The sequence below is a fragment of the Ranitomeya imitator genome, chromosome 3, assembly GCF_032444005.1.
Source record: "Ranitomeya imitator isolate aRanImi1 chromosome 3, aRanImi1.pri, whole genome shotgun sequence".
NCBI classification, from domain to species: Eukaryota; Metazoa; Chordata; class Amphibia; order Anura; family Dendrobatidae; genus Ranitomeya; species Ranitomeya imitator.
The window spans coordinates 328,792,695-329,081,052 of NC_091284.1; the positions used below are offsets into that span (position 1 = coordinate 328,792,695).

The following is a 288,358-nucleotide window of genomic DNA, read 5'->3' on the forward strand; positions in this document are numbered from 1 at the left end:
TATTTCTGTGTATGTAGCTCAGAGTATAAGTTAACTCCATATACAGGGAACACGTGATCTGTAGAAACCATATAAATAACGTCTCTAAGGAGGGTGGGGGGCTTTTGTCACGTGGGACGGTCACCTCCTGCCTGCAAATTCATTCTCCATGGACAACAGATGAAGAAGCAACAGCTGATAACGGAAGCCATGATGACCTTCGAACTTCACACAGACAGATGACTTTTACCATTCAGGACCTTGGGAAAGATGAGTAACAAGACAAGCGCTGATATTTACACATGGACACTCTGTTCGTAACTGTTTTCCTGCAATGGTGGATAATTCAATAAACCACTATACTTCAGAATATCATGACATTTTTTCTTTAAGAATAACGCACCTGGTTAAGTCTTGATTAGATATTTTTGCGCAATAACGATTTTTAACAGACCGATCATAAGAATTTGATTTACCTCGAGTCTGCTAAATGGCTGAATCCTAGACATGGTCCTTGTTTTTTTCCCGTTTTGATTTCGTGGTCTCGTACCTTCCGGGTTCTAAGAATATTAAGGCTGATGCCCTCTCTAGGAGTTTTTTGCCTGACTCTCCTGAGGTCTTAGAGCCGGTCGGTATTCTGAAAGAGGGTGTGGTCCTTTCTGCCATTTCCCCTGATTTACGACGAGTTCTTCAGGAATTTCAGGTTGACAAACCTGACCGCTGTCCTGTGGGGAAATTGTTTGTTCCTGACAGATGGACTAGTAGAGTGATTTCTGAGGTTCACTGTTCCTTGTTGGCCGGTCATCCTGGCATTTTTGGTACCAGAGATTTGGTTGGTAGGTCCTTTTGGTGGCCTTCATTGTCATGTGATGTGCGTTCTTTTGTGCAGTCCTGTGGGGCTTGTGCGCGGGCCAAGCCTTGTTGCTCCCGTGCTAGTGGGTTGCTTTTGCCATTGCCAGTCCCTGAGAGGCCCTGGACGCATATTTCGATGGATTTTATTTCTGATCTTCCGGTCTCCCAGAAGATGTCTGTTATCTGGGTTATTTGTGACCGGTTCTCTAAGATGGTTCATTTGGTGTCCTTACCTAAATTGCCTTCCTCTTCTGATTTGGTTCCATTGTTCTTTCAGCATGTGGTTCGTTTGCATGGTATTCCGGAGAATATTGTTTCCGACAGAGGTTCCCAGTTTGTTTCTAGGTTTTGGCGGGCCTTTTGTGCTAGGCTGGGCATTGATTTGTCTTTTTCTTCTGCATTTCATCCTCAGACAAATGGCCAGACTGAGCGTACTAATCAGACCTTGGAATATTATTTGAGATGCTTTGTGTCTGCTGATCAGGGTGATTGGGTGGCCTTCTTGCCATTGGCCGAGTTTGCCCTTAATAATAGGGCTAGTTCTGCTACCTTGGCTTCGCCTTTCTTTTGTAATTTTGGTTTTCATCCTCGTTTTTCTTCTGGTCAGGTTGAGCCTTCTGACTGTCCTGGTGTTGATTCTGTGGTGGACAGGTTGCAGCAGATTTGGGCTCATGTGGTGGACAAGTTGGTGTTGTCTCAAGAGGAGGCTCAACGTTTTGCTAATCGTCGTCGGTGTGTTGGTTCCCAGCTTCGGGTTGGGGATCTGGTCTGGTTGCCTTCCCGTCATGTTCCTATGAAGGTTTCTTCTCCTAAGTTTAAACCTCGGTTTATTGGTCTTTATAGGATTTCTGAGATTATTAATCCGGTGTCTTTTCGACTGGCGCTTCCGGCCTCTTTTGCTATCCATAATGTCTTCCATAGATCTTTGTTGCGGAAATATGTGGAGCCCGTTGTTCCCTCTGCTGATCCTCCGGCCCCTGTGTTGGTTGATGGGGAGTTGGAATATGTTGTTGAGAAGATTTTGGATTCCCGTTTTTCGAGGCGGAAGCTTCAGTACCTGGTCAAATGGAAGGGTTATGGCCAGGAGGATAATTCTTGGGTTTTTGCCTCTGATGTCCATGCTGCTGATTTGGTCCGTGCCTTTCATCTGGCTCGTCCTGGGGGCCCTGGTGAGGGTTCGGTGACCCCTCCTCAAGGGGGGGGGGTACTGTTGTGAATTCTGCTCTTGGGTTCCCTCCAGTGGTTATTGGTGGGAATGCAGTTGTCTCTGACTCGCAGTCCTGGCCAGGTGTATCGGATAATTACAATTCTGACTGGGATATTTAGGTGTGCAGAATCCTTTAGCCCTTGCCAGTCGTCAATGTTTCTCTGGAAGTGTGGGATCTCTGCCTGGCCTCTCCTGCTTATCTGCCAGTTCAGCAAAGATAAGTGTCTGTTTCTTTTCCTGTGGCACACATGCAGTGTGCTTATTTTCAGTACTGTTTGTTTGTTTTTCTTTTGTCCAGATTAGACTGTGTCTGTGTTTTCTCAGTCTGGTTGGTTTCGCTGGAGTTGCAGATATACGCTCCTACATCTTTAGTTAGATGTAGGAAGTTTTTTGTATATTCTGCTGTGGATTTTTTGAAGGGTTTTAATACTGACCGCACAGAACTCTGTCCTATCCTGTCCTATCTAGCTAGAGTGGCCTCCTATGCTAAATCCTGATTTTTCTGCCTGTGTATGTTTTTTCCTCTCCGACTCACCGCCAATATTTGTGGGGAGCTGTCTATCCTTTGGAGATTTTCTCTGAGGCAAGACAGTATTCTGATTTCCATCTTTAGGGGTATTTAGTCCTCCGGCTGTGATGAGGTGTCTAGGTGTGTTAGGTACACTCCACGGCTACTTCTAGTTGCGGTGTTAAGTTCAGGTTTGCGGTGGGTATAGTGGCCACTTTCTCCAGTGAAAGTTCTCATGTAGCTCCAAGGTCACCGGATCATAACAGGGAAGGTTCCGAATTTAGGATTCATGAGAAAACGTCTTGGTCTCTGGTGTGAGGGGTCTATGTCCGCATTAACTAACTTGTCACGTATGTTGTGTTGTCTTCTGAAGCAAGGAAGAAAAGGTTCATTGAATTCTTTGATGTTGGGATGGGCTGTCCCTAGGATGTGCCAGTGTCGTCGTATAGATTTGGGTATAATGTACGCCAGAGGGTGATAGCTATGGACGAAAGTTCATCTCAATATTTTGCTATATATCCTTTGTTGGCAATGACAGAGGTCAAACGTTTTCTTTATGTCTTTACAAGGTTGACACACACTGTTGGTAGTGTGTTGGCGCTTTCCTCCATGCAGATCTCCTCTAGAGCAGTGATGTTTTGGACCTGTCGCTGGGCAACATGGACTTTCAACTGTCTCGCTAGGCCACTCCAGGACCTTCATATGCTTCTTACGAAGCCACTCCTTTGCTGCCTCGGCGGTGTGCTTGAGATCATTATCATGCTGAAAGACCCATCCATGTTTCATCTTCAATGCCCTTGCTTATGGAAGGAGGTTTGCACTCAAAATCTCACGATACATGACCCCATTCATTCTTCCTTGTACACACGTCCTTGTCCCTTTGCAGAGAAAAAGCCCCAAAGCATGATGTTGCCACCCTCATGCTTCACAGTAAGCATAGTGTTTTGAGGATGCAACTCAGCATTCTGTCTCCTCCAAACATGATGAGTTTTGTTTCTACCTAACAGTTCTACTTTGGTTTCATCAGACCAAATGACATTCTCCCAATACTCTTCTGAATAATCCAAATGCTCCCTAGCAAACTTCAGACGGGCCCAAACAAGTACTGGCTTAAGGAAACCCAAGAGAGAAAACACATGGAGTACACGGCCCGTTTTTAGAAATATAAAAATATACGTTTTTATTTCACAATGTTTTAAAATACACAAAGTCATGATACGTACAGAGCATACAATACAAGAGACTTGGGATAGCACTGAAAAAGGTCACAGCAACGGTAAACCCCAGAGAACCGCTAATACCATTTTATAATAAGAGTGCCATTAAGTGCACATTATCAAGGTAAAAATGCCACCGCATACGGAAATCTACAGGTAGATACCTCCACCTCCCCAAGTGGGGTGCCGCTAATCAAAAAACGGCCTATATCATGCTTAAACCGGTTTAGTGGCTCTTACCCATATAGTTAGTCTGCGATCTCCAGGGGTCACCGCCGCAGATCATTTGGAAAATTTCACATCACACAAAATAGTTAATAAATAACATTTCCCACATGACTACTTTACATCAGCACAATTTTGGAACCAAATTTTTTTTTGTTAGGAAGTAATAAGGGTTAAAAGTTAACAGTAAGGTCTCATTTGTACAACACCATTTTTTTTAGGGACCACCTCACATTTTCAAGTCAGTTTGAGGGGTCTATGTGATAGAAAATGCCCAACCGTGACACCATTCTAAAAACTGCACCCCTCAACGTCCTCAAAACCACATTCAGGATGTTTATTAAACCTTTAGGTGCTTCACAGGAATTTTTGGAATGTTTAAAAAAAAATGAACATTTAACTTTTTTCCACAAAAAATTTTGAACCAAAATTTTGTTATTTTATATAACAGGAGAAATTAGACCACAAAAGTTGTTGTGCAATTTGTCCTAGTACGCTGATACCCAATATGTGCAGGTTAACCACTGTTTAGGCACATGGCAGCGCTCGAAAGGGAAGGAATGCCATTTGACTTTTCAATGCAAAATTGGCTGGAATTGAGATCGGACGCCATGTCACATTTGGAGAGCCCCTGATGTGCCTAAACAGTGGAAACCTGTGACAAGTGACACCATTTTGGAAACTAGACCTAGTAAGAAACTTATCTAGTTTTGAGGTGAGCACTTTGAACCCCAAAGTGCTTCACAGAAGTTTATAACGTAGAGCCATAAAAATAAGAAATCATACTTTTTTCATAAAAATTATTTTTTTTCTACCCAATTTTTTATTTTACCAAGGGTAACTGGAGAAGTTAGACAACAAAAGTTATTGTGCAATTTGTCTTGAGTATGCTGATACCTGATATGTGGGGGTAAACCACTGTTTAGGCGCATGGCAGAGCTCGGAAGGGAAGGAACGTTGTTTTACTTTTTCAACACAAAATTGGCTGTAATTAAGATTGGACACCATGTCGTGTTTGGAGAGCCCGTGATGTGCCTACCAGTGGAAATCCCCCACAAGTGACACCATTTTGGAAACTAGACCCCCTAAGGAACTTATCTAGATGTGTGGTGAGCACTTTGAACCCCCAAGTGCTTCACAGACGTTTACAACGTAGAGTCGTAAAAATAAAAATGTAATTTTTTTTCACAAAAATGATCATTTCGCCCCCAAATTTTTATTTTCCCCAAAAATTGGACCCCAATAGTTATTGTGCAATTTGTCCCGAGTACACTAATACCCCATATGTGGGGATAAACCACTGTTTGAGCGCATGGCAGAGCTCAGAAAGGAAGGAGCGCCTGATTTTACTGTTATGGTTTGCACGTGCCAAGACCCACTGGGAGAGCCCATGAAGTGTCAAAACAGGAGAACCCCCCCATAAGTGACCCCATTTTATGAACTACACCTCTCAATGAATTTATCTATGGGTGCAGTGATCATATTGACGCCATGGGTGTGTCACAGAATTTTATACCATTGGGCAGTGAGGACAAAATAACTACATTTTTACCACCAAAATTTTGTGTTAGCCGAAGATTTTATATGTTCATACAAGAAGTGGGTAAAAACAAAATTTGTTCCCCAATTTCTACTGAACATGGCAATACTCCACTGTACAGTGCTACTCCATGCGGAGAGACTCGGGAGGAACGGAGCTCTATTTGCCTATTCAAGTGAATGGGTCTGTGCACATGTCAGTGTGTTTCCACAGACCGTGTGTCCATAGGCAAAACACGATGACATGTCTATTTTTTAATGTCAGCTTGGGCTTTAAAACATCACGCACACATGCATACACATAACACACATGGATGTCATCCATGTGACACGCATTGGCACCAGAGAAGAAGCGTTACAGTAAGCGCTGTTCCACGGCGCCGGATGCTGAACACGGCTCTCCTCATTCTTCCCTGCTCTGCCAGCAATCGGCGCAAGCAGGGGAGAATGATTACATTTAAGTAATAAAAGAGACAACAGGCTGCGGCTGATGGGAGTATTCATCTGCCTCTCCTGCGTTGTAAATAAATACGGTAATTTAAAGAAAAAGGTGGTGGTTCCCCTCTATTTTTGATAACCAGGCAGAGAAAACTCACAGGGGGGCGTGGCCTGAGTGTCCATGTGAGCGGACGTGCGGCAGAGAGCTCCCGCTGCTGTACATACTAAAATCCTGTATAGCCGCCGCTGATCGGCTCCAAGTGGGGCTTACCGGCTGTGGAGAGACCCAGAGAGTTCGGCGGTGCTGAGCGGCAGCTCCGTGGTCGGAGAACATGACCAGGAGAAGACAGAAGGACGCGGGAGCCGGGGATGCAGGCGCAAGCCAAGATGGCGCCGATGCAAGGGAGAAGGCGGATAAAGAGAACGCCGCATGTAAGAAGCGCATGGAGGTGGCGGCAAAGCTCCAGCAGTTTGCAAGAGTGGAGGCCGCAGAGGAGAAAACTGGAGCTGATACAGAGGAGGAGGAGGAGGAGGAGAGCCCAGCAGGAGAGCATGAGGTACAACAGGGGAGAAAGGAGAGCAATATGGCAGTGGCAGGAGGGGGACCTGAGGATATGGCGCCAGAAGCTGAGCCTACCCTAAGAGACGTTTTTGCGCTGGTTTCTTCATGTAAACAGTCTCTGACCCTACAGATACAGGAGATTAAGGGTGACGCAGCCCAGATAAACGCAGCCGTGCAGAAGATTGACAAACGTGTGGGGGAGGTAGAGGAGAGAGTGAGCACTGCAGAAGATCATATAGTTCAGCTGCAAAAAGCTGAGAAGTTCACTCAAGCAATAGCTGAATTGGCGGCAAAAAATGAGGACCTAGAGAATAGGTCCAGAAGAAATAATATACGCATAGTGGGCATCCCTGAAAAAGCTGAAGGGAGGAATCCAACTGAGTATATTGAAAAATGGCTGTTAGAGACTTTTGGAGATATGGCGCTGACAAAAGTGTTCACGGTGGAGAGAGCACATAGGGTCCCGCCGAAACCACCAATTCCTGGAGCGAACCCCCGTACCATGCTCGCCAAAATTCTAAATTACAGAGACAGAGACATTATCCTGAGGAAGGCTAGAGATATGACGGATCTGACAGTTGAAGGCCAAAGAATTGCTATTTACCCAGACTATTCTGCTCTGGTTCAGAAACAGCGGATGATGTTCACGGGTATCAAGAGACGGCTGAGGGAGCTGGGAGTGCAGTACTCCATGATGTTTCCAGCAAGACTGAGGGTGGTTGCGTTTGACAAAATTCACTTTTTTCAGAAGCCGGAGGAAGCTACTCAGTGGATTGACATTAATGCTAAAAGGCTTAAAGGAAAGGGAGACTGAAACTGTGGGGTGATTCTGAATGTGATTATTTCTTTGTCAGTTGGAAAAGAGACTTGTGATTAACAATCCAGGGGTTATGGGATGTGAAAGTTGGAGGGTGGAGCTGGGTTGTAATCAGTAAAAGTTAAGGGAATGCTGTAATGGCTGCTGGGAAAGGGGGAGGAAGGGCAAGCGGCGTATTATAAGTTTGTTTAGGTTTCTTGCATTTGCAGGTTACTCTATGTTGAAATCTTGCGATATGTTAAAGAATGTATGGAATTCTGCTATGTACAGTGGCGGGAGGAGGGTTGGGAAGGTAACGCCAACCGGAGTGTTCGCTATGGGCGATGATGCCCCACTCTTGAAAAGAGGCGGAATGTTGTGAGGGGGGAAGGGTGGGAGGGAGAGTTGGGATAGGGGGGGTTAGGGAAGTTAGACAGCTCATGGTCAAGAATAATGATATATTTAGAGAAGATGAGCCAATTGATGGGGGGCCGTTTTAAGATTTTGAGCTGGAATGTGAGAGGCCTGGCGGAGAAATCCAGACGAGCCGCGAGTTTGCAGTATGCAAGAGACCAACGGGCCTCAATGACATGTTTGTTGGAGACGCACTTGGTAAGGGAGAAAGTGGACGTATTAAATAGACGTTGGATTCAGAAGGGATATCACTCTACCTTCTCTACGTATTCAAGAGGAGTGTCAATTTTGGTTCCAGCGGGAGTACAGTATGAGGAGGTGAAGGTTTGTGTGGATGCGGATGGTCAGTATGTAGTAATACAGTGTATATTGTATGGAGTGAGAGTATGTATTGCAGCAATGTATATTCCACCTCCCTACTCAAGCAGGAAGATTAGAGAAGTATTGGAGCGAGTGGAACGATGGGGGCCGACACCACTGATGATTATTGGGGACCTAAATAACATCTGTGATGACTTTTGGGATAAAAATAAAAACACCCAGAATAGGTCGGGGGGACATACTACAACATTTGGCACCTATATACACGAGATAGGTATGATTGACCTTTGGAGGGTCAGACATGTTAGGGAGAGAGGGTATTCATGTTACTCGCCGGCGCATGCCACGCTTTCTAGAATTGACATGGCTCTGGGTAATAGGCTCTTAGACACATTGGTTGGGGAGGTGAGATATCTGCCAAGGGCCTTATTGGACCACAGTCCAATTGAGGTGGAGTTTAAGTTGGCGGGGACACAGTCTGTAAATGGGAGAGAATGGAAGATTCATCCTAGTTGGTTACATAGTATTGAGTTGGAAAGTATAGGACGGGAGGTGGCAGAGTTCTTTGTTTTAAATGATGGGAGTACAGACGCTCTTACGATTTGGGATGCAATGAAGGCGTACCTGAGAGGGCTACTGTTTACAGATATTAGTAGGTGTAAGCGGAGGACGAGAGAGGCAGAAAGGGCGGCAGTTGATGAGTTGAAGGATGCAGAGGACGGGATGGCTACACTGGGAACTCCTGAGGCTGGGAAAAGGCTGAAAAATGCACAAAATCAATTGGAAAAAGTACTGTTGGAAAAAGCTGAGAGGAAGCGGGAATTTCAAAGGGTGATGTATTATCAGGAGGGAGAAACAGTGGGTCACATGTTGTCGCTGGTGGCAGCTGCTCAGAGAAGTACTTCATATGTGCACTCGTTGGAGCCTGTAAGTGGAAGCAGAGTATCTGAAACATCTGAGATTTTGGGGATTTTTGCGGACTTTTATGCAGACTTATATTCCTCCCGGTTTGATGAGTCGGTCGGAGATACATTGACTTTCTTGGAGGGTCTGGATCTGCCGAGACTGAACGAGGTAGATAGGGAGAGCTTGGAAGCTCCTATCACGGAGGAGGAACTGAGTCGGGCATTGATGTCCATGGCCAATGGGAAGGCGCCGGGTGTCGATGGATTACCTGCCGAGATCTATAAAAGTTTGGGAGAAGTGTTGATTCCTAGATTAAAGACTAGCTTGGGGAAGCTAGGTCTCGGGGGTGTTTGCCAGCTTCTATGCGAGAGGCCATAATAGTGGTTATTCCAAAGGAGGATAAGGATTTGGGGAAACCTGAGTCATATCGCCCAATCTCTTTGCTAACTATTGATGTCAAGCTTCTGGCCAAGGTGTTGGCTTCCCGTCTGTCTAGTGTCATTACGGGCCTGGTGCATCCAGATCAGTCTGGCTTTATGCCTGATAGGTCAACGGCAATTAATCTGCGGACGTTATATGTGAATCTGCAGATGAAGTCTGACCACTGTGGCCGGAGGGTGATTGCGTCATTGGATGCCCATAAGGCGTTCGACAGTGTAGAGTGGGGATATCTCTGGCAGGTGTTGAAGTGTATGGGTATTGGTCCGCAGTTTGTGGCTTGGATTCAGCTGCTGTATTCATTACCGACGGCCAGAATCAGAGTGAACAGGGAACTGTCTCAGCCTATAAAGTTGGCCAGAGGCACTAGGCAGGGATGTCCGCTTTCGCCTCTCTTGTTTGCTTTAGCTGTGGAACCCCTTGCCGCCAAGATTCGACAATCTGATGGGGTCCCTGGGTTTAGGTATGGGGAAGTTGAGGAAAAGATAGCGTTATATGCAGATGACGTTTTGCTGTTTCTGGCTGATCCGGATGATTCACTGAGAGGGGCCATTGAAATTGTTGAAAGATTTGGTTTCGTATCGGGGCTAACAATTAACTGGGGCAAATCGGTTCTGTTTAGGGTGGACGGCATAGGAGAAAATGTGAGTGAGACTGTGGGTGATGAGCGGCTTAAGGTGGTATCTCATTTTAAATACCTTGGGATATGGATTTCGGTTCCAATCGCGGAGTTCTTACATAGGAATCTGACTCCTGTTATGGGGGTGCTCAAGGCAAAAGTAGATGCTTGGAATAAGTTACATTTGTCAGTGGTTGGTAGGGTTAAACTTATTAAAATGGTTCTGATGCCTAAAATTCTATACGTTTTACATAATGCGCCAATTTGGATCCCGCGGGGGAAATTTCGACAGATTAATGCCCTCTTTAGAAGCTTGATATGGGGGAGACAATACCCACGTATTAGCCTGGAGACGCTTCAGCGACCCAAGAAAGAGGGTGGTTTGGCTTTGCCCAACCCTGAAATATATTTTCTTGCAGTCCAGAGTCAGCATTTGAAGGGCTGGGCGCGGGAGGCGTCATCCAGTGCAGTACAACACCTGATGGAAGGGGTGACAGGCCGACGCCCGGTGGTACAATGTTTGGAGGACGGCTCCTTGGGAGCATTGGGGAAACTATATCCAACCCTGTTTTTGATACGTAAATTGTGGGACAGACTGAGACAGATTCGGGGGATTACAGGGTTAACCAAATTTACACCGATATGGTCTAATAATAACTTAAAGGAATTTGCGGCTCTGGGAGGTCTGATAGAGTGGCAGACTAAAGGAATTTGCTTTGTATACCAGATAGTCCAACAAGGAGTGTTAAAATCCTTTTCCCAATTACAGGCAGAGTTTGGTCTGAGGCCCACAGGGGAATATCAGTATGCACAGATGAGACATGCTTTTGGAGCTCAAAATAAGAGTGCTGACATCAGGATTCAGGAGGACATAGTACTGGAGTATGTGTGTGGTGACGGGACTACAAGGGGAGTTATTTCCACCCTATATAAGGACCTTATGCACACGTATCTGTTAGATTTCCCCATAAAAGCCAGAGCTAAGTGGGAGAGGGATTTGGGTCCGGTGGAGAATGAAACCTGGGAATCGGTGCTGGAGTGGGTTCCGCGATTATCATTGAGTGAGCCGTATAGGCTATCGCAGCTCTATATTTTGCACAGAGTATATAAATCTCCGGAAGTGTTACACAGAGCGGGGTTGTGTGCCGACTCTGAGTGCCCGAGGTGTGGGAGTGAGAATGCAGGAATATATCACATGATGTGGACGTGTCCTAGACTGGCCGCTTTTTGGGTGGTGGTTTTGAGTCGGGTGGAAGGAGCGTATAAATGTAGAGTCCCGAGAGATCCGATAATATGTTTGTTGGGATATGTGGATGAAATAGGAGTGGACAACACCTGGAAGATTGCAATTGCTAGGTTACTATATATGGCTCGGAAAGTGATAGCGCGGAACTGGATAAAGGTAGAACCACCTGCGAGGAGGGAATTTCTTCAATATGTACAACACGGTCTAAAGCTGGAAAAAGGGGTTTACAAGAGACGGGGGAAAATAGAAATGTTTAATAAAATGTGGTCTCCATGGCTTGAGTTGGGATGAGGGGTAATAGAAGTGAGGAACTATAGACTTCTGATAGGCGAGAACTATTGGAGGCATTGGCGGCCTCAGGGGAGTTTAGATTGGGGATGAGCTGTCCGGTGGGGGGGGGGGGGGGGGGAGGGTTGTTGTGGGTATGTTGGGGTTTCTTAAAATTAAGAAAAGGTGTATGTAACATATTGAAATGTGGATGAGAATGTGATGTTTTTCGTTTATTGTTAATACAAATCTATTTAAATTAAAAAAAAGAGAAAACTCACAGCTGGGGGCTGCAACCCTCAGCTGTCAGCTTCAGCAAGGTTTGATATAAAGAATAGAGGGGTCCCCACACCATATTTTTTAATTATTTAAATAAATAATTTAAAAAAAATGGCATGGGGTCCCCACCATTTTTTACAACCAGCCTTGCTAAAGCTCACAGCTGGGCAATGGTATTCTCAGGCTGGTAAACGGCCATGGATATTGACCCTCCCAGCCTGCAGCTGCCCAGAAAAGGCACATCTATTAGATGCGCCAATTCTAACGCTTTGCCCGGCTCTTTTCACTTAGCCTGTGTGGCTTCCATAAGATGCTCCATTATCAGGATATATAACATTTGGGAGAGGGGGTAGCCCTGTCGAGTACCATTCTATATAGTAAAGGGGGCCGAAAGAGAGCCATTAATTTTTAACTGGGCTGAGGGGGAGTGATAGAGGGTTAAGATTTTTTAAGTAAATACAGGACCCAAACTGATGTGGCTTAGAGTTTGAAAGAGAGAAAGACCATGAGATCCTATCAAAAGCCTTTTTGGCATCAAGCGATAGGATCATTAAAGGGTTTTTTTTAGTGTGTGCATGATTAATAATATTGTTTTCAAAGTGTTATCCCATTCCTCTCTTCTTGGAACAAAACCCACCTGGGCTGGGTGTATTAAGTGAGGTAGGTGGGATTTGTCTATTGCCCAAAAGGTTGGCATATAATTTTAAATCTACATTTAATAAAGATATAGGCCTATAGCTACTACATGAGTTGGGGGTCTTTCCCTGGTGTGGGAATGACTGCAACATGTGCCATTGTGGAACGGGGAGGAAAGAAAGTAGACTCTGATTTTGTTAGGGGTCAAGTTCCCACCTCTGCACAGGGGGAGTCTCGAACCATCTCCGCTGCTGTCTCCCATTCTTCTCCAGCCACAGTGGAGCCTGCTCAGCAGAGATGTTGGTCTCGGCGTCTGGCTCAGTCTGATACTGTGCGAATGGTTACTGCTGCCTTTCCAGGCTCAGCCATTGTAGCCAGTACTGGTCAGCGGCGAGCGGACGTCTCTGGGCCTAAGTCCTGCTTTTCCCCTTCTGAGCATGCCCAAGGTAAGACCTCTCTTTAGAGGTCAGGGGTCACAAGCTCAGATACTGCACCACCTCCCATTGGTCCTCTAGGAAGGTCCTGAAGTTGCTCAGGTCCTGTGGCAGCTCCCATTGGTCCTCTAGGAAGGTCCTGAAGTCGCTGCAGCTATAAAAGGTTTGCATGGCTGCACGGCTATGCGCTAGGATCAGCTTATGTCATGAGCTTTTGCTATTCAGTGGTCTTGTCTGCTTGTGGTCAGGGTCCGGCTGAAATAAGCCACTAGAATACCGGCACCTCCGGTGAGGAGTTTTGTATGGTGAATTCAGGGCTGGCGTAAAGCCATTAGAATTCCAGCTCCACCGGAGAGGAGATGTTTGTGTGCTTGCCCTGTGACGCTTTCCTTTTTGTGCGACTCTGTGCTATCAGCAGGTTCGTCTCTTGCACGGTGGACCCCGGTCTGCGAACGCACCAATAATTATATCTAAATATACTTGGTGCGTCCTGCCAGCCCTAACATAATCCTAGCACCAGGGTCTGGCTAGCAATGGCGGACAAACAGCAATCTTTGCGGTACATCCAGCAGCTGGAGGGCAGATTGGCGGCTCTCAAGCGCACAACCTCAGCTGTGGATGTTACCGCAGTAGCTGTTCAGGCTGCTAGCGTGGCTGCAGCAACTACGTCCACTGCCACCCCTGCTCTGACTCTATCTCGCCTCCCGCTGCCAGAAAAATTTTCTGGTTATGACAAATCTTGTAGGGGTTTCGTGAGCCAGTGCTCTATACACCTCAAGCTCCTGGCTGCACGTTTCCCTACAGAGCGGGCAAAGGTGGGATTCATTATGTCTCTCCTGTCGGACAGGGCGTTGTAGTGGGCTACGCCGCTGTGGGTGCATGGCGATCATGTGTTGCAGAGTGTTCCGCTGTTCCTGAGCACTCTGAAACATGTCTTCTTAGGACCTCGAGTCACCCATGATACGGCGCTGCAACTGTTGGCATTGACTCAGGGCTCGTCCTTGGTCAGCCATTTTGCCGTCCACTTCCGCACCTTAGCATCTGAGCTGGAGGGGGCTGGCTGACCATGTTAAGGATGCTCTGGCCACTAGGGAGATTCCCGCCACACCGGAGGAGCTAATAGCTGTGTCTACTCGTATTGACCTCCGTTTTAACGAGCGTAGGTTAGAGCGAGCCCAGTGTAGGCAGAGGTTTCAGCTGGCTACCACCTTTGCCAAACCTCTGGAATCTGTGGTCCAGGCGCCCGAGTCACATGAGGCCTTGGAGGTGTCACGAGCGGGATCTAAGTCCCAGACGGCTCGTGCACTTAGGGTCTGTCATGTTTGCCGGCAGTCAGGACATCTTGCCACCAGATGTCCCCAGCGGTTGGGGAAACGTCAGCGTCTAGTGGTAGTAGGTGGAGGTACACTAGACACGGCGACGTTTGCCTCCAAATTGTCCTTTAAGGGGACAATTACCATTGGCTCATCCACTCAGTTGGTAGAGCTTTGCATGGATTCCGGGGCAGAGGGCAATTTTATTTCTTCTGCCTTCGCCCAATGACACGCAATACCTCTGGTGATGCATGCTCAACCAGTGACCGTACGAGTGGTGAATGGGTCGACACTGCCCTCACAGATTACACACCAGACTATCCCATTTACTCTATCCATGTCGCCATCTCATCAGGAGATAATATATCTGCTTGTCATTCCTGAGGGAATTGATGAGGTCCTGTTAGGGATACCTTGGCTACAGTACCACTCTCCTCATATTGAGAGGTCCACAGGCAGGATTTTGGGATGGAGTGAATCTTGTGGGGGTAGAAGTCAGAGGGAATGCGTTCAGGTTGCTACTACTGAGGTACCCGCAGATCTCTCCTCTCTCCCCAAGCAGAATTGGCTTTATGCGGATGTGTTCTCCAAAAGGGCTGCGGAGACCATTCCACCTCATCGCCCCTATGACTGTCCTATTGACCTCTTGCCTGGTGCTGAGCCTCCCCAGGGTCGAGTCTACCCATTTTCTCTCCGAGAGACGGAGGCGATGTCTCAGTACATCAGGAGAATCTGGCAAGGGGATTCATTAGGTAGTCATTGTCACATGCAGGGGCTAGGTTCTTCTTCATGCAGAAGAAGAACGGAGAATTACGTCCATGCATAGATTACAGGGGTCTTAACGCCATCAATGTTAAGAACAAGTATCCATTGCCCCTGATATCTGAGCTTTTTGATAAGCTTCGGGGAGCAAGGGTGTTTACTAAACTCGATCTGCGGGGTGCTTTCAACCTGATTCACATCCGTGAGGGGGACGAATGGAAGACGGCTTTTAACACCAGGGATGGGCACTATGAATATCTGGTGATGCCCTTCGGCTCTGTAATGCCCCAGCTGTTTTCCAAAACTTTGTGAATGATATCTTCCAGGATATGCTCTCCACCTCGGTTGTAGTCTACTTGGATGATATTCTCATCTACTCTCCAGATATAGACTCCCACCAGAGAGATGTTTGCAAAGTCATCAACCTCCTACGGGCGAATTCCCTCTATGCCAAGTTGGAGAAGTGTGTGTTTGAGCGAGAGTCTTTGCTTTTCCTGAGCTATATCATCTCGGCCAAGGATTGGCTATGGATCCCGCCAAGCTACAGGCTGTGATGGACTGTCAGGAACCCCATTCTCTCAAAGCTGTGCAGCGCTTTATGGGGTTCATTAATTACTACCAGTTCATTCCCCACTTCTCAACTTTGGTAGCTCCTTTGGTTTCCCTCACCAAAAAGGGAGCAAATCCCAAATTGTGGTCGGAGGAGGTCTCCAAGGCCTTCCTCTCCATTAAGTCCCATTTTGCTAGTGCTCCCATTCTACATCGCCCTGATGTAGATAAACCTTTCATATTGGAGGTGGATGCCTCATCTGTCGGTGCTGGAGCTGTCCTATTCCAAAAGGATGCTCAAGGTCGGAAGCATCCTTGCTTCTTTTTCTCTAAGATCTTCACACCGGCGGAGAGGAATTATTCCATCGGGGACAGGGAGTTGCTAGCTATGAAGTTGGCCTTCTCAGAGTGGAGACACATCCTGGAGGGGGCTCGCTTTCCCTTCCAAGTTTACACCGACCACAAGAACTTGGTCTATATTCAGACTGCCCAGTGGCTAAATTCTCGCCAGGCCAGATGGTCCCTGTTTTTCTCCCGGTTCCATTTCACCCTCCATTTTCTCTCCGGGGAGAAGAACATTCGTACCGATGCTCTCTCCCGCTCCGTAGTGTCATCAGCGGAGGAGGAGGAACCTCGGCTTATTGTCCCTTCTGAGACCCTTCTGGCTCCAGTTTCGCTAGAGTCTGTGCCCCCGGGCAAGACCTTCGTGCCATCAAATTTGCAACCGGAGGTTCTCTCTTGGGCTCACTCATCCAGGGTGGGTGGACACTTTGGGACCAAAAGATCATCTGAGCTTCTGGCGAGGGCGTACTGGTGGCCGCATACGGCCCGTGACGTCGGAGACTATATTTGGGCGTGTGTCTCCTTCGTCAAAAATAAGTCTCCTCAACAATGGCCAGCTGGGTTACTTTATCCCCTGCCTCTGACAGACAGGCCCTGGGAGATGGTCGGGATGGACTTTGTGGTGGGCTTACCCAAGTCCCGTGGCTGCACCATCATTTGGATAATCACCGACCATTTTTTCTAAAATGGTGCACTTGGTGCCGCTTCCACGGCTACCTTCTGCAGCGTTGTATATAAAACACAATTTCCGCCTACTCGGCATGCCGGACAAAATTGTCAGTGACCGGGGTCCCCAGTTTGCGTCTCGGTTCTGGAGAGAGCTTTGTCGTCTACTCAGCATCGAGTTGAATCTCTCTTCAGCATACCATCCCGAGACGAATGGGTTGGTAGAGAGGGCTAATCAGACCTTGGTCACATATCTGCAACATTTTGTTTCAGCCAGGCAGGATGACTGGGCATCCTTGCTACCATGGGCGGAGTTTGCGCTGAACAACGCCGTAGCCGACTCCACTGGGCAGACCCCATTCCTTCTTAACTACGGTCAGCATCCGCGGGTTCCTGTGCCTATGCCCGTGTCTTCCTGCGACTCCAGGGTGGCAGACTGGGCTGTGGAGGCACCTTTTCTCCTGGTGGCTTAGTGTGGCTCTCCGCCCGTAACATCAGGCTGCGAGTTGAGTCCACTAAGTGTTAGGGTTGGCTGAACGCACCGAGTATATATATGTATTAATAGGTGCGTTCGCAACTCAGAGTCCACCGTGCAAATGGCAGCGCTATATGGCGGTATAAGCGAACTCTGTTAACTCCACAGATTCGCTAGAAACAAGATGCTGTGCCCTGTTAACCTCACAGACGTACACAGCTACCAAAGAGAGCAAAACTGTGGTCATGCAGTCAGAGAAACAGGCAAACAACTCCTCACCGGAGGTCCCGGTATTCTAGCGGCTTATTTCAGCCAAGGCCCTGAATACACACACAAACTCCTCACCGGAGGTGCCGGTATTCTAGGGGCTTATTTCAGCCAAACCCTAACTACATCCAGACAAGACCACTCTGGCGCTGAGCTCATAGACTTTGGTTTGATACTAGTGCATGGCCGTGCGGCCATGCAAACCTTTTATAGCTGCAGCAACTTCAGGACCTTCCTAGAGGACCAATGGTAGCTACTGCAGTACCTGAGCATGTGACCCCTGACTTCCAATGAGAGATCTTACCTTGGGCATGCTCAGAAGGGGAAAAGCAGGACTTAGTCCCAGAGACGTCTGCTCGCCGCTGACCAGTACTGGCTACAATGGCTGAGCCTGGAAAGGAAGCAGTAACCATTCACACAGTATCAGGCTGAGCAAGACGCTGGGACCAACGTCTCCGCTGAGCAGGTTCCACTGTGGCTGAAGCAGAATGGGAGACCGCAGCAGACATGGCTCGAGATTCCCCCTGTGCAGTGGCGGGAACTCGACTCCGAACATTACTCCTCTCCTAGGGCCCCTCCTCCTCGTGCCTCGCTACGCTCCCCATTAGTAATATAGGAGTCAGGATCATATGATGACTGGAGCCCATTAGTAATATAGGAGCCAGGATCTGATGAAGACTGGAGCCCATTAGTAATATAGGAGCCAGGATCTGATGATGACAGGAGCCCCATTAGTAATATAGGAGCCAGGATCTGATGTTGACAGGAGCTCCATTAGTAATATAGGTGTCAGGATCTGATGATGACAGGAGCTCCATTAGTAATATAGGTGTCAGGATCTGATGATGACAGGAGCCCCATTAGTAATATAGGAGCCAGGATCTGATGATGACAGGAGCTCCATTAGTAATATAGGAGCCAGGATCTGATGATGACAGGAGACCCATTAGTAATATATGTGTCAGGATCTGATGATGACAGGAGCTCCATTAGTAATATAGGAGTCAGGATCTGATGACAGGAGACCCATTAGTAAGGCTGGAGTCACAATCGGCGTAAGACAATACGGTCTGTATATTTTTCCACAAAAAAGATTTTGTAGCCCCCAAGTTTTTATTTTCACAAGGATAACAGGAGAAATTGGACCCCAAAAGTTGTTGTCCAATTTATCCCGAGTACGCTGATGCCCCAATATGTGGGGGTAACCCACTGTTTGGGCACGCAGCAGAGCTCAGAAGGGAGGGAGCACCATTTGACTTTTTGAGCGCAAAATTGGCTGTCGTGTTTGGAGACCCCCTGATGTACCAAAACCGTGGAAACCCCCCAATTCTAGCTCCAACCCTAAACCCAACACACCCCTAATCCCAACCCGATCCATAATCCTAATCTCAACCCTAACCTCAAACCTAACCCTAATCCCAATACACCCCTAATCCCAACCCTAACCTTAACCCTAATCCCAAACCTATCCCTAATCTCAAGCGTAACCCTAATGCCAACCCTAACCCTAATACCTGTTGTGAATTCTGTTGTCGAACTCCCTCCTGTGGTCGTGAATGGTACTTCGGCGAGTTCTGTCTATGGGCTCCCTCTGGTGGCTGTGAGTGAAGCTGCTGCTTCTGAGGTTCCTTACACAGGTGACGTGGTTTATCCTTTGGTTGACTGCGCTATTTAACTCCTCTCAGATCGTTACTCCATGCCAGCTGTCAATGTTTTTGCATTGGTTCAGTTCGCTCCTGGATCTCTCTGGTGACCTGCCTTCTCCTGCAGAAGCTAAGTTCCTGATAGTCATTATTTGTTCATTGTTTTCTTGTCCAGCTGGTTTTCATGATATTGTCTTGCTAGCTGGAAGCTCTGGGATGCAGACTGGCCCCTCCGCACCGTGAGTCGGTGCGGAGGTCTTTTTTGCACACTCTGCGTGGTCTTTTGTAGGTTTTTGTGCTGATCGCAAAGTTACCTTTCCTATCCTCTGTCTATTTAGTAAGTCTGGCCTCCCTTTGCTGAAACCTGTTTAATTTCTGCGTTTGTGACATTCATCTTTACTCACAGTCAATATATGTGGGGGGCTTCCTTTACCTTTGGGGAATTTCTCTGAGGCAAGGTAGGCTTTATTTTCCATCTCTAGGGCTAGATAGTTCTTAGTGCTGTGAAGAGGCGTCTAGGGAGAGTCAGGAACGCTCCACGGCTATTTCTAGTGTGTGTGATAGGATTAGGGCTTACGGTCAGCAGAGCTCCCACATCCCTGAGCTCGTCCTGTATGAGGTTTAACTATCAGGTCATTCCGGGTGCTCCTAACCACCAGGTCATAACAAATACCAACCCTAATCCAAACCCTAACCCCAAACCTACCCCTAATCCCAAGCGTAACCCTAATGCCAACCCTAATACCAACCCTAATCCAAACCCTAACCCTAATCCCAACTCTAATCCTAATGTTAGCCGCAACCCTAGCCCTAACTTTAGCCCCAACCCTAGCCCTAACCCTAACCCTAGCTCCAACCCTAACCCTAGCCCTAACTTTAGCCCCAACCCTAACTCTAGCCCTTTCACACTTGCGTCGTTTGGCATCCGTCGCAATCCGTCGTTTTGGACAAAAAACGGATCCTGCAAATGTGCCCATAGACTTGTATTGGCAACGGATTGCGCTGGATGGCCACATGTCGCGTCCGTCGTGCACTGGATCAGTTGTGTTTTGGCGGACCGTCGGCACAAAAAAACGTTCAATGTAACGTTTTTTTGTACGTCGCGTCCGCCATTTCCGACCGCGCATGCGTGGCCGTAACTCCGTCCCAGGACATATATTGGCCAGCGGATGCATTGAAAAACTTCATCCGCTGCCCATGTTGTGCACAATTTTCACAACGTGCGTCGGTATGTCGGGCCGACACATTGCGACGGCCCCGTACCGACGTAAGTGTGAAAGAAGCCTAACCCTAAATTTAGCCCCAACCCTAACCCTATATTTAGCCCCAACCCTAACCCTAAATTTAGCCCTAACCCTAAATTTAGCCCCAACCCTAAATTTAGCCCCAACCCTAACCCTAAATTTAGCCCCAACCCTAACCCTATATTTAGCCCCAACCCTAACCCTAAATTTAGCCCCAATCCTAACCCTAAATTTAGCCCCAATCCTAACCCTAAATTTAGCCCCAACCATAACCCTAAATTTAGCCCCAACTCTAACCCTAAATTTAGCCCCAACCCTAACCCTAATTTTAGCCCTAAGTGCTCTTCTCCTGCCGACCGGCAGATGGCGGGCGCACTGCACATGCGCCCGCCATTTTATTTCTCAAAAAAGACGCCGGCGGCCAAGAGAAACAGGAGGACCCAGGGACTCTGGTGAGTATAAAAGGGTCCCCGAAGCCCCCTATTTCTCTGTCCTCTGATGTGCGATCACATCAGAGGACAGAGAATTACACATCGCTTTTTTTTTTTTTGCGGTCGCCGGTAAACAGTTAATTACCGGCGATCACAAAACAGGGGTCGGTAAAACCGACCCCGATCATGTGCTTTGGGGTCTCGGCTACCCCAGGCAGCTGAGACCCCAAAGATCCTCCCGGTGCCGGCCGGCGGGCGCAGTGCATTTTTTTGCCGGAAAAAGATGGCGGCGCCCATCGGGAGCTACGAGGAACACCGGGGGAGACAGGTGAGTATCGGGGGGCTATCTGGGACCCCTTTTCTCTGTCCTCTGATGTGCGATCACATCGGAGGACAGAGAAATTAAAAGGGAAATCACGTTTTTTTTTTCTGCGATCGCCGGTAAACGGTTAATTACCGGCGATCGCAAAAGCGGGGTCGGTAAAAACCGACCCGAAAAATGTTCTCTGGGGTCTCGGCTACCCCCGGCAACCGAGACCCCAGAGAAAGTTCAACTCTGGGGGGGCGCTATTTTCTTTTCTTTTTGTGGTTTAACCCCTTAGCGACCGCCGATACGCCTTTTAACGGCGGCCGCTAAGGGTACTTAAACCACAGCGCCGTTAATTAACGGCGCTGTGGAAAAAGTCCATAGCGCCCCCCAGAGGCCGATTTTCTCCGGGGTCCGAGGGTAGCCGAGACCCCAGAGAACATGATTCGGGGGGTTTTTAACCCACCCCGCATTTGCGATCGCCGGTAATTAACCGTTTACCGGCGATCGCAAAAAAAAAAAAAAAAAAGCGATCTCTTTTTAATTTCTCTGTCCTCCGATGTGATCGCACATCGGAGGACAGAGAAAAGGGGTCCCAGGTGGCCCCCCAATACTCACCTAGCTCCCCCGATGCTCCTCGTGTCTCCCGGTGGGCGCCGCCATCTTCAAAATGGCGGGCGCATGCGCAGTGCGCCCGCCGGTCGGCACCGGGAGAATCTTTGGGGTCTCGGCTGCCGGTGGTAGCCGAGACCCCAAAGAGCATGATCGGGGTCGGTATTACCGACCCCTGTTTTGCGATCGCCGGTAATTAACTGTTTACCGGCGACCGCAAAAAAAAAAGTAAAGTGTAATTCTCTGTCCTCTGATGTGATCGCACATCAGAGGACAGAAAAATAGGGGGATTCGGGGACCCTAGCATACTCACCTAGGTCCCTGGATCCTCTTGCTGCTCCTCCTGGCCGCCGGCAGCAGAACATGGCGGACGCATGCCCAGTGCGCCCGCCATCTGTCTCCATCTGCCGGCCGGCAGGAGAACAGCAGTTGGGGCTAAAATTAGGGTTAGGGGTAGGGTTAGGGTTAGGGGTAGGGGTAGGGTTAGGGGTAGGGTTAGGTTAGGGGTAGGGGTAGGGTTAGGTTAGGGTTAGGGGTAGGGTTAGGGGTAGGGTTAGAGGTAGGGTTAGGGGTAGGGTTAGGGTTAGGGGTAGGGTTAGGGGTAGGGTTAGGTTAGGGTTAGGGTTAGGTTAGGGGTAGGGTTAGGGGTAGGGTTAGGGTTAGGGGTAGGGTTAGGTTAGGGGTAGGTTAGGGTTAGGTTAGGGGTAGGGGTAGGGTTAGGTTAGGGTTAGGGGTAGGGTTAGGTTAGGGGTAGGGCTAGGGTTAGGGCTAGGGTTGGGGCTAAATTTAGGGTTAGGGTTGGGGCTAAATTTAGGGTTAGGGTTGGGGCTAAATTTAGGGTTAGGGTTGGGGCTAAACTTAGGGTTAGGCTTCTTTCACACTTACGTCGGTACGGGGCCGTCGCAATGCGTCGGCCCGACATACCGACGCACGTTGTGAAAATTGTGCAGAACGTGGGCAGCAGCTGTAGTTTTTCAACACATCCGCTGCCCAATCTATGTCCTGGGGAGGAGGGGGCGGAGTTACGGCCACGCATGCGCGGTCAGAAATGGCGGATGCGACGTACAAAAAAACGTTTCATTGAACTTTTTTTGTGCCGACGCTCCGCCAAAACACAACTGATCCAGTGCACGACGGACGCGACGTGTGGCCATCCGTCACGATCCGTCGGCAATACAAGTCTATGGGCAAAAAACGCATCCTGCGGGCACATTTGCAGGATCCGTTTCTTGTCCAAAACGACGGATTGTGACGGAATGCCAAACGACGCAAGTGTGAAAGTAGCCCTAGGGCTAGGGTTAGGGTTGGGGCTAAAGTTAGGGCTAGGGTTGGGGCTAAAGTTAGGGTTAGAGCTGGGATTAGGGTTAGGGTTTGGATTAGGGTTAGGGTTTGGATTAGGGTTGGTATTAGAGTTAGGGTTGGCATTAGGGTTACGCTTGGGATTAGGGTTAGGTTTGGGATTAGGGTTAAGGTTAGGGTTGTGATTAGGGGTGTATTGGGATTAGGGTTAGGTTTGAGGTTAGGATTAGGGGTGTGTTGGATTTAGGGTTTTGATTAGGGTTATGGTTAGGGTTGACATTAGGGTTGTTTTGGGGTAAGGGTTGTGATTATGGTTAGGGTTAGTGATTAGGATTATGGATGAGGTTGGGATTAGGGTTAGGGGTGTGTTGGGGTTAGGGTTGGAGCTAGAATTGGGGGGTTTCCACTGTTTAGGTACATCAGGGGGTCTCCAAATACGACAGCCAATTTTGCGCTCAAAAAGTCAAATGGTGCTCCCTCCCTTCTGAGCTCTGCCGTGCGCCCAAACAGTGGGTTACCCCCACATATGGGGCATCAGCGTACTCGGGATAAATTGGACAACAACTTCTGGGGTCCAATTTCTCTTGTTACCCTTGTGAAAATAAAAACTTGGGGGCTACAAAATCTTTTTTGTGAAAAAAATAATATTTTTTATTTTCACGACTCTGCATTCTAAACTTCTGTGAAGCACTTGGGCATTCAAAGTTCTCACCACACATCTAGATAAGTTCCTTGGGGGGTCTAGTTTCCAAAATGGGGTCACTTGTGGGGGGTTACTACAGTTTAGGTACATCAGGGGCTCTGCAATCGCAACATAATGCCCACAGACCATTCTATCAAAGTCTGCATTCCAAAAAGGTGCTCCTTCCCTTCCGAGCTCTGCCGTGCGCCCAAACAGTGGTTTACCCCCACATATGGTGCATCAGCGTACTCAGGACAAATTGCACAACAACTTTTGGGGTCCAATTTCTCTTGTTACCCTTGTGAAAATAAAAATTTGGTGGCTAAAAAATCTTTTTTGTGGAAAAAAAAAATATTTTTTATTTTCACGGCTCTGCATTATAAACTTCTGTGAAGCACTTGGGCATTCAAGGTTCTCACCACACATCTAGATAAGTTCCATGGGGGGTCTAGTTTCCAAAATGGGGTCACTTGTGGGGGATTTCTACTGTTTAGGCACATCAGGGGCTCTCCAAACGCGACATGGCGTCCGATCTCAATTCCAGCCAATTCTACATTGAAAAAGTAAAACGGCACTCTTTCTCTTCCAAGCTCTGCGGTGCGCCCAAACAGTGGTTTACCCCCACATATTGGGTATCGACGTACTCAGGAGAAATTGCACAACAACTTTAGTGGTCTAATTTCTCCTGTTACCCTTGTGAAAATAAAAATTTGTGGGCAAAAAGATCATTTTTGTAGGAAAAATGCAATTTTTTTTTTCACGGCTCTACGTTATAAACTTCTGTGAAGCACATGGGGGTTCAAAGTGCTCGCCACACATCTAGATAAGTTCCTTAAGGGGTCTAGTTTCCAAAATGGTGTCACTTGTGGGGGGTTTCCACTGTTTAGGCACATCAGGGGCTCTCCAAACGCGACATGGCGTCCAATCTCAATTCCAGCCAATTCTACATTGAAAAAGTAAAACGGCACTCCTTCTCTTCCAAGCTCTGCGGTGCGCCCTAACAGTTGTTTACCCCCACATATTGGGTATCAGCGTACTCAGGAGAAATTGCTCAACAACTTTTGTGGTCTAATTTCTCCTGTTACCCTTGTGAAAATAAGAATTTGTGGGCGAAAAGATCATTTTTGTGTAAACAAAAGCGATTTTTTATTTTCACGGCTCTACGTTATAAACTTCTGTGAAGCACTTGGGGGTTCAAAGTACTCACCACACATCTAGATAAGTTCCTTAAGGGGTCTAGTTTCCAAAATGGTGTCACTTGTGGGGAGTTTCCACTGTTTAGGCACATCATGGGCTCTCTAAATGTGACATGGTGTCCGATCTCAATTCCAGCCAATTCTGCATTGAAAAAGTCAAACGGCGCTCCTTCACTTCTAAGTTCTGCGGTGCGCCCTAACAGTGGTTTACCCCCACATATGGGGTATTGGCGTATTCAGGAGAAATTGCATAACAAAATTTATGGTTACATTTCTGTTTTTACACTTGTGAAAATAAAAAAAATGGTTCTGAATTAAGATGTTTGCAAAAAAAAGTTAAATGTTCATTTTTTCCTTCCACATTGTTTCAGTTCCTGTGAAGCACGTAAAGGGTTAATAAACTTCTTGAATGTGGTTTTGAGAACCTTGAGGGGTGTAGTTTTTAGAATGGTGTCACACTTCATTATTTTCTATCATATAGATCCCTCAAAATGACTTCAAATGTGATGTGGTCCCTAAAAAAAAATGGTGTTGTAAAAATGAGAAATTGCTGGTCAACTTTTAACCCTTATAACTCCCTAACAAAAAAAAATTTTGTTTCCAAAATTGTGCTGATGTAAAGTAGACATGTGGGAAATGTTATTTATTAACTATATTTCATGACATATCTCTCTGATTTAAGGGCATAAAAATACAAAGTTTGAAAATTGCAAAATTTTAAAAATTTTCGCCATATTTCTGTTTTTTTCATAAATAATCGCAAGTAATATCGAAGAAATGTTACCACTAGCATGAAGTACAATATGTCACGAAAAAACATTCTCAGAATCAGCGGGATCCGTTGAAGCGTTCCAGAGTTATAACCTCATAAAGTGACAGTGGTCAGAATTGCAAAAATTGGCTCGGTCATTAAGTACCAAATTGGCTCTGTCACTAAGGGGTTAAGTACCCTTAACTGCCGCCGTTAAAAGGCGTATCGGCGGTCGTTAAGGCTACGTTCACATTAGCGTTGCGCGCCGGTGCGTCGGGGACGCAACGGCGACGCAACGCACGACGCACAAAAAAACACGCGCAAACGCACGCAAAAACGCTGCATTTTGCGACGAAAATCAGACGCACGAAAAATGCAACTTGTTGCATTTTCTTGCGTCCGACGCACGTGTCGGAAAACGCGACAAAAAAAACACACGCGTCCCCCATGTTAAACATAGGGGCGCGTCGCCGCTGCGTCGCCGACGCAACAGCGACGCACATTAGCGGAACGCTAATGTGAACGTAGCCTAAGGGGTTAAACAGCACGCGTCTAAAAAACGCTGCGATTTTACGCATTTCTATGCGTTTCTTCCAGCACTTGCAGATGCGGATTAAGCGCTGCATATTCTGATGCAAACGTGAAACTAGCCTTAGTTCAGTACCATTATACAGTACATAAACTCTTAGCTCCTCATAGTTTTCTTCTGTTTTTGTTACCAAATAGTCAGGACGCCCGGAGTCGCGATCGCAGGCAGTCCAAGTTATAAAAATTGTGCTTTCGAAATCTCTTGATTGTGATTCCGCACCACTATCCCTCTGGACAGTGATGTGCCATGCACGGCACAAGCCCTTTTACCTGCTGTCCCCGCCGCCTACATACCAGCATCCATGCCCTCACCGTGTAGCTTGTGGCGACCGCACTTTGTTTGCTATGTTGTATGCTGTGTGGTGTAGCAGCCATATGCTGTGCAGTGATGTGGAAATATACAGGCGATTGTAATAACTTCTTCTGCTATAACTAATGTGCTACTGTGCCTTATGATTGCTATTCAAATATATGCAAATTCTTAAGCATCATGGGAACCTGGTTACGTCACTCAGATTATTACGTCTTGGCTATCGTTTCTGATTGGATTGTGGTAATAAGATGTAAATTATATGCTTACGTGGATGTGGGAAGCGTGTACGCCCTCAGAAACAGCAAAGTCTAAATAAAGTTATTTAAAGAACAACAACAAAAAAGTGCCTCGCTAAATTTTCTTCACGCATGCGTAAATAGGCGAGCTCGTGACGTAAGTTCCGGTCGGTTAAAAAAGCGGAGTTGTGGTGAGTACTCGGAGGTCCATGTTTATGTCTGGCACGGATGTGGCGGTGGTCGTTCTGCCGTAACGGCTTTTTCTCGCGACCCTGTAGTGTGTGATGGGTGGGGGTGGTGCTGCTGGGTACAGTAGTTCTCCTGTCGCGGTCCTCTGTCAGGGAAGAAAGTTACGTGTATGGAGGAGAATGGCGGGTGTTGCTGCAGCGGAGTGGCCCGAGCAGATTTGTGGGCAAGCTATTGTTTACGGCTGTCAGCCGAGGCATAACTTCCGTGTGTGAGCAGTGACGGAGCGGTCACACGTCCGTATTGTGTGTCCGAGTGCTGTCCGTGCAGGGAGCCGACCTTTGTCACCGGCCCGACTCTGCCCGGTCCAGACCTGCTACAGTGTAGGTCTCTGTGTGTCCGGACTCGCCTCGTCACGTGTATGGGTGGGCCGCCGTGTCCCATACGGGTCCTCCAGTGTGCCACCATGGGAGCTGCTATGTGCAGTAATGGATGAGACCTCTGCCTGTGGCAATGGTGGCCGCTCCAGCTCTGCCACAGACTCCTCATGGTCCGGTGTGCGACAGTGTAGGTCTCTGTGTGTCCGGGACTCGCCTCGTCACGTGTATGGGTGGGCCGCCGTATCCCATACGGGTCCTCCAGTGTGCCACCATGGGAGCTGCTATGTGCAGTAATGGATGAGACCTCTGCCTGTGGCATGGTGGCCGCTCCAGCTCTGCCACAGACTCCTCATGGTCCGGTGTGCGACAGTGTAGGTCTCTGTGTGTCCGGACTCGCCTCGTCACGTGTATGGGTGGGCCGCCGTGTCCCATACGGGTCCTCCAGTGTGCCACCATGGGAGCTGCTATGTGCAGTAATGGATGAGACCTCTGCCTGTGGCAATGGTGGCCGCTCCAGCTCTGCCACAGACTCCTCATGGTCCGGTGTGCGACAGTGTAGGTCTCTGTGTGTCCGGGACTCGCCTCTTCACGTGTATGGGTGGGCCGCCGTGTCCCATACGGGTCCTCCAGTGTGCCACCATGGGAGCTGCTATGTGCAGTAATGGATGAGACCTCTGCCTGTGGCATGGTGGCCGCTCCAGCTCTGCCACAGACTCCTCATGGTCCGGTGTGCGACAGTGTAGGTCTCTGTGTGTCCGGGACTCGCCTCGTCACGTGTATGGGTGGGCCGCCGTGTCCCATACGGGTCCTCCAGTGTGCCACCATGGGAGCTGCTATGTGCAGTAACTGATGAGACCTCTGCCTGTGGCATGGTGGCCGCTCCAGCTCTGCCACAGACTCCTCATGGTCCGGTGTGCGACAGTGTAGGTCTCTGTGTGTCCGGGACTCGCCTCTTAACGTGTATGGGTGGGCCGCCGTGTCGTGTCCCATACGGGTCCTCCAGTGTGCCACCATGGGAGCTGCTATGTGCAGTAATGGATGAGACCTCTGCCTGTGGCATGGTGGCCGCTCCAGCTCTGCCACAGACTCCTCATGGTCCGGTGTGCGACAGTGTAGGTCTCTGTGTGTCCGGGACTCGCCTCTTAACGTGTATGGGTGGGCCGCCGTGTCGTGTCCCATACGGGTCCTCCAGTGTGCCACCATGGGAGCTGCTATGTGCAGTAACTGATGAGACCTCTGCCTGTGGCATGGTGGCCGCTCCAGCTCTGCCACAGACTCCTCATGGTCCGGTGTGCTGCAGTGTAGCCGCGCTTTTCCCGCTGCCCCTGTGTCTCTCTTGCTCACACGTCGCTCTGTACACCACTCATGATGTTATTGTCCACAGAAGGCTGGCGGCCATGACGTGTGTGCTCAGCGGTCCCACCGCCGTGTGCGATGTCATTACAGAGCTAGATGCTCAGCTGGCTGTAAGTAAGAAGCGTGTGAGCATGAGCCCACTGGCTAGTGATACCTGGTATCTCTACGCTGTACAGCCTTATTAACCACCATAGTGCTGTCATGTGTGCTTACTAAAAACATACGGGCTTTACAATGGTGTATCCCATCACGGCAGCAATGTCAGCCGAGTCCCAGGCCAAGGGTGTGAAGTTGCAGCTATCAGCAGTGCTGCTCTATGTAGTTCAGCTCCACTGTCATCTTCAGCCTGAGTTGATGATTGCCATTTTCAGGAGTTATTCTATTGACTTTTCAAGCTATAATTTGGAGAGCTCCCTGCATTAAAGATCTGTCCTGTCAGAATAGCATCATTTACATAGTTTCTTTACCTCCCCCTGAGAAAAAAAGTGGCCTGATGGACCCCAGTAGAAGTTAGTGGGGATCAGATCCATAAAAATGCCAGTGTAATTAGAGGGTGAGGAGATCTGTGGAGGAAATGCCCCTGTCTTAAGGTACCGTCACACTAAGCGACGCTGCAGCGATACCGACAACGATGTAGATCGCTGCAGCGTCGCTGGAGAGCTGTCACACAGACAGCTCTCCAGCGACCAACGATGCCGAAGTCCCCGGTAACAAGGGTAAACATCGGGTTACTAAGTGCAGGGCCGCGCTTAGTAACCCGATGTTTACCCTGGTTACCAGCGTAAACGTAAAAAAACCCAAACACTACATACTTACCTTCCGTGTCTGTCCCTGGCGCTCTGCTTCCCTGCGCTGGCTGTGAGCGCCGGCCAGCCGGAAAGTAGAGCGGTGACGTCACCGCTGTGCTTTCCGGCTGGCTGGCGCTGACAGTGCAGGGAAGCAGAGCGCTGGGGACAGACACGGAAGGTAAGTATGTAGTGTTTGGTTTTTTTTACGTTTACGCTGGTAACCAGGGTAAACATCGGGTTACTAAGCGCGGCCCTGCGCTTAGTAACCCGATGTTTACCCTGGTTACAAGTGAAGACATCGCTGGATCGGCGTCACACACGCCGATTCAGCGATGTCAGCAGGAGTCCAGCGACAAAATAAAGTTCTGGACTTTCCCCAGCGATCAACGATCTCCCAGCAGGGGCCTGATCGTTGGTCGCTGTCACACATAACGATTTAGTTAACGATATCGTTGCTACGTCACAAAAAGCAACGATATAGTTAACGATATCGTTGTGTGACGGTACCTTTAGTAGTGGACACTGCAGACTCCCACACAGATCTCCTCTATCTCCAGATGACTGTCTGAAAGTCAGGTATTGACCGAAACGTCTAATTTATTTCTGGAATTTCTACATTCAATAAATAAGTTCTTGATCACACCTATACGAGTGCCAAGTATTTCTACATCACAGATACTGTTGTGTGAAAAAGTGTTTGCCCCCTTCCTGATTTCCTATTCTTTTGCATGTTTGTCATACTTACGTTTTTCTGATCATGCAAATACCAGGATTTCATCAGCTCACCCAACCAGACGTGTTAGAGTCCAAATCTCAATAGACATGTGCAGAGCACGGATCACCACCAAGTTCCTGCCGGCCGACTCCCAGGTGAAAATGCAAATCACTCACTTGTCCACTTGTCACTTAGTTTTATTAAGTGATGTTTTCATGTATAAATATAATAAATATATGTGCTTTATGTATATATGTGGGGGCATTTTATATATTTACATATTTATATATGTATATATTGGCGAAGGGTATTTTTGTATTCTTTCAATTTGTGTTTGCAATATTGTATATAGAATTAGTGGCTATAACATTTGTATAACACTCAGGTTGGACGGGGTGTGCGTCTTTGTCCAATGGGTACTCAGGTGTTTTTGATATATGGTTAATTGACATGTATTGTGACTGGCTGTAGCCTTTTGTTATGTGCCTTTATATATATATATATATATATATATATATATATATATATATATATATATATATATATATATATATATATATATATATATATATATATATATATATATATATATATATATATATATATATATATATTAGTGTTGTAATTTGTTTTTCATCATGCTCTGAGTAAAGGCAGAACTGCCTGAAACGCGTCAGCTTGTTTTTATGGTGCACTAATAAAGGACAAGATTTTATTCTATTTTCATCTCTTCCATTCAATATTTGCTTGAGCTGGACAAGTGAGTGATTTGCATTTTTTTGATCACCAACTTTAAATATTAGGCAAAGATAACACAAGTAATGTAGTTTTTAAATGACATTCTTTTATAGGAAAAAAAAAAAATCCAAACCTACAGAACCCTGTGTGAAGTGACTGCCCCCTAAACCTAATAACTGGTTGGGCCACACTTAGTAGCAACAACTGCAGTTGAGCGTTTGCAATAACTAGCAATGAGGCTTTTACAACACTCTGAAGGCATTTTGGCCCACTCATCCTTGCAGAATTGTAATTCAGGCACATTGGAGGGTTTCTCAGCATGAACAGCCTTTTTAAGGTCCCGTCCCAGCATTTCAATTGGATTAAAGTCAAGACTTTGACTAGACCACTCCAAAGTCTTAATTTTGTTTTTCATAAGCCATTCAGGGGTGGGCCTGCTGGTGTGTTTTGGATCATTGTCCGGCTGCATAACCCAGGGGCGCTTCAGCTTGAGGTCACAAATAGATGGCCAGACATTCTTCTTCCCAATTTTTTTGGTAGACAGCAGAATTCATGGTTCCAATTACCACAGCAAGTCTTTCAGGTCCTGAAGCAGGAAATCTGCCCCAGACCATCACACTACCACCACATTTTACTGTTTGTATGATGTTCTTTCTCTCAACCTCTGTGTTAGTTCTGCTCAAGATGTACAGTGCTGGTCACCATTATTTGCACCCCTTTCACTAATTTCATAGACTGTACAATGGTAATGTAGCAACGTTATATCCTCAAGATTTTTTAATTAGTGGTCCAAAGTAATACAAAAATAAAACCTTGTTTTTCAGCTTACATGTTGCAGTTTCAAAGAATAAACAGCATGTGCAGCTGGTATTTTCTCCCACTCTTCCTCTGCAGTTTGTTCAAGCTCTTGAATGCTTGCAGGATTCTTTTTCCCAATGGCAGATTTCAGTTCACCCCAAACATTTTCAATGGGATTGAGGTCAGGGCTCATTGCTGGCCATTTTAAGTCAGTTTTTTTTCTTTTTCAACTATTCCTATGTACGTTTTGATGTGTGCTTTGGGTCATTGTCTTGCTGTTGGACCTGTGATTAGAGTTAAGCGAATTTTTCAAATTTCGGTTCCGATTGACTGGCGGCAAATATCTTTCGCAATATTCGCCAAACGCAGCCGAACGTCATTGGAGTCAATGGGAGTAGAAATGAGCAAATATGTTGTGGAAACTATCGTCAAACACAAACTCAGCACAGATAGGGTACCAATATGGAACGAATATGGCAAATTCAGATTCGAAGATCGATTCTAAACATTCGCTTAAAGGGAAGGTGCCATAAAAAAAAAAAAAACATTTTTCAGAAATTGTAAAAATGTAAAGAATTAATGATTACATTTCTTAAAAAATTATCATTTGTTTATAATTTAGTAAAATATGAAAAATAATTTGAAAAGTTTTAGAATTTCCACTTTTAAACACTAGGGGGAGCAGCTGCTGAAATTTCAGAAAAACCTAGTGTAGAAATAGCTCACATTACAGCACTGCAGTAATTATGGGCGGAGTCTGCTGATGTGTGATGCCTCCTATCCTCCCCTTCTGGGTGTTTGCTAAGGGATTAGAGAGGATGATATTCAGGAACCCAATGAGCAGCCATTTTGTTGGTGACTGCAGAGTATGGCTGCCGTCACACTATCAGTATTTGGTCAGTATTTTACCTCAGTATTTGTAAGCCAAAACCAGGAGTGGAACAAATAGAGGAAAAGTATAATAGAAACATATGCACCACTTCTGTATTTATCACCCACTCCTGGTTTTGGCTTACAAATACTGAGGTAAAATACTGACCAAATACTGATAGTGGACCGCAGCCTTAGGCTACTTTCACACTAGCGTTGTTGGCTGTACATTGCAATGCGTCGTTCAGGAGAAAAAACACATCCTGCAAAGTTGTCTGCAGGATACATTTTTTTTCCCCATAGACTAACATTACCGACGCATTGCGACACGTCGCAACTGTCGTGCGACGGTTGCGTCATGTTTTGGTGGACCGCCGCCACAAAAAAAGTTACATGTAACGTTTGTTTGTGTGTCGAGTCCGCCATTTTCGACCGCCCATGCACGGCTGAAACTCCGCCCCATCTTCCCCAGACCTAACAATGGGGCAGCGGAAGCGTCGTAAGACTGCTTCCGCTGCCCACGTCGGACATTTCTTTCACAGCATGCGTCAGTACGTCGGCCCGACGCACTGCGACGGGCCCGTACCGACGCTAGTGTGAAAGCAGCCTTATACTGACAAGTAGACAGTCACCAAGGATGGCAGGCAGCAAGGATTCTGGGAGATATGTGGTGGAGGGAGCAGGGTGACAGCAGCACAGAGTATTTCAGGAGAGCAGTGTGCTAGTCTATGGGGGGCCCCCTGTTTGGTGCGCGGAGCAGCCAGGGATTGTACATAGAGCGCTGTCTTTTATACACATGGATGGACCGTCTGCTCCACAGAAATCCAGGAAAAATTTCTGCGGATTGATGGCCTGGTCTGATCCAGACTTTGCATGCAGACCCCATTCCCCTCCTCAGATCTTGTCTTCCCCATCCTGTCCTGGCAATGTGTGAAAGCGAGGCGACAGGCGCAGTCCGGGGTGACGCTGGGAAGGAAATGTAGCCATATAGTAACGATAAAAATGAGACCCCTCTCTTCAGCTACCTCACCAGCCTTCCCCTGACTACACCTAACTGGAGGTCATGCTGCCCCCTCTATTAGGCTACTTTCACACTAGCGTCGGATTCAGCCCGGCGCAGTGCGTTGGCAGCAAAAAACGTTACATTTAACGTTTTTTGCTCCCGGCGGTCAGCCACAACACGGCGCAACCGTCGCACGACGGTTGCGACGTGTGTCAATACGTTGCAATGCGTCGGTAATGTTACTCTATGGGGGCAAAAACGCATCCTGCAAACAACTTTGCAGGATGCGTTTTTTCCCCTAAACGACGCATTGCGACGTATTAAAAAAACACCAGTGTGAAAGTAGCCTTACCCCAGACCCGTGTGCAGGTGCTCAGCCAGAACCACCATAGAATGAGTCCACTTTCTGAAGATAATACTGCCATAGAGTTCTCACATAATACTGCCATATAGATCACATAATACTGCCATAGTTTTCTCACATAATACCGCCATATAGATCACACATAATACTGCCAGTATTCTCACATACCGCCATATAGATCACACAATACTGCCAGTGTTCTCATATACCGCCATATAGATCACACATAATACTGCCATAGTGTTCTCACATAATACCGCCATATAGATCACACATAATGCTGCCAGTATTCTCACATACCGCCATATAGATCACACATAATGCTGCCAGTGTTCTCACATAATACCGCCATATAGATCACACACAATACCACCATATAATTCTCACAATACTGATCAAGCATAATACCACCATACAGATCACATAATACCGTCATATAGATCTCACATAATGCCATAATACAGCATGACGCCCGCAGCTCCTGTTATCGCACGCATTGAGTTGTGTGTGCAATGGGGACAGATATGCAGGGGGGAGAGGAGTGCATAGGAGTGGATTAGATACACGGTTCACCAGACAGTATCACACAAGAGAGGATTAGATACACGGCTCAGCAGACAGTATCACACAGGAGAGGATTAGATACACGGCTCAGCATAATATCACACAGTATAGGATTAGATGCATGGCTCAGCATAGTATCACACATGAGAGGATTAGATACACAGGCCAGCAGACAGTATTACACAGGAGAGGATTAGATACATGGCTCAGCATAGTATCACACAGACAAGGATTAGATACACGGGCCAGCAGACAGTATTACACAGGAGAGGATTAGATACATGGCTCATCATAGTATCACACAGTATAAGATTAGATGCATGGCTCAGCATATCACACAGTATAGGATTAGATGCATGGCTCAGCATAGTATCACACAGGAGAGGATTAGATGCATGGCTCAGCATAGTATCACACAGGAGAGGATTAGATACACGGGCCAGCAGACAGTATTACACAGGAGAGGATTAGATACACGGCTCAGCACAGTATCACACAGGAGAGGATTAGATGCATGGCTCAGCATAGTATCACACAGGAGAGGATTAGATACACGGGCCAGCAGACAGTATTACACAGGAGAGGATTAGATACACGGCTCAGCATAATATCACACAGTATAGGATTAGATACAAGGCTCAGCAGACAGTATCACACAGGAGAGGATTAGATGCATGGCTCAGCATAGTATCACACAGGAGAGGATTAGATACACGGGCCAGCAGACAGTATTACACAGGAGAGGATTCGATACATGGCTCAGCACAATATAGTGATAGATGCACGGTCTGATGTCCTGTGAGGAGCTACAGTGCGAGGCCGGAGCAGCACAGAGCCTCCCCCATCCCCCTCTGTTACCTCTCTGCAGCTCCTGATAAGAGAACATCAGACCACAGCACTTCACCCTCTCTAGCGATTCTAGAGATCATAGCCACACACCAGGCAGCAGAGGACAGGGAACGGCCGCTGACAGTGTGAGGGGAGACAGATGGAGCTACCCCTCCAACAGCGCAGCTCTCAGTCACAGTGGAGCTCACAGTCAGGTACACTCCACTGTAGGCTGAAGCAAGATGGCGCCGATCTCCTGCCTCTGCTGTGATGTGGAGACAGCCCAGGGAGCGTGGCCACATCAGAGCAGAGAGCAGCTTATAATGGTAGGTATGGGGTCGGCTCCTGACCGCAGATGTCTATGTCCAGGGCTGCCGTATTTGCAGACTGTAAGTGTCGTGCTGGGACTCTTACACCGCTGCAAAGCAAAATGGCGGCGCCCAGTGGCTGCAAAAATTATTAATAATAAAAAAGATATTAAAGTTAAAAAAAAATAATTTTGTATTAAAAATAATTGTTTATATAAACAATCATTTTTAATACAAAAACAAAATTGCGGCACCTTCCCTTAAACTCTACCTATGATCTTTGACTCAAACCAAGTTTTTTTACACTATTTAGGATATTTTGCTGTAAACACACGAGAGGGGAGCAGAGCTTACCGGATCAGGGCTTAGGGGCATCGTACGGCTCAGCTTCTCCTCCCCCTGTCAAAAAACCTGTGGCTGACACTCCCCGAATGGGGGTTCCTCTGCCACAGAGACCAGCCGAGCGGATGAGCTCCTGGGTAGAGCCGCTGCCCTCCAGAGGGGGGCTCTCGGTTGGCGATGTGCGGCATCTTCAGGGTACGTGCGCAGAATGAGGGACATGCACACATCCGCGATGCACCGACATCTGACTTCTGGATTCGGCATGCATTCAACGGTGGAACGTGGAATTTTGAAGACAAGGTAATATAAGGATTACATATGTCTCTGGCGCTCACACTGCATGCGGCTAGATAGCGATGGAGGAAGCTGACAGAGAGCAGGACTGTATAGTGAGTGTTAAAAAAAGTAAAACGCCTATATAGAAATGACATGTGTTCATAAAAAGCAAAATACTAAAATATATCACCCATCAAAAGTATTCAAAGACAGACCAAATAAAATATGTAAAAAACTTTATTAAAATGTAATAATACATGATTATACAGAAAAAGAATTCCGAAAAGCAGAATGATTAGCTACAAAAAAAAGTTGACATCAAAGAATCTTTATTAAAAACATAAAAATAACAAAATCAATGTGTGACCGCGGACAAAAAAAATGCCAGACAAACCATGAAGGCCTGCAAAAATGTCTTGTTGGTAAAATTCATATACATAAATGATATGGTAAAAAAAAAAAATCTACTTCATAAGCAAAAAAATGTGAGAAGATATAATGATACTGGTGCAAACAAAAATATTGGTGCAAAAAAATACATACCTGGTGGTAATTAATATAATATGATCAAAAAATGTGCGCCCACTACCTATTGACAATCCATATCTAATTAATATATATTTAATTTGAATGTGAACAATAATATCATTCAAAAGTAAAACCGTGCAAAATAAGAGGTAGCTAAGGTAAACAACCAAGTGGCCAGCCAAGAAGACCTATTTGCAGTTAAAAAATATTAATACATGGAGGTCACGTACCAGGCAGTCTGACACTCATCTGTCCCCTGCACACAACTCGAAGCGGCAGCGAAACGTGCGTTGTAGTGGTGTGCAGGGGACAGATGAGTGTCAGACTGCCTGGTACGTGACCTCCATGTATTAATATTTTTTAACTGCAAATAGGTCTTCTTGGCTGGCCACTTGGTTGTTTACCTTAGCTACCTCTTATTTTGCACGGTTTTTACTTGAGTGATAATTATTGTTCACATTCAAATTAATATATTATTACATATGGATTGTCAATATCTAGTTTTTGACATTTTTTGATCATATTATATTAATTTATCACTGGGTATTTATATTTTTGCACCAATATTTTTGTTTGCACCAGTATCATATTTTCTCACATTGTTTTGCTTATGGAGTAGCTTTTTTTTGCCATATCATTTATGTATATGAATTTTACCAACAAGACTTTTTTGCATGCCTTCATGGTTTGTCATTTTTTTTTGTCCCCGTCACACATTGATTTTGCTATTATTTGTATGTTTTTAATAAAGATTCTTTGTCAACTTTTTTGTAGCTGCTTTTCAGAATTCTTTTTGTGTATAATCATGTATTATTAAATTTTAATAAAGTTTTTTTTTTTACATTTTTTTTATTTGGTCTGTCTTTGAATACTTTTGTTGGGTGATGTATGGTGAGTGTTGTCTGCACAGGTCTCACTGTTTATGCAGGATCCTGAATATGCTTCCCCTTTCTTCTAAGGGATCCCTGAGAATGGCACTCCCTACCCCTAAAGGGCCTTGCCCTAAAAAGTCGGGCAAGGCATTATGAAATCCAAAAGGTGCGCTGTTTGTAATATGAAATTGCCAGTGCCTTATGGGGAACTGCTTTGTGAAGACTGCACCACTAAGATTAATTAGGGTATGTGCACACGATGCAGATTTAGTGCAGAAATGGTGCAGAACTGCAGCAGATTTTTCTGCTGCAGAACTGCACTGTGATTTACAGTACATTGTAAATCAATGTGAAAAGAAAAAAGCTGTGTACATGGTGCAGAAAAATCTGCGCAGAAACGCTGCAGATTTCAAAGAAGTGCACGTCGCTTCTTTTGTGCAGTTCTGCAGCGTTTCTGCGCAGATTTTTCTGCACCATGTGCACAGATTTTTTTTTCATATTGATTTACATTGTACTGCACAGAAACTGCACCAAATCTGCAGATGCAGATTTAGTGCAGAAAATTCTGCACCACATTTCCTACGTGTGCACATTATAGAGACGAGCAGCTTGCCTTTATTTTAAAGATATGTGGTCCATGATAAGAGAAGAGGTCTATTCCACTGTGGATTTTTCTGCAGCGGAATTCCAAAATCCGCAGTGAAAACCCGTCGCGGTTTTTACTGCGGATTTATCTCGTTTTTTACTGCGGTTTCTTATCCTGATTTTCATCTGCAGTTTCCTATTGGAGCAGGTGAAAATCCGCAGAAAAGAAGTGACATGCTGCGGAATGTAATCCGCAGCGTTTCTGCGCATTTTTTTCCGCAGCATGTGCACAGCGTTTTTTGTTTCCCATAGGTTTACATTGTACTGTAAACTCATGGGAAACTGCTGCGGATACGCAGTGGTCAAATCCGCTGCGGATCCGCAGCAAAATCCGCAAAGTGTGAACATAGCCTCAGCCTCCATCTCTAACCTCTCCCCAGTCCAGACTACCAACCCAGGCCCTAAAGCTAAGGCTACTTTCACACTAGCGTTTTTTGACGTACGTCGCAATGCGTCATTTTGGAGTAAAAACGCATCCTGCAAAGTTGCCCGCAGGATGCGTTTTTTCTCCATAGACTTTCATTATTGACGCATTGCGACGTGTCGCATCCGTCATGCGACAGATGCGTCGTGTTTTGGCGGATCGTCGGTACAAAAAAAGTTCCATGTAACGTTTTTTTGGGTGCGTTGAGTCCGCCATTTCCGACCGCGCATGTGCGACCGGAACTCCGCCCCCTCCTCCCCGGACCTTACAATGGGGCAGCGGATGCGTTGTAAAACTGCATGCGCTGCCCACATTGTTCTTTTTTTCGCAGTTTGCGTGGGTACGTCGGGCCGACGCATGGCGATGGCCCCCTACCGACGCTTGTGTGAAAGTAGCCTTAGAGACCATGTTGGGAAATGGAGCTAAGATCAGAGGAAGAACTCCAGTTCTTAGGTTGAGATCAGGATGAGGAAGGAGAAGTTGTGAGTCTGGGACGGAGGTGAGAGATATCTTTTACCTCGGAGGACACTGCACTGACGAGCGTATTCAAGCAGTCAGAAGCACAATGCAGGTGGAAGAAGCTCCAAGAACACGGTCTATCGAGGTCGAGATATTTAGGGGTCTCAGATCCCAAAAAACAATGTGTGTTTCCAGTGAACTGTCATATCCGGGCTATGATCCTAGAGTAATGGGAAAACGTGGAGAAACGTCTGGTAATACCCCAGGATTTCAGGATACGGTTACCCTTTGAACCTGAAGATATTAAGCTGTGGGAAGAAGTCCCCAAGATTCATGTTTTTGTGGCCAAAAAGACTTCGATACCCTTTGAGGACTCCTCAGACTTGACACAGCCAATGGATAGGAAGGCGGATAACCTTCTTAAGAGGGCTTGGGAAGCATCAGCGGCAATAATGAAGGCCAATATAGCTGCCACCTCAATTGCTAGATCCATGTTTTTTTGTGGATTGGACAACTAGAGGGACATTAAATAGCACAACGCTTAGGGAAGACATCTCAGCGTCCCTTCCCTTTATTGAAGTTGGCCATGGGGTTTATGGTTGATGCTTCCACCGAGTCGGTCAGGTTCGCAACCAGAAACGGCTCTGCATCTAATGTGTTCCGTAGGTCCATTCAGATGAAGAATTGGTCAGGGGATAACTCCTCTCTAAAATAAGTTATGCTCTATTCCCTTCTCCGAGCTGAGAGCATTCAGGCTGGCCCTAGATGAAATTCTGGTGAAAGCGTCGGATAAAAAGATGGGGTTCCCTGAGGATAGAACTGAGGTTTAAATCATTTCAGAGACCCAGGCCATCCCAGAGGCAGGACTAAAGAACCAAAGGGAAATAAGTGGAGCTAACCCAAAGGGGGGGAGAGGTAGAGGCTTCCTTTTTGGATCAGTCTCAGAACCAAGGCGGCAAAGACGCCAGTCACATAGGGGGGATGCTCAAATAGTTCTCGGAGAATTGGCAACACATCACCCAGGACCAACGGATGCAGAACCATTGCGGAAAGGTACGTTATAGAGATTTTAGGGGCCACATCCGAAAGACTCATAGCTCCTCATTCCCTGGCCGCCAGTTCCCTTGTGTGCACAGACATAGCAGAACTGGTGGACACAGCTGTAATAATACCAGTTCCTTGGTCAGAGGAAGGCTAAGGCCACTGCTCAAGCCGATTCACTATCAGGAAACCCTCAGATGGCGCTCGCACTATAGTAAACCTAAAACCGTTGAATTTCTGGGTAAAATACAAGAGGTTCAGGATGGAATCTATAAGGTCAACAATTCCCCTGATAAAGGTGCAGTTATGTGCGCATTAGATCTGAAAAGGGCCTATTATCAGGTGCCAGTACAGCCCTCCTCTCAGAATTGCGGTAGGAATTCAAGATCGGAACTGCCAATTCCAGTGCCTTCCCTTTTGTCTGGCCCCAGCTCCCAGGGTCTTCACATAACTGATTGCAGAAATCGTAGCCTTTCTAAGACAGAGGGGTATCTACTATATAATTGTCTAAGGGTCACTTCCGTCTTTCTGTCTGTCCTTCTGTCTTTCTGTCATGGATATTCATTGGTCGCGGCCTCTGTCTGTCATGGAAATCCAAGTCGCTGATTGGCCACGGCAAAACAGCCACGACCAATCAGCGACGGGCACAGTCCGGAAGAAAATGGTCGCTCCTTCCTCCCCGCAGTCAGTGCCCAGCGCCCGCATACTCCCCTCCAGTCAGTGCTCACACAGGGTTAATGGCAGTGTTGACCGCAGTGTAACGCACTCGGTTAACGCTGCTATAAACCCTGTGTGACCATGCCTATGCAGCATGAATAGTAAAAAGATCTAATAATTTAAAAAAATAGTTATATACTCACCCTCCGTTGGCCCCCAGATCGAAGCGGTTACTGATGCTCCTCGTGACGCCCCGGTGACCGCTCCATGCATTGCGGTTTCGCGAGATGATGACGTGCGGTCTCGTGAGACCGCTACGTCATCTCGCGAGACCGCTACATCCTCATCTCGCGAGACCGCTACGTCGTCATCTCGCGAGACCGCAATGCCCCAACCCTAACCTTAACTTTAGCCCTAACCCCAACCCTAGCCCCAACCCTAACCCTAATGGGAAAATGGAAATAAATACCTTTTTGTTTTATTATTTTTCCCTAACTAAGGGGGTCATGAAGGGGGGTTTGATTTACTTTTATAGCAGGTTTTTTAACGGATTTTTGTGATTGGCAGCCGTCACAGACTAAAAGACGCTTTTTATTGCAAAAAATAGTTTTTGCGTCTCCACATTTTGAGAGCTATAATTTTTCAATATTTTGGTCCACAGAGTTATGTGAGGTTGTTTTTTGCGGGACGAGTTGACGTTTTTATTGGTAACACTTTCGGGCACGTGTCATTTTTTGATCGCTTTTTATTCCGATTTTTGTGAGGCAGAATAACCAAAAACCAGCTATTCATGAATTTCTTTTTGGGGGGGTGCGTTTATACCGTTCCACATTTGGTAAAATTGATAAAGCAGTTTTATTCTTCAGGTCAGTACGATTACAGCGATACCTCATATCCTTTTTTTATGTTTTGGTGCTTTTATACGATAAACTTTTTATAGGAAAAATAATTATTTTTGCATCGCTTTATTCTGAGGACTATAACGTTTTAAACATTAGAACAACCTTTACAGAATGCAGCCTTAGTGCTGCTGAAGGTGGCTCTTTTACTTAAAAATGCCCTGGAGGTGACATGTTCCCTTTAACTGAGACATGTAGTTCTTTGGATATTCTTGTGGGGTCTTTTGTGACCTCTTGGATGAGTCGTCGCTGCCCTCTTGGGGTAATTTTGGTTGGCCGGACACTCCTGGGAAGGTTCACCAATGTTCCATGTTTTCTCTATTTTTGGATAATGGCTCTCACTGTGATTTTCTGGAGCACCAAAGCTTGAAAAATGGCTTTATAACATTTCAGATCTAAATTACTTTTTCTCATGTGTTCCAGAATTTCTTTGGATCTCAGCATGATGTCTAGCCTTTGATGATCTTTTGGTCCACTTCTTTGTCAAGCGGGTCCTATTTAAGTGATTTCTTAATTTTGAACAGGTAGGGCAGTAATCAGGTTTGGGTGTTGCTTGGGAATTTGAACGCAGCTTCCCAAAGATGTGATAAACCACAGTTTATTTGTTTTACTCTTCTCCAAGACTGCACCCACTGGAGAGAGGGATCCGCCCCATAGGAACAGGAAACCTACAGAAAATAAAAGGGGGCGGTCCGCCTCTCCTCCTCAGTTGTTTTCCTGTTCCTAAGGGAACCGCAGGACTATCCTACAAGAAGACATACCTGGGCCAATGCATGCCACTAGGGTTGAGCGACTTTTACTTTTATAGGATCGGATCGGGTTTCACGAAACCCAACTTTTTCAAAAGTCGGGTCGAGTGAAATCGGCCGATCCTATAAAAAAGTCTGGGTCGGCCGAAACACGAAACCCAATGCAGTGCATTGGGTTTCCAATGGTTCCCAGGGTCTGAAGGAGAGGAAACTCTCCTTCAGGCCCTGGGATCCATGTTTAAGTATAAAATAAAGAATTAAAATAAAAAATATTGCTATACTCACCCTCTGACGCGCCCTGGTACTAACCGGCAGCCTTCCTTCCTTAGAATCAGCGCGTGAAGGGCCTTAGATGACGTCGCGGCTTGTGATTGGTCGTGCGACCGCCCATGTGACCGCTCGCGCGACCAATCACAAGCCACGACGTCACCGAAGGTCCTTCAAGCGCTGATTCTTAGGAAGGAAGGCTGCCGGAAAGAAGCAGGGCGCGTCAGAGGGTGAGTATATCGGAACTCGGTATCGGAATTCCGATACCAGATTCAGAAGATCGCCGACCTCATGGCCAACCCCACACAGGGGTCGGGTCGGGTTTCATGAAACCCGACTTTGCCAAAAGTCGGCGACTTCTGAAAATGGCCGACCCGTTTCGCTCAAGCCTACATGATACCTGTGCGGTGTCTGCGGGAATGGCAGAGGCTGCGGTCCAGAGGCAGTGTCCTCCTCATCTGGTGGATACAGTGGGGTCCGGGGAGGGCCACCCGGTCTCTCTCAGGAGGCGCGCAGTCGGTGTGTGGAATGAGTGCTCGTTACTCCAGCGGCATCCTGAGGTATGGAGCAGATCACAGGGCACAGCAGTCGCTGAAGGGGTGAGAGCGGCGTTCCGAGACGCAGCCCGGTGCGAGAAGCTGGGTCTCCGTGTGCGCCGACCAGTGCAGAGGCTCCTGCCCCAGAAGTGAGGATAGGACGTCCGGGGGAAAAACAGGCCAAGGTACCAGCGGTGGGGGAAGCGCTAACAGGCGCATGCGCAGTTCACCGCAGAGTCATCTTTAAAAGGTCACGGGAAGCATCTACGGGCATATTTAAACCAGCAGTAGCTAGTACATGCACCGCCAGATCAATGCTCATATGGATTGATCAACTAGACCAGTAGACTGAACAGAGGGTCTCGACAAACTGCGGGATGCTATTCCTTTAATTAGAGGGGCAGCAGCCTTTATGGCAGATGCGTCAGCTGACTCACTACGCCTAGCAGCAAGATCCACGGGTTTAGTAAGTAATGCCAGGCGGGCTTTGTGGATGTAGAGTTGCAAAGGGGACACGCAGTCGACATCAAAGATCTGCGCTATCCCATGTGAGGGTGAGTTTCTCTTTGGGAAAGTCCTAGATGACATACTCGTCAATGCAAAAGAAAGAAAAAAGGCTTTTCCTGACCCCTCAATTCCTTTCTATAGGAGAACATTTAAAAGGAGGCCATTTGGTAAAAGAAGACAAGCGGAAAGAACAACGAGATGTGCCACAAAGGAAGAAAAACAGATGGGTACTATGTTTAGAGGACCTGCCTTCCGCAAAGAAAATAAGTACTAAAGAACTGGCCCCCCCGGCAGGAGGTAGACTAAAATTATTCTTCCCACAGTGGGAAAAAATAACAGCTAGCTCGTGGATCTTGAATATTATCAGAGAAGGAATTAAAATAGAATTCCTTCAGATTCCCCACGACTCATTTTTCGTAACATCCCTCAATTTGTCAATACAACAAAAAGCCCTTGAAATAAAAAATCAAAGTCTATTAACCAAAAGAGTCTTAGTTAAAGTTCCAGAGGGGCAAGAAGGTAGAGGTTTTTACTCTCCTTTATTCCTAATTCCCAAGCCCGATGGTTCATTCAGAACAATCATAAATTTGAAAAGCTTAATACATTTATTCAGAATCATAAATTTAAAATGGAATCAGTCAGCTCCATCATTAAGCTCCTTTTCCCAAATTGCATGATGGGGGTATTGATCTAAAAGATGCATATTACCATCTCCCTATCCATGACAGATACCAAAGATACTTCAGGCTCGCAGTGACATTCGAAGGCCAGATCCGTCACTTCCAGTACATGGCCATGCCCTTTGGAATCTCCACAGCACCAAGAATCTTCACCAAAATCATGTTAAAGGTGATGGCTTATCTCCGTCAAAAAGACACCTTGATTGTCCCTTACCTTGATGACTTTTTAGTCGTTGGGAATTCAGCCGTCCAGTGTGCTAAACGTTTAACTTACACTGTCTCATCTTTACAGGATCTAGGCTGGATCATCAACTTCAAGAAGTCCAGACTGATCCCACTTTCCCTCCAGGCGTTTTTAGGATTCCATCTAGACTCCACAAGCCAAAAGTGTCTACTGTTGATATTGCTCATTAAAAACAAGGTTAGAGCCGCAATAGACAAACCACAAATGTCTGAGGGAAGCAATGTCCTTGCTAGGATCCCTTCCTGTACCCCGGCTGTCCAGTGGGCACCATACCATACCTGGATGCTGCAACATCAGAGTCTCCGAGAGGAAAGACGGCTTCTTGGTCACCTTGAGAAGAATATAACCTTATCCCAGGAAGTCCTAGCTTCTCTGGTATGGTGGCTAGATAGTAACCATTTGGCAGGTGATGCCCCATAGGTAATAACCCCATCCCATACTTTAACCACTGATGCTAGTCCCTGCGGATGGGGCGCATATATGGGAATTGGCTTCTGCCAAGGGATGTGGAGTAAAGAGGAATTCCAACATTCATCTAACTTAAGAGCTAAATGCAGTAAATCATGCATTACATCATTTTCTTCCACAGTTTTGAGGAAAGCATATCAGAATTTTGTCAGACAACGCTACATCAGTGGCATATCTAAACAAACAAGGGTGTACTATCAGATGCTCTGATATCTTCCGCAGGAAAAATCTTGAACCTGGCCGAGAAACATCTGTTCCAGCAAGCGGACTTCCTAAGTCGATATACATTATGACAAGGGGAATGGTGCCTAAATCATCGCATCTTCAAAGAAATAGCATCTCTATGGGGTCATCCTCAGATAGACCTTTTTGCCACGAGAAAAAACAAACAAGTACGAAAATTTCCCTCCCTATCCTTGGCAGACCATCTGGACATTCTAGACGCTCTTCAAGTTCCTTGGCGATTCAATCTAACATACTCCTTCCCTCCAATAATACTACTGCCACAAGTCATTCGGAAGATCAGAGAGGAGAAGGCAAGGATAATATTAATAGCACAATTCTGGCCTAAGAGACCATGGTTCTTGTGGCTACAAACCATGTCGATATCAGACCCCTGAGTCCTTCCCTCTATCCCCAACCTACTCTCTCAGGGTCCTTTCTTCCACATTCAAGTGGACAGCCTCCACTTGACGGCCTGGAATTTGAAAGGCAGATACTAAAATCTAGAGGGTTCTCATAAGGGTTATTTGATACACTCCTGCACAGCAGGAAACAGTCTACCACAAAGATTTACACTAAAATATGGAGGATATTCCTTCAATTCCATACAACTTCTGATTCTACAGAAGCCCCGATAGGACCCATCTTAGAATTTCTACAAAAGGGAAAAGAATTAGGCCTTTCTGTAAATACATTAAAAGTCCACGTCTCTGCGCTAGGAGCGCTCTATGGCCATAATGTTGCAAGCAATAAATGGGTGTCCCGATTCATCACAGCTTGTGAATGGATTATTCCCTTTCACATACCCAGGATTCCTCCCTGGGATTTAAACCTCATCCTAGATGCCCTAACAGAACCTCCTTTTGAGCCTATAGATACAGCATCTCCAAAACACCTATCTCTTAAACGGCCCTCTTATTAGCACTAACTTCTGCTAGGAGAGTCAGTGACATTCAAGCCTTGTCTATAGATCCACCCTTCCTTCTGACGTTTCGGGATAGGTTGATTTTAAAACCAGACACCTCATACCTCCCTAAGGTAGCGGGAAAATTTCATAGATCACAAGAAATACTTCTCCCCACCTTCTTTAGGGACCCCTCCACTCCTGAGGAACAGAAGTTTCACACCCTGGATGTCAGGAGAATAGTATTAAAATACATTGAAAGGACTAGGAGTTGGAGGACGTGTAGGGCTCTGTTCATATCCTTCCAGGGCCGAAAAAAGGGGTATGGAATCGCGAAGGGCACCTTATCCCGGTGGATGAGAGACGCTATCCGACTGGCTTACTCCGTGAAAAATAAAGATCCTCCGGAGGGCATTAAAGCACATTCCACCAGAGCTATGGGCCGAAAGGGGAGACGTTCCAATTGAGGACATATGTAAGGCGACAATGTGGTCGGCTCCTTCTACCTTCTATCATTTCTATAGGCTTGACCTCTCGTCGACTTCTGACCTAGACTTTGGCAGGACTGTCCTCAGCACGGTGGTCCCTCCCTAGGTGATGGTCTCTGGAAATCTCTCCAGTGGGTGCTGTTGTGGCGAAGAGTAAAAAGCCGGATTACTTACCGGTAATGCTCTTTTAACCCCTTTCTGCCAGCTGATGGGATAGTATGTCAGCTGGCAGACTCCCCCGCTTTGAGGTGGGCTCTGGCGGTGAGCCAACCTCAAAGCCGCGACGTGTCAGCTGTTTTCAACAGCTGACATGTGAGCGCAATGGGTGCGAGCGGAATAGCTATCTGCCCGCACCCATTAACTAGTTAAATGCCGCTGTGAAAGTCTGACAGCGGCATTTAACAAGCACCGCCGGCCGTCACATGATCGGGGGTCAGTGGTGCATTGCCATAACAACCTGAGGTCTCCTTGAGACTTCTATGGTTGTTGATGGCCGATTGCTTTGAGTGCCACCCTGTGGTCGGCGCTCAAATCAATGCTGCATTTCTGCTACATAGAGGTGATCTGTGCTTCACTTCTATGTAGCAGAGGCGATTGCATTGTGCATGCTTCTAGCCTCCTATGGAGGCTATTGAAGCATGCCAAAAAAAAGAAAAAATTGTTTAAAAAAAAAAAAAAAAAATTTGTTAAAAAATATAAAAGTTAAAATCACCCCCCCCTTTCGCTCCAATCAAAATAAAACAATAAAAAATAAATCAAACCTACACATTTGGTATCGCCACGTTCAGAATCGCCCGATCTATCAATAAAATAAATTAACCTGCTAAACAGCGCAGTGAGAAAAAAATCAAAACGCCAAAATTGTTTTTTTTGGTTGCCACAACATTGCATTAAAATGCAATAACGGGCGATCAAAAAAAGTATCTGCACAAAAGTGGTATCTTAAGTAGTCAGTGGTATCTTAAATGTTAAAAGTGTCAGCTCGGCACGCAAAAGATAAGCCCTCACCCAACCCCAGATCAAAAATGGAAACGCTATGGGTATCGAAAAAATTGCGCTTTTTTTTTTTCACCACTTAGATAACAAAATAACCTAGACATGTTTGGTGTCTATGAACTCGTATTGACCTTGGAGAATCATAATGGCAGGTCAGTTAGTAAACCTAGCAAAAAAGCAAAACAAAAAACTAGTGTGGGATTGCACTTTTTTTGCAATTTCATCGTACTTGGAATTTTTTTCTCATTTTCTTTTACACGACATGGTAAAACAAATGGTATTGTTCAAAAGAACAACTCGTCCTGCAAAAAAAAAAGCCCTCACATGGCCATATTGACAGAAAAATAAAAAAAGTTATGGCTCTGAGAAGGGGAGCGAAAAACGAAAATGAAAAAACAAAAAAAGCTCCAGTGGTTAAGGGGTTAATGAGTCCACAACAGCACCCAGTCACTTCCCTCCCTAAAGATTAATATAGCACGTACTAATTAGTTTACTTTTTTAATATAGAGTAAATAAGTTCAAATACAAAATAAGTATTTTGCTTAATACTGGCATTCCTCCTAGTACTCTGAAACCCAACTTAGGAGAGGCAGACCACCCCCTTTTATTTTCTGTAGGTTTCCTGTTCCTATGGGGCGGATCCCTCTATCCAGTGGGTGCTGTCGTGGACTCATTAAAAGAGTATTACCGGTAAGTAATCCGGCTTTTTAAAGAGGAGGGCAATCCCTTTTTAACACAGGGTCCTGTAGGCTTGGATTTCCCCTTCCCTTAATAATTAAGACCTTTTATTTAAAAAAAAAAAAACTGTATTTTGTGTTTACTTGTGCTATCTTTGTCTAATATTTAAATTTATTTGGTGATCTAAGACATTTAAGTGCGACAAACATGCAAAATAATAGGAAATCAAGAAGGGGGCAAACAATTTTTCACACAACTATATGTGTAGTCTGTCTTATTTATCTGGATGAGGCTTGTAGAAATCCATGCTGCTTACAGTGCTCTATTAACATGTATAGAACTCATTTTCTATCACAAAAAAATTCTGCAACTAATCTGCCGGAAAAACAATATGGAGGAACTGACGGCTTGTAGTCTTAGTAAATATGATAGCCATCCTTATTACAGATGCCTATTTCTGACATTAAGGCTACTTTCACACTAGCGTCGGAATCTCCCCGTCGCAATGCGTCGGGCAGAGATTCTGACGCTAGCGTTTAACTGACTGCACAACGGAGGCAGCGGATGCATTTCTCCGGCGCATCCGCTGCCCTATTGTGAGGTGCGGGGAGGTGGGGCCGGAGTTCCGGCCGCGCATGCGCGGTCGGAAAAAGCGGTCCGTCAGGAGCAAAAAACGTTAGATGTAGCGTTTTTTGCTCCCGCCGGTCCGCCAAAGCACGACGCATCCATCGCACGACGGATGCGACGTGTGGCAATCCGTCGCAATGCGTCGTCAATACAAGTTTATGGGGAAAAAACGCATCCTGCAAGCACTTTTGCAGGATGCGTTTTTTCTGCAAAACGACGCATTGTGACGGATTGCAGAAAACGCTAGTGTGAAAGTAGCCTAAGGCTGTGTGGACACGTTGCGTTTTTTTCGCGGTTTTTCCCGATAAAAACGCTATAAAACCGCAAAAAAACGCATTCAATAAGCATCCCATCATTTAGAATGAATTCTGCATGTTTTGTGCACATGATGCGTTTTTTTCCGCGAAAAAAACGCATCGCGGTAAAAACCGCAGCATGTTCATTAATTTTCCGTTTTTGTTTTTTTTTTCGGATTTCCCACTCCAAAATGCATTGGGAAGTGTCCGGAAAAAACATCGGCAAAAACGTGTCAAAACCGCTGCAAAAACGCATGCGGTTTTCTTGCGGATTTCTTGCAGAAAATGTCCGGAATTCTCAGGAATTTTCTGCAAGAAATCCACATGCATTTTTCTTGCGTCTTTACCGCGTTTTTGGTGCTTTTTTTTTGCGGATTTTTCCGGAGGTTCCCAGTGCAATAATATAGTGGGAAATCCGCAAAATTAATGAACATGCTGTGTTTTTTACCGCGATGCGTTTTTTTTCACGGTAAAAAATGCATCATGTGCACAAAAATTGCGGAATGCATTCTAAACGATGGTATGCATAATATATGCGTTTTTTTCGCGTTTTTATAGCGAAAAAACACGAAAAATCTGCAACGAGTGCGCACAGCCTTAAACCCCTTAGCATAAAAAAAAGTTCATTCTTCCAGCCAGACATGCTCATCTCTGAATTGCTGCCCAAGGTCAGTCCTAAGCTAAATACAATTTAACGTCGGTAGTGCTCACATTTAGTAGTAGAATATTCTCTCTACTGACATCTTGGGGTAGCAACCTGTGGGAGCTTGACGGTCCATTTCACAAGATACTGAGATGACAAATGTTCCTGTTCCAAGATTGAAGCTGTTTTGCAGAAAGTCCATATAACTGCTTCTACGTTAATTACATTCATAGTTCCTTGGGCCTGGGCCCCACACCTCGAAGCAACGTGCAGACCTATCCCGGCTGGGTGAGCTAAGAGGGAAGGCACTCCAGATTATGAACCAATTCGGAGCATCCACGCTCATCAACCTGTCAAGCTTTTCCTCTCCCACCACCATGTCTGCATCCACCACTGTGAAGCAGGAGCCAACCATGGCCAACAGTACTCCAGGTAACAAAGTATCTGGAACAGCGGCAGGAGGAGGACGTACAAGTCCAGATTCTAACCTGGTAAGTCTGAAATCCTCACATTCCAAAACTTTTGTTTTCCATTATATATTATCTATGATGCCAAATAATGTCATGATTTACTGAGAATCAGAACATGAAAGGCATAGTTCCTGAAACCTGTTGAAATCCTGAATTCTTTAATTTAGCGGCCGGAGGCAACTGCATTTCCCTAATGGGCTTATTTTATAATATTTTTATTTTATAAGTTTTGATTGGACAAAATTCCAAAATGTTCCTTTTTTGTTAAAGTACTTACTACCTCCGAAAGGGAAAGGGGGGGAAAGATGCTGCAACATTTCAAAGAAATAGTTTAATTCCTGCATGATTGATGACGTATAGCTATATCATCGGTTTTGTCCCTGCCTTTGATGCAGGCTTCGGCACTGAGCCTGCATTTTTCCCTGCAGATGACAGCTGATCTGATCAGGAGAACTCCTAGGAGATCATCATATATGCTATGTGTAGCACAGGTGATTGGATGATTGCAGCTTCAAGTCTGCAAAGGGGACTATTGAAACCAGTAAAAAAAACAAAAACACAAGTTGAAATAACCCCCCTTTTTCCCCATTCACAGTATAATTAAAAATACAAATATTTAATATCGCCGCATTCAGAAATGTCAGATCTATCAAAATATAAAGTAAACTAATCCGATCTGTAAATGGCATAGCAAGAAAAAAAAATTGAAACTCCAGAATTTCCTTTTTTTTCCTATTGCTTCCGCAACATTACCATAAAATGCAATAATAGGTGATCAAAACATCGTATCTACCCCAAAATATCAATGAAAACGTAACCTCCGCACCCAAAAAATAAGCCCACGTGCAGCACCAGATCCCGAAAAATGGAGACGCTACGGGTCTCGGAATATAGCAAAAATTTTTTGTTCTTACAAACTTTGGATTATTTTTTTTCGCCACTTAAATAAGAAAAAGAACCTGTAGGATTGGGGTCTGCATACTCATAATGGCAGGTCAGTTTTAGCATTTAGTAAGAAAGAAAAAATTGTGGAATTGCACATTTTGTCCCGTTTTCCAGTACACTCTATGGTAAAATCAATGGTGTCATTCAGAAGTGTAACTCTTCCTCTCAAAAAAACAAACCCTCATATGGCTTTGTTGACTGAAAAACAAAAAAGTTATGTCTCTGGAAAGAAAGGGAGCAAAAAGTGGAAAATCGCCAGGGGTGAAGGGGGATAATGGTGGATTCAAAGCTAACTGCCTCATGTATACTTTTGAGGCAAGGTAGCTCAGGTCAGGGGACCTGGTGGTCTTGTTGGGTATTCTGGTCCGAGCATGGTCTGTGTCTCACATACGTGTGAAACCGGACTGACTGCGGCTCTGCCGACTTGCACTGGAACTTGCAGCCTCATAGACACACATGACCGTTGGTTTTGGGCTAGAGACTTGCAGTCTTGGTATTGTTGTCCATTTTTGGACAATGAAACATGTCGTCTGATTGTGGCCGAAGTAAAAGGAAGAAGTGCTCACAGGACCCCTCCTTTTTTTCACTACCCTGCTGGACTTTAACAGGCCTTACCCTATACACAGAGAGAAACTGCAATGCGTACACCCCTCCCTTTACTTTGCTCTGAAATACTGTGATGCTTTGGAGGCTTCTCTGTATTTAAAGGAAATATATTACCAGGTTTTTGCTACCTCCTCTATGAGCGCATAATGTATGGAAAGGAACTTGATTCCAGCAATGCATCACTTACTACATGCAACAGTTATGATAAAATCAGACCTCACCCACACCACTATTTAGTGACTTTATATTTACATTGTACTGTATATTGACAGTAAGGTGATCAATGCTGGGAGTGATTTGTTGGACCAGGAGGCACATGAACTGTAGTCCTGTAGTGCTAATATCCTGCTGGCTAAGCACTGGTTGTATTGAAACAACACACAGCCTAGTAATTGACACTTTGCTTAAATCAAGGGAACCGGTCACCCTCAGGGGCTTATCTACAGCATTACAGAATGCTGTAGATAAGCTGCCGATGTTACCTGAAAGAGGAGAAAAAGAGGTTAGATTATACTTACCCGGGCGGGCGGTCCGATCCGGTGGGCGTCTCGTCTCCGGTCCGGAACAGCGCCTCCCATCTTCATTCCACGACGTCCTCTTCTGGTCTTCATGCTGCGGCTCCGGCGCAGACGTACTTTGTCTGCCCTGTTGAGGGCAGACAAAGTACTGCAGTGCGCAGGCACCAGAAAGGTCAGAGAGGCCCGGCGCCTGCGCACTGCAGTACTTTTGTTCTTCCCTCAACAGGGCAGACAAAGTACGCCTGCGCCGCGCCGTGAAGACCAGAAGAGGACGTCATGGAATGAAGATAGGAGGCGCCGGAGCGGATCTGAGACACCCATTTGACCGGACCGCAGCGGGACCGCCCCTGGGTGAGTATAATCAAACCTCTTTGTCTCCTCTTTCAGGTTACATCAGGGGCTTATCTACAGGCTCAGCATTACATAATGCTGTAGATAAGCCCCTGATGACGGTGAGCTTACCTCACCATCGATTTTGGGGGTGACAGGTTCCCTTTAAATCAGTGTCTCTGACCCCGTGTCATGCCGTACTCCGATAACTCATCAAAACCTTGTTGACAGATGCACCTAAATGCTGCCTGCGTGAGGAGTGTGAAACTGCTAACCGATTCTTTTTACCTGTTCCGGAGTAAAAAGTGAAATTTATAACATATTTGATGCATGTTTATAACGGACTGGCCAAACTTTGCAACTATGATGTATGTCCCAAAGTTGATTTGTAGCATACACTAGCTAGAACCTTTCATCTGCTTTATCTTGATATCATTGTAACATTTCTATGGGAGATGTCACAAGCCAACCAATCATTGTAGAATAGCAAATATCTGTTTGTTTTTTTCCTGTTAGGTTCTAACCAAAAAGAAGCTTCATGATTTGGTGAGAGAAGTGGATCCAAATGAACAGTTAGATGAGGATGTAGAAGAGGTGAGTCAATGAATTCATGCTGGGAAAAAAATCTCTTATAAGGCTATGTGCCCATGTTCTGGATTTTTAGCATTTTTGCGACAGTTTTCCGTTGCAAAAACGCTTACATTAAGTATCCCGTTATTTTAATGCATTCCACAATTTTTGTGCCCATTCTGCGCTTTTTTCTGCAAAAAAAACGCATCGCGGAAAAAAAACCAGCATGTTCATTAATTTTGAAGAAAATCTGCAGATTTGCCGCTATTTTATTGTATTGGGACGCTCCGGAAAAAACACAAGAAAAGTGTGCAAGAAAAAAAAAAAACGCTAAAAACGCAAGCGGATTTCCTGCGAAGGCAGTCAGGATTGCTTCAGGAAAATTCTGCATACTTTCAGCTACGTGAGCACATAGCCTTACACTTTGTGTTTTATGTAACAATTTCTTTTCCTACAGATGCTTCTTCAAATTGCAGATGACTTCATTGAGAGTGTGGTTTCTGCAGCCTGCCAGTTAGCCCGACACCGCAAATCCAACACACTAGAAGTCAAAGACGTACAGCTGCATTTAGGTACTGCTCCCTTAGTCTGACTCTCCTGCTTCATAGGAACTCGTAATGTAACAATGGGAAAAGCTGGAGAAGAATTCTGCTCTATGTGCATTTTTTTGTATTGGATGGAAGATGACATTAAGGCTAGGTTCACATTGTGTTAGTGCAATCCGTTTAGCGCATACGCTAACGGAATGCGCTAACGCAATGTACAAAAAGGGATTGCGTTGCCCGATCTGCGCTAGCGAGAACGGACCCAAAAACGCTACAAGCAGCGTTCGAGGTCCGTCAGAAAATAACGGGACATCGCTAACGAATGCCAAAAATGGCATACGTTAGCGATGCGTTAGATACATTGCGGTCAATGGGGTGCGCTAACGGATCCGTTACATTGCATTAGTGGCGCTATGTAACGGATTCCGTTAGCGGACTGCCACTAACGCAATGTGAACCCAGCCTAACCCCTTTACCCCCAAGGGTGGTTTGCACGTTAATGACCCGGCCAATTTTTACAATTCTGACCACTGTCCCTTTATGAGGTTATAACTCTGGAACGCTTCAACGGATCCCGGTGATTCTGACCCCGTTTTCTCGTGATATATTGTACTTTATAATAGTGGTAAAATTTCTTTGATATTACCTGCGTTTCTTTGTGAAAAAAACTGAAATTTGGTGAAAATTTCGCAATTTTCCAATTAAATCACAGAGATATGTCACACAAAATACTTAATAAGTAACATTTCCCACATGTCTACTTTACATCAGCACAATTTTGGAACCAAACTTTTTTTTTTTGTTAGGCAGTTCTAAGGGTTAAAAGTTGACCAGCAATTTCTCATTTTTACAACACCATTTTTTTTTTTAGGGACCACATCTCATTTGAAGTCATTTTAAGGGGTCTATATGATAGAAAATACCCAAGTGTGACACCATTTTAAAAACTGCACCCCTCATGGTGCTCAAAACCACATTCAAGAAGTTTATTAACCCTTCAGGTGTTTCACAGGAATTTTTGGAATGTTTAAATAAAAATGAACATTTAACTTTTTTTCACAAAAAATTAGCTCTAATTTTGTTTTATTTTACCAAGGGTAACAGGAGAAAATGGACCCCAAAAGTTATTGTACAATTTGTCCTGAGTACGCTGATATCCCATATGTTGGGGTAAACCACTGTTTGGGCACATGGCGCTTCTTCCCTTCTGAGCTCTGCCGTTTGACTTTTCAATGCAAAATTGACCGGAATTGAGATGGGACGCCATGTTGCGTTTAGAGAGCCACTGATGTGCCTAAACATTGAAACCCCCCACAAGTGACCCCATTTTGGAAAGTAGAACCCTAAGGAACTCATCTAGAGGTGTGGAGAGCTTTGAACCCCCAAGTGTTTCACTACAGTTTATAACGCAGAGCCGTGAAAATAATTTTTTTTTCCCTCAAAGATAATTTTTTAGCCCCCAGTTTTGTATTTTCCCAAGGGTAAAAGGGGGAAATTGGACCCCAAAAGTTGTTGTCCAATGTGTCCTGAGTATGCTGATACCCCATATGTTGGGGTGTTTGGAGAGCCCCTGATGTGCCTAAACAGTGGAAACCCCCCAATTATAACTGAAACCCTAATCCAAACACACCCCTAACCCTAATCCCAACAGTAACCCTAACCACACCTCTAACCCTGACACACCCCTAACCCTAATCCCAACCCTATTCCCAACCGTAAATGTAACCCTAGCCCTAACCCTAATGGGAAAATGGAAATAAATAATTTTTTTTTAATTTTTCCCTAACTAAGGGGGTGATGAAGGGGGGTTTGATTTACTTTTATAGCGGGTTTTTTTAGCAGATTTTTATGATTGGCAGCCGTCACACACTAAAAGACGCTTTTTATTGCAAAAAATATTTTTTGCATTACCGTATTTTGAGAGCTATACATTTTTCCATATTTTGGTCCACAGAGTCATGTGAGGTCTTGTTTTTTGCGAAACGAGTTGACGTTTTTATTGGTAACATTTTCGGGCACGTGACCTTTTTTGATCGCTTTTTATTCAGATTTTTGTGAGGCAGAATGACCAAAAAACAGCTATTCATTAATTTCTTTTTTTTTTTGGGGGGGGGGGGGGGGGGGGGTCTTATACCGTTCTGCATTTGGTAAAATGGATAAAGCAGTTTTATTCTTCGGGTCAGTACGATTACAGCGATACCTCATTTATATCATTTTTTTATGTTTGGCGCTTTTATACGATAAAAGCTATTTTATAGAAAAAATAATTATTTTTGCATCGCTTTATTCTAAGGACTATAACTTTTTTTTATTTTTTCGCTGATAATGCTGTATGGCGGCTCGTTTTTTGCGGAACAAGATGACGTTTTCTGCGGTACCATGGTTATTTATATCCGTCTTTTTTATTGCGTGTCATTCCACTTTTTGTTTGGCGGTAAGATAATAAAGCATTGTTTTTTGCCTCGTTTTTTTTTTTTTTTTTTTTTTACGGTGTTCACTGAAGGGGTTAACTAGTGGGACAGTTTTATAGGTCGGGTCGTTACAGACGCGGCGATACTAAATATGTGTACTTTTATTTTTTTATTATTATTATTTAGATAAAGAAATGTATTTATGGGAAATATATATACACACATATATATATATATACTCGAGTATAAGCCGACCCCCCTAATTTTGCCACAAAAAAACTGGGAAAGCCTATTGACTCGAGTATAAGCCTAGGGTAGGAAATGCAGCAGCTACCGGTGAATTTCAAAAATAAAAATAGATGCTCCATACCGTTCATTATTGCCCCATAGATGCTCCACATAAAGCTGTGCCATATATAATGCTCTGCACCATTCATTATTGCCCCATAGATGCTCCACATAAAGCTGTGCCATATATAATGCTCTGCACTGTACATTATTACCCCATAGATGCTCCATAGAAAGCTGTGCCATATATAATGCTCTGCACCGTTGATTATTACCCCATAGATGTTCCATATAAAGCTGTCCAATACATAATGCTGCTGCTGCAATAAAAAAAAAATCACATGCTCGCCTTTCTTGCTCAGGACGCCGGCGCTTTCAATATTTACCTGCTCCTCGTGCGGCTCTGTCTCCAGCACTGACGCTCAGCAGAGGGCGCGCACTGACTACGTCACCGCGCCCTCTGACCTAAGCGTCACTGCCAGAGGACGTTGGAGACGGAGCCGCACCGGAGCGAGGAGCAGGTAAATATTGTGCAGCGCTCCCCTCCCCGTAGACTTACCTGCTCCGGCGCGGTCCCTGCTTCTCCCGGTGCTGCATCTTCTTCCTGTATTGAGCTGTCACAGTTACCGCTCATTTTCAGTCCTGAATATGCGGCTCCACCTCGATGGGAGGTGGAGCCGCATAGTCATGACTGTAATGAGCGGTACCATGTGACCGCTCAATACAGGAAGAAGATGCAGCGCTGGAAGAAGCAGGGACCGCGCCATAGCAGGTAAGTATAACTAGACAGCCCCCGCCCCCCTCCCCTGCCGACCCCCGGGTATGACTCTAGTATAAGCCGAGAGGGGGACTTTCAGCCCAAAAAAATGGGCTGAAAATCTCGGCTTATACTCGAGTATATGCGGTATATATACAGTGCCTACAAGTAGTATTCAACCCCCTGCAGATTTAGCAGGTTTAATAAGATGCAAATAAGTTAGAGCCTTCAAACTTCAAACAAGAGCAGGATTTATTAACAGATGCATAAATCTTACAAACCAAAAAGTTTTGTTGCTCAGTTAAATTTTTATAAATTTTAAACATAAAAGTGTGGGTCAATTATTATTCAACCCCTAGGTTTAATATTTTGTAGAATAACCTTTGTTTGCAATTACAGCTAATAATCGTCTTTTATAAGACCTGATCAGGCCGGCACAGGTCTCTGGAGTTATCTTGGCCCACTCCTCCATGCAGATCTTCTCCAAGTTATCTAGGTTCTTTGGGTGTCTCATGTGGACTTTAATCTTGAGCTCCTTCCACAAGTTTTCAATTGGGTTAAGGTCAGGAGACTGACTAGGCCACTGCAACACCTTGATTTTTTGCCTGTTGAAACAGGCCTTGGTTTACTTGGCTGTGTGCTTTGGGTCGTTGTCTTGTTGGAAGATGAAATGACGACCCATCTTAAGATCCTTGATGGAGGAGTGGAGGTTCTTGGCCAAAATCTCCAGGTAGGCCGTGCTATCCATCTTCCCATGGATGCGGACCAGATGGCCAGGCCCCTTGGCTGAGAAACAGCCCCACAGCATGATGCTGCCACCACCATGCTTGACTGTAGGGATGGTATTCTTGGGGTCATATGCAGTGCCATCCAGTCTCCAAACGTTACGTGTGGTGTTGGCACCAAAGATCTCGATCTTGGTCTCATCAGACCAGAGAACCTTGAACCAGTCAGTCTCAGAGTCCTCCAAGTGATCATGAGCAAACTGTAGACAAGCCTTGACATGACGCTTTGAAAGTAAAGGTACCTTACGGGCTCGTCTGGAACGGAGACCATTGCGGTGGAGTACGTTACTTATGGTATTGACTGAAACCAATGTCCCCACTGCTATGAGATCTTCCCGGAGCTCCTTCCTTGTTGTCCTTGGGTTAGCCTTGACTCTTCGGACAAGCCTGGCCTCGGCACGGGAGGAAACTTTCAAAGGCTGTCCAGGCCGTGGAAGGCTAACAGTAGTTCCATAAGTCTTCCACTTCCGGATGATGCTCCCAACAGTGGAGACAGGTAGGCCCAACTCCTTGGAAAGGGTTTTGTACCCCTTGCCAGCCTTGTGACCCTCCACGATCTTGTCTCTGATGGCCTTGGAATGCTCCTTTTGTCTTTCCCATGTTGACCATGTATGAGTGCTGTTCACAAGTTTGGGGAGGGTCTTAAATAGTCAGAAAAGGCTGGAAAAAGAGATAATTAATCCAAACATGTGAAGCTCATTGTTCTTTGTGCCTGCACTACTTCTTAATACTTTAGGGGAACCAAACAGAATTCTGGTGGGTTGAGGGGTTGAATAATAAATGACCGTCTGAAAAGACTTTTCACAATTTAAAAAAAAATAAACAAAGAAATAACATTCTTTTTTGCTGCAGTGCATTTCACACTTCCAGTCCAAATGTCACAATGCCACGTTAATTCCAAATGTGTAAACCTGCTAAATCTGCAGGGGGTTGAATACTACTTGTTGGCACTGTATATGTATGTGTATCTCATTTTCCCAATCACATCTCTCATTTTCTCCCTCACTCCTCTCATTCCCCCCTAACACTTGTCATTTCAACCTCACATCTGTCATTTTCTGATCACTCCACTATTTTTCCTCACTCCTCTCATTTTGCACTCACACCTTTTCATTTTCACCTCACACCTCTCATTTTCACCTTATCACCTCAGTATATACATGTTTGTCATCTCCCTTATATATTGTATACATCTGTATGTCATCTCCTGTATATAGTATATACCTGTGTCATCTCCCCTGTATATAGTATATACCTGCTGTGTCATCTCCCCTATATATAGTATATACCTGAATGTCATCTCCTTCTATATATAGTATATACCTGTATGTCATCTCCTGTATATAGTATATACCTGTGTCATCTCCCCTGTATATAGTATATACCTGCTGTGTCATCTCCCCTATATATAGTATATACCTGAATGTCATCTCCTTCTATATATAGTATATACCTGTATGTCATCTCCTCCTGTATATAGTATATACATGTGTCATCTCCCCTGTATATAGTATATATCTGTGTGTCATCTCCTCCTCTATATAGTATATACCTGTGTCATCTCTCCTGTATATAGTATATATCTGTGTGTCATCTCCCCTGTATATAGTATATACCTGTGTGTCATCTCCTCCTGTATTAGACCTCGTTCACACGTTATTTGGTCAGTATTTTTACCTCAGTATTTGTAAGCTAAATTGGCAGCCTGATAAATCCCCAGCCAACAGGAAGCCCTCCCCCCAGGCAGTATATATTAGCTCACACATACACATAATAGACAGGTCATGTGACTGACAGCTGCCGTATTTCCTATATGGTACATTTGTTGTAGTTTGTCTGCTTATTAATCAGATTTTTATTTTTGAAGGATAATACCAGACTTGTGTGTGTTTTAGGGCGAGTTTCGTTTGTCAAGTTGTGTGTGTTGAGTTGCGTGTGGCAACATGCGTGTAGCAACTTTTTGTGTGTCGAGTTGCATGTGACAGGTTAGTGTAGCAAGTTGTGTGCAGCAAGTTTTGCGCTCGGTGAGTTTTGCGCGTGACGAGTTTTATGTGGTGCCTTTTGAGTATGTGCAAGTTTTGTGTGAGGCAACTTTTGCATGTGTTGCAACTTTTGTGCATGTGGCAATTTTTCCGCGTGTGCAAGTTTTGCGTGTGGCGAGTTTTCCATGAGGTGAGTTTTGCACTTGTGGCGAGTTTTGCAAGAGCCTAGTTTTTGCATGTGGCGAGTTCTGCGCGTGGTGAGTTTTGAGCGGCAACTTTTGTGTTTCGACTTTTATGTGGCGAGGTTGGTGCATTTGTGGTGAAATGTGTGCTGAGGGTGGTATATGTGTTCAAGCACGTGGTAGTGTGTGGCGCATTTTGTGTGTGTGTTCATATCCCCGTGTGTGGTGAGTATCCCATGTCGGGGGCCCACCTTAGCAACTGTATGGTATATACTCTTTGGCGCCATCGCTCTCATTCGTTATGTCCCCCTTGTTCACATCTGGCAGCTGTCAATTTGCCTCCAACACTTTTCCTTTCACTTTTCCCCATTATGTAGATAGGGGCAAAATTGTTTGGTGAATTGGAAAGCGCGGGGTTAAAATTTTACCTCACAACATAGTCTATGACGCTCTCGGGGTCCAGACGTGTGGCTGTAGCTGCGACGGTGCAGATGCCAATCCCGGACATACACACACATACACATTCAGATAATAATTTTTATTTATATAGCGCCAACATATTCCGCAGCGCTTTACAAATTATAGAGGGGACTTGTACAGACAATAGACATTACAGCATAACAGAAATACAGTTCAAAACAGATACCAGGAGGAGTGAGGGCCCTGCTGCTCGCAAGCTTACAAACTATGGGGAAAAGGGGAGACACGAGAGGTGGATGGTAACAATTGCTTTAGTTATTCGGACCAGCTATAGTGTAAGGCTCAGGTGTTCATGTAAAGCTGCATGAACCAGTATGTAGCAGTACAGACATAGAGGGCTAATACTGCATAAAGTGTATGAGACCATGATGCGAGGAACTTTTTTTTTTTTTTTTTTATTATAAATAGGCCACACAGGGATCGTTAGGTTAATGCATTGAGGCGGTAGGCCAGTCTGAACAAATGAGTTTTTAGGGCACGCTTAAAACTGTGGGGATTGGGGATTAATCGTATTAACCTAGGTAGTGCATTCCAAAGAATCGGCGCAGCACGTGTAAAGTCTTGGAGACGGGAGTGGGAGGTTCTGATTATTGAGGATGCTAACCTGAGGTCATTAGCGGAGCGGAGGGCACGGGTAGGGTGGTAGACTGATACCAGGGAGGAGATGTAGGGTGGTGCTGAGCCATGGAGTGCTTTGTGGATGAGGGTAGTAGTGCCAGGGTAGAGGCATCGGTGTAACGGTTGGTGAGGAATATGATCCTGGCTGCAGCATTCAGGACAGATTGGAGCGGGGAGAGTTTTGCAAGAGGGAGGCCGATACATACATATATATATATATATATATATATATATATATATATATATATATATATATATATATTTAGGATTTGTGTAGAGTATATACTGTATAGATTATAGATGGATAGGTAATTTATATATAGTACGCTATAAGGGATAGATCTTTACTTATAGTACCTACTGTATAGGTGGATAGAGAATTTGTATATTCTGTATAGATGGATAGGTAATTTATGTATTCTGTATAGATAACTTGTATATATACTGTATGGATGGGTAGGTTATATGTAGTACATGCTTTATAGATGGATAGGTAATTTATATGTAGTATATGTCTTCAAATCGAGGAACATTGCACTGGCAAGGAAGATACAGCTCGTACATGGTCTGGTCTTTTCTGTAGTAACAAAAACCGGACGATAAAGAAACAAGTCAGAAGAATAATCAATTCCTTTGAAATGTGATGCTGGAGAAGGATGTTACCAATACCATGGGTTGCAACAAGAACAAACGCATCAGTTTTGGAACAAATCAAGCCAAACATGTCACTTGAAGCAAGGATCACCAAGCTACAACTTAACTTCTTTGGACACATCATACAAAGAGACCAATCGTTGGAGAAGGACATTATGGTCAGAAGAATAGAAGGACAAGGCGAAGAAAAATACCAGCAACCCGACGGCTTGATACTATCAAGATAATGGTGGAAGGTCCACCAGGGACTTCATCTGGGATGCACAAGATCGATCTTCTTAAAGAGCGTTCAATCAACAAGTCGTCATGGCTTGAGATAAAGCTTAAGGACGATGATAAGGCTGGGTTCACATTGTGTTAGTGTGAGTCCGCTGACGGCATCCGTTACATAGCAGCACTAACGCTATGTAACGGATCTGTTAGCGCACCCATTCACCGCCATTATGTAGCGCATCGCTAACGCATGTCATAATCGGCATGCGTTAGTGATGTGCCGTCATTCTGTGACGGACCCTCGAACGCTGTCTGCAGCGTTTTCGGGTCCATCACCGCTAGCGCAGATAGAGCATCTGCGCTAGCGCGATTGCATAAACGCAATCCTTTTTCGGCAATTGCGTTAGCGCAGTCCGTTCAGCGCATACGCTATGTGAACCTAGCCTAATGGTAATAATACTAGTTGGCCTGTGCAAAATTGTCGCACATTGGTTGTCGGGGGCGCAGGCAATTATATATATATATATTCTGTTTTCACGAATATTTGAGCCCATGTATCCATTATATGTCCATTTTGCAAGCCGGCGAGAAAATCTCACCATATGGATGTCACATGGATGCTTACATTGAGAGAAAATCGCATCCTCGCATTGCAAACAGATGACATACGGATCACTGTTCAAGGAACATTTCTTCGATTCTCGTCCGTGTATAACGGACCGTTTTTTTTTGTTTTTTTTTTTACAAGTTGTGTGTGACTCCAGCCTAAAGGAGATCCCCCAACATTAATCAATGGTATTTTACTTACTGATCAGAAGGGGTCTAATTGTCAGGACCTTGCAAAAGAACAGGGGCAGCAGCATTGTTTTTCCCCTTGACAGCAGCACTGCCATCTATCTGCAGTGTAGGGAAGTGCAAAACAGTCCTGCGTATGTGAACAGAGCAGCCCCCTGTACAGCAGTGCCACTTTGACAGTAAAAATGATGGATAATTTACCCCATAACTGAGCATATTTACACCATTGTATAATAATTGGAAATATCCCTTTTAAAAAAAAAAAAAAGAAGGAAAATCTGCTGATTATTTTACCTTTTCCCATACCCTTCCCCCTTCCCACCCCCCACTGTTAGATTTTTTTTTTTTCAATTTTTGCAAGGTTGATTCCACCAGTCTCTCCCATTGGGAAACAATGTACAGTCTGAGTTATGTCAACGCTGCAGTTTTTTACTTGGAACCAGAGATGACTCCAGGTCACCAATAAGCTGCAACCTTAGAAGGAAGATAGACTTTTCAGTGACTGTCCAATAATACGGAAAATCTGATGGTTCAGAACCTGTTCGGTCTCTTTTAGGCTGCATTCATTTATATCATCAGTTTTAACCCCTTAGCGACCGCCGATACGCCTTTTAACGGCGGCCGCTAAGGGTACTTAAACCACAGCGCCATTAATTAACGGCGCTGTGGAAAAAGTAAATAGCGCCCCCCAGAGTTGGATTTTCTCCGGGGTCTCGGCTGCCGGGGTAGCCGAGACCTCAGAGAACATGATTCGGGGAGGGATTTTACCGACCCCGCTTTTGCGATCGCCGGTAATTAACCGTTTACCGGCGATCGCAAAAAAAACAAAAAAAAAACGCGATTTCTTTTTAATTTCTCTGTCCTCCGATGTGATCGCACATCAGAGGACAGAGAAAAGGGGTCCCCGATCGCCCCCCGATACTCACCTATCTCCCCCGGTGCTCCTCGTGGCTCCCGGTGGGCGCCGCCATCTCCAAAATGGCGGGCGCACTGCGCCCGCCGGCCGGCCCTTGGAGAATCTTTGGGGTCTCGGCTACCGGGGGTAGCCGAGACCCCAAAGAGCATGATCGGGGTCGGTTTTACCGACCCCTGTTTTGCGATCGCCGGTAATTAACTGTTTACCGGTGACCGCAAAAAAAAAGCAAAGTGTAATTCTCTGTCCTCTGATGTGATCGCACATCAGAGGACAGAGAAATAGGGGGATTCGGGGACCCTATTATACTTACCGGTGTCCCTGGGTCCTCCTGCTGCTCCTCCTGGCCGCCGGCGTCTTCTGGGGAAAAGAAAATGGCGGGCGCATGCGCAGAGCGCCCGCCATCTGTCTCCATCTGCTGGCCGGCAGGAGAAGAGCAGTTGGGGCTAAAGTTAGGGCTAGGATTAGGGTTAGGGTTAGGGCTAGGGCTAAATTTAGGGTTAGGGTTGGCGCTAAATTTAGGGTTAGGCTTCTTTCACACTTACGTCGGTACGGGGCCGTCGCAATGCATCGGCCCGACATACCGACGCACGTTGTGAAAATTGTGCACAACGTGGGCAGGGGATGTAGTTTTTCAACGCATCCGCTGCCCAATCTATGTCCTGGGGAGGAGGGGGCGGAGTTACGGCCACGCATATGCGGTCAGAAATGGCGGATGCGACGTACAAAAAAACGTTACATTGAACGTTTTTTTTTTGTGCTGACGGTCCGCCAAAACACTGATCCAGTGCACGACGGACGCGACGTGTGGCCATCCGTCACGATCCGTCGGCAATACAAGTCTATGGGCAAAAAACGCATCCTGCGGGCACATTTGCAGGATCCGTTTCTTGTCCAAAACGACGGATTGCGACGGATGCCAAACGACGCAAGTGTGAAAGTAGCCTTAGGGTTGGGGCTAAAGTTAGGGTTAGAGTTGGGATTAGGGTTAGGGTTTGGATTAGGGTTGGTATTAGGGTTAGGGTTGGGATTAGGGTTAGGTTTGGGATTAGGGTTAAGGTTAGGGTTGTGATTAGGGGTGTATTGGGATTAGGGTTAGGTTTGAGGTTAGGGTTGAGATTGGGATTAGGGGTTTGTTGGATTTAGGGTTTTGGTTAGGGTTGACATTAGGGTTGTTTTGGCGTAAGGGTTGTGATTATCGTTAGGGTTAGGGTTAGTGATTAGGATTATGGATCAGGTTGGGATTAGGGTTAGGGGTGTGTTGGGGTTAGGGTTGGAGCTAGAATTGGGGGGTTTCCACTGTTTAGGTACATCAGGGGGTCTCCAAACACGACAGCCAATTTTGCGCTCAAAAAGTCAAATGGTGCTCCCTCCCTTCTGAGCTCTACCGTACGCCCAAACAGTGGTTTACCCCCACATATGGGGCATCAGCGTACTCGGGATAAATTGGACAACAACTTTAGTGGTCCAATTTCTCCTGTTACCCTTGTGAAAATAAAAACTTGGGGGCTACAAAATCTTTTTTGTGGAAAAAAAAAATATTTTTTATTTTCACGACTCTGCATTCTAAACTTCTGTGAAGCACTTGGGCATTCAAAGTTCTCACCACACATCTAGATAATAATAATAATAATAATAATTTTTATATAGCGCCAACATATTCCGCAGCGCTTTACAAATTATAGAGGGGACTTGTACAGACAATAGACATTACAGCATAACAGAAATCACAGTTCAAAATAGATACCAGGAGGAATGAGGGCCCTGCTCGCAAGCTTACAAACTATGAGGAAAAGGGGAGACACGAGAGGTGGAAGTTCCTTGGGGGGGTCTAGTTTCCAAAATGGGGTCACTTGTGGAGGGTTTCTACTGGTTAGGTACATCAGGGGCTCTGCAAACGCAACATAACACCCGCAGACCATTCTATCAAAGTCTGCATTCCAAAACGGCGCTCCTTCCTTCCGAGCTCTGTCGTGCGCCCAAACAGTGGTTTACCCCCACATATGGGGTACCAGCATACTCAGGACAAATTGGACAACAACTTTTGGGGTCCAATTTCTCTTGTTACCCTTGTGAAAATAAAAACTTGGGGGCTAAAAAATCTTTTTTGTGGAAAAAAAAAAAATATTTTTTATTTTCACGACTCTGTATTCTAAACTTCTGTGAAGCACTTGGGCATTCAAAGTTCTCACCACACATCTAGATAAGTTCCATGGGGGGGTCTAGTTTCCAAAATAGGGTCACTTGTGGGGGATTTCTACTGTTTAGGCACATCAGGGGCTCTCCAAATGCGACATGGCGTCCGATCTCAATTCCCGACAATTCTACATTGAAAAAGTAAAACGGCACTCCTTCTCTTCCAAGCTCTGCGGTGTGCCCAAACAGTGGTTTACCCCCACATATTGGGTATCGACGTACTCAGGAGAAATTGCACTACAACTTTTGTGGTCTAATTTCTCCTGTTATCCTTGTGAAAATAAGAATTTGTGGGCGAAAAGATCATTTTTGTGTAAACAAAAGCGATTTTATTTTTTTTTATTATTTTCACGGCTCTACGTTATAAACTTCCGTGAAGCACTTGGGGGTTCAAAGTGCTCACCACACATCTAGATAAGTTCCTTAAGGGGTCTAGTTTCCAAAATGGTGTCACTTGTGGGGAGTTTCCCCTGTTTAGGTACCTCAGGGGCTCTCTAAACGTGACATGGCGTCCGATCTCAATTCCAGCCAATTCTGCATTGAAAAAGTCAAACGGCGCTCCTTCACTTCCAAGTTCTGCTGTGCGCCCAAAAAGTGGTTTACCCCCACATATGGGGTATTCGCGTATTCAGGAGAAATTGCCCAACAAAATTTATGGTTACATTTCTGTTTTTACACATGTGAAAATAAAAAAAATGGTTCTGAATTAAGATGTTTGCAAAAAAAAGTTAAATGTTCATTTTTTCCTTCCACATTGTTTCAGTTCCTGTGAAGCACGTAAAGGGTTAATAAACTTCTTGAATGTGGTTTTGAGAACCTTGAGGGGTGTAGTTTTTAGAATGGTGTCACACTTCCTTATTTTCTATCATATAGACCCCTCAAAATGACTTCAAATGTGATGTGGTCCCTAAAAAAAAATGGTGTTGTAAAAATGAGAAATTGCTGGTCAACTTTTAACCCTTATAACTCCCTAACAAAAAAAAATTTTGTTTCCAAAATTGTGCTGATGTAAAGTAGACATGTGGGAAATGTTATTTATTAACTATTTTTCGTGACATATCTCTCTGATTTAAGGGCATAAAAATACAAAGTTTGAAAATTGCGAAATTTTAAAAATTTTCGCCATATTTCCGTTTTTTTCATAAATAATCGCAAGTAATATCGAAGAAATGTTACCACTAACATGAAGTACAATATGTCACGAGAAAACAATCTCAGAATCAGCGGGATCCGTTGAAGCGTTCCAGAGTTATAACCTCATAAAGTGACAGTGGTCAGAATTGTAAAAATTGGCTCGGTCATTAAGTACCAAATTGGCTCTGTCATTAAGGGGTTAAAGCTGAAGTCTTAAATAGGTTAAGTTTTACTGTTATTCTACTTACACATATATAGCAAATATTTTATATGTACAGTACCTGCCTGAAATCGGCTTGGCAATGAGTTCGACAAGCTGGAAAGCCCCCAAGGCAAATGTTAGGATTTGTTTCAGCTTTGTGGTAGTATGCTTTGGGGTAGTGTGGTGCCACCTGCAGGTCATTTTTCCTTACTGCAGGTTTATGAAAATTAATATTTAAACTGTATTTTGTGATCACATCGTGGATGTGTGGTTTGTTTGGCTATATTCTTGCTGAAGGGGGAAAGTTTACCTTTCAAATGGTGTATCATTTGTGTGTGTGGAAGCAGTATGAATGGAGATGCAAAGTAATCACCGAAAAGGAGTGTATTGAAATAATATAGGATACTGTAATATACAGTCATGGCCAAAAGTATTGACACCCCTGCAATTCTGTCAGATAATACTGTTTCTTCCTGAAAATGATTGCAAACACAAATTCTTTGGTATTATTATCTTCATTTAATTTGTCTTAAATGAAAAAACACAAAAGAGAATGAAGCAAAAAGCAAAACATTGATCATTTCACACAAAACTCCAAAAATGGGCCAGGCAAAAGTATTGGCACCCTCAGCCTAATACTTGGTTGCACAACCTTTAGCCAAAATAACTGCGACCAACCGCTTCCGGTAACCATCAATGAGTTTCTTACAATGCTCTGCTGGAATTTTAGACCATTCTTCTTTGGCAAACTGCTCCAGGTCCCTGATATTTGAAGGGTGCCTTCTCCAAACTGCCATTTTTAGATCTCTCCACAGGTGTTCTATGGGATTCAGGTCTGGACTCATTACTGGCCACCTTAGAAGTCTCCAGTGCTTTCTCTCAAACCATTTTCTAGCGCTTTTTGAAGTGTGTTTTGGGTCATTGTCCTGCTGGAAGACCATGACCTCTGAGGGAGACCCAGCTTTCTCACACTGGGCCCTACATTATGCTGCAAAATTTGTTGGTAGTCTTCAGACTTCATAATGCCATGCACACGGTCAAGCAGTCCAGTGCCAGAGGCAGCAAAGCAACCCCAAAACATCAGAGAACCTCCGCCATGTTTGACTGTAGGGACCATGTTCTTTTCTTTGAATGCCTCTTTTTTTTCTCCTGTAAACTATGTTGATGCCTTTGCCCAAAAAGCTCTACTTTTGTCTCATCTGACCAGAGAACATTCTTCCAAAACGTTTTAGGCTTTTTCAGGTAAGTTTTGGCAAACTCCAGCCTGGCTTTTTTATGTCTCGGGGTAAGAAGTGGGGTCTTCCTGGGTCTCCTACCATACAGTCCCTTTTCGTTCAGATGCCGACGGATAGTATGGGTTGACACTGTTGTACCCTCGGACTGCAGGGCAGCTTGAACTTGTTTGAATGTTAGGCGAGGTTCTTTATCCAACATCCGCACAATCTTGCGTTGAAATCTCTTGTCAATTTTTCTTTTCCGTCCACATCTAGGGAGGTTAGCCACAGTGCCATGGGCTTTCAACTTCTTGATGACACTGCGCACGGTAGACACAGGAACATTCAGGTCTTTGGAGATGGACTTGTAGCCTTGAGATTGCTCATGTTTCCTCACAATTTGGTTTCTCACGTCCTCAGACAGTTCTTTGGTCTTCTTTCTTTTCTCCATGCTCAATGTGGTGCACACAAGGACATAGGACAGAGGTTGAGTCAACTTTAATCCATGTCAACTGGCTGCAAGTGTGATTTGGCTATTGCCAACACCTGTTAGGTGCCACAGGTAAGTTACAGGTGCTGTTAATTGGAATTATATCCAATTTGGCTTTAGGACAATTCTTTTTGTGTTTTTTTCATTTAAGACAAATTAAATGAAGATAATACCAAATAATTTGTGTTTGCAATAATTTTCAGGAAGAAAATGAGTATTATCTGACAGAATTGCAGGGGTGTCAATACTTTTGGCCATGACTGTATAGTATACGTGGTATAGATGGATAGATAATGTACATGTAGTACAAGCTGTACACATATAGGTAATTTATATGTACCGTATTTCCCGGCGTATAAGACGACTTTTTGACCCCTAAAAATTGTCCCAAAAGTCGGGGGTCGTCTTATACCCCGGGTACGGCGTGTGCAGGGAGCGATCCTGCATTTCGGCGTGTGGTTCCCAGGGTCTGGAGGAGAGGAGACTCTTCTTCAGGCCCTGGGATCCATATTCATGTTAAAAATAAAGAATAAAAATAAAAAACATGGATATACCCACCCTCGGACGGGCCCTGGATCACAGCGCTGCTAGCGTCTCCCTCTGTTCCTTAGAATGCGGTGAGTGAAGGACCTTCAGTGACGTCGCGGTCACATGAGTGGTCATAGATGGATAGATAATTTAGTCATGGCCGAAAGTGTTGGCACCCTTGAAATTGTTCCAGAAAAGGAAGTATTTCTCCCTGAAAGTTATTGCAATTGCACATGTTTTGTTATACACGTTTTTTCCTTTTGTGTGTATTGGAACAACAGAAAAAAGGCAAATTGGACAGAATTTCACATACAATGCCAAAAAAGTGCACCTTTCCAAAATTGTAGGTGAAGCACTTTATTTCAAGCATGTGATGCTTGTTCAAACTTACAGTTAGGGCCAGAAATATTTGGACAGTGACACAAGTTTTGTTATTTTAGCTGTTTACAAAAACATGTTCAGAAATACAATTATATATATAATATGGGCTGAAAGTGCACACTCCCAGCTGCAATATGATAGTTTCCACATCCAAATCGGAGAAAGGGTTTAGGAATCATAGCTCTGTAATGCATAGCGTCCTCTTTTTCAAGGGACCAAAAGTAATTGGACAATGGACTCTAAGGGCTGCAATTAACTCTGAAGGCGTCTCCCTCGTTAACCTGTAATCAATGAAGTAGTTAAAAGGTCAGGGGTGGATTCCAGGTGTGTGGTTTTGCATTTGGAAGCTGTTGCTGTGAGCAGACAACATGCGGTCAAAGGAACTCTCAATTGAGGTGAAGCAGAACATCCTGAGGCTGAAAAAAAAGAAAAAATCCATCAGAGAGATAGCAGACATGCTTGGAGTAGCAAAATCAACAGTTGGGTACATTCTGAGAAAAAAGGAATTGACTGGTGAGCTTGGAAACTCAAAAAGGCCTGGGCGTCCACGGATGACAACAGTGGTGGATGATCGCCGCATACTTAATTTGGTGAAGAAGAACCCGTTCACAACATCAACTGAAGTCCAGAACACTCTCAGTGAAGTAGGTGTATCTGTCTCTAAGTCAACAGTAAAGAGAAGACTCCATGACAGTAAATACAAAGGGTTCACATCTAGATGCAAACCATTCATCAATACCAAAAATAGACAGGCCAGAGTTAAATTTGCAGAAAAACACCTCAAGAAGCCAGCTCCGTTCTGGAAAAGTATTCTATGGACAGATGAGACAAAGATCAACCTGTACCAGAATGATGGGAAGAAAAAAGTTTGGAGAAGAAAGGGAACGGCACATGATCCAAGGCACACCACATCCTCTGTAAAACATGGTGGAGGCAACGTGATGGCATGGGCATGCATGGCTTTCAATGGCACTGGGTCACTTGTGTTTATTGATGACATAAGAGCAGACAAGAGTAGCCGGATGAATTCTGAAGTGTACCGGGATATACTTTCAGCCCAGATTCAGCCAAATGCTGCAAAGTTGATTGGACGGCGCTTCATAGTACAGATAGACAATGACCCCAAGCATACATCCAAAGCTACCCAGGAGTTCATGAGTGCCAAAAAGTGGAGCATTCTGCAATGGCCAAGTCAATCTCCAGATCTAAACCCAATTGAGCATGCATTTCACTTGCTCAAATCCAGACTTAAGACAGAAAGACCCACAAACAAGCAAGACCTGAAGGCTGCGACTGTAAAGGCCTGGCAAAGCATTAAGAAGGAGGAAACCCAGCGTTTGGTGATGTCCATGGGTTCCAGACTTAAGGCAGTGATTGCCTCCAAAGGATTTGCAACAAAATATTGAAAATAAAAATATTTTGTTTGGGTTATGTTTATTTGTCCAATTACTTTTGACCTCCTAAAATGTGGAGTGTTTGTAAAGAAATGTGTACAATTCCTACATTTTCTATCAGATATTTTTGTTCAACCCTTCAAATTAAACGTTACAATCTGCACTTGAATTCTGTTGTAGAGGTTTCATTTCAAATCCAATGTGGTGGCATGCAGAGCCCAACTCGCCAAAATTGTGTCACTGTCCAAATATTTCTGGCCCTAACTGTACCTGTGGCAAGTAAGGCTGTGTGGACACGTTACGTTTTTGCTGTGTTTTTGCATCAGTTTTTCCACCTGGAATTGGGCCAAAAACACTACGGAATCCTTATGCCAGCTAACTCCATTAAGTACTTTGCACATGACCAATAATTTTTGAGTATTTGCAATGCATTTTATTCTACAGCATGTCAATTCTTTGTGAGGATTTTTAGCGTTTTTTTCACCCATTGCCTTCAATTGAGTCAGTCAAACCTGCAACAAAAACGCTTATATAAAAATGTTTGCATTTTTACGGACTTCCTATGGTGTTTCCCACACTTTCATCTGTGTGACACCGAGAGAACCACCGTCGGTTGTGATTGGCTGTAAAGTTACCGCTGGTAAAACAGTTACCGCCGTCAGAGCGCTGAAGTGTCACACTGTCAGATATCAGCGTGACCCCCGCAGCTGTGATTGTGACCTGCGGTAAAAAGATTACTGTAGGTCAGCTAGGTCAGTAGGCTGATGAGAGACTACTACTGCCATCAGCAGGCGCCTGCTGTCACTGGTAACAGTGATAGCAGGCACCGCTGATGAAAGTCTCTTGTCTGCTGACACCTGTGCTCAAACTTTAAAAGAAAAAAAAACGTGTTAAATAATTAAACCTATTCAAATAAAGAGCACATTATACTCGCCTAATACCAAATCGCCAATGCCCTTGTCTCCTATAAAAAATAACAAAACATATACACCCTAATGCCTGTGTCCCCTGTAAACAATCAAAAATAATAAACAACCATATACTCTCCTGTCAGCCGTAGTCCACGTAATCCGAGTGTCCCACGGTGATCACACCTGTAGAACGGTCACATCGGGACTCGGTGAGAAAAGGTTTTGCGCAGCGATGGTGCCGTAAGTGAGATCACCGGAGCTCATCAGCTAATTAACTTGTGTGACCTCTCTCACTGCATCTCAACGCTATACACTGCGGAAGCGATGACGCTCCTATCAGTATTTAGCCAGTGGCTAGTTAGAGCAGTCAGAACTTCGATGTGAGTTTTACAAGTGAGATCACCGTGGGACATTCTGGATTGTGTGGACTATGGCGGACAGCAGAGTATATGGCTGTTTATTATTTTTGAATACATGATAATTTTTTTACAAGGGTCATGGGCATAGGGAATTGGTCGTTATATATATATTTTCCCATTTTTTTTTTATAGCACAAAAGGGCATTGGGGATTTGGTGTTAGGTGAGGGTCAAATTTAGATATAATGAAGGAGTCTGTCATATTTTTTTTTTTATATAAAGGACTTTATTCTGGGTGTATTTTAACCCCTTCATGACCGGGGGATTTTTCGTTTTTCCGTGTTCGGTTTTCGCTCCCCTCCTTCCCAGAGCCATAACTTTTTTATTTTTCCGTCAATTTGGCCATGTGAGGGCTTATTTTTTGCGGGACGAGTTGTACTTTTGAACGACATCATTGGTTTTAGCATGTCGTGTACTAGAAAACGGGAAAAAAATTCCAAGTGCGGTGAAATTGCAAAAAAAGTGCAATCCCACATTGGTTTTTTGTTTGGCTTTTTTGCTAGGTTCACTAAATGCTAAAAATGACCTGCCATTATGATTCTCCAGGTCAGTACGAGTTCATAGACACCTAACATGACTAGGTTATTTTTTATCTAAGTGGTGAAAAAAAAATTCCAAACTTCCAAAATTCATTTTTCATGATCTGGGGTCGGTTGAGGGCTTATTTTTTGCGTGCCGAGATGACGTTTTTAATGATAGCATTTTGGTGCAGATATGTTCTTTTGATCGCCCGTTATTGCATTTTAATGCAATGTCGCGACGACCAAAAAAACGTTAATCTGGCGTTTCTAATTTTTTTGCCGCTACGCTGTTTAGCGATCAGGTTAATACTTTTTTTTAATTGATAGATCGGGCGATTCTGAGCGCGGCGATACCAAATATGCGTAGATTTGATATTTTTTTATTGATTTGTTTTGATTGGGGCGAAAGGGGGGTGATTTAAACTTTTATGTTTTTTTTTATTATTTTCACATTTTTTTTAAACTTTTTTTCTTAACTTTTGCCATGCTTCAATAGCCTCCATGAGAGGCTAGAAGCAGGCACAACGCGATCGGCTCTGCTACATAGCAGCGATCTGCTGATCGCTGCTATGTAGCAGAAATGGAGGTGTGCTGTGAGCGCCGACCACAGGGTGGCGCTCACAGCCACCGCTCATCAGTAACCATAGAGGTCTCTGGGACCTCTATGGCTACAATATACAAGCATCGCCGACCCCCGATCATGTGACGGGGGTCGGCGATGACGTCATTTCCGGCCGCCCGGCCGGAAGCGGTAGTTAAATGCCGCTGTCTGCGTTTGACAGCGGCATTTAACTAGTTAATAGGTGCGGGCAGATCTCGATTCTGCCCGCACCTATTGCGGGCACATGTCAGCTGTTCAAAACAGCTGACATGTCCCGGCTTTGATGCGGGCTCACCGCGGAGCCCTGCATCAAAGCAGGGGAGTCGGCATCGGACGGTATAGTACGTCCGATGCCGGTAAGGGGTTAATTACAAACATTTACTATGGGGTTAGTAATGGGGTCTTTTTATAATTTTCTCGCCATTACTAACCTGGGCTTCATGTCAGCTGCTTCATGTCAGGCCGACATGAAACCCAATACTATCACCCCACTTGCCAACACACCAAGGCAAGTGGGAACAGCGAAGCTAAGTGCCAGATTTGACGCATCTTATTGATGAACCATTTCTGGGGCGGCTGAGAGCTAATGTTTTTGTCTGGGAGGGGGCCAAGATCAATTGCCCCTTCCTACGCTATTAATATCAGTCCGCAACTGTCTGCCTAGCCTGTGCTGTTTAGGTTTTATAGGGGACCCTTTGTCAATTTTTTTTTCCTGGGGTCCCCCTGTAAGTTGGCCTGTAATGGCTAAGCAAACCGCTATAAGCTGATATTAATAGCCTGGGAACCTTTATGGCTATTGGCTCCTTCCCAGAATATTAACATCTGCCCTCAGCCGTCTGCTTTCTTACTGCTGGTTATGAAAATTAAGCAAGAGCACACACATTATTTTCTTTTGTTGTAAAAAGCAAGTATTGCTGTGTATGCTGAATTCTCCCAGTTGCTGTTTGGTTATAGCCTACGTTATTCAACTCTTTACTTACAGGTTTAGTAATGAGGGTGTCTGGCTGGTACCTCTTCATTACTAAACCTAGTGCTTGGTGTCAGGGACAGCTGATGACACCAAGCCCTAATCCCATTATCCTGATGCTACACTGCATCAGAAGGAAAAAGAAGGTGGTGAACCAGGAAATTACATTACAAAACATTTTTTTTAATATCTTTATTTAGCTAAAAAAAAAAAAGCATTAATTGCTGTTCAGAAACGCGGTGAAAAAAGCGTGTTTTTGCTGCCAAGAGATGCAGAAACCTTGCAGAAATTTCTGCAAGCAAATACTCAATGTGAGTACATACCTCAACAGGTGTGGGTAATATAAAAATCACACCTGAAACTAGATGAAAAGGTGAGAAGTAGACTCAATTTTTGCATTGTGTGTCTGTGTGCCACACTAGGCATGTAGAACAGAAAGCGAAGAGAACTGTCTGAGAACTTGAAAAATAACAATCTCAAGGTTACAAGTCCATCTGCAGAGATCTTGATGTTCCTTTGTCCACGGTGTGCAAAATAATAAGAATTTTACAACTCATGGCACTGTAGCTAATCTTCCCGGATGTGGACTGCAGAGAAAAATTGATGAAAGGTTGCAATGCAGGATGGTGGATAAGCAGCCCCAAGCGCGTTCCTAAGAAATTTAAGCTGTCCTGCTGGCTCAGGGTGCATTATTGTCAGCGTAAACTGTCGACATTTGAATGAATATAAAACGAGGGGATTATAGGGAGAGAAATAGAAAGCGCAGACTTCTGAGTGTAGCAGTTAGTTTCCAAAGGTGTATACTCAGTGTGAATCCACTCTCCTTTTTGGTGTCTTGAGATACTGCGTATAGATCCAATCCACAGATCACTCCATTCCTCTTTCCATTCAGTTTGCTGCATAGTTTTGGGAACTTATGAGCGCACTGAACAGTGCTTTCATAGGCGATAACACTTTGTAAATATTTTTCCCAGCAATATGCGCTCCTGAAGGATGATAATGGTACTCAATATTCTGATTCGAGGATGATTTTTTATTTCAAACTAAAATACAACCGGTTTCGACTTCTTGGAGTCTTCCTCAGGTGTAATGTCATGCATATAAACAGATCTATCTGAACACATTTTATAGCAGATATCCCTGCATGTCAATTTGGTCAATTTGGGTGGGGGCTGAAAGATCTGTTTATGGCTACGTTCACATTTGCGTTGTGCGCCGGCGACACAACGCATATAAAAACGCACGCAAAAACGCTGCGTTTTGCGACGCATGCGTCGTTTTTTGCCGAAATTTGGACGCAAGAAAAATGCAACTTGTTGCGTTTTCTGCGCCCGACGCTTGCGGCAAAAAAACCGCATGCGTCACACAACGCAGCACAACGCATGTCCATGCGTCCCCCATGTTAAATATAGGGACGCATGCGTCGCCGCTGCGTCGCCCGACGCAAACACGCAAAACGCTAATGTGAACGTAGCCTTTCAGACACACTCAGATATGCAGGATTTTGCACTCTGAGGAATCTAACAAAATTCATATACCAAATAAATTTTATACACAAGTTTTTTCACACAAGGAAAATAAAAATATGCTAAATTTTTTTTTTTTACACAAAACATTTTTGACACAAATTTTTCACAAATTTTTTTTTCTAAAAACACTATAAATATAATTATACTATACTAGATGGTGGCCCGATGCTAACGCATCGGGTATTCTAGAATACGTATGTATGTATGTATATAGCAGCCACATAGTATGTAGCACAGGCCACGTAGTATATAGGAGCCATGTAGTATATAGCGTGGCCTGTGCTATATACTATGTGGCTGCTATATACAAACATACATGCATATTGTAGAATACCCGATGCGGTAATAAAGGCCACGCAATATAGAACAGTGGCCACGCAGTATATAACACAGCCCACATACTATATAACACAGCCCACATACTATATAACACAGCCCACGCAGTATATAGCGCCCACGCAGTATATAACACAGGCGATGCAGTATATAACACTGGCCACGCAGTATATAACACTGGCCACGCAGTATATAACACTGGCCACGCAGTATATAACACTGGCCACGTAATATATAACACTGACCACGTAATATATAGCACAGCACACGCAGTATATAACACTGGCCATGTAGTATATAGCAGCCACGTGGTATATAACACTGGCCACGTAATATATAGCACAGCCCACTCAGTATATAACACTGGCCACGTAGTATATAGCAGCCATGCGGTGTATTACACAGCCCACGCAGTGTATAACACTGGCTACGTAATATATAGCACAGCCCACGCAGTACATAACACAGCCCACATAGCATCTAACACTGGCCAGGTAGTATATAGCAGCCACGCGGTATATTACACAGCCCACGTACTATATAGCATTGTGGGCACCATATCACTGTTAAAAAAAAAAAAAAATAATAATTAAAATAAAAAATAGTTATATACTCACCCCCTGGGATCCAGCGAAGCTCCGGCGATACGCGCGGCTGCCGCCATCTTCCGTTTCCAGCGATGCATTGCAAAATTACCCAGATGACTTAGCGGTCTCGCGAGACCGCTAAGTCTTCTGGGTAATTTCGCAATTCATCGCTGGGAACGGCGCTGGGAACAGAAGATGGCGGCAGGTGCGTGCAGCTCGGCGGACTACGGAGGGTGAGAATAGCAGGTTTTTTGTTTTGTTTTTTTTTAATTATTTTTAACATAACATTTTTTTACTATTGATGCCGCATAGGCAGTTTCACTAGTAAAAAGTTGGCGACACACAGGGGAAAATAGCGGTAACAGCTTGCGTTACCCGCAGCATAACGCTGTCCGTTACCGCTGGTATTAACCCTGTGTGAGCGGTGACTTGAGGGGAGTATGTGGGCGCCGGGCACTGACTGCGGGGAGTAAGGAGTGCCCGTCGCTGATTGGTCGTGGCTGTTTTGCCGCGACCAATCAGCGACTTGGATTCCATGACAGTCAGGGGCCGCGACCAATGAATATCTGTGACAGAAGGACAGACAGAAAGACGGAAGTGACCCTTAGACAATTATATAGTAGATATAAAATGTCTTTGTTATTAAACATACTAATGTGATATCATAATAAAATACAAAATCCTGCAAACCTATACATTATAGCAAAAAAAAAAACACTTCCTTTTTTCATATTGTGACTATTTCCAAATGCCAAATAGAATTTTTTGATATTTCATTCATATCAAAGCTAAAATAAAAGAAAAAAAGAAAAAAAAATCTAATATGCAATTTTGTACCTGTCAATTTATTTGTTTTGTACATCATATACCCTCTATAACATCATTTAATCCATCTGGGTATAATATACCCAGATAGAAGATCCAATATGATTCTTTCCGGTTTAACTTTGAGGCCGGGGTCACACTCAGCGTAGGGAAATACGGTTAGTATTTTACATGCGTAATACGCAGAAATATTCCCAAAATAGTGATCCGTATGTCATCCATAGGCAGGGTGTGTCAGCATATTTGGCGCATGTCATCCTCCGTATGTAATCCTTATGGCATCCATACAGCGAGATTTTCTCGCCGGCTTGCAAAACGAACATACAATGGATCCATGGGCTAAAATATTCATGAAAAAAAAAAAAAATTTGTAAATATATATATATATATATATATATATATATATATATATATATATATATATATATATATATATATATATATATATATATATATATATAAATATAATCTGGACCCCGAGAGCATCATAGGCTATGTTGTGAGGCGAAATTTTAACCCCGCGCGTTCCAATTTACCAAACAATTTTGCCCCTATCTACATAATGGGGAAAAAGTGAAAGGAAAAGTGTTGGAGGCAAATTGACAGCTGCCAGATGTGAACAAGGGGGACTTAAAGGGACTCTGTCACCTGAATTTGGCGGGACTGGTTTTGGGTCATATGGGCGGAGTTTTCTGGTGTTTGATTCACCCTTTCCTTACCCGCTGGCTGCATGCTGGGTGCAGTATTGGATTGAAGTTCATTCTCTGTCCTCCATAGTACACGCCTGCGCAAAACAATCTTGCCTTGTGCAGGCGTGTACTACGGAGGACAGAGAATGAACTTCAATCCAATATTGCAGCCAGCATGCAGCCAGTGGGTAAGGAAAGGGTGAATCAAACACCAGAAAACTCCGCCCATATGACCCAAAACCAGTCCCGCCAAATTCAGGTGACAGGTTCCCTTTAAAGAGTGAGAGCGATGGAGCCAAAGAGTATATACCGTACAGTTGCTAAGGTGGGGCCCCAACATGGGATACTCACCACACACGGGGATATGAACACACACACAAAATGCGCCACGTGCTTGAACACATATACCACCCTCAGCACACATTTCACCACACATACACCAACCTCGCCACATAAAATTCGCCGCTCAAAACTCGCCACGTGCAAGACTCGCCACTTGCAAAACTAGGCTCACGCAAAACTCGCCACACGTGAAAAACTCACCTCATGGAAAACTCGCCACACGCAAAACTTGCATACGTGGAAAAATTGCCACATGCACAAAAGTTGCAACACATGCAAAACCGTTTTTTACGTACCGGTAATAGGATTTTACAGAGTCCACGACAGCACCCACAACGAGAGAGGGGATCCGCCCACCTTCCGGACAGAAACCTACAGGTTAAAAAGGGGCGGTCCCCCTCGCCCTCCAGTTTGTGTTCCAGAGTACAAGGGATACCGCCAATGAATCAGTACATGACAATATTATCTTAAACAATACTAAATACCACCACCTCTAAAGAGTGATCTTTAAGGCACACCTTCCAACAGAGTGCAAGAATAAGTAACTAAATACAGGGGGGGGGGAATGTATGGGTGCTGTCGTGGACTCTGTAAAATCCTATTACCGGTACGTAAAAAACGGTTTTCCTATCGCCACGACAGCACCCACAACGAGAGACTTTCAAAGACTATTTAACTGGGAGGGACCACAGCACTAAGTACTGAACGGCCAAACTGTAAGCTGGAATTAGCAGATAGATCAAGGCGATAGTGCTTATAAAAGGTGGAAGGTGATGACCAAGTTGCTGCCTTACATATCATTTCAATGGGGACATCTGCCTTCTCCGCCCAGGATGATGCCATGGCCCGAGTGGAGTGCGCCCTGATGCCTTCTGGTGGTGTTACTCCCCTGGCAGAATAGGCAAAACATATCGCTTCTCTAAACCATCTAGCGATAGAGTTCTTCGTGACACCAGAACCTTTTTTCTGATTCTGGAAAGAAACAAACAGAGCCCTACTCTGTCTCCAGCTTTGTGTTATATCCAGGTATTCTAATATCGCCCTCTTTACATCTAGGGTATGATATTTTTTCTCCTCTTCTGAACCTGGATTTTCATAGAAAGATGGTAAATAAATCTCCTGACTTCTATGAAATTTAGTTGCTACTTTTGGTAAATATGCAGGATCAGGTTTTAGGACCATCTTATCCTGGAGAATTATTAGATAGGGAGGATCTACTGATAACGCATGTATATCACTGACCCTCCTGGCAGACGTTAATGCTAAAAGTAGAGCTGTCTTTAAAGTTAAATTTTTTATCGAAATAGAGTCTAATGGCTCAAAAGGAGGTTCGGTCAACGCCTCAAGCACCAAATTTAGATCCCAAGGGGGTATTCTTACAATATGGATTGGGTTAGAACGCTGACATGCCTTAATAAACCTAGCAACCCATCTATTACCAGCTACATCACTGTTATATAGAGCTCCCAAGGCTGAAACATGAACTCTCAGAGTGTTGACTGCTAAACCCAATTCCCAGCCTTTCTGAAGGAATTCTAAAATAGCTGAAATCGGAGCCTTATCTCCTAATGGTTGCTGATGAAACATAAGGAATTTTTTCCAAATTTTTGTATAGATCTTTGTAGTAACCTCCTTCCTGCTTTTCAATAAGGTAGTAATTAAAGCATTGGAGAACCCTCTCTCCTTCAGAAGCTCCCTCTCAAGTTCCAAGCCGTTAAGTGAAGAGTCTCCAAATTTGGATGACGAAATGGACCTTGAGAAAGGAGTTCCGGAACCACTGGCAACACCCAGGGATCGGTCACTGACATTGTCCTGAGGAGAGAGAACCAAGGCCTCCTGGGCCAGAAGGGGGCAATTAGGATCACTCTGGCTCCTTCCTCCCGGATCTTCCTGAGAACTATCGGAATCAGACACATAGGAGGAAAGGCATATGCCAGCTGGAAGTCCCAACGGACACGAAGGGAATCCACTATGGATGGTTGGTCTGCCATGTGTAAGGATGCGAACCTCCTGACCTTCCTGTTCTTCCTCGTAGCAAATAGATCTATTATCGGCAAACCCCACAGATTGACTATTCGATCGAATATCTGTTGGTCTAGGGACCACTCTCCCTGACGAAGGGAATGGCGACTGAGATAGTCCGCCTCTATATTGAGTTCCCCTTTTATATGAACTGCCGACAGGGATTGTAAGTGATTCTCGGCCAGAGACAATATCTGTGCTGTAGTGGTCATTAGGGATCGTGATCTTGTCCCCCCCCTGATGATTGATGTAGGCTACCACAGTCATATTGTCTGTTTGTATCTGTACATGTGCGTTCCTCAGGGATGGTAGTAAGCAAAGAAGAGCCTGTTTGACTGCCACAAGCTCTCTTAGATTTGAGGAATTCTGGGATTCTTGAATCGACCATCGCCCTTGGGTTAGAATGTCTCCCATATGGGCTCCCCAACCGAACGGACTGGCATCTGTTGTAATTACGTTGTTCGGAGTGATGGTCCAGAGAACCCCTTTTGACAAATGTGCCAGATTGAGCCACCATCTCAGATCGTGAAGAGTGGCGGGTGATAGACCGAATTTTCTGCTCAGAGCACCGTGAAGATCTTTCTCCGCTTGAAGAACCTCGTATTGAAGCATTCGAGTATGAGCCTGAGCCCATCTCACTGCCGATATACACGGTCAAAGATCCTAGTAGAGACATTGCGTCTCTTAAACTTAAGTTTGGAGTTTTCCTTACAGCCGTGATTCTTTGAATAATCTTCTGCTTCTTCTCTTCTGGTAGGAAGGATGACTGATCTTCTGAGTCTAGAAGAACTCCTAGAAAGATTTGACGTCTTGTGGGTTCCAGTTTTGACTTTTCCCAGTTGACTATCCACCCGAGTTCCTGTAGGGATGATATTATGGCATTTACCCTAAACGTACACTGAGCAATTGAATTTCCAATTATCAAAAAATCGTCTAGATAGGGCACTACAAGGGTTTCCTTTTCCCTAATATGGGCCATTACTTCTGAGATAACTTTAGTAAAAATTCTAGGTGCCATGGATAGGCCAAAGGGCATTGCCAAATATTGGAAATGTTTAATCTGATGGTTTACCCATACTGCCATTCTGAGGAATTGCTGGTGATTTCTGTGTACTGGAAGATGGTAGTACACATCTTTTAGATCCAAGACCGACATGTAGCACCTAGGAAACAAAAGCTTAGTTGTTGATTTAATGGATTCCATCTTAAAAGCGTGGTACTGAAGATATTTATTCAATTGACGTAAATTTATGATTGTCCTAAAGGACCCATCAGGTTTAGAGATTAAGAATAGCGGAGAATAAAAGCCTGTCTTCTCCTGATGTTTTGGTACTTCTTCAATAACTCGCTTTGTAAGCAATTGTTGAATCTCTAATTCTAATGCCTGTTGTTGGGCCGGAGTGTCCAGTGATGTTACTACAAAATGATTTGGTGGAGTTCTCAAAAATTCTAATTTTAATCCTGACTCAACCACCCCCATTATCCAGGCACTAGAAGTAATCTTTTTCCATTTATCTGAGAAGAACTTTAGTCTTCCCCCTTACTGGTAGATCAGTTTTATCTGTAATTACGTCTATGTCTTGAGAAAGATGAAGGGTTCTTATAGTATCCACCTTTCTTCTTTTGATCCGATGTTTCCCAGTCGCGATTATATCCCTGCTGGTCTGACTGGAATCTTCTGAAGGGCATGCGTCTCCGGAAGGCATTCCTAAAAGTGGGATTAAACGTTTTAGGAAATCCCTTCTTTCTGTCTTCTGCCTTTGCAAGGATGTCATCCAGCACCGGGCCGAATAGGTACTCACCCCTACATGGAATGGAGCACAATTTGGCTTTTGCCTGAGCATCTCCCTTCCAGGTCTTTAGCCAAAGTGCCCGTCGGGCTGCATTTGAGAGACCCGCCGATCTTGCAGCCAACTTCAGGGAATCAATCGAGGCATCCGCTAGATAAGCCGCTCCTTCTCTGACCTGGGACAGGGAATTCAATAATTTATCCCTGGGTACTTTAGCTTTAAGCTGTTCTTCCAGCTGAGTTACCCAGACCATAACTGATCTTGCCGTACAGGTGCCTGCGATTGCGGGCTTAAAGGCTCCAGATGATGCTTCCCACACCTTCTTAAGGAGCATGTCAGCCTTCCTGTCTGAAGGATCTTTAAGGAGTCCTACATCCTCTAATGGTAGCGAGCCTGTTTTCGAGGTAGAGGCTACTGCTGCATCTATTTTTGGGATCTTCATCCACTGGGATAAGGTGTCATCCTCAAAGGGGTACCTTCTTTTTGCGGCCGAAGGTAAGAACCCTTTGTCCAGCTTGACCCACTCCCGTTTGACCAGATCTTTAATGGTATCTACCACCGGGAAAGCTTTGCGACTTCTCTGGCTCAGCCCTGCGAACATGATCTCCTGGGTTGTTTTCGGCTCTTTACTCTCAGCCACACCCATAGTCGCACGGACTGCCTTAATTAAAGTCTCCATATTATCTGTGGCAAAGCAAGGCCTTCCTTCCTCATCTGAGGAGGATGGTGATGAACTCTCCGAGCACTCGCCCTCTTGCAACGAAGGGCTGGAATCAGATACCATCTCCATACTACTCTTCTCATGCCGCTTAGATCTAAGAGAAGATTTTATTTCTTCCCTAATTACTTCCCTCAAATCCGATACACGAAGGGGGGCCTCTTCCGCTAACGTACGGCATATACACGTCTGACATAATCTCTTTACATAGGTGTCAGGTAGTGGCTCCGTGCATAACGCACACTGCTTATGTTTGGACTTTGAGACCTTCTTCCCCTATAACAAAACATAGTATAGAAGACAGTTGTATCAGCCAGTGGCTCAGATATAACACTCACCACTGCTGATGAAATTAGAGTACCGGTTTCTGAGGGGGTGAGGTGCGATGTGACGTGCCAGGATCCTGCTGCCCGCGTGCCACATCTCCACTCTGAGATCTGCTGCTGCTCCTTTGCTGCTCTCCTTTTCGGTGTTCGGCGTCTCCTGTGGAAGACATGTTGCCGCACACCACTCACCAAGCGCTGCCTTCTTTTCAAAGGTCCCGCGCTCCTCCTCCCGGCCTCCTCCGGAAGTCGTTAGATCACTTCCGGGTCATAAGCGCCGACCTGCTCCCGCAGCGTCGCGGGCGTGTGGACGACCCAGGGCGGCGTGCCTTCCCCTGGGAACGCCACTTCGACGTTCAGCCGCTCCTTGCCAGACGAGGGGGGAAGCTGGACACAGGACTTCCCCCGACGCTGCTTCCGGGCCCCCGACTCTGCCCTTCTCACCTGGACACCGCACAGAGGCTTGGCGGACCCGGGTAGGTGAACGAGACCTGTAGGCTCCCGCCGTCCGGACAGGAACCCAAACTGGAGGGCGAGGGGGACCGCCCCTTTTTAACCTGTAGGTTCCTGTCCGGAAGGTGGGCGGATCCCCTCTCTCGTTGTGGGTGCTGTCGTGGCGATAGGAAAAGTTGCCTCACACAAAACTTGCACATACTCAAAACGCACCACACATAAAACTCGCCATGCGCAAAACTTGCTGCACACAACTTGCTACACTAACCTGTCACATGCAACTCGACACACAAAATGTTGCTACATGCATGTCACCACACAAAACTCATCTCACAAAAGTCACTACATGCATGTCGCCACATGCAACTCAACACACACAACTTGACACATGAAACTCGCCCTAAAACACACAAGTCTGGTATTATCCTTCAAAAGTAAAAATCTGATTAATAAGCAGACAAACTACAGGAGCAACAAATGTACCATATAGGAAATACGGCAGCTGTCAGTCACATGACCTGTCTATTATGTGTATGTGCGAGCTAATATATACTGCCTGGGGGGAGGGCTTCCTGTTGGCTGGGAATTTATCAGGCTGCCAATTTAGCTTACAAATACTGAGGTAAAAATACTGACCAAATAACGTGTGAACGAGGTCTAATACAGGAGGAGATGACACATAGGTATATACTATATATAGGAGGAGATGACACACAGGTATATACTATTTACAGGGGAGATGACACACAGGTATATACTATATACAGGAGGGGATGGCACAAACATATATACTATATACAGGGGAGATGACACAGGTATATATATATATATATATATATATATATATATATATATATATATATATATATATATATATATATATATATATATATATATATATACAGTGGGGCAAAAAAGTATTTAGTCAGTCAGCAATAGTGCAAGTTCCACCACTTAAAAAGATGAGAGGCGTCTGTAATTTACATCATAGGTAGACCTCAACTATGGGAGACAAACTGAGAAAAAAAAATCCAAAAATCACATTGTCTGTTTTTTTAACATTTTATTTGCATATTATGGTGGAAAATAAGTATTTGGTCAGAAACAAAACTTCATCTCAATACTTTGTAATATATCCTTTGTTGGCAATGACAGAGGTCAAACGTTTTCTGTAAGTCTTCACAAGGTTGCCACACACTGTTGTTGGTATGTTGGCCCATTCCTCCATGCAGATATCCTCTAGAGCAGTGATGTTTTTGGCTTTTCGCTTGTCAACACGGACTTTCAACTCCCTCCAAAGGTTTTCTATAGGGTTGAGATCTGGAGACTGGCTAGGCCACTCCAGGACCTTGAAATGCTTCTTACGAAGCCACTCCTTCATTGCCCTGGCGGTGTGCTTTGGATCATTGTCATGTTGAAAGACCCAGCCACGTTTCATCTTCAATGCCCTTGCTGATGGAAGGAGGTTTGCACTCAAAATCTCACGATACATGGCCCCATTCATTCTTTCATGTACCCGGATCAGTCGTCCTGGCCCCTTTGCAGAGAAACAGCCCCAAAGCATGATGTTTCCACCACCATGCTTTAGAGTAGGTATGGTGTTTGATGGATGCAACTCAGTATTCTTTTTCCTCCAAACACGACAAGTTGTGTTTCTACCAAACAGTTCCAGTTTGGCTTCATCAGACCATAGGACATTCTCCCAAAACTCCTCTGGATCATCCAAATGCTCTCTAGCAAACTTCAGACGGGCCCGGACATGTACTGGCTTAAGCAGTGGGACACGTCTGGCACTGCAGGATCTGAGTCCATGGTGGCGTAGTGTGTTACTTATGGTAGGCCTTGTTACATTGGTCCCAGCTCTCTGCAGTTCATTCACTAGGTCTCCCCGCGTGGTTCTGGGATTTTTGCTCACCGTTCTTGTGATCATTCTGACCCCACGGGGTGGGATTTTGCGTGGAGCCCCAGATCGAGGGAGATTATCAGTGGTCTTGTATGTCTTCCATTTTCTAATTATTGCTCCCACTGTTGATTTCTTCACTCCAAGCTGCTTGGCTATTGCAGATTCAGTCTTCCCAGCCTGGTGCAGGGCTACAATTTTGTTTCTGGTGTCCTTTGACAGCTCTTTGGTCTTCACCATAGTGGAGTTTGGAGTCAGACTGTTTGAGGGTGTGCACAGGTGTCTTTTTATACTGATAACAAGTTTAAACAGGTGCCATTACTACAGGTAATGAGTGGAGGAAAGAGGAGACTCTTAAAGAAGAAGTTACAGGTCTGTGAGAGCCAGAAATCTTGATTGTTTGTTTCTGACCAAATACTTATTTTCCACCATAATATGCAAATAAATTGTTAAAAAAACAGACAATGTGATTTTCTGGATTTTTTTTTCTCAGTTTGTCTCCCATAGTTGAGGTCTACCTATGATGTAAATTACAGACGCCTCTCATCTTTTTAAGTGGTGGAACTTGCACTATTGCTGACTGACTAAATACTTTTTTGCCCCACTGTGTATATATATATATATATATATATATATATATATATATATATATATATATACAGGAGGAGATGACATACAGGTATATACTATATACAGGAGGAGATGACACACAGATATATACTATATACAGGAGGATATGGCATGCAGGTATATACTATATACAGGAGAGATGACACATAGGTGTATATACTATATACAGGAGAGATGACACACAGGTATATACTATATACAGGAGGGGATGGCACAAACATATATACTATATACAGGGGAGATGACACGTGTATATATATATATATATATATATATATATATATATATATATATATATATATATATATATACAGGAGGAGATGACATACAGGTATATACTATATACAGGAGGAGATGACACACAGATATATACTATATACAGGAGGATATGGCATGCAGGTATATACTATATACAGGAGAGATGACACATAGGTGTATATACTATATACAGGAGAGATGACACACAGGTATATACTATATACAGGAGGAGATGACATACAGGTACATACTATATACAGGGGAGATGACATAGAGGTGTATACTATATACAGGAGATGACATTCAGGTATATACTATATATAGGAATGTCCACATGGATATTCCTTCTCTGAACCCTGCTTATACAGGTACTATACAGATGATCAGGTTTTAAATGCATCAGATAGGGATTATATACATTAGATAGGACTGCTATATAAGGGTATACCTTGACGATTCGTGGAGCAGCTTAGTATAATTTTTTGCTGGCAGACACATGCCCCCCCGTACTTCTGGCAGACACATGATAAAATAACCAACACTTAACTCCCCTTCAGATGATGGCTCCGTGCTCACAGCTCCTCGGTTGTGCTTCCTGTTTCCCAGGCATCGGATCATGTGACCTGGGCACACAGTGATGTCATCACTGTGCTGTGCCGATCACCTGATCGGATGTCAGCACAGACACAGGAAGCGACCAGGAGCTGTGAGCATGGAGCTATCATCAGAAGGTGAGTTAAGTGTTTGTTATTTTATCATGTGCCTGCCAGCAGCAGGGGGGGCATGTGTCTGCCAGCAGCACGGGGGGGGGGGGGGCATATAAGAGTGACAGGGGGGGCCATATCCATGATGGGAAGAGGGGGGAGATGCAGGCACAGGTAATATTCGCTGCTCCCCCTGTGAATCAACTTGTGCAGCTTCAGCACCGAGATGATGGACAGCAGGTGCAGTGAATATTACATGAGGCTAATGAGCAGGAGCATGGACCTCCTGCTGTCTCTGCAGCCAGCCCACTCCAGCGCCCTGACACCTCTCCAGAGCTTCTCCTATAAGACACACCCCCACGTTCCCCCAAAATTTGGGGGAACAAAAGCGCGTCTTATAATCCGAAAAATACAGTGTGTGTGTGTATATGGTTTACATACATTAAACCATTTCATATCCCTGATTTTTTTTAACATATTCCTCACTAATAATGTCCCAAGTGCCTGTGTGCAAAATTTGCGGGCTCTAGTTATTAAAATAAAGGGTTAAATCTTGGAAAAAATTGGCGTGGGCTCCCGCGCAATTTTCTCCGCCAGAGTGGGAAAGCCAGTGACTGAGGGCAGATATTAATAGCCTAGAGAGGGACCATGGTTATATATAAAAACATCTGCCCCAGCCACCCCAGAAAAGGCACATCTGTAAGATGCGCATATTCTGGCACTTAGCCTCTCTCTTCCCACTCCTGTGTAGCGGGGGGGGGGGGGGGGGGATATGGGGTATGAGCTAATTACAGTGATGAATATGCGGCTCCACCTCCCATAGGGGTGGAGCCACATATTCATCACTGTAATGTGCGGCACCACGTGACCGCTCATACAGGACAAGCAGCGACGCTGAGAGGAAGCATCGAGGGAGCTGGGTAAGTATTTTAATGCCAGCGGGCGGGCGCACAGGGGGAGGGAGGCGACAGCTGACCGGAAACTTTATTTTAAACACACAAAAAAATCAAACAGATTTTTCATTCCTTCTCTCCAGCGAACGCTGCTGGGAAGAAGGAATGAATTCTGGATTCAGCACCCAAAGCAGGGGACAGCGCTTAACTCTAGCGCTGTCTCCTACACGGTGCGTGTGGTACCCAGTCGGCACACGGCTGCCGCACGTGTGCCACACTGATGTGCCACGTGAGCACACGGACACGGATAACTCCGGTACCGATTTTTCCGGTACCGGAATTATCTGGACGTGTGGGACAGTCCTAAGACAACACCCGGCGTATAAGATGCCCGTCTTATACAGCGAGTATATCCCAAACTCCATATTTTATATGGAAAAGTTGGGGGTCGTCTTATACGCCCAGTCGTCTTACACCCGAAAATACGGTAAATGCCGGGATAAGCTCTGTTTTTAAAAAACCTTTTTTAGTATTGTGTCTGTGGCCATTAATATGGGATCGTAAGGACTGAATAGTCCGACCCACGTATTACAGGCCACAGGCACAGGTAATAACATATATCACAAAATCACCATCACACGTTAGTTTCTGTGTGATCGCTATGGTTTCACCCGTACTATACAACGTGATGTAATGAGTCATATGGGTGATAATTTTGCAGGTACAACATTTTCGGGAACCACATCGTCAAATACCCGGCTTGGAAGCATCCATTTTGTTTATCCTAATTTTCTTCTCTCTTTATACCTTCCCGTCCCCAATCTTTGGTCATTCTGAGATTACTAGGGGCAATTATACCCTTCATTGTTTGGCCCCTAAAAAAGTAAATATTGGGTTTATCTGGTAAAAGTTTTTTCAAAAATGTATCTTTTTTCAGTGAGTACCAATATTTATTTAAAATGTTTCTTATCTCTGTATTACTACGATTAAAAGCTGTGGTAAAATTACACTGCCACCCACCTTTTTTTTCTATTCTTATTTTTGTTTTTATTAGTTATGTGCCCAGGTTTTCCTCCTCCTTCCTTAGTTATCCCCTCTTCCACTTTCTTATTTTTATTGTTCTCTTTGGATAAGCACTCGTGCTGAGTTCTTTCTAGATTGGTTCTGTATGCTGCCATAATTAATCGCTTAGGTTTATGGATAAGAAATATCCAAAGCGATCAAAATTTTCGATTTTTTTCCACATAATCTTTATTTGTATTGTTTCTCCTGATTCGACGGAACTGTCTATAGGGAATGTTTTGTTGAACTTTTCTTGAAGTACGTTTTGGTACAAATTTTTTTTATTTTTGAGATATTTCTAGATCAAGATCTTTATCTAGAAATATCTCATAAAAATTAAAAAATTAGCACTTAAATGTACTTCAAGAAAACTGACACCAATGGTTTCCTCGACTATCGGAGCGCACACCATCAAAAATGGAAGCAAAACATTCCCTATAGCCAGTTCCGTCAAATCAGGAGAAACAATACAAATAAGAAAGATTATGTGGAACAATCGAAAATTTTAATCGATCGGTTTATGGATAAGAAATAACCAAAGTGATTAATTATGCAGCATACAGAACCAATCTAGAAAGAACTCAGCAGGAGTGCTTATCCAGAGAGAATAATAAAAATAAGGAAGTGGAAGAGGGGATAACTAAGGAAGGAGGAGGAAAACCTGAGCACATAACTAATAAAAACAAAAATAAGGATAGAAAAAAAGATGGGTGGCAGTGTAATTTTATCACCGCTTTTAATCATAGTAATACAGAGATAAGAAACATTTTAAATAAATATTGGTACTTATTGAAAAAAGAAATTTTTGAAAAAACTTTTACCAGATAAACCCAATATTACTTTTGTAGGGGCCAAACAGTGAAGGGTATAATTGCCCCTAGTAATCTCAGAATGACCAAAGATGGGGAACGGGAACATGTAAAGAGAAAAGAAAAAATTAGGATAAACAAAACGGATGCTTCCAAACCGGGTATTTATCGATGTGGTTCCAGAAAATGTTGTACCTGCAAAATTATCATCCATATGACTCATTACATCACGTCGTATAGTACGGGTGAAACCAATAGCGATCACACAGAAACTAACGTGTGATGGTGATTTTGTGATATGTTATTGCCTGTGGCCTGCAATACGTGGGTCGGACTATTCAGTCCTTACGATCCCGTATGAATGGTCACAGACACAATACTAAAAATATATTTTTTTAAACGGCTTATCCCGGCATTTATTTTTGAAGCATAATAAAACATTCAATATTTCCGTAACCCCGCTGGAGCAAATACCTGTGAATTGTACTGATAGGGTACAAAAGTTAAACCGGAAAGAATCATATTGTATCTTCCGTTTGGGTACATTATACCCAGATGGATTAAATGATGTTATAGAGGGTATATGATGTAGAAAACAAATAAATTGACAGGTACAAAATTACATATTAGTTTTTTTTTCTTTCAATTTAGTTTTGACATGAATGAAATATCAAAAAATTCTATTTGGAAATAGTCACAATATGAAAAAAGGAAGTTTTTTTTTGTTATAATGTATATGTTTGTAGGATTTTACATTTTAGTATGAAATCACACTTTTAAAATGTTGTTATTAAAACATACTAAAGAAATTGGATATATAGTATAATTATATTTATAGTGTTTTTAGAAAAGAAAATTATTTTAGTGAGAAATTTGTGGAAAATTTTTTTGTGAAATTTTTTAGCATTTTTTTTTATTTTCCTTGTGTGAAAAAACTTGTGTATAAAATTTATTTGGTATATGAATTTTGTTAGATATGCAGGATTTTGCACTCTGAGGAATCTGTGTATCTGAGTGTGTCTGAGACAGATCTTTCAGTCCCCACCCAAATCGACATGCAGATATATCTGCTTTAAAATGTGTTCAGATAGATCTGTTTATATGCATGACATTACACCTGAGGAAGACTCCAAGAAGTCGAAACCGGTTGTATTTTAGTTTGAAATAAAAATCATCCTTGAATCAGAATATTTCAGTTCCATCATCATCCTTCAGGAGCGCATATTGCTGGGAAAAATATTTACAAAGACATTTGAATGAAATTAAACACTATGCAGGAGACCTAGGAGGACCTCACTGCTGACACTGCTAAAAAAGCTAGACTGCAGTTTGCCAAAATGGACGTAAGTAAGCCAAAATTCCTCTGAGAAAGAGTCTTGCGGACAGATGAGACCAGGAGAGAGCTTTTTGGTAAAACACAGTTCTACTGTTTACCAAAAACTGAATGAGGCCTGCAAAAAAAAAAAAGAACATGGTGCCTACAGTCAAATATCGTGGAGGCTCGGAGATGTTTTCGGGTTGTTTTGCTGCCTCTCGCACTGGGTGCCTTGACTTTGTGCAAGGTATCATGAAATCTGAAGATTACCGTAGAATTTTAGGTCACAATGTAGTGCCCAGTGTCAGAAAACTGGAATGCGTCCTAGTCATGGGTCTTTCAGCAGTTCAATGACCCCAAAAATACTTTAAGAAGCACCCAGAGATGGATGGAAACAAAGCACCGGAGAGTTCTGAAGTGGCCAAAAATGAGTCCAGTTCTAAATCCGCACACCTGGGGAGAGAGATTGGGAGAAGGCACGCAGTCGTAAAATATAAGAGAACTGGAGCAGTTTGTAAAAGTGGTCCAAAATTCCAGTTGAGAGGTGTGTAAGAAGGTTGTTGAGGGTCATAGGAAGCTATTGATTAGTTATTTATTCCAAAGAGTGGAATCAAATATTAAGTTAAGTGAGACAACAACTGTATCCGTCCCATTTTTGGGGCTTTATGTGAAATGATGTCCAATTTGCCTTTTTTTTCTGTGTATATAGATTACATGTACCTTATGTGGGGGGGTAAGATATATATATATTTTTATTTTTCTTTTGTAATAGCTTCTAAGTTTCGGCAAAACAGGCAAGGTGAAAGATAAGCCGGTGGGGCACGGAGATATGGAGGAGCTGGGGGAGGAGGAGGAAGAAGACAATGATGGCGGGAGCCGAACTGGTGTGCAGGAGGAGGAGAGTGGGGGAACCATGAAGGGCACTGCACTCTGCATCAGTGGACTTCAGATCCCTGAGGAGCCCACTCTGAAAGATGTGTTTAAGGTTGTTCTTCACAGTCACACCACTATCGCCAATGTGGCTGCGCAGTTGGGGGTCCTGCAGGCAGACATGTCAAAACTGCATAATTCCATGCACGTGACTAAGGAAAGGATGGGAGAGGCGGAAAAACGTATTAGCAGTGCTGAGGACTATATTGCCAAGGCTGATGAGGCTACAAAACGCATGAGTGCTGCGATTTCTGCCATACAAGCGAAAACGGGTGACCTTTAAAATAGGTCCAGGTGCAACAATGTGCGGCTGATTGGGGTGCCTGAAAAGACGGAAGGCACGGCGCCAACAGAGTTCTTTGAGAAATGGCTACTGAACAATATTGGAGCCGGCAAGCTGTCCTGGATGTACGCAATTGAAAGAGCACACCGTGTTCCTATGTATCCCCTCCCCCCTGGGCGGCCTTACTAGAGAAGTGCTAGTCAAGGTCTTGCACTATCGTGATAGAGAAGCCATTCTTAGACATGCTAGAGAGAACGCACTCGGATGGCTGGACAGCAACAAGCAACATCTGCGTAAAGCGAAACTGAAGGACTCAGCGGGATGATAGAATGGTTCTCCTTTATCCTTGTTTCTCTTATTACGTCTTTTTTGGAGGGGTCCATCGGCTCTTTTTTCCCCTCTGGTTTTTAGGTTTTTATGGGTAGGGGACGGGCCCTTGTTGGATATAGTTTTTTCTATTTTTTGGGAAAATTTGAATTTTTGAAATTTAAATAGGCTGCAATCCACAAGTCCATGTGAGAGTCCCAATAGTTTGGGACAAGCTGCGGGACTGTTGGATGGGGTTAACAGACTGTTCCGGATAAATTGTGCTCTCCCCTCGATGTTAGGAGGGGATGGAAGGATGGAATGGGGATTCGTTGGGGGTGTTTTGCTGTTTGGGGGGAGGGGTGCAAATATTTGCATAAGGTATATCACCATGGTTACTGTGGTTGTGACGGCTGTGACTGGATGAAAGAATGTGGGATAAAATGTTTTGTGTAAGGAAAATGTCTGGAAGAATGAGAATTGTGAGTTGGAATGTCAGGGGTTTGGCGTCTGGTGTGAAACGGCAAGCTGTGTTTACATTTTTGAATGATGCCAAGCCGTCGGTGATTTGTCTGCAGGAGACTCATGGTGAAGGAGAGAACGTATTTTCTGGCTAAAAGATGGGTACAGGTGGGGTACCATGCCACATATTCAGCATACTCTAGGGGGGTCAGCATCCTCATTTGTGCTGGGGTACCTTTTGAGTATCACAAAGTGACTATAGACCAGTCGGGTAGATTCATATGTTTACATTGTAAATTGTACGGATGTCTGATGTGGCTGGTTTCAATTTTATATTCCACCACCATATTGTGGAATGGTGATCCACAGAGTTCTGGGAACAGTGGAGGAGACACCGGGGATACCTTTTTTGATAATAGGGGACTTTAACAACATTTTGGACACACACTGGGATAGGGGGAGATGAGAGCCGTTGAAACCGAGTGGTAATTGTACACCATTTGGTGCAGTCCTGAATGTTTTATGGAGGATTTCTCATCCTGGAGTGTACAAGTATTCCTGTTTTTCATCCTCTTTCACTTCTTTGTCAAGAATAGATCTGGCCTTGGGCAATACACAGATGTTGAAACTTTTGGGGGAGGTAAGGTATATGGCTGGCACAATATCGGATCATTCCCCCATGAGTGTGGTACTTGAGGGTGTGGGATCCTTACTTGCTAGGGGGTGTATGTGGAGGTTGATCCCATTTTGGATACACCTTATTGACTTGCATGGACATATAGGGGGAGATATTAAGAAATATTTTAAAATTAATGCTGGTTTGGCTTCGGTATTGACAGTACGGGAGGCTATGAAGGCTTTTTTCAGAGGACTCTGCATTAAAGCGATATCCCGAGTCAAGGTAGAAACAGGAAAGAAGGATCAGATGTTGATAAGAGTTGGTGGAGGCATTAATCAGTGATCACTACCTTCCCTGTGCTTTTGGGAAATGCAGAATAGTCTGTCGGATGGCAATGAAAAAGGCAGAACGTAAGAGAATGTTTCAAACTGCTAAATATTTTGAGGAGGGGGACAAGGCGAGTCATCTCCTTTCTAGAATAGTGGCGGCGCAGAGAGACTCCATGCATATAGTTGCTTTGAAGGGAAAGGATGGGACGGAGCATACTGGTTGCGGGGCAGTTTTGGAGCTGATGACGGAGTATTATTCAGGTCTTTATAAATCACCGGTAGAACCAACGATGGAGGAGGTGGATGGGTTCTCGACAGAGGTTCAGCTTCCCAGACTCTCAGTGGCCGATCAAGGACTTCTTGAGGAGCCATTTAATTTGGAGGAGCTTGATGCCGCACTGGTCTCTATGCCTATTGATAAAGCCCCAGGGGTGGATGGGATCCCGGGGGAGGTGTATAAAAAATATAAAGAGGTATTGCTTCTCGCACTTTTGGAGTTGTATGCTGGTGGAGGGGGAGTTGCCACGGTCCATGCATGAGGCAATAATTGTAGTGTTGCCAAAACAGGGTAAGGATCCGACAGATCCAGCTTCTGATCGCCCAATCTCGTTATTAACGACAGATATCAAAATCCTGGCCAAAATGTTGGCTAATCGTCTTAACAAGGTTATATCGACACTAATACATCGGGACCAATCCGGATTTATGCCCAATAGTTATACATCGTGTATTCTTAGACGATTGTTTCTCAATGCAGGTAAAGGCGGATAATATGGGTCGGAGGGTTTTGGTGTCTTTAGACGCCGCTAAGGCGTTCGATAGTGTGGAGTGGCGGTTTTTGTAAGCGGGCATGAAGGCTATGGGTTTTGGCGAGAGATTTATAAGATGGGTGTAATTATTGTATGCGTCTCCGAGAGCTAAGATACGGGTAAATGGCTCTTGTCGGGGGATTTCCCTTTTACAGGGGAATGCGGCAGGGGTGCGCCTTGTCTCCTCTCTTGTTTGCAATTGCTGTTGAGCCCTTGGCGACGGCGATACGGAGGGATCGGGACATAAAGGGATTTAGATGTGGAAACTATGAAGAATAGATAGCTCTGTACGCGGACAACGTGTTATTGTTCTTGGAAGATGTGCAGGCGTCTTTAGGGGCCGTTATGAACAGCATTACTAAATTTGGAGCTTTTTCCGGATTATCTATTAACTGGGATAAGTCTGTGTTGTTGCCCATGGACGTGGATCCTCTAACACTAGACCCTGGGGTTCCCTTAAGGGTAGTACATGAGTTTAAATATCTGGGCATCGTGGTTTCGGACAAAATAGAGGAATATGTACGGCTCAACCTGACTCCTTTGCTTGGGAAGTTCCAGCAGAAGATTGGGGCCTGGAAGAAGCTATTTGTCTGTTGCAGGTAGAGTAAATTTGATCATAATGATACTTATGCCTCAGCTCCTCTACATATTGCATAATGCTCCAGTGTGGCTGCCTCAGAGTAAATTTTATAGGATCAATACTCTATTTAGGGACTTAATTTGGAAGGGTGGACGGGCACGCATCAAATTGGAACATCTGCAAAGGGCAAAAGATGAGGGTGGTTTGGCGGTCCCCAATCCATGGACTTACTATATAGCATCTCAATGCCAACATATGGTAGGTTGGGGAGAACCGGAAGAGAGTTCTTCAGCGGGGATAATCATTGTGCCATTCTATGGGATAATCATAGAGCCCATTGTTAGCCACTCTGGAAGCAGGCAGATTCAGAATTAACCCCAAAAAACTCCCAACAATAGCTATGATGGAGAAAGTCTGGCAGAAAATTAACCCCTTTCTGCCATCTGACGTACCATCCCGTCGAGGTGACCGGGGACTTAATTCCCAGGGACGGGATAGTATGTCATGTGCGATCAGCCGCTCTCACGGGGGTCCGCGGCCGGGTGTCAGCTGATTATTACAGCTGACATCCGGCACTATGTGCCAGGAGCGGTCACGGACCGCTCCCAATGCATTAACCCCCGGAACACTGCGATCAAACATGATCGCACTGCTAAAGCAGCATAGGGAAGCATCGCGCAGGGAGGGGGCTCCCTGCTTGCTTCCCTGACACTCTCGGAAAAACACGATGTGATTGCGTTGTTCCGAGCGTGTCCTCCTCCCTGCAGGCCCCAATAGGTTTTATTGCATAAAAGCGCCAAAACATAAAAAAAATATAAATGAGGTATCGCTGTAATTGCACTGACCAGAAGAATAAAACTGCTTTATCAATTTTACCAAACGCGGAACGGTATAAATGCCCCCCCCCCCTCCACCCCCCAAAGGAAATTCAATTGCTGGTTTTTGTTCATTCTGCTTAACAAAAATCGGAATAAAAAGCGATCAAAAAATGTCATGTGCCCAAAAATGGTACCAATAAAAACGTCAACTCGTCCCACAAAAAACAAGATCTCACATGACTCTGTGTACCAAAATATGGAAAAATTATAGCTCTCAAAATTTGGTAATGCAAAAACTCTTTTATGCAATAAAAAGCGTATTTTGTGTGACACCTGCCAAACATAAAAACCCGCTATAAAAGTAAGTCAAACCTCCCTTTATCACCGCCTTCGTTAGGATAAAATAAAAAATATGTATTTATTTCTATTTTCCCATTAGGGCTAGAGCGAAAGTGAGGGTTGGGGTCAAAGTTGGGGTCTGGATTACATTTACGGTTGGGATTAGGGTTAGGGGTGTGTCAGGGTTAGGGGTGTGGTTAGGGTTATGGTTGGGATTAGGGTTAGGGGGGTGTTGGGGTTAGGGTTGGAGTTAGAATTGGGTGTTTCCCCTGTTTAGGCACATCAGGGGCTCTCCAAATGCGACATGGCGTCCGATCTCAATTCCAGCCAATTCTGCGTTGAAAAAGTAAAACAGTCCTCCTTCCCTTTCAAGCTCTTCTGTGCGCCCAAGCAGAGGTGTACCCCAACATATGGGGTATCAGTGTACTCAGGACAAATTGGACAACAAAGTTTGGGGTCTAATTTCTCTTGTTACCCTTGCAAAAATAAAAATGTTGATGCTAAAAAATCATTTTTGGGGGGAAAAAAGATTTGTTATTTTCACGGCTCTGCGTTATAAACTGTAGTGAAACACTTGGGGGTTCAAAGTTCTCACAACACATCTAGATAAGTTCCTTGGGGGGTCTAGTTTCCAATATGGGGTCACTTGTGGGGGTTTCTACTGTTTAGGTACATCAGGGGTTTTGCAAACACAACGTGACGCCCGCAGACCATTCCATCCAAGTCTGCATTCCAAACGAAGCTCCTTCCCTTCCGAGCTCTGCCATGCGCCCAAACGGTGGTTTCCCCCCACATATGGGGTATCGGCGTACTCAGGACAAATTGGACAACAACTTTTGGTTCCAATTTCTCCTGTTACCCTTGGGAAAATCAAAAATTTAGGGGCTAAAAAATCATTTTTGTGGAAAAATATGATTTTTTTTATTTTAACGGCTCAACATTATAGGAAATTTTACCACTATCATGAAGTACAATATGTCACGAGAAAACAGTCTCAGAATCACAGGGATCCATGCAAGTGTTCCAGAGTTATAACCTCATAAAAGGACAGTGGTCAGAATTGTAAAAGTTGGCCCGGTCATTAACATGCAAACCACCCTTGGTTAAGGGGTTAAGCAATGGAGGGGAGTAACAGAATTTACGAGATATACACCGATTTGGTTTGATCCTAGGTTGGCAGAGCTTATGAGATTGCGGGGTTTGGTCATTTGAGACACTTAGGACTGAGTTTCCTTTGCCCAGAAGATGTTCTTTCAATATTTGCAGTCGAGACACGCCCTAAATTTCCAAAGGAGGAGTCGCGCGTGATTCTGCAGTCTGATAGCTTGTTGAATCTTATCGGGCCTCGGAGGAGTACGAGGGGGTTCATTACCTTGATGTATAGGGGTCTGATGGATACCTTTTTATTGAAACATCCATTAAGGATGAAAGAAAAATGGGTGGCGGACGTGGGTCCTTTGTCGGAGTCCCAGTGGGTGTCTATACTTCAATACATCCCTAGGGCGTCATTGAGTGAGGCTAAGAGAGTGTCGCAGCTATACCTGGTCTATAGGGTGTACCGGACCCTGGTATGGATGAGGAAGGCAGGACTGAGAGGTGACTCAAAATGCAGAAGGTGCGGTGAGGAAGGTGCAGATTTGCTGCATATGATGTGGTCATGTGCTTGCCTCCAACCCTTTTGGGTGAAGGTGCTTAGTTTGATTCAAGAGGTGACAGGGGTAAATGTGGTGCGTAACCCGCTGTCTTGCCTTTTGGGTTGTATGGATGATATTGCTACAGATGAATGTTAAAGGTTGACTATTGCATTGCAAGATTGTTGTATGCTGCGAGGAAGCTTATTGCGATGCATTGGTTGGATAAAAGACCACCAGGTAAAAAGCAATTTGTTAGCAAAATTATTTTTTTTGTCCTCATGGAAAGGAATATCTACATCAAGAGTGGTCAGAATACAAAATTTGAAAATGTTTCGGTCGGATAGATTGATCACCCAGGCGTGGTGTTTGCTGAGTTATTGCAGAGTAGAATGGGGGTCGTTTAGTTGCTTCTGGAGGGACTCCTACATGTACAGGTGTGCTTTTGTAAAAGCTTGGTATCAATTTTCAAGAGGTGATGTTTTCAGTTGGTTTTATTGGATAATGGGTAGGGGATTGGGGGGAGGGGGTGTTGGTTATGGGGTAAGGGTCCTGGTTTCGTAAAATGAAAATGTATTAATAGGTTTTGTATTCATTGTACCCATCTGGAAACTGTGTCAGACTGCATTACATCATGTCATATGCTTTAATAAAAATTATTTGGTTTAAAAAAAAAAAACAAAAAAAACTGCTGTACAATTTGATAATTTATGCTTCGAAGTTGAAAAAGATTTCCACATAATACATTTTTCAATAGTTGCCTAAAATTTTACATTCACTGATTCCAGTAAGTGACAGGTTGTAATGTCAATTCTGTTTTCTTTGTTGCAGACACAATTCAGCCTTTTCTTTTGCCTGTAAGCATGTACTCTCAGCCTATCCATGGATGCATGTTTATTGGGGAAAAGAGGACATAGTTGTTGGGCAAACAAACTTTTAGCCAAGAGATGTCTAAGGCTATGAGCACACGATGCGGATTTAGTGCGGATCTGCAGCGGATTTTTCCGCCCAGAAATGCTGCAGATCTGCACTGTGATTTACAGTGCAATGTAAATCAATGTGAAAAAAAAGCTGTGTAGATGGTGCAGAAAAATCCACGCAGAAACGCTGCGGATTTAAAAGAAGTGCATGTCACTTCTTTTGTGCGGATCTGCAGCGTTTCTGCACCCTTCCATTATAGAAATCCGCAGTGGTAAAAACCGCAGAAAATCTGCATCTATTCCGCATAAAAACCGCACAAAATCCGCGGCAAATCTGCACCTGCAGATTCTGCCAGGATGTGGATTTTGTGCAGAAAATTCTGCACCCCATTCCGCAACATGTGCACATAGCCTTATGGAGGCAGCAGGCTTCATAAGCCCATATTCTCCTCTGGTTAAGGTTTCATGGTTAACGTGTCAAGCTTAAAAAGTACTTAAATTTTTTGCTTGCAATTTGGTGGAATACAAAGTATTTTGCAATTTGTTAATATCAGAAAAATGTGCTCCCTATGACACTAACAATGTCCCTTCCACCTCAGAGAGACAATGGAATATGTGGATTCCAGGTTTTGGATCAGAGGAGATTAGGCCCTATAAAAAGGCTTGTACAACTGAGGCTCACAAACAGGTAAGTAACCAATGGCGCACTATCAGCATTGCTAAGATTCTGAACTTTCTTTTTTACAGCAATAAATATTTCAGTTTTTTTATTTTAAAGTTCATATAGGAAGATTTACCTCTATACATTTTCATATACACACGTGGTTAAAAGTGTTGGTACCCCTTGTTTAATGACAGAAAAACCCACAATGGTCACAGAAATAATGTGAATCTCACAAAAGTAATAATAAAAAAAACCTATAAAAATGAACAAATGAAAGTCAGACATTGCTTTTCAATTATGCTTTTACATAATTAAAAAAATAATAATAATTCATGAAATAGGCCTGGACAGAAATGATGGTACCCTTAGCTTAATATTTGGTTGCACAACCTTTTGAGGCAATCGCTGTAATCAAATGATTCCTGTAACTGTGAATGAGACTTCTGCACCTCTTGACAGGTATTTTTGCCCAGTCCTCAAGAGCAAACTGCTTCAGTTGTCTCATGTTTGAAGGTTGCCTTTTCCAGATGGCATGTTTCAGCTCTTTCCAAAGATGCTCAAAAGGATTTTTAAGTCAGTGCTCATAGAAGGCCACTTCAGAATAGTCCAATGTTTTCCTCTTAGCCATTCTTGTGTGTTTTGGGTCATTATCCTGTTGAAAGATCCATGACCTGAGACCAAGCTTTCTGACACTGGGCAGCACATGTCTCTCTAGAATCCCTTTATAGTCTTGAGATTTCATTGTACCCTGCACAGATTCTAGACAACCTGTGCCAGAGCCTCCTCCATGTTTCACAGTAGGAACAGTGTTCTTTTCTTTTGATATGCTTCATTTTACCATCTGTGAATATAGAGCTGATGTGCCTTGCCAAAAAGTTCCATTTTTGTCTCATCTGTCCATAGGACATTCTCCCAGAAACTTTGTGGCTTGTCAACATGTAGTTTGGCAAATTCCAGTCTGGCTTTTTTATGATTTTTTTACAACAATGGTGTCCTCCTTGGTAGTCTCCCATGAAGTCCACTTTGGCTCATACAACGATGGATGGTGTGATCTGACAGTGATGTTCCTTGAGCTTGAAGTTCACCTTTAATTTGTTTAGAAGTTTTTTCTGGGCTCTTTTGTTACCATTCGTATTATCCATCTCTTTGATTTGTCATCAATTTTCCTCCTGCGGCCACGTCCAGGTGGGTTGGCTACAGTCCCATGGATCATAAATTTCTGTATAAGCGCAACTGTAGTCAAAGGAACATCAAGCTGCTTGGAGATCGTCTTATAACTTTTACCTTTTAATATGTCTGTCTATAATTTTTTTTTCTAATCTCCTGAGACAATTTTTTCCATCGCTTCCTCTAGTCCATGTTGAGTGTGATCCACACCATGTCACCAAACAGCACAGTGAGTTTCTGTAGCCCTATATACAGGCCCACTCACTGATTCCAAGATTGTAGACACCTGTGATGCTAGTTAGTGGACACACCTTGATTTAACATGTCCCTTTTGTCATTTATTCTGTGGAAGCATGGTTGAAAAGCAATAATAATAATAATAATAATAATAATTTTTATTTATATAGCGCCAACATATTCCGCAGCGCTTTACAAATTATAGAGGGGACTTGTACATACAATAGACATTACAGCATAACAGAAATACAGTTCAAAACAGATACCAAGAGGAGTGAGGGCCCTGCTCGTAAGCTTACAAACTATGAGGAAAAGGGGAGACACGAGAGGTGGATGGTAACAATTGCTATAGTTATTCGGACCAGCCATAGTGTAAGGCTTGGGTGTTCATGTAAAGCTGCATGAACCAGTTAATTAATTTTTTTTTTTTTTTAATATAGGCCACACAGGGATCGTTAGGTTAATGCATTGAGGCGGTAGGCCAGTCTGAACAAATGAGTTTTTAGGGCACGCTTAAAACTGTGGGGATTGGGGATTAATCGTATTATCCTAGGTAGTGCATTCCAAAGAATCGGCGCAGCACGTGTAAAGTCTTGGAGACGGGAGTGGGAGGTTCTGATTATTGAGGATGCTAACCTGAGGTCATCAGCGGAGCGGAGGGCACGGGTAGGGTGGTAGACTGAGACCAGAGAGGAGATGTAGGGTGGTGCTGAGCCATGGAGTGCTTTGTGGATGAGGGTAGTAGTTTTGTACTGGATTCTTGAGTGGATGGGTAACCAGTGTAATGACTGGCACAAGGTAGAGGCATCGGTGTAACGGTTGGTGAGGAATATGATCCTGGCAGCAGCATTCAGGACAGATTGGAGCGGGGAGAGTTTGGTAAGAGGGAGGCCGATTAGTAGAGAGTTACAATAGTCCAGACGAGAATGAATAAGTGAAACAGTAAGAGTTTTTGCAGAGTCGAAAGTAAGAAAAGGGCGAATTCTAGAAATGTCTGACTTTCATTTTGTTCATTTCCATAGATGTTTTATTTATTACTTTTGTCAGATTCAAGTTATTTCTGTGACCATTGTGGGTTTTTCTGTCATTAAATGAGGGTCACCAACAACTTTGACCACGTGCGTAAGATGTTCTCACTGGGCTGCTGTGCCATGTGACAGCAAATCGCTTTAAAGAAGATGCACCACTCTACCTCAGGCAAAGAGAAAACCTAAAGAGGGTACCAACTATGAATTGGGATCAATCAAGGTGTACCGAAATTTGACTGAAACCACAAAAGGATCACCTAAAAATAAATATTTATTGAAATATAAGCCAAAAAAAGAATAAAAACATTTAAAAGGCCAAAATGGCTATAAAGAATACCTATGGACATGCCTAAAATAAGGCTAAAGTCGTCCGCCCTGTTTAATCCCAAAAAATGAATGGGTCATCAATAATGTTAGTGAGAACAATAACACAACTGCCTATAAAAAGATCTGGAAATATAGTGGCTTGTTGTATGGGTAAAAAACGCAATATCATGGAAAAACAGTTGGTTCACAGCAAAGTAATGCCCCACAAGCAAATCCCATAGACCTGTAGGCATATAATAAATGCATACAAGCTATATGATATGAAGAGAAAAAGGATAGACAGAAGATGGTGTAACTGACATCTAATAATGCTAAATAAAACTATGGTTAGGGTTATCAAAATAAGTCTAGAAGCCTAGATTACAAATGTTAACATACCCTGTGTGAATCCAAGTGAAAGCATATGAGAGAAAGGCATGATTATTTTGTGTTCCAGACTCAACAGACAGGTATTGTAATTTGCCTATTATTAATCATCTTGCAGCTTTTAATAAACCGCTTAACGACTGCAGTTATTCATTAAAACGGTGGCCATTAATGGTCCTTATTCCTTACCGCCATTTTGAAACTGTAGTGAGAAATAAATTAATAGCACCACATCAGGCAAAAATGTAGTGGATGATAGTTGACACTATGCGGCATGGAACCGACCAGTTTTGGAACCAGTTGTGACTGATTAACCCCTTAGATGCTGCTGTAAGTTACGACAGCGTTGTCTAAGTGGTTAAAAAGGGTTAAACACCCCCTTTAACACTCTCTACCCCTGTGATCGTAATCATTTTTGCCGATAGTTGTCCTGGCACCCCAAAGTCATCTGATGACCTCAGGTTATGGTGATCTGCTACACTCTGCTATTAGCAGGGTCTAACAGCCATGTAGAACTGACAGGTTTCTGGCAGTACATGAGTTTTGCAATGCATGAGGCCAGTGATCAAAGTTAAAAATACTTGTTTCACAGTGGGACTAAGTGAAAAATTTTAAATAAAATATGTAAAAAAAAAAAAAAAAAAGGGTAAGAAACACAAACAAGTGCACAAAAAAAGCGGTTCATTATGCAAAAAATAAAGTTATAGCTCTCAGAATATGATGCAAATAAATTTTTGGAAAAATCATAAAAAAGCAATATAAATCTGGTATCGCTATAATCGTACGGACCCGAAAAATAAAATGGTTTTCTCACTTTTACCACAAGTTGTACCACACAAAAAAAACTAGAATAAAAACAATAACTGAATTGTTGGCTTTTGTTTCATTTTGCATCTGAAAAATCATCATAAAAAGCGATCAAAAAAAGTTATATACCCCAAAATGGTATGAAAAGAATCTTCAACTCCTCACGCAAAGAAACAAGCTTTCATATAGCTCTGTTCTACAAAGAATAGAAAACTTACAACTCTCTGAATGTTGCGTCAAAAAAAATTTTTTATGTGATAAAATATATAACTTTGGTATCACGGTCATCGCCGTGACCCAAAGAATAAAGTAATCTTATAACTTGTACCGCACGATGAAACTCGTAAAGATAACTATTCTTGTACTGCTGTCTATTTGTGCATTCTGCCTTCCAAAAATCATAAGGTTCTGCTCACATTTATCTTGCGCTCTCTCCTGAGCGCTTGTGTCATGGCTTCCGTATAAATCCCAAAACACGCAATTCAGACAAAACCCCCTAAGGATCCACTCACTATAATGAGGCAGATGGACTCCGTTTGATCTCTGTTCCGGCAATGTCCCTTCATTTTAAGCATCTTTTTAGTGCACAAGTGTGGACAACCACAGTTCTGTGCACACCTAAAAAAGATGGATAGCCCCGGAACAGACACTGAATGGAGTCTAATATGTCTCCATCTGCCTCGTTATAGTGAATGGTTCCGATCAGGTTTCATCCGAATCGCATTTTTGTGGGATTTATATGGAAACCCCGACATAAGTTCTCAGTGTATAACACAATCGTTATACTGAAAGCAAGTTTTAAAAAAAAATATTACGTACCGCAAAATGTTACCAATAAAAACCCTAACTTATTTTTGCACAAATCCAATAGAAGAATTTTTTATGAGGTTTACTTTGTTTTCGCAAGTGACCCATTAGACAAAGTAACTCCCATACCTAAATGTTATAACGTTTCATGAATCATCGGTAGGTTTGAAATTTTTAGTATGCCACGAGATTCCTTGAGAGGTCTACTTACCAAAATAGGGTCACTTTTGGGAAGTTTCTGCTGTTTTTGCATATGCGGGGCTCTATAAATGCAACATGGAGTTCACAATCTAATCCTGACAAATGTATGCTCCAAAAATCAAATGGGGTAATTTTCTTACTGGGCCCTGCCATGTCCCCAAACAGCAGTTTTTAACCACATATGGGGTATTGTCCCATCCGAGAGAAATTACGTACCAAATTATGGGGTCCCTTTTCTCCTATTATTCATTGTGAATATTAAAAATTTGGCGCTAAAACAACATTTTTAGCCCCCTGGATAAAATCCTTGAGGGGTGTAGTTTCCAAAATGGGGTCCACTCAAAGTTCATTTAAATCTAAATAGGTCCCTAAAGAAACACATTTTGTAAATTTTTTTGGGAAAAAAGAAAATTGCTGCTAAACTTTTAATCCGACATCCTAACAAAAGAAAATGTTTCAGAAATGATGCAGATGTAGACATATGGGAAATGTGATGTATTAATTATTTTGTACAACATGATTAACTGGTTTAACCCCTTCACCCCAAAGCCTGTTTTCACATTCATCACCAGGACAATTTTTACAATTCTGACCACTGTCACTTTGAGGTAAAAACTCTGGAGCGCTTCAACGGATCCCGCAGATTGAGACTGTTTTCTCGTGACATATTGTACTTCATGATAGCGGTAAAATTTGTACTATACAACTTACGTTGATTTGTGAAAATATTGGAAATTTGGAAAATATTTTTCAATTTTCAAACTTTTTATTTCTATGCCGTTTATAATTATGTCACACAAAATAGATAATAAATAACATTTCCCACTTGTCTAACTTTACATCAGCTCAAGTTTTGAAAGGGATAAAAGTTGACCATCCATTTCTCATTTTTCCAACAAAATTTACAAAATCATTTCTTTAGGGACCATATCACATTTCTAGTGACTTTGAGGGGTCAATATAACAGAAAATATCCAAAAGTGACACCTTTCTAAAAACTACTCTCCTCAAGGTGCTCAAAACCATATTCAAGAAATTTATTAACCCTTCAGGTGCTTCACAGGAACTGAAGCATATGTGGAAGGAAAAAATGAACGTTTAATTTTTTTTCACAAAAATTTAACTTTAGACCCAATTTTTTTCACAAAGGTAACGGGAAAATGGACCTCAAAATTTGTTGTACAATTTCTCCAGAGCATGTCGATACCCCATATGTGGGTAGCCCGTATGTGGGGGAAAAACGTTGTTTGGGCACATGACAGGGCTCGGAAGGGAATGTGCACTGTGTGACTTTTTGAAAGCAAAATGGTCTGTAATCGAGAGCGAGCGCAATGTTGTGTTTGGAGAGCCTCTGATGTACCTAAACATTGGAAACCCCTTCAAGTGACCCCATTTTGGAAACTAGACCCTCTAAGGAATTTATCTAGCTGTGTGGTGAGAACCTTGAATCCCCAGGTGCTTAACAGAAATTTATAATGTTGAGCCGTGAAAATAAAAAAATCACATATTTTCCACAAAAATGTGTTTAGCCCCATCTTTTTATATACACCCTGTCAACATGGTAAAAAGAAATTGTATTAATTTGTGGATGTGTGGTAGTACACTTTGAAGCAATCTTTAACCCCTTTCTGACCTCGGACGGGATAGTGCATCCGAGGTCAGATACCCCGCCTTGATGCAGAGCTCTGACGGTGAGCCCACATCAAAGCTGACATGTGCCCGCAATAGCGGCGGGTGAAATCGCGATTCACCCGCCGCTATTAACTAGTTAAATGCTGCTGTAAAAAAAAATTATGGCTCTGGGAAGGCGGGGAGCGAAAAACGAAGACGGAAAAATGGAAAATTCCAAGGTCATGAAGGGGTTAATGCAAAGGGCAGGTTTCACAATGGTAAATTGTGTCTTTTCAGATTCCCCTCTTGGAGCATACTCTGCACCCTTTTTGTGATCTTCCCTTCTTAGCTGTTTGGGGAACCTCTCCGGGAAAATGTTGACCTGGGACAATAAGTATAGGGACCCTCACCTTCTTAAGTGCCAAACATTAGGGCCTTGATGACTACCTCCTGTATTACTTATCAACATATCAACCAACATAAACGGTTATTAAACCGTGCGCTGGAAAAAAGTGTTAATGCTCTTTTTTGTAAAAAGTTATAACTTTATTGAAAACACATAAATACACATATATTTAAAATCCAACAATACCTCTGAACCGAATAACTGACAGGTAAGCGTTATAAACAACAATTGTTCAAGCGGGATCACCAATACAAAAATTTAGATATGTTGTAATAGTTCTGGAGAAACGTGTTCTCTCAGACAAGGCACTATATCATAAACAAATACAGTTCCTATATGGCAAAAAGTAAGCAGAATACAAACAGATGTGAATTAAACTAGACCAAAGATTGGTCCAGATCAATATCAAACCCGCTTATATACCCTCCTACAATGAATCAGTGTTGCTGTTACCGAGAATACCATTTGTAAGGCAATGCAAAGACCAAATGTAACTATGAATGGTGAGCCGGACACTGAGCCGTACGAATCAATTAAACAAATAATCCAATGTGTACGTACTCACCAACAAATGCATGCCGTATCCTCTAACACCTAATCCTCACTAAAGGCACATATTGCTAACCATAATAGAGAGTGCACATAGAGTCAAAAACTATCTCAGTCAAATGCATATTACCCTAAAGATTGGTGATCCTTGCTAGCAGCCGCGTGGCACGCTATTCCTTGTCAGAACCCCGACGCGCGTTTCGCGACAGCTTCCTCCTGGGGGCGTGTCTATACAGAGGCATCACAGAGCCTTTAACCAACCCTTGGCCAATCACATTCATGAAGAGGCGGTCCCGACTTCTCACTACCTCCCCACATATCTCTATAGTAACACTAGGACGCGAGGTTACGTGGTAAGTATGAGCGCCGCCAAGTTGTCACGGCAACCCGAACCACAGCGCTAACAGCTGATCATGCTAACAGCTCCCCGCAAACCGCCTGTATATCCACACGAAGATGGTAACAACAGGCGAGCTGCACCGAGTATAATTAAAAGTAACAACATCAGACGGGCTATATATCCATACGGAGTAACACCAGCAGGTCTACTCTGTCTGTTCATATCTCCATGGTAACCACAATAGCCGAATTACGTGGGTAAGTACAAACCTTGCTGGATTCTCTCCGTAATTCAAAACACTGACGCTCCCTCATAGTAGTGATATTCACTCACCGCAACCTACTCATTAGTGTGTCCAAAATGACAATATCAGGCTGGCTGCAACTTTATTTACATCCACACCTGTAGATAGATAGCACTTGTTATCGGCAGTGAATACCGCATTAATCATGGTAATACTAGAATTGGCAGACCCATAGCGGTGCGGAACGTACAGAGTGGGTACATTAATTATACGTTACTTAACCCCAACGGCAAACAAGAATAAGCCCGTTTCAGCCATATTTAGATAAAATTGGTAACCTCATACATACAGGTCAGACCTATATAAGAGTCAGCAGACAACTTGAACAACAAGGGCTGACAAAGCCTTATTCCTACTGTAAAGAAAGGAACCAAAATCAGAATATTGTATCCCATATGTATAGTACTCACAAAACTATTAGACCCATTACCGTGCGCAAATAAATGGACCGCTAAAAAATGATTCAACCACACTAGAAGACCTAAATAATCCACAGGGACTAGAGGCATGTGGACCTACTACATTCATAAATTTATTTACTAACCTTATACAAATATGGTCAAAAATTATGAAAAAAAAAAAAAAAAAAAAAAAAATTGCCAGTGAAAAAACAACCACCACGGATGGCAAGAGACGGCTGGGAGCTCCCCTGCAGGTAGAGATACCCAGCTATACACTTAGCCTCCGATCAGGTGAGTATACTCAAAGTAGAATACCAAGTGCAAAACTGCCAATTATAAACAACATATTCTAGTGAAATAACAAACTCATACAAATAGAAATGTAACTAATCAATTAAATCACAGTCGCCACCGTAATGGCCACAGGAGCCTCAAAAAATAAAATATCAAACCACCAATATCCAAGTGTGAAAAATATATGTGTTATTTTAAAAAATGATAACTGATGAAATTACAAATGCTAAGTATGAACAATGCATGTATGAGGGATAGAGGAAGTATTAACAACAGCCAAAACCAGTCTCTCTCAAATAAAGCCTGACAAACTCATTACTGTGAATACACTAGATACACAAAATCTGTTATTAATCGATTGTAGAACAAAATTTGAGAAGAGACTATAGCTATATATAACACTGCATGGTCAAACAAATATATTCATCCCTTAGCGCTTAATTTAAATATATTGAAGAGGCCCCTCAAGTCCATATTTTTGTAGTAGGAGCATCCAGAGCATATGAACCATGCAGGTATTTCATTCAGAATAATAATGCACAAAGTCTTAATCATGCTTGGTGACTGAAGAATCCCGATGTCAACATATCCATCTCTGGCAGAAGAGGTCGAGCCAGGGCTGAAAAACCATGGCTCAGCGCTATTTGACCACTGATGGGAATTGATGCAGGCAATTATAAGTATTCCATGTCGTCAGTATCCACAGCTTGGTTACATAACACTCCACAATGGTCCATATGAGATGAGATGAGGCGAAGATTGGCTGTCCTCAATCACAGGACAAAAAAATCAGATGATAAATCCCTGGACACACACCACATGATAGGATGGAAAGACTCTATGAAAAAGAAAATAGAATTAAAAACCAATAAAAACACTAAAAACAACCTCAAAAGACACACAAACTAAATATTAAAAATGACCGAAGTGAAACCATGAATAATAACGACACTGAAAAAATGCAAGTCACAAAAAGGCCCCAAAGCCCAAATTCTCGTTGAGGCCCTGAGGTGCCAGAGGTATTGTTGGATTTTAAATATATGTGTATTTATGTGTTTTCAATAAAGTTATAACTTTTTACAAAAAAGAGCATTAACACTTTTTTCCAGCGCACGGTTTAATAACCGTTTATGTTGGTTGATATGTTGATATGTTTAGAAGAGTGTTGCCCCCCCCGAGTTTGAGGGTATGGGTTTGGGTAATATGTTTACACTCCTGTATTACTTGCCTATCAAAAAAACACAAAATTATTGCACAATGCCATCTGTACAATGTGCACGGCCAAGTTTTTGTACCATACTTTAGCTTTTCACATGGCACTGTATGGTTTGAGGACCTGATCTGAGAGATCACCACTCCACATGTGCTTATTGTAATCGAAGATACATTCTGGCTTTGGGACTTGTATTGTGGTACCTCTTACAGTGACAAGGGAGCTATTGCCCCGGTGTATGGTGGGGTGGTCAGGATAAGGACATCCCTAGTGTCCTGATAATTGACCACCAGCATGTTGTCACTGCATTGGGCTCTGCATTTGTCCTTTCTCAGCATTTGTCCAATTAGCAGCTTAGGGAGGCCTCTGATATTTTTTCGCACGTTGCTGCATGCAACTGTACCTCTAAGGCTAAGATCACACTTGCGCATTGCATGTCTGAGGATGGCTGGTTACGTCCTCCCTTAAAGGGAAGGTGCCATCAAAAAAATTTTTTTTTCAGAAATTGTAAAAATGTAAAGAATTAATGATTACATTTTCTTAAAAAAATATTATCATTTGTTTATAATTTAGTAAAATATGAAAAATAATTTGAAAAGTGGAATTTCTACTTTTAAACACTAGGGGGAGCAGCTGCTGAAATTTCAGAAAAACCTAGTGTACAGATAGCTCACATTACAGCACTGCAGTCATTATGGGCGGAGTCTGCTGACGTGTGTGATGTCTCCTCTCCTCTCCTTCTGGGTGTTTGCTAAGGGATGAGAGGATTCAGGAACCCAGTGAGCAGCCATTTTGTTGGTGACTGCAGAGTATGGTCAGTATTTTACATCAGTATCTGTAAGCCAAAACCAGGAGAGGAACAATTAGAGGAAAAGTATAATAGAAACATATGCACCACTTCTGCATTTATCATTCACTCCTGGTTTTGGCTTACAAATACTGATGTAAAATACTGACCAAATACTGATAGTGTGAAGGCAGCCTTATACTGACAAGTAGACAGTCACCGAGGATGGCAGGCAGCAAGGATTCTGGGAGATATGTGGTGGAGGGAGCAGGGTGACAGCAGCACAGAGTATTTCAGGAGAGCAGTGTGCTAGTCTATGGGGGCCCCCTGTTTGGTGCGCAGAGCAGCCAGGGATTGTACATAGAGCGCTGTCTTTTATAAACATGGATGGACCGTCTGCTTGTCTGCTCCACAGAAATCCAGGAAACATTTCTGCGGATTGATGGCCTGGTCTGATCCAGACTTTGCATGCAGACCCCATTCCCCTCCTCAGATCCTGTCTTCCCTATCCTGTCCTGGCAATGTGTGAAAGCGAGGCGACAGGCGCAGTCTGGGGTGACGCTGGGAAGGAAATGTAGCCATATAGTAACGATAAAAATGAGACTCCTCTCTTCAGCTACCTCACCAGCCTTCCCCTGACTACACCTAACTGGAGGTCATGCTGCCCCCTCTATTACCCCAGACCCGCGTGCAGGTGCTCAGCCAGAACCACCATAGAATGGGTCTGCTTTCTGAAGATAATACTGCCATAGTGTTCTCACATAATACCACCATATAGATCACACACAATACCACCATATAGATCACACATAATACCGCCAGTGTTCTCACATAATACCGCCATATAGATCACACATAATACCGCCAGTGTTCTCACATAATACCGCCATATAGATCACACATAATACCGCCAGTGTTCTCACATAATACCGCCATATAGATCACACATAATACCGCCAGTGTTCTCACATAATATCGCCATATAGATCACACATAATACCGCCAGTGTTCTCACATAATACCGCCATATAGATCACACATAATACCGCCAGTGTTCTCACATAATACCGCCATGTAGATCACACATAATACCGCCAGTGTTCTCACATACCGCCATATGCTTCTCACATAATACCGCCATATAGATCACCCATAATGCCGCCACATAGATCTCACATGTATTGTAAATACTCGGCCAGAATAAAGTCCTTTATTAATCTTTTTTAAACCATACCGAACGCATAATCCTCGACTCCCTCATCTCCCACAACAAAAATAATAAACCACAATGGGGAAAGACACGCAAGGGGGAGAGGAGTGCATAGGAGAGGATTAGATACTGACTGCTGAGCCGTGTATCTAATCCTGTCCTGTGTGATACTGTGCTGCGCCGTGTATCTAATCATATCTTGTGTGATACTGTACACAGGACAGGATTAGCTACACAGGACTAGATTAGCTACACAGGACAGAGGTAGCAGTGGTAGATGGTATATAGAGGCAGGCAGCAGTGGTAGATGGTATATAGAGGCAGGCAGCAGTGGTAGATGGTATATAGAGGCAGGCAGCAGTGGTAGATGGTATATAGAGGCAGGCAGCAGTGGTAGATGGTATATAGAGGCAGGCAGCAGTGGTAGATGGTATATAGGAGCAGGTAGCAGTGGTATATAGGGGCAAGTAGCAGTGGTATATAGGGGCAGGTAGCAGTGGTATATAGGGGCAGGTAGCAGTGGTATATAGGGGCAGGTAGCAGTGGTATATAGGGGCAGGTAGCAGTGGTAGATGGTATATAGGGGCAGGTAGCAGTGGTATATAGGGGCAGGTAGCAGTGGTAGATGGTATATAGAGGCAGGCAGCAGTGGTAGATGGTATATAGAGGCAGGCAGCAGTGGTAGATGGTATATAGAGGCAGGCAGCAGTGGTAGATGGTATATAGAGGCAGGCAGCAGTGGTAGATGGTATATAGGAGCAGGTAGCAGTGGTATATAGGGGCAGGTAGCAGTGGTATATAGGGGCAGGTAGCAGTGGTATATAGGAGCAGGTAGCAGTGGTATATAGGGGCTGGTAGCAGTGGTATATAGGGGCAGGTAGCAGTGGTATATAGGGGCAGGTAGCAGTGGTATATAGGGGCAGGTAGCAGTGGTATATAGGGGCAGGTAGCAGTGGTATATAGGGGCAGGTAAAAGTGGTATAATGGGGCAGGTAGCAGTGGTATATAGGGGCAGGTAGCAGTGGTATATAGGGGCTAGTAGCAGTGGTATATAGGGGCTGGTAGCAGTGGTAGATGCATAAGAAAGTAAAAACTCTGTACTTACCTTCTGTCCTCTCCCAGGAAGTGTTGAATCATGTTCAGGGCAGAGCAGTGTGACGATCTCCCTGCTCTGAACAGGTCGGCAGTGAGCAGTGATTGCAGCCTGTGCTGTAATACTAAGTACAGGCTGCAATCACAGCTCCTGGCTGCAGATACTCACCCCGAATCTCTCTTCCCAGCAGCAGATTCTATCCTGGCAGCTCCTGCTATGATCGCACACACTGAACTGTGTGTGCGATGACAGAGGAAAATAAACAACAAAATGGCCGCGATCTCCTCTCACAGCTGTGACGTTGCAGCTCAGTGTGCGTGCCCAAGTCACAGCTGAGAGGCAGGAGAAGCAGCCTCAATGAAAGAGATGTGGTCGGGTCCGACCGTTGGCTCCTATGCCCATGGCTGCCGTAAGTGAGGAGTGCAAGTGTCGTTCCCAGACACACACACCCCCACTAATGAAAATGGCGGCCTCCAGTGGTAAAAGTAAAAATGAATAAATAAAAAAGTATGAAAGTAGTACATTTACTTTTGTATTAAAAATAATTGATTTATATAATCAATAATTATTAATACAAAAACTAAAATTGCGGCACCCTCCCTTTAAGCTCCGCCTACTTCTGCATGCGCCTGCGTACCTATCTTTCACATTGAGTAAGCAGGGACATGCGTTGTGTGCGGATCTGGCGTTTTGCCGTGCCCGCCGACTGCACGGGAACTCCACCTTTTTGCGTTCCCGTGCGGTTGGGGGTACATCAAAACGCCACATACAACGCATGTCCCTGCATACCCAATGTTAAAGATAGGTATGCAGGATGCATGCGGAAGTAGACTGAGCTTAAGGGAGGACGTAGACAGCCATCCGCAGACATGCAATGCGCAAGTGTGAACTTAGCCTTACAGAGAGGGTCTTGTGGTGTAAAAGTTATCAATGTAGAGGTGATAACCTTAATCCAGCAGTGGGTGCAGCAATTCTCACACAATTTTTCACTCGCCCCCAGGATAGGGGTCATTCAGGGGGGTCAATCTGGGTGTCCTTTCCCTCGTAGACCCAAAATCTGTGGGTGTACCCTGAGGTACTATTGCACAGCTTGTACAGTTTAATTTTGTACCTGGCTCTCTTACTGGGCAGGTACTGTATTGTCAGAATTTTAGCCTCCCTTTGAAATGAACCAAAGATTCATCTATTGCAATGTCCCTTTGGGGGTTGTTCGCCTCAGCGAATTTTCTTGTGAAGTATTCAACCACTGGCCGAATTTTGTATAGACCATCAAAGTTAGGATCGTCTTGGGGAGGTCACTGCATTATCACTCTAATGCAAATATTTTTAGTTCTCTCCGTGTTTGCGTGGGTTTCCTCCGGGCACTCCGGTTTCCTCCCACATTCCAAAGACATACTGATAGGGAATTTAGATTGAGCCCCATCGGGGACAGTGATGATGATAATGTACTGTAAAAAACTGTAAAGCGCTGCGGAATATGTTAGCGCTATATAAAAATAAAGATTAATATTTATTATTATTAGTTCTCTTCAAGTAGTGTCCTTGTCATGGCCATACAGAATAACGGTGTGCTGTAGAGTATATCAGTACTCCAGCTGCTGAATCTCTGGTTTTCTGACTATGCCCATATGCAGCACAATGCCCCCAAAATTTCTGCTGCATTTACAAGGGTCCATCTCGTGTATGATGACATGGGATTTTGGGTGAAAAATATATGGGCATACAAATTAGTCTGGGCTGCCAAAAAACGTATTTTTCGGATTATAAGACGCACTTTTGTTCCCCAAAATTTTGGGGGAAAATGGGGGGTGCGTCTTATAATCCGAATCTGTGTGATCACCTCGGTGCTGAAGCTGCGCTAGTTGATTCACAGGGGAGCAGCAAATATTACATGTGCCTGACAGCAGCACAAGGCGGCATTTCCCTGCCAGCAGCACAAGGGGACATATTGTGACCATGGGGGCATGTGCCTGCCAGCAGCACGGGGGGCATGTGCCAGCACAAGGATGGGGGTTATATAGATACCAGGATGAGGGACATATGATTTGTAAGACGGACACTGGCATTGTAAGACAGACCCCCATTTAACATTAAAAAAAATGTTTTCTCTTTTTCTTCACCAAATTTGGGGATGCGTCTTATAAAGCGAAAAATACGGTATTTCCTTACTGAAAAAGAATTTGAAAAAGTCAATTTCAGTGAGGCAGGTAACATCAGATTGGATTCCTGAGCTGCCCGTGAAATCCAGAATAACATTATAATTTTTGGGGGCTTGAGTCCATATGGGATAGATTGCTGCTGGGTTGCCTGGGTCCTAGGGCGCCTCTTGGGGTTCCTTCCTCACTAGATGACGAGGATTAATAGAGGAATTTAGGATCTTGCTCACTGGATGAATCCATTTCGGAGGCAAGGAAAGCATATGCCTCCTCTGGTGAATAGTGTCTTCTTGACGAATGGGCCATTTTTATTTTATTTTTATACTACTTACTATAAAAAGTCAAGGGAAAAGTAAGAAAGAAAAATGTAGCAGAAACACCAAGTTAAAAATGAAGAGATAAATCAGTGGATGTATAAAAAAAAAAATAGTGACTTTCACTACACTAATATCCTACGAACTGGATGCTGTTATACAGATCGTTTACAGAGCAGGCCACCAATAATAATGTCACGTAATACAGGGGCTATACAACCCTGTATACAACAACTCTGCAGTAAAGATGGCGTGCAGAGTGGTGATCGCTATTTTAGATTAACTTCTTTGGTGCTGATTGGTCAGCAACTATTGCTCAGTCAATCAGCCCCAAAGGGGTTAACCCCTTTCTGACATCGGACGTACTATCCCGTCCATGTGGGGTGGGCCCCTATGACCATGGACGGGATAGTACGTCCAGCGCGATCGGCGGCGCTCACGGGGGGAGCGCCGCCGATCGCGGCCGGGTGTCAGCTGCCTATCGCAGCTGACATCCGACACTATGTGCCAGGAGCGGTCACGGACCGCCCCCGGCACATTAACCCCTGGCACACCGCGATCAAAGATGATCGCGATGTGCCGGCGGTGCAGGGAAGCACCGCGCAGGGAGGGGGCTCCCTGCGGGCTTCCCTGAGCCCCCCGCAGCAACGCAATGTGATCGCGTTGCTGCGAGGGTCTTACCTCCCTCCCTCCCTGCTCGAGCCCCGGATCCAAGATGGCCGCGGATCCGGGTCCTGCAGGGAGGGAGGTGGCTTCACAGAGCCTGCTCAGAGCAGGCACTGTGAAGCAGCCTGCACTGCTCTCAGATCGGTGATCTGACAGAGTGCTGTGCACACTGTCAGATCACCGATCTGTATTGTCCCCCCCTGGGACAAAGTAAAAAGGTAAAAAAAAAATTTTTCAAATGTGTAAAGAAAAATAAAAAAAAATATTCCAAAATAATGAAAAAAAAAAATATATATTATTCCCATAAATACATTTCTTTATCTAAATAAAAAAAAAAAACAATAAAAGTACACATATTTAGTATCGCCGCGTCCGTAACGACCCGACCTATAAAACTGGCCCACTAGTTAACCCCTTCAGTAAACACCGTAAGAAAAAAAAAAAGAGGCAAAAAACAACGCTTTATTATCATACCGCCGAACAAAAAGTGGAATAACACGCGATCAAAAAGACAGATATAAATAACCATGGTACCGCTGAAAACGTCATCTTATCCCGCAAAAAACGAGCCGCCATACAGCATCATCAGCAAAAAAATAAAAAAAGTTATAGTCCTGAGAATAAAGCGATGCCAAAATAATTATTTTTTCTATAAAATAGTTTTTATCGTATAAAAGCGCCAAAACATAAAAAAGTGATATAAATGAGGTGTCGCTGTAATCGTACTGACCCGAAGAATAAAACTGCTTTATCAATTTTACCAAACGCGGAACGGTATAAACGCCTCCCCCAAAAGAAATTCATGAATAGCTGGTTTTTGGTCATTCTGCCTCACAAAAATCGGAATAAAAAGCGATCAAAAAATGTCACGTGCCCGAAAATGTTACCAATAAAAACGTCAACTCGTCCCGCAAAAAACAAGACCTCACATGACTCTGTGGACCAAAATATAGAAAAATTATAGCTCTCAAAATGTGGTAACGCAAAAAATGTTTTTTGCAATAAAAAGCGTCTTTCGGTGTGTGACGGCTGCCAATCATAAAAATCCGCTAAAAAACCCGCTATAAAAGTAAATCAAACCCCCCTTCATCACCCCCTTAGTTAGGGAAAAATTAAAAAAAATGTATTTATTTCCATTTTCCCATTAGGGCTAGGGTTAGGGTTAGGGCTAGGGTTAGGGTTAGGATTAGGGTTAGGGCTAGGGCTACAGTTTGGGTTGGGGCTAAAGTTACAGTTAGGGTTTAGATTACATTTACAGTTGGGAATGGGGTTGGGATTAGGGTTAGGGGTGTGTCTGGGTTAGAGGTGTGGTTAGGGTTACTGTTGGGATTAGGGTTAGGGGTGTGTTTGGATTAGGGTTTCAGTTATAATTGTGGGGTTTCCACTGTTTAGGCACATCAGGGGCTCTCCAAACGCGACATGGCGTCCGATCTCAATTCCAGCCAATTCTGCGTTGAAAAAGTAAAACAGTGCTTCTTCCCTTCCGAGCTCTCCCGTGTGCCCAAACAGGGGTTTACCCCAACATATGGGGTATCAGCGTACTCAGGACAAATAGGACAACAACTTTTGTGGTCCAATTTCTCCTGTTACCCTTGGGAAAATACAAAACTCGGGGCTAAAACATATTTTTTGTGGGAAAAAAAAAGATTTTTTATTTTCACGGCTCTGCGTTATAAACTGTAGTGAAACACTTGGGGGTTCAAAGTTCTCACAACACATCTAGATGAGTTCCTTAGGGGGTCTAGTTTCCAAAATGATGTCACTTGTGGGAGGTTTCTACTGTTTAGGTACATTAGGGGCTCTGCAAATGCAATATGACACCTGCAGACCATTCCATCTAAGTCCTCATTCCAAATGGAGCTCCTTCCCTTCCGAGCCCTCCCATGCGCCCAAGCAGTGGTTCCCCCCCACATATGGGGTATCAGCGCACTCAGGACAAATTGGACAACAAATTGTGGGGTCGAATTTCTCCTGTTATCCTCGGGAAAATACAAAACTGGGGGCTAAAAAATAATTTTTGTGGGAAAAAATTTTTGTTTTATTTTTACGGCTCTCCATTATAAACTTCTGTGAAGCCCTTGGTGGGTCAAAGTGCTCAGCACACATCTAGATAAGTTCCTAAGGGGGTCTACTTTCCAAAATGGTGTCACTTGTGGGGGGTTTCTACTGTTTAGGTACATTAGGGGCTCTGCAAACGCAATGTGACACCTGCAGACCATTCCATCTAAGTGTGCATTCAAATGGCACTCCTTCCCTTCTGAGCCCTCCCATGTGCCCAAACAGTGGTTCCCCCCACATATGGTGTATCATCGCACTCAGGACTAATTGGGCAACAAATTTTGGGGTCCAATTTCTCCTGTTACCCTCAGGAAAATACAAAACTGGGGGCTAAAAAAATAATTTTTGTGGGAAAAAAAATGTTGTTTTATTTTTACGGCTCTGCATTATAAACTTCTGTGAAGCACTTGGTGGGTCAAAGTGCTCACCACACCTCTAGATAAGTTCCTTAGGGGGTCTACTTTCCAAAATGGTGTCATTTGTGGGGGGTTTCAATGTTTAGGCATATCAGGGGCTCTCCAAACGCAACATGGCGTTCTATCTCACAGTGGTCTGACAGTGGTCAGAATTGTAAAAATTGGCCCGGTCATTAACGTGCAAACCACCCTTGGGGGTAAAGGGGTTAATCAACCAAAGTTCACCCCATATCGGGACTGCTGTGATTGGTGATGTCACAGACATTCTTCACTATTGTCAAAGTGGACGTCCAGTCTGTAGGAATGCTTAGACGGCTGGCAATCGGCATATGCTGATTGGCTGCTGAGATCACATGACATAACTATAACATTGAGGAAGTGACACTAGTTCAGTCTCAGATCAGTTAGTGCAGGTTTTTTATTTAATTACCTCCACTTTAGCTGTTTATAGGGGTTGTCCAGTGGTGGATTCACAAATTTTAGTTTTTTGCTTAAGTGTTTTAGTTTCTGCTTTTGGTCCAAGAGCCATAATATATTTATTTTTTATTTTTTCATGCACATAGCAGTATTAGGGCTTGTTTATTGTGTTTTACTACAAATAATTTTACTGAAGGGAAAAAAAAAGGAATTTCAAGTGCAGTGAAATTGTGAAGAAAAAATGCAATTCTATCACTGTTTTTTATTTTTTTTATTTTAGTTTATTTTTATACTATTTATTCTGCAAAAAAATACTTGTTAGTATAATTTAGTGATACCAAAGTTGTTGTTTTTTCCCTTTTCAGAGGTGAAAATAATTCTGAAACTTGTAGAAAAATATTATGGGCTGCATTTTATGGGGCCTATAACTTTCATTTTTCCTTCTATTGCCTTGTTGGAGGGCATGTTTTTTGCTCTTATTTATTGTTTTGACCTTCATGTCTTTGATCATATCAATTTTTGGTGTACACTCAACGTATTGCTTTTTATTGTATCTTTGGGGGGGGGGTGAAGTATGGTGATTGAAAGAAACACAATTCTGCATTACGATTTAATTTCTACCATATGGTTACTATTTTATGATAGACCGGCCTTTTGGTACACGATGATACCAGATTTTGTTTTTCATTTTTAGTGATGGGGAGGAGTGAGTGATTCAGATTTTCATATTGTGTGCCTTGTGGCTGTCTGCCAGCTCAGAGCAATAGCACCAGGTGAAGCAAGTAGCTAATAAGAGTGAATCTCTAGATGGTGACTTGTGTGTAGCCCTGCACAGAAAGAAGAGCAAATCTGAATGGGGTAAGATGGGAAACCCTGGAGCTTTGCATACTACCTTTGTGTGATTTCAGTGGAAAAGCTTTGGCTGTCATTATACCGCTAATGAGTGTCACTACTGTGAGTGGGTCAGGAGCTGGATGTGGCTGGCAACCCTCTCTGAGCTTAATGTGGCTGTCAAGGTCAGAAAGGTTGGGGACCACTGGTTTATACTATATGCCCTAACACCCCAGTATTTTAATATACAATCATGGGCAAAAGTTTTGAGACTGACACAAATTTTGGTTTTCACAAAAGCATTTCACAAGTTTTTACACTTTTATTGACAAATGCGTCAAGTTTATACAAAGACTCAATATTTATAGTGTTGACCATTACTTTTAAAGATTTCTGTAATTTGCCTTGGAATATATCAGTTTCTGGGCCAAATCCGGCTGGTGGTAGCCCATTCTTGTCTAACCAGTCTTCGGCGTTTCACAATTTCTTTGTTTTTGTTTGTCTTTGAGGACTGACCACAGATTCTTAATGGGTTTGAAATTTGGATCTATGGCCAAGAATTTCCCCAGATCTCAATGTTTTCTTCTCCAAGCCACTTGGTTATCACTTATGCTTTGTGATATGGTCTCCATCATGCTGAAAAAAGCATTGTTCATCACCAAATTACACCTGGGATAAGTTGCCCCTAGAGAATGTTTAGATACCATTCTTTTTTTCATGGTGGTAGTATTAGGCAAAATTGTGAGTGAGCACTCTCCCCTGGATGAAAAGCAACCCCATATGTGAATGGTTTCTGAATGCTTTACCATGTGCATGACACAGGACTTCTGGTAGTGCTCACCTTTTCTTCTCCAGGCAATCATTCTTCGAGATGTCTCTCAAACAGTATGAATTGTTTTAATCAGAGAAAATAACTTTACTCCAGTCCTCTGCAGTCCAAACAGTTTACTTCCTGCAAAGTTATTTTCTCTATTTGCTCTGTTGTTCTACATACAATAGTAAAAATCAGTCTCCTATGTCACCCAGCTTATGGCACAGGACACACAAGAATTAACAGCAGGCACCCAGTTGTCACATCCCCTTGATTGTGCCCCAATAGGGTCCATGGGCCCCCAAAGAAATGCCCAGACTGGATTGAGATGCTTATATTATTATTATTATTTATTGTTATAGCGCCATTTGTTCCATGGCGCTTTACATGTGAGGAGGGGTATACATAATGAAAACAAGTACAATAATCTTAAACAATACAAGTCATAACTGGTACAGGAGGAATGAGGACCCTGCCCGCGAAGGCTCACAATCTACAATGCCTCACATCAGATGCCTAGCTGTTGATAGATTATCTGTTATCACTTTATATAAATGACCTCTTCTAGGCTATTGGGAGGACGCTGCCTGGAAGATACCGTATGTTTTGGACAATAAGACTCACTTTTTTCCTCCAAAAGAGCAATGCCCCGGCGTGGAGAGTAGTGAGTATTCTGACTGCTGTTCTCGACTTGTAAGCTGCCATGTGCTGCTTACAAAGATAAAGCAGCTGCTGACATCATAACAAGGTGCTGAGAGGGAGCGCAGGGAAAGTATAATGGTTTGGGGTTTTTTGTTTTTCTGATGGGTGCCATACATACCAGGATGGGGGTGGAGGTCATTCATACCAGAATAAGGAATGGGGCCTTGCATACCAGGATGGAGATGGGGGCTCTGCATACCAAGATAGGGATGAAGGGGACCATGCCTACCAGGATAGGGATGAAGGGGACCATTCTTATCAGGCTAGGGACAGAGATGCGGGGGCCATGCCATGCATACAAGGGTGGGGATGCGGGGGCCATGCCATGCATACCAGGATGGGGATGCGGGGGCCATGCATACCAGGATGGGGATGAGGGGGCCCTGTGTACCACAATGGGGAAGCGGGGACCATATACACCAGGATGGGGGATATCCGTACAGAATTGACCAAATTTTAGCTTTTTTTTTTTTTTTTTTTTTCTTTCACAATTTCCTCCTTTAAAACCTAGGCACGTCTTGCTGTCCGGTACGTCTTATAGTCTAAAAAATACAGTAACTCTGCCTCCAGAATTTATTATACATGAAGGGGAAGTTATCGTGTGATATGTAGTGGCCGCTCTCTGCTTCCCTGATCTCAATGCAGAGCTGTATGTGACTATACAGTGCCTTGCAAAAGTATTCGGCTCCCTGGAGCTTTTCAACCTTTTCCCACATATCATGCCTCAAACATAAAGATACCAAATGTATATTTTTGGTGGAGAATCAACATCAAGTGGAACACAATTTTGAAGTTGAATGAAATTTATTGGTTATTTTAAATTTTATGTTGAAATTCAAAAACTGAAATGTTGGGGGTGCAATATTATTCGGCCCCTTTCAGTGCAGCAAACTTACTCCAGAAGTTCATTGTGGATCTCTGAATGATCCAATGTTGTCCTAAATGCCTAATGATGATAAATATAATCCACCTGTGTGTAATCAAGTCTCTGTATAAATGCACCTGCTCTGTGATAGTCTCAGGGTTCTGTTTGAAGCACAGAGAGCATCATGAAGACCAAGGAACACAACAGGCAGGTCCGTGATACTGTTGTGGAGAAGTTTAAAGCCGGATTTGGATACAAAATGATTTCCAAAACTTTAAACATCCCAAGGAGCACTGTGCAAGCGATCATATTGAAATGGAAGGAGTATCATACCACTGCAAATCTACCAAGACCCGGCCGTTCCTCTAAACTTTCATCTCAAACAAGGAAAAGACTTATCAGAGATTCAGCCAAGAGGCCTATGATCACTCTGGATGAACTGCAGAGATCTACAGCTGAGGTGGGACGGTCTGTCCATAGGACAACAATCAGTCGTACACTGCACAAATCTGGCCTTTATGGAAGAGTGGCAAGAAGAAAGCCATTTCTCAAATATATCCATAAAAAGTGTTGTTTAAAGTTTGCAATAAGCCACCCGGGAGACACACCAAACATGTGGAAGAGGGTGCCCTGGTCAGATGAAACCAAAATCAAACTTTTTGGAAACAATGCCAAACGATATGTTTTGGGTAAAGGCAACACCTCTCATCACCCTGAACACACCATACCCACTGTCAAACGTGGTGGCAGCATCATGGCTTTGGGCCTACTTTTCAGCAGGGACAGGGAAGATGGTTAAAATTTATGGGAAGATGGATGGAGCCAAATACAGGACCATTCTTGAAGAAAACCTGTTAGTCTGCAAAAGACCTGAGACTGGGACAGAGACTTGTCTTCCAACAAGACAATGATCCCAAACATAAAGCAAAATCTACAATGCAATGGTTCACAAATAAACGTATCCTAGTGTTAGAATGGCCAAGTCAAAGTCCAGACCTCAATCCAATCGATAATCTGTGGACAGAGCTGAAAACTGCTGTTCACAAACGATCTCCATCAAACCTCACAGAGCTCGATCTGTTTGCCAAGGAAGAATGGGCAAGAATTTCAGTCTCTCGATGTACAAAACTGATAGGCATACCCCAAGCGACGTGCAGCTGTAATCGCAGCAAAAGGTGGCGCAACACCAGTTAAAGGGGCCAAATAATATTGCATGCCCCACTTTTCAGTTTTTGAATTTCCACAAAAATTTAAAATAACCAATAATTTTCGTTCAATTTACATTTGGTATCTTTGTTTGAAGCATGATATGTGGGAAAAGGTTGAAAAGTTCCAGGGAGCCGAATACTTTCGCAAGGCACTGTAACTGACACATCTGCAGGTTCCTCTCTACTTCCAGCTCACAGGGAGACATGGTTGGAATACAACAGAGCTCAAGAGCTGTGCAAAATGTGTTTGTGAGAACACAAATTTAATTTCTCCTGTTCTGTCTTCGTTACAGTTGTGCTCAAAAGTTTACATACCTCGACAGATTTTTTGCTTTCTTGGCCTTCTTTCAGAGAATATGAATAACTAGATGGAGGCCCGATGCTATCGCATTGGGGGGGGCGGAAATGTCACGATCGGAGCGGGCTTTGCAGCTTTGAGAATCTCTCTTCCCCCCCCCCCCCCCCCCCATGTGCTCACCCACCTATCCACTCTCTCTGCCCGTGTGCTGACTTCTCCCCTCATGTGCTGTCCCGTTTCAGCTGTCTTTTCCCCTGTGCTTTCTCTCTCCCCCATCTGGTGTATTCTCCTCTCATGTCATCTCTTCTTTGACCTGTGTACCCCATGTGATCTCGTACACAGTCAGACACAGACTTTTTTTAAAATGAACTTTCATTCGTAGGAAAACTTTAATATGACCGCCTTCCTCTTCCTGTAGATACGTCGTGCATCTGCCGCCGGGATCAGCTGAATGATTCACTGCACCTGCACGGAATTCGCGCATGCGCAGTAAATCAGACCACCGCCATCTTTGTGCAGACAGATAGCAGCGGTCACATTAAAACTGCACATGCACTCCTGTACACTGATGGCGGCGGTCAGTGTATCATTCGGCTGATCCTGGTGGCGGCGTGTTCGACGGTTTTCCGCTGGTGGTACCGCGCAAGAGGCTGTGTATGGCGTATACAGTGTGTGTATGGTACGACGTTGTTCCACTGGTGGTACTGTGCAAGAGGCTGGTACCACCAGCAGTTCCATATTGAGACACCCATCACTTGGGTGTCCCAATAGGGCAGAGTCGGTGATCCTCCGCTACTTAGAATTCTGGGATCCGGACATATCTGGACGGAACAGGATGTGAAGACATTACAAGGTAAGTATATACAGGTCCTTCTAAAAAAATTAGCATATAGTGTTAAATTTCATTATTTACCATAATGTAATGATTACAATTAAACTTTCATATATTATAGATTCATTATCCACCAACTGAAATTTGTCAGGTCTTTTATTGTTTTAATACTGATGATTTAGGCATACAACTCCTGATAACCCAAAAAACCTGTCTCAATAAATTAGCATATTTCACCCATCCAATCAAATAAAAGTGTTTTTTAATAACAAACAAAAAAACCAACGAATAATAATGTTCAGTTATGCACCCAATACTTGGTCGGGAATCCTTTGGCAGAAATGACTGCTTCAATGCGGCGTGGCATGGAGGCAATCAGCCTGTGACACTGCTGAGATGTTATGGAGGCCCAGGATGCTTCAATAACGGCCTTAAGCTCATCCAGAGTGTTGGGTCTTGCGTCTCTCAACTTTCTCTTCACAATATCCCACAGATTCTCTATGGGGTTCAGGTCAGGAGAGTTGGCAGGCCAATTGAGCACAGTAATACCATTGTCAGTAAACCATTTACCAATGGTTTTGGCACTGTGAGCAGGTGCCAGGTCGTGCTGAAAAATGAAATCTTCATCTCCATAAAGCATTTCAGCCGATGGAAGCATGAAGTGCTCCAAAATCTCCTGATAGCTAGCTGCATTGACCCTGCCCTTGATGAAACACAGTGGACCAACACCAGCAGCTGACATGGCACCCCACACCATCACTGACTGTGGGTACTTGACACTGGACTTCAGGCATTTTGGCATTTCCTTCTCCCCAGTCTTCCTCCAGACTCTGGCACCTTGATTTCCGAATGACATGCAAAATTTGCTTTCATCAGAAAAAAGTACTTGGGACCACTTAGCAACAGTCCAGTGCTGCTTCTCTGTAGCTCAAAAGTGGCTTTACCTGGGGAATGCGGCACCTGTAGCCCATTTCCTGCACACGCCTGTGCACGGTGGCTCTGGATGTTTCCACACCAGACTCAGTCCACTGCTTCCTCAGGTTCCCCAATGTCTGGAATCGGTCCTTCTCCACAATCTTCCTCAGGGTCCGGTCTCCTCTTCTTGTTGTACAGCGTTTTCTGCCACATTGTTTCCTTCCAACAGACTTACCATTGAGGTGCCTTGATACAGCACTCTGGGAACAGCCTATTTGTTGAGAAATTTCTTTCTGGGTCTTACCCTCTTGCTTGAGGGTGTCAATGATGGCCTTCTTGACATCTGTCAGGTCGCTAGTCTTACCCATGATGGGGGTTTTGAGTAATGAACCAGGCAGGGAGTTTATAAAAGCCTCAGGTATCTTTTGCATGTGTTTAGAGTTAATTAGTTGATTCAGAAGATTAGGGTAATAGGTCGTTTAGAGAACCTTTTCTTGATATGCTAATTTATTGAGACAGGTTTTTTGGGTTATCAGGAGTTGTATGCCAAAATCATCAGTATTAAAACAATAAAAGACCTGACAAATTTCAGTTGGTGGATAATGAATCTATAATATATGAAAGTTTAATTGTAATCATTACATTATGGTAAATAATGAAATTTAACACTATATGCTAATTTTTTGAGAAGGACCTGTATTAAGATAACACCAAAACTTTTTCTCCATTTATGGTTAGTGGTTGGGTGAAGCCATGTATTGTCAAACTGCTGTGTTTTCTCTTTTTAAATTATGACAACCCAAAACATCCAAATGACCCTGATCGAAATTTCACATACCCCATTTCTTAATACCGTGTATTGCCCCCTCTAACATCAATAACAGCTTGAAGTCTTTTGTGGTAGTTGTGGATGAGGTTCTTTATTTTCTCAGATGGTAAAACTGCTCACTCTTCTGGCAAAAAGCCTCCAGTTCCTGTAAATTCCTGGGCTATCTAGCATGAAGTTCACGCTTGAGCTCTCCCCAGAGAGGCTCAATGATATTGAGGTCAGGAAACCGAGATGGCCACTCCAGAACCTTCACTTTGTTCTGCTGTAGCCAATGACAAGTCGAATTGGCCTCGAGTTTTGGATCATTGTCATGTTGGAACGTCCAAGTACATCCCATGAGCAGCTTCCAAGCTGATGATTGCAAACTTGACTCCAATATTTGCTGATAACGTGCTGCATTCATCTTTCCTTCAACTTTGACCAAGTTTCCTGTGCCTTTGTAGCTCACACATCCCCAAAACATCAACGATCCACCTCCGTGTTTTACAGTTTGAATGTGTTCCTTTTATCATAGGCCTTGTTGACCTCTCTCCAAATGTAACGTTTATGGTTGTGGCCAAAAAGTTCAATTTTGGTCTAATCACTCCAAATTACCTTGTTCCAGAAGTTTTGAGTTTTGTTCCAGAAGTCTTTGTGCTGTTTTGCGTATTGTAGGCAAGGTACTTTGTGGCATTTGCGCAGTAATGGCTTTCTTCTGGCAACTTGACCATGCAGCCCATTTTTGTTCAAATGCCTCCATATTGTGCATCTTGAAACAGCCACACCGCTAGTTTTCAAAGAGTCCTGTATTTCAGCTGATGTTGTTTGTGAGTTTTTCTTTGCATCCTGAACAGTTTTCCTGTCAGTTGTGGATGACATTTTTGTTGGTCTACCTGACTGTGGTTTTTGTTTTTGCAGAGCCCCTGATTTTCCATTTGTTAATCACAGTTTGAACGCTGCTGGCTGGCATTATCAATTCCTTGGATATATTTTTGTATCCCTTTCCTGTTTTATACAGTTCAACTACCTTTTCTTGTAGATCCGTTGACAATTCTTTTGCTTTCCCCATGACTCACAATCCAGAAACGTCAGTGGCTGGATGAAAGATGCAAGAGTCTGTCTGGATCCCAGAAACTCGATATGCATAAAAGCGGACACTGATTACATGCAAACAGGTCACAAGTGAGGATGTTACGTTTAGTAGCCATTCAAACCCATTTGTGTCAACTTATCGGGCCAAAATCACCAGGGTATGTGAACTTTTGATCAGGGCAATTTGGATGTTTTGGGGTTGTCATTATGATTTAAAAAGAGAAAACACAGTAGTTTGACAATAAATGGCTTCACCCAACCACTAACCATGTGCGGACAAAAAGTTATGGTGTTATTCATAGTTTCTGAAAAAAAGCCAAGAAAGCAAAAAATTCTGCTGGGGTATGTACACGTTTGAGCACAACTGTACATATCTCACACTGGTAACGTCGTTTTCATGTAAAATAAGCTCTGGAGGCAGAGTTATCTTCCATGCAACGTCCTCCCCAGAGCCTGGAAGAGGTAATTTATATAAAATGATAAAAGATGATTTCTCCGCAACACAGCTGATCTGAGGCATACATGATCACTATCCTCTGCAATCTATAACAAATACTTTAGATAGGTCAAATGTAGTGACAGACGCCCTTTAAACTAATGAAGTGTTGTTTTTCTTGGCTATTGTTTGCTTTATCAGTACACTAATCCATGTTTTCCTCTCCCACAGAGAATGGCTTTAATAAAGAAAACACAGAAGAAGTAGACTACCCGGCTGTATTACCCACACTCCTAGTCTGACTCCTTCGTCCTGCAGGAACTAGTGCAGACACCATCTCTTCAGAGAAGAGCCTACTTTATATTAGTCCTGCATTACAAAACCCTCTGGCAGGGAATGTTAAGCTGTCATTATCTTTTGTGTGTGTGTGTGTATATATATTATATATATATATATATATATATATATATATATATATATATATATATATATATATATATATATATATATATGCATATATATACATATATATATATCTGGCTTGTGTGATTAAAGATTATTAATGTTATTCTGACTGGTTGTTGTCTTGTTTTATTATTCGAGAAGATCTTGAGGTTTATTAGTTTGTTTTGTTTCCAAGCAGCTACAGATGTCGCTTATGTTTTCAACATGTACATAAAATTTTCTTCTGTGGTGTCTCCTTCCCTACTGAGCATCCCACACAGCTATGCTCCAGCGGTGCAGGTTTCTCCTGTCTTGTAGCTTTCAGCAATTCTCTGCACAGAAGGGACAGTGCAGCAGAAACATTACTGCCAGTCCGTGCAGACGTCTCCAGGTATGGTGCACTTATAGAGTCTGCCAAATCCTGCGCATCTTCTCGAGGTACACTTCTCTGCTCACGAATATCACTTTTAGTTCCAAGTAGTAGGAAAAGAAGAGGATGAGGCTGAGCTCGCTGTGTTACCTCCTCATGCCAGTTCTGGATGCTTTCAAACGTTTTATGAGAAGTGAGGTCAAACAGAAGAATAACACAAGCAGCATTTCTGTAGTAGGAGCGAGTCACTGCCCTAGGATTTAAAAAGAAAAAAATAGTAAACACAGTGTGAGTCTATACATCTGCTCTTAGTATCTCTGTCAACTAGTCCTGGCTGTGCTGGTGCTATTCAATAAATGCAAATACTTTGTGGTTTCTCTCTAGCTTTATTCTTTATCTCTAAAGCAATGTTTTAATTATAGCTATACACAAACAGCGGAGGACACCATTGCCAGGATCAGAAAATATGAAGGGGATCAATCCTTTAGCATGTGAAGACTAGTAGTTAAAGAAAAAAAAGGGCAAAGAACATGCTACCATGGAGATCACCAATTAGTGTAAAACAATTGCAACTTTATTCAACTGTGCTTCAAGACCAAAAAACATTAAAAACAATTAAAAGCCAAAAAACATCCCCAATAGTTGGAAATAGCCCCATGAGACCACAACATTGTTTAAATGTCACAACACCATAATAACAAAAAAATATAACAGCAAATGGTCTGATGATAAAATTATATGATTTGGCACCTGGTAAGGAGATTTATTCACCACTCAAAATAATGGTCGATTTTCAAGATAGACCTGTTCTTATCAAATTTTTAGTAATCAAATAACATCCGATATATAGTTTCAATTATAACTAGTGATGATTCGAATATACTCGTTACTCGAGATTTCCCCAGAATGCTTGGGGGTCCTCCAAGTATTTTTTAGTGCTCGTAGATTTAGTTTTTCTTGCTGCAGCTGATTTACATCTGTTAGCCTTCAGCTGCGGCAAGAAAAACTAAATCTCCGAGCACTAAAAAATACTCGGAGGACCCCCGAGCGTGCTTGAGAAATCTCGAGTAACGAGTATATTCGCTCATCACTAATTATAACAAGTTCCACAGTATAGTTGGCTGCTAGATCGCTGAGGTCTGACCACTGAAACGACCACAGATCAGCAGAACTTGGGACTTGTACTCAGTGCTTGAATGGAACACCATTCACCCTCTTAGCAGTACTTGGCTAGCTCAGGCAATCTCCTATCTGTGGCACTGCCATAGATATTGAATGGAGGAGCAAAGCACATGCACAGCTATTGCTTCACTCCAACAAGGGACACAAATCTCATGTCCCGTGGATATTTTTTGTTTGCATTATGCCACACGGTACAATTTTTTGTGCAGTATCCCACTCAATGGGCCACCACTTAGTGACAGGAGAGCCATCAAAAAGGCTTGTTAAAGGAGCTAAAAGTAGCGAGTTTTGAATGATGTCTTGTCAGGTGGCCCATCCTATCTGAGGTTTGAAGGTTAGAACTTGGGCTACAGCCTGACTTTGGTCACATAACAGACCGATCACAATGACGCACTGCAAAATTGCAGTTGTTAATTTAATTTACTAATTATATTTGAGGTACAAGAAACCTACATATATCATTAAGCAAATACAAAAAAGAAATGAAAGAAGCTGAATGGCACTCCCTGGAAAAACTGAGGTGGTCTCTCTGATACTGACCCGTAGAAGTGCAAGCACAGCGCGAAACGGCCGTCGTTTGTTCCTGCTCACAGCAATTTCTTTTCCTCACTCTCCCGGCCATGGAATTTTAATGAAGATTGAATAAAATTGGGATTTTAAGATCGGTTAGTGCCTTCTCTGCCTTTTTTCATATGCCACATATATCATTCCCCATACACTTTGCATATGGATTGGAGAGGAGAACTGGAGTTGACTGCATATACAGGAGCAGCTCACAAAATTAGAATATCATCTGTAAGGAGGCTAATGGCCGCGGTCTTGCTACCCACATGCCTCACCTCTGGGTGAGGGTGCTTACTGTACCCCTTTTCCCTGCAGCATCTGCAAGAGTTTGAGGACGTTCAGTGATGTCATTTTCACGTGACCACTCCATGTGATGTTACCTCCCCTGTGGGTGAAACCTCCAGAGAGGACGGCCTGACAACCGTTAGAGGTACTAACTAGGGTCAGTGAGAAGTGGGTGCCTTTGAGGATAAGAGGTGTCCGGGATCCTGTGTGGCTGACGCCAACAGTTAACGGACAGTAATCCATGTTATGCTGACCAGGGTCAGCGAGGGGCTGTGATTCTACTATAGAGCCGAATGTGTAACGAACAGTGGACTGGCTGCTACATGCTACCAAGTTCCTGAGGAGCAGTTTATGCTGACCTCTAATAAACCAAATGGACTTTTTAACCCTCAGTGTCCTGGTATCTACCTCAACGACCAGCCAAGTGAGTACTCCCCGTCCACTCATAGTGTGGAACCACTACACATCAACAAGTTAATTTCAATTCTTCAATACAAAACGTGAAACTCGTATATTATATAGTCATTACAGAGTGATCTATTTCAAGTGGGCAGATACTGAACAGACTTTGGACACCATAAATCCTGTTCATTACCTATAAGGCTTAGTGCCATCTCCGTAACAGGTGATATCTTATAAGTATTGTTGAGCATTCCGATATTTGCGGTATCGGAATTCCGATACCGATTTCCGATACTCACCGCGTATCGGATACCGGAATCGGAAGTTCCCAGAATTCAAACTGCACGCAGCAGCCAATGAGGAATGAATGGAAGTGTGGGCACATCCTGTTTAGCATGGTGGGCATGTAACTACTGGCAAGGCTGTGATTGGCTGCTGAAATGATGTCACCATGCACTATAAAAAACGCTGCCGCCATTTTGCGCTCACTCTGCTGTGATTTCAGTTAGGGACAGGACGCTGTGTTCTAACTGAGGGCCAGTTGAGATAGCGAATTGCTTTATTTTGCTTTTCCAAGGCTAATTTAGCAAACGCTGTGTGTTCACCTTGCTCTTGCCTTGCAGCGCTGTTTTAACAGCGTTCTGCAAGGTCTCTGTGTGTGTGTGTGCAGCTCACTCTGTAGTCTGTGTGCAGCCACATACCCGGTTGTATTCAGCTCAGGGGGGGTTCACACTGCCTCATACAGTTCTATCCATTGTCCTTTTTTGCTCATAGTGCAGCCTGCTGCACATTTTTTCTAAAATTTCCTATTAGTGTCTTTCCACCCGTCTCCAGCTAAATTGTGGAAAAACACTACATAGGATAACCTAGAGGGGTTTTTTTGGGCCTTGCAGCGCCGTTTACGGCTGTCTGCACGGTCTCCGTGTGAGCGCAGCTCGCCCTGTAGTCTGTGTGCAGCCACAGCCGGTTGTATTCAGCTCAGGGTGCGTTACTGCCTCATACCGTTAAATAACTTGTCCTTTTTTTTCAAATAGTGCAGCCTACTGAAAATTTTTCCAAAAATTTCCTATTAGTGTCTTTCCACCCGTCTACAGCTAGATGTGGGAAAAACACTACATAGGATAACCTAGAGTAGGGTCTTTGGGCCTTGCTGTCTGCACGGTCTCCGTGTGAGCGCAGCTCGCCCTGTAGTCTGTGTCCAGCCACAGCCGGTTGTACAGGTCCTTCTCAAAAAATTAGCATATAGTGTTAAATTTCATTATTTACCATAATGTAATGATTACAATTAAACTTTCATATATTATAGATTCATTATCCACCAACTGAAATTTGTCAGGTCTTGTATTGTTTTAATACTGATGATTTAGGCATACAACTCCTGATAACCCAAAAAACCTGTCTCAATAAATTAGCATATTTCACCCATCCAATCAAATAAAAGTGTTTTTTAATAACAAACAAAAAAACCAACAAATAATAATGTTCAGTTATGCACTCAATACTTGGTCGGGAATCCTTTGGCAGAAATGACTGCTTCAATGCGGCGTGGCATGGAGGCAATCAGCCTGTGACACTGCTGAGATGTTATGGAGGCCCAGGATGCTTCAATAACGGCCTTAAGCTCATCCAGAGTGTTGGGTCTTGCGTCTCTCAACTTTCTCTTCACAATATCCCACAGATTCTCTATGGGGTTCAGGTCAGGAGAGTTGGCAGGCCAATTGAGCACAGTAATACCATGGTCAGTAAACCATTTACCAGTGGTTTTGGCACTGTGAGCAGGTGCCAGGTCGTGCTGAAAAATGAAATCTTCATCTCCATAAAGCATTTCAGCCGATGGAAGCATGAAGTGCTCCAAAATCTCCTGATAGCTAGCTGCATTGACCCTGCCCTTGATGAAACACAGTGGACCAACACCAGCAGCTGACATGGCACCCCACACCATCACTGACTTTGGGTACTTGACACTGGACTTCAGGCATTTTGGCATTTCCTTCTCCCCAGTCTTCCTCCAGACTCTGGCACCTTGATTTCCGAATGACATGCAAAATTTGCTTTCATCAGAAAAAAGTACTTGGGACCACTTAGCAACAGTCCAGTGCTGCTTCTCTGTAGCCCAGGTCAGGCGCCTCTGCCGCTGTTTATGGTTCAAAAGTGGCTTTACCTGGGGAATGCGGCACCTGTAGCCCATTTCCTGCACACGCCTGTGCACGGTGGCTCTGGATGTTTCCACACCAGACTCCGTCCACTGCTTCCTCAGGTTCCCCAAGGTCTGGAATCGGTCCTTCTCCACAATCTTCCTCAGGGTCCGGTCTCCTCTTCTCGTTGTACAGCGTTTTCTGCCACATTGTTTCCTTCCAACAGACTTACCATTGAGGTGCCTTGATACAGCACTCTGGGAACAGCCTATTTGTTGAGAAATTTCTTTCTGGGTCTTACCCTCTTGCTTGAGGGTGTCAATGATGGCCTTCTTGACATCTGTCAGGTCGCTAGTCTTACCCATGATGGGGGTTTTGAGTAATGAACCAGGCAGGGAGTTTATAAAAGCCTCAGGTATCTTTTGCATGTGTTTAGAGTTAATTAGTTGATTCAGAAGATTAGGGTAATAGGTCGTTTAGAGAACCTTTTCTTGATATGCTAATTTATTGAGACAGGTTTTTTGGGTTATCAGGAGTTGTATGCCAAAATCATCAGTATTAAAACAATAAAAGACCTGACAAATTTCAGTTGGTGGATAATGAATCTATAATATATGAAAGTTTAATTGTAATCATTACATTATGGTAAATAATGAAATTTAACACTATATGCTAATTTTTTGAGAAGGACCTGTATTAAGATAACACCAAAACTTTTTCTCCATTTATGGTTAGTGGTTGGGTGAAGCCATGTATTGTCAAACTGCTGTGTTTTCTCTTTTTAAATTATGACAACCCAAAACATCCAAATGACCCTGATCGAAATTTCACATACCCCATTTCTTAATACCGTGTATTGCCCCCTCTAACATCAATAACAGCTTGAAGTCTTTTGTGGTAGTTGTGGATGAGGTTCTTTATTTTCTCAGATGGTAAAACTGCTCACTCTTCTGGCAAAAAGCCTCCAGTTCCTGTAAATTCCTGGGCTATCTAGCATGAAGTTCACGCTTGAGCTCTCCCCAGAGAGGCTCAATGATATTGAGGTCAGGAAACCGAGATGGCCACTCCAGAACCTTCACTTTGTTCTGCTGTAGCCAATGACAAGTCGAACTGGCCTCGAGTTTTGGATCATTGTCATGTTGGAACGTCCAAGTACATCCCATGAGCAGCTTCCGAGCTGATGATTGCAAACTTGACTCCAATATTTGCTGATAACGTGCTGCATTCATCTTTCCTTCAACTTTGACCAAGTTTCCTGTGCCTTTGTAGCTCACACATCCCCAAAACATCAACGATCCACCTCCGTGTTTTACAGTTTGAATGTGTTCCTTTTATCATAGGCCTTGTTGACCTCTCTCCAAATGTAACGTTTATGGTTGTGGCCAAAAAGTTCAATTTTGGTCTAATCACTCCAAATTACCTTGTTCCAGAAGTTTTGAGTTTTGTTCCAGAAGTCTTTGTGCTGTTTTGCGTATTGTAGGCAAGGTACTTTGTGGCATTTGCACAGTAATGGCTTTCTTCTGGCAACTTGACCATGCAGCCCATTTTTGTTCAAATGCCTCCATATTGTGCATCTTGAAACAGCCACACCGCTAGTTTTCAAAGAGTCCTGTATTTCAGCTGATGTTGTTTGTGAGTTTTTCTTTGCATCCTGAACAGTTTTCCTGTCAGTTGTGGATGACATTTTTGTTGGTCTACCTGACTGTGGTTTTTGTTTTTGCAGAGCCCCTGATTTTCCATTTGTTAATCACAGTTTGAACGCTGCTGGCTGGCATTATCAATTCCTTGGATATATTTTTGTATCCCTTTCCTGTTTTATACAGTTCAACTACCTTTTCTTGTAGATCCGTTGACAATTCTTTTGCTTTCCCCATGACTCACAATCCAGAAACGTCAGTGGCTGGATGAAAGATGCAAGAGTCTGTCTGGATCCCAGAAACTCGATATGCATAAAAGCGGACACTGATTACATGCAAACAGGTCACAAGTGAGGATGTTACGTTTAGTAGCCATTCAAACCCATTTGTGTCAACTTATCGGGCCAAAATCACCAGGGTATGTGAACTTTTGATCAGGGCAATTTGGATGTTTTGGGGTTGTCATTATGATTTAAAAAGAGAAAACACAGTAGTTTGACAATAAATGGCTTCACCCAACCACTAACCATGTGCGGACAAAAAGTTATGGTGTTATTCATAGTTTCTGAAAAAAAGCCAAGAAAGCAAAAAATTCTGCTGGGGTATGTAAACGTTTGAGCACAACTGTACATATCTCACACTGGTAACGTCGTTTTCATGTAAAATAAGCTCTGGAGGCAGAGTTATCTTCCATGCAACGTCCTCCCCAGAGCCTGGAAGAGGTAATTTATATAAAATGATAAAAGATGATTTCTCCGCAACACAGCTGATCTGAGGCATACATGATCACTATCCTCTGCAATCTATAACAAATACTTTAGATAGGTCAAATGTAGTGACAGACGCCCTTTAAACTAATGAAGTGTTGTTTTTCTTGGCTATTGTTTGCTTTATCAGTACACTAATCCATGTTTTCCTCTCCCACAGAGAATGGCTTTAATAAAGAAAACACAGAAGAAGTAGACTACCCGGCTGTATTACCCACACTCCTAGTCTGACTCCTTCGTCCTGCAGGAACTAGTGCAGACACCATCTCTTCAGAGAAGAGCCTACTTTATATTAGTCCTGCATTACAAAACCCTCTGGCAGGGAATGTTAAGCTGTCATTATCTTTTGTGTGTGTGTGTGTATATATATTATATATATATATATATATATATATATATATATATATATATATATATATATATATATGCATATATATACATATATATATATCTGGCTTGTGTGATTAAAGATTATTAATGTTATTCTGACTGGTTGTTGTCTTGTTTTATTATTCGAGAAGATCTTGAGGTTTATTAGTTTGTTTTGTTTCCAAGCAGCTACAGATGTCGCTTATGTTTTCAACATGTACATAAAATTTTCTTCTGTGGTGTCTCCTTCCCTACTGAGCATCCCACACAGCTATGCTCCAGCGGTGCAGGTTTCTCCTGTCTTGTAGCTTTCAGCAATTCTCTGCACAGAAGGGACAGTGCAGCAGAAACATTACTGCCAGTCCGTGCAGACGTCTCCAGGTATGGTGCACTTATAGAGTCTGCCAAATCCTGCGCATCTTCTCGAGGTACACTTCTCTGCTCACGAATATCACTTTTAGTTCCAAGTAGTAGGAAAAGAAGAGGATGAGGCTGAGCTCGCTGTGTTACCTCCTCATGCCAGTTCTGGATGCTTTCAAACGTTTTATGAGAAGTGAGGTCAAACAGAAGAATAACACAAGCAGCATTTCTGTAGTAGGAGCGAGTCACTGCCCTAGGATTTAAAAAGAAAAAAATAGTAAACACAGTGTGAGTCTATACATCTGCTCTTAGTATCTCTGTCAACTAGTCCTGGCTGTGCTGGTGCTATTCAATAAATGCAAATACTTTGTGGTTTCTCTCTAGCTTTATTCTTTATCTCTAAAGCAATGTTTTAATTATAGCTATACACAAACAGCGGAGGACACCATTGCCAGGATCAGAAAATATGAAGGGGATCAATCCTTTAGCATGTGAAGACTAGTAGTTAAAGAAAAAAAAGGGCAAAGAACATGCTACCATGGAGATCACCAATTAGTGTAAAACAATTGCAACTTTATTCAACTGTGCTTCAAGACCAAAAAACATTAAAAACAATTAAAAGCCAAAAAACATCCCCAATAGTTGGAAATAGCCCCATGAGACCACAACATTGTTTAAATGTCACAACACCATAATAACAAAAAAATATAACAGCAAATGGTCTGATGATAAAATTATATGATTTGGCACCTGGTAAGGAGATTTATTCACCACTCAAAATAATGGTCGATTTTCAAGATAGACCTGTTCTTATCAAATTTTTAGTAATCAAATAACATCCGATATATAGTTTCAATTATAACTAGTGATGATTCGAATATACTCGTTACTCGAGATTTCCCCAGAATGCTTGGGGGTCCTCCAAGTATTTTTTAGTGCTCGTAGATTTAGTTTTTCTTGCTGCAGCTGATTTACATCTGTTAGCCTTCAGCTGCGGCAAGAAAAACTAAATCTCCGAGCACTAAAAAATACTCGGAGGACCCCCGAGCGTGCTTGAGAAATCTCGAGTAACGAGTATATTCGCTCATCACTAATTATAACAAGTTCCACAGTATAGTTGGCTGCTAGATCGCTGAGGTCTGACCACTGAAACGACCACAGATCAGCAGAACTTGGGACTTGTACTCAGTGCTTGAATGGAACACCATTCACCCTCTTAGCAGTACTTGGCTAGCTCAGGCAATCTCCTATCTGTGGCACTGCCATAGATATTGAATGGAGGAGCAAAGCACATGCACAGCTATTGCTTCACTCCAACAAGGGACACAAATCTCATGTCCCGTGGATATTTTTTGTTTGCATTATGCCACACGGTACAATTTTTTGTGCAGTATCCCACTCAATGGGCCACCACTTAGTGACAGGAGAGCCATCAAAAAGGCTTGTTAAAGGAGCTAAAAGTAGCGAGTTTTGAATGATGTCTTGTCAGGTGGCCCATCCTATCTGAGGTTTGAAGGTTAGAACTTGGGCTACAGCCTGACTTTGGTCACATAACAGACCGATCACAATGACGCACTGCAAAATTGCAGTTGTTAATTTAATTTACTAATTATATTTGAGGTACAAGAAACCTACATATATCATTAAGCAAATACAAAAAAGAAATGAAAGAAGCTGAATGGCACTCCCTGGAAAAACTGAGGTGGTCTCTCTGATACTGACCCGTAGAAGTGCAAGCACAGCGCGAAACGGCCGTCGTTTGTTCCTGCTCACAGCAATTTCTTTTCCTCACTCTCCCGGCCATGGAATTTTAATGAAGATTGAATAAAATTGGGATTTTAAGATCGGTTAGTGCCTTCTCTGCCTTTTTTCATATGCCACATATATCATTCCCCATACACTTTGCATATGGATTGGAGAGGAGAACTGGAGTTGACTGCATATACAGGAGCAGCTCACAAAATTAGAATATCATCTGTAAGGAGGCTAATGGCCGCGGTCTTGCTACCCACATGCCTCACCTCTGGGTGAGGGTGCTTACTGTACCCCTTTTCCCTGCAGCATCTGCAAGAGTTTGAGGACGTTCAGTGATGTCATTTTCACGTGACCACTCCATGTGATGTTACCTCCCCTGTGGGTGAAACCTCCAGAGAGGACGGCCTGACAACCGTTAGAGGTACTAACTAGGGTCAGTGAGAAGTGGGTGCCTTTGAGGATAAGAGGTGTCCGGGATCCTGTGTGGCTGACGCCAACAGTTAACGGACAGTAATCCATGTTATGCTGACCAGGGTCAGCGAGGGGCTGTGATTCTACTATAGAGCCGAATGTGTAACGAACAGTGGACTGGCTGCTACATGCTACCAAGTTCCTGAGGAGCAGTTTATGCTGACCTCTAATAAACCAAATGGACTTTTTAACCCTCAGTGTCCTGGTATCTACCTCAACGACCAGCCAAGTGAGTACTCCCCGTCCACTCATAGTGTGGAACCACTACACATCAACAAGTTAATTTCAATTCTTCAATACAAAACGTGAAACTCGTATATTATATAGTCATTACAGAGTGATCTATTTCAAGTGGGCAGATACTGAACAGACTTTGGACACCATAAATCCTGTTCATTACCTATAAGGCTTAGTGCCATCTCCGTAACAGGTGATATCTTATAAGTATTGTTGAGCATTCCGATATTTGCGGTATCGGAATTCCGATACCGATTTCCGATACTCACCGCGTATCGGATACCGGAATCGGAAGTTCCCAGAATTCAAACTGCACGCAGCAGCCAATGAGGAATGAATGGAAGTGTGGGCACATCCTGTTTAGCATGGTGGGCATGTAACTACTGGCAAGGCTGTGATTGGCTGCTGAAATGATGTCACCATGCACTATAAAAAACGCTGCCGCCATTTTGCGCTCACTCTGCTGTGATTTCAGTTAGGGACAGGACGCTGTGTTCTAACTGAGGGCCAGTTGAGATAGCGAATTGCTTTATTTTGCTTTTCCAAGGCTAATTTAGCAAACGCTGTGTGTTCACCTTGCTCTTGCCTTGCAGCGCTGTTTTAACAGCGTTCTGCAAGGTCTCTGTGTGTGTGTGTGCAGCTCACTCTGTAGTCTGTGTGCAGCCACATACCCGGTTGTATTCAGCTCAGGGGGGGTTCACACTGCCTCATACAGTTCTATCCATTGTCCTTTTTTGCTCATAGTGCAGCCTGCTGCACATTTTTTCTAAAATTTCCTATTAGTGTCTTTCCACCCGTCTCCAGCTAAATTGTGGAAAAACACTACATAGGATAACCTAGAGGGGTTTTTTTGGGCCTTGCAGCGCCGTTTACGGCTGTCTGCACGGTCTCCGTGTGAGCGCAGCTCGCCCTGTAGTCTGTGTGCAGCCACAGCCGGTTGTATTCAGCTCAGGGTGCGTTACTGCCTCATACCGTTAAATAACTTGTCCTTTTTTTTCAAATAGTGCAGCCTACTGAAAATTTTTCCAAAAATTTCCTATTAGTGTCTTTCCACCCGTCTACAGCTAGATGTGGGAAAAACACTACATAGGATAACCTAGAGTAGGGTCTTTGGGCCTTGCTGTCTGCACGGTCTCCGTGTGAGCGCAGCTCGCCCTGTAGTCTGTGTCCAGCCACAGCCGGTTGTACAGGTCCTTCTCAAAAAATTAGCATATAGTGTTAAATTTCATTATTTACCATAATGTAATGATTACAATTAAACTTTCATATATTATAGATTCATTATCCACCAACTGAAATTTGTCAGGTCTTGTATTGTTTTAATACTGATGATTTAGGCATACAACTCCTGATAACCCAAAAAACCTGTCTCAATAAATTAGCATATTTCACCCATCCAATCAAATAAAAGTGTTTTTTAATAACAAACAAAAAAACCAACAAATAATAATGTTCAGTTATGCACTCAATACTTGGTCGGGAATCCTTTGGCAGAAATGACTGCTTCAATGCGGCGTGGCATGGAGGCAATCAGCCTGTGACACTGCTGAGATGTTATGGAGGCCCAGGATGCTTCAATAACGGCCTTAAGCTCATCCAGAGTGTTGGGTCTTGCGTCTCTCAACTTTCTCTTCACAATATCCCACAGATTCTCTATGGGGTTCAGGTCAGGAGAGTTGGCAGGCCAATTGAGCACAGTAATACCATGGTCAGTAAACCATTTACCAGTGGTTTTGGCACTGTGAGCAGGTGCCAGGTCGTGCTGAAAAATGAAATCTTCATCTCCATAAAGCATTTCAGCCGATGGAAGCATGAAGTGCTCCAAAATCTCCTGATAGCTAGCTGCATTGACCCTGCCCTTGATGAAACACAGTGGACCAACACCAGCAGCTGACATGGCACCCCACACCATCACTGACTTTGGGTACTTGACACTGGACTTCAGGCATTTTGGCATTTCCTTCTCCCCAGTCTTCCTCCAGACTCTGGCACCTTGATTTCCGAATGACATGCAAAATTTGCTTTCATCAGAAAAAAGTACTTGGGACCACTTAGCAACAGTCCAGTGCTGCTTCTCTGTAGCCCAGGTCAGGCGCCTCTGCCGCTGTTTATGGTTCAAAAGTGGCTTTACCTGGGGAATGCGGCACCTGTAGCCCATTTCCTGCACACGCCTGTGCACGGTGGCTCTGGATGTTTCCACACCAGACTCCGTCCACTGCTTCCTCAGGTTCCCCAAGGTCTGGAATCGGTCCTTCTCCACAATCTTCCTCAGGGTCCGGTCTCCTCTTCTCGTTGTACAGCGTTTTCTGCCACATTGTTTCCTTCCAACAGACTTACCATTGAGGTGCCTTGATACAGCACTCTGGGAACAGCCTATTTGTTGAGAAATTTCTTTCTGGGTCTTACCCTCTTGCTTGAGGGTGTCAATGATGGCCTTCTTGACATCTGTCAGGTCGCTAGTCTTACCCATGATGGGGGTTTTGAGTAATGAACCAGGCAGGGAGTTTATAAAAGCCTCAGGTATCTTTTGCATGTGTTTAGAGTTAATTAGTTGATTCAGAAGATTAGGGTAATAGGTCGTTTAGAGAACCTTTTCTTGATATGCTAATTTATTGAGACAGGTTTTTTGGGTTATCAGGAGTTGTATGCCAAAATCATCAGTATTAAAACAATAAAAGACCTGACAAATTTCAGTTGGTGGATAATGAATCTATAATATATGAAAGTTTAATTGTAATCATTACATTATGGTAAATAATGAAATTTAACACTATATGCTAATTTTTTGAGAAGGACCTGTATTAAGATAACACCAAAACTTTTTCTCCATTTATGGTTAGTGGTTGGGTGAAGCCATGTATTGTCAAACTGCTGTGTTTTCTCTTTTTAAATTATGACAACCCAAAACATCCAAATGACCCTGATCGAAATTTCACATACCCCATTTCTTAATACCGTGTATTGCCCCCTCTAACATCAATAACAGCTTGAAGTCTTTTGTGGTAGTTGTGGATGAGGTTCTTTATTTTCTCAGATGGTAAAACTGCTCACTCTTCTGGCAAAAAGCCTCCAGTTCCTGTAAATTCCTGGGCTATCTAGCATGAAGTTCACGCTTGAGCTCTCCCCAGAGAGGCTCAATGATATTGAGGTCAGGAAACCGAGATGGCCACTCCAGAACCTTCACTTTGTTCTGCTGTAGCCAATGACAAGTCGAACTGGCCTCGAGTTTTGGATCATTGTCATGTTGGAACGTCCAAGTACATCCCATGAGCAGCTTCCAAGCTGATGATTGCAAACTTGACTCCAATATTTGCTGATAACGTGCTGCATTCATCTTTCCTTCAACTTTGACCAAGTTTCCTGTGCCTTTGTAGCTCACACATCCCCAAAACATCAACGATCCACCTCCGTGTTTTACAGTTTGAATGTGTTCCTTTTATCATAGGCCTTGTTGACCTCTCTCCAAATGTAACGTTTATGGTTGTGGCCAAAAAGTTCAATTTTGGTCTAATCACTCCAAATTACCTTGTTCCAGAAGTTTTGAGTTTTGTTCCAGAAGTCTTTGTGCTGTTTTGCGTATTGTAGGCAAGGTACTTTGTGGCATTTGCACAGTAATGGCTTTCTTCTGGCAACTTGACCATGCAGCCCATTTTTGTTCAAATGCCTCCATATTGTGCATCTTGAAACAGCCACACCGCTAGTTTTCAAAGAGTCCTGTATTTCAGCTGATGTTGTTTGTGAGTTTTTCTTTGCATCCTGAACAGTTTTCCTGTCAGTTGTGGATGACATTTTTGTTGGTCTACCTGACTGTGGTTTTTGTTTTTGCAGAGCCCCTGATTTTCCATTTGTTAATCACAGTTTGAACGCTGCTGGCTGGCATTATCAATTCCTTGGATATATTTTTGTATCCCTTTCCTGTTTTATACAGTTCAACTACCTTTTCTTGTAGATCCGTTGACAATTCTTTTGCTTTCCCCATGACTCACAATCCAGAAACGTCAGTGGCTGGATGAAAGATGCAAGAGTCTGTCTGGATCCCAGAAACTCGATATGCATAAAAGCGGACACTGATTACATGCAAACAGGTCACAAGTGAGGATGTTACGTTTAGTAGCCATTCAAACCCATTTGTGTCAACTTATCGGGCCAAAATCACCAGGGTATGTGAACTTTTGATCAGGGCAATTTGGATGTTTTGGGGTTGTCATTATGATTTAAAAAGAGAAAACACAGTAGTTTGACAATAAATGGCTTCACCCAACCACTAACCATGTGCGGACAAAAAGTTATGGTGTTATTCATAGTTTCTGAAAAAAAGCCAAGAAAGCAAAAAATTCTGCTGGGGTATGTAAACGTTTGAGCACAACTGTACATATCTCACACTGGTAACGTCGTTTTCATGTAAAATAAGCTCTGGAGGCAGAGTTATCTTCCATGCAACGTCCTCCCCAGAGCCTGGAAGAGGTAATTTATATAAAATGATAAAAGATGATTTCTCCGCAACACAGCTGATCTGAGGCATACATGATCACTATCCTCTGCAATCTATAACAAATACTTTAGATAGGTCAAATGTAGTGACAGACGCCCTTTAAACTAATGAAGTGTTGTTTTTCTTGGCTATTGTTTGCTTTATCAGTACACTAATCCATGTTTTCCTCTCCCACAGAGAATGGCTTTAATAAAGAAAACACAGAAGAAGTAGACTACCCGGCTGTATTACCCACACTCCTAGTCTGACTCCTTCGTCCTGCAGGAACTAGTGCAGACACCATCTCTTCAGAGAAGAGCCTACTTTATATTAGTCCTGCATTACAAAACCCTCTGGCAGGGAATGTTAAGCTGTCATTATCTTTTGTGTGTGTGTGTGTATATATATTATATATATATATATATATATATATATATATATATATATATATATATATATATATATATATGCATATATATACATATATATATATCTGGCTTGTGTGATTAAAGATTATTAATGTTATTCTGACTGGTTGTTGTCTTGTTTTATTATTCGAGAAGATCTTGAGGTTTATTAGTTTGTTTTGTTTCCAAGCAGCTACAGATGTCGCTTATGTTTTCAACATGTACATAAAATTTTCTTCTGTGGTGTCTCCTTCCCTACTGAGCATCCCACACAGCTATGCTCCAGCGGTGCAGGTTTCTCCTGTCTTGTAGCTTTCAGCAATTCTCTGCACAGAAGGGACAGTGCAGCAGAAACATTACTGCCAGTCCGTGCAGACGTCTCCAGGTATGGTGCACTTATAGAGTCTGCCAAATCCTGCGCATCTTCTCGAGGTACACTTCTCTGCTCACGAATATCACTTTTAGTTCCAAGTAGTAGGAAAAGAAGAGGATGAGGCTGAGCTCGCTGTGTTACCTCCTCATGCCAGTTCTGGATGCTTTCAAACGTTTTATGAGAAGTGAGGTCAAACAGAAGAATAACACAAGCAGCATTTCTGTAGTAGGAGCGAGTCACTGCCCTAGGATTTAAAAAGAAAAAAATAGTAAACACAGTGTGAGTCTATACATCTGCTCTTAGTATCTCTGTCAACTAGTCCTGGCTGTGCTGGTGCTATTCAATAAATGCAAATACTTTGTGGTTTCTCTCTAGCTTTATTCTTTATCTCTAAAGCAATGTTTTAATTATAGCTATACACAAACAGCGGAGGACACCATTGCCAGGATCAGAAAATATGAAGGGGATCAATCCTTTAGCATGTGAAGACTAGTAGTTAAAGAAAAAAAAGGGCAAAGAACATGCTACCATGGAGATCACCAATTAGTGTAAAACAATTGCAACTTTATTCAACTGTGCTTCAAGACCAAAAAACATTAAAAACAATTAAAAGCCAAAAAACATCCCCAATAGTTGGAAATAGCCCCATGAGACCACAACATTGTTTAAATGTCACAACACCATAATAACAAAAAAATATAACAGCAAATGGTCTGATGATAAAATTATATGATTTGGCACCTGGTAAGGAGATTTATTCACCACTCAAAATAATGGTCGATTTTCAAGATAGACCTGTTCTTATCAAATTTTTAGTAATCAAATAACATCCGATATATAGTTTCAATTATAACTAGTGATGATTCGAATATACTCGTTACTCGAGATTTCCCCAGAATGCTTGGGGGTCCTCCAAGTATTTTTTAGTGCTCGTAGATTTAGTTTTTCTTGCTGCAGCTGATTTACATCTGTTAGCCTTCAGCTGCGGCAAGAAAAACTAAATCTCCGAGCACTAAAAAATACTCGGAGGACCCCCGAGCGTGCTTGAGAAATCTCGAGTAACGAGTATATTCGCTCATCACTAATTATAACAAGTTCCACAGTATAGTTGGCTGCTAGATCGCTGAGGTCTGACCACTGAAACGACCACAGATCAGCAGAACTTGGGACTTGTACTCAGTGCTTGAATGGAACACCATTCACCCTCTTAGCAGTACTTGGCTAGCTCAGGCAATCTCCTATCTGTGGCACTGCCATAGATATTGAATGGAGGAGCAAAGCACATGCACAGCTATTGCTTCACTCCAACAAGGGACACAAATCTCATGTCCCGTGGATATTTTTTGTTTGCATTATGCCACACGGTACAATTTTTTGTGCAGTATCCCACTCAATGGGCCACCACTTAGTGACAGGAGAGCCATCAAAAAGGCTTGTTAAAGGAGCTAAAAGTAGCGAGTTTTGAATGATGTCTTGTCAGGTGGCCCATCCTATCTGAGGTTTGAAGGTTAGAACTTGGGCTACAGCCTGACTTTGGTCACATAACAGACCGATCACAATGACGCACTGCAAAATTGCAGTTGTTAATTTAATTTACTAATTATATTTGAGGTACAAGAAACCTACATATATCATTAAGCAAATACAAAAAAGAAATGAAAGAAGCTGAATGGCACTCCCTGGAAAAACTGAGGTGGTCTCTCTGATACTGACCCGTAGAAGTGCAAGCACAGCGCGAAACGGCCGTCGTTTGTTCCTGCTCACAGCAATTTCTTTTCCTCACTCTCCCGGCCATGGAATTTTAATGAAGATTGAATAAAATTGGGATTTTAAGATCGGTTAGTGCCTTCTCTGCCTTTTTTCATATGCCACATATATCATTCCCCATACACTTTGCATATGGATTGGAGAGGAGAACTGGAGTTGACTGCATATACAGGAGCAGCTCACAAAATTAGAATATCATCTGTAAGGAGGCTAATGGCCGCGGTCTTGCTACCCACATGCCTCACCTCTGGGTGAGGGTGCTTACTGTACCCCTTTTCCCTGCAGCATCTGCAAGAGTTTGAGGACGTTCAGTGATGTCATTTTCACGTGACCACTCCATGTGATGTTACCTCCCCTGTGGGTGAAACCTCCAGAGAGGACGGCCTGACAACCGTTAGAGGTACTAACTAGGGTCAGTGAGAAGTGGGTGCCTTTGAGGATAAGAGGTGTCCGGGATCCTGTGTGGCTGACGCCAACAGTTAACGGACAGTAATCCATGTTATGCTGACCAGGGTCAGCGAGGGGCTGTGATTCTACTATAGAGCCGAATGTGTAACGAACAGTGGACTGGCTGCTACATGCTACCAAGTTCCTGAGGAGCAGTTTATGCTGACCTCTAATAAACCAAATGGACTTTTTAACCCTCAGTGTCCTGGTATCTACCTCAACGACCAGCCAAGTGAGTACTCCCCGTCCACTCATAGTGTGGAACCACTACACATCAACAAGTTAATTTCAATTCTTCAATACAAAACGTGAAACTCGTATATTATATAGTCATTACAGAGTGATCTATTTCAAGTGGGCAGATACTGAACAGACTTTGGACACCATAAATCCTGTTCATTACCTATAAGGCTTAGTGCCATCTCCGTAACAGGTGATATCTTATAAGTATTGTTGAGCATTCCGATATTTGCGGTATCGGAATTCCGATACCGATTTCCGATACTCACCGCGTATCGGATACCGGAATCGGAAGTTCCCAGAATTCAAACTGCACGCAGCAGCCAATGAGGAATGAATGGAAGTGTGGGCACATCCTGTTTAGCATGGTGGGCATGTAACTACTGGCAAGGCTGTGATTGGCTGCTGAAATGATGTCACCATGCACTATAAAAAACGCTGCCGCCATTTTGCGCTCACTCTGCTGTGATTTCAGTTAGGGACAGGACGCTGTGTTCTAACTGAGGGCCAGTTGAGATAGCGAATTGCTTTATTTTGCTTTTCCAAGGCTAATTTAGCAAACGCTGTGTGTTCACCTTGCTCTTGCCTTGCAGCGCTGTTTTAACAGCGTTCTGCAAGGTCTCTGTGTGTGTGTGTGCAGCTCACTCTGTAGTCTGTGTGCAGCCACATACCCGGTTGTATTCAGCTCAGGGGGGGTTCACACTGCCTCATACAGTTCTATCCATTGTCCTTTTTTGCTCATAGTGCAGCCTGCTGCACATTTTTTCTAAAATTTCCTATTAGTGTCTTTCCACCCGTCTCCAGCTAAATTGTGGAAAAACACTACATAGGATAACCTAGAGGGGTTTTTTTGGGCCTTGCAGCGCCGTTTACGGCTGTCTGCACGGTCTCCGTGTGAGCGCAGCTCGCCCTGTAGTCTGTGTGCAGCCACAGCCGGTTGTATTCAGCTCAGGGTGCGTTACTGCCTCATACCGTTAAATAACTTGTCCTTTTTTTTCAAATAGTGCAGCCTACTGAAAATTTTTCCAAAAATTTCCTATTAGTGTCTTTCCACCCGTCTACAGCTAGATGTGGGAAAAACACTACATAGGATAACCTAGAGTAGGGTCTTTGGGCCTTGCTGTCTGCACGGTCTCCGTGTGAGCGCAGCTCGCCCTGTAGTCTGTGTCCAGCCACAGCCGGTTGTACAGGTCCTTCTCAAAAAATTAGCATATAGTGTTAAATTTCATTATTTACCATAATGTAATGATTACAATTAAACTTTCATATATTATAGATTCATTATCCACCAACTGAAATTTGTCAGGTCTTGTATTGTTTTAATACTGATGATTTAGGCATACAACTCCTGATAACCCAAAAAACCTGTCTCAATAAATTAGCATATTTCACCCATCCAATCAAATAAAAGTGTTTTTTAATAACAAACAAAAAAACCAACAAATAATAATGTTCAGTTATGCACTCAATACTTGGTCGGGAATCCTTTGGCAGAAATGACTGCTTCAATGCGGCGTGGCATGGAGGCAATCAGCCTGTGACACTGCTGAGATGTTATGGAGGCCCAGGATGCTTCAATAACGGCCTTAAGCTCATCCAGAGTGTTGGGTCTTGCGTCTCTCAACTTTCTCTTCACAATATCCCACAGATTCTCTATGGGGTTCAGGTCAGGAGAGTTGGCAGGCCAATTGAGCACAGTAATACCATGGTCAGTAAACCATTTACCAGTGGTTTTGGCACTGTGAGCAGGTGCCAGGTCGTGCTGAAAAATGAAATCTTCATCTCCATAAAGCATTTCAGCCGATGGAAGCATGAAGTGCTCCAAAATCTCCTGATAGCTAGCTGCATTGACCCTGCCCTTGATGAAACACAGTGGACCAACACCAGCAGCTGACATGGCACCCCACACCATCACTGACTTTGGGTACTTGACACTGGACTTCAGGCATTTTGGCATTTCCTTCTCCCCAGTCTTCCTCCAGACTCTGGCACCTTGATTTCCGAATGACATGCAAAATTTGCTTTCATCAGAAAAAAGTACTTGGGACCACTTAGCAACAGTCCAGTGCTGCTTCTCTGTAGCCCAGGTCAGGCGCCTCTGCCGCTGTTTATGGTTCAAAAGTGGCTTTACCTGGGGAATGCGGCACCTGTAGCCCATTTCCTGCACACGCCTGTGCACGGTGGCTCTGGATGTTTCCACACCAGACTCCGTCCACTGCTTCCTCAGGTTCCCCAAGGTCTGGAATCGGTCCTTCTCCACAATCTTCCTCAGGGTCCGGTCTCCTCTTCTCGTTGTACAGCGTTTTCTGCCACATTGTTTCCTTCCAACAGACTTACCATTGAGGTGCCTTGATACAGCACTCTGGGAACAGCCTATTTGTTGAGAAATTTCTTTCTGGGTCTTACCCTCTTGCTTGAGGGTGTCAATGATGGCCTTCTTGACATCTGTCAGGTCGCTAGTCTTACCCATGATGGGGGTTTTGAGTAATGAACCAGGCAGGGAGTTTATAAAAGCCTCAGGTATCTTTTGCATGTGTTTAGAGTTAATTAGTTGATTCAGAAGATTAGGGTAATAGGTCGTTTAGAGAACCTTTTCTTGATATGCTAATTTATTGAGACAGGTTTTTTGGGTTATCAGGAGTTGTATGCCAAAATCATCAGTATTAAAACAATAAAAGACCTGACAAATTTCAGTTGGTGGATAATGAATCTATAATATATGAAAGTTTAATTGTAATCATTACATTATGGTAAATAATGAAATTTAACACTATATGCTAATTTTTTGAGAAGGACCTGTATTAAGATAACACCAAAACTTTTTCTCCATTTATGGTTAGTGGTTGGGTGAAGCCATGTATTGTCAAACTGCTGTGTTTTCTCTTTTTAAATTATGACAACCCAAAACATCCAAATGACCCTGATCGAAATTTCACATACCCCATTTCTTAATACCGTGTATTGCCCCCTCTAACATCAATAACAGCTTGAAGTCTTTTGTGGTAGTTGTGGATGAGGTTCTTTATTTTCTCAGATGGTAAAACTGCTCACTCTTCTGGCAAAAAGCCTCCAGTTCCTGTAAATTCCTGGGCTATCTAGCATGAAGTTCACGCTTGAGCTCTCCCCAGAGAGGCTCAATGATATTGAGGTCAGGAAACCGAGATGGCCACTCCAGAACCTTCACTTTGTTCTGCTGTAGCCAATGACAAGTCGAACTGGCCTCGAGTTTTGGATCATTGTCATGTTGGAACGTCCAAGTACATCCCATGAGCAGCTTCCGAGCTGATGATTGCAAACTTGACTCCAATATTTGCTGATAACGTGCTGCATTCATCTTTCCTTCAACTTTGACCAAGTTTCCTGTGCCTTTGTAGCTCACACATCCCCAAAACATCAACGATCCACCTCCGTGTTTTACAGTTTGAATGTGTTCCTTTTATCATAGGCCTTGTTGACCTCTCTCCAAATGTAACGTTTATGGTTGTGGCCAAAAAGTTCAATTTTGGTCTAATCACTCCAAATTACCTTGTTCCAGAAGTTTTGAGTTTTGTTCCAGAAGTCTTTGTGCTGTTTTGCGTATTGTAGGCAAGGTACTTTGTGGCATTTGCACAGTAATGGCTTTCTTCTGGCAACTTGACCATGCAGCCCATTTTTGTTCAAATGCCTCCATATTGTGCATCTTGAAACAGCCACACCGCTAGTTTTCAAAGAGTCCTGTATTTCAGCTGATGTTGTTTGTGAGTTTTTCTTTGCATCCTGAACAGTTTTCCTGTCAGTTGTGGATGACATTTTTGTTGGTCTACCTGACTGTGGTTTTTGTTTTTGCAGAGCCCCTGATTTTCCATTTGTTAATCACAGTTTGAACGCTGCTGGCTGGCATTATCAATTCCTTGGATATATTTTTGTATCCCTTTCCTGTTTTATACAGTTCAACTACCTTTTCTTGTAGATCCGTTGACAATTCTTTTGCTTTCCCCATGACTCACAATCCAGAAACGTCAGTGGCTGGATGAAAGATGCAAGAGTCTGTCTGGATCCCAGAAACTCGATATGCATAAAAGCGGACACTGATTACATGCAAACAGGTCACAAGTGAGGATGTTACGTTTAGTAGCCATTCAAACCCATTTGTGTCAACTTATCGGGCCAAAATCACCAGGGTATGTGAACTTTTGATCAGGGCAATTTGGATGTTTTGGGGTTGTCATTATGATTTAAAAAGAGAAAACACAGTAGTTTGACAATAAATGGCTTCACCCAACCACTAACCATGTGCGGACAAAAAGTTATGGTGTTATTCATAGTTTCTGAAAAAAAGCCAAGAAAGCAAAAAATTCTGCTGGGGTATGTAAACGTTTGAGCACAACTGTACATATCTCACACTGGTAACGTCGTTTTCATGTAAAATAAGCTCTGGAGGCAGAGTTATCTTCCATGCAACGTCCTCCCCAGAGCCTGGAAGAGGTAATTTATATAAAATGATAAAAGATGATTTCTCCGCAACACAGCTGATCTGAGGCATACATGATCACTATCCTCTGCAATCTATAACAAATACTTTAGATAGGTCAAATGTAGTGACAGACGCCCTTTAAACTAATGAAGTGTTGTTTTTCTTGGCTATTGTTTGCTTTATCAGTACACTAATCCATGTTTTCCTCTCCCACAGAGAATGGCTTTAATAAAGAAAACACAGAAGAAGTAGACTACCCGGCTGTATTACCCACACTCCTAGTCTGACTCCTTCGTCCTGCAGGAACTAGTGCAGACACCATCTCTTCAGAGAAGAGCCTACTTTATATTAGTCCTGCATTACAAAACCCTCTGGCAGGGAATGTTAAGCTGTCATTATCTTTTGTGTGTGTGTGTGTATATATATTATATATATATATATATATATATATATATATATATATGCATATATATACATATATATATATCTGGCTTGTGTGATTAAAGATTATTAATGTTATTCTGACTGGTTGTTGTCTTGTTTTATTATTCGAGAAGATCTTGAGGTTTATTAGTTTGTTTTGTTTCCAAGCAGCTACAGATGTCGCTTATGTTTTCAACATGTACATAAAATTTTCTTCTGTGGTGTCTCCTTCCCTACTGAGCATCCCACACAGCTATGCTCCAGCGGTGCAGGTTTCTCCTGTCTTGTAGCTTTCAGCAATTCTCTGCACAGAAGGGACAGTGCAGCAGAAACATTACTGCCAGTCCGTGCAGACGTCTCCAGGTATGGTGCACTTATAGAGTCTGCCAAATCCTGCGCATCTTCTCGAGGTACACTTCTCTGCTCACGAATATCACTTTTAGTTCCAAGTAGTAGGAAAAGAAGAGGATGAGGCTGAGCTCGCTGTGTTACCTCCTCATGCCAGTTCTGGATGCTTTCAAACGTTTTATGAGAAGTGAGGTCAAACAGAAGAATAACACAAGCAGCATTTCTGTAGTAGGAGCGAGTCACTGCCCTAGGATTTAAAAAGAAAAAAATAGTAAACACAGTGTGAGTCTATACATCTGCTCTTAGTATCTCTGTCAACTAGTCCTGGCTGTGCTGGTGCTATTCAATAAATGCAAATACTTTGTGGTTTCTCTCTAGCTTTATTCTTTATCTCTAAAGCAATGTTTTAATTATAGCTATACACAAACAGCGGAGGACACCATTGCCAGGATCAGAAAATATGAAGGGGATCAATCCTTTAGCATGTGAAGACTAGTAGTTAAAGAAAAAAAAGGGCAAAGAACATGCTACCATGGAGATCACCAATTAGTGTAAAACAATTGCAACTTTATTCAACTGTGCTTCAAGACCAAAAAACATTAAAAACAATTAAAAGCCAAAAAACATCCCCAATAGTTGGAAATAGCCCCATGAGACCACAACATTGTTTAAATGTCACAACACCATAATAACAAAAAAATATAACAGCAAATGGTCTGATGATAAAATTATATGATTTGGCACCTGGTAAGGAGATTTATTCACCACTCAAAATAATGGTCGATTTTCAAGATAGACCTGTTCTTATCAAATTTTTAGTAATCAAATAACATCCGATATATAGTTTCAATTATAACTAGTGATGATTCGAATATACTCGTTACTCGAGATTTCCCCAGAATGCTTGGGGGTCCTCCAAGTATTTTTTAGTGCTCGTAGATTTAGTTTTTCTTGCTGCAGCTGATTTACATCTGTTAGCCTTCAGCTGCGGCAAGAAAAACTAAATCTCCGAGCACTAAAAAATACTCGGAGGACCCCCGAGCGTGCTTGAGAAATCTCGAGTAACGAGTATATTCGCTCATCACTAATTATAACAAGTTCCACAGTATAGTTGGCTGCTAGATCGCTGAGGTCTGACCACTGAAACGACCACAGATCAGCAGAACTTGGGACTTGTACTCAGTGCTTGAATGGAACACCATTCACCCTCTTAGCAGTACTTGGCTAGCTCAGGCAATCTCCTATCTGTGGCACTGCCATAGATATTGAATGGAGGAGCAAAGCACATGCACAGCTATTGCTTCACTCCAACAAGGGACACAAATCTCATGTCCCGTGGATATTTTTTGTTTGCATTATGCCACACGGTACAATTTTTTGTGCAGTATCCCACTCAATGGGCCACCACTTAGTGACAGGAGAGCCATCAAAAAGGCTTGTTAAAGGAGCTAAAAGTAGCGAGTTTTGAATGATGTCTTGTCAGGTGGCCCATCCTATCTGAGGTTTGAAGGTTAGAACTTGGGCTACAGCCTGACTTTGGTCACATAACAGACCGATCACAATGACGCACTGCAAAATTGCAGTTGTTAATTTAATTTACTAATTATATTTGAGGTACAAGAAACCTACATATATCATTAAGCAAATACAAAAAAGAAATGAAAGAAGCTGAATGGCACTCCCTGGAAAAACTGAGGTGGTCTCTCTGATACTGACCCGTAGAAGTGCAAGCACAGCGCGAAACGGCCGTCGTTTGTTCCTGCTCACAGCAATTTCTTTTCCTCACTCTCCCGGCCATGGAATTTTAATGAAGATTGAATAAAATTGGGATTTTAAGATCGGTTAGTGCCTTCTCTGCCTTTTTTCATATGCCACATATATCATTCCCCATACACTTTGCATATGGATTGGAGAGGAGAACTGGAGTTGACTGCATATACAGGAGCAGCTCACAAAATTAGAATATCATCTGTAAGGAGGCTAATGGCCGCGGTCTTGCTACCCACATGCCTCACCTCTGGGTGAGGGTGCTTACTGTACCCCTTTTCCCTGCAGCATCTGCAAGAGTTTGAGGACGTTCAGTGATGTCATTTTCACGTGACCACTCCATGTGATGTTACCTCCCCTGTGGGTGAAACCTCCAGAGAGGACGGCCTGACAACCGTTAGAGGTACTAACTAGGGTCAGTGAGAAGTGGGTGCCTTTGAGGATAAGAGGTGTCCGGGATCCTGTGTGGCTGACGCCAACAGTTAACGGACAGTAATCCATGTTATGCTGACCAGGGTCAGCGAGGGGCTGTGATTCTACTATAGAGCCGAATGTGTAACGAACAGTGGACTGGCTGCTACATGCTACCAAGTTCCTGAGGAGCAGTTTATGCTGACCTCTAATAAACCAAATGGACTTTTTAACCCTCAGTGTCCTGGTATCTACCTCAACGACCAGCCAAGTGAGTACTCCCCGTCCACTCATAGTGTGGAACCACTACACATCAACAAGTTAATTTCAATTCTTCAATACAAAACGTGAAACTCGTATATTATATAGTCATTACAGAGTGATCTATTTCAAGTGGGCAGATACTGAACAGACTTTGGACACCATAAATCCTGTTCATTACCTATAAGGCTTAGTGCCATCTCCGTAACAGGTGATATCTTATAAGTATTGTTGAGCATTCCGATATTTGCGGTATCGGAATTCCGATACCGATTTCCGATACTCACCGCGTATCGGATACCGGAATCGGAAGTTCCCAGAATTCAAACTGCACGCAGCAGCCAATGAGGAATGAATGGAAGTGTGGGCACATCCTGTTTAGCATGGTGGGCATGTAACTACTGGCAAGGCTGTGATTGGCTGCTGAAATGATGTCACCATGCACTATAAAAAACGCTGCCGCCATTTTGCGCTCACTCTGCTGTGATTTCAGTTAGGGACAGGACGCTGTGTTCTAACTGAGGGCCAGTTGAGATAGCGAATTGCTTTATTTTGCTTTTCCAAGGCTAATTTAGCAAACGCTGTGTGTTCACCTTGCTCTTGCCTTGCAGCGCTGTTTTAACAGCGTTCTGCAAGGTCTCTGTGTGTGTGTGTGCAGCTCACTCTGTAGTCTGTGTGCAGCCACATACCCGGTTGTATTCAGCTCAGGGGGGGTTCACACTGCCTCATACAGTTCTATCCATTGTCCTTTTTTGCTCATAGTGCAGCCTGCTGCACATTTTTTCTAAAATTTCCTATTAGTGTCTTTCCACCCGTCTCCAGCTAAATTGTGGAAAAACACTACATAGGATAACCTAGAGGGGTTTTTTTGGGCCTTGCAGCGCCGTTTACGGCTGTCTGCACGGTCTCCGTGTGAGCGCAGCTCGCCCTGTAGTCTGTGTGCAGCCACAGCCGGTTGTATTCAGCTCAGGGTGCGTTACTGCCTCATACCGTTAAATAACTTGTCCTTTTTTTTCAAATAGTGCAGCCTACTGAAAATTTTTCCAAAAATTTCCTATTAGTGTCTTTCCACCCGTCTACAGCTAGATGTGGGAAAAACACTACATAGGATAACCTAGAGTAGGGTCTTTGGGCCTTGCTGTCTGCACGGTCTCCGTGTGAGCGCAGCTCGCCCTGTAGTCTGTGTCCAGCCACAGCCGGTTGTACAGGTCCTTCTCAAAAAATTAGCATATAGTGTTAAATTTCATTATTTACCATAATGTAATGATTACAATTAAACTTTCATATATTATAGATTCATTATCCACCAACTGAAATTTGTCAGGTCTTGTATTGTTTTAATACTGATGATTTAGGCATACAACTCCTGATAACCCAAAAAACCTGTCTCAATAAATTAGCATATTTCACCCATCCAATCAAATAAAAGTGTTTTTTAATAACAAACAAAAAAACCAACAAATAATAATGTTCAGTTATGCACTCAATACTTGGTCGGGAATCCTTTGGCAGAAATGACTGCTTCAATGCGGCGTGGCATGGAGGCAATCAGCCTGTGACACTGCTGAGATGTTATGGAGGCCCAGGATGCTTCAATAACGGCCTTAAGCTCATCCAGAGTGTTGGGTCTTGCGTCTCTCAACTTTCTCTTCACAATATCCCACAGATTCTCTATGGGGTTCAGGTCAGGAGAGTTGGCAGGCCAATTGAGCACAGTAATACCATGGTCAGTAAACCATTTACCAGTGGTTTTGGCACTGTGAGCAGGTGCCAGGTCGTGCTGAAAAATGAAATCTTCATCTCCATAAAGCATTTCAGCCGATGGAAGCATGAAGTGCTCCAAAATCTCCTGATAGCTAGCTGCATTGACCCTGCCCTTGATGAAACACAGTGGACCAACACCAGCAGCTGACATGGCACCCCACACCATCACTGACTTTGGGTACTTGACACTGGACTTCAGGCATTTTGGCATTTCCTTCTCCCCAGTCTTCCTCCAGACTCTGGCACCTTGATTTCCGAATGACATGCAAAATTTGCTTTCATCAGAAAAAAGTACTTGGGACCACTTAGCAACAGTCCAGTGCTGCTTCTCTGTAGCCCAGGTCAGGCGCCTCTGCCGCTGTTTATGGTTCAAAAGTGGCTTTACCTGGGGAATGCGGCACCTGTAGCCCATTTCCTGCACACGCCTGTGCACGGTGGCTCTGGATGTTTCCACACCAGACTCCGTCCACTGCTTCCTCAGGTTCCCCAAGGTCTGGAATCGGTCCTTCTCCACAATCTTCCTCAGGGTCCGGTCTCCTCTTCTCGTTGTACAGCGTTTTCTGCCACATTGTTTCCTTCCAACAGACTTACCATTGAGGTGCCTTGATACAGCACTCTGGGAACAGCCTATTTGTTGAGAAATTTCTTTCTGGGTCTTACCCTCTTGCTTGAGGGTGTCAATGATGGCCTTCTTGACATCTGTCAGGTCGCTAGTCTTACCCATGATGGGGGTTTTGAGTAATGAACCAGGCAGGGAGTTTATAAAAGCCTCAGGTATCTTTTGCATGTGTTTAGAGTTAATTAGTTGATTCAGAAGATTAGGGTAATAGGTCGTTTAGAGAACCTTTTCTTGATATGCTAATTTATTGAGACAGGTTTTTTGGGTTATCAGGAGTTGTATGCCAAAATCATCAGTATTAAAACAATAAAAGACCTGACAAATTTCAGTTGGTGGATAATGAATCTATAATATATGAAAGTTTAATTGTAATCATTACATTATGGTAAATAATGAAATTTAACACTATATGCTAATTTTTTGAGAAGGACCTGTATTAAGATAACACCAAAACTTTTTCTCCATTTATGGTTAGTGGTTGGGTGAAGCCATGTATTGTCAAACTGCTGTGTTTTCTCTTTTTAAATTATGACAACCCAAAACATCCAAATGACCCTGATCGAAATTTCACATACCCCATTTCTTAATACCGTGTATTGCCCCCTCTAACATCAATAACAGCTTGAAGTCTTTTGTGGTAGTTGTGGATGAGGTTCTTTATTTTCTCAGATGGTAAAACTGCTCACTCTTCTGGCAAAAAGCCTCCAGTTCCTGTAAATTCCTGGGCTATCTAGCATGAAGTTCACGCTTGAGCTCTCCCCAGAGAGGCTCAATGATATTGAGGTCAGGAAACCGAGATGGCCACTCCAGAACCTTCACTTTGTTCTGCTGTAGCCAATGACAAGTCGAACTGGCCTCGAGTTTTGGATCATTGTCATGTTGGAACGTCCAAGTACATCCCATGAGCAGCTTCCGAGCTGATGATTGCAAACTTGACTCCAATATTTGCTGATAACGTGCTGCATTCATCTTTCCTTCAACTTTGACCAAGTTTCCTGTGCCTTTGTAGCTCACACATCCCCAAAACATCAACGATCCACCTCCGTGTTTTACAGTTTGAATGTGTTCCTTTTATCATAGGCCTTGTTGACCTCTCTCCAAATGTAACGTTTATGGTTGTGGCCAAAAAGTTCAATTTTGGTCTAATCACTCCAAATTACCTTGTTCCAGAAGTTTTGAGTTTTGTTCCAGAAGTCTTTGTGCTGTTTTGCGTATTGTAGGCAAGGTACTTTGTGGCATTTGCACAGTAATGGCTTTCTTCTGGCAACTTGACCATGCAGCCCATTTTTGTTCAAATGCCTCCATATTGTGCATCTTGAAACAGCCACACCGCTAGTTTTCAAAGAGTCCTGTATTTCAGCTGATGTTGTTTGTGAGTTTTTCTTTGCATCCTGAACAGTTTTCCTGTCAGTTGTGGATGACATTTTTGTTGGTCTACCTGACTGTGGTTTTTGTTTTTGCAGAGCCCCTGATTTTCCATTTGTTAATCACAGTTTGAACGCTGCTGGCTGGCATTATCAATTCCTTGGATATATTTTTGTATCCCTTTCCTGTTTTATACAGTTCAACTACCTTTTCTTGTAGATCCGTTGACAATTCTTTTGCTTTCCCCATGACTCACAATCCAGAAACGTCAGTGGCTGGATGAAAGATGCAAGAGTCTGTCTGGATCCCAGAAACTCGATATGCATAAAAGCGGACACTGATTACATGCAAACAGGTCACAAGTGAGGATGTTACGTTTAGTAGCCATTCAAACCCATTTGTGTCAACTTATCGGGCCAAAATCACCAGGGTATGTGAACTTTTGATCAGGGCAATTTGGATGTTTTGGGGTTGTCATTATGATTTAAAAAGAGAAAACACAGTAGTTTGACAATAAATGGCTTCACCCAACCACTAACCATGTGCGGACAAAAAGTTATGGTGTTATTCATAGTTTCTGAAAAAAAGCCAAGAAAGCAAAAAATTCTGCTGGGGTATGTAAACGTTTGAGCACAACTGTACATATCTCACACTGGTAACGTCGTTTTCATGTAAAATAAGCTCTGGAGGCAGAGTTATCTTCCATGCAACGTCCTCCCCAGAGCCTGGAAGAGGTAATTTATATAAAATGATAAAAGATGATTTCTCCGCAACACAGCTGATCTGAGGCATACATGATCACTATCCTCTGCAATCTATAACAAATACTTTAGATAGGTCAAATGTAGTGACAGACGCCCTTTAAACTAATGAAGTGTTGTTTTTCTTGGCTATTGTTTGCTTTATCAGTACACTAATCCATGTTTTCCTCTCCCACAGAGAATGGCTTTAATAAAGAAAACACAGAAGAAGTAGACTACCCGGCTGTATTACCCACACTCCTAGTCTGACTCCTTCGTCCTGCAGGAACTAGTGCAGACACCATCTCTTCAGAGAAGAGCCTACTTTATATTAGTCCTGCATTACAAAACCCTCTGGCAGGGAATGTTAAGCTGTCATTATCTTTTGTGTGTGTGTGTGTATATATATTATATATATATATATATATATATATATATATATATATATATATATGCATATATATACATATATATATATCTGGCTTGTGTGATTAAAGATTATTAATGTTATTCTGACTGGTTGTTGTCTTGTTTTATTATTCGAGAAGATCTTGAGGTTTATTAGTTTGTTTTGTTTCCAAGCAGCTACAGATGTCGCTTATGTTTTCAACATGTACATAAAATTTTCTTCTGTGGTGTCTCCTTCCCTACTGAGCATCCCACACAGCTATGCTCCAGCGGTGCAGGTTTCTCCTGTCTTGTAGCTTTCAGCAATTCTCTGCACAGAAGGGACAGTGCAGCAGAAACATTACTGCCAGTCCGTGCAGACGTCTCCAGGTATGGTGCACTTATAGAGTCTGCCAAATCCTGCGCATCTTCTCGAGGTACACTTCTCTGCTCACGAATATCACTTTTAGTTCCAAGTAGTAGGAAAAGAAGAGGATGAGGCTGAGCTCGCTGTGTTACCTCCTCATGCCAGTTCTGGATGCTTTCAAACGTTTTATGAGAAGTGAGGTCAAACAGAAGAATAACACAAGCAGCATTTCTGTAGTAGGAGCGAGTCACTGCCCTAGGATTTAAAAAGAAAAAAATAGTAAACACAGTGTGAGTCTATACATCTGCTCTTAGTATCTCTGTCAACTAGTCCTGGCTGTGCTGGTGCTATTCAATAAATGCAAATACTTTGTGGTTTCTCTCTAGCTTTATTCTTTATCTCTAAAGCAATGTTTTAATTATAGCTATACACAAACAGCGGAGGACACCATTGCCAGGATCAGAAAATATGAAGGGGATCAATCCTTTAGCATGTGAAGACTAGTAGTTAAAGAAAAAAAAGGGCAAAGAACATGCTACCATGGAGATCACCAATTAGTGTAAAACAATTGCAACTTTATTCAACTGTGCTTCAAGACCAAAAAACATTAAAAACAATTAAAAGCCAAAAAACATCCCCAATAGTTGGAAATAGCCCCATGAGACCACAACATTGTTTAAATGTCACAACACCATAATAACAAAAAAATATAACAGCAAATGGTCTGATGATAAAATTATATGATTTGGCACCTGGTAAGGAGATTTATTCACCACTCAAAATAATGGTCGATTTTCAAGATAGACCTGTTCTTATCAAATTTTTAGTAATCAAATAACATCCGATATATAGTTTCAATTATAACTAGTGATGATTCGAATATACTCGTTACTCGAGATTTCCCCAGAATGCTTGGGGGTCCTCCAAGTATTTTTTAGTGCTCGTAGATTTAGTTTTTCTTGCTGCAGCTGAGTGATTTACATCTGTTAGCCTTCAGCTGCGGCAAGAAAAACTAAATCTCCGAGCACTAAAAAATACTCGGAGGACCCCCGAGCGTGCTTGAGAAATCTCGAGTAACGAGTATATTCGCTCATCACTAATTATAACAAGTTCCACAGTATAGTTGGCTGCTAGATCGCTGAGGTCTGACCACTGAAACGACCACAGATCAGCAGAACTTGGGACTTGTACTCAGTGCTTGAATGGAACACCATTCACCCTCTTAGCAGTACTTGGCTAGCTCAGGCAATCTCCTATCTGTGGCACTGCCATAGATATTGAATGGAGGAGCAAAGCACATGCACAGCTATTGCTTCACTCCAACAAGGGACACAAATCTCATGTCCCGTGGATATTTTTTGTTTGCATTATGCCACACGATACAATTTTTTGTGCAGTATCCCACTCAATGGGCCACCACTTAGTGACAGGAGAGCCATCAAAAAGGCTTGTTAAAGGAGCTAAAAGTAGCGAGTTTTGAATGATGTCTTGTCAGGTGGCCCATCCTATCTGAGGTTTGAAGGTTAGAACTTGGGCTACAGCCTGACTTTGGTCACATAACAGACCGATCACAATGACGCACTGCAAAATTGCAGTTGTTAATTTAATTTACTAATTATATTTGAGGTACAAGAAACCTACATATATCATTAAGCAAATACAAAAAAGAAATGAAAGAAGCTGAATGGCACTCCCTGGAAAAACTGAGGTGGTCTCTCTGATACTGACCCGTAGAAGTGCAAGCACAGCGCGAAACGGCCGTCGTTTGTTCCTGCTCACAGCAACTTCTTTTCCTCACTCTCCCGGCCATGGAATTTTAATGAAGATTGAATAAAATTGGGATTTTAAGATCGGTTAGTGCCTTCTCTGCCTTTTTTCATATGCCACATATATCATTCCCCATACACTTTGCATATGGATTGGAGAGGAGAACTGGAGTTGACTGCATATACAGGAGCAGCTCACAAAATTAGAATATCATCTGTAAGGAGGCTAATGGCCGCGGTCTTGCTACCCACATGCCTCACCTCTGGGTGAGGGTGCTTACTGTACCCCTTTTCCCTGCAGCATCTGCAAGAGTTTGAGGACGTTCAGTGATGTCATTTTCACCTGACCACTCCATGTGATGTTACCTCCCCTGTGGGTGAAACCTCCAGAGAGGACGGCCTGACAACCGTTAGAGGTACTAACTAGGGTCAGTGAGAAGTGGGTGACTTTGAGGATAAGAGGTGTCCGGGAACCTGTGTGGCTGACGCCAACAGTTAACGGACAGTAATCCATGTTATGCTGACCAGGGTCAGCGAGGGGCTGTGATTCTACTATAGAGCCGAATGTGTAACGAACAGTGGACTGGCTGCTACATGCTACCAAGTTCCTGAGGACACAAAAGAGAATGGTAAAACCAAAAACGCTCAGTTTGAAAAAATGTTTGCAGTAATCCGCAAGTGCTAGTAAAAGATGTAAATAACAGGGTATTTGGTTGATACGTTTTTTGCAAAAAATGTATACTAAGCTGCTCTACCAATCTTCACGGTATACCCATATCAGAGCAGTCCTAACTAATGTATGCAATCCCTATCTGATGTATTTAAAAACCTGATCATCTGTATATTACCTGTGTGAACAGGGTTCAGAGAGGAAAAATCCATGTGTGCATACAGGGCAGAACAGCTTTTGTGCAGCTAGCCCAAGAGGAGTGGTGGAACTCCCCAGTCTTGTAGACACAAGAGAACAATCATGGAAACAGGAACACATGGGCTACTTGCACAGTGAACAAGTCTGTAAGAACATGTTCACACACCACCAAGAAACCTGAAGACACAAAAGAGAATGGTAAAACCAAAAACACTCAGTAATCCATGTTATGCTGACCAGGGTCAGCGAGGGGCTGTGATTCTACTATAGAGCCGAATGTGTAACGAACAGTGGACTGGCTGCTACATGCTACCAAGTTCCTGAGGAGCAGTTTATGCTGACCTCTAATAAACCAAATGGACTTTTTAACCCTCAGTGTCCTGGTATCTACCTCAACGACCAGCCAAGTGAGTACTCCCCGTCCACTCATAGTGTGGAACCACTACACATCAACAAGTTAATTTCAATTCTTCAATACAAAATGTGAAACTCGTATATTATATAGTCATTACAGAGTGATCTATTTCAAGTGGGCAGATACTGAACAGACTTTGGACACCATAAATCCTGTTCATTACCTATAAGGCTTAGTGCCATCTCCGTAACAGGTGATATCTTATAAGTATTGTTGAGCATTCCGATATTTGCGGTATCGGAATTCCGATACCGATTTCCGATACTCACCGCGTATCGGATACCGGAATCGGAAGTTCCCAGAATTCAAACTGCACGCAGCAGCCAATGAGGAATGAATGGAAGTGTGGGCACATCCTGTTTAGCATGGTGGGCATGTAACTACTGGCAAGGCTGTGATTGGCTGCTGAAATGATGTCACCATGCACTATAAAAAACGCTGCCGCCATTTTGCGCTCACTGCTGTGATTTCAGTTAGGGACAGGACGCTGTGTTCTAACTGAGGGCCAGTTGAGATAGCGAATTGCTTTATTTTGCTTTTCCAAGGCTAATTTAGCAAACGCTGTGTGTTCACCTTGCTCTTGCCTTGCAGCGCTGTTTTAACAGCGTTCTGCAAGGTCTCTGTGTGTGTGTGTGCAGCTCACTCTGTAGTCTGTGTGCAGCCACATACCCGGTTGTATTCAGCTCAGGGGGGGTTCACACTGCCTCATACAGTTCTATCCATTGTCCTTTTTTGCTCATAGTACAGCCTGCTGCACATTTTTTCTAAAATTTCCTATTAGTGTCTTTCCACCCGTCTCCAGCTAAATTGTGGAAAAACACTACATAGGATAACCTAGAGGGGTTTTTTTGGGCCTTGCAGCGCCGTTTACGGCTGTCTGCACGGTCTCCGTGTGAGCGCAGCTCGCCCTGTAGTCTGTGTGCAGCCACAGCCGGTTGTATTCAGCTCAGGGTGCGTTACTGCCTCATACCGTTAAATAACTTGTCCTTTTTTCAAATAGTGCAGCCTGCTGAAAATTTTTCCAAAAATTTCCTATTAGTGTCTTTCCACCCGTCTACAGCTAAATTGTGGGAAAAACACTACATAGGATAACCTAGAGTAGGGTCTTTGGGCCTTGCAGCGCCGTTTACGGCTGTCTGCACGGTCTCCGTGTGAGCGCAGCTCGCCCTGTAGTCTGTGTGCAGCCACAGCCGGTTGTACAGGTCCTTCTCAAAAAATTAGCATATAGTGTTAAATTTCATTATTTACCATAATGTAATGATTACAATTAAACTTTCATATATTATAGATTCATTATCCACCAACTGAAATTTGTCAGGTCTTTTATTGTTTTAATACTGATGATTTAGGCATACAACTCCTGATAACCCAAAAAACCTGTCTCAATAAATTAGCATATTTCACCCATCCAATCAAATAAAAGTGTTTTTTAATAACAAACAAAAAAACCAACAAATAATAATGTTCAGTTATGCACTCAATACTTGGTCGGGAATCCTTTGGCAGAAATGACTGCTTCACTGCGGCGTGGCATGGAGGCAATCAGCCTGTGACACTGCTGAGATGTTATGGAGGCCCAGGATGCTTCAATAGCGGCCTTAAGCTCATCCAGAGTGTTGGGTCTTGCGTCTCTCAACTTTCTCTTCACAATATCCCACAGATTCTCTATGGGGTTCAGGTCAGGAGAGTTGGCAGGCCAATTGAGCACAGTAATACCATGGTCAGTAAACCATTTACCAGTGGTTTTGGCACTGTGAGCAGGTGCCAGGTCGTGCTGAAAAATGAAATCTTCATCTCCATAAAGCATTTCAGCCGATGGAAGCATGAAGTGCTCCAAAATCTCCTGATAGCTAGCTGCATTGACCCTGCCCTTGATGAAACACAGTGGACCAACACCAGCAGCTGACATGGCACCCCACACCATCACTGACTTTGGGTACTTGACACTGGACTTCAGGCATTTTGGCATTTCCTTCTCCCCAGTCTTCCTCCAGACTCTGGCACCTTGATTTCCGAATGACATGCAAAATTTGCTTTCATCAGAAAAAAGTACTTGGGACCACTTAGCAACAGTCCAGTGCTGCTTCTCTGTAGCCCAGGTCAGGCGCCTCTGCCGCTGTTTATGGTTCAAAAGTGGCTTTACCTGGGGAATGCGGCACCTGTAGCCCATTTCCTGCACACGCCTGTGCACGGTGGCTCTGGATGTTTCCACACCAGACTCCGTCCACTGCTTCCTCAGGTTCCCCAAGGTCTGGAATCGGTCCTTCTCCACAATCTTCCTCAGGGTCCGGTCTCCTCTTCTCGTTATACAGCGTTTTCTGCCACATTGTTTCCTTCCAACAGACTTACCATTGAGGTGCCTTGATACAGCACTCTGGGAACAGCCTATTTGTTGAGAAATTTCTTTCTGGGTCTTACCCTCTTGCTTGAGGGTGTCAATGATGGCCTTCTTGACATCTGTCAGGTCGCTAGTCTTACCCATGATGGGGGTTTTGAGTACTGAACCAGGCAGGGAGTTTATAAAAGCCTCAGGTATCTTTTGCATGTGTTTAGAGTTAATTAGTTGATTCAGAAGATTAGGGTAATAGGTCGTTTAGAGCAGAGGTCCCCAACTCCAGTCCTCAAGGCCCACCAACAGGTCATGTTTTCAGGATTTCCTTTGCATTGCACAGGTGATGCAATTATTACCTGGGCAAAACTAAGGAAATCCTGAAAACATGACCTGTTGGTGGGCCTTGAGGACTGGAGTTGGGGACCTCTGGTTTAGAGAACCTTTTCTTGATATGCTAATTTATTGAGACAGGTTTTTTGGGTTATCAGGAGTTGTATGCCAAAATCATCAGTATTAAAACAATAAAAGACCTGACAAATTTCAGTTGGTGGATAATGAATCTATAATATATGAAAGTTTAATTGTAATCATTACATTATGGTAAATAATTAAATTTAACACTATATGCTTATTTTTTTAGAAGGACTTGTATTCAGCTCAGGGTGCGTTACTGCCTCATACCGTTAAATAACTTGTCCTTTTTTCAAATAGTGCAGCCTGTTGAAAAATTTTTCAAAAATTTCCTATTAGTGTCTTTCCACCCGGCTCCAGCTAAATAGTGGAAAAGCACTACATAGGATAACCTAGAGGAGTGTTTTGGGGCCTTGCAGCGCCATTTACGGCTGTCTGCACGGTCTCCGTGTGAGCGCAGCTCGCCCTGTAGTCTGTGTGCAGCCACAGCCGGTTGTATTCAGCTCAGGGTTTGTCACTGCCTCATACCGTAAAATAACTTTTCCTGTTTTGCAAATAGTGCAGCCTGCTGCACATTTTTTCAAAAATTTCCTATTAGTGTCTTTCCACCCGTCTCCAGCTAAATTGTGGAAAAACACTACATAGGATAACCTAGAGGAGTGTTTTGGGGCCTTGCAGCGCCGTTTACGGCTGTCTGCACGGTCCCCGTGTGAGTTAAACTCGCACTGTAGCCCGATCTGCACAAAAAAAAAAAGTAAAGTTCACCAAACACCACTTAACACTTGTGTAGGCCACATTTTATCAATAATAAAGTCTAGTCCACACTTTACAACATTAGTGTTTCTTACACCTGTTAGGAGGAGCATTTCAGGAATAAGCACACTAAGGCCTTAGTACTTTTCTGCTTATCTTTATCTGTCAACCAAGATGAAGAGGGCAGGGAGTAAGGCACGTGGGCGCGGAGCAGGGAGAGGACGTGGTGATTCTGTGCCTGCTGCGGGCACCGGTGACTCATCATCACCCAGTTTCAGCAGGGAACAGTCCTTCATGCGCAGCTTTGTCGGAGAGCGGCATGCACCGCTGCTGCGTGAAGATCAAATTGAAGCCGTTGTCGGATGGATGGCAGCTAACGCATCGGCATCGACTTCAATTAGTGCCACATCCTCTCAGGCACAGACCACTGAAGAGCAGCCATCTGTCTCTTCACCACCTGCCAAATTGGCCAGGCAGTCAGAGAGCCCAGGACAGGAGCTGTCTCTACTTCTGTTCTCTGAATCTCTTGGCTTGGAAACAGGGGGGCAGCCAAGCAGCATTGGAGAAATGGAAGAAGAGGCAGTGTGCAGTGATGCCCAACAGCTTTGTCTCTCTGACTCTGAAGAGGCGGGTGGGCCAGTGCCTCCGGTGACCACAGCACAGTACGCATCTGATGATGAAACTCAGGTGCCGCTTTCTGGTGCTTACTGTGCTGCCGAGGCTACCCAGGAGGAGCAGTTGGTGGCAGAGGGTAGTGGAGATGATGAGGTCCTTGACCCATTGTGGCGTGAGGAACAGGAAGGTGGTGGGAGCAGCTCTGAGGAAGAGATTCCCCAAACGGGCCAAAGAGGGAGGGGGAAGACTGCGGAGCCTGTAGCCTCCACTTTGGCAGCCGTTAGGAGCCTGTCTCTTCCAAAAGCTCCCAAGACTTGCAGTGCCTGGTCCTTTTTTGACACAGTTGCAGATGACATTTGTTTTGTCAAATGCAAGCTGTGTCATCAGAAAGTCAAAAGAGGGAAAAGTGTCAGCAACCTCAATACCACAAATATGGGGAAACATGTGCGGACCAGGCACGCGGTGGAATTACAAAAACACACTGAAGACCTAGGCCAACCAACAGCGGCAGCTACCACCTCTTCAGCTCATGTTGCCTCTTCTTCCAGCTCACGTACAGCTGGTTCGGCTTCCTCCCAGGATCGCCATGGAAGAACCTCTGGCACTGTTGTCCAGAGATCTAGTGTAATTCCACCCACAGCACCACGTTCCCAGTCATCCTCACACTCCCAGCCTAGTCTACAGCCATCGGTAGTACAGGCATGGGAGAAAAGGCGGGCATTCTCGGCAAACCACCCCCGAGCACAGGCTCTGAATGCAGGCATTGCCAAACTTCTGTCACTGGAAATGCTCTCATTCAGGCTTGGTGGAGACTGACAGCTTCCGTGACTTAATGGCATTGGCAGTCCCACAGTACAAGGTGCCCAGCCGCTTATACTTCAGCAGGCAAGCCGTCCCTGCCCTGCACAAGCATGTGGAGGGACACATAAAACACGCGCTACTGAACGCCGTCAGTAGCAAGGTCCACCTCACCACCGATGCGTGGACCAGTCAACATGGACAGGGGCGATACCTTTCCGTCACTGCACATTGGGTTAATGTTGTTGTGCCGGGTACAGACCGTGCGAGTGGCGCAGGACGTGTCCTGCCCACTCCAAGGATTGCAGGAATCCAGTCTGTACGCATTGACTCCTCATGCACAAGTTCCTCAGAATCATCGCTGCAGGAGCCATCACAGTCCACCTCCACATGGACCCGTGAACGTTTACCTGTTACGACTGACATGAGCACAGCCGTGGCGAAACGTCAACAGGCCGTCTTGAAATTAGTTTCTTTGGGGAATCGAAGCCACACAGCACAGGAGCTCTGGAATGCCATCAAGCAGGAGAGCGATGTGTGGTTTGTGCGAGCGAATCTCCAGCCAGGCATGGTAGTGTGTGACAATGGCCGAAATCTGGTGGCAGCCAACCTCACTCACATCCCATGTCTGGCACATGTGCTCAATTTGGTTGTGCAGAGTTTTCTGAGGGACTATCCGGATCTTGATGCACTTCTGCACAAGGCCCGCCTAGAGTGTGCTCACTTGCGGCGTTCCAGCTTGGCAAGATCCCGCATTGCTGCTCTGCAGCGCCGATTTCGCCTTCCTGAACATCGCATCATATGTGACCTACCTACCAGGTGGAATTTCACGTTACATATGTTGGAGCGGTTGTGTGAGCAGCAGCAAGCAGTAATGGAGTACCAGCTGCATCAGGCGCAAAGAAGTCGCAGTCAGCGCCGATCAGACTTCACAACCACAGAGTGGGCCACTCTGAAGGACGTCTGCCAGGTTTTGCGTCCTTTCGATTATTCCACGCGGATGGCAAGTGCAGATGATGCACTAGTCAGCATGACTGTCCCCCTTATCTGCCTGCTTCAACAAACCCTGCAAGGGATAAAGGATGATGTTGCGGAAGAGGTGGAGGATGAGGAGTCACCTTTTCAATCAGCTTCTGGACAGTCAGCGCCACGTGGTTCCTCACAAAGGGGTCGGCAGGGGACACTTTGTGAGGAGGATGAGGAGGAGTCAATGGAGGAGGAAGAGCTCCATCCAGAGGAGGGAGTTACACCATTGTCCAGTGGTCAGTGTGTACAGCGAGGGTGGGGTGATGAAGAGCGGGCAGAGATCATGTCTCAAGCAGGGGACAGCGTTTCTGGGCCAGTTGGCAGTCTGCAGCACATGGTTGATTTCAGGTTGCAGTGCCTGAGAGACGACCACCGCATCGACCACATTCTCAACATGCCTGATTATTGGGTGTACACCCTCCTCGATCCTCGCTACCGGGACAACGTCCAAAACCTCATCCCAGCGTTGACCCGGGAGCGTAAAATGCGGGAGTACCACGACACACTGGTGAATTCCATCATCTTCTCCAGTCCAACTGAGAGGAGTGCTGCTAGTGCTTTACAAAGCAGCTCAGTGCGTCGAGGCAATGGAGGAGGCTCTCAGTTGAGGGAGCCCGTCCTCTGACATCATTTGTTGTCGGCCTGGCTGCGCCTGTGCGTCCACGCTGCCCGAAATCCCACCTCGCAGTGTCGTCTAATGTGATCCCACAGTGGGCTTGGGATCCATGGCTATGCGCAGTGCATATACTCGCCTCTCACTCGCCTTCTTCCCGCTTCTTCAGACTAGGCGGCGTCAGCTGATCCCTAATAGCATGCCACGGCCGTGACGCCGCACAGTCTGAAGAAGCAGGAAGGAGGGGAGTGAGAGGCAATGATATGCACTGCGCATGCCCATGGATCCCAGGCCCGCAGTGGGATTACATTAGATGACACTGCGAGGTTGGATCTCGGGCAGCTTGGACGCACAGGCACTGCCAGCCTGACACCTAAATGATGTCAGAAGACAGGCACCGCTAAGTGTGCATGGCCAAGGGATAACATTACAGTGCAGGCTCCGTGACAGAATCAAACAACGCTGAGGAGGCGGCGCACGGCACCAAGGGGGTTGGAATGACGGCTGTGCTGTGTCACATTACAAAGGAAAGTCCCACCTCCGGGACGGTTTAACGGTGTGAGGGGATACATTATATGAGTGTGTAGTTCAGCGTTTGAAAGGAGCATAATTTAAAGAGCCACCTTTTTCCTTTTGCAGTATTACTGCTGTACAATATGGCTCTTACAGCAACAAATGCCTGGGGGGGGGTTAAAGGTTCCCTTTCAACTTGCTCCACTGCAGGCTTCGGCCTACACTCTGCTCCTACTGCAGACCCTGGGCTCTAACACCGCCAGTTTTTGCCCGGAAGTGCTAGCTGCACAGAGAAATACACCCGCCAATGTGTCAGTGGGGTTCAGCACCGCCAGCTGTTCCCCTGCGGTGTAGCCGGCAACGTGTCCAGCAGAAGCCATGCTGGCACAAAAGACTTAAAGCTGCCACCCGTGCAGGCTTCGGCCTACACTCTGCTCCTCTCCTCCTGCTGCCCCTGGGCTCTAACACCGCCAGTTTGAGCCCGGAAGTGCTAGCTGCACAGAGAAAAACACCCGCCAATGTGTCAGTGGGGTTCAGCACCACCAGCTGTTCCCCTGCTGTGTAGCCGGCAACGTGTCCAGCACAAGCCACGCTGGCACAAAAGACTTAAAGCTGCCACCCGTGCAGGCTTCGGCCTACACTCTGCTCCTCTCCTCCTGCTGCCCCTGGGCTCTAACACGGCCAGTTTGAGCCCGGAAGTGCTAGCTGCACAGAGAAAAACACCAGCCAATGTGTCAGTGGGGTTCAGCACCGCCAGCTGTTCCCCTGCTGTGTAGCCGGCAACGTGACCTGCAAACGCCACGCAGGCACCTGAACTGAAATTAAAGGGATCCTGCCCCCCACCCCCAGGTGTTTCTATGTATAACAGCCACCTTGTACACCAGTAATGCTGCAGTTGTACAAGGTGGCTGACTTTTTCTCCTTGCCCATGTGGAACTCAACACGTACAAAATGTGTCTCATTAGAGTCCATTACACTGCCCCTGAGGTGTGACTTTCCTTTCTAATGATACGCAGCACCCCCCTTGGTAGCGCTGCCCGTCTTCTGACATCATTGGTTGGCTGGCTATGCCTGTGCGTCCGCCCTGCCCGACACAACGCCCCTCGTCTCATATATTTTGACTGCGAGGGTGTGATTGATGGGCATGTGCAGTGCATATGTTCGCCTGTCTTCACTCATCTCCTTCCGCCTTCTTCAGACTGTGCGGCCTCATGGCCGCGGCATGCGATAAGGGATCAGCGGAGGCCGCCCAGTCTGAAGCAGGTATAAGGACATGAGTGAGCGGCAAACATACTTACTGCGCAAGGCCATGAATCCCAGCCCTGCAGTGTGACTTTATGAAAAGACACTGCGGGTCTGGAATTCCTGGCCATCGCTAACCGCACCGGCCGACATCAAATGAGGTGAGAAGACAGGCAGCGCTCACAGCGCATGGCCAAGTGATAACAAGAGCACAGACTCCTTGACAGCAAATAACAACGCTCAGGAGGCTGCGCCCAGCACCAAGGCGTTATTTTTGGACACCTGTGCTGCGTCTCCTTAGAAAGACAAGTCACGCCTCCAATATAGTTTTACTGTACAATGGGCAAAATTGTGTACGTCTTTCATTCAGCGTGTGCAATGAGCAAAATTTAAAAAGCAACCTTTCACTTGTGGAGCATTACTGCTGCACAAGTTGTGGCTCGTCTACATTGTAACACCTGAGGGTGGGTTAAAGGTTACCTTTGAAATTGGTTCAATTAGGCTTCGGCCTACACTCTGCTCCTCTCCTCCTCCTGCTGACCCTGGGCTCTAACACCGCCAGTTTTTGCCCGGAAGTGCTAGCTGCACAGAGAAAAACACCAGCCAATGTGTTAGTGGGGTTCAGCACCGCCAGCTGTTCCCCTGCTGTGTAGTCGGCAACGTGTCCAGCACAAGCCACGCTGGCACAACAGAACAAAAGCTGCCACGAGTGCAGGCTTCGGCCTACACTCTGCTCCTCTCCTCCTCCTGCTGACCCTGGGCTCTAACACCGCCAGTTTTTGCCCGGAAGTGCTAGCTGCACAGAGAAAAACACCAGCCAATGTGTTAGTGGGGTTCAGCACCGCCAGCTGTTCCCCTGCTGTGTAGCCGGCAACGTGTCCTGCAAACGCCACGCAGGCACCTGAACTGAAATTAAAGGGACCCTGCCCCCCCCCAGGTGTTTCTATGTTTAACAGCCATCTTGTACAGCAGTAATGCTGCATTTGTACAAGGTGGCTGACTTTGTCTCTATGCACACGTCAAACTCAACACGTACAAAATGTGTCTCATTAGAGACCATTACACTGTCCCTGAGGTGTGACTTTCCTTTTCAAATGACACGCACCGGCCAACATGAAATGAGACGGGCAGCGCTAACAGGGCATGGCCAAGGGATAACAAGAGCGCAGACTCCTGTACAGCAAATAACAAAGCTCGGAAGGCTGCGCCCAGCACCAAGGCGTTATTTTTGGACACCTGTGCTGCGTCTCCTTAAAAAGACAAGTCACGCCTCCAATACAGTTGTACTGTATAATGGGCAAAATTGTGTACGTCTTTCATTCAGCGTGTGCAATGAGCAAAATTTAAAGAGCAACCTTTCACTTGTGGAGCATTACTGCTGCACAAGGTGTGACTCTTCTACATTGTAACACCTGAGGGTGGGTTAAAGGTTACCTTTGAAATTGGTTCAATTAGGCTTCGGACTACACTCTGCTCCTCCTGCAGACCCTGGGCTCTTACACCGCCAGTTGGTGCCTGGAAGTGCAGGCTGCACAGAGAAAAACACCCACCATTGCGTCAGTGGGGTTCAGCAACGCCAGCTGTTCCCCCGCTGTATAGCCGGCAACGTGTCCTGCAAACGCAACGCAGACACAAAGCTGCCTCCAGTGCAGGCTTCGGCCTACACTCTGCTCCCCCTGCTTACCCTTTGCTCCAACACCGCTAGTTGGGGCTCTAGGAAGACAATCTTGAATAGGTCCAAATCCGGGTTCCAGCACCGTCAGCTGGTTCTCGGCAGTGTCTTTGTCACGGGTACTCCCTCGTGCCCAGCCTGGTTCCATCACCGTCAGCTGGTTCCAGGTAGTGTCAAGGTCACTTACACGCCTATACGTTGTCCCGTCGTGTTGCGGTCGGGTTAGCCAACTCCATGGTGCCTCCAGTTTAGGAGCTTCCTATGTGGGCTGCGTGAATTGGCAGTCAAGGCTGGTTCTGTAGTGCCAGTAGGCCAAGCTCCCCCTGTAGGACTGTTGGGGTTCGGTAACTGCGGCTGCCTCGCGGCCTAGCTGTTCTCTCCTCTCCTGTGGGCCTTCTGGTCCACATCCTGGTTCCAGCACCGTCAGCTGGTTCCGGGCAGAGCCTTTGGCTTAGGTGCCTCCTCCTGGGTATCCGAGTTCCGCCAACGCCAGGCGGTCCTTGGTAGTGCTTTTAACCCCTTCCCGACCTTTGACGCCACGTAGGCGTCATGAAAGTCGGTGCCAATCCGACCCATGACGCCTATGTAGCGTCATGGAAAGATCGCGTCCCTGCAGATCGGGTGAAAGGGTTAACTCCCATTTCACCCGATCTGCAGGGACAGGGGGAGTGGTAGTTTTGCCCAGGGGGGGTGGCTTCACCCCCCCGTGGCTACGATCGCTCTGATTGGCTGTTGAAAGTGAAACTGCCAATCAGAGCGATTTGTAATATTTCACCTATTATAACGGGTGAAATATTACAATCCAGCCATGGCCGATGCTGAAATATCATCGGCCATGGCTGGAAACACTAATGTGCCCCCACCCCACCCCACCGATCGCCCCCCCCAGCCCTCCGATCTGCCCGGTACACTGCCCCGCTCGCCTCCACCCTGTGCTCCGCTCCCCCCCCCCGTGCTCTTGTCCGCTCACCCCCGTGCTCCAATCACCCCCCCGTGCTCCAATCACCCCCCCTGCACTCCGATCCACCCCCCCGTGCTCCGTTCCACCCCCCCGTGCTCCGTTCCACCCCCCCCCCCGTGCTCCGTTCCACCCTCCCCGTGCTCCATTCCACCCCTCCCGCGCTCCGATTCACCCCCCCATGCTCCGATCCCCCCCCCCCCGTGCTCCCCCCCCACCCCATCATACTTACCGATCCTGCCGGGGTCCGTCCGTCTTCTCCCCGGGCGCCGCCATCTTCCAAAATGCCGGCCGGCAGATTCGTTCCAAAGTGCATTTTGATCACTGAGATATATTCTATCTCAGTGATCAAAATAAAAAAATAATAAATGACCCCCCCCCCCCCCTTTGTCACCCCCATAGGTAGGGACAATAAAAAAATAAAGAAATTTTTTTCCCCACTAATGTTAGAATAGGGTTAGGGGTAGGGTTAGGGTTAGGGGTAGGGTTGGGGCTAGGGTTAGGGCTAGGGTTAGGGTTAGGGGTAGGGTTAGGGCTAGGGTTAGGGGTAGGGTAGGGTTAGGGCTAGGGTTAGGGCTAGGGTTAGGGTTAGGGTTAGGGGTAGGGTTAGGGCTAGGGTTAGGGGTAGGGTAGGGTTAGGGCTAGGGTTAGGGCTAGGGTTAGGGTTAGGGCTAGGGTTAGGGCTAGGGTTAGGGCTAGGGTTAGGGCTAGGGTTAGGGGTAGGGTAGGGTTAGGGCTAGGGTTAGGGGTAGGGTTAGGGGTAGGGTTAGGGCTAGGGTTAGGGTTTCGGTATGTGCACACGTATTCTGGTCCTCTGCGGATTTTTCCGCTGCGGATTTGATAAATCCGCAGTGCTAAACCGCTGCGGATTTATGGCGGATTTACCGCGTTTTTTCTGCGCATTTCACTGCAGTTTTACAACTGCGATTTTCTATTGGAGCAGTTGTAAAACCGCTGCGGAATCCGCACAAAGAAGTGACATGCTGCGGAATGTAAACTGCTTCGTTTCCGTGCAGTTTTTCCGCAGCATGTGTACAGCGATTTTTGTTTCCCATGGGTTTGCATTGAACTGTAAACTCAATGGAAACTGCTGCGGATCCGCAGTGTTTTCCGCAGCGTGTGCACATACCTTTAGAATTAGGCTATGTGCACACGGTGCGGATTGGCCACTGCGGATTCGCAGCAGTGTTCCATCAGGTTTACAGTACCATGTAAACCTATGGAAAACCAAATCCGCTGTGCCCAATGTGCGGAAAATACAGCGCTGAAACGCTGCGTTGTATTTTCCGCAGCATGTCAATTCTTTGTGCGGATTCCGCAGCGCTTTACACCTGTTCCTCAATAGGAATCCGCACGTGAAATCCGCACAAAAAAACACTGGAAATCCGTGGAAAATCCGCCGGTAAAACGCAGTGCCTTTTACCCACGGATTTTTCAAAAATGATGCTGAAAAATCTCACACGAATCCGCAACGTGGGCACATAGCCTTAGGGTTAGGGTTGGAATTAGGGTTGTGGTTAGGGTTGTGAAAAGGGTTATGGCTACAGTTGGGATTAGGGTTAGGGGTGTGGGGGGGGTTAGTGCTGGAGGTAGAATTGAGGGGTTTCCACTGTTTAGGCACATCAGGGGTCTCCAAACGCAACATGGCGCCACCATTGATTCCAGCCAATCTCGTATTCAAAAAGTCAAATGGTGCTCCCTCAATTCCGAGCCCCGACGTATGCCCAAACAGTGGTTTACCCCCACATATGGGGTACCAGCATACTCAGGATAAACTGCGCAACAATTACTGGGGTCCAATTTATCCTGTTACCCTTGTGAAAATAAAAAAATGCTTGCTAAAACATCATTTTTGAGGAAAGAAAAATGATTTTTTATTTTCACGGCTCTGCGTTGTAAACGTCTGTGAAGCACTTGGGGGTTCAAAGTGCTCACCACTATCTAGATAAGTTCCTTGGGGGGTCTAGTTTCTAAAATGGGGTCACTTGTGGGGGGTTTCTACTGTTTAGGAACACCAGGGGCTCTGCAAACGCAACGTGACGCCCGCAGACCATTCCATCAAATTCTGCATTTCAAAAGTCACTACTTCCCTTCTGAGCCCCGACGTGTGCCCAAACAGTGGTTTACCTCCACACATGGGGTATCAGCGTACTCAGGAGAAACTGGACAACAACTTTTGGGGTCCAATTTCTCCTGTAACCCTTGGGAAAATAAAAAATTCTGGGCTAAATAATTATTTTTGAGGAAAGAAAACGTATTTATTATTTTCACGGTTCTGCATTATAAACTTCTATGAAGCACTTGGGGGTTCAAAGTGCTCACCACACATCTAGATAAGTTCCTTTCGGGGTCTAGTTTCTAAAATGGGGTCACTTGTGGGGGGTTTCTACTGTTTAGCCACATCAGGGGCTCTGCAAACGCAACGTGACGCCCGCAGAGCATTCCATCAAAGTCTGCATTTCAAAACGTCACTACTTCAATTCCGAGCCCCGGCATGTGCCCAAACAGTAGTTTACCCCCACATATGGGGTATCACCGTACTCAGGAGAAACTGGACAACAAATATTGGGGTCAAATTTCTCCTGTTACCCTTGGGAAAATTAAAAAATTCTGGGCTAAATAATTATTTTTGAGGAAAGAAAACGTATTTATTATTTTCACGGCTCTGCATTATAAACTTCTGTGAAGCACTTGGGGGTTCAAAGTGCTCACCACACATCTAGATAAGTTCCTTTCGGGGTCTAGTTTCCAAAATGGGGTCACTTGTGGGGGGTTTCTACTGTTAAGCCACATCAGGGGCTCTGCAAACGCAACGTGACGCCCACAGAGCATTCCATCAAAGTCTGCATTTCAAAACGTCACTATTTCACTTCCGAGCCCCGGCATGTGCCCAAACAGTGGTTTACCCCCACATATGGGGTATCAGCGTACTCAGGAGAAACTGGAAAACAACTTTTGGGGTCAAATTTCTCCTGTTACCCTTGGGAAAATAAAAAATTGCAGGCTAAAAGATCATTTTTGAGAAAATATATATTTTTTTTATTTTCATGGCTCTGCGTTATAAACTTCTGTGAAGCACTTGGGGTTTCAAAGTCCTCACCACACATCTAGATTAACTAATCTAATCTTTGGGGGTCTAGTTTCCAAAATGGCGTCATTTCTGGGGGATCTCCAATGTTTAGGCACACAGGGGCTCTCCAAACGTGACATGGTGTCCGCTAATGATTGGAGCTAATTTTCCATTTAAAAAGCCAAATGGCGTGCCTTCCCTTCCGAGCCCTGCCGTGCGCCTAAACAGTGGTTTACCCCCACATATGGGGTATCAGCGTACTCAGGACAAACTGGACAACAACATTTGGGGTCCAATTTCTCCTATTACCCTTGGCAAAATAGGAAATTCCAGGCTAAAAAATCATTTTTGAGGAAAGAAAAATTATTTTTTATTTTCATGGCTCTGCGTTATAAACTTCTGTGAAGCACCTGGGGGTTTAAAGTGCTCAATATGCATCTAGATAAGTTCCTTGATCCATTTTATCCTATTGCCCATGTGAAAATGAAAAAATTGAGGCGAAAAGAATTTTTTGTGTGAAAAAAAAGTACTTTTTCATTTTTACAATTTGTGAAGCACCTGAGGGTTTAAAGTGCTCACTAGGCATCTAGATAAGTTCCTTGGGGGGTCTAGTTTCCAAAATGAGGTCACTTGTGGGGGAGCGCCAATGTTTAGGCACACAGGGTCTCTCCAAACGCGACATGGTGTCCGCTAACGATGGAGATAATTTTTCATTCAAAAAGTCAAATGGCGCTCCTTCCCTTCCAAGCCCTGCTGTGCGCCCAAACAGTGGTTTACCCCCACATATGAGGTATCAGCGTACTCAGGACAAATTAGACAACAACTTTTGTGGTTCAGTTTCTCCTTTTACCATTGGGAAAATAAAAAAATTGTTGCTAAAAGATAATTTTTGTGACTAAAAAGTTAAATGTTCATTTTTTCCTTCCATGTTGCTTCTGCTGCTGTGAAGCACCTGAAGGGTTAATAAACTTCTTGAATGTGGCTTTGAGTACCTTGAGGGGTGCAGTTTTTAGAATGGTGTCATTTTTGGGTATTTTCAGCCATATAGACCCCTCAAACTGACTTCAAATGTGAGGTGGTCCCTAAAAAAAATGGTTTTGTAAATTTCGTTGTAAAAATGAGAAATCGCTGGTCAAATTTTAACCCTTATAACTTCCTAGCAAAAAAAAATTTTGTTTCCAAAATTGTGCTGATGTAAAGTAAACATGTGGGAAATGTTATTTATTAACTATTTTGTGTCACATAACTCTCTAGTTTAACAGAATAAAAATTCAAAATGTGAAAATTGCGAAATTTTCAAAATTTTCGCCAAATTTCCGTTTTTATCACAAATAAACGCAGAATTTATTGACCTAAATTTACCACTAACATGAAGCCCAATATGTCACGAAAAAACAATCTCAGAACCGCTAGGATCCGTTGAAGCGTTCCTGAGTTGTTACCTCATAAAGGGACACTGGTCAGAATTGCAAAAAACGGCAAGGTCTTTAAGGTCAAAATAGGCTGGGTCATGAAGGGGTTAAGCGCGGGTACCTACAGCTTAGTAACCAGGTTCCAGCACCGTCAGCTGGTCCTCGGTGCCATTGGCTCTTGCACACTGGGGCAACGCATCCGGGTTCCAGCACCATCAGCTGGTTCTCGGCAGTGTCTTTGTCACGTGTACTCCCTCGTGCCCAGCCTGGTTCCAGCACCGTCAGCTGGTTCCGGGTAGTGTCAAGGTCACTTACACGCCTATACGTTGTCCCGTCGTGTTGCGGTCGGGTTAGCCAACTCCATGGTGCCTCCAGTTTAGGAGCTTCCTATGTGGGCTGCGTGAATTGGCAGTCAAGGCTGGTTCTGTAGTGCCAGTAGGCCAAGCTCCCCCTGTAGGACTGTTGGGGTTCGATAACTGCGGCTGCCTCGAGGCCTAGCTGTTCTCTCCTCTCCTGTGGGCCTTCTGGTCCACATCCTGGTTCCAGCACCGTCAGCTGGTTCCGGGCCGAGCCTTTGGCTTGGGTGCCTCCTTCTGGGTATCCGAGTTCCGCCAACGCCAGGCGGTCCTTGGTAGTGCTTTTAAGCGCTGGTATCTACAGCTTAGTAACCGGGTTCCAGCACCGTCAGCTGGTCCTCGGTGCCATTGGCTCTTGCACACTGGGGCAACGCCTCCGGGTTCCAGCACCGTCAGCTGGTTCTCGGCAGTGTCTTTGTCACGGGTACTCCCTCGTGCCCAGCCTGGTTCCAGCACCGTCAGCTGGTTCCGGGTAGTGTCAAGGTCACTTACACGCCTATACGTTGTCCCATTGTGTTGCGGTCGGGTTAGCCAACTCCATGGTGCCTCCAGTTTAGGAGCTTCCTATGTGGGCTGCGTGAATTAGCAGTCAAGGCTGGTTCTGTAGTGCCAGTAGGCCAAGCTCCCCCTGTAGGACTGTTGGGGTTCGGTAACTGCGGCTGCCTCGCGGCCTAGCTGTTCTCTCCTCTCCTGTGGGCCTTCTGGTCCACATCCTGGTTCCAGCACCATCAGCTGGTTCCGGGCAGAGCCTTTGGCTTAGGTGACTCCTCCTGGGTATCCGAGTTCCGCCAACGCCAGGCGGTCCTTGGTAGTGCTTTTAAGTGCGGGTACCTACAGCTTAGTAACCGGGTTCCAGCACCGTCAGCTGGTCCTCGGTGCCATTGGCTCTTGCACACTGGGGCAACGCATCCGGGTTCCAGCACCGTCAGCTGGTTCTCGGCAGTGTCTTTGTCACGGGTACTCCCTCGTGCCCAGCCTGGTTCCAGCACCGTCAGCTGGTTCCGGGTAGTGTCAAGGTCACTTACACGCCTATACGTTGTCCCGTCGTGTTGCGGTCGGCTTAGCCAACTCCTTGTGCCTCCAGTTTAGGAGCTTCCTATGTGGGCTGCGTGAATTGGCAGTCAAGGCTGGTTCTGTAGTGCCAGTAGGCCAAGCTCCACCTGTAGGACTGTTGGGGTTCGGTAACTGTGGCTGCCTCGCGGCCTAGCTGTTCTCTCCTCTCCTGTGGACCTTCTGGTCCACCTCCTGGTTCCAGCACCGTCAGCTGGTTCCGGGCAGAGCCTTTGGCTTAGGTGCCTCCTTCTGGGTATCCGAGTTCCGCCAACGCCAGGCAGTCCTTGGTAGTGCTTTTAAGCGCGGGTACCTACAGTTTTGTAACCGTGTTCCAGCACCGTCAGCTGGTCCTCGGTCGTGCCATTGGCTCTTGCACAGTTGGCCAACGCATCCGGGTTCCAGTACCGTCAGCTGGTTCTCGGCAGTGTCTTTTGCTCTTGTACCTTCTGCTCCCCATCCTGGTTCCAGTACCATCAGCTGGTTCCGGGCAGAGCCTTTGGCTTAGGTGCCTCCTTCTGGGTATCCGAGTTCCACCAACGTCAGGTGGTCCTTGGTAGTGCTTTCAGGCACGGGTACCTCCTGCTTAGTAACTGGGTTCCAGTAACGTCAGCTGGTCCTCGGTAGTTCTATTGGCTCTTGGACCTTCGGCTACCCATCCGGGTTCCAGTACCATCAGCTGGTTCTCGGCAGTGTCTTTTGCTCTTGTACCTTGTGCTCCCCATCCTGGTCCCAGTAACGTCAGCTGGTTCCGGGCAGAGCCTTTGGCTTAGGTGCCTCCTTCTCGGTATCCGAGTTCAGCCAACGTCAGGCGGTCCTTGGTAGTGCTTTTTAGCACGGGTACCTCCTACTTAGTAACCGGGTTCCAGTAACGTCAGCTGGTCCTCGGTAGTTCCATTGGCTCTTGGACCTTCGGGTAGCCATCCGAGTTCCAGTTCCATCAGCTGGTTCTCGGCATTTTCTCAGCCTTCTTGTACCTTCTGCTACATTTCCAAGTTCAAGATCCTAAAGACGACGACCCGGAAGACCACCCCTAAGATGACGACGACACCAGAGACGACAACCACTGAGATGACGACGACCCTGGAGATGATGACCCTGAAGACCACCCCGATGACGACGACGACGACAACGGCGGAGACGACGACGGCGGAGACGACGACCTTGGAGACGACGACCCTGGAGAAGATGACGACATGGAAGACCGAGAAGCAGAAGAACAAGAGGCTGCAGAACAAAGAGCAGAAGAACATTAAGCATAACACTTAATATCAGAGCAAAAGATATTATCTAAATTATATGCAGAAGAAGACTAAGCAGTGTATGGGGGTGAGTCCGTTCCTCCTCGTGGTGCCCCTGGATAAAGCCTGATGCTGCAGGCCAAACTGAACGCGGACAAATGTAACTTTTGTGACAGGCAGAACGGAAGGTGTACTCTTCAAACTTTTATAGATAACAACTACGGGAATGCCTGTCACAAATGAGAATATGATGAAGAAGTAGAATAGGAAGAATAATAATAGTTTAAGAAAATGAATATGAAGAATGTCATTAAAAAAATATGTAGAAGATGAAGAAGAAGATGAATAAGGTGAAGAAGAAGTTGATGTCAAAGATGCTGATGATGATGAAGATGAAAGTGTGGGAAAAGTAAAAAATAAAGGGGAAGGGCGTGGAATAGTGAAACATCAATATCTGACAAAATAAAAAAAATCTTAACATAGTCAATATCTTTGTAACTCCAAACGTCTTTAAAAAAAATTAAAATTCCTGCTATTCTATTTGATTGGGCTAAACCTCTATGCCTTGAATGTCTCCGCCACCTCCCCAAATACATGCTGCATTATTCTTAGTTGTTTTCCTTCATGTAGAATGAACCTACAAGGAAAGAAAGGGTTTATTTTAATTTCAATATTTTGGTCCCATTGACTTGCATTGGGATCGGGTATCGGTATTGGCGATATCCGATATTTTTTGAATATCGGCCGATCCAATCCGATACCGATACTTTCCGATATCGGAAGGTATCGCTCAACACTACTTATAAGTGGTCACCAGTGTAAGAGGATCAGACAGAATCACGCAGAACAAAGAGCATCCTATTAACTGACGTTAATTTTATTAATCATAGGGTTTTCTGATCATCTATCTTTTGGTTGGGATTATTAAGTAGCTCTTTACGATCTTTCCTGAGTGAGTTTCTGTATGCTACTATCTGGATACCCCCTTTCAATAACTCTTTTCCTGAAGTCATCAGCTTGCTGTTTTGAACAACGCTGGTTCATAGCAATTTCTGCAGATTCGAAAATACTGCCCCTTAGGTATCCCTCTTGTGAGAGGGGTAGGGTGGTTTAAATCCCATCTCATGAGAGAATTTGTTGTAGTAGGTTTTCTAAATGTACTTGTTGATAATTCCCCATTCTTATTTTTTTCAGTTGTAATATCCAAGAATGGTAGTTTAGCTAGCTTCAAAAGTCTCAAACCGATTCATCCCACATGCCTGAATGACCAGTTACATTTCTCTACTTTCCTCTGATAGGGCACACTAGGGAGTCTATTTCTATTAGGGGCAGCTTCTGTTGAGTGGGGGTGCCACTGCGCAGGACTCTTTGGGTGCCAACCTCCGTGTTAGGTAGGGTTAGTTTAGGCTTAGGGTAATCTTAGGGATGTTATTCCCTCTATTTTTTTGTTCTCTGTCCCTGGGGATCCACCTTGTTGCGTACTTAACATTAACGTAAGTTAAAAGAATGCTCTTTGTTCTTGATGTTGGTTGAAGGGCTTGCATGAATTGGCCAAATTATGTGCTAGGCGTCTCATTTTTTCCTAGTATTCAGAAGCAGTATATATTTCACATTGAGTGTTTATTTCTGTTAATGTTGATGATTATGGCTTACAGCCAATGAAAACTCAAAATTCTTTATCTCGGTAAATTAGAATACTTTCTAACACCAGCCTGAAAAATGATTTTAACATCCAAAATGTTGGCCTACTAAAATGTATGTTCAGTAAATGCACTCAATACTTGGTTGGGGCCCCTTTTGCATCAATTGCTGCATCAATGTAGCGTGGCATAGAGGCGATCAACCACTGGCACTACTGAGGTGTCATGGAAGCCCAGGTTGCTTTGATAGCATCCTTCAGCTCATCTGCATTGTGGGGTCTGGTGTCACGAGGAAGATGAGACAATATCCCATAGATTCTCTATGGGGTTAAAGGGACTCTGTCACTTGAATTTGGAGGGAACAATCTTCATCCATAGGGGCGGGGTTTTCGGGTGTTTGATTCACCCTTTCCTTACCCGCTGGCTGCATGCTGGCTGCAATATTGGATTGAAGTTCATTCTCCGTCCTCCATAGTACATGCCTGTGGACAGGTGCTAAGTCCTGCTGGAGAATGAAATTTCCATTTCCAAAAAGCTTGTCAGCAGAGGGAAGCATGACGCGCTCTAAAATTTCCTGGTAGACTGCTGTGCTCACTTTGGTGTTTGTGTGGACCTACACCAGCAGATGACATGGCTCCCCAAACCATCACTAATTGTGGAAACCTCACAATAGACCTCAATCAGCTTGGATTGTGTGCCTCTCCACTCTTCCTCCAGACTCTGGGAACTTGATTTGCAAATGAAATGCAAAATTTACTTTCATCTGAAAACAATACCTTGACCACTGGGCAACAGTCCAGTTCTTTTTCTCCTTGGCCCAGGTAAGATACTTCTGACGTTCTCTATTGGTCGTGATTGGCTTGACACAAGGAATTTTACACTTGTAGCCCATGTCCTGGATCCATGTGTGGTGGTTCTTGAAGCAATTACTCCAGCAGCAGTCAACTCCTTGTGAATCTCCCCCAAATTTTTGAATGGCATTTTCTTAATCCTTTCAAGGCTGCGGTTATCCTGGTTGCTTGTGCACCTTTTTCTATTACACTTTTTCCTCCCACTCAACTTTCCATTAATATGCTTGGATGCAGCACTCTGTGAACAGCCAGCTTTTTTAGCAATATAAATATAAGGATGAATGACCTCGGGGAGATCAAAACATCCAACACCGCGGAGACACCATCACGTGTTTCTCAACGCAGTGATCCAGAACACCGCAACCATCCCCTATGGGAAATATGCAAATGAATGTAGAAAAGCTGCGGAGACACCATCACATGTTTCTCAATGCAAGCATCCGAAAAGGAAAACCACCTATGCCAAAACATGGTATCCATCCACAGACAGCTGTTTCGGGGTATTTGCCCCTCATCAGTGTGGAGTAGGAAACTGGCTATTAGGAGCAGTGCTTAGTAAAAGGACTATAAACAAGGATGAATGACCTCGGGGAGATCAAAACATTCAACACCGCGGAGACACCATCACGTGTTTCTCAACGCAAGCAATAAATGGCCAGGTCTTTCACCGGGAAGGAACAACCACGGGAAGGGAAGCATCCAAAAAGGAAAACCACCTATGCCAAAACATGGTATCCATCCACAGACAGCTGTTTCTTTTTTTTTTTTTCATTCCCTCAGATGGGAAAATCTACAGTCCAGAAATCCAAGACCAAAGAAAAATCCCAAACAGCTGCGTCAAATCCAAAACACAAAAGCTGTTCCCATCATCATCGGAAAATTTCAGTTTAATACAACATCAGAAAAAAACAAATCAAGACATATTTACAAGGTATCTCCACTTCTTCACCTTCCAAATCCCTTCGGCATCCACCTCCCCCCTTCTTCTTTTATCCCATAGAAAACACACATACATCTTCCCCAAAATCACTTTTAGACTATTCTTTACTACAATTTCCTTTCTCTTAAAAACATACACATTCCTCACATCCCATAATACTTCCTTTATACATGCAACTATTAACCACAACACTCTCTCCTTCACTCCATCACACATTCCCAAGCCAAACATGAACAACTCGAATGATAACAAGCTCACACCACACAATTCTTTACACACTGGTCCCATTCTTCCAATCACTTCCCTAGCATAATGACAATTCCAAAACACATGTATTACACTTTCCCTTTCACCACACCCACCTCTCGGACACATATAATTTCTCCCCAACCCACGATTCTTCTGAAATTCTCTAACTGGTAGCATTCCATGCAAAGACTGCCACACAATCTCACTCTGCCTATTCGTCATACCGTCTAACCGCACTTTCTTCCATACTTTTTCTATATCATTCCCTCTAACCATGTTTATTCCACACTCTGTCTCTCTACATTCAATCATCCTATACACAGCCTTCTTATTACTCAACAACCTAACATCCACATCACACAACTCATACTTCACCAAAAATGTATAAACCCACACATACCATCTAGGCACGTCAAAAGCAACCGGATACCTCAGATCCCTCTCTCGCCACCTCAAACGAAATAAATACGCCCCAAACAAAAACCTACACAGGCAAGAAAACTTCCCATCCATCCTAATCACCCTCAACACAAAAACTACAATATTTACACCAAAAAACACCTCAAGGTTTGGAAAACCCAACCCACCTTTTTCTAAACGTTTCACCAAAACCTCCCTCCTAGCCCTCTCCATTCTAGAATTCCACAAAAACACAAACAGAATCCTATTTAACCCTCTCATACACATATACCCCGGCGGAAAGACCACTGCAATATATAAGAAAATAGGCAAAATCACACTTTTAATAACTAAGATTTTTCCAAAAAACGAAAGACTTCTCATCTTCCAAAAACATAACTTCCGCTCAACCTTTCCTTTCGCATCATCCCAACTTTGTTTCCCATCCAAACTCTCTGAAAATTTCACCCCCAAAACCTTAATAGACCCAGTCACCTCATTCACTCCTACATCCTTACTTAAAACCCCTCCCCCAAAAACCTTACACTCACTCTTCTCCCAATTCACCTTAAATGCTGACGCACCACAAAAAATAGATGCTAATAACTTCACCCGCCTCACAGAATACTCTGAATCATACAACACACACACGTCATCCATATAAGCACTAACCTTCCATTCCCTCCCCCACCTCCTGGCACTTGTACACCTCTAATCACTTTATCTTTCCTCAACATACAAAGCAACGGTTCAATCGCACAAATAAAAACCACAGGAGACAAAGGACAACCTTGTCGCACACCTGAAAAAACATTCACTCTTCTACCCACAGAACCATTCATCAAAACACAACTATAAATGTCTTTATATAAGCTCCTCACCCTCCGAACAAAATCAGGCGGAAACCCCATTCTCAATAATACCCGGAACAAAAAACTATGTGATAACTGATCATACGCCTTTTCAAAGTCCAAACTCAAAACAAATACACTCTTCTTCCGACTCATACAGTCCCACAAACAATCTCTCAACATACAGACACACTCATGTATACGTCTCCCAAGCACTGCACAACACTGTTCATCCCCAATCACACTCTCTATCACATCACACATCCTATTCGCCATTACTTTCGCATAGATCTTATAATCGCAATTCAACAACGTTATCGGTCTCCAATTTTTTAAACTCTTCAAATCTCCTTTTTTAGGTATTAACACAACCATCCCTGCACGCATACTCTCAGCCACCTCCATACTAGACCACATATACTTACACACATCCACAAAATCCTTACCAATCACATGCCACATCACCCTATAAAACTCTATAGGAAGACCATCCTCTCCTGGAGTCTTATTTAACGCCATGCTATTCATTACCTTCCATACCTCATCACCTGTCACCTCACCCATCACTCTCTCTCTCTCCATCTCACTCAATTTATTTTCTAATACACTTAGTACATCCTCCTCCAAAGCCTCATCCCTCCACTTCACTGCATACAGCTCCTCATAAAACTTAGCCACCTGTTCACACATATCCTCCCCACTTACCTCTCTTCCATCCTCTGCATTCAAAACACTCATACTCTGCTTTTTCCCAAAAACCTTTTTGAAGAAAAACCTCGAACACCTTTCATCTTGTTCCATTCTATCAATTTTTGCCCTAAAAATAATACTCTTCCCTTTCTCCTCCAAAAACTCATTAATTTCTTTTTTAACCTTTTTTATCCCCTCCTCCACCTCCATTCCTCCTTCCCTCAATTTATACAATAAACATAAACGGGCATTCAACTTAACAAACTTTTCCCTCTTAATTGCCGCAAATTCATACCCCACACTTTTAAAAAACTTTTTTGTCTGCCTCTTAACCCAATCCCACCACTCACAAACATTCCCAAAACTTTCCTTACTTTTACACCACTGTTTATACTTTCTCACATACTCCTTCCTCAAGGCTTCATTTTCCAGCAATTTCACATTTAATTTCCACAAACCCTTTACAAACACACCACTAACATTAATATCTAACTCGCACAACACCCAAACATGGTCCGAAAAAACGACCCTATCCTGCTTATATCCAACAGGAATAATATTTTTAGAAATAAAACAATAATCCAACCTGGACTGTGCTCTTCCACTATCAGAAAAAAAGGTATCTAACAAAGGGTTAACCTTACACACACGCTGCATATCACTCAAATCAAAGTCAGTAACTAACTCCAGCAAAGCTTTTCCAGACACATCAACATTCACTCCCCCCACATCACAATTCATATCACCCACAATCACCACAGGCACTCTTCCTGGAACAAAAAGCTTCACTTTTTCAAATAATAACTTACGCTCATTTTTTTCTACTGGTGCATAAATATTGATAACACAAAACTTAGCATTTTTATATTCAAAATTTGCTAAGATACACCTCCCCACCTCCACCACCAAATAATTATTCAAAACCACCTCCTGCCCCTTAACTAAAATCCCCACACCATCATTTCTATTATTTGCACTACCAGACCATACAGACGCACCATAAGACCACTCATCCCCTTTCACACCATCCACAATCCCACATTCTTGCAAACAAAAAATAGATGCACTCTGCATAGCTAAAAAATCCAGAATTGCTGCTCTCCTCCTCGCTTTCTTAAAAACTCTCACATTTTGAGAAACTATAGAAAAACCCATACTATAAAAACAAAAAACAATGCAAAAATTACCACAAAACTACACACATTACACAAAAAGCCCTTGACAAAGGTCAAGACTCACAGAAAGGAGAGAAAAAAAAAAAAAAAACAGATCCACTGAGCTTTCATTTTACCCAGTATCACCATTGTCCTCCTCTGCCATTCGGACTGAACAGCAAGTCTCTGAACCACTAGCCCCTTCGTGCTCACTCCATTTTTTTATATCCGGCCCAATTTTTCTCTTAGGCATACTACTGCATGCCTCATCACTTTCCCCATCCTCCTCCCTGACACTTATTCCCACCCCTGTCCTCATCTGAAGAAAGCCCTCCAATATTCTGAGGATCTGAGGGGTGCACAGGGCTCTCAGCTTCAGAAATGCGCACGTCTTCCTCTGTTGCATCCATTGCTTCCTCAAGAGAAAACATTTCCGGCACAGTAGAGTCATCATCTTCTTCCTCATCTTCTTCCTGATCTTCTTCCTTCTTCTTAAACCCCTTCTCTACTTTTTTTGCCGCCGACCAAAACTCCTTATCTTCCTTCTGTGCATCACTCATAGCACCACGGGGTGCTAGCACAATGTCATCTGGAGTCACAGAGCGTCTTTCCCTCTCCCTCTCCCTCCTTTCCTCTCTCTCCATTCTTTCAGATTCCTTTCTGATAATCGCCAACCTCCTCCTTCTCTCTCCATTCACTCTCTGAGCGTCTAGGCGCCCTCCGCGGACAATCCTTATACATGTGGTCACTACTACCACACACGTCACAGGTCTTAGCCATCGGGCAATCACCAGCCATATGCCCCTCCTTCTTGCAGTTTCGGCAACACTGCCCCTTCTGGCAGTCTGCCTGGACATGTCCAAAAGAGAAACATCTCCTGCAAAACAGAGGCTGCCCAGGGTACGTGAGGAAACCCCTATGCCCTGCTACAGAGAAGTTCGCCGGAGGGTGTCTGAACCCACCCACACTGCCAGGATCTCTTCTGAACCTTACACGATACTTGTATCGACAATTAAAGATTCCTAAGCAGTTCACTTGCTTCTCTCCCTTTGAAACAAAGTCACAATACTGTGAGAGGAAGCTCTCCAACAATGCAGGTTCAGTAAAGGGGTTATAGACAGTGATAGTCACCTGCCTTTCCTGAAGACCAAACAGTGGTTCACATTTCACTCCCTTCAAACAGGGATCTCTGGCATGATTCCGGAACCACTCATAGATGTTCAGGCAATAATGCTCTGACATAAAAGTAATGTCGTAGTTACCTTGATTAGGGAACTCATTGATACTAAAGATGTTTTCTCTCTTTCCTCCAGCCTTTTCCTCAATAAGGTCACGAACAATAAAGACCACGCTGTTCCTTGCCCGGATAGATGGCTCCAACGTCACTCGGATGGTGTTCTTCACGTAACTCATTTTCAAAGCTGTCGGTACAAAATACCACAGAAAAAAAGAATTCTCTGCAAAAGGGTCTGGATTCCTCCAGAAAACCTCACTCCTGACAACTGTTTCAGGGCTTTTGCCCCTCCTCAGTGTGGAGTAGGAAACTGGCTATTAGGAGCAGTGCCTAGTAAAAGGACTATAAACAAGGATGAATGACCTCGGGGAGATCAAAACATTCAACACCGCGGAGACACCATCACGTTTTTCTCAACGCAAGCAATAAATGGCCAGGTCTTTCACCGGGAAGGAACAACCACGGGAAGGGCAGCATCCAAAAAGGAAAACCACCTATGCCAAAACATGGTATCCATCCACAGACAGCTGTTTCGGGGTATTTGCCCCTCATCAGTGTGGAGTAGGAAACTGGCTATTAGGAGCAGTGCCTAGTAAAAGGACTATAAACATAAGGATGAATGACCGACTCCTTTTATTAATCTCAATTAAACCATATTTACTGCAATGCCTAATTCCACCGAAGCCCTCGATCTCCTGAAATAAAAGTAAAATAAAAAATAACAATATACCATACCATGTCTGTCGTTCTGTCCCACACTGTAATCCATTTCTGGGGGCGAAATAGTTTTCAACCTTGATGGTGCCAAGATGCGACCGTCCTGGCTGAAAACCACTGGTTAATGAGCTGCTGAGAGTTCAGCATCATTCACCAGCAGTGGCATCATCACAGGCATTTTCCCACGGTCCTGAGGTCAACGCAGTTCAGCCTGGCCTTGATGATGTCATGTATTTCTATGAAGCCGCACACTCCAGTCCTAAGTGCCGGCGGCAGCGCCGGGTACTGATGCGAGAGACTCGCGCATCACACTAGCAAGTGTGACCCCGGCCTAATTGTCCCAAAAGCCCCCATCTGCTATCATCATTCAGACTTTAATGTAACTCTCATCATTCTCTGCTCACGCCGATCACCGGAAGAGCAGGGGAGAATGATGAGAGCATCCTCACCCACTGCCGTGGAGCAGCACTTACTGTATTGCTTCTTCCCTGCTGCCGATGCATGTCACACGGATGACATCAATGTGTATTCTCCGTGTGCATGTGTGTAGGACGTTTTGCCATCCGTGCTGACTGTAAAAAAGGGGACATGTCTACGTGTGGGGCACACGGACACACGGTCCGTGGAAACACAGGGACATGTGCATAGACCCATTGATTTGAATGGGTCTACGTGTGTACATTTCCAGTACGTGTGAAAAGTGTCACCACATGTATCGGAGACAGCGACGTGTGTAAGAGGCCTGTGGGAGCTTTTTAAATGCTTAGGAAGCCTTTGCAGGTTTTTTTGGTTAATCTAATTTACTGAGATAATGACACTTGGGTTTTCATTGGCTGTAAGCCATAATCATCAACATTAACAGAAATAAACACTTGAAATAGGTCACTGTTGGTAATGACTCTATATAATATATGAGTTTCACTTTTTGTATTGAAGAACTGAAACAAATTAACTTTTTGATGATATTCTAATTTTGTGAGAAGCACCTGTAAACTTTTCAGATTTGACTTGGACATCCTTTAAAGAAATTTTCTATTACAAAGATATTAATGACTTATCCCAGATCATCAATACCAAATCAGTAGTTATCTTTATTGATCAGTTGTTACCAGCAGCCAAACCTAAACAGCTCCTTTTGAAGTACCGGTAATTGATGGGATGTATTGACGATTCATTTAATATTTAAATACACCGTTCAAAAAAATAAAGGGAAAACTAAAATCCCACATCCTAGATATCACCGAATGAAATATTCCAGCTGCAAATCTTTATTCCGTATACACTCCCTGACATAAGTTATCTCGCTTATCCATGTTATGTAAATAAAGCTTATAACCTGACATTAAATTCATCCATTGGTTGTATAAATTATTTTTTTGAAAGCTGAAACCCTCCAAAATGTGGTTTAGGTTAAGAAAATAAATTGGCATCACTACAGAAATATTGATCAGTTAATGGACACAGAATGGTCAGATTTTGGCAAGGGAAATGTTTTGTCGCCTGGTCATATAATGCACCCAATCCTAGTTTACATCCTCATCTGTGCTCAGTAAATGACGCTGGTCTACAAAAAAAAAAAATTCTGGCATGGACTTTAAGAACAGTTTTAGACTAATTTGAGGGTGCTGAATTCAAAACTGATCTTATAATTTCTCTATCACATCACATTTTTGCGCTACAGGTATATAGCCCATTTTCAGGAATTCCATGATAAATATAAGTAGTGTATGGAAAGTGCCGGTTTATACGGTTCACTAAGGTAAATTTAGTTTTCATTTAGTCTCCCAATAAATGTGAGAATATCTTTGTTTTCTTTGAACATGCATAGTTCCCATTAGTTATGATAACAACCTTGTTTTCTGTGCTACTGGGACAGTAAGAGCTACAGCAGAGCATTGGGTGAAAACTGAATGGCCTGTGACAGAGTTTGGCATCTGGCGATAAGAATGTCATCCATGATCCTCTAGTGCAGTGTTCCCCAACTCCGGTCCTCAAGAGCCACCAACAGGTCATGTTTTCAGGATTTCCTTAGTATTGCACAGGTGATTGAATGCTTGCCCATCCAGGTGATGCAATTATCACTTGTGCAATATGAAGGAAATCCTGAAAACATGACCTGTTGGTGGCTCTTGAGGACCGGAGTTGGGGAACACTGCTCTAGTGGATAGGAAGGACATTGTCTTTCCTCCCTTACACATAAAACTTGGATTTATAAGGCAGTTCGTCAAAGCTCTCAATGATAGTGGAGAATGCTTTAACTATATATGTTCAACTTTTCCTGGTCTTAGTGAAGAGAAGAAAAAGGCTGGAATATTTGATGGACCTCAAATAAATACACTTATGAGAGACCCAAATTTTATCACATCAATGAATGAGACAGAAGAAAGAGCTTGGAATGCATTTTGTAATGTGGTGCAGAATTTTCTAGGGAATAAGAAAGCAGACAACTATGAAGAGATTGTGGAAGAGCTACTAATGAGTCTGCGAAATCTTGGATGTAGAATGAGTATCAAGATTCACTATTTACACAGCCATTTGGACTTTTTTTCCAGAGAACCTTGGGGATGTGAGCGAGGAACAAGGAGAGCGTTTTCATCAGGACATTAACACAATGGAAAAACGGTATCAAGGCCGGTGGGAGTCACATATGATGGCTGACTATTGCTGGAGCTTGATGAGAGACAACCCAGAAGCTGTACATCACAGATCAGCCAAGAAAAAAACGTTCAAATAACTGCCATTTGTCATTCATCTGTGTGCCATATATATGTTTTTATATTTTGTAGTTTAATTCTGTAAGTATATTTGATTTGCTGTACATAGACTTTGTAATCTTTATTTCTTGATTATAAATATTTATTGTAGTATCGAAAATCATGTGTTTTTATTATAAGACATTAGATAGGAGTAATTTTCATCAAAAATTGAAAATATCTCGAAATCCTGATGTGATAGCCAAAAGCAGATTTCATATTCGTAATTAGCAGCCAAAATTGACTTAAAATATGTTTTAAAACCTTTTGCCAGAAAAATTGCATTGACCAGTGTGATCGGTTAATTATTGTGTGTGTATAAAAAGAAACCCAACACCACAGACCTTATAATAATATTTTTTTATTTATATAGCGCCAACATATTCCGCAGCGCTTTACAACTTATTGAGGGGACTTGTACAGACAATAGACATTACAGCATAACAGAGATCACAGTTCAAAACAGATACCAGGAGGAATGAGGGCCCTGCTCGCAAGCTTACAAACTATGAGGAAAAGGGGAGACACGAGAGGTGGATGGTAACAATTGCTTTAGTTATTCGGACCAGCCATAGTGTAAGGCTCGGGTGTTCATGTAAAGGTCCATGAACCAGTTAACTGCCTAAGTATGTAGCAGTACAGACACAGAGGGCTATTAACTACATAAAGTGTATGAGAACATGATGCGAGGAACCTGATTATGTTGTTTTTTTTTTGTTTTTTTTAATAGGCCACACAGGGATAGTTAGGTTAATGCATTGAGACGGTAGGCCAGTGTGGACAAATGAGTTTTTAGGGCACGCTTAAAACTGTGGGGATTGGGGATTAATCGTATTAACCTAGGTAGTGCATTCCAAAGAATCGGCGCAGCACGTGTAAAGTCTTGGAGACGGGCGTGGGAGGTTCTGATTATTGAGGATGCTAACCTCAGGTCATTAGCGGAGCAGAGGGCACGGTTAGGGTGGTAGACAGACCAGAGAAGAGATGTAGGGTGGTGCTGAGCCATGGAGTGCTTTGTGGATGAGGGTAGTAGTTTTGTACTGGATTCTTGAGTGGATGGGTAACCAGTGTAATGACTGGCACAAGGTAGAGGCATCGGTGTAACGGTTGGTGAGGAATATGATCCTGGCTGCAGCATTCAGAACAGATTGGAGCGGGGAGAGTTTGGTAAGAGGGAGGCCGATTAGTAGAGAGTTACAATAGTCCAGACGAGAATGAATAAGTGAGACAGTAAGAGTTTGGTAAGAGGGAGGCCGATTAGTAGAGAGTTACAATAGTCCAGACGAGAATGAATAAGTGAGAGAGTTTTTGCAGAGTCGAAAGTAAGAAAAGGGCGAATTCTAGAAATGTTTTTGAGATGCAGATAAGAAGAGCGAGCCAGTGATCAGATGTGGGGGGTGAATGAAAGCTCGGAATCAAGGATGACCCCAAGGCAGCGGGCATGTTGCTTTGGAGTAATGGTGGAACCGCACACGGAGATGGCAATGTCAGGCAAAGGTAGGTAGAGGGAGAGAACACGAGGAGTTCAGTTTTTGACAGGTTTAGTTTCAGATAGAGGGAGGACATGATGTTAGAGACAGCGGTAAGACAATCACTGGTGTTTTCTAAAAAGGTCGGCGTGATAACAGGAGAAGAGGTGTATAATTGGGTGTCGTCAGCATAGAGATGGTACTGGAAACCAAATCTACTGATTGTTTGTCCAATAGGGGCAGTATACAACGAGAAGAGGAGGGGGCCTAGGACTGATCCTTGAGGAACCCCAACAGTAAGGGGAAGGTGAGAGGAGGAACCAGCAAAACATACAGTGAAGGATCGGTCAGAGAGATAGGAGGAGAACCAAGAGAGAACGGTGTCCTTGAGGCCGATGGAGCGGAGCATAGTGAGGAGGAGCTGATGATCCACAGTATCGAATGCTGCAGAGAGATCCAAGAGAATTAGCATGGAGTAGTGACCATTAGATTTAGCTGTTAGTAGGTCATTAGAGACTTTAGTGAGGGCAGTTTCAGTAGAGTGTAAAGAGCGGAAGCCAGATTGAAGAGGGTCGAGAAGAGAGTTATCTGAGAGATAGCGGGTAAGACGGGAGTGGACCAGGCGCTCAAAGAGTTTAGAGATGAAGGGAAGATTAGAGACAGGTCTATAATTAGCGGCACAGTTTTGGTCGAAGGATGGTTTTTTAAGTAATGGATGTATGATGGCATGCTTAAATGAGGGAAAAATACCGGAAGTGAGAGAAAGGTTGAATATTTTTGTTAAGTGAGAGGTGACAGCCGGGAAAGGTACTGGAGGAGATGTGACGGAATGGGGTCACTGGTGCAAGTGGTCGGGCGAGAAGATGCAAGGAGCCTGCTTACTTCTTCTGTAACTGGTTCAAAGTCAGAGAGTGAACTAGATGCAGTGGGGGAGAGAGGACAGTGCATGGTGTGAAGAGATTGGGAGATTATTTCCTGTCGAATGTGGTCAATTTTTTCTTTGAAGTAATTGGCCAGATCGTCAGCACGGAGATCTGTGGTTGGGGCCTGCTCTCTTGGGTTGAGTAGGGACTGGAAAGTGTCAAAGAGACGTTTAGGGTTATTTGACCGTGTGGTGATGAGGGTGTTGAAATAGGTTTGTTTGGAGAGGTGAAGGGCAGAGTTGTATGTTTTTAGCATGAACTTATAATGGATGAAATCTTCGGGTAGATTAGATTTTCTCCACAGACGTTCGGCGCACCTCTGCAGGAAACGTGTTTGCAGCGTGTGCCACGGTTGTCGCCGTCTGTGCCGAGTTGTTCTATGTATAGGAGGTGCAGCTTCATCCAGGGCACTTTGCAGGGTTTCATTGTAATGCTTCAGAGCAGAATCAGGACATGAGACAGAGAAGATTGGGGCCAATGAGGACTGCAAGTTCTTCATAAGTTTCTGGGTGTTAATGGCCTGTATGTTTCTATAAGTGTGGAAAGTGGGGGTGACCTGAGCGGGATGGCAGTTCTTGATGGAGAATGAAAGAAGGTTGTGGTCAGAGAGCGGGAGAGGGGAGTTTGTGAAATCATCCACTGAGCAAAGCCGGGAGAAGACCAAGTCAAGGGAGTTTCCATCTTCATGCATTGGAGAGTTAGTATGCTGCGAGAGGCCGAAAGAGGAGGTTAGAGATAAAAGGTGAGAAGCAGATGGGGAGAGGGGAGAAATCACCCTTATCATGGGATGTTGAAATCGCCCATGATAAGGGTGGGGGTGTCACAGGAGAGAAAGTGTGGAAGCCAGGTAGCAAAGTAATCCAGGAACTGATGAGAGGGGCCGGGAGGACGATACACCACCACCACTCGCATGGGGAAGGGGACGTAGAGTCTGACAGCATGGACCTCAAAGGAAGGGAATACAAATGAGGGCACTTGGGGGATAATTTGGAAGGTACATTTGGGTGAAAGGAGCAGACCAACGCCTCCACCTGCTCTGTTGTCTGATCTTGGGGTATGAGAAAAATGTAGTCCACCATATGAAAGAGCAGCAGCAGCGGTGGTGTCTGACTGCTGGATCCAGGTTTCAGTAAGAGCCAGGAGATTAAGAGAATTAGAAAGGAAGAAGTCATGGATGAAGGAGAGTTTATTACACACAGAGCGAGAATTCCAAAGGGCACAATTGAAAGAGACAGAAGATATGCATGGAATATTAATAAGGTTAGAGGGGTTTCTGAGTGTAGCAGTTGGGAGGTTTGACTGGCTATAACATGGGGGGCCGGGGTTTGGAGAGATGTCTTCAGCGACTAGGAGAAGGAAGATAGAAAGAGTGAGCAGATGGTTAAGTGATTTGTGAGAGCGTCTCTTGTGTTGGATGGTGGGACTGAATGGATCTGCGCTGTTAAGCAATGTGAACAGAGCATGAGTGCTATACATAGGAGAGGCAAGGACAGAGGGGCCAATATGAAAGGAGTGTAGAGAGTTAATGCAAGGGCGGTGAATGTGAGTGAATGCAGTAGCCAGGATATAGATTATACAAATACATATGGTGAGTATTTGTTCTGTTTCAAGGGAATAGTGAATATATTTAGTTTTTCTTACCTGTCTCCTGCCCTGTCTAACTGCCATGTTATAACTGCCGAGTACTTAGAAAAAAAAGTACTTTGAGTAAAAATAGTGCACGAATGCACCCCTGCACGAATGCTTCACTTCGCTTAAACTGCAACTTGAGCTCTGACAACATGCCAAAAATCCACCCTGCAACCAAAGCCTGAATTATCAAGAGGCTGAAGACCAGATCCACTGCATAGGTGGCTGACACCTTTAATGTGTCTCAGCGTCAAGTACAAAGAATTAAAAAAAAGATTTGAAGAGACTGGAGATGTGTTTGACAAGCCCAGGTCCAGCAGACCACACAAGACAACTGCTTAGGATGAACGTTTGTTGGTTAGAAAATCCAAAGCAAGCCCCTCTTCCACTGCAGCAGAGCTCCAACAGGCCTGGTCTCCTCAAGTCCCTGTGTCAACTAGAACAGTTTGTTGGATTCTGTCTTGAAATGGTCTCCATGGTTGAATCAGTGCCCAGAAGCCAGCACTAAACAAAAGGCAATTTGCAAAGTCCCACAGCCTGCTAAACAGATGGACGCTGGAAAAGTGGCAGAAGGTGGATTTCTCTGATGATTCTTCAGTAGAATTACATCACAGCAGCTGCAAATACTGCAGGAGACCTACTGGAGCCCATATGGATCCAAAATACACCCAAAAATCAGTTAAATTTGGTGGTGGAAAGATCATGGTCTGGGGTTACATTCAGTATGGGGGTGTGCGAAACATTTGCAAGGTGGAAGGCAATATCAATAGCCTAAAATATAAAGAACCAACACACAGAATGAGCAATGGACGGCACTAGAGAAGCACAAATCAATATGGGCATTCACTCCTTAAAGAACATCCGAAAAATACGCAAGTGGCACGAATGTTCTGGGTATACGGTGCTCAGCACTGATAAGCAATCCAGAGTAAATACGATGAAACAAGAAAAGAAAACAGTGCGGCACTCACCCTTATTTTTGAAGCTGTGAAATCGTGCTCTTTATTGGAGAAAAATGTATAAAACATCCATTAGGACATCAGGTGTTGTGAATTCTGTTATCGAACTCTCTCCTGTGGTCATGAATGGTACTTCGGCGAGTTCTGTCCATGGACTCCCTCTGGTGGCTGTGAGTGGAGCTGCTGCTTCTGAGGTTCCTTCCACAGGTGACGTAGTTTATTCTTTGGCTGGCTGTTCTATTTAACTCCACTCAGATCGTTACTCCATGCCAGCTGTCTATGTTCTTGTACTGGTTCAGTTCGCTCTTGGATCTTTCTGTTGACCTGTCTACTCCAGCAGAAGCTAAGCCCCTGCTAGTTATTTACTTGTTCATTGTTTCCTTGTCCAGCTGGCTATCATGATCTTGCCCTGCTAGCTGGAAGCTCTGGGATGCAGAGTGGCACCTCCGCACCGTCTCACGGTCTTTTTGCACACTCTGCGTGGTCTTTTTGTAGGGTTTTGTGCTGACCGCAAAGATACCTTTCCTATCCTCAGTCTGTTTAGTAAGTCTGGCCTCCCTTTGCTAAAACCTGTTTCATTTCTGTGTTTGTGACTTTCATCTTAACTCACAGTCAATATATGTGGGGGGCTGCCGTTTCCTTTGGGGAATTTCTCTGAGGCAAGGTAGGCTTTATTTTCTATCTTTAGGGCTAGTTAGCTCTTAGGCTGTGAAGAGGCATCTAGGTCGTGTTAGGTACGCTCCACGGCTATTTCTAGTTGTGTGATAGGATTAGGGGTTGCGGTCAGCAGAGCTCCCATTTCCCAGAGCTTGTCCTGTGTGAGTTTAACCATCAGGTCGTTATTGCGGAGATACGTGGCGCCTATGGTTCCCTCCGTTGATCCTCCTGCCCCGGTGTTGGTCGAGGGGGAGTTGGAGTATGTGGTGGAGAAGATTTTGGATTCTCGTATTTCGAGACGGAAACTCCAGTACCTGGTCAAGTGGAAGGGTTATGGTCAGGAAGATAATTCCTGGGTTTTTGCCTCTGATGTTCATGCTGCCGATCTAGTTCGTGCCTTTCATTTGGCTCGTCCTGATCGGCCTGGGGGCTCTGGTGAGGGTTCGGTGACCCCTCCTCCAGGAGGGGGTACTGTTGTGAATTCTGTTATCGAACTCCCTCCTGTGGTCATGAATGGTACTTCGGCGAGTTCTGTCCATGGACTCCCTCTGGTGGCTGTGAGTGGAGCTGCTGCTTCTGAGGTTCCTTCCACAGGTGACGTAGTTTATTCTTTGGCTGGCTGTTCTATTTAACTCCACTCAGATCGTTACTCCATGCCAGCTGTCTATGTTCTTGTACTGGTTCAGTTCGCTCTTGGATCTTTCTGGTGACCTGTCTACTTCAGCAGAAGCTAAGTCCCTGCTAGTTATTTACTTGTTATTATTATTATTATTTTTATTATTATACATTTTTATAGCGCCATTTATTCCATGGCGCTTTACATGTGAATACGGGGCAAATATAGACAAATACATTAAACATGAGCAGATAACAAGGCACACGAGTACATAAGGAGGGAGGACCCTGCCCGCGAGGGCTCACAGTCTGCAGGGGGTGGGTGAGGATACACTAGGAGAGGGAAGAGCTGGCTGTACGGCTGTTCAGTAGGTTGAGGATCACTGCAGGCTGTAGGCTTGTCGGAAGAGATGAGTCTTCAGGTTCTTTTTGAAGGTTTCTATGGTAGGTGCAAGTCTGATGTGTTGGGGTAGAGAGTTCCAGAGTATGGGGGAAGCACGGGAGAAGTCTTGGATGCGGTTATGGGAAGAAGAGATGAGAGGGGAGTAGAGAAGGAGGTCTTGGGAGGATCAGAGGTCGCGTGTAGGTAGGTACCGGGAGACCATGTCACAGATGTATGGAGGAGACAGGTTGTGGATGGCTTTGTATGTCAGTGTGAGGGTTTTGAACTGGAGTCTCTGGGCGATAGGAAGCCAGTGAAGGGCTTGACACAGGGGAGAGGCTGGGGAATAGCGGGGGGACAGGTGGATTAGTCGGGCAGCAGAGTGTAGGATGGATTGGAGTGGTGCCAGAGTGCTAGAGGGGAGTCCAGAGAGTAGGAGGTTGCAGTAGTCGAGGCGGGAGATGATAAGGGCATGCACTAGCGTTTTTGCAGTGTTGCGGTCAAGGAAAGCACGGATCCGGGAAATATTTTTGAGTTTGAGACGACAGGAGGAGGCAAGGGCTTGGATATGTGGCTTGAAAGAGAGGGCAGAGTCGAGGATCACCCCGAGGCACCGGGCGTGTGGGACTGGGGATAGTGAGCAGCCATTGACATTGATGGATAGGTCTGGTGGAGGGGTAGAGTGAGATGGGGGAAAGATGATGAATTCTGTTTTGTCCATGTTCAGTTGTAGAAAGCGAGCAGAAAAGAAGGCTGAAATGGCAGACAGACAGTGCGGGATTTTGGTAAGCAAGGAGGAGAGGTCAGGTCCGGAGAGGTAGATCTGCGTGTCGTCAGCGTAGAGATGGTACTGCATACCGTGGGATTCTATGAGCTGTCCCAGGCCGAAAGTGTAGATGGAGAAGAGTAGGGGTCCTAAACAGAGCCCAGAGCCTTGTTCATTGTTTCCTTGTCCAGATGGCTATCATGATCTTGCCCTGCTAGCTGGAAGCTCTGGGATGCAGACAATCAGGTCAACGGGAGGGTGCGGAGGTGGAGTGTGGACGACGACCGTTTCGCACGGTATGTGCTTCAACGGGTCCAGTACCCGTTGACCTGATGTCCTAATGGATGTTTTATACATTTTTCTCCAATAAAGAGCACGATTTCACAGCTTCAAAAATAAGGGTGAGTGCCGCACTGTTTTCTTTTTTTCTTTTCTTGTTTCACGGTATTAAAATATAAAGAAGTATTAGCTACCTCTTATATTCCAAATCATAAAAGGGGTCAAATTCTGCAGCAGGATGTTGCTCCATCTCATACATCCATCTCTACAACAAAGTTCCTCCAGGCAAAAAAGATCAAGGTGCTCAAGGATTGGACAGCCCAATCACCAAATATGAACATCATTGAGCATGTTTGGGGTAGGATGAAAGAGGAAGCGTGGAAGACAAAATCAAAGAATCTAGATGAACTCTGGGAGGCATGTAAGACTGCATTCTTTGCTATTCCTGATGACTTCATTAATAAACTGTATGAATCATTGTTGAACCGCATGGATACAGTCCTTCAAGCTCATGGAAGTCACACAAAATATTAAATATGACTCTAATAACACTACAACTTCATTCACCAATGTAATGCAACATATATTTGTATTTTAACCCCTTCATGACCCAGCCTATTTTGACCTTAAAGACCTTGGCGTTTTTTGCAATTCTGACCAGTGTCCCTTTATGAGGTAATAACTCAGGAACGCTTCAACGGATCCTAGCGGTTCTGAGATTGTTTTTTCGTGACATATTGGGCTTCATGTTAGTGGTAAATTTAGGTCAATAAATTCTACGTTTATTTGTGAGAAAAACGGAAATTTGGCGAAAATGTTGAAAATTTCGCAATTTTCACATTTTGAATTTTTATTCTGTTAAACTAGAGAGTTATGTGACACAAAATAGTTAATAAATAACATTTCCCACATGTGTACTTTACATCAGCACAATTTTGGAAACAAAATTTTTTTTTGCTAGGAAGTTATAAGGGTTAAAATTTGACCAGCGATTTCTCATTTTTACAACGAAATTTACAAAACCATTTTTTTAGGGACCACCTCACATTTGAAGTCAGTTTGAGGGGTCTATATGGCTGAAAATACCCAAAAGTGACACCATTCTAAAAACTGCACTCCTCAGGGTACTCAAAACCACATTCAAGAAGTTTATTAACCCTTCAGGTACTTCACAGCAGCAGAAGAAGCATGGAAGGAAAAAATTAACATTTCACTTTTTAGTCACAAAAATTATCTTTTAGCAACAATTTTTTTATTTTCCCAATGGTAAAAGGAGAAACTGAACCACGAAAGTTGTTGTCCAATTTGTCCTGAGTACGCTGATACCTCATATGTGGGGGTAAACCACTGTTTGGGCGCACGGCAGGGCTTGGAAGGGAAGGAGCGCCATTTGATTTTTTGAATAAAAAATTGGCTCCACTCTTTAGCGGACACCATGTCACGTTTGGAGAGCCCCCGTGTGCCTAAAAATTGGAGCTCCCCCACAAGTGACCCCATTTTGGAAACTAGACGCCCCAAGGAACTTATCTAGATGCATAGTGAGCACTTTCAACCCCCAGGTGCTTCACAAATTGATCCGTAAAAATGAAAAAGTACTTTTTTTTCACAAAAAAATTCTTTTAGCCTCAATTTTTTCATTTTCACATGGGTAACAGGATAAAATAGATCCTAAAATTTGTTGGGCAATTTCTCCTGAGTACGCTGATACCTCATATGTAGGGGTAAACCACTGTTTGGGCACACGGCAGGGCTCGGAAGGGAAGGCGTGCCATTTGACTTTTTGAATGGAAAATTAGCTCCAATTGTTAGCGGACACCATGTCGCGTTTGGAGAGCCCCTGTGTGCCTAAACATTGGAGATCCCCCACAAGTGACCCCATTTTGGAAACTAGACCCCCCAAGGAACTTATCTAGATGCATATTGAGCACTTTAAACGCCCAGGTGCTTCACAGAAGTTTATAACGCAGAGCCATGAAAATAAAAAATAATTTTTCTTTCCTCAAAAATGATTTTTTAGCCTGGAATTTCCTATTTTGCCAAGGGCAATAGGAGAAATTGGACCCCAAATGTTGTTGTCCAGTTTGTCCTGAGTACGCTGATACCCCATATGTTGGGGTAAACCACTGTTTGGGCACATGCCGGGGCTCGGAAGTGAAGTAGTGACGTTTTGAAATGCAGACTTTGATGGAATGCTCTGTAGGCGTCATGTTGCGTTTGCAGAGCCCCTGATGTGGCTTAACAGTAGAAACCCCCCACAAGTGACCCCATTTTGGAAACTAGACCCCGAAAGGAACTTATCTAGATGTGTGGTGAGCACTTTGAACCCCCAAGTGCTTCACAGAAGTTTATAATGCAGAGCCGTGAAAATAATAAATACGTTTTCTTTCCTCAAAAATAATTATTTAGCCCAGAGTTTTTTAATTTTCCCAAGGGTAACAGGAGAAATTTGACCCCAATATTTGTTGTCCAGTTTCTCCTGAGTACGCTGATACCCCATGTGTGGAGGTAAACCACTGTTTGGGCACACGTCGGGGCTCAGAAGGGAAGTAGTGACTTTTGAAATGCAGAATTTGATGGAATGGTCTGCGGGCGTCACGTTGCGTTTGCAGAGCCCCTGGTGTTCCTAAACAGTAGAAACCCCCCACAAGTGACCCCATTTTAGAAACTAGACCCCCCAAGGAACTTATCTAGATATGTGGTGAGCACTTTGAACCCCCAAGTGCTTCACAGACGTTTACAACGCAGAGCCGTGAAAATAAAAAATCATTTTTCTTTCCTCAAAAATAATGTTTTAGCAAGCATTTTTTTATTTTCACAAGGGTAACAGGATAAATTGGACCCCAGTAATTGTTGCGCAGTTTATCCTGAGTATGCTGGTACCCCATATGTGGGGGTAAACCACTGTTTGGGCACACGTCGGGGCTCGGAATTGAGGGAGCACCATTTGACTTTTTGAATACGAGATTGGCTGGAATCAATGGTGGCGACATGCTGCGTTTGGAGACCCCTGATGTGCCTAAACAGTGGTAACCCCTCAATTCTACCTCCAACACTAACCCCCCCACACCCCTAACCCTAATCCCAACTGTAGCCATAACCCTAATCACAACCCTAATTCCAACCCTAACCCTAAGGCTATGTGCCCACGTTGCAGATTCGTGTGAGATTTTTCAGCATCATTTTTGAAAAATCCGCGGGTAAAAGGCACTGCGTTTTACCGGCGGATTTTCCGCGGATTTCCAGTGTTTTTTGTGCGGATTTCACCTGCGCATTCCTATTGAGGAACAGGTGTAAAACGCTGCGGAATCCGCACAAAGAATTGACATGCTGCGGAAAATACAACGCAGCGTTTCAGTGCGGTATTTTCCGCACCATGGGCACAGCGGATTTGGTTTTCCATAGGTTTACTTGGTACTGTAAACCTGATGGAACTCTGCTGCAGATCCGCAGCGGCCAATCCGCTGCGGATCCGCAGCCAAATCCGCACCGTGTGCACATAGCCTAATTCTAAAGGTATGTGCACACGCTGCGAAAAACACTGCGGATCCGCAGCAGTTTCCCATGAGTTTACAGTTCAATGTAAACCTATGGGAAACAAAAATCGCTGTACACATGCTGCGGAAAAACTGCACGGAAACGCAGCGGTTTACATTCCGCAGCATGTCACTTCTTTGTGCGGATTCCGCAGCGGTTTTACAACTGCTCCAATAGAAAATCGCAGTTGTAAAACTGCAGTGAAATGCGCAGAAAAAACGCGGTAAATCCGCCATAAATCCGCAGCGGTTTAGCACTGCGGATTTATCAAATCCGCAGCGGAAAAATCCGCAGAGGACCAGAATACGTGTGCACATACCGAAACCCTAACCCTAGCCCTAACCCTACCCCTACCCCTAACCCTAACCCCAGCCCTAACCCTAGCCCTAACCCTACCCCTAACCCTAGCCCTAACCCTACCCCTAACCCTACCCCTAACCCTACCCCTAACCCTATTCTAACATTAGTGGAAAAAAAAAAATTCTTTATTTTTTTATTGTCCCTACCTATGGGGGTGACAAAGGGGGGGGTCATTTATTATTTTTTTATTTTGATCACTGAGATAGATTATATCTCAGTGATCAAAATGCACTTTGGAACGAATCTGCCGGCCGGCAGATTCGGCGGGCGCACTGCGCATGCGCCCGCCATTTTGGAAGATGGCGGCGCCCGGGGAGAAGACGGACGGACCCCGGCAGGATCGGTAAGTATGATGGGGTGGGGGAGGAGCACGGGGGGGGGATCGGAGCATGGGGGGGTGAATCGGAGCGCGGGAGGGGTGGAACGGAGCACGGGGGAGGGTGGAACGGAGCACGGGGGGGTGGAACGGAGCACGGGGAGCGGACAAGAGCACGGGGGGCAGCGGAGCACAGGACGGAGGGGAGCGGGGCAGTGTACCGGGCAGATCGGGGGGCTGGGGGGGCGATCGGTGGGGTGGGGTGGGTGCACATTAGTATTTCCAGCCATGGCCGATGGTATTGCAGCAGCGGCCATGGCTGGATTGTAATATTTCACCCGTTATAATAGGTGAAATATTACAAATCGCTCTGATTGGCAGTTTCACTTTCAACAGCCAATCAGAGCGATCGTAGCCACGGGGGGGTGAAGCCACCCCCCCTGGGCTAAACTACCACTCCCCCTGTCCCTGCAGATCGGGTGAAATGGGAGTTAACCCTTTCACCCGATCTGCAGGGACGCGATCTTTCCATGACGCCACATAGGCGTCATGGGTCGGATTGGCACCGACTTTCATGACGCCTACGTGGCGTCATGGGTCGGGAAGGGGTTAAGCTAATTATTTGACTATCACATTACTTTCTGTGGGCGACAAAACGTTTGTCTTGCCAAAATCTGACCATTCTGTGTCCATTAACTGATCAATATTTCTGCATTGATGTCAATTTATTTTCTTAACCTAAACCACATTTCGGAGAGTTTCAGCTTTCAAAAGAATAATTTATACAACCAATGGATGAATTTAACATCAGGTTATAAGCTTTTTTTTCACATAACATGGATAAGCGACATAACTTCTGTCAGTGAGTGTATAGTGGAATGCGTTGTGGACAAAAAAACTTAAAGGGGTTGTCCACTACTTTCAATTAACCCCCCAATGTATCCCCCCTGGGGCCCCTAATGAATTGGGCAATTACCTTGCGTTGCCGTTTTCGCCTGTGAGCGGCGCTATTCTGCCTGCTGAGTCCGGGTCACGTGACCCCCAGACTGCAGCCGCCGCTCATTTCCGCCGACGTCACGTCAATTTCCAGACTCTAGAAATTGACGTGACGTCAGCAGCAGGCGTGACCAGCCCCCACAGTCAGCAGTCACTCAGCAAGAGTGACTGGGCTGTGGGCGGGGCTGGGGGGCTGCCTGCAGGGCTGTGCTGGGGGCGGGCGGGGCTCTGTGTGCTCACTGCTACTGGGATCATGATGTGCGGGCGGGGCTGTGCTGCGGTCGTCGGGGATCTGCCCGCCGGCGCCGGTGTTTTTGTAGACCGGCACCGGTGTCTGCCCGCCGGCGTGTGCGGGTGCCTGCCTGCCGGCGTGTGCGGGTGCCTGCCCGCCGGCGTGTGCGGGGCTCTGCCCGCCGGCATGTGCGGGGCTCTGCCCACCGGCTTGTGCGGGTGCCTGCCCGCCGGCGTGTGCGGGGGTCTGCCCGCCGGCGTGTGCGGGTGCCTGCTCACCGGCGTGTGCAGGGGTCTGCCCGCCAGCGTGTGCGGGGGTCTGCCCGCCGGCATGTGCGGGTGCCTGCCCGCCGGCATGTGTGTGTGTGTGCCGGCGATGTGTGTGTGCCGGCGCTGTGTGTGTGCCGGCGCTGTGTGTGTGTGTGCGTGCCGGTGCTGTGTGTGTGTGTGTGCGTGCCGGCGCTGTGTGTGTGTGTGGGTGTGTGTGCGTGCCGGCGCTGTGTGTGTGTGTGTGTGCCGGCGCTGTGTGTCTGTGTGTGTGCATGCCGGCGCTGTGTGTGTGTGTGTGTGTGCGTGCCGGCGCTGTGTGTGTGTGTGTGCCGGCGCTGTGTGTGTGTGTGTGTGCGTGCCGGCGCTGTGTGTCTGTGTGTGTGCGTGCCGGCGATGTGTGTGTGTGTGTGTGCGTGCCGGCGCTGTGTGTGTGTGTGCGTGCCGGCGCTGTGTGTCTGTGTGTGTGCGTGCCGGCGCTGTGTGTGTGTGTGCGTGCTGGCGATGTGTGTGTGCCGGCGCTGTGTTTGTGCCGGCGCTGTGTGCAGGTATCGTCCAATGGGACTACAAGTCCCATCGGGCTCTGCCTGCTACACTGACAGTAAGTGACACATTAGCCAATGATGGGACAGTAATAGTCCCATCATCCGGCTAATGTTTTGAATGTAAAAAAAAAAAACATACACAGTACATACATACATACAACACACACCATGCGACGACATGCACCATGCGACGACATGCACCATGCGACGGCATGCATGCACCATGCGGCGACATGCACCATGCGGCGACATGCACCATGCGACATTCGACGACATGCACCATGCGAAGACATGCAACATGCACCATGCGGCGACATGCGACATGCTGCATGCACCATGCTACAACATGCAACATGCTACATGCGACGACATGCACCATGCGACGACATGCACCATGCGACGACATGCTGCATGCACCATGTGACATGCACCATGCGACGACATGCAACATGCACCATGCGACGACATGCACCATGCGACGACATGCGACATGCACCATGTGACATGTACCATGCGGCGACATGCTGCATGCACCATGCGACAACATGCGACATGCTACATGCGACGACATGCACCATGCGACAACATGCTACATGCTACATGCACCATGCGACGACATGCACCATGCGACGACATGCACCATGTGACATGCACCATGCGACGACATGCACCATGCGACGACATGCACCGTGTGACATGCACCATGCGACGACATGCACCATGTGACATGCACCATGCGACGACATGTGACATGCACCATGTGACATGCACCATGCGACGACGCACCATGTGACATGCACCATGCGACGACATGCGACGACATGCGACATGCACCATGCGACGACATGCACCATGCTACATGCACCATGCGGCGACATGTGACATGCACCATGTGACATGCACCATGCGACGACATGCGACATGCACCATGCGACGACATGCACCATGCAACGACATGCGACATACAGTACATACATACATACATACATACTACAGACATACAGTACATATAACATAGAGTACATACTCACCATCACTTGTCACTTTGTTCCCCGAAGCCATTGTCACCTGTAAAAAATATTAAAATAATAAACAAACAATATACTCCCTGTCTGCAGAAATCCAATTAAAACGAGTGTCCCACGACGATCTCCCATGGAGAGCAGGAGCATCAGTTGATGCGACCACTCTCCAGGGGCTCCAGGAACACAATGATGGAAGGTATCCTTCCATCATGTATTCCTCACAAGGTATTCCTACGCCCCTGTGAGAAAATAGTCCCTAGTCTCACTATTGGCATTGCTGGGTGAGACATTTTCCCGCGCAGCAATTGCCATAAAGTGAGACCAGTGAACTAGAGTAACCTCAGTGATGCACTGCAGGAGCCATTGTCTCCTGTCAGTGTGTCACTGAGGGTCCTATAGAGCAGTGACATCACCCGATGTCACTGTTCTATAGGGGAGATCGTCGTGGGACACTCGTTATTAATTGGACTACGGCGGAAAGATAGTATACGGTTTATTATTTTACTTTTTTTTGCAGGCGCTGAAGTATGGTAAGTATGGTTAAATGAAGACTATTAAAATACTTTTTTCCAAATGTGTGTGTGTTTTATTAACCCTTCCTTACTATTGGATTAATAATGGATAGGTGTCTTATTGACGCCTCTCCGTTAATAACCCGGCTTAATATCACGTTACAATAGCAAGGTGACATTAACCCCTTATTACCCCATATCCCACCGCTACTCGGGAGTGGGAAGAGAGGGGTTAAGTGCCGGAATTGGTGCATCTTACAGATGCGCCATTTCTGGGGCGGCTGCGGACTGGTATTTGTAGCCGGGGGGGGGGGGCAATATCCATGGCCCCTCTCTAGGCTATGAATATCAGCCTGCAGCTGTCTGCGTAGCCTTTCTGGCTATGAAATATAGGGGGACCCCACGTCATTTTTTTTTTGGGGGGGGGGTGTCACCCTCTTTTAACCCCTTAAGCCCCGAGGGTGGTTTGCACGTTAATGACCGGGCCAATTTTAACAATTCTGACCACTGTCCCTTTATGAGGTTATAACTCTGGAATGCTTCAACGGATATTGGCGATTCTGACAATGTTTTCTCGTGACATATTGTACTTCATTTTAGTGGTAACATTTATTCGATATAACTTGCGTTTATTTGTGAAAAAAACGGAAATTTGGCGAAAATTTAGAAAATTTCGCAATTTTCCAACTTTTAATTTTTATGCCCTTAAATCACAGAGATATGTCATGCAAAATACTTAATAAGTAACCTTTCCCACATGTCTACTTTACATCAGCACAATTTTGGAACCAAAATTTTTTTTTGTTAGGGAGTTATAAGGGTTAAAAGTTGACCAGCAATTTCTCATTTTTACAACACCATTTTTTTTTAGGGACCACATCTCATTTGATGTCATTTTGAGGGGTCTATATGATAGAAAATACCCAAGTGTGACACCATTCTAAAAACTGCACCCCTCAAGGTGCTCAAAACCACATTCAAGAAGTTTATTAACCCTTCAGGGGTTTCACAGGAATTTTTGGAATGTTTAAATAAAAATGAATATTTAACTTTTTTTCACACAAAATTTATTTCAGCTCCAATTTGTTTTATTTTACCAAGGGTAACAGGATAAAATGGATGCCAAACATTGTTGTACAATCTGTACTGAGTACGCTGATACCCCATATGTGGGGGTAAACCACTGTTTGGGCGCATGGCAGAGTTTGGAAGGAAAGGAGCGCCATTTGACTTTTCAATGCAAAATTGACAGGAATTGAGATGGGACGCCATGTTGCGTTTGGAGAGCCCCTCATGTGCCTAAACATTGAAACCCCCCACAAGTGACACCATTTTGGAAAGTAGACACCCTAAGGAACTTAAAAAATGATAACTCATAGAACTTATCCGCATTATTTCACTAATTTTAGATATAACTATCAAGCGGAGGACAGTATGACTTAATCGCCAATGTTGAAACCAACACACTCCAAAACAAACGATACGTAAGTCAAAGCTTATAGACAAAAATACAACAATTCTTTATTATTAAAAATTACATAAGACGCTGTGAATAGGAGTCGGTTAACACAACCAAAAACATGCTATGCAAAAGCACGTAGGGGGCACAAACCCTGGACAGATCCATCCCATAATGATTCTAAGGCATATTGCCGCTGCACCAGCACACTCAGGAGTCAATGCTACACAAATGCCAACCGCATAGTAATTACAAATGGCGAGATATAAATTAAATGGGTACCTGTGGCTGATGCAGTAAGGGTGTCCAGGGGGTGTGCGCCCGCCCCAACGCACGTTTCGGTGAACCACCTTCGTCAGGGGGCATGCCCCCTGGTGGTTCACCGAAACGTGCGTTGGGGCGGGCGCACACCCCCTGGACACCCTTACTGCATCAGCCACAGGTACCCATTTAATTTATATCTCGCCATTTGTAATTACTATGCGGTTGGCATTTGTGTAGCATTGACTCCTGAGTGTGCTGGTGCAGCGGCAATATGCCTTAGAATCATTATGGGATGGATCTGTCCAGGGTTTGTGCCCCCTACGTGCTTTTGCATAGCATGTTTTTGGTTGTGTTAACCGACTCCTATTCACAGCGTCTTATGTAATTTTTAATAATAAAGAATTGTTGTATTTTTGTCTATAAGCTTTGACTTACGTATCGTTTGTTTTGGAGTGTGTTGACCCTAAGGAACTTATCTAGATGTGTGGTGACCACTTTGGCCCACCAATTGCTTCACAGAAGTTTATAATGCAGAGCCGTAAAAATAAAAAATCATATTTTTTCACAAAAATGATCTTTTCGCCCCCAATTTTTTATTTTCCCAAGAGTAAGAGAAGAAATTGGACCTCAAAAATTGTTGGCCAATTTGTCCTGAGTACGCTGATACCCCATATATGGGTGTAAACCATTGTTTGGGCGTATGGCAGAGCTCGGGAGGGAAGGAGCGCCATTTGACTTTTCAATGCAAAATTGACTGGAATTGAGATGGGACGCCATGTTGCGTTTGGAGAGCCCCTGATGTGCCTAAACATTGGAACCCCTCACAAGTGACACCATTTTGAAAAGTAGACCCCTTAAGGAACTTATCTAGATGTGTGGTGAGCACTTTGACCCAACAAGTGCTTCACAGAAGTTTATAATGCAGAGCCGTAAAAATAAAAAATCTTATTTTTTCACAAAAATGATCTTTTCGCCCCCAATTTTTTATTTTCCCAAGGGTAAGAGAAGAAATTAGACCACAAAAGTTGTTGTGCAATTTGTCCTGAGTGCGACGATACCCCATATGTGGGGGTAAACCACTTTTTGGGTGCATAGCAGAGCTCGGAAGGGAAGGAGCGCCATTTGACTTTTCAATGCAAAATTGACTGGAATTAAGATGGGACGCCATGTTGGTTTGGAGAGCCCCTGATGTGCCTAAACATTAAAACCCCCCACAAGTGACACCATTTTGGAAACTAGACCCCCTAAGGAACTTATCTAGATGTGTTTTGAGAGCTTTGAACCCCCAAGTGTTTCACTACAGTTTATAACGCAGAGCCGTCAAAATATATATTTTTTTTTTTTCGCAAAAATTATTTTTTAGCCCCCAGTTTTGTATTTTCACAAGGGTAACAGAATAAATTGGACCCCAAAAGTTGTTGTCCAATTTGTCCTGAGTACGCTGATACCCCATATGTGGGGGGGAACCACTGTTTGGGCGCATGGCAGAGCTCGGAAGGGAAGGAGCGCCATTTGGAATGCAGACTTAGATGGATTGGTCTGCAGGCGTCACGTTGCATTTGCAGAGCCCCTGATGTACCCAAACAGTAGAAACCACCCACAAGTGACCTCATATTGGAAACTAGACCTCCCACGGAACTTATCTAGATGTGTTGTGAAAACTTTGAACCCCCAAGTGTTTCACTACAGTTTACAACGCAGAGCCGTGAAAATAAAAACCTTTTTTTTCCCACAAAAATGATTTTTAGCCCCCCAAATTTTTATTTTCCCAAGGATAACAAGAGAACTTGGACCCAAAAAGTTGTTGTCCAATTTGTCTCGAGTACGATGATACCCCATATGTTGGGGTAAACCCCTGTTTGGGCGCACGGGAGAGCTCGGAAGTGAAGGAGCACTGTTTTACTTTTTCAATGCAGAATTGGCTGGAATTGAGATCGGACGCCATGTCGCGTTTGGAGAGCCCCTGATGTGCCTAAACAGTGGAAACCCCCCAATTATAAATGAAACCCTAATCCAAACGCACCCCTAACCCTAATCCCAACTGTAACCCTAACCACACACCTAACCCTGACACACCCCTAATTCTAATCCCAACCCTAATCCCAACCGTAAATGTAATCTAAACCCTAACCCTAGCCCTAACCCTAGCCCTAACCCTAATGGGAAAATGGAAATAAATAAATTTTTTTTAATTTTATTATTTTTCCCTAAGGCTAGGTTCACATTGCGTTAGGGAAATCCGTTTAGCGCTAGCGGATTGCGCTAACGCAATGTCTTTTTAGGTGTCGTGTTTAGTGGTCGCGTTAACGTCCCCGCTCTGGAAGATCGGGGATCGGACCTCGGGCGCGCCGCGGACGCTGCAAGCAGCGTCTGAGGCGCGCCACAAAAGAATGGCACCTTGCTAGCGCGAGCCGAAAATGGCACGCTCTAGCGATGCGCTACACCCGAAAATCATATTGCTGTCAATGGTTGTGCTAACGGACCCATTGCACGGCGTTAATTGTGACATTTTCGCCGTGCAACGCTGTCCGTTAGCGTTAACCCATTAACGCAATGTGAACCTAGCCTAACTAAGGGGGTGATGAAGGGGGGTTTGATTTACTTTTATAGCGTTTTTTTATATCGGATTTTTATGATTGGCAGCCGTCACACACTAAAAGACGCTTTTTATAGCAAAAAAGTTTTTGCGTCTCCACATTTTGAGACCTATAATTTTTCCATATTTGGGTCCACAGAGTCATGTGAGGTCTTGTTTTTTGTGGGACGAGTTGACGTTTTTATCGATTACATTTTCGGACACGTGACAGTTTTTGATCGCTTTTTATTCCGATTTTTTGTGAGGCAGAATGACCAAAAACCAGCTATTCATGAATTTCTTTTGGGGGAGGCGTTTATACCGTTCCGCGTTTGGTAAAATTGATGAAGCAGTTTTATTCTTCGGGTCAGTACGATTACAGCGATACCTCATTTATATCATTTTTTTATGTTTTGGCGCTTTTATACGATAAAAGCTATTTTATAGAAAAAATAATTATTTTGGCATCGCTTTATTCTGAGGACTATAACTTTTTTATTTTGTTGGTTATGATGCTATATGGCGGCTCGTTATTTGCGGGACAAGATGACGCTTTCAGAGTTACCATGGTTATTTATATCCGTCTTTTTGATCGCGTGTTATTCCACTTTTTGTTCAGCGTTATGATAATAAAGCGTTGTTTTTTGGCTCGTTTTTTTTTTTTTTTCTTACGGTGTTCACTGAAGGGGTTAACTAGTGGGCCAGTTTTATAGGTCGGGTCGTTACAGACGCGGCGATACTAAATATGTGTACTTTTATTGTTTTTTTGTTTTTTTTTAGGTAAAGAAATGTATTTATGGGAATAATATTTTTTTTTTTCTGCTTTATTTAAGAATTTTTTTTTTTTTTTTACAAGTGTGGAAATTTTTTTTTTTACTTTTTCACTTTGTCCCAGGGGGGGACATCACAGATCACCGATCTAAAAGTGTGCACAGCACTCTGTTAGATCGGTGATCTGACATACAGCCGGGCAGGATTAGAGCTGCAGCTGCAGCCTGATCCTGACCCGGAAGTGCTCCCTGCAGGACCCGGATGCAGCCCCGCGGCCATTTTGGATCCGGGGACTGCAGGGAGAAGACGCTCGGTACACGGTGAGTACATCACCGTGTACCGATCGTCTCAGGGAAGCCCGCAGGGAGCCCCCTCCCTGCGCGATGCTTCCCTGCACCGCCGGCACACCGCGATCTTCTTTGATCGCGGTGTGCCGGGGGTTAATGTGCCGGGAGCGGTCCGTGACCGCTCCTGGCACATAGTGCCGGATGTCAGCTGCGATAGGCAGCTGACACCCGGCCACGATCGGCCGCGCTCCCCCCGTGAGCGCGGCCGATCGCATATGACGTACTATCCCGTCCCTGGGAATTAAGTCCCAGGTCACCTGGACGGGATAGTACGTCATATGGGATTAAGGGGTTAATAGCCAGTAAAGGCTACGCAGACAGCTGCGGGCTGGTATTCATAGCAGGCTACAGATATTGGCCCCGGCCGTCGGCTTTCCCCCTCTGGCACAGAAAATTGCGCGGGAGCCCACGCCGTTTTTTTTCCGCTTTTTTTTTTTCTTTTTAAATTCATCGCTCATTAAGGCCTCTTTCACTTTTGCATCAGTACGGGTCCATCGCTATGCGTCGGGCCGACGTACCGACGCACGTTGTGAAATTTGTGCATGACGTGGACAGCGGATGCAGTTTTTCAACGCATCCGCTGCCCATTCTGAAGTGCGGGGAGGAGGGGGCGGAGTTTCTGCCGCAAATGCGCGGTAGAAAATGGCGGGCGAGCCGGCCAAAAAAATTTTCAATTGAACGTTTTTTTGTGCCGACGGTCCGCCAAAACACGACGGATCCGTAGCACGACGGAGGCGATGTCTGGCCATCTGTCACGATCCGTCGCTAATACAAGTCTATGGGTAAAACGCATCCTGCGAGCACATTTGCAGGATCCGTTTATTTGCACCGGATCGTTTTTTCCACCAGATCCGTTTTTTTCAACCGGATCCGTTTTTTTCCGCCGGATCCATTTTATTCGACCGGATGTTTTTTTTTCCGCCAGATCTGTTTTTTTCTCATAGAGTTGTATTAGCGCCGGATTGCGCCTGGTGGCCACACGTTTTATCCGTTTTTGCAGGATCCGTCAAAAAAGCTGTTTCCACCGGACGGAAAACACATACAGAGGAACGGTTTTTCGGTACGTTGAAAAAACGCACAGCGACTGATCTAGCAAAAAACGGATGAAACGTGTGGCCATCAAACGCACTCTGGCGCTAATACAACTCTATGAGAAAAAAACGGATCTGGCGGAAAAAAACGATCAGGTGGTAAAAACGGATACGGCGGGAAAAAAAAGATCCGGCAGAAAAAAAAGATCCAGCGAAAAAAAACGGATCCTGCAAATGTGCTTGCAGGATGCGTTTTGTACCCATAGACTTGTATTAGCAACGTATCCGTCGTGTTTTGGCGGACACAACGCACAAAAAAAAGTTCAATGTAAATTTTTTTGTGCGACGTGTCTGCCATTTCCGACCGCGCATGCGTGACTGGAACTCCACCCCCTCCTCCACGCTCATCACAATGGGCAGCGGATGCGTTGTAAAACTGCATCCGCTGCCCACGTTGTGCTAAAGTTAGCATAACGTCCGTCGGTACGTCTGGCCGAAGGTTTGCGACGGCCCCGTACCGACGCAAGTGTGAAAGTAGCCTTGCATCTGAATTTGCTGAGTATAATGCAGCCACCCCAGAGTATAATGTAGCCCCCATAGAATATAATGCAGCCCCCCATAGTATATCAGACAGCCTCCCCCATAGAATATAATATACCCCCCATAGTATATAAGACAGCCTCCCCCATAGAATATACCCCCGCAATAGTATATAACACGGCCTCCCCCATAGAATATAATATACCTCCCATAGTATATATCAAAGCCTGCATATAATATAGCACAACTTGCATAGTACAGTGGGGCAAAAAAGTATTTAGTCAGTCAGCAATAGTGCAAGTTCCACCACTTAAAAAGATGATAGGCGTCTGTAATTTACATCATAGGTAGACCTCAACTATGGGAGACAAACTGAGAAAAAAAAATCCAGAAAATCACATTGTCTGTTTTTTTAACATTTTATTTGCATATTATGGTGGAAAATAAGTATTTGGTCAGAAACAAACAATAAAGATTTCTGGCTCTCACCGACCTGTAACTTCTTCTTTAAGAGTCTCCTCTTTCCTCCACTCATTACCTGTAGTAATGGCACCTGTTTAAACTTGTTATCAGTATAAAAAGACACCTGTGCACACCCTCAAACAGTCTGACTCCAAACTCCACTATGGTGAAGACCAAAGAGCTGTCAAAGGACACCAGAAACAAAATTGTAGCCCTGCACCAGGCTGGGAAGACTGAATCTGCAATAGCCAACCAGCTTGGAGTGAAGAAATCAACAGTGGGAGCAATAATTAGAAAATGGAAGACATACAAGACCACTGATAATCTCCCTCGATCTGGGGCTCCACGCAAAATCCCACCCCGTGGGGTCACAATGATCACAAGAACGGTGAGCAAAAATCCCAGAACCACGCGGGGGGACCTAGTGAATGAACTGCAGAGAGCTGGGACCAATGTAACAAGGCCTACCATAAGTAACACACTACGCCACTATGGACTCAGATCCTGCAGTGCCAGACGTGTCCCACTGCTTAAGCCAGTACATGTCCGGGCCCGTCTGAAGTTTGCTAGAGAGCATTTGGATGATCCAGAGGAGTCCTATGGTCTGATGAAACCAAACTGGAACTGTTTGGTAGAAACACAACTTGTCGTGTTTGGAGTTGCATCCATCAAACACCATACCTACTGTAAAGCACAGCCCACACAGTGGTATATACAGCACAACCCACATCTCATCCCCCCGGTAATGGCTCCACACTCTCCTCACCTTTCCTCTTGCCTGCGCTGCTCCTGTCTCGGCGTCTGCAGTCTGCCCGGGACACAGCAGGTCTGTGATGATATGACGTCATCGCGCACCCGCAGTGTCAGAGGCAGAGCGGGGAATGATGGGAGAGGGAGCGTCAGCGGACGCTCTCTCCTCCATCATTGCATTGAACTATACCGGCGTCAAAGACGCCGGTATAGTTGAATGCGGCGGCGGCACTGGCGGGAGTAGGGGGGAAAGAGTGCAGCAGCCCACTACTGGCACCTGCCCTTCTAGCATTTGCCAGAAGTGCCCAATGGCCAGTCCGGCCCTGGTCACCGCCCACACACTTACCTCCTCCTGAACTGCAGCGTTTCTCGGGCCCACATCCGCAGCAAAACTGCAGATATTTGTTACATCTCAATGAAAGTCTAAAGCCGGAGTCACACTACAGCGAGATACGGCCGAGTCTCCCAGGTTAAATACAAGCTCTGGCACCGGCACTCCGGAGCGGAGCGTGCGGCTCTATGTATTGCTGTGCGCCCGCACGCTCCGCTCCAGAGTGCCGGTGCCAGAGCTTGTATTTAACCTGCGAGACTCAGCCGTATCTCGCTGTAGTGTGACTCCGGCGTAAGGGTGCAGAAACGCTGCAGTTCGGCACAAAAGAAGTGACATGCTGCGGAGGAAAAAAAAAGCTGCATTTCGGTGCGGCCTTTTCCGCAGCATGTGCACAACAAGTCTGCGGCTCCCATAGACTTACATTGGTTGTGCACAACACTGTGGATTTAATGCAATTCCGTACTGCAAAAAACGCTGCGGATCTGCAATCAAATCCGCAACGTGTGCACACAGTCTTAGCATTTAGTGAACCTAGCAAAAAGGCAAGCAAAAAACAAGTGTGGGATTGCACTTTTTTTGCAATTTCATCGCACTTTGAATTTTTTTCACATTTTCTACTACACGATATGGTAAAACCAATGGTGTCGTTCAAAAGTAGAACTTGTCCCGCAAAAGATAAGCCCTCACATGGCCATATTGACGGAAACATTATGGCTCTGGAAAGAAGGGGAGCGATAAACGAAAAAAGCTCCAGAGGTGAAGGGGTTTAGAAACATGGATATGGACATATCTATGGAAATAGATATATAGATATGTCTCTGTATGTAGCTATCCATCCCATATCTATCTAAGTCTATCTGTCTGTGTCTATCTATCTATCTATCTAATATCTATATATGTCTATCTATCTATGTGTAATGGAGTGTGGGTTGGACAAATGTAAAAGAGGAGTTGGACAGAAATGACACCACAAATCTTTTTGAAGAGAGAGGAGGGAGAGGATGGAGGGGTTTGGGTGTTTTTGGAGTGGGTGTGCTCGGTTCGGGCTTAGTGGCAGTGCAAAGCATCATGGAACTTGTAGTATTAGAGCACAATAAGGAAGTTGTCGATTAACCTCATGAGAGCTGAATCCAGCACTGAAGATGTGCTGCTACAGCATGATAACAGGTAATATTGCTAAAATAAACACAGTAGATGTTTTCAGTGGCACATAATAGCAAGATCTATGAAAAAAAAAAAAAATTATAGTAGTGGACAACTTCTTTAAAAATGATCACTGTAAATCAAAACTAATATCCCATGGAGGTCTGGATTTAGAATTATGCTCAAAATCGAAGTGGAAATAGAATTGCTAGCTGATCCAACTTCAGTGGAAATGCCTCAAGACAAGGAAATGATGTGTAGTGTGTGTGGCCTCCATGTGCCAGTATGACCTCCCTAAAAAGCCTGGGAATGATCTTGATGAGGCGGCGGCGATTGTTCTGAGGGATCTCCTCCCAGACCTAGATTAAAGCATCAGTCAACCCCTGGACAGTCTGTAGTGCAATGTGGCATTGGTTAGAAGAAACGAGACAGGATGTCCAAGATGTGCTTGATTAGATTCAGGTCTGGGGAATGGGCAGTCCAGTCGATAGCATCAATGCCTTCATCATACAGGAATTGCTGACACACTTCAGTCACATAAGGCCTAGATTTGTCATGCATCAGAAGGAACCCAGGGCCCAGTACACCTGCATATGGTCTCACAATAGGTCTGAATATCTCACCTCAGTACCTAATGGCAGTCAGGGTACCTCTGGCTAGAACATGGAGGGCTGTACGGCCCTCCAAAGAAATGCCTCTCCACACCATTACTGACCCACTGCCAAACTGGTCATGCTGGAGGATGTTGCAGGCAGCAGAACACTCTCCATGGCATCTCCAGACTCTGTCACGTCTGCCACTTTCTCGGTGTGAACCTGCTCTCACCCGTGAAGAGCACATCATGCCAGTGTTGAATCTGGCATTTGCCAGAGAACAAAAAGATAGGCAATCACATTGCACGGTGCATGTCAAACCCTCATACCACCCTCAGGGAGCCTTTGTCTGACAGTTTGAGCAGACCCATGGATGTTAGTGGCCTGCTGGAGGTCATTTTGCAGGGTTTTGGCACTGCTTCTTGCACAAAGGAGGAGGTAGTGGTCCTGCTACTGGGTTTTTGCCCCCTATGGCCCCTTCCACGTCTCCTGGTGTACTGGCCTGTCTACCATCTGCCATCCAGGATGAGCTGCACTACTTGAATAACTTCTGTGGTTTGCTATTGTACCTCTAGGGGTGAAAGCAATGACAACATGCAAAAGTGACCTAAACAACAGCCAAAAAGGATAATATCAAAGAAATGGTCTGTGGTCACCACCTGCTGTACCACTCCTTTATAGGGGTTATCAAATATAAATATTTTATTAATATATTCAATATTAAAACAATGTACAACAAACATGAAAGGTGAAAGACAATAACTCATGAGGGGAAGACAGCCCCCGGAAGAAGCCCACGCGAAACGCGCGTTGGGGCTGCTGTGGAGCGCACACTGACAGATACTATTATGGGTGAGTTGCAGCATCCTGTTTAGGGGTCCTTTTAATATTTGTTTTTCACTTGGCCCCATAGAGGATTTACTATCAACTTCCTACAGGTCCTTCTCAAAAAATTAGCATATAGTGTTAAATTTCATTATTTACCATAATGTAATGATTACAATTAAACTTTCATATATTATAGATTCATTATCCACCAACTGAAATTTGTCAGGTCTTTTATTGTTTTAATACTGATGATTTTGGCATACAACTCCTGATAACCCAAAAAACCTGTCTCAATAAATTAGCATATCAAGAAAAGGTTCTCTAAACGACCTATTACCCTAATCTTCTGAATCAACTAATTAACTCTAAACACATGCAAAAGATACCTGAGGCTTTTATAAACTCCCTGCCTGGTTCATTACTCAAAACCCCCATCATGGGTAAGACTAGCGACCTGACAGATGTCAAGAAGGCCATCATTGACACCCTCAAGCAAGAGGGTAAGACCCAGAAAGAAATTTCTCAACAAATAGGCTGTTCCCAGAGTGCTGTATCAAGGCACCTCAATGGTAAGTCTGTTGGAAGGAAACAATGTGGCAGAAAACGCTGTACAACGAGAAGAGGAGACCGGACCCTGAGGAAGATTGTGGAGAAGTGGAAACATCCAGAGCCACCGTGCACAGGCGTGTGCAGGAAATGGGCTACAGGTGCCGCATTCCCCAGGTAAAGCCACTTTTGAACCATAAACAGCGGCAGAGGCGCCTGACCTGGGCTACAGAGAAGCAGCACTGGACTGTTGCTAAGTGGTCCCAAGTACTTTTTTCTGATGAAAGCAAATTTTGCATGTCATTCGGAAATCAAGGTGCCAGAGTCTGGAGGAAGACTGGGGAGAAGGAAATGCCAAAATGCCTGAAGTCCAGTGTCAAGTACCCACAGTCAGTGATGGTGTGGGGTGCCATGTCAGCTGCTGGTGTTGGTCCACTGTGTTTCATCAAGGGCAGGGTCAATGCAGCTAGCTATCAGGAGATTTTGGAGCACTTCATGCTTCCATCGGCTGAAATGCTTTATGGAGATGAAGATTTCATTTTTCAGCACGACCTGGCACCTGCTCACAGTGCCAAAACCACTGGTAAATGGTTTACTGACCATGGTATTACTGTGCTCAATTGGCCTGCCAACTCTCCTGACCTGAACCCCATAGAGAATCTGTGGGATATTGTGAAGAGAAAGTTGAGAGACGCAAGACCCAACACTCTGGATGAGCTTAAGGCCGCTATTGAAGCATCCTGGGCCTCCATAACATCTCAGCAGTGTCACAGGCTGATTGCCTCCATGCCACGCCGCATTGAAGCAGTCATTTCTGCCAAAGGATTCCCGACCAAGTATTGAGTGCATAACTGAACATTATTATTTGATGGTTTTTTTTGTTTGTTATTAAAAAACACTTTTATTTGATTGGATGGGTGAAATATGCTAATTTATTGAGACAGGTTTTTTGGGTTATCAGGAGTTGTATGCCAAAATCATCAGTATTAAAACAATAAAAGACCTGACAAATTTCAGTTGGTGGATAATGAATCTATAATATATGAAAGTTTAATTGTAATCATTACATTATGGTAAATAATGAAATTTAACACTATATGCTAATTTTTTGAGAAGGACCTGTATATGTGGATAGGGTGGCCAGGGTATTCTCACTAGTTCCCAGCTTTACTTTTGTGGCTTACATTGATTATAAGGGACACTTGTGAATCTGGATTATATCCCTGCCAGGTATGCTCACTTACCCGGTCTGTTACTACAATTTTGTTGCTCCTTCCCCTCATGAGTTATTGTCTTTCACCTTTCATGTTTGTTGTACATTGTTTTAATATTGAATATATTAATAAAATATTTATATTTGATATAATGAGTAGGACATTTACTCCCTTGTGGTCTCATGTAGGATTTATGCTTCTTTGGAGTGTCCTGTGTTATCGATCAGTAGTCTATCATTGTGGCAGTTTGCCCTCTGGAGATATTTCTGTATATTTCAGTGGTTTCTCTTTCTATAAGTCCTTTATAGGGGTTGTCTTGCTAATTGCCTATCATTTCTACCTGTAGTCTGTTCCATTTGCACAACAGCAGGAGAAATTGACTCACAGTTGGTGTTGCTTCATAACCGGACAGGTTGGTTTCACAGAAGTGTGATTGATTTGGGGCTATATTGTGTTTAAGTGTTCCCTTTATTTTTTTTTAGCAGTGTAGATTATATGAAAAACACCACTATTCTTGTCCATGGGTTGTATTTGGTATTCTAGGGCTGAGCTGTAATACTAAACATGTCCCATAGATCACAAGTAGCAATGTAAAATCTACATGGTTAAAACATTACATTTCTATGTAATAGTGCAAAAACTTTTCATCAAATTTTGACGTTTTTTCCCTTTTCTTTCGAGGGTTATGGTTCTTTCACACTGCAAATCGGGATTCTGTCGTAAGCACCGAAGGATGCATTGACTGTAATACTGCAGACCGAGTCACTGTGTGCTCTGACTTGCATTATATTTGGCCATATATCCCTACTGGAGGTGGACATCCAGATATAGTAGATTGGGTTCCTATTTTCCACTGCAGATTTGTGCATTATAGAATCAATGAGATTTCAAGAAATCTAAAAGGCTGCAGGGAAAATTTGTAGCCTAATTTTACATTTTTGGTGGAATTGAAAGCTGTAGCCTGTTAATCCCAAGTAGTAATCTGCTACGTTTACCCTAAAATCTGCACATCCAATGTGAATTCAAGGCAGTATCTAAATAGATTTCTTATGTGGACCATAGTAATAATGTTCCAAATTCGCAAAATGGAACATGTGAACGTAATGTTGTCCAGTATTGATTAATGAAAATTTAAAGAATGTTTAATATTCTTTGACCAATAAAACAAATATCTGTTGATCATAAACCAAGTATTTTACCAGTTGTCGTTAACACTTATCATTAGGTCTATATGGATCTTTACACTAGCTGCTTTTTTCATGTGCATTCTTCTGAATAGATTATCCACATTTTTATAGAAACAAATCAATATTCATAATACTCACTATAAAATCAATAAAACAATATTGCAATATGTTTTATTGTTTCATCATGTAAAATATTAAATTCACCTCACCGGTAACGCTCCTGGCCAGCCGTGTCCCAGAATTGCAACCTGACTTTAACTCCAGCCTCAGGCTCTTCTATTCGGGAGCAGAAATCTACCCCTACAGTGGGCCCTGTAGTGTCTGTAAACTCTTCCTCTGTGTATCTCCTCAGGAGGGAAGTCTTGCCCACCCCAGAGTCACCTAATAATAGCACTCGAAACTGAAAGTCCCATGCACATGCCATCCTGGCCAGGAATGCTGTGATCCTCAAGAAACTGTGTTGCCAAGATCCTTCACACTGTCCATTCCTTCTTCTCTTCCCGCCCTCCTTTTTGTCATGCTTTCTGTAGTTGCTCACTCAGTTTCAAGTTTCCACTTGCAAATAACATTCCTTTGTCTATTTCAACCAAGTTCAAACAGGGGGACAGGTATAACCTTTATGTATTTTTATTTATTTTACTCACTTATGTAGCGCCATTAATTCCACCGTGCTTTACAAACATCGTCGGCATCTCTTTTCTTTAAATATCCTATTCACACTCTCTTACAAACAACAACAATAGTGCAAATAAAAACAGTTCTATAAATGTATAGTAATTATTTCTTTGGTCTGACATCCAAGTCTAAATTCATTGCAGCTAGGCCAGGGTGCAATCTTCCTCAGTTGGCACTCAAATGCTTCAAGTGACATCACAGAGATCTAGTAATTCAGAAGAGGGTGGAGCCACAGAGTGCCAACATGAATTTTAGACCAGGATATGTCAAATACCAGCCAACACAACAATCCAAAATCTTATTTGTACAAAGCCCATACAAAATCTCAAAACCAGACACAATTTCTTTACACAAACTGGAGCTGGAACATGGATCGGATCATGATTGATCATTTACTGTTTCATCCAATACAATCTCAGGTTCTACTATTTCTGGTCCATGTGGATTTTTCCAAGAATCATAGAATGTTAGAGTTGGAAGGGACCTCAAGAGTTATTGTGTCCAACCCCCTGCTCAATGCAGGATTCAGTAAACCATCTCAGACAGGTGTCTGTCCAGCCTCTGGTTGAAGGTTTCCATTGAAGGAGAACTCACCATCTCTCATGGCAGCATGTTCCACTCATTAATCACCCTCACTGTCAAAAAGCTTTTTCTAATATGTAATCTGTATCTTCTCTACTTCATTTTTTTACTCCATCTATTCTAGTGTTTCCATGTGCACATGAGAATAATAATGATCCCTCTACACTGTGACATTCCTTCAGATAGTTGTAGACCGGTATTAAGTCTCCTCTGAAAGAGATGAAGATGAATAGCTGATGTTTACAGCTATTTCTAATTACAGGTTATCTAAAACCCCGGTCACACGTGGCTGTGGTGCAATTATCAAAAATCATGTCAAAAGCATTGCAGATGCACTGCAAGTAGAACAAAAAATCTATATAATTGTCTAAGGGTCACTTCCGTCTTTCTGTCTGTCCTTCTGTCTGTCACAGATATTCATTGTTCGCGGCCTTTGTCTGTCATGGAATTCCAAGTCGCTGATTTGTCGCTGCAAAACAGCCACGACTAATCAGCGACGGGCTCAGTCCGGAAGAAAATGGCCGCTCCTTCCTCCCCGCAGTCACTGCCCATCATCCGCATACTCCCCTCCGGTCAGCACTCACACAGGGTTAATGGCAGCGTTGACCGCGGTGTAACGCACTCTGTTAACGCTGCTATTAACCCTGTGTGACCAACTTTTTACTATTCATGCTGCCTATGCAGCATGAATAGTAAAAAGATCTAATGTTAAAAATAATTAAAAAAATAAAAAATCGTTATATACTCACCGTCCGTCGGCCCCTCGGATCCACATCAGGCCTTTCCCGCTCACGATGCTCCGGTAACCGGTCCATGCTGCGATCTTGCGAGATGATGACGTAACGGTCTCGCAAGACCGCTACGTCATCATCTTGTGAGACCGCAATGCACTCTTGGGACCGGAGTGCGCGAGGACCATCGGTAACTGGACGCTTCGATTGGGAGGCTCCGGAAGGTGAGTACAGTATGTAACTATTTTTTATTTTAATTATTTTTTTTTAACAGGGATATGGTGCATACTACGTGACTGGCCAATATACTACATGACTGGGCAGTATACTACGTGTCTGTGCTGTATACTACGTGGCTGGGCAATATACTACGTGACTGGACAATATACTATGTGGCTGGGCAGTATACTACGTGTCTGTGCTGTATACTACGTGACTGGGCAATACACTATGTTACTGGACAATATACTATGTGGCTGGGCAGTATACTACGTGTCTGTGCTGTATACTACGTGACGGCAATATCCTAATAACTAGAGCGGGGGCACCACATAGGAAACGGGGATCCAACCTGGTCTATACTATACTAAGCCATGAAAAAACAACACAAGGTATTCATAGACTGGTGCATTATATATCATGGTCACAACTATACTTCTTAGGTTGTGTTGCTTTACCCTATATTCCAATAGTGCTGTTCATGCAGACATCTTACACTGTACTATATATTATTATTAGCCATTACAGTGTGTTTGGGGAGGGATCGCATCTAGGAGGAGGGTTCTATTATGGGCCATTTGTTCATGTTTCTAGGTCCTATGTGTGACCAATTTTAAATGCTTTTAATTGTGTGCTTCATGTCGTTGTTTCCTATGTCCATGAGTGTTATTCTAATAAAATTTGTAATTTTCATATTTAATCCATTGCCTTGGGTGATCCCCTTTTATGGTCTATTTCTTGTGTTGTTTTTTCATACTACGTGACGGCAATATACTACGTGACTGAGCGATATACTACATGACTGGGCAATATACTACGTGGCTGGGCAATATACTACGTGGCTGGGCAATATACTACGTGACTGGGCAATATACTACGTGACTGGGCAATATACTACGTGACTGGGCAATATACTACGTGGCTGGGCAATATACTACGTGACTGGGCAGTATACTAAGTGACTGGGCAATATACTACGTGACTGGGCAATATACTATGTGACTGGGCAATATACTACAAACAAGATGGCTAACCGCACTTCACAATCTGGAGCGCCCGTCCAGGTCCAGGGAACCAACTAGGGCCATAGAAAGTCCAATATGAAAAAGTGACAGCGCTCCATCCGGGTGTAATCCAAAATCGAAACTTTATTTATGCTTGATAAAGACCCACAGGGTCGAAACGTTGCTGTCTGCTGTGTTATGGCTGAATAAAGTTTCGATTTTGGATTACACCCGGATGGAGCGCTGTCACTTTTTCATATTGGGCAATATACTACGTGACTGGGCAATATACTACGTGACTGGGAAATATACTACGTGGCTGGGCAATATACTATGTGGCTGGGCAATATACTACATGTCTGTGCTGTAAACTATGTGACTGGGCAATATACTACGTGACTGGGCAATATACTACGTGGTTGGTCAATATACTACGTGGCTGGGCAATATACTACGTGACTGGGCAATATACTACGTGACTGGGCAATATACTACGTGGCTGGGCAATATACTACGTGGCTAGGCAATATACTACGTGACTGGGCAGTATACTAAGTGACTGGACAATATACTACGTGACTGGGCAATATACTATGTGACTGGGCAATATACTACGTGACTGGGCAATATACTACGTGACTGGGAAATATACTACGTGGCTGGGCAATATACTATGTGGCTGGGCAATATACTACATGTCTGTGCTGTATACTATGTGACTGGGCAATATACTATGTGACTGGGCAATATACTAGGTGGCTGGGCAGTATACTACGTGTCTGTGCTGTATACTACATGACTGGGCAATATACTACGTGTCTGTGCTGTATACTCCATGACTGGACAATATACTATGTGGCTGGGCAATATACTACGTGGCTGGGCAATAAACTACGTGGCTGGGCAATATACTACGTGACTGGGCAATATACTACGTGACTGGGCAATATACTACGTGACTGGGCAATATACTACATGACTGGGAAATATACTACGTGGCTGGGCAATATACTATGTGGCTGGGCAATATACTACGTGACTGGCCAATATACTACGTGACTGGCCGATATACTACGTGACTGGGCAGTATACTACGTGTCTGTGCTGTATACTACGTGACTGAGCAATATACTATGTGACTGGGCAGTATACTACGTGAGTGGGCAATATACTACGTGACTGGGCAATATACTACGTGACTGGGCAATATACTATGTGACTGGGCAATATGCTATGTGACTGGGCAATATACTACGTGACTGGGCAATATACTATGTGGCTGGGCAATATGCTACGTGACTGGCCAATATACTACGTGACTGGGCAGTATACTATGTGTCTGTGCTGTATACTATGTGGCTGGGCAATATACTACGTGACTGGGCAGTATACTACGTGACTGGGCAATATACTACGTGACTGGGCAATATACTACGTGACTGGGCAATATACTATGTGACTGGGCAATATACTATGTGACTGGGCAATATACTACGTGACTGGGCAATATACTATGTGGCTGGGCAATATACTACGTGACTGGCCAATATACTATGTGACTGGGCAGTATACTACGTGTCTGTGCTGTATACTACGTGGCTGGGCAATATACTTCGTGACTGGGCAGTATACTACGTGACTGGGCAATATACTACGTGACTGGGCAATATACTACGTGACTGGGCAATATACTATGTGACTGGGCAATATACTACGTGACTGGGCAATATACTATGTGGCTGGGCAATATACTACGTGACTGGCCAATATACTACGTGACTGGGCAGTATACTACGTGTCTGTGCTGTATACTACATGGCTGGGCAATATACTACGTGACTGGGCAATATACTATGTGACTGGGCAATATACTACGTGACTGGGCAATATACTATGTGGCTGGGCAATATACTATGTGACTGGGCAGTATACTACGTGACTGGGCAATATACTACGTGGCTGGGCAATATACTATGTGGCTGGGCAATATACTACATGACTGGCCAATATACTACATGACTGGGCACTGTACTACGTGTCTGTGCTGTATACTACGTGACTGGGCAATATACTACGTGACTGGGCAGTATACTACGTGACTGGGCAGTATACTACGTGACTGGGCAATATATTACGTGGCTGGGCAATATACTGCGTGACTGGGCAATAAGCCGGATTACTTACCGGTAATGCTCTTCTAATGAGTCCACGACAGCACCCCACATGAGAGAGAGGGATCCGCCCATAGGAACAGGAAACCTACAGAATAAAAGGAGGCGGTCCCCTCTCCTCCTCAGTTTAGTTTACAGAGTATAAAAAGGGAACCACAAAGGATTTAGTATTAATTCTTATTCAGCAACACAAACTTCTTAAACTCTATACAACCATTATTTGTGAACTTAAAAGAAAGAACTGTGCATAATTTAGGGAGGGTAGTAAATGGGTGCTGTCGTGGACTCATTAAAAGAGCATTACCGGTAAGTAATCCGGCTTTTTACCCTTCGCCACGACAGCACCCCACATGAGAGATTTTCAGAGAGTCATTTTCTGGGTGGGATTACTGTACTAAGCACAGCTCTACCAAAAGTCAGATCAGAAGACGTAGATAGATCGAGTCTATAATGGTTGTAAAAGGTAGAAGGTGTAGACTAGGTTGCAGCCTTACATATTAGATGGATTGGCACATCTGCTTATTCCGCCCAGGAGGAAGCCATGGCTCGTGTTGAATGCGCTTTTATACCCACTGGAGGAATCTCGACTTTTGACGTATAGGCCAAGCAGATAGCTTCTCTGATCCACCGAGATATGGTAGCTTTTGTGACCCCATGTCCTTTCTTGCGGCCCTGAAAGGAGATAAACAGAGCCCTACTCTGCCTCCATGTCTGAGACCTTTCTATATAAGTCAGGATGGCTCTTCTGACATCTAAGGTGTGAAACATATGTTGTTCTGGAGTTACAGGTGAAGCAAAAAAGGAAGGGAGAAATATCTCCTGTGACCTGTGGTAGGTGGATGCCACCTTAGGGAGGTATGAGGGATCTGGTGTTAGGACTATTCGATCCTGAAATATCAGCAAGAAAGATGGATCTACTGATAGGGCCTGGATGTCGCTAACTCTTCTAGCTGAGGTTAAGGCTACCATTAGGGCTACTTTATACGTTAGGACATTTAGGGGTATGGAGTCTATTGGCTCAAATGGGGAGTCGTCAAGGCTTCTAGTACTAGATTTAAATCCCACGGAGGTAGACGGGGAATATGGACCGAATTGCTACGTTCACAAGATTTTATGAATCTGGAGATCCACCTATCAGCTGCCAAATTGCATCCATATAGGGCTCCTAATGCCGAGATCTGAACTCTTAAGGTATTTACCGATAACCCTAACTCTCGGCCCTTTTGTAAGAATTCTAGAATAGGTGTCACCGGAACTCGTTTAGTGAACGGTACTGTGTAAAAATCTAAGAATTTATTCCATACCCTACTGTATATTAGGGTGGTAGATCTTTTCCTACTCAATAAAAGAGTGTTTACTAGTTCTACTGAAAACCCTCTTGAGCTTAATAGCTGCCTCTCAAATTCCACGCCGTGAAGTGAAGACCTTTCACTTGCGGGTGGAAAAAGGGTCCTTGGGATAGCAGCTCCTTGTGTGATGGAAGAATCCATGGGTCGCATAGACACATGGTCTGGAGACAAGAGAACCATGGTCTTCTCGGCCAAAAGGGGGCAATGAGGATCACTCTTGCTCGTTCCCTTCTCATTTTTCTGATCACCAGAGGAATCAGAGACATCGGAGGAAAGGCGTATGCCAGTTTGAACTTCCGAGGATGATGGAGAGAGTCCAACATATCTGGGTGGTCCATGAAGTTCAGGGAAGCGAGCCTTTTTACTTGCCTGTTGACTCTCGTGGCAAACAGGTCTATCTGTGGCATACCCCATGTTTTTGTTATCATTTTGAATATGGTTTTGTTTAAGGTCCATTCCCCTTGGCATAATCTGTTTCGACTGAGGTAGTCTGCTTTGATGTTCTCTACACCTCTGACGTGTATGGCTGTTAAGGATGCGAGATGAGTCTCTGCTAGCTGGAAGATGTCTGCCGCTATAGTCATCAGACTCTCCGACCGTGTACCACCTTGACGGTTCACATATGCCACTGCAGTGGAATTGTCTGAGAAAACTCTTACATGTGCTCCTTGAATCTGTGGAAGAAAATGATTTAAGACATTTTCTACTGCTTTTAACTCTTTCCAATTCTGCCTGGTCCCAAGTATCTTGGGCCAGACTATCCTCCATATGTGCACCCCACCCAATAGGGCTGGCTTCGGTAGTAACTATCTTAGAAGGGTCTATTATCCATGTTGCACCCTTTGAAAGATGCTCCATATCTAGCCACCAGAATAGGAATTCTATGACATCCTTGGAAAGAGTTAGTTTACTTTCCAGATGTCCATTTTTCCCCTGAGCCTACAATACTTCATACTGTAACTGACGGGTATGAAATTGAGCCCACGGCACAGCTGGAATACATGAGAACAATGATCCCAGTAAGGACATAGCTTTCCTTAGTGTCATGTGGGGATTGTCCGTTGCCTCTAACACTTTTGATTGTATAGTCAGTCTTTTTGACTGTGGAAGGAAACATTTCTGACTTACGGAGTCTAGCTGGATTCCTAGAAATGTTTGAACGGTTTCTGGATTCAGCCTGGACTTTTCAAAGTTGACGATCCAACCTAACTCCTGTAGGGACGAGATCGCATTAGATAACCGAACTTTACACTGAAGTATAGAGTTTCCTACTATTAAAAAATCATCTAGATAGGGTATTATCAAAGTGTCCCGTTGGCGTAGATGAGCCATCACCTCTGATATCACTTTAGTGAAGATGCGGGGAGCCATAGAAAGCCCAAACGGCATTGCTACATACTGAAAGTGACGAACCTGTCCCACCAAGATGACTGCTACCCTTATGTACTGCTGATGTTCGGCATGTATGGGAAGATGATAATAGGCATCTTTTAGGTATATCCCGGCCATGACACACCTAGGAAATAAGAGTTTTATGGTAGAACTAATGGATTCCATTTTAAACGTATGATTACGCAAAAACGAATTTAGTTTTTTGAGATATATGATGGTTCTGAATCAACCATCTGGTTTATTGATCAAGAATAAAGGGGAATAGAACCCTCTCCCTTCTTGATCCTGGGGAACCTCTATCAAGACTTTTTTAGATAGAAGAGATAGGATCTCTGATTCCAGAGCCCTTTGTTGTTCCCTTCCTTTTGGTGATGTTACAATAAAAGAATCCCAAGGGATTCGATCAAACTCCAGCTTTAGGCCGTATTGCACAATGTCCAGAATCCATTGGCTAGATGATATTAGTTTCCATTGGGGAAAGAAAAACTTTAATCTTCCACCCACTTCATGTCTAGCGGTATCTGTTACGCTTAGGATTATAGAATCTGGTAAACAAAGCACCTTTTTGTTTCGGATCCTTTGTCTCCCATCGCTCCCTTTGTTCATCCGGTTTGTTTCTGGCAAAGGGGCGTCTTCTGAAGGCTCTCTTGTAAGATGGAAGAGATTGGTTAGGGAAGCCTTTCTTTCTTTCCCCTGCTTTATTTAGGAGTTCAGCCAATGTTTTTCCAAAGAGGAACTCACCCTGGCAGGGGATTGCACAAAGTTTTGCTTTTGCCTGTGCGTCCCCTTTCCAGTTTTTTAATCAGAATGCTCGCCGGGCTGTATTCACTAGGCCGGCTGACCTGGCTGCTAGGCGTAGCGAATCCACAGAGGCATCTGCCAGGAATGCAATTGCTTCTTTAATTAGAGGGATTTTTGGTAGAACTGACTCTCTCGAAGTTCTACCTCTAATCTGTTCCTCCAGCTGTTCCATCCACAGTAGCAGCGACCTTGCAGTGCAGGTACTAGATATAGCTGGCCTGAATGCTCCCGTGTTAGCCTCCCACAATCTTTTTAGTAAGGCTTCTGCTTTACGGTCTAACGGGTCTGTCAGGACCCCCGAATCCTCCACTGGCAAGACCGATTGCTTAGATGTGGAAGCTACTGCGGCATCCACCTTTGCCCAAGAATTCAGCTCCTCGTTGCTGAAGGGATAGCGTCTTTTAGAGGATAATGGTAGGAAACCTCTGGTACTTTGCTTATCCCATTCTTTCTTGATAATCTCTTTAATAGTGGGAATGACGGGGAAGGATCTACGTTTTTTCTGTCCTAACCCCGCAAACATGATGTCTTGAGCGGTTTTCTTCCCTTTCTCGTCTGGGCACCCCATTGTGCTCCTGACAGATCTTACTAGGTTGTCTACACTGCTGTTAGGTAGACAAAGCCCTCCTTCATTTTCGGATGAACTTGGCTGGGATCCAGACTCGTCCAAGGATTTGTGTACCTCCTCTGACTCTGAACTTGCTGGGGATTGGGACCTGCTTGGTTGACGGGTACTGGCGCTACTTGTATGTGCTAACCCCTGCATTTCTTCCCGGACTATGGCTCTGACATCAGATGGAGTCATTATATTCTCCTGCCGCAAGGTTTGCATGATACACTCTGAGCATAACCTCTTAGTATAAGAATCCGGGAGGGACTGCGTACATAAAGCACATTCCTTGTGCTTGGACTTGTGCGTCCTTTTCTTAGTCTAGAGGAAGGGGATACAGGAGGAGCATAAATCAGCATATAGGAAAAGGCTCTTTTAAAAACTCACCCAGTGAAGCTGACAGGTACCGGTTCTGGAGGCGGATCTTTTTGCAGGTGATCTTTTTGTTTGGTGGTAGATCTCCTTTCTGGAGGCTGACCACCACTCTTAGTGCTGCTCCTAGCGCTCCTCTCCTTACTTGGAGAACGCTGCTCTGCTCCGGGCAGGTGCGCTTCGTCGGCCGGTGAAGCCATCTCACACACACCGGTCCGACGCCAGCGCCGCTTTTTTAAATTTGGCGCCGAATCTCCTGCCTCCCCGGACCAACCCAGAAGTGCTCCGGCGACTTCCGGGTTAGACGCGCCGCTCTCACTCACCATGCAGCGGCCAGAGGTATTAAGCCGGCCGCTGCAGCGCGCGCGTCCTCATGGAGCCGGGCGGACCCACGGTGACTGGACCCGGACCACGGATGGTTGGCCAGACTAGGTGACTGGGCAATATACTACGTGACTGGGCAATATACTATGTGGCTGGGCAATATACTACGTGACTGGGCAATATACTACGTAACTGGGCAATATACTACGTGGCTGGGCAATATACTATGTGGCTGGGCAATCTACTACGTGGCTCTGTGCTATATACTACGTGGCTGGGCAATATACTACATGACTGTGCAATATACTATGTGGCTGGGCAATATACTACGTGGCTGGGCAATAAACTACGTGGCTGGGCAATTTACTACGTGGCTCTGTGCTATATACTACGTGACTGGGCAATATACTATGTGGCTAGGCAATATACTACGTGGCTGGGCAATATACTATGTGGCTGGGCAATATACTACGTGGCTGGGCAATATACTACGTGGCTGGGCAATCTACTACGTGGCTGGGCAATATACTACGTGGCTGGGCAATATACTACGTGGTTAGGCAATATACTGCGTGGACATGCATATTCTAGAATTCCCGATGCGTTAGAATCGGGCCACCATCTAGTAAAAAATAAAAGTCACAATGACTTCAGTGTCTGATTGTAGCCTGAATAACAAAAGGTAATGACCTCTCATTAATTGGAACATCTCATATCCATTTCCAGCCTTCCTAAACATCAACAAAAATCAGTTTCCCCTACCTATTGAACCCTTTAGATTCTTTTACAACTGTAAGTTTGGATTCACACGTCAGAGTTTCATATAGGTAGAGTATGAGACAGTTGAGTTGAGACCAGGAGATTCACAGCTGATACACAAATGGCAGTCTGTATAAGAACAGTGAAATTCGGGCTTGTGAAGTCTGCCTTAGGCCGGGATCACACATACGTGAGATACGGCCGAGTCTTGCAGGTGACTCCGGAGCGGAGCAGCCGCACAGCAACACATGGAGCTGCACGCTCCGCTCCCAAGTACCGGCGATAGAGCTGGGTTTTCACCTGCGAGACTCGGCCGTATCTCACGTATGTGTGATCCCGGTCTTAGGCTTGGTCTACACCCACAAAAAAAGCAAAAACTCTGTGATATCAATGACCATAGAAATGAATCCAGATAGAGCGTCTGCATGCAGCCTTAGCCTTACTAATGGCTAAATATAGGTGTAGTAGACTGGTGTAGTTAATACTAGACAACACGGATCAAAGGGAATCACTCACATTCTTTTGGGTGATTCAAGTAATCTATGCCTGAAATAGAGCTTGCTGAGCTTTTTCTTTACATGTCATTTTTCTTGTTATACTCAACTACTTTTGTCCACTATAGGTTTGTGAAGCTAGTGTGTCTGCAGCTCTACGTACGGCACAAATGTAATCTTACTGATAATAATGACATTTATTGAGCCAATCTGAGACAGAATTCATACCAACGTTTCGGCCCTCAGGGTCATCTGTGTAGAACATAAAACGTATAACAGTTTAATATACACTTTTAGGAAAAATTTGGCTTGCATTCTGTCAAATAGTGAGGTGCTGGTGTAACGTGCTAGATAACAATTTAATAATCTTTATTTTTATATAGCGCTAACATATTCTGCAGAGCTTTACAGTTTGCACACATTCTCATCACTGTCCCCAATGGGGCTCACAATCTAAATTCCCTATCAGTATGTCTTTGGAATGTGGGAGGAAGCCGGAGGAAACCCACGCAAACTCGGAGAGAACAGAACATACAAACTCTTTGCAGATGTTGTCCTTGGTGGGATTAGAACCCAGGAGTCCAGCGCTGCAAGGCTGCTGTGCTATCCAGTGAGCCACCGTGAGTGAGTCTGTGAAATAGGGAAATAGCGAAGTGCAGATAAAAATAATAATAATGTTACAAGGCAACTATATTCAATTCCAGACGTTTCAACCCGTCCTGGGTCTTCATTACGTCACTGTAAGGTTGCCGTCACACTAGCAGTATTTGGTCAGTATTTTACATCAGTATTTGTAAGCCAAAACCAGGAGTGGGTGATAAATGCAGAAGTGGTGCATATGTTTCTATTATACTTTTCCTCTATTTGTTCCACTCCTGGTTTTGGCTTACAAATACTGATGTAAAATACTGACCAAATACTGCTAGTGTGACGGCAGCCTCAGAGAGAGAAATACATGAGTGACATATTCACGGACCATGGCTACATAATACATGGTAACACAAGACCCATTTACTTTTTAATAAATAAAGACACATGAAACAATATTAGCATGGATAAAATTAGGCCGTGATGTAATTTATTAACAATTACTAAATATTTAATACGTAATAAATACACCATATTAAATAATATTAAAATACTATCAATTCTCATAGTAACCAAGTAGCTATATAAACCAAAGACCAACTCCACCCAGCAAAAACTTGGCGATTATCCACCAACCAAGACTTGAAGAGTCCTGCTCCCCCTCCCATACCTGAACATCCATTGTTCAATTGCATTTTCCAAACCAACATTGAAAATGTCGAGACCTATATCAGAAAGGTGAACCAAATTGCTTTTTAAAAATGCCCAGAGTGAAGCTTTCCAAATCAGAATGCCTGTAGGGAAAAACACACAGCGTTACAGAAAATGTTTACATTGCTCTAATTTACCCTTTTTCTTACCTTTTCAATATATTTACTATCAGAACCCAACCATGCTAATCTAGAGACTGTTTCTGAAAAAAACTACAGCGCATGTAGGGAACCAATAATAATAATAATAATAATCTTTATTTATATAGCGCCAACATATTCCGCAGCGCTTTACAGTTTAACAGTTTCAAACACAAAAGTCATAAGTAACAACATTAACAATACAATAATTAAAGAACATTTGATTAGGGAAAGATCTCCACAAATTAGCCAAAGGAGAACTAAGGTCTTTAATTTTCCTACATTATATCGAACTCGTTGTGGTCGAAAGACATTTTCAGAATAGGACCTCTTGGCTGCCCTCTTCTAAGCCAAATGAATATATGAACGGCTCAGAATCCAGATAATAATTGGATCTAAGAGATAAACATTAATTATTTAAAATAAGCTCAGGTCTGACATATAACTTGTACCTATTAGAATGTCATCTACCTATTTTCTTGATTACACCTTCAATCAAACCCATTCTCGCAGCCTCCTTACCTATGCCGATTCTGAATTAATGAGATTTTATTGACTCTTTGCTAAGCCCTAATTTAGCAAACATTTCTTGAGAACTGCATTAAATTGGAAGTGTGTGGCTGGCAAACCATTTTTATGAATAAATAACCTTTATTGTCAGGTCTCAATAACAACCATTTCTTAGTGTTAAAAACTGGACATAAGGCTAAATTATCTAAAGCATTACAACTTAACATGCTTACCTTTACCCATTTGGTCGGTTTTGCATCTTCTTATTAAAATTAAAATGTAGTGCTCTCTAACTGTAATATCATCTAATAGCAAACCAGACATCACTCTCTTGTTAATGCATAGTAACTCAACAATCATCAAAAAATCCAGCAAATAATGCTATCAAAAAGGCAACACTGAACAAACATGTCTTAAAATCATCAAAACATACCTCTGATAAAACCAGCAAAAGTTTCTTAAGCAAATCAATTGAAATTGTACACCTAACATCTGGCTTAGGGGGCAATTTCTGGCAGGCACGGTACCGCATATGGAACGAGCCTCGGACTGCGGAGCCCCTATGGAAAAAGCTAGTAGGAAACTGTGCAGTGCCAAATCCCCCCTCCCACAGAGCCACAGTGCCAAATCCCCCAGGTGATTCACTAATTGGGACACCCAGGTGACCAATGGGATGAAAGAGTAAGGGGCGTCCGGCCACACTCACAAGGGTTAAATCCAGGTGCCGGGCTCAGCACCTTCCTCTTTCTCCCCGACTGACCCTCTGGAAGCATTTGTTGTCCCGATGTCCTGTCAACCATGCCCGAAGCCATGATTGAGGCCCCGTGGCAGAGAGCAGCACAGGAAGGTGAGCAGTGGTTACAATCCCTTATATGGGGCATGGGCGCTCACCTTCCTGTGCCCTCTTGCGACCCCCTAGTACCCTCTCAAGCTTCCCCATCATCCCCCAGGGCTCCGTTCCTCCTATCCTCTCTTCCGGAGCTCACTCGGGCAGTGTATCCAGATCTCCCACTGCCCCCTCTCCTGGACTGCCAGCGGCCCCTCCCCCGCCCGCGGGATCACCTCTGTCCACTGCCGGTCCAGCGGGCTATTCCTCCTCCCCTGCTGTGCCAGGGCTTCTTTCTTCTGCCATCGGCGCTCCTATCGCCGCAAGCCTTGCCTCCAGGTAGACGCTCGGGGCGCCCCTCCCGAGCGCCTATGTGTCGTGGGGAGCCGGCGCTGCCAAGTCACTGTTCTCCTTCAGCTGCCCCACACACGTCTCCAGGGGGGCTTGTTGGGCATCGCAACATCCTTGCCAGGCGCCACTGCCCGCCGCGAGGTGTCAGGTCATTAGGCCCATCCACGCCGCACTCCATCATCCACAAGCGCGCTGACCCCGGTCACTTCCGGTCCCTGGCTCACAGACAGGAGCTCAGTGCGTGCGGGGAAGCCCCGCCCACTTCAATTACACAGGCCCGCACTGCCTGCCTGTAAAGCTCCGCCTTCTTCCGGCTCCACTTCTGGCCTGCAGGCCTGCGCTGCTGCTCAGCATGCAGCGCGAGCCCACGGACGCCTGACCACCTCCACCCCTGTAGCACAGTCGTGGCCTGGCCCACCAGCTCACGGCCCATTGCTCCTGGTCCGAGCACCCACCCTGGCTGCACCGCATGCTGGCGAGGCCCCGCCAATCTCACCTGGCACGGCGCCGCACCGGCCGCATTCTACAACCCCTTCCAACCCCCGTAGACCTCAAGACCCTCTCACCCAGCCCCACCCCAGCACAGAACACCAGCCGCCCACGGCTTGGACCGCTACGTCCCCTTGCAGACGTATCTGCAACGCTTGCACGGGGGGCCATGGGGTCAGAACGTACACCCGTTAACGCAGTCGCAAAGCACACTGACTGGTCTAATCCGACCGACCAGCGCACTCTGCAACCGATACAGTATGAAGCAAGCACGCGCATGTTTGCATGCACCAATAACACCACAATCATAAACGGTGCACTGCCAGTACCCCCAAACACACAGTCTCAAATCGATTACAGCGTTACACCCTCTCCAGCTGCCTCTGTCACATCCCGCATAGCTCGCCCCCCTGCTTCAGCGCCAACGCCACCATAACACTTCACACCCCCAGTCGCTTACCACAGCCTGCGCAACCCCCCTCTAGTCTGGAAACAACAGCCCCAGACACATTCCATAACTACGGCAGTCATAGGCATATACGCCGCAGAGACCATCCACATCCTCCTCTGAAGACTCCCGAGATTACGTTCCCCGTCCATCTAATTCCCTCTACTCCCCCCTAAGGCGTAGACACAGCACACATGGGTACCACCACAGGTCCTGGTCTGCTAGATGGCACTCCCCATCCACATCAGGATGGTCTGACAGTTTAGAGGGCTACGATAGATGGCGCCGTAGAAGATGACGGTCACCCCGAGGACCCATCGACAGTGCCGGAGCGACACCATCAGCAGTAAACGCTCAGGCACGCAACGAGCTTCCGCTGTCACGTTCCCCATCCTCAGCTGCAGGCAGGGGATACCCACCTCCATCTCTCCAGTCTACCGGCCAACAGCAAAGCACCGCTGCAACGGGAGCCGGAGGAGTCACACTCACCCCGACACATGGCTGCCTACAACCATGTGCTGCGTCATTGGCTACCGGCCAGGGAACCCCATCTCCATCTCCCTGGGCTTCCTGCCAATAACAAGTCACTGCTACAACGGGAATCGGAGTCCCTCCGCCACCGAGAGGCACTCGGCCTGCGTCAGACAGCGGTAAGTGTTCCGAACTCAGCGACCACCACGCCTTACACATCGCAGGAGGAGAATTAGCATTCACTATCAGGTCGCTAGTCCACCAGCTGACTCGCCCTGCCGGACCAACTGACTCAAGGACAAACTCAGCTAGCCTTCACAAAGACACATTTTTCTGCGGAATTAGCCCCCTAGGTACACATGTCGATTTAGAGATAAAACAGAAAATATGGGATAACGATTACATTTATATATGGTCGCTATTATCAGCAGACCAACAGTCCGTAGATAAGGAGTGGAGGACAGGATACAAAAGAAACAGAACAAAGATAGCCCAAACCATGAACAACTGGCTTCAGGCCTTCGCAGTCCTAGGCTGCATTATTGGTCAAAAACACCCGGAATGCTGTTCCGAGCTATTTATCTACCAGGACCTAGTATATAATTCATATAAGTCTCACGGCAGGTCAGCGTGGAAGTGGTATGACGAGGAATTCGGCAGGCGGCTGGCCATGCAACCGGACCTAGGCTGGGGCGTTAAAGTGACGGATGTTTGGTTGTGACTTATGCTATCCCAAAAACAGCACCCCTTTTCGTTGTCGGCCACTAATTACCCAGCCACCGCAGGCCAAAATTCAGTGGTCGTACGAAGACCAGGGGCCTGCTTGCTGTATAACGGGGGTACTGCCACTTCCACGGAGCCTGTAAATATGAGCACGACTGCTCCGCCTGCAGAGGCGGACACCCTGCAGCAATATGAACACGTCAAGCACCTACAAGGCATAACCCCGGTGAACATAACCGCAATGGGCCCGGCTAAGCTTCTACCCCAATAAAGAGGCGGCACAGCACCTTGACCATGGTTTCAAATTCGGTTTCTTTGTCACCTTTAAATTTTAGTCACGCTTCAACATCGGCGAATAATCTGAAATCCCGAGATCTTACGGCAAAAAAATCAGAAAAGAGGTTGAACTAGGCAGGATGGCGGGCCCATTTACATTGCTGCCATTCAGGAATTTTGGAATCTCACCTTTAGGCATCGTCCCAAAAAAAGAACTGGGAAAATATCGGCTAATACATCACCTCTCATACCCTAAAGGTGATTCGGTTAACGACGCAATACTTCCAGAAGAAGCGTCAGTAACCTATGCTTCATTTGACATGGCAGTCGAACTCGTACGCACAGCCAGACCCGGTGCCCTGCTGGCAAAATCAGACATAGAGTCAGCATTCCGCCTATTACCCGTTCACCCCGAATACTTCCAACTGTAAGATTGCAAGGTGGACCAGCTCTATTACTTTATATGTGCCTACCAATGGGCTGCTCCATCTCCTGTCACTATTTTGAACTTTTCAGTACTTTCCTGGACTGAGTAGTACGTTATGAAACCGGTAGCAATTCGACGGTTCATTACCTCTACGATTTCTTGTTCGCCGGACCAAGAGACTCTAAGCTTTGCTCCTTCCTCCTCCAAAAATTTAAATTTCTAACCAGTCACTTCGGGGTACTGCTCTCAACAGAAACCGGTCAGCCCGTGTAATGTGCTGCCTTTCCTTGGTATCGAAGTAGATACTAACACAATGGTTTTTAGATTGCCAGTGGATAAATTGCAAAAAACTCTGCAAATGGTAGAAGACTTCTACGGAGTTAAAAAAAAGTCACCCTCCAACAGATGCAGTCCCTGCTATGTTTGCTCAACTTCGCTTGCCGCGTAATGCCAGTGGGCAGAGCCTTTTCACACAGATTATTGCTGGCAACGAAGGGCATCTCCCAGCCAGGCCATAGAATCAGACTTAGGCTACTTTCACACTAGCGTCTTTCTCAGGGCGTCGAAAAGCGTCGTTTTGGGAAAAAAACGCATCCAGCAAAATGTCCCGACGGATGCGTTTTTTTCCCATAGACTTGCATTACAGACGCATTTCGACGCATTGACCTGCGTTGTGTACGTTTTTGTACGGATGCGTCGGAATGCGCAGACACGTCGTCTGGAAAAAACATTGAGTGTAACGTTTTTTGTTTGCGCAGCAAAAACGTGTTGCGACGCTTCCTTATTAATGCGTCTTTGTCTATAATGGCGGGCTATGAGCAACGGATGCGTCGGGACACTTTTTTTTTTTTTTAATTCGTTTATTGATTACAGGATAGATCATACACACATTTGCTTGTATTCATCATTATCCATTAATTACAGAAAATTATCATACATAGCCATGTATAAAATATTCTAAAGATAATTAACTGTGCATGTTGATCATTAACGTCTTATTTTGAACCTTAACTACACTAACTTCTAATAAAGCCTCCAAGACTAACATAGTGCCCCTTGCAGGAGAGTTCTAAATAGATTCCGCCCTGTGAGTAAATAGTGTCCGCATAATCGTACACCCTTTTCTTTTGCGTATACTGAGTTATTTTGACCTAAACAGTATGACAGGATGAGTTCCATCTTCCCCATATCTTCTCAAATTTGGCTGGACAACCCTATTTTGATACAGCGTCCGCTCATACGGAATAATTGAGTTCACTAAGTCAATCCATGCTCTAAGAGATGGACAAGAACCTCCCATCCAACGCATTGCCAACACCTTTCGCGCCATAAACAGCGATTCCCTCAGAAAAATTCCCGTGTGGTGATCCCAAGCCTCCGCCTCCCATACTCCAAACAAACATACCAGTGGCTCAAGTGGAACAGGGATCGACACCAAGGATGTCAATAGTACCGTCACCTCTCTCCAATATTGAAAAACAACAGGACATTTCCATATCATATGGATAAAATCTGCGTCACTGGAGTGACATCTCAAGCAGTCTGATGAATGAAGACGGCCCATTTTAAAAAGACGAGTCGGGGTCAAGTAGGATTGATATACAGTTGGATCATCCTATTATTGATTGATGGGGAGACCTTAGTTGGAGATTCCAAGATTTCATCCCATTCTTCTCCCAGAGCATCTGGAAGTAGCCTCCCCCATTTTCCCTTAATTGAATCTATGGTAGATTCTTCGCCTGTGGATAACAGATAGGTATATAAAGAGGAAATAAGTCCCTGAGGACCCTGTGAATTGAGAATTCCTATTAACGGTAGAGTTGAAATAGCTCGACTTGCACCCGTATTCCGTACATATGATTGGAAAGCAGATCTTAATTGTAAGTAGCGGAAAAATTGAGATCTCGGTATATTATGAGTATTTTGTAATTGTTCAAAGGAAACAAAAATCCCCTGGCTATGTATATCACTCACCGTGAGGACACCATACGATATCCAAAATTCAGTAGACGGGTGGCCTAATAATTCCGGAAAATAGCCATTGTTCCACAGCGGCATTTCGGCTGCTATATCGACAAATTTTGTTACTTTTTTAATTTGCCTCCATATCGATCGTGCCAATCGGAGCAAAGGAAGCAAACGAGGGACGGCAATTTTCTCCATCTCTAAAAAACCCAGCGGGCAATCAATTTTAGCTGAATGTAATATATGGCTTTCAGAGTTAGGAAGAGATTTCCCGGGCATCCACTTATTTATCATTTTAGCCTGCCCAGCAAGGTAATACAGATAGAAGTCCGGCAAGGCCGCCCCGCCCCCCTCTTTGGGTGTCTGCAGGGTGGATAATTTAAGTTTAGGCCTAGCCTTCCCCCATATGAAAGATGTAGTAAGGGAATTCAGGGTTGCAAAAAAAGATTTAGGTATTAAGACGGCACTATGTTGAAAACAGTAGCTCAATTTTGGGAGCAATATCATTTTGATCAGGTTGATACGACCAGCCACAGATAGCGGGAGCTTGTCCCAGGTAGCAAATTTAGATTTAACCACGTCCAGTAGTGGATATATATTGAGATGCAGATCTAGGTGACTGCGCTGAGACATATGTATTCCAAGGTACTTAAAATTGGAGACAATGGGCAGCAGCGAGAGGGTTTCAAGGCATGGCGTTGGGGTATGGGAGAGAGGCATCAGAGCAGACTTATCCCAATTTATATATAGGCCAGAAAACTTACTAAATTTATCAATCATTGTTATTACTTTTGGTAATGTATCTTCTGTCTGGTCCATAAACACCACCATATCATCAGCATAAAGACCAATAATATCCACTCGATCAGCAATATGTATCCCTTTAATGTCTACAGAGGACCTCATCCGTATTGCCAAGGCTTCTATAGCCAAGGCAAATAGAGCTGGGGAGAGAGGGCATCCCTGGCGAGTTCCCCTATGCAAGGAAAATGGTGCAGATATAGAGCCGTTTACCACCATACGTGCCCCAGGCTTCGCATATAGTGTACCTATCCCTCACAGAAATTTATTCCCGAACCCATATTTCCGTAGACATGCAACTAAAAAGGACCACTCAAGGGAGTCAAAAGCCTTGGTTGCGTCCAGCGAAGCCAATGCCCACTTGTTATCCGGTTCTAGTGAACTATATTGAATGACCGATTGCACCCGTCTGATATTGATAGAAGTATTTTTCCCGGGCATAAAACCGGTTTGATCTGGGTGTATGAGATCTAATATGATCGCATTCAATCTAGTAGCTAGAATTTTAGTAAAAATTTTATAGTCCACATTCACCAAAGAAATTGGTCTATAAGATCCACAATCCAGAGGATCCTTCCCTTCCTTCCTGAGCACGATAATATTAGCATCATAAAACGTTTCGGGCACAGATTCTCCCTCCCATATTCCCCTAAGTACCTTCAGCAACATAGGTGCCAATTTATCACGGTATTTCCTATAAAATTCAATGGGAAACCCATCAGGTCCCGGGGCCTTCCCAGTAGCCATATCTGCTATAGCATGTTCTACCTCTTCCAGAGTAAATTCAGCCTCCATAAGGGCTCGTTGGGATGGGCTTAGCGAGGGGAATGTTAAATCCGATAAATAATCCAAGCATTCATCAACATCAAAACCACTATTAGACTTGTACAGCGAAGTATTCCATCAGTATAGGACACCAATGAGCCATCGGACACCCGGATCTGCAATATTGTGTTGGAGGTGCTATGCTGACGCACCAAGAAGGCCAGGAGTGTGCTGGCCTGATTCCCCAGCTCAAAATAGGACTGACGAGTGAAAAATAATTTGCGTTTTGACTTAGCGTCTGCATGTTGGGTGTATAGTCTCTGGGAAGTAAGCCACTCAATTCTATTACTGCTGGACTGATTGGCTATATAAGTGGCCTCCGAGTCTTTTAATCTTTGCTCTATCTCCTCGTCCTCCCTCGCCGTCACCCTCTTGATATAGGAAATAGTAGAAGACAAGCATCCTCTCAAGTATGCCTTCAGGGTATCCCAGAATAAACCAAGGTTTTGGAGTTCCGAATGTGTTAGCATAAAACCATTCAACTGATCCTATCACTAGAGTCTGTCAATTTTAACCAGAAGGGATTCAATTTCCAGGACCTATTGTTGTTATCGGATTGCCCATATTTAAGTTTAAGAATAATTGGGCTATGGTCTGAGATCCCCCGATTACCATGTTCAATGCTATCCACTCGAAATGCCAAACCACCCGACCCAAATATATAGTCTATTCGAGATATAGACTGTCTAGTCGACGAGTGGCAGGTGTACCCTTTAACTTTTGGATGATTTATTCTCCATAAATCTAGCCACCCGCTCCCTTCCATAAACAGTGCTAATTGAGAGGGGTGTTGAGGTAAAGCTTCCCCTGATGCTATGTCGTCCAGTCTCAATCTATCCATGGATTGATTCATAATTAAATTAAAGTCTCCCATACAAATAACATTGGCTTCCGGATATTTTAAGGAGAAACCCAGAGCCATACGTAGGATTGACATGTTAGCAGGAGGGGGGTTATAGATACATAACAACACATACTCTCGTGAGTTAATAAATGCATGCACAAAGACGAAACGACCCTCTGGATCACGTCTCGCCTCCTTGGCCTCCCATCTGACCTCCTTGTGTATCAGCAGAGAGACCCCTCTTGAATAGCTAGTGTGGAATGCGTGTAGGGACCATTGTACCCATGGCTTTTGCATACATCGAGCCGTGTCTCTTGTTAAATGTGTCTCTATTAGTGCTACAACATGAGGGTGATATCTTTTTATCTGCGAAAATACCTTAATTTTCTTTCGAGGGGTTTTTATACCTCGTATGTTCCAGGTCATGCATATAAGTTCAATCCCCATGTTTACTCTTAAAGGGAGAATTAATGCATATCATTATTGTTCGGGTGCAGTTCAGCGGCATCACACAGAGCAAAGAGTTAGTATTAGCGGCAACCATACTTAGTAAGCAACCAAAACTAGTACATAAAACCAAACTAAACAAAACTTGAACAGTAGGGGAGTATATTTCCATACTCCCACAGTCAAATTGAAAAGGGGATACCCTCACTGGATTCAGTGTCCGGTATTGTTGACATTTTCCGCACCCAGACAGAAAGCTCTATCTATATTGCCATTAATCAGGGAACCCAGGTTAGGAGTCTTCCGCATTCGACCCCCCGCGAGACCGCAGCCACTCGGTCGCCTCCGCTGGGTCCGTGAAGAATAAGGAGGAGCCCTTATAGACGATACGAAGCCGGGCTGGATAAAGCATGGAGTAGACGATGTTCTTATCTCTAAGTTGTTTCTTGACATCCATAAATCGTGCCCGCTGCTTTTGAAGTTCCATGGAAAAATCTGGAAAAATCGATATGGTAGCATTATCGAATTTAATGAGGCCCTTCTGTCGCGCCAAGCGAAGGATGGCATCTCTGTCTCTACAATTAAGGAGACGTGCCAGGAAAGGTCGTGGTGGAGCTCCAGGAGGAAGAGGTCTCGTCGGGACCCTATGGGCCCTCTCCACCGAGAATGTCGAGGAGAATCCATCTCCCAGTGACGACTTAAGCCATTCCTCCAGAAACTGCTCAGGCTGCTGACCCTCCGACCGCTCCGGAAGACCTATAATTCGGATATTATTGCGGCGCAGTCTATTTTCCAAGTCATCTTCCTTTTGCTTCCAGGCATTTACGGATCCAGCATCTTTAGTCAGTTTAGCTTCCATAGGGGTGATAGTGTCTTCTATATGAGACACCCTCGTTTCAACCTCTGAGATGCGCCCTCTCATAGCTTGCATGTCATGTCGCAGGCGTCCCATCTCAGTATGCACATCTTCTATTTTCTCCATAAGAGATGATCTAGTGAGGGAGATAGCCTGCATCAACTGCTCTGATGCCTGTTTAAGAGTCAGTTCATCCTCTCCTCCCTCCTCATTACTATCAGAGGGGCGACCTTTACGCTGGGATGGTGCAGGATTATTTTTAAGATTGCGCACATTATCATGAGGATCATCTTTGGCATATTTTTTTAATTTTTCAGCAGCCGTTGCTCCTCTAGAGTGCTGCATGGTGGGTACTCACAAGGGGATCTCACAAAGCGACCTCAGGGGTAATTATGGATAAGCTATATTCCGATTTCTAGTCTTGTATTATGAAGCCCAAAGTTATAAGACAAGAGTCCGCTGGGCAGGCAGCTTAGGGTATCCGGTATATAAAGATAGCCGCTGTAACACACAAGCCGTGCAGTTCCACAGGTACCATAAGGGGAGCAGCTAGAAAGGGGTTAATCCCTGTAATGTTATGGCGTTAGCAGGGAAAATGTCCACCCGATGGGGGCGCAGGTCCCACTTTCTCAGGGCACATGCTGCACCACCCCTACTTCTTCAGGCACACACTCACCACCCAGCGCCGCTGATAAGATTAAAAGCGCAACTTCCCTATCTGTCAGGGTGTGCGCTAAGTTGATGGCCGTTGCCCCAGGCACGTACCGCCACTTGTATCAGTCCTCACAGCTCTTGCGTGCAGGCACCCCGCCGCGCTCACCAGCACCATCCACCGCCGCTGCTTCTGAGATGAAAGGGACCCGGCTCCAGCAGAGAGCAGCGCCACGTTCCGTATGCCTTCCCCGCTTCCACGTGCAGGCGCCCCGCTGCTCTCACCAGCGCGGTCGGCCACCGCGTCCTGTGCTCCCTGGCGCGCGCTCTAAAAATGGCTACCGCTGCACGTGGGGATCTCCTGCCTGCTCTGGCTCCCGCAGCTCCCGGCTCCACGGATCTCCACAGCGGTCTCCCAGAGGGTCGACCAGACTCTCCTGTGTATGGGGCTCCAATCTGGGTTAGTACGGTAGCTCGGTCACACTCAATATTTATGGCAGAATCAGCTCAGGATATAGGGAGCTCTCCTAAGATGCTTCCTTCCTCTTCAGCTACATAGCCACGCCCCCCCGGGACATGTTTTTTGACGGAATGCAGCGCTGCAATGCATTTTTTTTACACTGGGCATGCTCAGAAGCTGAATTTGTAGTCAATTTCACCAGACATCACCAAACCTATATAAACCAGGCCTGAGCCTTCAACCACAGATGCCAAAGACTGAAGACACAAGAAGCCAGCCTGCCTGCCAGCCAACATCTCCACAGCCAGTGCCAGAAGCCCAGCCAGCCTACCTGCCTGCCAGCCAACATCTCCACAGCCAGTGCCAGAAGCCCAGCCAGCCAGCCTGCCTGCTAACCAGCCAGCGTCTGCCCAGCTTGCCATCCGGTGCCAAGCCTTCTGCATCATTCCAGCGTGAGTATACATACTGCCATTTTTTCGTGCATCTGTGTGCTTGTGTGTGTGTGTGTGTGTGCATGTGTTTGTGACGTACAGAATACAGTCAGAGCTATACCAGAGCTAAAACCTGAACCAGGGCTAAAACCCGAATACAGCCAGAGGCCTGACATCGTACTGCACCAGCCATCGTCCTCCATGAGTCCTGCTCCAGCCTGAGGCCTGCCCTTGTGAATCCAGTCAGCTGAGCTCCAGCCTGATTCCTGCCATTTTTGCATGTGTGTGTGTGTGTGTCTGTTTGTGCCTTGTGCTTTTAGCTGGCTGTGTTATATTGTGTGTGTGCATGTGTTTGTGTTTGCGTACGGACGTGTTTTTTTGGTGTGTTTGTGCGTTTTATGCCTGCACATATGTCCTTTCGTGCATGTGTCTGTGTGTGCATGCGTCCATGCGCGTGTTTTTTTTTTTTTACTGTGATATATTTACCAAGTTGTGAGATTTGTGCAGCCTGTGGTTAGTTTGACGGCGTGTGTCAGCATGTGTCAAGCGTGTGTGAGCTTTATATTAAAATATATATTTTGTGGTTTTTTTTGTGGAATTAATTTCCATGTGATGTACTTGTATTTCAAATAAAGAGCAGTATTGCTCCTATTGTGCTGATATCACACTAAAAAAAAATAAAAACGAAAAAAATATTAATAAAATGTTTATGAAAAATCTCCGTTGTCTCATTTCACTAAGGTAAATTTGTAAATGGTGTATGTACAAATGTACACACAGGGTAAACTTGTGTTGTTGCTGGGTTATTTTTTTAAGAAGGGAAATTAAATCTGGTTCATTTGGATCTTTTAAGATCACATATATATTTTTAAATGGTGTGTAGGCCTTTAAAGTTTACTTTTTTTTTTCTTTTTTTTGGTGGGGGTGGGGGTTGTTAGCTTTAAAGGTAACACATACAATACCATTATGGAGTTCCGCTCTGACTGGAGGGCCTTTTATTTTTTTGGGCGTTTTCTCCAAACTTGAACATTGCTCTGAGAATGCCAGCAGGGTAGTTATGACATCATTTAAATTTTGGACTCTGGTGGTTTGTTTCTAACAATATTAACTTGTTTATACTTGCAGAGCCACTTTGGACCACTGACGAGGCCCACCCACCCAGGATCACCGCCAAACAGGGACCACAGCCCCCCCGGAAGGGACCCCCGGGACCACAGACGCATTGACGATGTAAGTATAAAGTCCCCACAACTACAGCTTCAACTTGAATGTGTATAGTAGATTACAAGGGATTTTATACTTGCAGAGCCAACTAGGACCAGTGACGAGGCCCACCCACCCAGGATCACCGCCAAACAGGGACCACAGCCCCCCCGGAAGGGACCCCGGGACCACAGCCACTTTGACGATGTAAGTATAAAGTCCCCACAACTACAGCTTCAACTTGAATGTGTATTGCAGAGCCAACTGGGACAGAGACATGTCGAGAACAATGTCTTCTTCTGAGAGCCCTTCTCCACAGCGGGAGCGTGTTGCGGTAATTATCGATGTTTACATATGTTGTAGCTGCACGTATACATGTTTTCTTACCACTATATGCCTTTATTCTTTTTCACAGGAAGCTGAATCTGATGAGGGACTCTCAGAAGAAGACGAGAGGGGTGGAGAGACCCAAGGAGTGGGCGCACAGAGTGTAAGTGTTGTTGAAACAGCTTCACGCATCACTGATCAACCAACACATAAAAACCATAACATAAATAACAGTACACATACATCAAATGCAAAACTTTAACGTAATTCTTTTTAATGTTTTCCAGTCTGCTGCACGGGAAGAGACTCCCCGCCGCTCCCGGAGCCGACGTACTCGTGGCCGTGGTCGCCGTCAGGTGTGTGTTTTTGTTTTCATTTTGCGTCAATTACAATATCTTTTGGAATCAGTGTAGTAATGTTTTTTGTATGTTTTTTAATAAATATCAACAGGGCGCTGCCGATTCAGACACAGAGGACACGATGGGCATAGATGTTGATTGTCTAATTGAGGAGGTCCGTGAACGGCAGCCGCTCTGGCATATGGGTGACCGCAGCCATGCAGACACATATGTGACACGTCGGCTTTGGGAGGAAGTATGCCATAATGTTCTGCCAAGGTGGGAGGATCTTGATCCAAGCCAGCAGACTAAAGAATGTAAGTATGAACTTTACAGTTATGTGTTGAACAGAATGTAATGCGTTATAACTAACTTGATTGTATTCTTGTCTTTATAGGTAAAAGGGTTAGGAAGCGGTGGCGGTCACTGAGAGATCGCTACAAGAGGGAGTTCAACAAGGAGATGCAGGCACCGAGTGGCTCAGGACGCCGAAGAAGGACTAGATATAAACATTGGCCGGCCCTGTCCTTCCTACGTGAGAGCATGCTGCAAAGAGTGTAAGTATTCAACAGGCCATCGAATGACTAATTGAACTTGTTTGGTTTCAGTCAGGGCTTTGTCTCTAATCAATATTAATTGTTATTTTTTTTGGCTTTTTCACAGCACCTTCTCCAGCCACCGTGCGCCTGCAACAACCTCGGACTCCTCTGTAGCGATCTCTCAGGAGTCCGTCACCGAGGGCCACGTCGGTAGGACACATCCCTCTGACCCCTCAGCTGTCCCTTACGGTACCTCTGCCCCAGCCACCAGCAGTGGAGCAGCATCGCATCCCTCGGTACTTGTATCTTCTGGTACAAACGTAGCGTTCCCTTTACCACACCCCTCTGATCCTGCCACCTCTATACCACCGTTAGGTTCGTGGCGGCAGCGACAGAGGGGTCCGGAAAGCAGCTATGCTCCTGAGTTCTTGCATCTGAATGCATCCTTTCAAAACTCGTTCAAGATTTTGGGAGAGCAAGTGACTGCTGGTTTCAGCATGGTGCAAGCACGCATTAGTGAAACCCACACTGAAACCAGCAGTCGCTTGGATAGGCTGCATTCAGATGTAAGTCAATCACCGGCCAATCTGTTTTTCCAATCAATGCTCAGGAGCATGGAAAAGCTAACTCTTGACCAGCAGATGCAGGTAATGCACGAATGCCATACTGCTCTACTGCGGGTCATGACGCACACTCCCACACCTCTCCACACTGGCACTACAAATTTCCCACCGCAGTCCCAATACCAACCCCAGTCCCAATACCAACCCCAGTCCCAATACCAACCCCAGTCCCAATACCAAACCCAGTCCCAATTCCCATTCCGGCCTCCAAGATCATTGTGTTCCCCAATGTTTTCCTCGACTGGCTTTCCTTCCCTGTTTACTCTTCCTACCCCTAGCCCTACAACACCCTCCCCAGCTCGGGCTACAGCATTTTCTCCCCATCAATCCGCCCCACCAACACAGTCCTCACCTATCGACGTGGTCCTACAAGATAGCCCCTCCGGTGATATCTCCACCACACATTTTCAAGATTTGTAAATGTTTTTTGTTGTCTGTATTATCTGTTTACTTTTCGGTTTAAAAAAAGAAAAATAATGGGTTACACCCAAAAAAAATACTCAGAAAAATTGAGAATGTACAAATAAAAAAACAAAAAAATTGACACTATTTCTACCAAACTCTACTCTAAAGTTTGATAATGTTTGTTAAATTAAGTTTTTAAATAAATTTTTGTTTGATTTAAAAAAAAAAAATTTGGTTATGGTTGATTCATTTGGTATGTTAATAATTGGAAATAAAAACACACCACACGTTTGAACGTATAAACATTGGGTTTATTACACCGCATATACAAAAGTGTATTCTACTTGAAGTTGGTGGTAAATTCAACAAGAACTTAAATTAAAGTTCACACAATGTTATCTTGCCAGGGCACCATACCCACAGGTGAAACAAAATACTCGGCAAAGTCGTCCCTCATTCTGGTTACAGAACCGGCAGAACGTACAGAGCTGCTTTGGTAATTCCACAGGGTGGTCTCCAAATCCTCATCATCCACGGAAACGGGCTCCTTGGAAAGTACATAGTTATGGAGGACCACACAGGCCTTCACAACCTCATCCACAGTTCGTATGTGCAGAGATATGGCGGTGAGAAGTACGCGCCACTTTGCTGTAAGAATGCCGAATGCACACTCCACCACTCTACGTGCTCTAGTTAAGCAATAATTGAAATTTTTTTTGGTTCTGGTCAAGTTTCGGCTTGAGTACGGCTTGAGGAGGTGTGGAGACAACTGAAAGGCATCATCACCCACACAGACATACGGCATAGGTGGTCCTGTTGTTCCCGGGAGTGGTCTGGCAGGTGGAAAGTCGTATGTATCGCCATACAAACAACGGCCCATCGGTGACGTTTTGAACACTTGGGAGTCGTTGGACCGTCCATAGGCTCCAATGTCCACAGCCAGAAATTTGCAGTGGGCATCCGCTATGGCCATGAGTACGATAGAAAAGTACTTTTTGTAGTTGTAGTACTCAGAGCCTGTTCCTGCCGGTTTTGCTATACGGATGTGTTTTCCGTCGATTGACCCCAAGCAATTAGGGAAATGGCACACTTTTTCAAAATGTTCTGCGCTCTGCAGCCAGATGTCCCTTGTTGGTTCTGGAATGTACTCCGTGTGCAAGGCATCCCATATCGCCAGGCAGGTCACTTTCACAATTCCGGAAATGGTCGATATTCCAAGTCGAAACTGGTAGTGTAGTGACGTTAGAGATTCTCCGGTAGCCAAAAAGCTGTGAAAAAGCAAAAGAATAGTTAGAAAAGATTGTAAAGACAGGTAAAAAAATGTCATTTGAAAGCAATTTAAAGAAACATCTGTATTTTTATGGAACAAAGTTACAAATGACACTTTTTTGTGGGGTCAGGATGTTGCTGTGCACATAAAAACATCAACATTTTTATATCTCGGCATACATGGGCCCATACACGGTAAATATTTACATGGTCCAGAAAATGCAACGCTGTGTACAGCGCCATATTTTGGGGACCATAGTATGTTGTTTTCTATTAGTTAAAATATGCTGGCATGGCATTACATATGAGCAATTTGGTTCCCCAAAAAGTTACTTACCGCAGGGTCACCATCAGCCGCTCTGCCGGTGTTATGGCAGACCTCATGCGTGTGTCCTGCCTTTGGATGTCATCCACGACTTTTTCAAGCAACACATCAAAGTGGTCCTGCCTCATCTGAAGATAATTATAGAATTTCTCCGGGTTCTGCCGTAACTCCATGTACAGGGTAGAATAGACGCCCCGGGTCATCCGCAGTGCGTTAATGGGATGAATCCATAGTCTGCGACATCGATGGTGACGCATCCACCGTCTTTCTGCTGCTGCCTCCTGATCCCGAACCATGATATCCAGGCGATTGGTTTCAAAAATCACATCGGTAACCACGCTTGCAATCCTCCCAAGCACTCCTTCCATCTCTGCCACTTTCTCTAAACCCTTTCAAAGATGGGCTGTACAAACTGTCTATATATACTTTCCCATATTTTCCAGTAGCCAATCACCTACAAGGACAATCCCCCCTGTAGGTGTTGAAAACGCATCCGTCTTAAAAATGGATGAAACGGACGGAAACAACGGATACAACGGATCCAGTTTTTCAACGGAACCGTCTAGCGAATCGCCGACGCATGCGTCGAAAAAATGGAAGCGTTGTATCCGTTTTCCTGTCTTTACGATGCATCCGTCAATGCGTCGCAACGACGCTTTTCGACACCCGGAGGAAAACGCTAGTGTGAAAGCAGCCTTACTCGCACACTGATAGAAGACTTGCTAGTCTGGAAAACATTCCTAACTTCCTACAACGGTCATACTTGTGTCATGTCTCGAGAAATGCTAAGCAAAGCTTTAGGGCTAGCAGCTAGAGTGAATCTCAGAGACTGTTTTGTGGCAATCTACCAAGACCAATGGTGCAAAGGCAGATGGCCAGTGTTACGGACCACAGCCGGCAGGGCCGCGACCCAGCCCTGCTAGAAGTCTTTGCGATTGTAGCTGCAGTTGAGCTCTGGGGCGCACAGCTAGAAAACAGAAACATCAGATTCTTAACTAAATACCTGGGAATGGCAAAGAGCTTAAACAGCATGTCTTCTGCATCACCACCCTTACTCGCTCTCCTGCGCCGCCTAGCATTACTATGCTTAAAACACATCTGGTGTCGTGCCACAGTAATGTCGGTCAATGATAACCTTGCTAACTCTCTGTTATTTTCTGATTGGCAGGCCTTCAAAGCTCTCCTCCCAAATGCACGCCCACTGGGGGTCCATTGTCCAACACTTCTTTTGGACATGGTAGTTAATCATTGATACCACAGATCCACGCATCGTTTACACCAGCTACCTGGCAGGTTTACGGTAAGGCGTGGAACGAGTGGTGCTCATTAATTCATGGAAGACCGGTCAGTAAGTGCGATCGGGCGAGATGCGAGGTGCTGGTTGACCTCCTGAATCTGCTCAGGCAAAGAGGCGAATTGGGAACAGCAGCGTAGCGTCGCCTTTCGGGAATAGCCTTTTTCTTCCAGCTAATGGGGTGGGCGGACGTGACAAAGTACTTTTTCATCAGATAAGCCGTAAAAGGCTGGAAATGGCTCCAACCTAGTCAGGAGTGACGTCGTCCCATCTCTTTGAGGCTATTGTGCAATATTATTACAATTTCCCCATCGGTATGCAAGTCCCAATACAAGTCCATCCTAGTATCAGCTGCGTTCACCATTGCCGTTTTCAGAGCACTACGCATTAGCGAGCTAGTACCGCATTCAAAAACCTCGCCGGAAGGTGGCCTAATTAACGAAGACCTCGTCATATGCAGCTACGCATTAGGGTGCGCAAGTCTAAATGTGAGGGACGTGGGTCCTGGTTAAGTCGTCGGACGGTCCCGTATGCCTACTTAACGTAGTCAGGCGATAAAACACACGAGTAAATTTTTTCTGCCTCATACAGACAGCTCCCCCTTACTAAATAGCAGTTCCAAGCAATTTTTAATCGATGTCTCGAAGCTGTCGGCGTCGATCCGACTGAATATGGGACACATTCTTTCCGTATAGGGGCCGCTACCAAAGCAGCTAAGGCCGGGATTCCGTTTGGGTCGATGGAAGTCCGCTTGCTTTGCCAGATACATAAGACCTGACTTGCTTAAGTAACACATCTTGTCTCTTTCAGGCGTCCGTAAGCCCGCAGTTTGGGTGGTCAGACACTCGTACGTCCACTGGGCTAAGAAAAGGGCCGGGCAGTGCGAATTTAGGCTTCAGGAACGTAGAGGTCAACTGGAGAGGTATAACAATGGCAAAACATCTTCCCAGAAATTATTGACATCGCTAAGAGGGCCAAAGGGCCTGTGATACTAGTCTTGCATGATATCAAACTTGTCCTCGAGCACCGCCATATAGATGTTGGCATAAGTGGGGGCCACTTAATTTTGGCTTTATGATGGCCGACTACGAGTCTACGGATGACTCCAGCGTGGGATGGGCCAAGAAAGATCATCGCCATTTTTTGGAGAAGGAGAGAATAGACAAGACAACTCCAGGAGGCACAGCCAGAGAGGTGGCCGCAAGCCCTATTTGATATCATCTTTTGTTTTTGTTTATCTATATCACCTAGGTGACTCTTTCTGTCCATAGTCATGTGACATTGTTGCTGAGGTGGGGGCGTGCACTCCGGCCGACTGGGTGTGCTGTCTTTTGGCAGCATCCTATTTGTGTTAGTTGTGCACATACACACTCGTGCGGTAGTGTCTTCATGATATGCGATAGGCTGCGCTGGACGAGGCAGCTACGATAGTTGAGTCTATTGACATCACCTAGGTAACGTTCCCTAGCCGCGGTCATGTGATATCGCCGCTGTGGGTGGGGGCGGGCCCTCCTGCCGGCTGAGTTTCACCGCTTTTTGTGATGTACTCTCCCGGCTTGTTGTGCGCATGCGCACTCCTGTGGTGACGTCGACATGGCTGGAGGCAGGGATCAGGCCAGACGCTATGATGGTCAGAGCTGGATTGCATGGATATGACGTAAGTGGGGCGCTATATGACGGGGTGGCTGATTGATACAATGGCGAATCCTCTGTAGGATTGTGATCTCTGATAGGTGTCAGGCAGATTTAGGCGCCGTTTTTAGAAGTAAGCAATTGGTTGGGTCCAATATACTGGATGGTATAGGACTTATGCATGATTGGTCTGCATCCCCATAGCAACGACTGACACATTGTGCCGATTGGCTGGTGCAGAAATAAACAACCCTTGTAACTCCAGGTATACACATCTTTTCCATGTCTCTTTTGTGGTGATTATATCTGCGGTAGTGGATTTTTATGATATATGTATCTGATGTCTGTTTTGTAATTTTAATTATGTTGTATTATAAGGTAGGGGGTTGGCTCGATTGCGATTGGTGCACTGTGTGGCATCCATGCTATTTAAGGCTGACCTCTGATATGATTAGACATGCTTCAAAAAGACCTTCGGGTCAAAACGTTGCTGTAACATGGCTCAATAAAGTTCGTTTTTGGAATACTACACCCGGATGGAGCACTGGTCCTTGAACAACTTATACATCATGCCGAAACAGGGGATTGTCCCGACCACTGTATCTAATCGATTCACCTTAAGCCTGTATTTGCAGCGATAAGATAAGTACCTTGTTCACATCCTCCTCCTGATGAACCTCGGATAAGAGGGGAAACGCGTCGAGTAATTGACTTCAACTTGGTACAGTTTTCTATGGGCAATATGCCTTGGGAGTCGGTAGTTGACTCAAATATCTGAAATAGGGCGTAATGGCTACGTGAAATTATAGGTTGCCATTTGACCAATAGTATTTGGTATTGTTTCTAGGGTGTTTTGTGTTTTCTTTTTGGTTTAAAACCTTTTTCCTGGCCTATATATGTGCAATAACCCTCCTAGTGACTTCATGTTATCCTTCATTTGTATCACAACATTGTTGTATGAACTAAGATACACCTAGATTGTTAGGGATTAGATCTCCTGCATTTTTTTGCACATAGTGGATACAATAGAGTGTGTAGTATATTCCCCTTAAAGTGAACTCTATATACACTATTTATATCAAGACTTGTAAGGGTGTAGAAAGTTATCTCTTCGATAGGAATATCCTATAAGACATCTTATTATATTATTGAGCAGAAGAGATCTTCTATAGACATAGTCTATTTTAGAGAAGTACTGACAATACATATCTTGAGGGTAGTCGCAACTTTAGCTTAGCAGCTTTATCAGAGTACCAATCTAGCTAATGCATCAAGTTATACTACTCAAGCTACCTATATAGGAACAATACTGCACACATATCTCTTTCTCACCAGCCTATTCACCATCTTCCTCACTCCCTGCCACTATAGGGCCCAGCAGGGTGAGCAGGGAGAGCCGTCGAGGAGCGGGGGCGCCACTGCGCAGGTTTTAGGGTGCCAACCTCCGCAAGTAGGTAGGTTGAGATAGGCCAGTGTAGGGGCAGGCACCCCCCCTGGTTGTTTTCTTTCTTGTGGTGTTGGTGTGTTGTTTATATTATATTTATTAAGGTTTAATAAAGGTTTAAATTTTAAATAAAGGGTGGATATCTGTGAGCTGAGCACTGGTTCTTTACTTATTTATGGACTCCCCTATAGAACAGTGACATCGGGTGATGTCACTGCTCTATAGGACCCTCAGTGACACAATGACAGGAGACAATGGCTCCTGCAGTGTATCACTGAGAGGTTACCTTAGGACAAAATCTCACTTTATGGCAATTGCTGCATGGGAAAATGTCTCACCCAGCAATGCCAAAAGTGAGACTAGGGACTATTTTTTTTTTTACAGCCGTGGATACCTTCCTCCCGTCATTGTGTTCCTGGAGCCCCTAGAGAGCGGTCGCATCAGCTGATGCTGCTGCTCTCCACAGGAGATCGTCGTAGGACACTCGTGGATTTCTGCGGACAGGGAGTATATTGGTTGTTTGTTATTTTCATATTTTTTTTTACAGATGACACTGGCTTCGGGGAACAAAGTGACAAGTGATGGTGAGTATGTACTCTATGTTTAATGTACTGTATGTCTGTATGTATGTATTGTATGTAATGTATGAATGAATGTATTGTATGGCGTATGTATGGACACTAGGTGCAGTACCTAATCTGACCTAAGGGGGTGCCAGAGAGCTGCAAGTTCAAGCAGAGCTGTAAAGCGGGAGATACATAAATCCCTGCAGTTCGTGGTATATTGAAGAGCAGTGGGATACCTAAAATAAGCCCCTGCGGTAAACTAAGAGGTCAATAGCCTTGTGTGTGTTTTATCATCACATTATAGTGGAGGGACAACTAAGATAAGCCCCCCTGCACATGTGATAGCCGTCTGTTGGCCTAAAGTCACCCCGATCCGTGACGTAGGGGTGACGGTCACGGTGTGAATCGTGACATATTCTATTCTATAATTTGTAAAGCGCTGCGGAATATGTTGGCGCTATATAAATAAAATTATTATTATCATTATTATGGAGTATGTATGGAGTATGTATGTTTGTGTGTGTGTGTTTTTTTTTTTATTTCTTTCAACACATTAGCCGGATGATGGGACTACTACTGTCCCATCATTGGCTAATGTGTCAATCACTGTTACTGTAGTAGGCATCGTCTGATGGGACTTGTAGTCCCAATCGGACGATGCCCGCACAGAGCCCTGACACGCCACACAGAGCCCCGGCACGCCGCACAGAGACCCGGCACGCCGCACAGAGACCCGGCACCCATGCACAGAGCCCCGACACACACGCACAGAGCCCCGCCACACACACACACAGACCCCCGGCACACACGCACAGAGCCCCGGCACACATGCACAGAGCCCCAGCACACAGCTCAGAGCCCCGTCACGCTGCACAGAGACCCGGCACACCGCACAGAGACCCGGCATGCCGCACAGAGACCTGGCACACACGCACAGAGCCCCAGCACGCCGCACAGAGCTCCAGGAACAAACGCACAGAGCACCGGCACGCCGCAGAGCCCTGGCACGACGCATAGAGCCCCGGCACGCCGCACAAAGACCCGGCACGCCGCACAGAGACCCGGCACACACGCACAGAGACCCGGCACACACGCACAGAGACCCAGCACACACACACAGACCCCCGGCACACACGCACAGAGCCCCGGCACGCCACACAGAGAACGCTTCAATGGATCCCGGTGATTCTGAGATTTTTTTCTCGTGACATACTGTACTTCATGACAGTGGTAAAATTTCTTTGACATGACTTGCGTTTATTTATTTTTTGCCCTTAACCCCTTAACCCTTTCATGACCCAGCCTATTTTGACCTTAAAGACCTTGCCATTTTTTGCAATTCTGACCAGTGTCCCTTTATGAGGTAATAACTCAGGAAAGCTTCAACGGATCCTAGCGGTTCTGAGATTGTTTTTTCGTGACATATTGGGCTTCATGTTAGTGGTAAATTTAGGTCAATAAATTCTGCGTTTATTTGTGATAAAAACGGAAATTTGGCGAAAATTTTGAAAATTTCGCAATTTTCACATTTTGAATTTTTATTCTCTTAAACCAGAGAGATATGTGACACAAAATAGTTAATAAATAACATTTCCCACATGTTTACTTTACATCAGCACAATTTTGGAAACAAAATTTTTTTTTGTTAGGAAGTTATAAGGGTTAAAATTTGACCAGCAATTTGTCATTTTTACAACGAAATTTACAAAACCATTTTTTTTAGGGACCACCTCACATTTGAAGTCAGTTTGAGGGGTCTATATGGCTGAAAATACCCAAAAGTGACACCATTCTAAAAACTGCACCCCTCAAGGTACTCAAAACCACATTCAAGAAGTTTATTAACCCTTCAGGTGCTTCACAGCAGCAGAAGCAACATGGAAGGAAAAAATGAACATTTAACTTTTTAGTCACAAAAATTATCTTTTAGCAACAATTTTTTTATTTTCCCAATGGTAAAAGGAGAAACTGAACCACGAAAGTTGTTGTCCAATTTGTCCTGAGTACGCTGATACCTCATATGTGGGGGTAAACCACTGTTTGGGCGCACGGCAGGGCTTGGAAGGGAAGGAGCGCCATTTGACTTTTTGAATCAAAAATTGGCTCCACTCTTTAGCGGACACCATGTCACGTTTGGAGAGCACCCGTGTGCCTAAAAATTGGAGCTCCCCCACAAGTGACCCCATTTTGGAAACTAGACGCCCCAAGGAACTTATCTAGATGCATAGTGAGCACTTTGAACCCCCAGGTGCTTCACAAATTGATCCGTAAAAATGAAAAAGTACTTTTTTTTCACAAAAAAATTCTTTTAGCCTTAATTTTTTCATTTTCACATGGGCAACAGGATAAAATGGATCCTAAAATGTGTTGGGCAATTTCTCCTGAGTACACCAATACCTCACATGTGGGGGTAAACCACTGTTTGGGCACATGGTAAGGCTCGGAAGGGAAGGAGCGCCATTTGACTTTTTGAATGAAAAATTATTTCCATCGTTAGCGGACACCATGTCGCGTTTGGATAGCTCATGTGTGCCTAAACATTGGCGCTCCCCCACAAGTGACCCCATTTTGGAAACTAGACCCTCCAAGGAACTTATTTAGATGCCTAGTGAGCACTTTAAACCCTCAGGTGCTTCACAAATTGATCTGTAAAAATGAAAAAGTACTTTTTTTTCACAAAAAAATTCTTTTCGCCTCAATTTTTTCATTTTCACATGGGCAGTAGGATAAAATGGATCATAAAATTTGTTGGGCAATTTCTCCTGAGTACGCCAATACCTCATATGTGGGGGTAAACCACTGTTTGGGCACTCGGCAGGGCTCGGAAGGGAAGGCGCGCCGCCATTTGACTTTTTGAATGGAAAATTAGCTCCAATTGTTAGCGGACACCATGTCGCGTTTGGAGAGCCCCTGTGTGCCTAAACATTGGAGCTCCCCCACAAGTGACCCCATTTTGGAAACTAGACCCCCCAAGGAACTTATCTAGATGCATATTGAGCACTTTAAACCCCCAGGTGCTTCACAGAAGTTTATAACGCAGATCCATGAAAATAAAAAATAATTTTTCTTTCCTCAAAAATGATTTTTTAGCCTGGAATTTCCTATTTTGCCAAGGATAATAGGAGAAATTGGACCCCAAATATTGTTGTCCAGTTTGTCCTGAGTACGCTGATACCACATATGTGGGGGTAAACCACTGTTTGGGCGCACGGCAGGGCTCGGAAGGGATGGCACGCCATTTGGCTTTTTAAATGGAAAATTAGCTCCAATCATTAGCGGACACCATGTCACGTTTGGAGAGCCCCTGTGTGCCTAAACATTGGAGATCCCCCAGAAATGACCCCATTTTGGAAACTAGACCCCCAAAGGAACTAATCTAGATGTGTGGTGAGGACTTTGAACCCCCAAGTGCTTCACAGAAGTTTATAACGCAGAGCCATGAAAATAAAATAAAAAAATTATTTTCTCAAAAATGATCTTTTAGCCTGAAATTTTTTATTTTCCCAAGGGTAACAGGAGAAATTTGACCCCAAAAGTTGTTGTCCAGTTTCTCCGGAGTACGGTGATACCCCATTTGTGGGGGTAAACCACTCTTTGGGCACACGTTGGGGCTCGGAAGTGAAGTAGTGACGTTTTGAAATGCAGACTCTGATGGAATGCTCTGCGGGCGTCACGTTGCGTTTGCAGAGCCCCTGATGTGCCTAAACAGTAGAAACCCCCCACAAGTGACCCCATTTTGGAAACTAGACCCCGAAAGGAACTTATCTAGATGTGTGGTGAGCACTTTGAACCCCCAAGTGCTTTATAGAAGTTTATAACGCAGAGCCGTGAAAATAATAAATACGTTTTCTTTCCTCAAAAATAATTTTTTAGCCCAGAATTTTTTATTTTCCCAAGGGTTACAGGAGAAATTGGACCCCAAAAGTTGTTGTCCAGTTTCTCCTGAGTACGCTGATACCCCATGTGTGGGGGTAAACCACTGTTTGGGCACACGTCGGGGCTCAGAAGGGAAGTAGTGACTTTTGAAATGCAGACTTTGATGGAATGGTCTGCGGGCGTCACATTGCGTTTGCAGAGCCCCTGGTGTGCCTAAACAGTAGAAACCCCCCACAAGTGACCACATTTTAGAAACTAGACCCCCCAAGGAACTTATCTAGATATGTGGTGAGCACTTTGAACCCCCAAGTGCTTCACAGACGTTTACAACGCAGAGCCGTGAAAATAAAAAATCATTTTTCTTTCCTCAAAAATGATGTTTTAGCAAGCATTTTTTTAGATTCACAAGGGTAACAGGAGAAATTGGACCCCAGTAATTGTTGCGCAGTTTATCCTGAGTACACTGATACCCCATATGTGGGAGTAAACCACTGTTTGGGCACACGTCAGGGCTCGGAAGTGAGGGAGCACCATTTGACTTTTTGAATACGAGATTGGCTGGAATCAATGGTGGCGCCATGTTGCGTTTGGAGACCCCTGATGTGCCTAAACAGTGGTAACCCCTTAATTCTACCTCCAACACTAACCCCAACACACCCCTAACCCTAATCCCAACTGTAGCCATAACCCTAATCACAACCCTAACCACAACCCTAATTCCAACCCTAACCCTAAGGCTATGTGCCCACGTTGCGGATTCGTGTGAGATATTTCCGCACCATTTTTGAAAGATCCGCGGGTAAAAGGCACTGCGTTTTACCTGCGGATTTTCCGCGGATTTCCAGTGTTTTTTGCGCGGATTTCACCTGCGGATTCCTATTGAGGAACAGGTGTAAAACGCCGCGGAATCCGCACAAAGAATTGACATGCTGCGGAAAATACAACGCAGCGTTTCCGCGCGGTATTTTCTGCACCATGGGCACAGCGGATTTGGTTTTTCATATGTTTACATGGTACTGTATACCTGATGGAATACTGCTGTGAATCCGCAGCGGCCAATCCGCAGCCAAATCCGCACCGTGTGCACATAGCCTAATTCTAAAGGTATATGCACACGCTGCGGAAAACGCTGCAGATCCGCAGCAGTTTCCCATGAGTTTACAGTTCAATGTAGACCTATGGGAAACAAAAATCGCTGTACACATGCTGCGGAAAAACTGCACGGAAACGCAGCGGTTTACATTCCGCAGCATGTCACTTCTTTGTGCGGATTCCGCAGCGGTTTTACAACTGCTCAAATAGAAAATCGCAATTGTAAAACCGCAGTGAAATGCGCAGAAAAAAACGCGGTAAATCTGCCATAAATCCGCAGCGGTTTAGCACTGCGGATTTATCAAATCCGCAGCGGAAAAATCCGCAGAGAACCAGAAAACGTGTGCACATACCGAAACCCTAACCCTAGCCCTAACCCTAGCCCTAACCCTACCCCTAACCCTACCCCTAGCCCTAACCCTAGCTCTAACCCTACCCCTAACCCTACCCCTAACCCTAACCCTAACCCTAACCCTACCCCTAACCCTATTCTAACATTAGTGGGAAAAAAAAATTTATTTATTTTTTTATTGTCCCTACCTATGGGGGTGACAAAGGGGGGGGGGGTCATTTATTATTTTTTTTATTTTGATCACTGAGATATAATCTATCTCAGTGATCAAAATGCACTTTGGAACGAATCTGCCGGCCGGCAGATTCGGCGGGCGCACTGCGCATGCGCCCGCCATTTTGGAAGATGACGGCGCCCAGTGAGAAGACGGACGGGACCCCGGCAGGATCGGTAAGTATGATGGGGTGGGGGGGGACCACGGGGAGGGGGGGGATTGGAGCACGGGGGGGGGAATTGGAGCGCGGCAGGCGTGGAACGGAGCACGGGGGGCGTGGAACGGAGCACGGGGGGGCTGGAACGGAGCACGGGGGGTGGAATGGAGCACGGGGGGGTGGATCGGAATGCAGGGGGGGTGATTGGAGCACGGGGGGAGCGGACAAGAGAACGGGGGGGAGCGGAGCACTGGATGGAGGGGAGCCGGAGCAGTGTACCGGCCAGATCGGGGGGCTGGGGGGGCGATCGGTGGGGTGGGGTGGGGGCACATTAGTATTTCCAGCCATGGCCGATGATATTGCAGCATCGGCCATGGCTGGATTGTAATATTTCACCCGTTATAATAGGTGAAATATTACAAATCGCTCTGATTGGCAGTTTCACTTTCAACAGCCAATCAGAGCGATCGTAGCCACGAGGGGGTGAAGCCACCCCCCCTGGGCTAAACTACCACTCCCCCTGTCCCTGCAGATCGGGTGAAATGGGAGTTAACCCTTTCACCGGATCTGCAGGGACGCGATCTTTCCATGACGCCACATAGGCGTCATGGGTCGGATTGGCACCGACTTTCATGACGCCTACGTGGCGTCATGGGTCGGGAAGGGGTTAAGCCCCGAGGGTGGTTTGCACGTTAATGACTGGGCCAATTTTTACAATTCTGACCACTGTCCCTTTATGAGGTTATAACTCTGGAACGCTTCAACGGATCTTGACGATTCTGAGAAGGTTTTCTCAAGACATATTGTACTTCATGATAGTGGTAAAATTTCTTTGATATTACCTGCGTTTATTTGTGAAAAAAACAGAAATTTATCAAAAATTTTGAAAATTTTGCAATTTTCCAAATTTGAATTTTTATGCTCTTAAATCACAGAGATATGTCACACAAAATACTTAATAAGTAACATTTCCCACAAGTCTACTTTACATCAGAACAATTTTGGAAACAAAATATTGTTTTGTTAGGGAGTTATAAGGGTTAAAAGTTGACCAGCAATTTCTCATTTTTACAACAAAATTTACAAAACCATTTTTTTAGGGACCACCCCACATTTGAAGTCACATTCAGGGTCTATATAGCAAAAAATACCCAAAAGTGACACCATTCTAAAAACTGCACCACTCAAGCTGATCAAACCCACATTCAAGAAGTTTATTAACCCTTCAGGTGCTTCACAGGAACAGTAGCAATGTTGAAGGAAAAAATGAAAATTTAACTTTTTAGTCACGAATACGATCTTTTAGCAACAATTTTTTTATTTTGCCAAGAGTAAAAGGAGAAATTGGACCACGAAAATTGTTGTCCAATTTGTCCTGAGTATACCCCATATGTGAGGGGGAACCACTGTTTGGGCACACGGCAGGGCTCAGAAGGAAAGGTGCGCTGTTTGATTTTTTCAACCTAAAATTGGCTGGATTTGCAATCCGACGCCATGTTGCGTTTGACGAGCCCCTGATGTACCTAAACAGTGGAAACACCCCACAAGTGACCCCATTTTGGAAACTAGACACCCTAAGGAACTTATCTAGATGTGTGATGATCACTTTGAACCCCCAGGGGCTTCACAGAAGTTTATAACGCCCGGGCGTGAAAATAAAAAATCATATTTTTTCCACAAACATGATAGTTTAGTCCCCAATTTTTTATTTTCCCAAAGGTAACAGAAGAAATTGGATGCTAAAAGTTGTTGTGCATTTTGTCCTGAGTACGCTGATACCCCATATGTGGGGGGGAACCACTGGGTGCATGGCAGGCCTCGGAAGTGAAGGAGTGCCGTTTGATTTTTTCAACCTAAAATTGGCTTGATTTGCGTTCGGGCGGCATGTTATGTTTGACGAGCCGCTGATGTGCCTAAACAGTGGAAACACCCCACAAGTGACCCCATTTTGGAAACTAGATCCCCTAAGGAACTTATCTAGATGTGTGATAAGCACTTTGAACCCCCATGGGCTTCACAGAAGTTTATAACACCCGGGTGTGAAAATAAAAAATTCTATTTTTTGCCCACAAAAATGATCTTTTAGTCCCCAATTTTTTAATTTCCCTAGGGCAACAGGAGTAATTGGACCCAAAAAGTTGTTGTTCAATTTGTCCTGAGTACGCTGGTAGCCCATATGTGGGAAAAACTGTTTGGGCACACGTTGGGGCTCGAAAGGGAAGTACTGACGTTTTGGAATGCAGACTTTGATGGAATCGTCTGCGGGCATCATGTTCCATTTGCAGAGCCCCTGATGTGCCTAAACAGGAAAAAACCCACAAGTGACAACATTTTGGAAAGTAGACCCCCAAAGAACTTACGTAGATGTGCCTCCTTTGGAATTAATCTGATTCCAGTAAAGTAAATTAGTAGTGCATGTAGGTGTGGTACAAATTAAAGCAATCCTTCATACACAGGCCAGGTTTTTTGGGGCAGGTGTCGCATTGATAGATGGTGTCCTTGCGTATTCCTCTTTTGTAGCACACTCGGCACCTTTTTTGCGGCTTACCTTTTCTTCCAGTTGGCGGGATCACCCCAGGAAAATGTAGACCTGGTACGATACGTGCACCTTCAGTTACATTAGTACTGGGGCCCGCTCCTTCCCTCGTGCCAAACATCAGGGCCTTAACCACTACTTCCTGGAAATTAAGGTACAACGTATCGGTTTTGTGTGCACATCGTGACTGCAGGAAAGCGTCGAGCATTGCTATTTGTGCAATGTACACGGACAGCTTTTTGTACCACTCCCTGGCCTTTCTCAAAGCACTGTACGGTTAGAGGAGTTGATTCAGAGAGATCAACGCCCCCATGTTTTTGTTGTACCCCAGTACACAGGTCGGTTTGCTGACCTCTGTAGTAGTACCCCTTACAGTGCTGAGGGCGCTGCCATCACCGTGTATGTTGGTCAATAGAAGGACATCCCTTTTGTCCTTGTACTGGACCACCAGCAGGTGGTTGCTACATTGGGCTTTGCTTTCACCTTTTCCGAGAGTCTGCCCAAGTAGCGTCTTCAGGAGGCCTCTCTGATTTTTGCAGATGGTACCGCAGGCTGCGGTACCTCGAGCAGAGAGAAATTTGTAGAGTGGGATGCTGGTGTAAAAGTTATCGGTATAGAGGTGATAACCTTTATCCAGCAGTGGGTGCACCAAATCCCACACAATTTTCCCACTCACTCCCAGGATAGAAGGACACTCAGGCGGTTCAATCCTGGTGTCCTTCCCTTCGTAAACTCTAAATCTGTAGAGTTTGATTCCGTACCTGGTCTTCTTGCTGGGCAGGTATTGACGGAATCTGGGACGCCCCTTAAAATGAATTAAGGACTCATCCACGCAGATGTCCCTTTGAGGCACGTACACTTCAGCAAACTTTTTGTTGAAGTGTTCGATGACCGGCCGAACTTTGAACAGGCGGTCAAAGTTGGGGTCATCTCGTGCGGGACACCGTGCATTATCGTTGTAATGCAGGAACTTATGAATGGCCTCAAAACGCTTCCGGGTCATGACCATTCAGAACACTGGAGTGTTATATAAAATATCAACACTCCAATATTGCCGAAGTTCAGTATTCTTCAGGATCCCCATGTGGAGGACCAGGCCCCAAAACTGCATCATTTCAACTGGGTCTACAGGAGACCAGTTAGAATATGATGAACCCGAGTTTTGGTCCAAAAATTGACGAGCATACAAATTAGTTTGCTCCATCATGAGGTTAACGAAAGCCTCAGAGAAAAAGACTTTGAAAAAGTCTAGTTCTGTGAAGCCGGTGGTGTCAAACTTGATTCCTGATTCTGCCAGAAAATCAGGAATCAGTGGCTCATAATTTTCGGGTGGCAAGGTCCATATGGGGTCCGCAGTGGGGTGCACTGGTTCGTCATCGTCAATGGTGGGTGCTTCTTCATCAATGATGGGCGCTGCCTCATCTTCTGCCCTGTGGCATCTGCGTGGCGGATCCGCAGGGCCGGAGGAGGAAGATGAGGAGTGGGAAGAGGATGAGGAAGAATTGGAAAAATAAACAAAAGTGGGATCCTCTTCCTCGCTATCAGTGTCGGAGGCAAGGAAAGAATATGCTTCCTCCGCTGAATAGCGCTGTTGGGACGAAGGGGAAGAGTGGGACATTTTTTTTGTAACTATGGTGCTTGGGTGTACTTTATTGGTAACTATGTGTAAGTGTGGGGGGATAGTGCTTGGTGCAAACAACTCTGAAAAGAAAAAGCTAAAGGAAAAAAAAGCAAATAGGAAAAAAAAAATACCTGTGAAAGAAAAGTCTAAAACAGCAGGCCCTAGCTCTGATAAGTGAACCGCGTCGCTTATCAAAGTTTGGCAACTGCTGGGTGTGCGCACAGGGATGTGAGGAAAAAAAAAAGAAAAGGAAGGCATGGGTTAGACGCGGTGGCTGGGTGAGTGCATGGAGATGTGAAAAAAAAAGGAAAAGGAAGGCACGGGTTAGACGCGGCGGCTGGGCGAGCCCATGGAGATGTGAAAAAAAGAAAGAAAAGGAAGGCATGGGTTAGACGCGGCGGCTGGGTGAGCGCACAGAGATGTGGAAAGAAAAGAAAAGGAAAGCACGGGTTAGACGCGGTGGCTGGGTGAGCGCACGGAGATGTGAAAAAAAAGAAAAGGAAGGCACAGGTTAGACGCGGTGGCTGGGTGAGCGCACGGAGATGTGGAAAAAAAAAGAAAAGGAAGGCACGGGTTAGACGCGGCGGCTGGGTGAGCGCACGCAAATGTGAAAAAAGAAAAGGAAAGGAAGGCACAGGTTAGATGCGGTGGCTGGGTGAGCACACGGAGATGTGAAAAAAAAAAAGAAAAGGGCAGGCACGAGAGCTTTGATAAGTGAACCGCGGCACTTATCAAAGTTCTTCGGCTGCTGGGTGTGCACAGAGGTGTGTTGAAAAAAAAAAGGAAAAAGGCAGGCACAAGCTCTGATAAGTGAACTGCGTCACTTATCAAAGTTTGGCGGCTGCGGGATGCTGTACGGAATTGGACAAAGGGGGCTGATGAAAAAAAAGCGAGCACAAGTGTTGATCGGTGAACTGCGTCACCAATCAACGCTCGGCGACTGCTAAACGTGCGCACGGAGGCAGCGCAAAGAGTGATGGAGGGGGTAAAAAAGATGGGGGAGGGGGGATGGGGGAATTGGGGGGGTGAAGGGAGATCGGGTAGGGGCTGATAACACTTACGTTTGTAGTCTCTCTTCTTTCTTTCTTTTCTAATGCACTGATGCAGGGATTGTGGTGTTACAGGCTTCTGTAGCACCACAAGACTAGAGCTGGCTGTGTGACTGCTCTGCAGGAGTCCTCAGGTAGAGTGAGGACCCCTGCAGAGCGGTCAGACAGGTCACCTGCAGGTGACTGACAGGTCACAGAGTGGTCACACCGCTGCTGTGAGCTGTCATTGGTGGGATCGAATGATAACATCGATCCCACCAATCCCTGCAGGCCTTGGTGACCATGGCAACTGCCATGACCGTGACCGCCGCTGTGCCCTGTGATTGGCGCGATCGTCGATAGCATCGATCACACCAATCAGCCCTGCTGGGCCTGCACTAGTCTCTGGCCTATGATCGGTGCTACTGCAGCAGGGCACGATCCACGCCGGTACAGCAGGGCACGATCCAGGCCGGTACAGCAGGGCACAGTGCGGTAATACCACCCCTGTGCCCTCCGATTGGTGCAATTGATTCGATCGGCGATCGCGCCAATCCGGGGGGGTTTTGCTGGTGCCTGGCATTGCCACATTGAACATCGGTACTCGATCCTAGCCTGGGACCTCATTGTTTCACCCAATCTGATAGGCTGAAACAATGAGAAACGCTGTGATTGGCTGTTCAGAATTGAACAGCCAATCACAGCGATCGAGAGGCCTGGGGGGGCGGAACCAGGCCCTGAGATCCCGACGCCATCTTCCTCCAGGTAAGATGGCGCCGGAAATTTAATGCGATCACCGCGACTTAAGTTGCGATGTCGCAATAAACTGTATGACGTACTATCCCATCACTGGTGATTAAGTCCCAGGTCACCTTGACGGGATAGTACGTCATATGGCATTAAGGGGTTAAATCAGAGAGTCATATCACTCTAAATAGTTAATAAATAACATTTTCCACATATATACTTTGCTTCAGCACAATTTTAGAAACATAATTTTTTTGTTTGGAAGTTATAAGGCTATGTGCACACGTTGCGGATTTACTGCGGATCCGCAGCGTTTTTTTCCGTGCAGAAATGCTGCAGATCCGCAAGTGATTTACAGTACAATGTAAATCAATAGAAAAAAAGATTGCTGTGCTAATGGTGCGTAAAATTATGCACGGAAAACGCTGCAGATCAAAAGAAGGAGCATGTCATTTATTTGTGCGGATCTGCAGCGTTTCTGCACCCATTGACTTGCATTGAGTCGGGCACATCCGCAGCAAAACCGCAGATGTAAAAAAGATCTGCGGTTTAGCTGCGGATTAAATGCTGCAGATTGGGAGGAGGGAGTGTGTGGGCGGAGTGTGGGTGGAGTGTGGGCGGAGACTGTGAGTGTCTGTGTGTGTGGTCGGGCTGTCTGTGGGTCTGCGGGGGTCTGCCAGAACATCTGCGGGGCTGTCGGGGGTCTGTGTGGGGTTGCCGGGGGTCTGTGGTGCTGTCGTGGGGCTGACGGGGGTCTGTGCAGGGCTGTTGGGGGTCTGCGGGTCTGTCGGGAGTCTGTGCGGGGCTGTCGGAGGTCTGTACGGGGATGCCAGGGTCTAGGCGGGCTGTTGGGGGTCTGTGCAGGGATGCTGGGGGTCTGTGCAGGGCTGCCGGGGGTTTGTGCGGGGCTGTCGGGAGTCTGCGGGGCTGTTGGGGGTCTGTGCGGGCTGTTGGGGATCTGTGCAGGGCTGTCATGGATCTGTGCAGGGCTGTTGGGGGGGTCTTTGGGGGTGTGTGCGTGCGTGCGTGCGTGCAGGTATCGTCCGATGGGACCACAAGTCCCATCGGGCTATGCCTGCTACAACTCTTTCACTACTATAAGATTAGTAATGGATAAGCGTCTTATTGACCCCTCTCCATTACTAACTGGGCTGAATGTCACCTTACATTAGCAAGGTGATATTAACCCCTTATTACCCCATATCCCAACGCTACAGGGGAGTGGGAAGAGAGAGGTTAAGTGCCGGAATTGGCGCACAGATGTGCCATTTCTTGGGCATCTGGGGGCTGGTATTTGTAGCCGGGGGGGCAAATATCCATGGCCCCTCTCTAGGCTATGAATATCAGCCTGCAGCTGTCTGTGTAGCCTTTCTTGATATAAAATATAGGGGAACCCCACGTCATTTTTTTGGGGGTCCCCCTATATCAATAGCCAGTAAAGGCTACGCAGACAGCTGTGGGCTGATATTCATAGCCTGGGAAGGGGCCATGGGTATTACCCCCTTCCCAGGCTACAAATATTGGCCCCCGGCCTTCGGCTTTCACCCTCTGGCGTAGAAGATTGCGTGGGAGCCATTTTTTTAATTAAACATGTTCATTAATCAACATCGGCCTTGCTATTATATATCTATGGATATACTGTATCTATGGATAAATCTATATATCTATAGATGGATATCTATAGACTAGATTGTGGCCTGATTCTAACGCATCGGGTATTCTAGAATATGCATGTCCCCGTAGTATATGGACAATGAAGATTCCAGAATTCGCGGCAGACTGTGCCCGTCGCTGATTGGTCGAGGCAACCTTTATGACATCATCGTCGCCATGGCAACCATTATGACATCTACGTCGATACTGTGCCCATTGCTGATTGGTCAAGGCCTGGCGGCCACGACCAATCAGACGCGGGATATCTACGTCCTTTATGACATCATCGTCGCTGTGCCCGTCGCTGATTGGTCGAGGCCTGGCGGCCTCGACCAATCAGAGACGCGGGATTTCCAGGACAGACAGACAGACGGAAAAACCCTTAGACAATTATATATATAGATATATCTATAGACATAACTGTGGAAATATTTATAGATTTAACCATGGATATATCTATCTATAGAAATATTTATAGATCGATAGCTATATCTATAGATAAATCTATCCATATATCTATCTGGCTACTTTCACACATCAGGTTTTTGCCTGTTTTTGCCGGATACTTTTTTTCTCATACAGTTATATTAGCGCCAGATTGCGCCTGATGGCCACACGTGTCATCTGTTTTTTGCCGGATCCATAAAAAAAAGCTGTTTCTGGCAGACGGAGAAAACGTACAGAGGAACGTATTTTCTGTCCAGTGAAAAAATGTCCAGCAACTGATCTGGCGAAAAACGTATGAAACTGAGATGTGAAATGATGAATCCGGCCTCCGAATCCGTTTTCTCATGCATTTTTCCATTCAAATCATGCGCATTTTCCATTCTCTCGCTCTCAAAAAAACGGATCAGTTGCATCAGTTTTTCACTATTTGCAATGGATCCGTTTTTTCAAAAATTCGCCGGATCCTGCCTGACGGAAAAAAAACTGATGTGTGAAAGTAGCCTAGCTATCCATATATCTATCTACATCTATCCATAGATATATCTATCCATACATACAGTATATCTATCCATACATATATCTATAGATCTATTATTATTATTATTATTATTTATTGTTATAGCGCCATTTATTCCATGGCGCTTTACATGTGAGGAGGGGTATACATAATAAAAACAAGTACAATAATCTTAAACAATACAAGTCATAACTGGTACAGGAGGAATGAGGACCCTGCCCGCGAAGGCTCACAATCTACAAGGGATGGGTGAGAATACAGTAGGTGAGGGTAGAGCTGGTCATGCAGCGGTTTGGTCGATCGGTGGTAACTGCAGGTTGTAGGCTTGTCTGAAGAGGTGGGTCTTCAGGTTCTTTTTGAAGGTTTCGATGGGGTCTATCTATCTATCTATATTTATATCTATCTATTATCTATCTATCTATCTATGTGTGTGTGTGTGTGTGTGTGTGTGTGTGTGTGTGTGTGTGTGTGTGTGTGTGTGTGTGTGTGTGTGTGTGTGTGTGTGCGTGCGTGTGTGAGTTTGTGTGTGTGTAATGGAGTGTGGGTTGGACAAATGTAAAAGAGGAGGTTGGACAAGAAATGACATCACAATTTTTTTTTTGCTCAATAATACATCTTTATTTAGCTTACAAAAACGCATCAGAAAGCACTAAAAAAACGCATAAAAAACGCACAAAAAAGCATCAAATCTGCACCTGCTTTTTGTGCCAAGAGATGCAGAATCTGCACAAAAAATTCCAGAGGCAAATCCGCAATGTGTGCACATAGCCTAAGGGTTAAAAGTTGACCAATGATTTCTCATTTTTACAACAAAATTTGCAAAACCATTTTTTTAGGGACCACCTCACATTTGAAGTGACTTTGAGAGGCCTATATACACTATGTTCCAAATTATTATGTAGATGACATTTTTCTCGGATTTTCCTAAATGGTCGGTGCAAATGACAGTCAGTCTAATAAAAGTCATCACCCGTTAGAGTATACATCAAATTTTATTGAAGAAGCCTCCCAATGATAACAGTATAATCTCCAAAATGAATAAAAACTCAAAATGCACTGTTCCAAATTATTAGACACAGTAGAATTTCTAAACATTTGATATGTTTTAAAGAACTGAAAATGCTCATTTGTGGAATTTGCAGCATTAGGAGCTCACATTCACTGAACAAAAAAGCCATTTAACTCCAAAACATCCTAACAGGCCAAGTTACATTACATAGGACCCCTTCTTTGATATCACCTTCACAATTCTTGCATTCTTGAGTTTTTGGAGAGTTTATACTTGTACGTCTTTGCATCTTTGCATGAAGTCAGAATAACTTCCCAGAGCTGCTGTTTTGATGTGAACTACCTCCCACCCTCATAGATCTTGTGCTGGATGATACTCCAAAGGTTCTCTATAGTGTTGAGGTCAGGTGAAGATGGTGGCCACATCATGAGTTTATCTCCTTTTATGCCCATAGCAGCCAATGACTCAGAGGTATTCTTTGCAGCATGAGCTGGGGCATTGTCATGCATGAAGATGATTTTGCTCCTGAAGGCACGTTTCTGCTTTTAGACCATGGAAGAAAGTTGTCAGTCAGAAATGCTATTTACTTTACAGAGGTCATTTTCACATCTTCAGGAACCTTAAAAGGCCCCACCAGCTGTTTCCCCATGATTCCGGCCCAGAACATGATTTATCCACCTCCTTGCTGATGTCGCAGCCTTGTCCACCAACCATCCACTACTCCATCCATCTGGACCATCCAGGGTTGCTCGACACTCATCAGTAAACAAGACTGTTTGAAAATTAGTCTTCATGTATGTGCAGCGCCCCAGAGACCTGGTCGTTGCAGTAATGTCGCTCTGCCGCTAAGGAGGGTGATGTTATGTCTGATTACACTAAAGGAGTTCATCTGACCAGGTATCACAAGCACACATTACACTTCACACTCCGGCCACTAGGGGGAGCAAAAGGCACTATTTACTAGGTCACTCCTTACACTGGTAAAACTAGGGGTCGGATAGGAAGTTAGATCAGAAAGTAGCCTGGGAAAGCTCCAGGGAGGACCTGTCAGAGGTGGGTTCCTGACAGGGGCCTAGCAGAAAGGACTGATTGTTACAGAGCCGCGCCTGCACTACCTTGCGGTGGCATCTTAGAAAGGACACGAAGAGAAGGATACTGTGGAGCAGTGAGAAACGGGATCAGAGTACAAAGGAGATAGAGCCAGTAGGAGTCGTGCCCCGAGAACGGCAACATCCTACTGAAGCGCGTAGCCTGTAGCCGGAGCACCGAGGAAGTAACAGACTCTACGCATTACTTCAAACAGCGGCAGGACAGTTAACTACAGGTGGGCTGTCTAACTTAAATCACCTGAACGGACATAGGAGGCAATCGTGGGAGAGGGGCATCGCTAGGGTCGCAGAATAACTCCAGGCCTACCTGTCATACGGGTGCGTCCTAGCCACATCATACTGGGGGACGGAGAGAAAAGAGAGGACAGATACGACAGTTGTGAGGACTATCCCGTGGTGCTCAGCAGGGAAGGAAACCAGGGATTCAAGCTTGAGGAGGCTAATTTGCATATTCCAGGTGCCTTCTGGGAAAAGCGAAGTCTCCCTAAGCTAGAAGATCGTTGGGTACAGCCGGGACCAGCTGCTTGGAAAGCATCACCAAACCAGGGATTCAAGCTTGAGGAGGCTAATTTGCATATTCCAGGTGCCTTCTGGGAAAAGCGAAGTTTCCCTAAGCTAGAAGATCGTTGGGTACAGCCGGGACCAGCTGCTTGGAAAGCATCACCAAACCGCGCGCCGAATTTTTGCCTGTAGGATATTATTGCAAGAGAGCTTGGCTGAGTAGATTACACAAGAAGGAAAACACACAGCATGTCAGCAGGATCTAGGAGCAACATGGCAGATGTGACAACCTACATGGTGAGCTGCAGCATGTGCTACATGTTCACAGACCGACCAGAAGAAGAATCAAATTTCACCTGTCAGAAGTGTAGACTAGTGGCCCTTTTAGAAGAAAAGGTGCGGGGTCTGGAAGAAAGAATAGCAACTTTGAAACTCATCAAAGAGAATGAAGACTTTCTAGACAGAACAGAAGCATCTCTACTGGTCACAGAAGGTGAAAAAAGTGTCAGAGAACCTCCAAAAGCAGATGAGTGGAAGCATGTGACCAAAAGAAGCAAGAAGACCATGGAGAAATCACCAACCACACAACTGAAGAACCGATATCAAATCTTTGTAGAGGATGAAGATGGCACACCTAAGGATGAAGCAATACCAGCAAGCAAAAAAGAAAAGGGCACACAGCAACAAGTGACAGCAAAAAGTACAGCCAAGAAGCAACGAAGAGTGGTGGTTTTGGGAGACTCACTACTGAGAGGCACAGAAGCAGCCATCTGCAGACCGGACATAACTGCAAGAGAAGTATGCTGCCTTCCAGGTGCGATGATCAAGGATGTGACCGATAGGATACCAAAGCTCTTCAGCTCCAAGGACGTCCACCCATTTCTTCTGATACATGTTGGCACCAATGACACGGCAAGGAAGGACCTAACGACAATCTGCAAAGACTTTGAAGAGTTGGGGAAGAAAGTAAAGGAACTGGATGCACAGGTAGTTTTTTCTTCTATCCTTCCAGTAGACGGGCATGGCACCAGGAGATGGAACAGGATCCTTGATGCAAACAACTGGCTAAGACGATGGTGCAGACAACAAGGATTCGGATTCCTGGACCACGGTGTGAATTACTGGTACGATGGACTCCTCGCCAGAGATGGACTACACCTCAACAAACCTGGGAAACACACATTCGCCAGAAGACTCGCTACACTCATCAGGAGGGCGTTAAACTAGAAGAAGAGGGGACGGGAAGAAAAACATTAGACTTGAACAAAGAAGACCCAGGAAAACATACTCAGATGGGAGGTAAGAACATTTCTAAAACAATCCACAGCAAGGAGATTGGAACAAAACAAAATCCTCTAAACTGCATGCTCGCAAACGCCAGAAGCCTGACAAACAAGATGGAAGAACTAGAAGCAGAAATATCTACAGGTAACTTTGACATAGTGGGAATAACCGAGACATGGTTAGATGAAAGCTATGACTGGGCAGTTAACTTACAGGGTTACAGTCTGTTTAGAAAGGATCGTAAAAATCGGAGAGGAGGAGGGGTTTGTCTCTATGTAAAGTCTTGTCTAAAGTCCACTTTAAGGGAGGATATTAGCGAAGGAAATGAGGATGTCGAGTCCATATGGGTCGAAATTCATGGAGGGAAAAATGGTAACAAAATTCTCATTGGGGTCTGTTACAAACCCCCAAATATAACAGAAACCATGGAAAGTCTACTTCTAAAGCAGATAGATGAAGCTGCAACCCATAATGAGGTCCTGGTTATGGGGGACTTTAACTACCCGGATATTAACTGGGAACCAGAAACCTGTGAAACCCATAAAGGCAACAGGTTTCTGCTAATAACCAAGAAAAATTATCTTTCACAATTGGTGCAGAATCCAACCAGAGGAGCAGCACTTTTAGACCTAATACTATCTAATAGACCTGACAGAATAACAAATCTGCAGGTGGTTGGGCATCTAGGAAATAGCGACCACAATATTGTACAGTTTCACCTGTCTTTCACTAGGGGGACTTGTCAGGGAGTCACAAAAACACTGAACTTTAGGAAGGCAAAATTTGACCAGCTTAGAGATGCCCTTAATCTGGTAGACTGGGACAATATCCTCAGAAATAAGAATACAGATAATAAATGGGAAATGTTTAAGAACATCCTAAATAGGCAGTGTAAGCGGTTTATACCTTGTGGGAATAAAAGGACTAGAAATAGGAAAAACCCAATGTGGCTAAACAAAGAAGTAAGACAGGCAATTAACAGTAAAAAGAAAGCATTTGCACTACTAAAGCAGGATGGCACCATTGAAGCTCTAAAAAACTATAGGGAGAAAAATACTTTATCTAAAAAACTAATTAAAGCTGCCAAAAAGGAAACAGAGAAGCACATTGCTAAGGAGAGTAAAACTAATCCCAAACTGTTCTTCAACTATATCAATAGTAAAAGAATAAAAACTGAAAATGTAGGCCCCTTAAAAAATAGTGAGGAAAGAATGGTTGTAGATGACGAGGAAAAAGCTAACATATTAAACACCTTCTTCTCCACGGTATTCACGGTGGAAAATGAAATGCTAGGTGAAATCCCAAGAAACAATGAAAACCCTATATTAAGGGTCACCAATCTAACCCAAGAAGAGGTGCGAAATTGGCTAAATAAGATTAAAATAGATAAATCTCCGGGTCCGGATGGCATACACCCACGAGTACTAAGGGAACTAAGTAATGTAATAGATAAACCATTATTTCTTATTTTTAGGGACTCTATAGCGACAGGATCTGTTCCGCAGGACTGGCGCATAGCAAATGTGGTGCCAATATTCAAAAAGGGCTCTAAAAGTGAACCTGGAAATTATAGGCCAGTAAGTCTAACCTCTATTGTTGGTAAAATATTTGAAGGGCTTCTGAGGGATGTTATTCTGGATTATCTCAATGAGAATAACTGTTTAACTCCATATCAGCATGGGTTTATGAGAAATCGCTCCTGTCAAACCAATCTAATCAGTTTTTATGAAGAGGTAAGCTATAGGCTGGACCACGGTGAGTCATTGGACGTGGTATATCTCGATTTTTCGAAAGCGTTTGATACCGTGCCGCACAAGAGGTTGGTACACAAAATGAGAATGCTTGGTCTGGGGGAAAATGTGTGTAAATGGGTTAGTAACTGGCTTAGTGATAGAAAGCAGAGGGTGGTTATAAATGGTATAGTCTCTAACTGGGTCACTGTGACCAGTGGGGTACCGCAGGGGTCAGTATTGGGACCTGTTCTCTTCAACATATTCATTAATGATCTGGTAGAAGGTTTACACAGTAAAATATCGATATTTGCAGATGATACAAAACTATGTAAATCTGGAGCAGAACAATATTGTATCATACAATTATTAGGTTCTGTAGAAGGACGTAGATCTGGGTATTTATTATAATGGAATATAGGCTGAACTGGATGGACAAATGTCTTTTTTCGGCCTTACTAACTATGTTACTATGTTACTATGTTACTAGTTAATACAGGTGAAGATAGTATTCTGCTACAGATGGATCTGGATAAGTTAGAAACTTGGGCTGAAAGGTGGCAGATGAGGTTTAACAATGATAAATGTAAGGTTATACACATGGGAAGAAGGAATCAATATCACCATTACACACTGAATGGGAAACCACTGGGTAAATCTGACAGGGAGAAGGACTTGGGGATCCTAGTTAATGATAAACTTACCTGGAGCAGCCAGTGCCAGGCAGCAGCTGCCAAGGCAAACAGGATCATGGGGTGCATTAAAAGAGGTCTGGATACACATGATGAGAGCATTATACTGCCTCTGTACAAATCCCTAGTTAGACCGCACATGGAGTACTGTGTCCAGTTTTGGGCACCGGTGCTCATGAAGGATATAATGGAACTAGAGAGAGTACAAAGGAGGGCAACAAAATTAATAAATTGGATGGGAGAACTACAATACCCAGATAGATTAGCGAAATTAGGATTATTTAGTCTAGAAAAAAGACGACTGAGGGGCGATCTAATAACCATGTATAAGTATATAAGGGGACAATACAAATATCTCGCTGAGGATCTGTTTATACCAAGGAAGGTGACGGGCACAAGGGGGCATTCTTTGCGTCTGGAGGAGAGAAGGTTTTTCCACCAACATAGAAGAGGATTCTTTACTGTTAGGGCAGTGAGAATCTGGAATTGCTTGCCTGAGGAGGTGGTGATGGCGAACTCAGTCGAGGGGTTCAAGAGAGGCCTGGATGTCTTCCTGGAGCAGAACAATATTGTATCATACAATTATTAGGTTCTGTAGAAGGACGTAGATCTGGGGATTTATTATGATGGAATATAGGCTGAACTGGATGGACAAATGTCTTTTTTCGGCCTTACTAACTATGTTACTATGTTACTATGACTAGAACACACAGGCGCTAGAAGGTAGACACTGATTTCCACCTGCAAAGGGAACTATGGATGTGCCTTCGGACCGGCCGGTCTCAGCCAGCCCTGTTAGCAGTGCTCTGGATTGCGGATCCCGAAACCTTCAGTAAAAAGGTAAAGAAACTGCAACCCTCTGTCCTCGTTATTCCTCGCGGTCTGCACTACGCACTATCACCTTTTATTGGATGCCCCTTAGCAGGGTCACGGACCGGGTCTAGCCACCGTGACAACCCCGGACCGAGTACCCCGCGGCCCTGTGTCTGGGGGCGCTCCATATGTCTGGGCCCACTGCAACCATTTCTGCTCATGAACACTGTTCAGGGGTGGCCGAATAGTAGGTTTATGCACCACAGCAAGCCTTTGAAGGATCATACACCTTGAGGTTCGAGAGACTCCAGAGGCACCAGTAGCTTCAAATAACTGTTTGCTGCTTTGTAATGGTATTTTGGCAGCTGCTCTCTTAATCCAATGAATTTGTCTGGCAGAAATGATCCTCATTATGCCTTTATCTGCATGAACTCTGTCTGTGCTCTGTTTCAGTCACAAATCTCTTCACAGTATGATGATCACAAAGTTTTTGTGAAGTATCTAATTTTTTCATACCTTGTCCAAGGCATTGCACTATTTAACGCTTTTCAGCAGCAGAGAGATCCTTTTTATTTCTCATATTGCTTGAAACCTTTGGCCTGCTTAATAATGTGGAACATCATTTTTAGGTGGTTTTCCTTTCATTAGAATCACCTGGAAAACTAATTATCACATGTGTTTAAGATTGATTTCAGTTATCTATTGAGCCCTGAGACACAATAGCATCCACAAGTTTACTTGAAAAGCAAAACAATTACCGTATTTTTCGGACTATAAGACGCACCCCAAATTTGGAGTGAAAATTGCAGAAAAAAAGATTTTTTATAAGATGGGGGGTCCGTCTTATTGTCCGAATGTACAGTATCTTACCTGAGGGATGGCGGTGGCAGAGCAGGGTCACAGGAGGCATGGTGTCGGCAGAGGTGGGGTTATGTGGTGTGGCGTGCACCTGAGCAGGGTCCCTTCCTGCTTAGGTGGGCGATGCCACGGCCTGGTGTCCATGGGAGGGTTGCAGCAGTGATTACCGGCAGAGGTGCTGGGCTGAGGAGGTGCTGGGCTGAGGAGGTGCTGGGCTGAGGAGGTGCTGGGCTGAGGAGGTGCTGTGAGAGGGGTCCCTGGCTGAGGAGGTGCTGGGCTGAGGAGGTGCTGGGCTGAGGAGGTGCTGGGCTGAGGAGGTGCTGTGAGAGGGGTCCCGGGCTGAGGAGGTGCTGGGCTGAGGAGGTGCTGTGAGAGGGGTCCCGGGCTGTCACCTATCCGCTGCCCTATAGAGGACACACAGAGATATAAAGCTCAGCTCTTGTTGGACTTACCGCTGCCGTTATATCCGCTGTCACACATGCAGTTTATGTCTTTCCTCAAGAAAGCCATCGCCAGTGTTTTCAGAAGACTCTCAGCAGGACTAGATGGACTGTTGCACACAATGCGAGTAATTAAAAAAGGATTTCTTTATGTCTTTTTTTTCTTCTTCTTTTATTAAGCCGGGTGAATCCTGTTGTTATCGGTGGGGGCGGCCATCTTCCTGAAGCCGCGCGTGCGCAGATGAAGCGATCTGCTTCCCGGGGGCAGATGGAGATCGCGGCGGCCATTTTCCTGAAGCCCCGGGAAGCAGAGCGCTTCATCTGCGCACGCGCGGCTTCAGGAAGATGGCCGCCCCCACCGATAACAACAGGATTCACCCGGCTCTGCTGCTTACCGGGCTGCTGCATCACCTCACCGGAGAAAGGGACCCTGCTTACTGCGCCTCCTCATCCCCGCACCTCTGCCGCCATGGTAAGCCTGCATTGCGACTATTAGACACACCCCCAATTTTCCCCCCTTTTTTTTGGGGGGGGGGGGGAAAGTGCGTCTTGTAGTCCGAAAAATACGGTAAATCTTTATGACACTTATATCCAATTTGCATAATAATTTGGAACACAGTGTAGAAAACACCCAAAAGTGATATCATTCTAAAACTGCACCCCTTAAGGTACTCAAAACCACATTGAAGCAGGTTATTAACCCTTGATGTGCTTCACATGAATTTTTGGCATGTGGAAGGAAAAAAATAAACATTTACTTTTCTTTCACAAAAATTTTCCTTTAGACCTATTTTTTTTTTACTTTCGCAAAGGTAACAGGAGAAAATGGACCATACAATTTGTTGTGCAATTTATCCTGATCATGCCGATACCCCATATGTGGGGGAAATCAACTGTTTGGGCACACAGCTGGGCTCGAAAGAGAAGTAGCGCCATTTCACTTTTTGAATCTAAAATTTGTTGGCATAATTAGTGGATGTCATGTCATGTTTGGAGAGCCGCTGATGTGACTAAAAAGTGGCAACCCCCAACAAGTGACACCATTTTGGAAACTAGACCCAGGTGCTTCACAGAAATTTATAACGTTAAGGCCGGCTTCACACTTGCGAGTTTTACGGACGTAAGAGCGCAGAAACTACGTCCGTAAAACTCGCAAAACATACGGCACAATTATTCTCTATGCCCCTGCTCCTATCTGCTGTATTAAACTGATCAGTATTATACGGCTTTCTACGACCATAGAAAATCGCAGCATGCTGCGTTTGTCACCGTATTGCGCAAATAAAACGTCAATGAAAGTCTATGGAAGCCCCAAAAATACGGATCACACACGGACCAGCAGTGTGACTTGCGAGAAATACGCAGCGGTGTTAGCGAGAAAAGCCGGCAATTCAGTGCGGTGTACAGTAAAATCACACTGACAGCTTACAGTAGAATAAATGTGTACACATAGAATAGGTATATATATATATATATATATATATATATGTCAGTGAGACACATATATATATATTAATATTTCTTCCAGCGCTAGACAGCTTTAAAGCCGGTAATTCAATTACCGGCTTTTGCTTTCTCCTTCCTAAAACCCGACATGATATGAGACCTGGTTTACATACAGTAAACCATCTCATATCACCATTTTTTTTGCATATTCCACACTACTAATGTCAGTAGTGTGTCTATGCAAAATTTGGCCGTTCTAGCTAGTAAATTAAGGGGTTAAATGGCGGAAAAAATTGGCGTGGGCTCCCGCACAATTTTCTCCGCCAGAGTGGTAAAGCCAGTGACTGAGGGCAGATATTAATAGCCTGGAGAGGGTCCACGGTTATTGGCCCCCCCCTGGCTAAAAACATCTGCCCCCAGCCACCCCAGAAAAGGCACATCTGGAAGATGCGCCTATTCTGGCACTTGGCCACTGTCTTCCCATTCCCGTGTAGCGGTGGGATATGGGGTAATGAAGGGTTAATGCCACCTTGCTATTGTAAGGTGACATTAAGCCAGATTAATAATGGAGAGGCGTCAATTATGACACCTATCCATTATAAATCCAATACTAGTAAAGGGTTAAAAAAATACACAAACACATTATTAAAAATTATTTTAATGAAATAAAAACAAAGGTTGTTTTAATATTTTATTGAACGCCCAATCCAATCACTGAAGACCCTCGTTCTGTAACAAAAAAGAACATAATAAACCAACAATATCCTTACCTTCCGCAGATCTGTAAAGTCCAACGATGTAATTCCATCTGAAGGGGTTAAAATATTTTGCAGCCACGAGCTTTGCTAATGCAATGTTGCTCATGTCTGCAAAACCCCGGAGAATGTAGGTAAAGTAGGTCATTGACCTATATTTACCTGCATTTGCGGTGAGGCGCCCTCTGCTGGCTGTTCCTAGATCGTGGGAACTTTCCTAGAAAGCTCCCAGGCTCGAGATCATAAGAGGCGCCCTCTGCTGGTTGTCCTCATATGAAGTCGAGCCAGGGAGCTTTCTAGGAAAGTATATAATTCCACATGTGGTAATTCATAGTTTTGATGCCTTCAGTGTGAATTTACAATTTTCATAGTCAGGAAAATACAGAAAAATCTTTAAATGAGAAGGTGTGTCCAAACTTTTGGTCTGTACTGTATATATATATACAGTGGGGCAAAAAAGTATTTAGTCAGTCAGCAATAGTGCAAGTTCCACCACTTAAAAAGATGAGAGGCGTCTGTAATTTACATCATAGGTAGACCTCAACTATGGGAGACAAACTGAGAAAAAAAAATCCAGAAAATCACATTGTCTGTATTTTTTATCATTTTATTTGCATATTATGGTGGAAAATAAGTATTTGGTCAGAAACAAAATTTCATCTCAATACTTTGTAATATATCCTTTGTTGGCAATGACAGAGGTCAAACGTTTTCTGTAAGTCTTCACAAGGTTGCCACACACTGTTGTTGGTATGTTGGCCCATTCCTCCATGCAGATCTCCTCTAGAGCAGTGATGTTTTTGGCTTTTCGCTTAGCAACACGGACTTTCAACTCCCTCCAAAGGTTTTCTATAGGGTTGAGATCTGGAGACTGGCTAGGCCACTCCAGGACCTTGAAATGCTTCTTACGAAGCCACTCCTTCGTTGCCCTGGCGGTGTGCTTTGGATCATTGTCATGTTGAAAGACCCAGCCACGTTACATCTTCAATGCCCTTGCTGATGGAAGGAGGTTTGCACTCAAAATCTCACGATACATGGCCCCATTCATTCTTTCATGTACCCGGATCAGTCGTCCTGGCCCCTTTGCAGAGAAACAGCCCCAAAGCATGATGTTTCCACCACCATGCTTTACAGTAGGTATGGTGTTTGATGGATGCAACTCAGTATTCTTTTTCCTCCAAACACGACAAGTTGTGTTTCTACCAAACAGTTCCAGTTTGGTTTCATCAGACCATAGGACATTCTCCCAAAACTCCTCTGGATCATCCAAATGCTCTCTAGCAAACTTCAGACGGGCCCGGACATGTACTGGCTTAAGCAGTGGGACACATCTGGCACTGCAGGATCTGAGTCCATGGTGGCGTAGTGTGTTACTTATGGTAGGCCTTGTTACATTGGTCCCAGCTCTCTGCAGTTCATTCACTAGGTCCCCCCGCGTGGTTCTGGGATATTTGCTCACCGTTCTTGTGATCATTCTGACCCCACGGGGTGGGATTTTGCGTGGAGCCCCAGATCGAGCGAGATTATCAGTGGTCTTGTATGTCTTCCATTTTCTAATTATTGCTCCCACTGTTGATTTCTTCACTCCAAGCTGGTTGGCTATTGCAGATTCAGTCTTCCCAGCCTGGTGCAGGGCTACAATTTTGTTTCTGGTGTCCTTTGACAGCTCTTTGGTCTTCACCATAGTGGAGTTTGGAGTCAGACTGTTTGAGGGTGTGCACAGGTGTCTTTTTATACTGATAACAAGTTTAAACAGGTGCCATTACTACAGGTAATGAGTGGAGGAAAGAGGAGACTCTTAAAGAAGAAGTTACAGGTCTGTGAGAGCCAGAAATCTTGATTGTTTGTTTCTGACCAAATACTTATTTTCCACGATGATATGCAAAAAAAATGATAAAAAAACAGACAATGTGATTTTCTGGATTTTTTTTTCTCAGTTTGTCTCACATAGTTGAGGTCTACCTATGATGTAAATTACAGACGCCTCTCATCTTTTTAAGTGGTGGAACTTGCACTATTGCTGACTGACTAAATACTTTTTTGCCCCACTGTATATATACACACTGCTCAAAAAAAATAAAGGGAACACTTAAACAACAGAATATAACTCCAAGTAAATTAAACTTCTGTGAAATCAAACTGTTCACTTAGGAAGCAACACTGTTGGTAGACAACAGATGGAAATTATTGGCAATTATCAAGACACTCCCTATAAGGGAGTGGTTCTGCAGGTGGGGACCACAGACCACATCTCAGTACCAATGCTTTCTGGCTGATGTTTTGGTCACTTTTGAATGTTGGTTGAGCTTACACACTCGTGGTAGCATGAGACGGACTCTACAACCCACACAAGTGGCTCAGGTAGTGCAGCTTTTCCAGGATGGCACATCAATGCGAGCTGTGGCAAGAAGGTTTGTTGTGTCTGTCAGCGTAGTGTCCAGAGGCTGGAGGCGCTACCAAGAGACAGGCCAGTATACCAGGAGATGTGGAGGAGGCCATAGGAGGGCGGCAACCCAGCAGCAGGACCGCTACTTCAGCCTTTGTGCAAGGAGGAACAGGAGGAGCACTACCAGAGCCCTGCAAAATGACCTCCAGCAGGCCACAAATGTGCATGTGTCTGCACAAACGGTCAGAAACAGACTCCATAAGGATGGTCTAAGTGCCAGATGTCCACAGATGGGGGTTGTGCTCACAGCCCAACACGGTTCAGGACGCTTGGCATTTGCCACAGAATACCAGGATTGGCAAATTCGCCACTGGTGCTCTGTGCTCTTCACAGATGAAAGCAGGCTCACACTGAGCACATGTGACATATGCGACTGCAGATGCCGTGGAGAGTGATCTGCCTGCATCATCCTTTAGCATGACCGGTTTGGTAGTGGATCAGTAATGGTGTGGGGTGGCATTTCTTTGGAGGCCCACACAGCCCTCCATGTGCTCGCCAGAGGTAGCCTGACTGCCAATAGGTACCAAGATGAGATCCTCAGACCCCTTATGAGACCATATGCTGGTGCGGTTGGCCCTGAATTCCTCCTAATGCAGGACAATGCCAGACCTCATGTGGCTAGAGTGTGTCAGCAGTTCCTGCAAGATGAAGGCATTGAAGCTATGGACTAGCCCGCCCGTTCCTCAGAACTTAATCTGATTGAACACATCTGCGACATCATGTCTTGCACCATCCACCAACGTCACATTGCACCACAGACTGTCCAGGAGTTGGCGGATGCTTTAGTCCAGGTCTGGGAGGAAATCCCTCAGGAGACCATCCGCCGCCTCATCAGGAGCGTGCCCAGGCATTGTAGGGAGGTCACACAGACACGTGGAGGCCACACACACTACTGAGCATCATTTCCTTGTCTTGAGGCATTTCCACTGAAGTTGGATCAGCCTGCAATTTGATTTTCCACTTTGATTTTGAGCATCAAACCAACTCTAGATCTCCATGGGATATTAGTGGTGATTTACATTGATTTTTAGGTTTTACTGTTTTCAACGCATTTCACTATATAATGAATAAAGATTTACAACTAAAATATTTCACTCAGTGATATCTAGAATGTGGGATTTTAGTGTTCCCTTTATTTTTTGAGCAGTGTATATGGTCATCAAGCGACGCATCTGCTGTTGTGAATTCTGTGGCAGAGCTCCCTCCTGTGGTCACAAGTGGTACTTCGGCTGATTCTCTCTGTGAGCTTCTGTTGGTGGAGGGAAGTGGTACTGCGGCTTCTGAGTTTCCTCCCTCAGGTGATCTGGTGAGGTCGTTAAGTGCTTCTCTACTTAACTCCACCTAATGCTTTGATCCTGGCTTCCTGTCAATGTTCCAGTGTTGGACTTGCTTTTCCCTGGATCATTCCTGTGGCCTGCTGCTCTGCATAGCTAAGTTCTTCTTTGCTATTTGTTTGCTATTTTTTCTGTCCAGCTTGTCTAATTTGTTGCTGGAAGCTCTGGGACGCAGAGGGTGTACCTCCGTGCCGTTAGTTCGGTACGGAGGGTCTTTTTGCCCCCTTTGCGTGGTTTTCTTTAGGGTTTTATGTAGACCGCAAAGTTGCCTTTTCTATCCTCGCTCTGTTAAGAAAGTCGGGCCTCACTTTGCTGAATCTATTTCATCCCTACGTTTGTCTTTTCATCTTACTCACAGTCATTATATGTGGGGGCTGCCTTTTCCTTTGGGGTATTTCTCTGAGGCAAGGTAGGCTTATTTTCTATCTTCAGGCTAGTTAGTTTCTCAGGCTGTGCCGAGTTGCATAGGCAGAGTTAGGCGCAATCCACGGCTGCCTCTAGTGTTGTTTGGAGAGGATTAGGGATTGCGGTCTGCAGAGTTCCCACGTCTCAGAGCTTGTTCTATGATTTTGGGTTATTGTCAGATCACTGTATGTGCTCTGACCGCTATGTTCATTGTGGTACTGAATTGCCTTTCATAACAATCTGCACTTTGTAGGGAACGTATATCTGTAAGAGGGAGAAGGGATTCAGTGAGTGTAGATTGAGGTGTTTGAGATTTCTCCGAGGTTGTGCAAGTTTGTGGGGTTGGGATTGTGGACAAGGAGTGGAGAGGGAAGAGAATGTGAGTAGGTTGTGGTCAGAAAGAGGTGAGATAGAGAGGTTAGATAGGCAGCTGAGGGGAGTGTCAATGGGGATGTTGAAGTCACGCAAGATGAAAATGGGGATGTCAGCAGAAAGGAAATGAAATAGCCAGGTGGTGAAGTGGTCGACAAAGGTGGCGGCTGGCCCTGGGGGGAGGTAAGTGACAGCCAATTTGAGGTTGGAGGGGGAGTAGATGCGCACAGAGTGCACCTCAAAGGAACGGAGGGTAATAGAGAGTATCAGTAGGAATTGGGTGAAGGAGCAGTTTTCTGACAGGAGAAAACCAATTCTTCCACCATGCTTGCTGCTGTGGTGGGGGGTGTGGGAAAGGTGGAATACACCATATGAAAGTGCAGCAGGAGAGGCTGTCAGTGAGGGTGAGCCAGGATTCAGTGATAGTGAGGAAGGAAAGTTTATTAGTAATGAAAAGATCATGGATGTAGGAGAGTTTGTTGCAGACAGAGCGAGCGTTCCATAGAGCTCCTGTTAGTGGGACTGGGGAAGCAGGTGCTGGGCGAATGGGTATGAGGTTAGAGAGGTTACGGAAAGTTGTGACAGAGCGTGGATGGGAGGTAGAAATGACTTTGGGAATGTGGTGAGGAGGACCAGGATTTGGAGAAATATCATAGGCAGTGAGGAGGAGAAAAAAAAGTGTTAGCAGGTGGGAGCAGGAGAGGGCATGAGGGGGCTTTCTGTGTTTGGAGACAGAGGAATGTATGTTGAGGAAAAGTTGTGAGGAGGAGGTGAGAAGGATGGGGAGGATGTAAGGAGAGAGAGTCAGCTCATTACTAGGTGCAGGGATTATCAGGGTTAGTATAAAGTGAAGGATTTTAGGGGTCAGAGTGAAAACAAACAGAAACATTGTTTACAGTGACTTTCCAGTTGCGTTCAGTTCCCTTCTGGTTCAATTCTGGATTAATTCTGAGCTTCACACTTGTATGATACACTTATATGATGCACGAATGTATGAATTACATACAGTAGTGTTCAAAATAATAGCAGTGTGTTCAAAAACATGAGTTAATCACAAAATCGTTATACTAGTTTTTATTTCCATGCATTGGTAACATTGCACACTGTTTTTTTAATTCAAAACATAAAGAAAAATGTATATAATTTTTATCTACTTTACAGATAGCCAAAAAAGAACATTGGGCTGTTCTAAAAAATAGCAGTGTCTGCATTTGTCTTTACAAACTCGCAATATCTACAATGTTTTTGTGGATTTAGCATTCCTGTGAATCACTAACCTAATATTTAGTTGTATGCCCACAGTTTTTTATAACTGCTTCACATTTATGTTGTATAGAGTCAACCAACTTCTGGCACCTGTCAACTGTTATTCCAGCCCATGATGCTTTGACTATGACCCATAATTTTTTGGCATTTTTTGGCTTTGCCTCAGAAATGGCATTTTTGATGTCACCCCACAAGTGTTCCATAGGATTAAGGTCCAGGCATTGAGCTAGCCACTTCAATTTTGTTGGACTGGAACAAAGATTTTGCTCATTTACTGGGGTGTTTAGGCTTATTGTCTTGATTAAATTAGAGATGAGCGGAGTTCGAGTTGAACTGTTCGCCAATTTCAAATTCGAGCTGTTTTTGGCGGTGTTCGAGTCATTCGACGAACTCGAACAATTTGCTTAACCCCTTCAAGACCCAGCCTATTTTGACCTTAAAGACCTTGCCGTTTTTTGCAATTCTGACCAGTGTCCCTTTATGAGGTAATAACTCAGGAACGCTTCAACGGATCC

General features: G+C 44.6%; 3 protein-coding genes, 2 long non-coding RNA genes and 1 other non-coding gene across 8 annotated transcripts; 1 reads left to right on the top strand and 5 right to left on the bottom strand.

The window, feature by feature from the left end:
- Positions 1 to 26,149: 26,149 nt before the first annotated feature.
- On the bottom strand, positions 26,150 to 26,279 carry LOC138673263 (U11 spliceosomal RNA). Its single transcript, XR_011319917.1, has one exon. It is a non-coding gene; the product is annotated as a U11 spliceosomal RNA (small nuclear RNA).
- Positions 26,280 to 26,686: 407 nt separating this feature from the next.
- On the top strand, positions 26,687 to 129,346 carry TAF12 (TATA-box binding protein associated factor 12). Of its 3 annotated transcripts, none has more exons than XM_069756708.1 (7): positions 26,716 to 26,750; positions 28,513 to 28,591; positions 50,139 to 50,396; positions 53,291 to 53,368; positions 53,802 to 53,916; positions 100,735 to 100,823; positions 129,004 to 129,346. In XM_069756708.1, exons 2-7 carry the CDS (start codon positions 28,523 to 28,525, stop codon positions 129,037 to 129,039), a joined length of 645 nt encoding a protein of 214 aa, XP_069612809.1. In that variant the 5' UTR covers positions 26,716 to 26,750; positions 28,513 to 28,522; the 3' UTR covers positions 129,040 to 129,346. The 3 variants fall into 3 exon arrangements, with proteins under 3 accessions (XP_069612808.1, XP_069612809.1, XP_069612807.1); XM_069756706.1 differs by having other exon boundaries at positions 26,736 to 26,750; positions 28,510 to 28,591; XM_069756707.1 differs by lacking the exon at positions 28,513 to 28,591 and having other exon boundaries at positions 26,687 to 26,750.
- Position 129,347: 1 nt separating this feature from the next.
- On the bottom strand, positions 129,348 to 138,186 carry LOC138669872 (uncharacterized). Its single transcript, XR_011319249.1, has 2 exons — positions 137,438 to 138,186; positions 129,348 to 129,839 (listed from the first exon to the last, which is right to left on the bottom strand). It is a non-coding gene; the product is annotated as an uncharacterized lncRNA (long non-coding RNA).
- Positions 138,187 to 144,753: 6,567 nt separating this feature from the next.
- On the bottom strand, positions 144,754 to 153,572 carry LOC138669873 (uncharacterized). Its single transcript, XR_011319250.1, has 2 exons — positions 152,824 to 153,572; positions 144,754 to 145,245 (listed from the first exon to the last, which is right to left on the bottom strand). It is a non-coding gene; the product is annotated as an uncharacterized lncRNA (long non-coding RNA).
- A 6,551-nt stretch (positions 153,573 to 160,123) lies between these two features.
- On the bottom strand, positions 160,124 to 222,954 carry RAB42 (RAB42, member RAS oncogene family). Its single transcript, XM_069756709.1, has 2 exons — positions 222,665 to 222,954; positions 160,124 to 160,615 (listed from the first exon to the last, which is right to left on the bottom strand). Exons 1-2 carry the CDS (start codon positions 222,877 to 222,879, stop codon positions 160,213 to 160,215), a joined length of 618 nt encoding a protein of 205 aa, XP_069612810.1. The 5' UTR covers positions 222,880 to 222,954; the 3' UTR covers positions 160,124 to 160,212.
- Positions 222,955 to 250,998: 28,044 nt separating this feature from the next.
- LOC138671627 (uncharacterized) lies at positions 250,999 to 252,575 on the bottom strand. Its single transcript, XM_069759804.1, has 2 exons — positions 252,220 to 252,575; positions 250,999 to 251,881 (listed from the first exon to the last, which is right to left on the bottom strand). Exons 1-2 carry the CDS (start codon positions 252,573 to 252,575, stop codon positions 250,999 to 251,001), a joined length of 1,239 nt encoding a protein of 412 aa, XP_069615905.1.
- Between the last annotated feature and the right edge of the window lie 35,783 nt (positions 252,576 to 288,358).

Excerpts from the sequence above, each read along its gene's own strand:
- RAB42 (XM_069756709.1), bottom strand. The coding sequence starts at position 222,879 with ATGGCATGTGCATGGGACTTTCAGTTTCGAGTGCTATTATTAGGTGAC. Across the intron at positions 160,616-222,664 it reads GCTGGCCAGGAGCGTTACCG|GGCAGTGACTCGCTCCTACT; the intron begins GTGAGGTGAATT and ends TTTAAATCCTAG.
- LOC138671627 (XM_069759804.1), bottom strand. The coding sequence starts at position 252,575 with ATGGAAGGAGTGCTTGGGAGGATTGCAAGCGTGGTTACCGATGTGATT. Across the intron at positions 251,882-252,219 it reads CGGCTGATGGTGACCCTGCG|CTTTTTGGCTACCGGAGAAT; the intron begins GTAAGTAACTTT and ends GCTTTTTCACAG.
- TAF12 (XM_069756708.1), top strand. The coding sequence starts at position 28,523 with ATGACGTGTGTGCTCAGCGGTCCCACCGCCGTGTGCGATGTCATTACA. Across the intron at positions 28,592-50,138 it reads AGCTAGATGCTCAGCTGGCT|TTCCTTGGGCCTGGGCCCCA; the intron begins GTAAGTAAGAAG and ends TTACATTCATAG. Across the intron at positions 50,397-53,290 it reads CAAGTCCAGATTCTAACCTG|GTTCTAACCAAAAAGAAGCT; the intron begins GTAAGTCTGAAA and ends TTTTCCTGTTAG.